This window comes from Pelobates fuscus, chromosome 1 (genome assembly GCF_036172605.1).
Source record: "Pelobates fuscus isolate aPelFus1 chromosome 1, aPelFus1.pri, whole genome shotgun sequence".
NCBI lineage: Eukaryota > Metazoa > Chordata > Amphibia > Anura > Pelobatidae > Pelobates > Pelobates fuscus.
The window spans coordinates 495,508,786-495,797,143 of record NC_086317.1 but is presented as its reverse complement, the minus strand read 5'-3'; the positions used below and the strand labels follow the sequence as shown (position 1 = coordinate 495,797,143).

The window sequence follows — 288,358 nt, the reverse complement described above, 5'->3', positions numbered from 1 at the left end:
GCTGGGGTCTGAGCGCACCTTTTGTGAGAATACCGCTCAGATCCCAGCTGAAATGACCGAACGCCGCAACAAATACTGATCTGCATAGAAGTTCCCCTCAATCTGTCGATTGCATTTAGGGAAACCGGGCTCCCGAACGGCTTGTAATTGCAGCGGTGTTCGCATCATCGAGTAGCTGTTTTTAGTTCCAGGCGCTCGATGACCAAACACCGCTGCAAAATAGACGAACCAAGATGGCCGACCGCCGCATGGTCGGTAGCCGAACGACGGCCACCCAGGAGAGTCTATAATTACCGATTGCAACATTGTTGCAACCGGTTAACGAGCGCCACACGACCCTAAATGTGTGATCTATCAGGGAGGCCCGGATTCGTTTGGCGAACAGCCTAGATAGCCGCTGTTCGCCGAACGAAGTACTTGTATGCTGGTAGCTTACGGCTGCCAGCATGCGAATTACCATAGCACAATACACACACAGCAAGTTATGCATAGCACACAGTACAGCCTACAGACAACCTTCTCCGATTATAGTCCAGAAGTGGCTAGGTTTGCCACACTTAATACCGGTTGCTGGCAAAATAAATAGCCAGACAATATAGCACTTAATGCTATATGAGTAAGGCTTCAATTTGATCACATAAATATCATTGCTGTTGCCAAATTAAGCGGAAGCCCACCAATATATAGCAACAAACTATAACGGGAAATTTATTCTGCTACAAAAACCGTGTATCAATTGAGCATCAGTAAAATAGCTAGATCTGCTGTATGGCTGAGGGGAATAGGAGTAACCATAAGATACTGGAAAATAACCTGTGTGCCTTCATGGGCACAAAGCTCCATTCCCCCTGCAGGAAAAAGGATGTCAACCACACTGCCTGGCTATATACAGTATGAACGGCTTATATATAGCCAAGCAGTGTGGCTAACCTCTGGTGACACCTACTGGTAGCTTTTTGTTACTACATATTTTTTATTTTTGTTTTATTTCCAATTCTTTTGCTGTTTCAAACAATTGAAAACAGTATTAGTAGCAATGACAATCCGGCACAAGCCAACGAATCCCGGTATCATGGAACAGACATCCAGAGGTTTCTCTGAAGTGGATTAAACTGAAAAGAGAAACGTGAAATACGCTTGATATTGGACAGTGACTATATAAACAGCATGAAACAATCCCCATATGAAAGTATCCAAATAAGACAGAGCGTAATAAGACTAGAACAGCTCCCCCTTAAACACGCTAGATGTTCCTGTGACTGAGCTTACATAGCCAAACATTCCCCGCGTATGGGAAACCAATAATGGAAAACTCGTAATGGGTGGAGAAATTAATTAAACAAAGAAAGATAGTGTACCTGCGAGAGAACTAGGGAAATAGTATGGCATACATAGTAGAGTGGACCTAGATGGGTGGCCAGTAACCTAACAGTGACGTTGTAGTAGAGTGGACCTAGATGGGTGGCCAGTACCCTAGCAGTGACGTTGTAGTAGAGTGGACCTAGATGGATGACCAGTACCTTAGCAGTGACGTTGTAGTAGAGTGGACCTAGATGGGTGACCAGTACCCTAGCAGTGATGTTGTAGTAGAGTGGACCTAGATGGGTGACCAGTACCCTAGCAGTGATGTTGTAGTAGAGTGGACCTAGATGGGTGACCAGTACCCTAGCAGTGACGTTGTAGTAGAGTGGACCTAGATGGATGACCAGTACCCTAGCAGTGACATTGTAGTAGAGTGGACCTAGATGGATGACGGGTACCCTACCAGAATAAATACTAAACCGTAATGGCAAAAGAGAAAAAATTAAAATAACATTTTATTAGGTCAATAATTCAAAACTAACAAACTCAAAAATCTGGCACAAGAAAGTGCTCAAGTACAAATAAAGTGATATGACTGCAAGTATGTAGATAAGAGGGATAATAGATGTAGTAATTCACCCCAGTGTGTAGCAAATTTTGGTCAGCGATAAATACAGCTAATGCCCACTGGGTGGCACCATTCCATCCCCATAACTTGCTATGGACTAGTAGTGCCTACACGTCTGTATGCCGATACTTAATACTGGTTGCTAGCAAAATAAATAGCTAGACAATAAAGTACTTAATGCTATATGAGTAAGGCTTCAATTTGATCACATAAATATCATTAGACATGTGCAATTCGTTTCGGGCCGAATATGTATTCGGACGAATTTCGGGCAATTCGGACATTCGGGTACTTCCGAATTGCCGAATTACCAAGGTCCCGAAGGTCCGAAATTACCGAATTTCCAAAGTGTCGAAGTGCAGAAGTGCCGAAGCACAGTTTTGCCTAAGTACTAATAATATACTTACCCAGTTACACTGTATACAAGGTTAAATAAAAAATATACAAACATAGCCAGGATTCAGCTGTAAGCATTTGCAACACTTACAACAATCAAGTAACACACATTCATATAAAATGCAAAGTGCATCTTTCAGTGAGTGCGTGTGTCTGTCAGTGAGAGTGTGCATCTGTCAGTGTGTGTCCAAGTAATAGTGTGTGTGTATGTCATTGTTTGTCAGTGTATAGGAAAGTGTGTGTCTGTCAGTGAGTGTGTGTTTGTCAGTGAGTGAGCGTCTGTCAGTGAGTGAGGGTCTGTCAGTGAGTGAGCATCTGTCAGTCAAAGTGCGGCCTTGACAGGAAGGGCTGGGGGAAATTTAAACTCTGTTACAGGTATGTACACACACTCTGTTAAAGTCACACATACAGGCACAGGTACACACAATGGCACAGCTACCTCAACACACACAATTAGAGTCACACACAGACAGTCACAGACACACAGGCAGTCACACACACAGTCAGTCACACACACACACACACAGTCACACAGACAGTCACACAGACACACACACACACACACAGTCACACACAGACAGTCACACACACAACCGGTCTCTTATTAAATATACTCAGTGTGACGAACCCTGCTGCATAGACCTGTATTGCTGGTTCGTCTGTTTGCATTGGATTCGTGGATTTCCTGTCCGTATGGTGTTGTTCGTACGTTTTCTAAAGTACCGATTGAAACTACCGAACATCGGCCACCCAGGAGAGGAGTGTGCGGCCCATTAACACCTTGACCACAAATTAGAACGTTGTGGTTAACCGCAAACACCTCTCCATTCCATTCGTATGGGTGGTCGTCGTTCGTATGCCGAACACGAGGCGGCGGCCATTTTGGACACGAGGCGAATCAGCGGTGTTCGGTGCAAAACCCATGGATCTAAAAACGGACTCTTTATCTACCGAACACCGCTGGAGACGGCCGTCTCCCCTTCTATTCCCTTGGAGGCATACGAACACTGGTCCGTTCGGGAGTTTCTTTCATTCGTATGAACTTACCCAGATAGCCGTCCCATGGAGTCATTCGTATACCGAAGGACTTATGAGAGACTTTGACTCCATGGCGATTGGACTGTGTACATCGGACCTGAGCGCTATTCGGTAGGAATATGCCCTCAGATTCAGGCTATCTGGGGATACGTTGCACGAACACTATATATTCGGTACTTCTGATTTTATGTATTTTATTGCATTTTTTGTGTTTGGTTTTAAAATGGCGATGGTTCCTATCCTCGGAGTTAATTAGGTTTCTCCCTAATTATCTCCAGGATAGGAACAGATGTATTATGGGTAAAATGGGAAGGGCTTGTGTTACTGTGATTGGCTACTGTTTAATATATTTTACAGTCTTCCACCAGGTCCCCTAGGGTAGTGTCTACCTGGTGGAGACCTGCATAAATACTGGGCAGGTAGCCCCCATTAAACAGATCACTGCTTGACCTTCAGGACGGAGCTTTGTCTCGTTTGTGGAGGGATTGACTATTGGGACAGCGTTTTCGTTTATTTCTAGCTGTGGAAGGATTTCGGATGGATTGCTGATCGGGAGTTACCGCATTCGTATGCTCCGTTCGGGAGTTTTATGATCGGTTATACTGGAATTGCATTTCTGGAGAAAGGGGATTATCGACTAAACGGCGGCTTCACTCTCCAGGCGGTGAGTGTCTTAACAATTGGTGGCAAGCGACGGGATGAATCCCACCACCCTGAAGGCCAGCTACACACCCCAGATTGGAAATGCAATATGAGGAGTTAAGGCGTGCTACCCTTAAAGACATTTTGGAGCGCAGAGGACGATCAGCGAGCAATCTCAAGAAAAGAGAGATTATTGCTATATTGGTAGAGATGGATACGGCACAGGGGATGGAGATAGCTAATGTGCCGGGCCTGCTGGACTTAACACCCTGCTGGACTTAACACCCGAGGAGATAGCGTTTAACCGGGCAGTTCAGATAAGGCTGGCACACTTTGGCCCCAACCCTGCAGCGGATATTGTGGTGCAAGTACAAGCCGCAGTGGCATCACAACAGGCGCTCCAGAGAAGAGGAGCTGCAGCAGCAGAGGTACCCCATAATAATAATGGGAAGAAAAAGGTACCATTTGCTGCTTTTAGAAATTTTATTGAGACTGAAGGAGAGATAGACGGGTTCCTGGCGGACTTTGAACGACAGTGTGCTTTACACCAGGTGCCCGCAGAAGAATGGGTTCCTATCCTCTCTGGGAAATTATCCGGCCGGGCCAGTGAAGCTTTTCGGGCCATCCCAGAGGAGGAACTCACTAGCTACCGGGCAGTAAAAGATGCCCTTTTGGCCCGGTACGCTGTTACGCCTGAGGCGTACCGGAGGCGATTCCGGGACAATAATAAACAGGCTGGTGATTCCTATGTGGAATGGGCATGCCGGGTACACCGCACGGCAGCCCACTGGATGACAGGGTGCCGAGCGGTAACTGGGGAAGAGGTGCTGCAAGTGTTCCTGCTAGAACACTGCTTTGACAAGTTACCTGCAGGAGTTCGTGAGTGGGTCAGGGACCGTAAACCCGCTACCTTCCATGAAGCTGCTCGTCTGGCTGACGAATACACTGATGCCCGTAAGCTCGATCAGACAGCAGCCAAGGTCCCTACCCGAGTGGAATACAAACCGGCAGCACCTCCAACCACCAACCTATATCACCCCCCAGCACAACGTACCCCCGCTATGCCGCCAGCAACCAACCATGGGCAGTCAGCCCGATTCAACAAACGGGGTTATTCCAACCAGATCCAGTGCTATGGATGCAAGCAGATGGGACATAAAAGACCAGAATGCCCCTTAAACAGTGCCAACCAAGCACAGTCCTGGAGAAACCCAGCCGGCGGAGCCCAGCAGCCACCTCAGCCTTCTGCTCACTGCCTTGAGCAGGAGGAGTTTTGGGGTTTCCTTCACGAAGCAGACCCAGTACAAGCAGCTCAGCAGGACAACCGCCAACACCACAGGCAGACCGTTAAGTTGAATGGGAAAGAGGTCACTGGTCTAAGAGACACCTATGACACCTATGATACTATGACCCTGCTCCAAAAGAACCTGGTTTCGGAACACCAACATACCGGGAATACTGTAGCAGTAAGGGTGGCAGGAGGCGCCGTGTTCCGCCTGCCTCTTGCCCAGGTTCATTTGGACTGGGGTGTGGGAGCTGGACATGTGAATGTGGGGGTTATGAAGGACTTGCCTGCCGATGTTTTGCTGGGAAATGATTTGGCCCCTCTGATTTCTGCCTATGCTACTATGGGACCTGGCGAAGCCAATCCAGTGACTACCCGTGCTCACACCCGTGCTGCTGGAACCGGCCCACCTGCTGCTGAGACCCAGGTAAGAACCGATTCCCCGACTGACAACCCAGGGCAGACGTTAGCTAGTTGGGATTCCCCAGAGGAGTTCGGGAGGGAAACCCAGACAGACCCATCTCTCCAGAGGTATAGTAGCAGAGCAGACACTGGAGAAGATGGAGCAGAGGGGGAGCGGTATGAGTGGGTGGGGGACAGGTTATATCGGATCCCTAAGCCGTCCCAGAAAAGTGTTGCCCCTCCGCCGAATCGACAGCTGGTAGTGCCCGCGAAATACCGGCGGGAGATTCTGCGGATAGGGCATGATGTCCCGCTAGCCGGACATCTAGGGTCCCGCCGCACAGGCCATAGGATTATGCAGAATTTTTTTTGGCCAGGGATTAACCAGGCTGTGCGGATATATTGTAGCACGTGTGACACTTGTCAACGGGTAGGGAAGCGGGGGGACCACCCAAAAGGTAGGCTTATGTCAATGCCTATTATTGGGGAGCCCTTTGCCCGCATAGCCGTTGATATTGTGGGTCCACTGGCCAGGGCTAGTCCATCTGGTAAGAAATACATTCTCACCGTGGTGGACTATGCCACTCGCTATCCAGAGGCAGTAGCACTGTCTAACATAGAGGCAGAGACAGTTGCTGACGCCCTGGTTAGGATTTTTACCAGGGTCGGGTTCCCTAAAGAGATCCTCTCTGACCAGGGAACCCAATTTACCGCTGTGCTCACCCAGCAGCTGTGGAGGGTATGCGGCATTAAACCGATACTTAGTTCCCCATACCATCCACAGACTAACGGTCTTTGCGAGCTATTTAATGGCACCCTCAAACAGATGCTGAGGACCTTTTCTGACACTTGCCGAGACTGGGAGCGATTCCTGCCTCATCTGTTGTTTGCTTACAGAGGTGCCCCAGGAATCTACTGGGTTCTCCCCCTTTGAGCTGCTTTATGGGAGAAGGGTCCGCGGACCCCTAGATCTCATTAGAGGCCACTGGGAGGGGGAGACGGAGCAGGAAGGGACCCCCATAGTGCCATATGTTCTGGAACTTCGGGACCGCATGGAGAAACTGTCTCTGATGGTAAGAGAGAACCTCCAGGTGGCCCAGGGGAGACAGAAGGAATGGTACGATCGGGGTGCCCGGCAGCGAGTATTCCAGGTTGGGCAGAAGGTACTAGTGCTCAAACCTGTGAAGGCGAACAAGATGCAGGCATCTTGGCAGGGCCCGTATAAAGTGTTAGCTCAGGTGTGTGATACTACCTACCTTATAGCCAGCTGTTCAGATGACAGGATCCAGCGATCCTTTCATGTGAACATGCTAAAGGAGTATCAGGAACGACCTGAGGATGTAGCTGCAGTATGTGCCCCCGCTGCAGACGATACCGAAAGCTTACCCTTACCTGACTTATTAGCAAGAGGTGCCCAGATGGATCTGACTGATCTCGTACAGCTAGGGGACAGGTTAAGTCCCGCAGAGAAGGGACAGGCGAAACAGCTTCTGTGGGAGAAGCAGGCGACGTTCTCCCAAGAACCCGGCTACACTACCCTAGCTGTACATAAAGTAGAGACCCCATGGACAGAACCCCTTACGACAGCCCCCTTACCGTATCCCTGAAGCAGTCCGAGAAGGAATGCGGAAGGAGATAGAGGAGATGACCCAGCTTGGGGTCATCGAGCACTCCGATAGCCCTTGGGCCTCCCCTGTAGTCCTGGTGCCTAAGAAAGATGGGACCACCTGGTTCTGTGTGGACTACAGGAGGCTCAACGAGCGGACCACCACTGACGCCTACCCGATGCCACGGGTAGACGAATTATTAGACCGCATTGCCAGGGGACGCTATCTGACCACCATAGACCTGTGTAAGGGCTACTGGCAGATTCCCCTGGCCAAGGACGCTATCCCCAAGTCGGCCTTCGTCACCCCATTTGGCTTATACCAATTTAAGGTTATGCCGTTTGGGATGAAGAATGCCCCAGCTACCTTCCAACGGATGGTGGACAGGCTCCTTGATGGCTTCCAGGAATTTGCTTGTGCATACCTGGATGATATTGCGATCTACAGTGAGTCCTGGGAGGAACACCTGGTGCATGTAGGGGTAGTACTGGATAAAATTAGGGCCGCTGGCCTGACATTGAAGCCAGAAAAGTGTCATCTAGGCATGGCTGAGGTACAATACTTGGGTCACAGGGTGGGGTGTGGGAGCCAGAGACCAGAGCCAGCCAAGATAGAGGCAGTAGCGAACTGGCCCACACCTATCACTAAGACCCAGGTATTGGCCTTCCTAGGGACAGCAGGGTATTACAGACGCTTTGTCCCCGACTACAGCTCTATAGCTAAACCCCTGACAGACCTGACTAAGAAAAACCTCCCTAAGCAGGTCCTGTGGTCTCCAGCTTGTGAAGCTGCGTTTCAAGCACTTAAGCAGGCTCTCGTGAATGCCCCTGTCCTGGCTGCCCCACTTCCTAATAAACGTTTTCTCGTCCATACAGATGCTTCCATGTATGGACTGGGGGCTGTGCTAAGCCAGGTCGGGGAGAATGGAGGAGAACACCCTGTCGCATATCTCAGTCGAAAGCTGTTACCCCGGGAAGTGAGTTATGCGGCAGTGGAGAAAGGATGTTTGGCCCTGGTCTGGGCATTGAAAAAATTGAGTCCCTATTTGTATGGACAGGAATTTTCCTTTATCACGGACCACAATCCCCTTGTCTGGCTTAACCGGGTCTCAGGAGACAATGGTAGACTGCTGCGGTGGAGTTTAGCATTACAACCATATAACAGCTCTGTAAATAGGATCTGTACCGGTCTCTTATTAAATATACTCAGCTCTGTAAATAGGATCTGTACCTGTCTCTTATTAAATCTACTCAGCTCTGTAAATAGGATCTGCACCGGTCTCTTATTAAATCTACTCAGCTCTGTAAATAGGATCTGTACCGGTATCTTATTAAATATACTCAGCTCTGTAAATAGGATCTGTACCGGTCTCTTATTAAATATACTCAGCTCTGTAAATAGGATCTGTACCGGTATCTTATTAAATATACTCAGCTCTGTAAATAGGATCTGTACCGGTCTCTTATTAAATATACTCAGCTCTGTAAATAGGATCTGTACCGGTATCTTATTAAATATACTCAGCTCTGTAAATAGGATCTGTACCGGTCTCTTATTAAATATACTCAGCTCTGTAAATAGGATCCGTACCGGTCTCTTATTAAATATACTCAGCTCTGTAAATAGGATCTGTACCGGTCTCTTATTAAATATACTCAGCTCTGTAAATAGGATCTGTACCGGTCTCTTATTAAATATACTCAGCTCTGTAAATAGGATCTGTACCGGTCTCTTATTAAATATACTCAGCTCTGTAAATAGGATCTGTACCGGTCTCTTATTAAATATACTCAGCTCTGTAAATAGGATCCGTACCGGTCTCTTATTAAATATAATCAGCTCTGTAAATAGGATCTGTACCGGTCTCTTATTAAATATACTCAGCTCTGTAAATAGGATCTGTACCGGTCTCTTATTAAATATACTCAGCTCTGTAAATAGGATCTGTACCGGCCTCTTATTAAATATACTCAGCTCTGTAAATAGGATCTGTACCGGTCTCTTATTAAATATACTCAGCTCTGTAAATAGGATCTGTACCGGTCTCTTATTAAATATACTCAGCTTTGTAAATAGGATCTGTACCGGGCTCTTATTAAATATACTCAGCTCTGTAAAAAGGATCTGTACCGGTCTCTTATTAAATATACTCAGCTCTGTAAATAGGATCTATACCGGTATCTTATTAAATATACTCAGCTCTGTAAAAAGGATCTGTACCGGTCTCTTATTAAATATACTCAGCTCTGTAAATAGGATCTGTACCGGTCTCTTATTAAATATACTCAGCTCTGTAAATAGGATCTGTACCGGTCTCTTATTAAATATACTCAGCTTTGTAAATAGGATCTGTACCGGTCTCTTATTAAATATACTCAGCTCTGTAAATAGGATCTGTACCGGTCTCTTATTAAATATACTCAGCTCTGTAAATAGGATCTGTACCGGTCTCTTATTAAATATACTCAGCTCTGTAAATAGGATCTGTACCGGTCTCTTATTAAATATACTCAGCTCTGTAAATAGGATCTGTACCGGTCTCTTATTAAATATACTCAGCTTTGTAAATAGGATCTGTACCGGTCTCTTATTAAATATACTCAGCTCTGTAAATAGGATCTGTACCGGTCTCTTATTAAATATACTCAGCTCTGTAAATAGGATCTGTACCGGTCTCTTATTAAATATACTCAGCTCTGTAAATAGGATCTGTACCGGTCTCTTATTAAATATACTCAGCTCTGTAAATAGGATCTGTACCGGTATCTTATTAAATATACTCAGCTCTGTAAATAGGATCTGTACCGGTCTCTTATTAAATATACTCAGCTCTGTAAATAGGATCTGTACCGGTCTCTTATTAAATATACTCAGCTCTGTAAATAGGATCTGTACCGGCCTCTTATTAAATATACTCAGCTCTGTAAATAGGATCTGTACCGGTCTCTTATTAAATATACTCAGCTCTGTAAATAGGATCTGTACCGGTCTCTTATTAAATATACTCAGCTCTGTAAATAGGACCTGTACCGGTCTCTTATTAAATATACTCAGCTCTGTAAATAGGATCTGTACCGGTCTCATTAAATATACTCAGCTCTGTAAATAGGATCTGTACCGGTCTCTTATTAAATATACTCAGCTCTGTAAATAGGATCTGTACCGGTATCTTATTAAATATACTCAGCTCTGTAAATAGGATCTGTACCGGTATCTTATTAAATATACTCAGCTCTGTAAATAGGATCTGTACCGGTCTCTTATTAAATATACTCAGCTTTGTAAATAGGATCTGTACCGGTCTCTTATTAAATATACTCAGCTCTGTAAATAGGATCTGTACCGGTCTCTTATTAAATATACTCAGCTTTGTAAATAGGACCTGTACCGGTATCTTATTAAATATACTCAGCTCTGTAAATAGGATCTGTACCGGTCTCTTATTAAATATACCCAGCTCTGTAAATAGGATCTGTACCGGTCTCTTATTAAATATACTCAGCTCTGTAAATAGGATCTGTACCGGTATCTTATTAAATATACTCAGCTCTGTAAATGGGATCTGTACCGGTCTCTTATTAAATATACTCAGCTCTGTAAATGGGATCTGTACCGGTCTCTTATTAAATATACCCAGCTCTGTAAACAGGATCTGTACCGGTCTCTTATTAAATATACTCAACTCTGTAAATAGGATCTGTACCGGTCTCTTATTAAATATACTCAGCTCTGTAAATAGGATCTGTACCGGTCTCTTATTAAATATACTCAGCTCTGTAAATAGGATCTGTACCGGTCTCTTATTAAATATACTCAGCTCTGTAAATAGGATCTGTACCGGTCTCTTATTAAATATAATCAGCTTTGTAAATAGGATCCGTACCGGTATCTTATTAAATATACTCAGCTCTGTAAATAGGATCTGTACCGGTATCTTATTAAATATACTCAGCTTTGTAAATAGGATCTGTACCGGTATCTTATTAAATATACTCAGCTCTGTAAACAGGATCTGTACCGGTCTGTTATTAAATATACTCAGCTCTGTAAATAGGATCCGTACCGGTATCTTATTAAATATACTCAGCTCTGTAAATAGGATCTGTTCCGGTCTCTTATTAAATATACTCAGCTCTGTAAATAGGATCCGTACCGGTATCTTATTAAATATACTCAGCTCTGTAAATAGGATCTGTGCCGGTCTCTTATTAAATATACTCAGCTCTGTAAATAGGATCTGTACCGGTCTCTTATTAAATATACTCAGCTCTGTAAATAGGATCTGTGCCGGTCTCTTATTAAATATACTCAGCTCTGTAAATAGGATCTGTACCGGTATCTTATTAAATATACTCAGCTCTGTAAATAGGATCTGTACCGGTCTCTTATTAAATATACTCAGCTCTGTAAATAGGATCTGTACCGGTCTCTTATTAAATATACTCAGCTCTGTAAATAGGATCTGTACCGGTATCTTATTAAATATACTCAGCTCTGTAAATAGGATCTGTACCGGTCTCTTATTAAATATACTCAGCTCTGTAAATAGGATCTGTACCGGTCTCTTATTAAATATACTCAGCTCTGTAAATAGGATCTGTACCGGTATCTTATTAAATATACTCAGCTCTGTAAATAGGATCTGTGCCGGTCTCTTATTAAATATACTCAGCTCTGTAAATAGGATCTGTACCGGTCTCTTATTAAATATACTCAGCTCTGTAAATAGGATCTGTACCGGTATCTTATTAAATATACTCAGCTCTGTAAATAGGATCTGTACCGGTATCTTATTAAATATACTCAGCTCTGTAAATAGGATCTGTACCGGTATCTTATTAAATATACTCAGCTCTGTAAATAGGATCTGTACCGGTATCTTATTAAATATACTCAGCTCTGTAAATAGGATCTGTACCGGTCTCTTATTAAATATACTCAGCTCTGTAAATAGGATCTGTACCGGTCTCTTATTAAATATACTCAGCTCTGTAAATAGGATCTGTACCGGTCTCTTATTAAATATACTCAGCTCTGTAAATAGGATCTGTACCGGTCTCTTATTAAATATACTCAGCTCTGTAAATAGGATCTGTACCGGTATCTTATTAAATATACTCAGCTCTGTAAATAGGATCTGTACCGGTCTCTTATTAAATATACTCAGCTCTGTAAATAGGATCTGTACCGGTCTCTTATTAAATATACTCAGCTCTGTAAATAGGATCTGTACCGGTCTCTTATTAAATATACTCAGCTCTGTAAATAGGATCTGTACCGGTCTCTTATTAAATATACTCAGCTCTGTAAATAGGATCTGTACCGGTCTCTTATTAAATATACTCAGCTCTGTAAATAGGATCTGTACCGGTATCTTATTAAATATACTCAGCTCTGTAAATAGGATCTGTACCGGTATCTTATTAAATATACTCAGCTTTGTAAATAGGATCTGTACCGGTCTCTTATTAAATATACTCAGCTCTGTAAATAGGATCTGTACCGGTCTCTTATTAAATATACTCAGCTCTGTAAATAGGATCTGTACCGGTATCTTATTAAATATACTCAGCTCTGTAAATAGGATCTGTACCGGTATCTTATTAAATATACTCAGCTCTGTAAATAGGATCTGTACCGGTATCTTATTAAATATACTCAGCTCTGTAAATAGGATCTGTACCGGTCTCATTAAATATACTCAGCTCTGTAAATAGGATCTGTACCGGTCTCTTATTAAATATACTCAGCTCTGTAAATAGGATCTGTACCGGTATCTTATTAAATATACTCAGCTCTGTAAATAGGATCTGTACCGGTATCTTATTAAATATACTCAGCTCTGTAAATAGGATCTGTACCGGTCTCTTATTAAATATACTCAGCTTTGTAAATAGGATCTGTACCGGTCTCTTATTAAATATACTCAGCTCTGTAAATAGGATCTGTACCGGTCTCTTATTAAATATACTCAGCTTTGTAAATAGGACCTGTACCGGTATCTTATTAAATATACTCAGCTCTGTAAATAGGATCTGTACCGGTCTCTTATTAAATATACCCAGCTCTGTAAATAGGATCTGTACCGGTCTCTTATTAAATATACTCAGCTCTGTAAATGGGATCTGTACCGGTCTCTTATTAAATATACTCAGCTCTGTAAATGGGATCTGTACCGGTCTCTTATTAAATATACCCAGCTCTGTAAACAGGATCTGTACCGGTCTCTTATTAAATATACTCAACTCTGTAAATAGGATCTGTACCGGTCTCTTATTAAATATACTCAGCTCTGTAAATAGGATCTGTACCGGTCTCTTATTAAATATACTCAGCTCTGTAAATAGGATCTGTACCGGTCTCTTATTAAATATACTCAGCTCTGTAAATAGGATCTGTACCGGTCTCTTATTAAATATAATCAGCTTTGTAAATAGGATCCGTACCGGTATCTTATTAAATATACTCAGCTCTGTAAATAGGATCTGTACCGGTATCTTATTAAATATACTCAGCTTTGTAAATAGGATCTGTACCGGTATCTTATTAAATATACTCAGCTCTGTAAACAGGATCTGTACCGGTCTCTTATTAAATATACTCAGCTCTGTAAATAGGATCCGTACCGGTATCTTATTAAATATACTCAGCTCTGTAAATAGGATCTGTTCCGGTCTCTTATTAAATATACTCAGCTCTGTAAATAGGATCTGTACCGGTCTCTTATTAAATATACTCAGCTCTGTAAATAGGATCCGTACCGGTATCTTATTAAATATACTCAGCTCTGTAAATAGGATCTGTGCCGGTCTCTTATTAAATATACTCAGCTCTGTAAATAGGATCTGTACCGGTCTCTTATTAAATATACTCAGCTCTGTAAATAGGATCTGTGCCGGTCTCTTATTAAATATACTCAGCTCTGTAAATAGGATCTGTACCGGTATCTTATTAAATATACTCAGCTCTGTAAATAGGATCTGTACCGGTCTCTTATTAAATATACTCAGCTCTGTAAATAGGATCTGTACCGGTATCTTATTAAATATACTCAGCTCTGTAAATAGGATCTGTACCGGTCTCTTATTAAATATACTCAGCTCTGTAAATAGGATCTGTACCGGTCTCTTATTAAATATACTCAGCTCTGTAAATAGGATCTGTACCGGTATCTTATTAAATATACTCAGCTCTGTAAATAGGATCTGTGCCGGTCTCTTATTAAATATACTCAGCTCTGTAAACAGGATCTGTACCGGTCTCTTATTAAATATACTCAGCTCTGTAAATAGGATCTGTACCGGTATCTTATTAAATATACTCAGCTCTGTAAATAGGATCTGTACCGGTATCTTATTAAATATACTCAGCTCTGTAAATAGGATCTGTACCGGTATCTTATTAAATATACTCAGCTCTGTAAATAGGATCTGTACCGGTATCTTATTAAATATACTCAGCTCTGTAAATAGGATCTGTACCGGTCTCTTATTAAATATACTCAGCTCTGTAAATAGGATCTGTACCGGTCTCTTATTAAATATACTCAGCTCTGTAAATAGGATCTGTACCGGTCTCTTATTAAATATACTCAGCTCTGTAAATAGGATCTGTACCGGTCTCTTATTAAATATACTCAGCTCTGTAAATAGGATCTGTACCGGTATCTTATTAAATATACTCAGCTCTGTAAATAGGATCTGTACCGGTCTCTTATTAAATATACTCAGCTCTGTAAATAGGATCTGTACCGGTCTCTTATTAAATATACTCAGCTCTGTAAATAGGATCTGTACCGGTCTCTTATTAAATATACTCAGCTCTGTAAATAGGATCTGTACCGGTCTCTTATTAAATATACTCAGCTCTGTAAATAGGATCTGTACCGGTCTCTTATTAAATATACTCAGCTCTGTAAATAGGATCTGTACCGGTCTCTTATTAAATATACTCAGCTCTGTAAATAGGATCTGTACCGGTATCTTATTAAATATACTCAGCTCTGTAAATAGGATCTGTACCGGTATCTTATTAAATATACTCAGCTTTGTAAATAGGATCTGTACCGGTCTCTTATTAAATATACTCAGCTCTGTAAATAGGATCTGTACCGGTCTCTTATTAAATATACTCAGCTCTGTAAATAGGATCTGTACCGGTATCTTATTAAATATACTCAGCTCTGTAAATAGGATCTGTACCGGTATCTTATTAAATATACTCAGCTCTGTAAATAGGATCTGTACCGGTATCTTATTAAATATACTCAGCTCTGTAAATAGGATCTGTACCGGTCTCTTATTAAATATACTCAGCTCTGTAAATAGGATCTGTACCGGTATCTTATTAAATATACTCAGCTCTGTAAATAGGATCTGTACCGGTATCTTATTAAATATACTCAGCTTTGTAAATAGGATCTTTACCGGTCTCTTATTAAATATACTCAGCTCTGTAAATAGGATCTGTACCGGTCTCTTATTAAATATACTCAGCTCTGTAAATAGGATCTGTACCGGTCTCTTATTAAATATACTCAGCTCTGTAAATAGGATCTGTACCGGTCTCTTATTAAATATACTCAGCTCTGTAAATAGGATCTGTACCGGTATCTTATTAAATATACTCAGCTCTGTAAATAGGATCTGTACCGGTATCTTATTAAATATACTCAGCTTTGTAAACAGGATCTGTACCGGTCTTTTATTAAATATACTTAGCTCTGTAAATAGGATCTGTACCGGTCTCTTATTAAATATTCTCAGCTCTGTAAATAGGATCTGTACCGGTCTCTTATTAAATATACTCAGCTCTGTAAATAGGATCTGTACCGGTCTCTTATTAAATATACTCAGCTCTGTAAATAGGATCTGTACCGGTATCTTATTAAATATACTCAGCTCTGTAAATAGGATCTGTACCGGTCTCTTATTAAATATACTCAGCTCTGTAAATAGGATCTGTACCGGTCTCTTATTAAATATACTCAGCTCTGTAAATAGGATCTGTACCGGTCTCTTATTAAATATACTCAGCTCTGTAAATAGGATCTGTACCGGTCTCTTATTAAATATACTCAGCTCTGTAAATAGGATCTGTACCGGTCTCTTATTAAATATACTCAGCTCTGTAAATAGGATCTGTACCGGTCTCTTATTAAATATACTCAGCTCTGTAAATAGGATCTGTACCGGTATCTTATTAAATATACTCAGCTCTGTAAATAGGATCTGTACCGGTATCTTATTAAATATACTCAGCTTTGTAAATAGGATCTGTACCGGTCTCTTATTAAATATACTCAGCTCTGTAAATAGGATCTGTACCGGTATCTTATTAAATATACTCAGCTCTGTAAATAGGATCTGTACCGGTATCTTATTAAATATACTCAGCTCTGTAAATAGGATCTGTACCGGTATCTTATTAAATATACTCAGCTCTGTAAATAGGATCTGTACCGGTCTCTTATTAAATATACTCAGCTCTGTAAATAGGATCTGTACCGGTATCTTATTAAATATACTCAGCTCTGTAAATAGGATCTGTACCGGTATCTTATTAAATATACTCAGCTTTGTAAATAGGATCTTTACCGGTCTCTTATTAAATATACTCAGCTCTGTAAATAGGATCTGTACCGGTCTCTTATTAAATATACTCAGCTCTGTAAATAGGATCTGTACCGGTCTCTTATTAAATATACTCAGCTCTGTAAATAGGATCTGTACCGGTCTCTTATTAAATATACTCAGCTCTGTAAATAGGATCTGTACCGGTATCTTATTAAATATACTCAGCTCTGTAAATAGGATCTGTACCGGTATCATATTAAATATACTCAGCTTTGTAAACAGGATCTGTACCGGTCTTTTATTAAATATACTTAGCTCTGTAAATAGGATCTGTACCGGTCTCTTATTAAATATACTCAGCTCTGTAAATAGGATCTGTACCGGTATCTTATTAAATATACTCAGCTCTGTAAATAGGATCTGTACCGGTATCTTATTAAATATACTCAGCTTTGTAAATAGGATCTGTACCGGTCTCTTATTAAATATACTCAGCTCTGTAAATAGGATCCGTACCGGTCTCTTATTAAATATACTCAGCTCTGTAAATAGGATCTGTACCGGTCTCTTATTAAATATACTCAGCTCTGTAAATAGGATCTGTACCGGTCTCTTATTAAATATACTCAGCTCTGTAAATAGGATCTGTACCGGTCTCTTATTAAATATACTCAGCTCTGTAAATAGGATCTGTACCAGTATCTTATTAAATATACTCAGCTCTGTAAATAAAATCTGTACCGGTCTCTTATTAAATATACTCAGCTCTGTAAATAGGATCTGTACCGGCCTCTTATTAAATATACTCAGCTTTGTAAATAGGATCTGTACCGGTCTCTTATTAAATATACTCAGCTCTGTAAATACGATCTGTACCGGTCTCTTATTAAATATACTCAGCTCTGTAAATAGGATCTGTACCGGTCTCTTATTAAATATACTCAGCTCTGTAAATAGGATCCGTACCGGTATCTTACATGTCCGCTAGCTCACCACCGGTGGTGCACCTGTTACGGCGGTTGGTTCTGCTTTGTATGTCATTTAACATAGTGTTCAAGGCTAGGCACATCCCAGGGTGCAAGATTGTGGTAGCTGATGCACTGTCTCATTTACAGTGGGAACGTTTTGGGGAAGCGGCTCCTGGTGCAGCGAAGCAAGGGCGGGCGTGCCCAGTCGAAATGTGGCAACTCGGGATGGCCTGCTTGGGGAGTGAATAAGGAAGTCGCTGGCAACGAGCACCTGGTTGGTGTATGTTAAGGTCTGGACAGTGTGGGACGAAACGGTGAAACAGGTAGGGGGTGAGCTTTCCGGGGATCGGCGGTTGGATGTATTGTTATGGATACTTTGCCAGTTGTTTGTGAAACAGGCTTCACCTGCCATGGTCGACAGACACATGTCCGCCTTGGCGTTTCTATTCAAGTTTAATGGGTGGGATGATGTTACTAAACATTTTTTGGTTAGGCAGGCAATTAAGGGCTTCCGGAGAGGGAAGAAAACAGTTGATTCAAGACGGCCAGTGTCTTTTGGGATACTTCAGGGGTTGGTTGCTGCCCTCAATATGCCGCTCGCCTTATGAGGTAGCATTGTTCGCAGGAGCGTTTGTCTGGGCTTTTTTGGGGGCTTTTCGTGTAGGTGAGTTGGTAAGCGAGAACAAAGCCGGGGTTGGGGGGCTTCAACATGAGGATGTTGTGATCAATACTGACAGGGTGAGTATCAAGCTGTGCCGATCAAAAACGGATGTTTTTGGAAAAGGCTGCTCTGTGGTACTGTTTGAGCTACCGGGGTCCGAGGTATGTCCAGTGCTGCGAGGCGCGGGTTACCTTGCGCTCCGACCTGAGGTTACAGGCTGCTTTTTCATACACGCTGATGGGATGGCGTTGTCACGTTTTCAGTTCACCAGGGTCTTTCGGATGGGACTGCTGAAAATGGGTCTGGAGCCTATGCAGTTTGGGACACACTCGTTCCGTATTGGGGCCGCAACGGAGGCGGCGAGGTTGGGTTTGGGGGACGAGAGGATCAAACGGATAGGTAGATGGGAATCCTTGCGCTTCCGATCGTACGTGAGGCCCGACAGGTTGGTGTAAAAAAGGAGGGATGGGGTGATGATAATGGGAATGTGAGTTTGAGGCCAAGGCACTAACATTTGTTTCGTTGCAGGTTGGAAGGTGTGGTTGATCGGCCATTCATTTGTTTATTGGGCGCAGAAGAGAGCTGCAGCTAGAAGAAGCGGAACACAGCTGGGCTTTCCTCGGGAACGGGTGGCGATCTCATGGTTTGGTTTTAGGGGGTTTGGTTGGCAAGGTTTAAGCAGTGTATTGTTTAGGAAGTTGTCAGGAGGGGTGAAGCCAGACGTGGTAGTGGTTCATGGCGGGGGGAACGATTTAGGGCTTGTCCCCCAGAGGGAACTAGTGAGGCAGATGAAGAGGGACATGGATCGGCTTCTGGAGCTGGTCCCTGTCGTGGTGGTGGTTTGGTCTGAGATGGTTCCCCGTTTTGCTTGGAGACACGCCAGGGACCCGGTTGCAGTGGCTCGATGCAGGGGCAAGGTTAATAGGGCCATGGTAGTGTTTATTCGGCGTCTGGGAGGTGTAGTGGTTCGGCACAGGGAGTTAGAGGGCATGTTGCCTGGTTACTTCAGGAGGGACGGTGTCCATTTGTCAGATGTGGGGAGCGATTTACTTAATCTAGGCTTTCAAGAGGGTATTGATAGGGCACTGTTTTTGTGTGGTGGGGGTCGCACATGTCCTTAAGGGGTCAAGTCATGTGCTATGGCGGAACAGGGCGTGGTAAAGCCGGAAGTTGGCTGGAATTGGAAGTGGATAGGCCAAGGCCTAGGCTGGAGTAGGCCAGATGGATAAGAGTGTTGGTAGGTTCAAGCTCTTCGGTGGCTACGAACCTAGGGGGTAGGAGTGTCTGGGTACACCCCTACAGTTAACGTTTGGTTATGGGGCCTCTTTGGTAGGCCGTGTGTTATAAGTTAAATGTTATTGTAATGTTATTTATTGTTCAAGTGCTAGGGTCATTGTCAGGGGTATTGTGCGGGGGGATGTTACGAAATGTCAGGAATGACAATGACCCTAAATATGTTAATTTGTTTAAGATTTAATAAAAGCTGTGGACGTTATACTCCAAAAGAATAACTGGTGTCCGAGTCTTATTGAAGGTAAAGTAAACTAGCACCTGCCGAATAACGACGGTGCCTATGTCATGTTGCTCTACATAATTAATTTTCAGCACTTTCAGAGCGTAATGCTGTTATGGAGACATTTTCAGGCACTGAGGGTAGTGGTGTTGTGGGGACAGGCTCAGCCACTGAGGATAGTGGTGTTGTGGAGACAGGCTTGAAGACTATAGTGAGGCCTAATAGAAAGCAGTTGTTGTTGGGGGATTCCATGATAAGAGGCGTGGAGATGGACAATGGTGGTCTTGTGAGATGTCTTCCCGGAGCTACTGCTCACAGAGACAGGAGACGTAAAGCAGGAAGGGGGATTGGATGTACTTGTCCATCTAGGGACAGATTACTTGGCTTGAATGAGGTTTCAGAGGTTAAGGAAGTTTTTAGTGTTTTTGCCTATGATATACGGCAGGTTGCTTCCACACTGTCGTTCTCTGAAGTTCTGCCTGTGCATAACACTCAGAACGACAGGCGGATGCTGTGACAAAGTGCCCTTCGCCACTTTGTCCTGGAGAGGCCTGCTTGCCTGCCTCCTCCCCTGCGACTATGGCCCCTGGGAGATTGTACCCTCTTAAATCAGCATTTGAGCTTATGGACTTTTATTGGACTGTGTATGGCCCTTTAAGAACCGTCAGTGGGCTCATTGTGACTTTGGAGAACAATGACCCTTTAAGACTATGGCCCCTGGAAGATATTGCCTGTTAAATATTTTAGCAGATTGGATTTTAAAAGACTCTTGCTGCCCCTTTAAATTGCATTGGAGCAGTTCTGCAGTTCAGTTTAAATTGGCACTTTGGATGCAGCCAAAGTACAGAAGTAGTCGAAGTGGCCGCCATTCGACAAACGAACACGTGGCGGCAGCCATCTTTGTTCATTCGAACGAGGTCAGCGCTATGTGTAGCCAAATCCATGGAACTGAAATCGGCTACACATTTCTGCGAACACCGCTGACCCTTACCTTCTCCTACACTCCGTTTTCAGCTGCAGAGACTAAGTCCCTGTAACGGAGCTCCGTGTACTCCGACCGAGTACCCTCCGTTGATGGATGCTCCTAGCGCTCTCAGAGGACTCCAAGCACTGCAGACGACACCACAACCACCGCAGGCTCCACAACCGCCGTAGCTTAACTGGAGCCGCGCCGTCTTCCTTCCACCCTGGAATGAACCTCCAGCATTCAGGACCGTGTGGGGAAGACCTCTCCTCCAGGAGAGCGTATCCGGAACAAGCTCTTAAAAGAGCTAAGTGATTAAGCTCAGGGGAATATGCAGAGCATAGCAATCCCCAGTGTGATACAGCAATTCCCTCCAATAACGAGACGAGGCTACGTTTTGAAGGGTCAAGAAGAACTGAGGACTGGGACACCCAGCCTGCTTTTTATTACAAAAAGGTACATACAGGACACTCCCAGGGGGAGGATGAAATTAACCAATCACATACATGGTATCACCCCCACGTCTCCTCCCCTCAGATAAACATATAACATAATTATAGCATACAGTAAAAATACAGTTTTCACACATACACTGTAACTTTAAAACTATACATCCAATCTCCATAAATTACATATTTGAACTCAGCATACATCAAACATAAACACTTCCAAAAATCAGCCAAATCCCTCCAGCGGATCAAAAGTTAGCTGGAAGTCCTTTATGACCGACCGCAAGCACAATTTCCTGCCCAAAACAGTTCCATAGATTTGGTCTGTGCGGTCGGTCAATTTCATGCCGAAAAAACGACTAAGTCCCATTTCGAATGGGACTTAGTCTCTGGAGCTGAAAAACGAAGTGTAGGAGAAGGTAAGGGTCAGCGGTGTTCGGTAAAATATGGGAGTGCAGGTTATAGTGAGCTAGAGAGAGCGTACTTCTCAGGGAGTGAGGGTTAGAGAGAGCTGGAGAGAGTGTACTGCTCAGGGAGTCCGGGTTATAGAGAGCTGGAGAGAGCATACTGCTCAGGGAGTGCAGGTTATAGAGAGCTGGAGAGAGCGTATTGCTCAGGGAATGCGGGTTATAGAGAGCTGGAGAGAGCATACTGCTCAGGGAGTGCAGGTTATAGAGAGACAGAGAGAGAGTGTACTGCTCAGGGAGTGCAGGTTATAGAGAGCTGGAGAGAGCATACTGCTCAGGGTGTGCGGGTTATAGAGAGCTGGAGAGAGCATACTGCTCAGGCAGTGCAGGTTATAGAGAGACAGAGAGAGAGTGTACTGCTCAGGGAGAGCAGGTTATAGAGAGCTGGAGAGTGTACTGCTCAGGGAGTGCAGGTTATACAGAGACAGAGAGAGAGTGTACTGCTCAGGGAGTGCGGGTTATAGAGAGCTGGAGAGAGTGTAGTGCTCAGGGAGTGCAGGATATAGGGAGTTAGAGAGAGCATACTGCTCAGGGAGTGCAGGTTATAGAGAGCCGGAGAGAGAGTACTGCTCAGGGAGTGCAGGTTATAGAGAGCTGGAGAGAGTGTACTGCTCAGGGAGTGCAGGTTATAGAGAGCCGGAGAGAGCTTTCTGCTCAGGGAGTGCAGGTTATAGAGAGCTGGAGAGAGTGTACTGCTCAGGGAGTGCAGGTTATAGGGAGTTAGAGAGAGCATACTGCTCAGGGAGTGCAGGTTATAGAGAGCTGGAGAGAGCGTACTGCTCAAGGAGTGCAGGTTATAGAGAGCCGCAGAGAGTGTACTGCTCAGGGAGTGTGGGTTATAGAGAGCTGGAGAGAGTGTACTGCTCAGGGAGTGCAGGTTATAGTGAGCCGGAGAGAGCGTTCTGCTCAGGGAGTGCAGGTTATAGAGAGCTTGAGAGAGTGTACTGCTCAGGGAGTGCAGGCTATAGAGAGCTGGAGAGAGCGTATTGCTCAGGGAATGCGGGTTATAGAGAGCTGGAGAGAGCGTACTGCTCAGGGAGTGCAGGTTATAGAGAGCTGGAGAGAGCGTACTGCTCAGGGAGTGCAGGTTATAGAGAGACAGAGAGAGAGTGTACTGCTCAGGGAGAGCAGGTTATAGAGAGCTGGAGAGAGTGTACTGCTCAGGGAGTGCAGGTTATACAGAGACAGAGAGAGAGTGTACTGCTCAGGGAGTGCAGGTTATAGAGAGCAGGAGAGAGCGTACTGCTCAGGGAATGCGGGTTATAGAGAGCTGGAGAGAGCGTACTGCTCAGGGAGTGCAGGTTATAGGGAGTTAGAGAGAGCATACTGCTCAGGGAGTGCAGATTATAGAGAGCTGGAGAGAGAGTACTGCTCAGGGAGTGCAGGTTATAGAGAGCTGGAGAGAGTGTACTGCTCAGGGAGTGCGGGTTATAGAGAGCTGGAGAGAGTGTACTGCTCAGGGAGTGCAGGTTATAGAGAGCTGGAGAGAGCGTTCTGCTCAGGGAGTGCAGGTTATAGAGAGCTGGAGAGAGTGTACTGCTCAGGGAGTGCAGGTTATAGAGAGCTGGAGAGAGTGTACTGCTCAGGGAGTGCAGGTTATAGAGAGCTGGAGAGAGTGTACTGCTCAGGGAGTGCAGGTTATAGAGAGCTGGAGAGAGCATAGTGCTCAGGGAGTGAGGGTTAGAGAGAGCAAGAGAGAGCGTACTGCTCAGGGAGTGCAGGTTATAGAGAGCTGGAGAGAGCATACTGCTCAGGGTGTGCGGGTTATAGAGAGCTGGAGAGAGCATACTGCTCAGGGAGTGCAGGTTATAGAGAGCTGGAGAGAGCATACTTGTGGCGAAACCGACCTCGCCACGTGTCCTTGGAGGGGGCTGCTTGCCCGCCTCTTTCCTTTGGACTATGGACCAGACTTTATGTGAATGTGTTAACCCAGATAGCTATGCCATGGAGCCTATTCATATAATGAAAGACTATGGGAAAGACTTTAGCTCCATGGCAATTGAACTGTGTGAATAGGATCTGCGCGCTATTCGGTAGTTTTGTGCGCTCAGATCCCAGCTATCTGGGGATATGTGAAATGTCTGTGTGTTATGTGTAAAAGGTGACTTTCTGTATTTTAAAGTGTTTTATGTCTTTCTGTAACCATGTGGTTAATGGAGTCTGCTTCTAGCCCCTGGATAATTGGATTACTTTCCTCTTTGTCTCCAGGATAGAGGCCTATGTAAAACCTGTCTAAACCGGTTTGCCATGCAGCTAGTAAGGGACAAAAGATACTTTTAGTAACTTTTGAACCCCTGGTCTGATCCATGCCATTTTTTAATATGTTGTTCCCCTGAATGGATTGATTGTGGATATGTAATTTTGTGTGAATGTGATGTATGGTTTTGAAGTTATAAATATTGTGTAAAAAGTATATTTTAAAGTGTATGAATAATGGGATTATGTGTCACACTAAGGGGAGGGGATGTGTGGGAGGTAACATCTATGTTGTGGCGAAACCAACCTCGCCACTATGAGCTGGAGAAGCCTGGTTGCTCGCCTGCTTCCTTTGGACTATGGACCAGACTTTAAAAAGCTTTATTTTACCTGCAGAAAGGCATATTCGTGCCTTTCAGCCGGGGTGTTCGGTAGATTCCAGCTACCGAACAAACTACCGTATGAGGGACCACCTAGGAGATGGAGTGTGCCGTCAATTAACCGCCCAGAAGCTGCGGTTAACCGCAGCTTAATTGATGAACGCTGCCGACCACGAGGTAGCGGCCATTTTAATCGTGCCAAAGACCAGCGGTGTTCGGCGAGGATTCTATGGAACTATAAACGGACACTTAATTGCACGAACACCGCTGAGCCGTCTGTCGCCTGGGTCCTAATCGTACAAGGTTAACCGAACACTGGAATTCGGTATTTCTATGGGAATTGTAGTAACCCAGATAGCTATACCATGGAGCCTATTTGTGTGATTAAAGACTTTGGCTCCATGGCGATTAAACTGTATTCGTGTAGTCTGGGTGCCATCCACCTAATAATGTGCATCCAGACCTGAGCTATCTGGGGATATGTAACATGTCTGTGTTGGGTGGAATAAAAGTGACTTTATATATTTTAAAGCATAATACTGTATTTAGATCCCCACATGTGTAATGGAGTCTTGTCTTTGTCCTGAGAGATAATTGGATTACCTCTACAATTATCTCCAGGGCAGAAGGGAGGAAACCAGGATGCATTGTGGGAATGTTTACTGCTGTGTGTCTGTAATTGGTTTATGTCTGTCCTTTGTTACAGTCTTCCATTTGGTCCCCTAGGGGAGTGTCCACCAGGTGGGAGACCTGCATAAATATTGGGCAGGTAGCCCTGAGTAAATGAGTTGCTGTTTAACCCTGAAGCTGGAGTGTGTCTCTTTCTTGGGGGGAAGGGGACTGTATGCCGACTGCCAGGAGTGTAAGCTGTCCATATTGCTTTTCCTGTTCGGCTGCTTCCAGGGTTCGTGTGTCTGCTGTTCGAGAGTTGGTGAATTCGTGCAGTTTGGGAGTTCGGGAAGTTGGTGCTTATGGTAGCTGCTGGTCTATGGAAAGGGGGATTATCGCCTAAACGCATTTTTCCCCTTTTATGCTGAAACGGTCCGTTACATATGTCATTGGTTATTTTATGCCTCCCCCTGGGTGTGGCCTGTATGTGTACTCTTGTAATAAAAGCCAGGCTGGATGTGCCAGTCCAGAGATTCTGCTTGACCCTCAAACCGATGTGTCGTCTCGTTTTGGGGGGAATTGGATTGTATGCTGACTGCCAGGAGTGTAAGCGGATTATATGCTTTTCCTGTTCAGCTATTCCAGGGTTCGTGTGTTTCCAGTTCGGGAGTTTCCAGAATTTGTACAGTTTGCAGTCCGGGAGATTGGTGCTTGCAGTAGCTGCCTGTGCATCTGAAAAGGGGATTATCGCCTAAACTGGGTTTTATCCTCTTGTAAGCGAAACGGTCCGTTACAATTGGTGGCAAGCGGCGGGATCGTTCCTACAGCCAGGACAGCTACAGACAACACCAATTCCTTGGAGTTACAAATTGAGGGCAACGTTAGCACTCGTGCAGCGCCCCTGGCAGCAGAGGTATCCAGCGACTTGGAGCAGACAAGTATGGAAGGCTCTGACGCTGAAGATTATGGTCTGGCCGAGGTGAGGCAGCGAGTGGCCCAGTATAGGGGTTATGTATCCATGGAGATATTCCAGGGGATCTGGAACCAGGTCATGGCTAAGCGAAAATCAAGGATGGACGGAGAGTATGCTCAGCGGAAAGAGTGTTACAGCAGCAGAGTAGAGGCTGCATCCGAGGAGGTTAGCCGTCTTCCCCTGAGGCGGCAATGTGTAACCCAGGGAGCTAAAGGTGCCGTCCTTCCTCCCCAGCGGCAGAGTAAGTCCCAGGGAGCTAAAGGTGCCGTCCTTCCTCCCCAGCAGCAGATTGTATCACAGGGAGCTAAAGGTTCCGTCCTTCCTCCCCAGCGGCAGATTGTATCACAGGGAGCTAAAGGTGTCGTCCTTCCTCCCCAGCGGCAGATTGTATCTCAGGGAGCTGAAGGTGCCGTCCTTCCTCCCCAGCGGCAGTGTGTGTCCCAGGGAACTGAATGTGCAATCCTTCCTCCCCAGCGGCAGTGTGTATCCCAGGGAGCTGAAGGTGTCGTCCTTCCTCCCCAGCGGCAGTGTGTACCCCAGGGAGCTGAAGGTGCAATCCTTCCTCCCCAGCGGCAGTGTGTACCCCAGGGAGCTGAAGGTGCAATCCTTCCTCCCAAGCGGCAGTGTGTATCCCAGGGAGCTGAAGGTGCAATCCTTCCTCCCCAGCGGCAGTGTGTATCCCAGGGAGCTGAAGGTGCAATCCTTCCTCCCCAGCGGCAGTGTGTATCCCAGGGAGCTGAAGGTGTCGTCCTTCCTCCCCAGCGGCAGTGCAATCCTTCCTCCCCAGCGGCAGTGTGTATCCCAGGGAGCTGAAGGTGTCGTCCTTCCTCCCCAGCGGCAGTGTGTACCCCAGGGAGCTAAAGGTGCCGTCCTTCCTCCCCAGTGGCAGTGTGTATCCCAGGGAGCTGAAGGTGTCGTCCTTCCTCCCCAGCGGCAGTGTGTACCTCAGGGAGCTGAAGGTGCCGTCCTTCCTCCCCAGCGGCAGTGTGTATCCCAGGGAGCTGAAGGTGCAATCCTTCCTCCCAGCGGCAGTGTGTATCCCAGGGAGCTGAAGGTGTCGTCCTTCCTCCCCAGCGGCAGAGTGTACCCCAGGGAGCTGAAGGTGCAATCCTTCCTCCCCAGCGGCAGTGTGTGTCCCAATGAGCAGAAGGTGTCATCCTTCCTCCCCAGCGCCAGTGTGTCCCCCAATGGATCTGAAGGTGCAATCCTTCATCCCCAGCGGCAGTGTGTGTCCCAGGGAGCAGAAGGTGCCGTCCTAAATCCCCAGCGGCAGTGTGTACCCCAGGGAGCTGAAGGTGTCGTCCTTCCTCCCCAGCGGCAGTGTGTACCCCAGGGAGCTGAAGGTGCAATCCTTCCTCCCCAGCGGCAGTGTGTACCCCAGGGAGCAAAAGGTGCCATCCTTCCTCCCCAGCGGCAGTGTTTTTCCCAGGGAGCTGAAGGTGCCGTCCTTCCTCCCCAGCGGCAGTGTGTATCCCAGGGAGCAGAAGGTGCCATCCTTCCTCCCCAGCGGCAGTGTGTGTCCCAGGGAGCTGAAGGTGCCGCCCTTCCTCCCCAGCGGCAGTGTGTATCCCAGGGAGCTGAAGGTGCAATCCTTCCTCCCCAGCGGCAGTGTGTATCCCAGGGTGCTGAAGGTGCTGTCCTTCCTCCCCAGCGGCAGTGTGTATCCCAGGGAGCTGAAGGTGTCGTCCTTCCTCACCAGCGGCAGTGTGTACCCCAGGGAGCTGAAGGTGCTGTCCTTCCTCCTTAGCGGCAGTGTGTGTCCCAGGGAGCTGAAGGTGCCGTCCTTCCTCCCCAGCGGCAGTGTGTGTCCCAGGGAGCTGAAGGTGCCGTCCTTCCTCCCCAGCGGCAGTGTGTATCCCAGGGAGCTGAAGGTGCAATCCTTCCTCCCCAGCGGCAGTGTGTACCCCAGGGAGCAGAAGGTGCCATCCTTCCTCCCCAGCGGCAGTGTGTGTCCCAGGGAGCAGAAGGTGCCGTCCTTCCTCCCCAGCGGCAGTGTGTATCCCAGGGAGCTGAAGGTGCAATCCTTCCTCCCCAGCGGCAGTGTGTATCCCAGGGAGCTGAAGGTGCTGTCCTTCCTCCCCAGCGGCAGTGTGTATCCCAGGGAGCTGAAGGTGTCGTCCTTCCTCCCCAGCGGCAGTGTGTACCCCAGGGAGCTGAAGGTGCTGTCCTTCCTCCCCAGCGGCAGTGTGTGTCCCAGGGAGCTGAAGGTGCCGTCCTTCCTCCCCAGCGGCAGTGTGTATCCCAGGGAGCTGAAGGTGCAATCCTTCCTCCCCAGCGGCAGTGTGTATCCCAGGGAGCTGAAGGTGTCGTCCTTCCTCCCCAGCGGCAGTGTGTACCCCAGGGAGCTGAAGGTGCAATCCTTCCTCCCCAGCGGCAGTGTGTATCCCAGGGAGCAGAAGGTGCCGTCCTTCCTCCCCAGCGGCAGTGTGTATCCCAGGGAGCTGAAGGTGCAATCCTTCCTCCCCAGCGGCAGTGTGTATCCCAGGGAGCTGAAGGTGCCGTCCTTCCTCCCCAGCGGCAGTGTGTATCCCAGGGAGCTGAAGGTGCAATCCTTCCTCCCCAGCGGCAGTGTGTATCCCAGGGAGCAGAAGGTGCCATCCTTCCTCCCCAGCAGCAGTGTGTGTCCCAGGGAGCTGAAGGTGCCGTCCTTCCTCCCCAGCGGCAGTGTGTATCCCAGGGAGCTGAAGGTGCAATCCTTCCTCCCCAGCGGCAGTGTGTATCCCAGGGAGCTGAAGGTGCTGTCCTTCCTCCCCAGCGGCAGTGTGTATCCCAGGGAGCTGAAGGTGTCGTCCTTCCTCCCCAGCGGCAGTGTGTACCCCAGGGAGCTGAAGGTGCTGTCCTTCCTCTCCAGCGGCAGTGTGTGTCCCAGGGAGCTGAAGATGCCGTCCTTCCTCCCCAGCGGCAGTGTGTATCCCAGGGAGCTGAAGGTGCAATCCTTCCTCCCCAGCGGCAGTGTGTATCCCAGGGAGCTGAAGGTGTCGTCCTTCCTCCCCAGCGGCAGTGTGTACCCCAGGGAGCTGAAGGTGCAATCCTTCCTCCCCAGCGGCAGTGTGTATCCCAGGGAGCAGAAGGTGCCGTCCTTCCTCCCCAGCGGCAGTGTGTATCCCAGGGAGCTGAAGGTGCAATCCTTCCTCCCCAGCGGCAGTGTGTATCCCAGGGAGCTGAAGGTGCCGTCCTTCCTCCCCAGCGGCAGTGTGTATCCCAGGGAGCTGAAGGTGCAATCCTTCCTCCCCAGCGGCAGTGTGTATCCCAGGGAGCTGAAGGTGCTGTCCTTCCTCCCCAGCGGCAGTGTGTATCCCAGGGAGCTGAAGGTGTCGTCCTTCCTCCCCAGCGTCAGTGTGTACCCCAGGGAGCTGAAGGTGCTGTCCTTCCTCCCCAGCGGCAGTGTGTGTCCCAGGGAGCTGAAGGTGCCGTCCTTCCTCCCCAGCGGCAGTGTGTATCCCAGGGAGCTGAAGGTGCAATCCTTCCTCCCCAGCGGCAGTGTGTATCCCAGGGAGCTGAAGGTGTCGTCCTTCCTCCCCAGCGGCAGTGTGTACCCCAGGGAGCTGAAGGTGCAATCCTTCCTCCCCAGCGGCAGTGTGTATCCCAGGGAGCTGAAGGTGCAATCCTTCCTCCCCAGCGGCAGTGTGTATCCCAGGGAGCTGAAGGTGCCGTCCTTCCTCCCCAGCGGCAGTGTGTATCCCAGGGAGCTGAAGGTGCAATCCTTCCTCCCCAGCGGCAGTGTGTATCCCAGGGAGCTGAAGGTGCTGTCCTTCCTCCCCAGCGGCAGTGTGTATCCCAGGGAGCTGAAGGTGTCGTCCTTCCTCCCCAGCGTCAGTGTGTACCCCAGGGAGCTGAAGGTGCTGTCCTTCCTCCCCAGCGGCAGTGTGTGTCCCAGGGAGCTGAAGGTGCCGTCCTTCCTCCCCAGCGGCAGTGTGTATCCCAGGGAGCTGAAGGTGCAATCCTTCCTCCCCAGCGGCAGTGTGTATCCCAGGGAGCTGAAGGTGTCGTCCTTCCTCCCCAGCGGCAGTGTGTACCCCAGGGAGCTGAAGGTGCAATCCTTCCTCCCCAGCGGCAGTGTGTACCCCAGGGAGCAGAAGGTGCCATCCTTCCTCCCCAGCGGCAGTGTTTTTCCCAGGGAGCAGAAGGTGCCATCCTTCCTCCCTAGCGGCAGTGTGTGTCCCAGGAAGCTGAAGGTGCCGTCCTTCCTCCCCAGTGGCAGTGTGCATCCCAGGGAGCAGAAGGTGCTGTGAAGAAAAGAGACCCCAGCTACCCTTTTCTTCTATGTTTTGTGTTTAATTCCCCTTTTCTGCCAACAATAGCTTATCCGTTCGGCAGTTTGCATCACCGACAATTAAGTGTTCCCTGGGTGGCCGTTGTTTGTATAGCCGCACGCCACGAGGAAAAGAAAACGGCGGCCATCTTGTCCGCACGAGGCGAGTCAGCGGGACTTGGTCGTCGAGTGTCTGGAACTCAAATCGGACACTCGACCGTGCGAAGTACCGCTGAAAACTACCGGACGGCCGGTTCTCCAACTTGCCGAACACCCAGAAGAGCGGCATTCGGTAGTTATATCCGTATGGACCAGGGGAACAATCGCTCCTATGAGCCAGGAGGGTATTTTCGGGACTTTTGACAGTTTTCGCCCTTTTTCCCAAGCGACCGACCCCACACACGGAATTCGTGGAACTATTTTGGGCAGGAGCCTCGTGTGTGGTCGGTAAACTAAGACTTCCACACTTTTTAAGAACCCCTGAACCGATCTGGGTGAAATTTGGATATGTTTGCCTCCCAGATCGGGGCTATCAGGGGATATGTATTTTGTGGGGATACCTTGTGGGGAAAGGGGTGTTCCAATGTTTGGGTAAAATGTGTGCCCTCTGCCTGGAGATAATTGATTTAACCTTTAACTTATCTCACTATCTTCCAGGCAGAGGAAGGGGCGTGTAGTAAGAAAATACTGTACAGTGATTGGTAATATGTTTGTTTGTTTTGGGAGGTCCTCTTGCATGAGGACCCCCATAAAAGCCAGCCTGTTTCAATAAAGCTTTAGTTCTGTTACACCCTTCATGAAGTCTTGGCTCATGTTTGGGGAAAGGATACTCTAACTACTGGGAAGGATTGTCGTGAAGCTGTATTCATCTCTACCCCCTGCTGGAGCTATGGTCACTTATACTCAGCAGCTGGAAAAGGAACAAGGGACTGCAGTAACATCTCCCCTGCAGGTCTTAACAACTGGTGGCAAGCGACGGGATTGAATGGAACGCAGAAAGACAACTGATGAATGGCCCAGCAGTACGAGAAACTAAAAAAGACGACGCTACAAGATCTACTGGAAGCCCGAGGCCAGGTGGCAAGCAACAAAAGAAAAGCTACCCTCATAGCCGAACTAATGGAGGGCGACCAAACCAGCAGCGTGACGGACGTCAGCCGAGAGGAAGCGGAGTTCCAGCGGAAGGTGATGTGGAGGCTAAATTTATATGGGCCAAACCCACCACCGGAGGCGATAACGCAAATCCTGGCACAGGTGAATGCAGAACGCAGTGCCCTACAGGCCAGCTTGATCCAAGCAGACAACGCATCACTAACAGGATCTATAAATGGAGGACAGCGAAAGAAAATTAACTATGCTGCATTTAAAAGCTTTGCGGATGGAGAAACAGAGATTGACGCATATCTGCAGGATTTCGAACGTCAATGCGCTTTGGAGGGTCTGGAATCAGAGCAATGGGCATCGATCCTAAGCAGCAAGCTCACGGGCCGTGCAGCCGAGGCCTACAGAGCAGTTCCTGACACAGCCATACATGACTATGCCAAGGTAAAGGAAATTCTGCTTGCTAGATATGCTGTGACCCCAGAGACTTACAGAAAGAAATTTCGGGCCTTACGGAAAGGTGGCCGAGACTCCTACACTGAGTGGGCTTTTAGGCTATATCGAGCGGCCCAAAACTGGATACAAGGCTGCCTAGCCACCACATTGGAAGAGGTACTACAGCTCTTCTTACTTGAACATTTTTTTGAGCACACCCCGACAGACACCAGGGATTGGGTCAGAGACCGAAAGCCGGCTACCATCGAAGCCGCAGCCAAGCTGGCGGACGAGCATCACGAAGGCCGAAAGGGGGAAGCTAGTGGGAACCGTCCTCTGGTAAGGTCCAGTGCTCCACCACCAGGACCTGTGACCAACCCCAGACCACCCACACCCCAACCTGGTTTTGTACGGAAACCTCCACCGGTATGTCACCAGTGCAATCAGCCCGGGCACTTCAAGATCCACTGTCCTCAGCGGAGCCGAACCAGCTGGGAACGGCCCCCACAAACTCAGAGGGCGGCCGCTCACCACTATCAGCACACCCCGGTGGGCGAGCCAACACCCGACTCCGAACAGTGGGCTGTCCTACATGAGGTAGACCTAGCCCAAGCTGAAATAGACAATCGAGTCCACCACCGACAGTTGGTCACCGTAGACGGTCAAGAAGCCGAGGGGCTCCGAGACACGGGCGCCACCCTTACACTAGTACAGCCGCATACCGTAGCTGCCAAGGCTCGCACCAACAAGACTGTAGCAGTACGGGTGGCCGGGGGTGCCATCCACAAGATACCCACTGCTCGGGTACAGCTGAATTGGGGCCATGGTGACAGGCCGATGGAAGTAGGCATTATGGCGGGACTACCAGCCGACGTTTTGTTGGGGAATGATTTAGGGTGCCTAACTTCAAAGCTGATACAATCCGAACCTGCCGGAGCCTGCGCAGTGACCACTAGGGCGCAAGCCCGCCGAGCTGGACCAACACACTCCGAGGAACCACAGGTAGGAACTGAAAACCCCGTAGTCGCCCCTAACCCTATCCCCTTCTGGGGTACCCCCCAAGATTTTGGCCAAACCCAACAAACAGACCCCACCTTAGCCGGTTACAGGAAGGCAGTAGGGACACCCAGAGAAGGGAATAACCACGAGGGATTCCAATGGGATAAGGGGTTGCTGTACAGGGTTACCGGGGGAGTGGGGAGGGGGGCAGCACAAGTGATAAAGAGGCAGCTGGTAGTACCCCGGAGATACAGGGCGGAGCTTCTAAGGCTCAGCCATGATATCCCGCTAGCCGGACATCTGGGTATCAAGAAAACTAAGGACCGCCTTACCCAGACGTTCTTCTGGCCAGGAATATCCACCGATGTGCAGTCTTACTGTAGAACCTGTGATATCTGTCAACGAGTAGGGAAAAGGGGGGATCACCCTAGGGCCAAATTAAGACCCCTACCTATCATTGACGAGCCATTCTACCGGGTAGCAGTAGACCTGGTGGGGCCTCTCAACAAACCCAGCTCCTCCGGAAAACGCTACATACTCACGGTGGTGGACTATGCCACCAGATACCCTGAGGCGGTGGCGCTCTCCAACATTGAGGCGGAGACGGTGGCAGAGGCCCTAGTTAAGATCTTTTCCCGAGTAGGGTTTCCGCGGGAAATACTTTCCGACCAAGGGACCCAGTTCACGGCAACTGTAACGCAACAGTTGTGGCAGAGCTGCGGGGTTAAACCTTTATTCAGCTCCCCCTATCACCCACAGACCAATGGCCTCTGTGAACGATTTAACGGCACGCTTAAGCAAATGCTCACGGCGTTCACAGAGTCCTACGGTCAATGGGAGAAGTTTCTACCTCACCTCCTGTTTGCCTACCGGGAAGTACCTCAGGCGTCCACTGGGTTCTCCCCCTTCGAACTCCTCTACGGGAGAAAAGTCCGGGGACCCCTGAACCTCATACGAGAGCACTGGGAGGGCAACACAGGAGAGGAGGGAGTCCCAGTCCTGCCATACGTGCTGGAGTTTCGGGACCGCCTACAAGCTCTCACCGAGTCCGTTCGGGAGAACTTGCGGGCGGCCCAGAAACGCCAGAAACAATGGTATGACCACGGGGCCAGAGATAGGAACCTGGACATAGGGCAAAGGGTGTTAGCCCTCAGACCATCCAAAAAGAACAAGCTCCAGGCAGCCTGGCAGGGGCTATTTAAAATAGTCGAGAAGATTAGTGACACCACGTATATCGTGGCCAAATGTTCGGATGAAAGAGTAAGACGGGCCTTTCATGTCAACATGTTGAAGCCCTATCACGGGCGCTCGGAAGATGTGGCTGCCATATGCGCCCCATCTACAGACGATAGTGAGGGACTCCCCTTACCAGACCTACTAGCGGCTAACCCCGGGACGGTAGAACAAGTGGGATTAGGAGACAAGCTAGACCCCCCTCAGCAGGCCGACGCTAAGCACCTGCTCCAGGAATACGGTGGGCTATTCTCCTCTCTACCCGGATACACGTCCGCCGCAGTACACCGGGTAGAGACCCAGGGGGAAAACCCCTTGAGACAACAGCCCTATCGTATACCAGCAGCAGTACGCACGAGCATGTGGAAGGAACTCCAGGAAATGCTCGAACTAGGGGTTATTGAGGCTTCCCAAAGTCCCTGGGCGTCTCCGGTAGTGTTAGTACCGAAGCGAGACGGCACCACTCGCTTCTGTATTGACTACCGGAAACTAAATGACAGGACAATCACAGATGCCTACCCTATGCCGCGGATCGACGAATTGCTCGATCGCATGGCTAGTGGACACTTCCTGACTACTTTAGATCTGTGTAAAGGCTATTGGCAAATTCCCCTAGACCCGGCTGCCATCCCTAAGTCAGCCTTCGTCACCCCATTCGGGCTATACCAATTTAAGGTTATGCCGTTTGGGATGAAGAATGCCCCGGCTACATTTCAGCGGATGGCGGACCGACTTCTGGAAGGAATGCAGGACTTCGCATGTGCTTACTTGGATGACATCGCCATCTACAGCGGCACATGGGAAGCTCACCTGGGGCACTTGGCTTTGGTATTCCACAAATTACAGGAAGCCGGCCTTACCCTGAAACCCGAGAAGTGCCATGTGGGCATGGCAGAAGTCCAGTATTTGGGGCATCGGGTAGGTTCGGGTAAACAGAGGCCCGAGCCCGCCAAAATAGAGGCCATAGCAAATTGGCCCCAACCCCGCACTAAGACTCAGGTCCTAGCTTTCTTAGGCACAGCAGGGTACTATCGCAAGTTTGTCCCCGAGTATAGCACCCTAGCCAAGCCCCTCACCGATCTAACCAAAAAAGCCCTACCCAAGCAGGTATCGTGGTCCCCGGAGTGTGCAGCAGCGTTTCGAAGTCTCAAAGCAGCTCTGAGCAAAGCTCCAGTATTGGCGGCCCCAGACCCTAATAAGACATTTCTCGTTCACACAGATGCCTCTATGTTTGGGCTGGGAGCCGTGCTGAGCCAGGTGGGGGAAGATGGCATGGAACACCCGGTGGCATACCTCAGTCGGAAGTTACTACCTCGGGAGGTTAGCTATGCCACCGTAGAAAAGGAATGCTTGGCGTTGGTATGGGCCTTAAAGAAGCTTCAACCCTACCTCTACGGCCGAGCTTTTACGCTACTAACTGATCACAACCCTCTCATTTGGCTCAACCGAGTCTCGGGAGACAATCCCCGGTTGTTACGCTGGAGTTTAGCGTTGCAACCATACAATTTTACACTGCAGTACCGTCCGGGCAAACAGAACGGTAATGCGGATGGACTTTCCCGTCAGACAGACTCGGACTCTTAATGCTACCACCCGGACATCCCCTAGCCAACCCGACAGGGTCTAGGCGGGTATGCCGACCCATGGAACTAAGGGGGAGTAATGTGAAGAAAAGAGACCCCAGCTACCCTTTTCTTCTATGTTTTGTGTTTAATTCCCCTTTTCTGCCAACAATAGCTTATCCGTTCGGCAGTTTGCATCACCGACAATTAAGTGTTCCCTGGGTGGCCGTTGTTTGTATAGCCGCACGCCACGAGGAAAAGAAAACGGCGGCCATCTTGTCCGCACGAGGCGAGTCAGCGGGACTTGGTCGTCGAGTGTCTGGAACTCAAATCGGACACTCGACCGTGCGAAGTACCGCTGAAAACTACCGGACGGCCGGTTCTCCAACTTGCCGAACACCCAGAAGAGCGGCATTCGGTAGTTATATCCGTATGGACCAGGGGAACAATCGCTCCTATGAGCCAGGAGGGTATTTTCGGGACTTTTGACAGTTTTTGCCCTTTTTCCCAAGCGACCGACCCCACACACGGAATTCGTGGAACTATTTTGGGCAGGAGCCTCGTGTGTGGTCGGTAAACTAAGACTTCCACACTTTTTAAGAACCCCTGAACCGATCTGGGTGAAATTTGGATATGTTTGCCTCCCAGATCGGGGCTATCAGGGGATATGTATTTTGTGGGGATACCTTGTGGGGAAAGGGGTGTTCCAATGTTTGGGTAAAATGTGTGCCCTCTGCCTGGAGATAATTGATTTAACCTTTAACTTATCTCACTATCTTCCAGGCAGAGGAAGGGGCGTGTAGTAAGAAAATACTGTACAGTGATTGGTAATATGTTTGTTTGTTTTGGGAGGTCCTCTTGCATGAGGACCCCCATAAAAGCCAGCCTGTTTCAATAAAGCTTTAGTTCTGTTACACCCTTCATGAAGTCTTGGCTCATGTTTGGGGAAAGGATACTCTAACTACTGGGAAGGATTGTCGTGAAGCTGTATTCATCTCTACCCCCTGCTGGAGCTATGGTCACTTATACTCAGCAGCTGGAAAAGGAACAAGGGACTGCAGTAACATCTCCCCTGCAGGTCTTAACAGGTGCCATCCTTCCTCCCCAGCGGCAGTGTGTGTCCCAGGGAGCTGAAGGTGCCGTCCTTCCTCCCCAGCGGCAGTGTGTATCCCAGGGAGCTGAAGGTGCAATCCTTCCACCCCAGCGGCAGTGTGTATCCCAGGGAGCTGAAGGTGTCGTCCTTCCTCCCCAGCGGCAGTGTGCACCCCAGGGAGCTAAAGGTGCAATCCTTCCTCCCCAGCGGCAGTGTGTAACCCAGGGAGCTGAAGGTGCCGTCCTTCCTCCCCAGCGGCAGTGTGTAACCCAGGGAGCTGAAGGTGTCGTCCTTCCTCCCCAGCGGCAGTGTGTATCCCAGGGAGCTGAAGGTGTCGTCCTGCCTCCCCAGCGGCAGTGTGTACCCCAGGGAGCTGAAGGTGCAATCCTTCCTCCCCAGCGGCAGTGTGTACCCCAGGGAGCTGAAGGTGCAATCCTTCCTCCCCAGCGGCAGTGTGTGTCCCAGGGAGCAGAAGGTGCCATCCTTCCTCCCCAGCGGCAGTGTGTGTCCCAGGGAGCTGAAGGTGCCGTCCTTCCTCCCCAGCGGCAGTGTGTATCCCAGGGAGCAGAAGGTGCCATCCTTCCTCCCCAGCGGCAGTGTGTGTCCCAGGGAGCTGAAGGTGCCGTCCTTCCTCCCCAGCGGCAGTGTGTATCCCAGGGAGCTGAAGGTGCAATCCATCCTCCCCAGCGGCAGTGTGTATCCCAGGGAGCTGAAGGTGCTGTCCTTCCTCCCCAGCGGCAGTGTGTATCCCAGGGAGCTGAAGGTGTCGTCCTTCCTCCCCAGCGGCAGTGTGTACCCCAGGGGGCTGAAGGTGCTGTCCTTCCTCCCCAGCGGCAGTGTGTGTCCCAGGGAGCTGAAGATGCCGTCCTTCCTCCCCAGCGGCAGTGTGTATCCCAGGGAGCTGAAGGTGCAATCCTTCCTCCCCAGCGGCAGTGTGTATCCCAGGGAGCTGAAGGTGTCGTCCTTCCTCCCCAGCGGCAGTGTGTATCCCAGGGAGCTGAAGGTGCAATCCTTCCTCCCCAGCGGCAGTGTGTATCCCAGGGAGCAGAAGATCCTTCCTCCCCAGCGGCAGTGTGTGTCCCAGGGAGCTGAAGGTGCCGTCCTTCCTCCCCAGCGGCAGTGTGTATCCCAGGGAGCTGAAGGTGCAATCCTTCCTCCCCAGCGGCAGTGTGTATCCCAGGGAGCTGAAGGTGCTGTCCTTCCTCCCCAGCGGCAGTGTGTATCCCAGGGAGCTGAAGGTGTCGTCCTTCCTCCCCAGCGGCAGTGTGTACCCCAGGGAGCTGAAGGTGCTGTCCTTCCTCCCCAGCGGCAGTGTGTGTCCCAGGGAGCTGAAGATGCCGTCCTTCCTCCCCAGCGGCAGTGTGTATCCCAGGGAGCTGAAGGTGCAATCCTTCCTCCCCAGCGGCAGTGTGTATCCCAGGGAGCTGAAGGTGTCGTCCTTCCTCCCCAGCGGCAGTGTGTACCCCAGGGAGCTGAAGGTGCAATCCTTCCTCCCCAGCGGCAGTGTGTATCCCAGGGAGCAGAAGGTGCCGTCCTTCCTCCCCAGCGGCAGTGTGTATCCCAGGGAGCTGAAGGTGCAATCCTTCCTCCCCAGCGGCAGTGTGTATCCCAGGGAGCTGAAGGTGCCGTCCTTCCTCCCCAGCGGCAGTGTGTATCCCAGGGAGCTGAAGGTGCAATCCTTCCTCCCCAGCGGCAGTGTGTGTCCCAGGGAGCTGAAGGTGCTGTCCTTCCTCCCCAGCGGCAGTGTGTATCCCAGGGAGCTGAAGGTGTCGTCCTTCCTCCCCAGCGGCAGTGTGTACCCCAGGGAGCTGAAGGTGCTGTCCTTCCTCCCCAGCGGCAGTGTGTGTCCCAGGGAGCTGAAGGTGCCGTCCTTCCTCCCCAGCGGCAGTGTGTATCCCAGGGAGCTGAAGGTGCAATCCTTCCTCCCCAGCGGCAGTGTGTATCCCAGGGAGCTGAAGGTGTCGTCCTTCCTCCCCAGCGGCAGTGTGTACCCCAGGGAGCTGAAGGTGCAATCCTTCCTCCCCAGCGGCAGTGTGTATCCCAGGGAGCTGAAGGTGCAATCCTTCCTCCCCAGCGGCAGTGTGTATCCCAGGGAGCTGAAGGTGCCGTCCTTCCTCCCCAGCGGCAGTGTGTATCCCAGGGAGCTGAAGGTGCAATCCTTCCTCCCCAGCGGCAGTGTGTATCCCAGGGAGCTGAAGGTGCTGTCCTTCCTCCCCAGTGGCAGTGTGTATCCCAGGGAGCTGAAGGTGTCGTCCTTCCTCCCCAGCATCAGTGTGTACCCCAGGGAGCTGAAGGTGCTGTCCTTCCTCCCCAGCGGCAGTGTGTGTCCCAGGGAGCTGAAGGTGCCGTCCTTCCTCCCCAGCGGCAGTGTGTATCCCAGGGAGCTGAAGGTGCAATCCTTCCTCCCCAGCGGCAGTGTGTATCCCAGGGAGCTGAAGGTGTCGTCCTTCCTCCCCAGCGGCAGTGTGTACCCCAGGGAGCTGAAGGTGCAATCCTTCCTCCCCAGCGGCAGTGTGTACCCCAGGGAGCAGAAGGTGCCATCCTTCCTCCCCAGCGGCAGTGTTTTTCCCAGGGAGCAGAAGGTGCCATCCTTCCTCCCTAGCGGCAGTGTGTGTCCCAGGAAGCTGAAGGTGCCGTCCTTCCTCCCCAGTGGCAGTGTGTATCCCAGGGAGCAGAAGGTGCCATCCTTCCTCCCCAGCGGCAGTGTGTGTCCCAGGGAGCTGAAGGTGCCGTCCTTCCTCCCCAGCGGCAGTGTGTATCCCAGGGAGCTGAAGGTGCAATCCTTCCACCCCAGCGGCAGTGTGTATCCCAGGGAGCTGAAGGTGTCGTCCTTCCTCCCCAGCGGCAGTGTGCACCCCAGGGGGCTAAAGGTGCAATCCTTCCTCCCCAGCGGCAGTGTGTAACCCAGGGAGCTGAAGGTGCCGTCCTTCCTCCCCAGCGGCAGTGTGTAACCCAGGGAGCTGAAGGTGTCGTCCTTCCTCCCCAGCGGCAGTGTGTATCCCAGGGAGCTGAAGGTGTCGTCCTTCCTCCCCAGCGGCAGTGTGTACCCCAGGGAGCTGAAGGTGCAATCCTTCCTCCCCAGCGGCAGTGTGTACCCCAGGGAGCTGAAGGTGCAATCCTTCCTCCCCAGCGGCAGTGTGTGTCCCAGGGAGCAGAAGGTGCCATCCTTCCTCCCCAGCGGCAGTGTGTGTCCCAGGGAGCTGAAGGTGCCGTCCTTCCTCCCCAGCGGCAGTGTGTGTCCCAGGGAGCAGAAGGTGCCATCCTTCCTCCCCAGCGGCAGTGTGTGTCCCAGGGAGCTGAAGGTGCCGTCCTTCCTCCCCAGCGGCAGTGTGTATCCCAGGGAGCTGAAGGTGCAATCCTTCCTCCCCAGTGGCAGTGTGTATCCCAGGGAGCTGAAGGTGTCGTCCTTCCTCCCCAGTGGCAGTGTGTACCCCAGGGAGCTGAAGGTGCCGTCCTTCCTCCCCAGCGGCAGTGTGTATCCCAGGGAGCTGAAGGTGTCGTCCTTCCTCCCCAGCGGCAGTGTGTATCCCAGGGAGCTGAAGGTGTCGTCCTTCCTCCCCAGCGGCAGTGTGTACCCCAGGGAGCTGAAGGTGCAATCCTTCCTCCCCAGCGGCAGTGTGTAACCCAGGGAGCTGAAGGTGCCGTCCTTCCTCCCCAGCGGCAGTGTGTAACCCAGGGAGCTGAAGGTGCCGTCCTTCCTCCCCAGCGGCAGTGTGTCCTGCAGGGAGCTGAAGGTGCAGTCCTTCCTCCCCAGCGGCAGTGTGTACCCCAGGGAGCTGATGGTGTCGTCCGTCCTCCCCTGCGGCAGTGTGTATCCCAGGGAGCTGAAGGTGTCGTCCTTCCTCCCCAGCGGCAGTGTGTACCCCAGGGAGCTGAAGGTGCAGTCCTTCTTTCCCAGCCGCAGTGTGTACCCCAGGGAGCTGATGGTGTCGTCCGTCCTCCCCTGCGGCAGTGTGTATCCCAGGGAGCTGAAGGTGTCGTCCTTCCTCCCCAGCGGCAGTGTGTACCCCAGGGAGCTGAGGGTGCAATCCTTCCTCCCCAGCGGCAGTGTGTACCCCAGGGAGCTGAAGGTGCAGTCCTTCCTCCCCAGCGGCAGTGTGTACCCCAGGGAGCTGATGGTGTCGTCCGTCCTCCCCTGCGGCAGTGTGTACCCCAGGGAGCTGAAGGTGTTGTCCTTCCTCCCCAGCGGCAGTGTGTCCTGCAGGGAGCAGAGACCGTCAGTCTCACACCCCAGCAGCAGGACAAAATAATGAAAGGGCACCAGGGCAGAGTACAGCTGGTCCCCCTCTCCACCAGCAGAGAGAGTGTCAAGGAGAGGAGCCTGTTAACCACTCTCCCCAGCGGCAGTTGACAGTCCAGAGAGAGGAGCTTGTTACACCCTCTCTCCAGCGGCAGCCTAACCCACCAAGGGGAGATGTTAAGCCCCGCAACTATGCAGATGGGACCGTAGTCTCTGCACTTACAGCCCAAGGGGTAGGGACGGTCGGTCCTGTCCCCCAGCCACAGAGCGGTGTAACCAGAGGGGAGACAGTCGGTCTCTCCCTCCCACAACCAGACTCCAACCCGGCTACTTCCGCGGTAGTACTTGCACCAGGGCAGAGTACCGCTGGTCTCTGCCCCCTCAGCAACCCACCAAGGCAGACTACCAGTCCCCCACACAGCCGTGGTGAGGCACCTGGACCTGGACAAAGTTCTCCTCTACTCAGGTGTAGTAACCAGTTATTGTGGGTGGGAGGTACTGCTGTTTGTGCTTCGTGGGTGGGTTGCTGGACTAACCAGGGCACTGACCGGCAGGAGGTCAGATACCCTGTTAGTCTGGGGGGTAAAGGGGAGAAGTGTGGCGAAACCGACCTCGCCACGTGTCCTTGGAGGGGGCTGCTTGCCCGCCTCTTGCCTTTGGACTATGGACCAGACTTTATGTGAATGTGTTAACCCAGATAGCTATGCCATGGAGCCTATTCATATAATGAAAGACTATGGGAAAGACTTTAGCTCCATGGCAATTGAACTGTGTGAATAGGATCTGCGCGCTATTCGGTAGTTTTGTGCGCTCAGATCCCAGCTATCTGGGGATATGTGAAATGTCTGTGTGTTATGTGTAAAAGGTGACTTTCTGTATTTTAAAGTGTTTTATGTCTTTCTGTAACCATGTGGTTAATGGAGTCTGCTTCTAGCCCTGGATAATTGGATTACTTTCCTCTTTGTCTTCAGGATAGAGGCCTATGTAAAACCTGTCTAAACCGGTTTGCCATGCGGCTAGTAAGGGACAAAAGATACTTTTAGTAACTTTTGAACCCCTGGTCTGATCCATGCCATTTTTTAATATGTTGTTCCCCTGAATGGATTGGTTGTGGATATGTAATTTTGTGTGAATGTGATGTATGGTTTTGAAGTTATAAATATTGTGTAAAAAGTATATTTTACTCTGTATGAATAATGGGATTATGTGTCACACTAAGGGGAGGGGATGTGTGGGATGTAACATCTATGTCATTGGTTATTTTATGCCTCCCCCTGGGTGTGGCCTGTATGTGTACTCTTGTAATAAAAGCCAGGCTGGATGTGCCAGTCCAGAGATTCTGCTTGACCCTCAAACCGATGTGTCGTCTTGTTTTTGGGGGAATGGGATTGTATGCTGACTGCCAGGAGTGTAAGCGGATTATATGCTTTTCCTGTTCAGCTGATTCCAGGGTTCGTGTGTTTCCAGTTCGGGAGTTTCCAGAATTTGTACAGTTTGCAGTCCGGGAGATTGGTGCTTGCAGTAGCTGCCTGTGCATCTGAAAAGGGGATTATCGCCTAAACTGGGTTTTATCCTCTTGTAAGCGAAACGGTCCGTTACAATACTGCTCAGGGAGTAATGACGTGTATATGGTGTGCTGGTCTCTCACGGAGTATAGTAATGACGTGTATATGGTGTGCTGGTCTCTCACGGAGTATAGTAATGACGTGTATATGGTGTGCTGGTCTCTCACGGAGTATAGTAATGACGTGTATATGGTGTGCTGGTCTCTCACGAAGTATAGTATATGGTGTGTATATGGTGTGCTGGTCTCTCACGGAGTATAGTAATGACGTGTTTATGGTGTGCTGGTCTCTCACGGAGTATAGTAATGACGTGTATATGGTGTGCTGGTCTCTCACGGAGTATAGTAATGACGTGTATATGGTGTGCTGGTCTCTCACAGAGTATAGTAATGACGTGTATATGGTGTGCTGGTCTCTCACTGAGTATAGTAATGACGTGTATATGGTGTGCTGGTCTCTCACGGAGTATAGTAATGATGTGTTTATGGTGTGCTGGTCTCTCACGGAGTATAGTAATGACGGGTTTATGGTGTGCTGGTCTCTCACGGAGTATAGTAATGACGTGTTTATGGTGTGCTGGTCTCTCACGGAGTATAGTAATGACGTGTATATGGTGTGCTGGTCTCTCACGGAGTATAGTAATGACGTGTTTATGGTGTGCTGGTCTCTCACGGAGTATAGTAATGACGTGTATATGGTGTGCTGGTCTCTCACGGAGTATAGTAATGACGTGTTTATGGTGTGCTGGTCTCTCACGGAGTATAGTAATGAAGTGTTTATGGTGTGCTGGTCTCTCACGTAGTATAGTAATGACGTGTATATGGTGTGCTGGTCTCTCACGGAGTATAGTAATGACGTGTTTATGTTGTGCTGGTCTCTCACGGAGTATAGTAATGACGTGTATATGGTGTGCTGGTCTCTCACGGAGTATAGTAATGACGTGTTTATGTTGTGCTGGTCTCTCACAGAGTAAAGTAATGACGTGTTTATGGTGGGCTGGTCTCTCACGGAGTATAGTAATGACGTGTATATGGTGTGCTGGTCTCTCACGGAGTATAGTAATGACGTGTTTATGTTGTGCTGGTCTCTCACGGAGTATAGTAATGACCTGTATATGGTGTGCTGGTCTCTCACGGAGTATAGTAATGACGTGTATATGGTGTGCTGGTCTCTCACGGAGTATAGTAATGACGTGTATATGGTGTGCTGGTCTCTCACGGAGTATAGTAATGACGTGTATATGGTGTGCTGGTCTCTCACGGAGTATAGTAATGACGTGTATATGGTGTGCTGGTCTCTCACGGAGTATAGTAATGACGTGTTTATTGTGTGCTGGTCTCTCAAGGAGTATAGTAATGACGTGTTTATGGTGTGCTGGTCTCTCACGGAGTATAGTAATGACGTGTATATGGTGTGCTGGTCTCTCACGGAGTATAGTATATGGTGTGTATATGGTGTGCTGGTCTCTCACGGAGTATAGTAATGACGTGTTTATGGTGTGCTGGTCTCTCACGGAGTATAGTAATGACGTGTATATGGTGTGCTGGTCTCTCACGGAGTATAGTAATGACGTGTATATGGTGTGCTGGTCTCTCACGGAGTATAGTAATGACGTGTATATGGTGTGCTGGTCTCTCACGGAGTATAGTAATGATGTGTTTATGGTGTGCTGGTCTCTCACGGAGTATAGTAATGACGGGTTTATGGTGTGCTGGTCTCTCACGGAGTATAGTAATGACGTGTTTATGGTGTGCTGATCTCTCACGGAGTATAGTAATGACGTGTATATGGTGTGCTGGTCTCTCACGGAGTATAGTAATGACGTGTTTATGGTGTATATGGTGTGCTGGTCTCTCACGGGGTATAGTAATGACGTGTTTATGGTGTGCTGGTCTCTCACGGAGTATAGTAATGACGTGTATATGGTGTGCTGGTCTCTCATGGAGTATAGTAATGACGTGTATATGGTGTGCTGGTCTCTTACGGAGTATAGTAAGGCGTGTATATGGTGTGCTGGTCTCTCTCGGAGTATAGTAATGACGTGTTTATGGTGTGCTGGTCTCTCACGGAGTATAGTAATGACGTGTATTTGGTGTGCTGGTCTCTCACGGAGTATAGTAATGACGTGTTTATGGTGTGCTGGTCTCTCACGGAGTATAGTAATGACATGTATATGGTGTGCTGGTCTCTCACGGAGTATAGTAATGACGTGTATATGGTGTGCTGGTCTCTCATGGAGTATAGTAATGACGTGTATATGGTGTGCTGGTCTCTCACGGAGTATAGTAATGACGTGTATATGGTGTGCTGGTCCCTCACCGAGTATAGTAATGACGTGTATATGGTGTGCTGGTCTCTCTCGGAGTATAGTAATGACGTGTTTATTGTGTGCTGGTCTCTCAAGGAGTATAGTAATGACGTGTTTATGGTGTGCTGGTCTCTCACGGAGTATAGTAATGACGTGTATATGGTGTGCTGGTCTCTCACGGAGTATAGTATATGGTGTGTATATGGTGTGCTGGTCTCTCACGGAGTATAGTAATGACGTGTTTATGGTGTGCTGGTCTCTCACGGAGTATAGTAATGACGTGTATATGGTGTGCTGGTCTCTCACGGAGTATAGTAATGACGTGTATATGGTGTGCTGGTCTCTCACGGAGTATAGTAATGACGTGTATATGGTGTGCTGGTCTCTCACGGAGTATAGTAATGATGTGTTTATGGTGTGCTGGTCTCTCACGGAGTATAGTAATGACGGGTTTATGGTGTGCTGGTCTCTCACGGAGTATAGTAATGACGTGTTTATGGTGTGCTGATCTCTCACGGAGTATAGTAATGACGTGTATATGGTGTGCTGGTCTCTCACGGAGTATAGTAATGACGTGTTTATGGTGTATATGGTGTGCTGGTCTCTCACGGGGTATAGTAATGACGTGTTTATGGTGTGCTGGTCTCTCACGGAGTATAGTAATGACGTGTATATGGTGTGCTGGTCTCTCATGGAGTATAGTAATGACGTGTATATGGTGTGCTGGTCTCTCACGGAGTATAGTAAGGCGTGTATATGGTGTGCTGGTCTCTCTCGGAGTATAGTAATGACGTGTTTATGGTGTGCTGGTCTCTCACGGAGTATAGTAATGACGTGTATTTGGTGTGCTGGTCTCTCACGGAGTATAGTAATGACGTGTTTATGGTGTGCTGGTCTCTCACGGAGTATAGTAATGACATGTATATGGTGTGCTGGTCTCTCACGGAGTATAGTAATGACGTGTATATGGTGTGCTGGTCTCTCATGGAGTATAGTAATGACGTGTATATGGTGTGCTGGTCTCTCACGGAGTATAGTAATGACATGTATATGGTGTGCTGGTCCCTCACCGAGTATAGTAATGACGTGTATATGGTGTGCTGGTCTCTCTCGGAGTATAGTAATGACGTGTATATGGTGTGCTGGTCTCTCACGGAGTATAGTAATAACGTGTATATGGTGTGCTGGTCTCTCACGGAGTATAGTAATGACGTGTTTATGGTGTGCTGGTCTCTCACGGAGTATAGTAATGACGTGTATTTGGTGTGCTGGTCTCTCACGGAGTATAGTAATGACGTGTTTATGGTGTGCTGGTCTCTCACGGAGTATAGTAATGACGTGTATATGGTGTGCTGGTCTCTCACGGAGTATAGCAATGACGTGTATATGGTGTGCTGGTCTCTCACGGAGTATAGTAATGACGTGTATATGGTGTGCTGGTCTCTCACGGAGTATAGTAATGACGTGTTTATGGTGTGCTGGTCTCTCACGGAGTATAGTAATGACGTGTATATGGTGTGCTGGTCTCTCACGGAGTATAGTAATGACGTGTATATGGTGTGCTGGTCTCTCACGGAGTATAGTAATGACGTGTATATGGTGTGCTGGTCTCTCACGGAGTATAGTAATGACGTGTTTATGGTGTGCTGGTCTCTCACGGAGTATAGTAATGACGTGTATATGGTGTGCTGGTCTCTCACGGAGTATAGTAATGACGTGTATATGGTGTGCTCGTCTCTCACGGAGTATAGTAATGACGTGTATATGGTGTGCTGGTCTCTCACGGAGTATAGTAATGACATGTATATGGTGTGCTGGTCTCTCACGGAGTATAGTAATGACGTGTATATGGTGTGCTGGTCTCTCACGGAGTATAGTAATGACGTGTATATGGTGTGCTGGTCTCTCACGGAGTATAGTAATGACGTGTATATGGTGTGCTGGTCTCTCACGGAGTATAGTAATGACGTGTATATGGTGTGCTGGTCTCTCACGGAGTATAGTAATGACGTGTATATGGTGTGCTGGTCTCTCACGGAGTATAGTAATGACGTGTTTATGGTGTGCTGGTCTCTCACGGAGTATAGTAATGACGTGTATATGGTGTGCTGGTCTCTCACGGAGTATAGTAATGACGTGTTTATGGTGTGCTGGTCTCTCACGGAGTATAGTAATGACGTGTTTATGGTGTGCTGGTCTCTCACGGAGTATAGTAATGACGTGTTTATGGTGTGCTGGTCTCTCACCGAGTATATAACTTTAGATTACATTTCATTAGAAGACATCACCAATGAGACATGGTTTTCACTGATCTGATGTGTTAAATACGAATTCCAACTTTAAAATTGCTGCTGCCCCAATCCAGAATGAAGCCCTGTATTTTTGTATATGAGGTTTATTTTAGAGTTTTACCGTATGGTCCAGTAGTAAAAAAAAACCATCCAGCTACAGTTTTCCATTTGCGTTTATTTGTTTTGTTTTTTACAAACAGACTTGAACTTATTAAAAAGAAATCTAGTATAAAACTTGGCACTTGTGAACTGGTGTCACGAAAGGGGGTGGAGTGTACATAGAATGCCCCTCTCGTACCCAATATCCACCCTGTAATATAATCCTGGCACCCATCCCTCCCCCCAACATACAGACTTCCAAAATACATAAGAAATTACACAAAGCTGCTGGTTTCTCTGCAATAAAATAAATAAGGGATTGAAATGTACATATAATATGGACATCTTAATACTGACGGATAAAAAGTGCCCAGTGGGTTCTATCCAGGTATCGTAATACTGACAGGTAAAGGCTTCACTGCCAGGTGCCCAGTGGGTACTATCCAGGTATCGTAATACTGACAGGTAAAGGCTTCACTGCCAGGTGCCCAGTGGGTACTATCCAGGTATCGTAATACTGACAGGCAAAGGCTTCACTACCAGGTGCTCAGTGGGAACTATTCAGGTATCATAATACAGACAGGCAAAGGCTTCACCACAGGTGCCCAGTGGGTACTATCCAGGTATCGTAATACTGACAGGCAAAGGCTTCACTACCAGGTGCCCAGTGGGTACTATCCAGGTATCGTAATACTGACAGGTAAAGGCTTCACTACCAGGTGCCCAGTGGGTACTATCCAGGTATCGTAATACTGACAGGCAAAGTCTTCACTACCAGGTGCTCAGTGGGAACTATTCAGGTATCGTAATACTGACAGGCAAAGGCTTCACTACCAGGTGCTCAGTGGGCACTATCCAGGTATCGTAATACTATCAGGTGCTCAGTGGGTACTATCCAGGTATCGTAATACTGACAGGTAAAGGCTTCACTACCAGGTGCTCAGTGGGTACTATCCAGGTATCGTAATACTGACAGGTAAAAGCTTCACTACCAGGTGCTCAGTGGGTACTATCCAAGTATCGTAATACAGACAGGTAAAGACTTCATTACCAGGGGCTCAGTGGGTGTTATCCAGGTATCGTAATACAGACAGGTAAAGGCTTCATTACCAGGTGCCCAGTGGGTATTATCCAGGTATCATAATACTGACAGGTAAAGGCTTCACTACCAGGTGCCCAGTGGGTACTATCCAGGTATCGTAATACTGACAGGTAAAGGCATCACTACCAGGTGTTCAGTGGGTACTATCCAGGTATCGTAATACAGACAGGTAAAGGCATCACTACCAGGTGCTCAGTGGGTACTATCCAGGTATTGTAATACTGACAGGTAAAGGCTTCACTACCAGGTGCCCAGGTATAGTAATACAGACAGGTAAAGGCTTCACTGCCAGGTGCTCAGTGGGTACTATCCAGGTATCGTAATACTGCCAGGTGCTCAGTGGGTATTACCCAGGTATTCTAATACTGACAGATAAAGGCTTCACTACCAGGTGCTCAGTTGGTACTATCCAGGTATCGTAATACTGCCAGGTTAAAGTCTTCACTACCATGTGACCAGTGGCTACTATCCAGGTATCATAATACTGTCAGGTAAAGGTTTCACTACCAGGTGCTCAGTGGGTACTATCCAGGTATCGTAATACTATCAGGTGCTCAGTGGGTACTATCCAGGTATCGTAATACTATCAGGTGCTCAGTGGGTACTATCCAGGTATCGTAATACTATCAGGTGCTCAGTGGGTACTATCCAGGTATCGTAATACTGACAGGTAAAGGCTTCACTGCCAGCTGCTCAGTGGGTACTATCCAGGTATCGTAATACTATCAGGTGCTCAGTGGGTACTATCCAGGTATCGTAATACTATCAGGTGCTCAGTGGGTACTATCCAGGTATCGTAATACTATCAGGTGCTCAGTGGGTACTATCCAGGTATCGTAATACTGACAGGTAAAGGCTTCACTGCCAGCTGCTCAGTGGGGATACTAAGTTAGTCAGATAAAGCATAATTATACAGGATTTTGGGAAGAATAATGTGAAGGATGAATTGAATGAATATGTAATAAAGACTGAGATTGGTTTAACCCTTTCATGTTTTTATTAGGGGCATTCTTCACCCCAGCCCTTGGAGCTAGCAATATGGAGAGACAAGGTGGGTTCACCAAGCGCCGTACTGCATACAGGGTTATTACCTAATGACTTTGGACCATGATTTTACAGTCGCTTCCAGTCTTTGCTATTGTGTGAGTAGATTATAACAATGAAGTGTAATAAAGGGTGGATGCTGGATTAGCCAACACCCAGTAACATTGTAAGTGAGTGGGAATAAAATAATGATATGTTCGGTTTCAGATAATAACGAGGGAGAATGCAGAAAGGGAATGAAAACAAATATATCCAAGAAAATGATGAACGGTGTGAAAGACAAGATTATATACGCGTGTTTCGATACTAGTGAAATTGCAGACTGGAACTCATTTCTGGGATGTTAAATACGACCTACCTATGGGGTATGCTTTTAGGAGCTCATTATTGCTTCTTACATATTTCAATAGGCATTGGTACATAAAGTGCTAGATACCCTGACCACAGCTCGCACCAGCACCACATTCACAAGCACTACAGTTGGCTCCAATGCCAAGACTCAAACTTACCCAGGCTGGGGTGGGTTCACTGCACTCACACCCCGAGAGTATTTCACACCATGTGGGACTAAACGGGAGATCTCAGAGTCTGTGTAGGTATATGGGGTCCCAAATTATTGCTAGTATAATATGTCCCGAACTGTCCTATTCTATCACATATTATCACATATTAAAGTTATTATTGGCATTTCTTTAGTGCCGACAGATTCCACAGCTTTACAGTTTTAATGTGTGGATAGAACTGTAAATAAGAATTACCATTACAATTTGGAATAAGGTACAACAAGCTACTGATAACTTTGCTTGAACAAGTTTACAATCCATTCATCCAATGTCCACCCAGTCTCTATCGCCTCCTAAATTGGCCGTATAATCCGTATACCATCCAGTCCCTGTTATTTAGTCTATATACCTTCCTAGCTGGGCCATATAATCCGTATACCATCCAGTCTGCGTTATCCTGTCAATTTATACCTTCCTAGCCGGGCCATATAACCAATAGACCATCCAGTCCCTGTTATTTAGTCTATATACCTTCCTAGCTGGGCCATATAATCCGTATACCATCCAGTCTGCGTTATCCTGTCAATTTATACCTTCCTAGCCGGGCCATATAACCAATAGACCATCCAGTCCCTGTTATTTAGTCTATATACCTTCCTAGCTGGGCCATATAATCCGTATACCATCCAGTCTGCGTTATTCTGTCAATTTATACCCTCCTAGCCGGGCCATATAACCAATAGACCATCCAGTCCCTGTTATTTAGTCTATATACCTTCCTAGCTGGGCCATATAATCTGTATACCATTCAGTCTGCGTTATTCTGTCACTATATACTTTTCTAACTGGTCCATATAATCCCTATACCATAAAGTCTGAGTTATTAAGTCCATATAACTTCCTAGCTGTGCCATATGAACTCTATACATCTAGTAACCATTATTCAGTCTATATACCTTCCAGGCTGGGCCATATAATCCCTATACCACCCAGTCTCTGTATTTCAGTCTATATACCTTCCTATCCGTGCCATAATACTCTCTATACCATCCAATCTGCGTTAGCTGGGCCATATAATCCCCATACCATCCAATCCCCGTTACTCATTCTATGTACCTTCCTAACCCCATACCATCCAATCCCCGTTATTCAGTCTGTATACCTTCCTATCCGGGCCATAATAATCCCTATACCATCCAATCTGCGTTAATCCTTCAATATATACCTTCCCAGTTGGGCCATATAATCCCTATACCATTCAGTCTGCATTATTTTACCAATATATACATTCCTATCCATGCCATATAAACTCTATACCATCTAGTAACCATTATTCAGTCAAAATACCTTCCTAGCTTAGCTGTATAATTCCTATACCATTGAGTTTTTATTATTTAATCTATACACCTTCCTAGCCTGGCTGTATAATTCCTATACCATTGAGTCTTTATTATTTGGTCTATACACCTTGCTAGGCTAGCCGTATAATTCCTATACCATCGAGTCTTAATTATTTAGTCTATACACCTTCCTAGCCTGGCCGTATAATTCCTGTACCATTGAGTCTTTTTTTATTTAGTTTTTACACCTTTCTAGGCTGGCCGTATAATTCCTATACCATCAAGTCTTTATTATTTGGTCTATACACCTGCCTAGCCTAGCCGTATAATTCCTATACCATCAAGTCTTTATTATTTGGTCTATACACCTGCCTAGCCTAGCCGTATAATTCCTATACCATCAAGTCTTTATTTTTTGGTCTATACACCTGCCTACCCTGGCCGTATACTGTCTATATTATCTTACCCTCAAACATAAATCATTCTAAACCTCTAGGAATCTTGAGCGTATCCCAAGGTGGGCTGTTAAGCACAAGTCTGGGAGCAGGTTATATTTACATATATTTCTATAATTCACAGATTTAGTTATACGTATAATTTGCTCCGCTCTAGCTTCAGACAATAGAGAACCATGGTAGGACGGGCTTTTGCTCGAAGCTGAGATAGCACCCACCAAGTCTTCTATCCGGGATCGTGTGAAATAACCGCTCAACAATGTGATGGAACTGCTTTGATGCCAAATATGTAAATGAGGTATATAATTATAAATAGCAGAACTGGAATCATTGATTAAAAAAACCTTGGTTATCATATAATCATTACAATGTAAACATAACTGAAGACTGTATACGACACTACACGACTACACTCTAGTGAAATCCTACTTACTGTCCAGTCTACGTGCACACAGCCTCACTTTGCTTACTCTCTTGGGCACTTGTTGAGTTGTACATCCTGCGTAGAGCATTGGTTTCTGAATACACTTCCTGTTTATGACAAGTGATATGGTATATCTTGCCTCTCTAGCTTACAGCCCTATGTACACTATGAAGATGCTGGTGTACAGGTCCTGCCTGAGTTTTGGCCCCTGAGTAAAGTGATCTAGCTGCCAGGCTTGGGATCAATGGGCTTCTGGACAGCGGTTTTGCTGAATAAATCATAGAAGGCCATTCATGCATTACAAAAAAATTGATCTAAACTTCATCTAGTTCATTGTTCACCACACAGGCAAGTGAGGCTTCCTACCCCTGGTCAACAGAGGGGACACAAAGTCAGGTGGTAAAGGAGGCACCTTTCAGTCAGTGTATGGTGAGGTGCCTCCTGTGTTCAGTCTTGACTGGGACTTGGAGCAGTCGTTCTTTTCCTATTGAAACAGTATGCATATTTGGGTTCAAAGAGGTTAAACTGTATTGTATCTCCTTTAGCAGGAACAGTTCTTCACCAGTCTAGATGCAGTTGGTTTTGCTGCCTTTGTATTTTATTTTTGTGGTCATTGCCCTTTGTTTACTGCAAGGTTTTAAATCCTTAGTTCCCCATCACTAACAGGTTCCAGATTGTGCTCTGTGCTGAGGACAGATGCTGATGGTCCCTGGGAAATTCCAAATGGCGAGACAACGGGTGATCGCGCTGCCAACGGAGAGAGGGATGGGGAGAAACTGGGGGGTATAGCTGAGGATGAAAGGAAAGCTTCATGTGTGATTGGGGAGCGACGCAAAGATGAAAAATTAGGGAAACTTCTGGCCACAGCTGGCTTTGGGGGCACGGTCTTAGCACCTGGATGTGCCACTGATGTAATTAGAGGAGGTGGATCAATGCGAGGTTGGGGCATTGCTTTGGGCTTTGGTTGAAAAGGTCTTCTAAGTGCTGATTCGTCTTTAAGCCTGGCAATTTCCATAAACACACTGGCTAATGGCTGGAACTGAGGACACCAATTTAGAAGGTAATCCCAGTTGTAGCTGCCGCGTAACTCTTCATCACTGGCCACAATGGCTGTCAGAGAGCCCTCCACAGACGGCTTGCCATCTTCGGGGAAAGAGTAGTCCTTGTTGTGGGGCATGTTAAGCCCACAGCCTACTCCTATAAAAGCTCCTCCTCCTCCACTATCATCTCGATACATCTGTGACTGTGCAGACCCCTTCTTACTCTTAAACCACTGCCCAGTATCCATAGATGGATCACAAGAAATATCAGACAGTTGATCAGCATCTTGTTGGATGCCAGAGTCAGGACCACGTGCTGAGATGTGTTCTTGCATTGATGATGTAATGCTTGCTACTCGAGGGTACTCATTGATCATACGGATTTCATCATCTTCAGCAGCTTCCGCAGATCCACGCCCACTAGAATGTGATGGGTCTAGAGATCCTCCTCTGGTGTAAGAACACTCCCCTGTTGAAGATTCCATGGAGTAGCCAGGAAGTGTTTGATGGTAGATTCGGTCACTGCTAGATAGTGTTGACTTATCGTGACCCATTCTCTGCATAGTGCTTGCCTGCAAGGTATCCAATTGAGCATCTGTCTCTTGACGCTTCTTCTGTATGCTCCGTGACCTGCAAACAACCAGCACAATAGCAACAACAGCTAATACTACAACCACTGCCAAAGAAGAGGCCACAGACACTACGAGTAACAAGTTCAAGTCAGGGGCCAGTCCAAATGAAGTATGTGTAATGTCCACAGTAAGCTGAGCAACAGCAACACGTGAGGAAGGTAAAGGACTGTGTGCATGAACATCCATGATTATTTCCCTTGTTTCTCGCTTGGACCGACCAGAACGGTGTCTCTGGCTATCGACCTTTAGGTAGACATGGCCTGTGGTTTCATTAATTCCAAAATATGGTGATGGTTTAGAGAAGGAGTACAGAACCAGTCCATCAGCCCCTTCATCCTCATCTGTGGCCTGCACACGACCAATGACCTGGCCTTTAATAGCACCCTCCGTCACCTCAAAGTTGAAGTACTGGGCTAGGAAAACTGGGTCATATTCATCCTCTCCAGTTACGAGAACTTGAACTGTGACTGTAGCTGAAAAATTTCCAGCATCTGTGGCTCTGACAACCATGTTGAAAGCTTTGCTACGCTCATAATCAAAGCTCTGCCGAGAAAGTAGCTCACCAGATGTCCTATTCACCAGGAATACATCTTTACCAGTTAGATGTCCAGGTTCAGTTACTGGAAGGTCCAGCATATTGTAATGCAGCTGACCAAACATTCCTGTGTCCAGGTCTATGGCATGAATAACAGTTAGTAGTGTATTAGCTGGCTGATTCTCCCGAATGCTGGTTGTCAGAATCTGCACAGGAAAGTATGGCTTGTTGTCATTTATGTCACGGACTTCTACAGTCACTGTAACAAGAGCAAAGTTGGCTGAACCATCAAAGGCTAGAACCACAAGAGCATGTAGTGACTGTCGCTCCCTGTCTAGTTGTTGAGCTAGCTTTATGGCACCTGTGGCCCCATTAATCTGAAAGAGATGACTCTCATCTCCTGATGTGATTCTATAGTATACCATTCCGTTGTTACCAGAGTCTGTATCCTGTGCTAGCAGTCTTAGCACTTCAGAACCAACAGGAGCTGCCTCACTGAGAAGTACACTGTATTCTGGTCTTGGGAAGACAGGCGGATTATCATTGACATCGAGGATTGTAATCAAAACAGGTACAGAGTGGCTCATCTGTGGAACACCTCGGTCAGTGGCACCAACTGTTAAATTATAAAAGGAAATAGCTTCAAAATCCAGGGAATCCGTCAAAATGATGGAGCCAATATGCTGGAAATGACCATTCCACAAGCGCATTCCACTCTGTATTTGGAAGACATTGCCTGTGTTCCCACTAAAGATGGTGTAATCAAGCCCGGAGTTCTCTAAAGACAGATCACCATCAGTGGCCTCCAGGATCAAGATGGTACTGCCAAGAGGTAGGTCTTCTGGCACAGAAGCAGTGTATTGCAGTTGTGGAAAGGAGGGTGAATGGTCATTAACATCCATCACCAATATCTGCACAGTAATAATGGAAGATAGACTCGGGAATCCATGGTCACAAGCTTCTACCACCACGTTCATCAAAGGCCACGCTGGGTCCAATTCCATAACCCGAGTATTGAAAAGTGTTCCTGGGGAGTAATAAAAAAATGATTAGGGCAGATATATGTGTACTTTACCAGCCCCCAATATTTTACCAGCAAATGAAAAATTAACAACAAAGATAAATATAAATATGATGTTTAGTTAAACAGAAAAAAATGGTGTTCTCCCACTGAGCTGAGAACCCCAGGGTGAGCTGAGAGTGTTATATTCATACCGTTCTCAGGGTGCATGTAGAATGCATGGCTATCTGCAGATAACACTCTGTAAGTAACTCTCCCATTGTCCCCAGAGTCTTTGTCGGTAGCAGTGATGGTGATCAGTGGGGTCCAAGAAGGGGTGTGTTCCATAACAGTCACCTATGAAGATTAGTTCAGATGTTACCAATGTTATCTCTAGGCTACACATGATGGCATTAGTCATAACGAACAGGTCCTAACTTGTAACCACAGCAGTGACAGCTGGTCAGACAGGTCCTAAACCATACCCACCACACTGCCAGCTGGTCAGACAGGTCCTAACCCATACCCACTGCACTGCCAGCTGGTTAGAATGGTCCTAACTCATACCCACCGCAGCTGGTCAAACAGTACTAACTGGTACCCACAATGTTGTAACAGTCATGGAAATACTAAGTGGTAGCAGTTACAGTAGATAAAGTTCTGTTTTCTGGTAACAGTTACAATAGATAAAGTTATATTTTCTACCCATAATGCAGGGATTATATATTTATATGGCCAACATACCTTGTACAGGCTATGTGTAAACTCGGGTGAGTTATCATTCACATCCTCTATTGTGAGTCTGAGATCTGCCCTGGTCTGGTGTTTGCCATCTGACGTTTGCACACTCAACAAGAATGAACTGCGTTCCTCGTGGTCTAGTTTCTCAGTCACCCAGATGTGGCCACTATATTGCAAGATGGTGAATATTCCTGCTGGCGACCCATCCACTGACAGTGTGTACCGCAGCACAGGGCCAGAGTCTACATCATTTCCAGTCACCTGGGCAATCTCTGACCCAATATGAGCATCTAAAAAGAAAGCCCTGGTTAACAGCTGCTCTTATAGATACAGAGGCTGAAATGCATCAATTATAATATTTATAATAATAATATTAATGGCTCCTGTAGCATAGATCAGTGTACATTGTATATCAGACATTGTGTATCACAGACTGCACATTGTATCAGACATTGTGTATCACAGACTGCACATTGTATCAGACATTGAGTATCACAGACTGCTTCCTCGAAGCTGTAAGAAGCGCCGTAGGGATTAAAACCCTATGACACATAGTTCTGGGAGTAAACTGATGTTTATTTCGCCACACATGGCTTTTATTCATGGACCCCTAGCATGGGGTCTCCACAGCAAAAATACAGGGGGTTTTCCCAGGAGTCTATGTGTCTGAAAGATAATTGAGCTCCAAACAGGATAACTCAATTACCTATCAGTTACAGGAAACAATACTAAATAATACAAAATACCCACAAATACAATAAAATATTGCAGGAACCCCCGAAAGTCACACCTCAAATAGCTTGAGTCCGAGTGCCCACTTTGTCAAAATAGCGCTCAGATCCCTTTGGTAGATTGAAATCGCCATTCGAATGAAGTTTTGACCGGTTGACAACGAATTGATGTCCCAAAACAGTTCCACAGGAAACAAGGCAACAACCGGTGATCTTTTGGGGTTCCCATACAAACAACGATGAATGTTTCCTCTGGCTTTTAGGGAGCAAATGCTCCCCCTGTTTGGTAGTTCCTTTCTCCTGAATGCCATTCTCCTAACTGGTCGGGAAGTTGGACGGGCAGCGGTTCAAGTTCCCCGGGTGTTCGCGGGATCGCATTGCCGACATACAGTTCCATACACTCAATGGCCATGTACCACTACCTGCGTTCGGGAGACAAAATGGGTGCCAATTCTTGGTGCACTTGTGTTCAGTTATACGAACAGCGGCCACACAGGGAAAGCACTTGAACTAATGATCAGTTTGTGGTTAACAGCTAGGGGTGGTCGATGACTGTAGTTTAATGGATTCCCTAAATACTCTTTTTTTCAGGTTTGTTCGGCTGTCCGTCCACCCCCCCGTGTGTTTACCGAACCAACTTTGTGTAGTCCCCTTGTTCGCACCTCCTAATCACCGACCACCCCAGCTGTTAACCACAAATTGATTAATAATGCAAGTGTTTCTCCTGTATGGCCGTCGTTCGTATAACCGAATACACGTGCTCCAAGAATTGGCGGCAATTTTGTCTCCCTAACGCAGACAGCGGTACATGGTCGTCGACTGCATTGAACTATATCTCGAATATGCGACCCTGAGAACACCCGGGAGACTTGTACTGCTGCCCATCCAACTTCCCGAACATGAGAACGGCATTCGGGAGGCATGAACTATCGAATAGGGGGAGCATTCGCTCCCTAACAGCCAAGGGGAGCATTCGTCAGTGTTCGCGTGAAAATGCCCGAAAGATGACCGGCCATCACTTTGTTTTCTATGGAACTGTTTTGGGGCATCACCAAAACCGGTCAAAACTAAATTGAATGGCATTCCCGAACCACCGAAGGGATCTGAGCGCTATTTCGACAAAGTGGGCGCTCAGACCCCAGCTATTCGGTGATATGACTTTCGTGGGGTTCCTATGTTATTAAAATGTATTTTGAGGGTAAATTGTGATATTGTGTGTGTTCGGTATCCCTAAGTAGAGGGGTTTGATGAAGTCCTAAAAGTACAGATTTACAGGACATTCCAATTCACTAACTGGTACCTACATCGTTTATTACTGGACAGCCACAAATATTTCTTCCATAAGTGCCACTTTAGTCCCTCAATTGGTCCAAATAGAGTCATGGGGATATTTTGGGTTAAACTGTAACCTGCAATGATTAGTAGGTTTAAAGGAACAGTTTTATGTCTTTATATTTTGCTACCCAGTGGCGTACATACCGGGGTCGCGGCTGCGACTGGGCCCGGCCCACTATGGGGCCCGGCCGCCCTGCGACCCAGGTATGTATGTCACTGGGCCAGCCTCTTCTCCTGGGGGGCCCAAGAGCCGGCCACCTCAGGGCCCCCAAGGCTGGCCCTGCTGTCACCCGGCTGGTGGGCGCGCGAGGGAGCACTGTCCCCTGTGTGCTCCCTCTTCAGCTCCCTCGCGCGCCGCACTGATACCGGAGCCAGAAAATGACGTCATCAGTAGGCGGCGCGCGAGGGAGCTGAAGAGGGAGCACCCAGGGGACAGTGCTCCCTCGCGCGCCGGCCAGCCGGGTGACAGCACTGGACCCCAGGGAATCCCCTCAGCTCTCCCACAGATAAGGAGGCTGGGGGGATTAAATAAAAAAAAAAAAAAACGTGTTAGTGTGTGTGTTAATGTGTGTGTTAGTGTGTTAATGTGTGAGTGTGTGAGTGTGTGTGAGTGCGTTAGTGTGTGTGTTAATGTGTGTGTTAGTGTGTTAATGTGTGTGTTAGTGTGTTAATGTGTGAGTGTGTGTGGGTGCGTTAGTGTGTGTGTTAATGTGTGTGTTAGTGTGTTAATGTGTGTGTTAGTGTGTGAGTGTGTTAGTGTGTGTGTTAATGTGTTAATGTGTGTGTTAGTGTGTGAGTGTGTGAGTGTGTGTTAATGTGTGTGTTAGTGTGTTAATGTGTGTGTTAGTGTGTTAATGTGTGAGTGTGTGTGGGTGCGTTAGTGTGTGTGTTAATGTGTGTGTTAGTGTGTTAATGTGTGTGTTAGTGTGTGAGTGTGTTAGTGTGTGTGTTAATGTGTTAATGTGTGTGTTAGTGTGTGAGTGTGTGTTAATGTGTGTGTTAGTGTGTTAATGTGTGTGTTAGTGTGTTAATGTGTGAGTGTGTGTGGGTGCGTTAGTGTGTGTGTTAATGTGTGTGTTAGTGTGTTAATGTGTGTGTTAGTGTGTTAATGTGTGTGTTAGTGTGTGTGTTAATGTGTTAATGTGTGTGTTAGTGTGTGAGTGTGTGAGTGTGTGTTAAAGTGTGTGTGTGTGTTAGTGTGTGTGTGTTAATGTGTGTGAGTGTGTGTTACTTCCCGATTAGTGTGAGTGTGTATCTTCACCAGATACGGGGAACCTGTCCCTTTTGCCCTGAGGAAAACGCAATCCTAGTCCTGTGTCGTTAGAAAAGGGATTCCATCAAAAAAGCATTCACATTTCACCTCTATTAATTTGTAAATTTTCTTTAAATTGTAAAACAAAGCTTATGTAGTGACTACTAAGACTTCTATAAACTATAATATATATCGTCCTACTGTTTAAAAAAAATGTGTGTGTGAGCGTGTGTGTGTGTGTGTTAGTGAGTGTGTGTGTGTGTGTTAGTGAGTGTGTGTGTGTTAGTGAGTGTGTTTGTGTGTGTGAGTGTGTGTTAGTGAGTGTGTGTTAGTGAGTGTGTGTGTGTGTTAGTGAGTGTGTGTGTGTGTTAGTGAGTGTGTGTGTGTGTTAGTGAGTGGGTGTGTGTGTTAGTGAGTGTGTGTGTGAGTGTGTGTGTGAGTGTGTGTTAGTGAGTGTGTGTGTGTGTTAGTGAGTGTGTGTGTGTGTTAGTGAGTATGTGTGTGTTAGTGTTAGAGAGTGTGTGTGTTATTGTGTGTGTGTGTGTGTGTGTGTTAGTGTTAGTGTGTGTGTGTTAATGTGTCAGTGAGTGTGTTACTGAGTGTGTTTGTGTGCGTCTGTTAGTGAGTGTGCCTGTCTGTCAGTCAGTGAGTGTGTATGTATGTCTGTCACTGAGTCTGTGTCTGTCAGTAAATGTGTGCGTCTTTTTATGAGAGTTTGTGTGTGTGTCTTAAGCACTTACCTTTTTCCAGCGCCGGACTCCCTTGGCGCTGGGGATCTCTCCGCCCCGGTCCGCCTCTCAGCTCCGAATGCGCATGCGTGGCAAGAGTCACGCGCGCATTCAAACCGCCCATAGGAAAGCGTTACTCAATGCTTTTCTATCGACGTTCAGCGTCTTCTCACTGTGATTTTCACAGGGAGAATCGCAGAAGCTCCTCTAGTGGCGGTCAGTGAGACAGCCACTAGAGGCTGGATTAACCCTCAGTGAAACATAGCAGTTTCTCTGAAACTGCTATGTTTTCAGCTGCAGGGTTAAAACTAGAGAGACCTGGCACCCAGACCACTTCATTGAGCTGATGTGATCTGGGTGTCTGTAGTGGTCCTTTAAGTGTATGTGTTTATGCATGCACTGGCGTACATACCGCGGTCGCAGGGGTCGCGAGTAAGTGCACGCGCGGGGTGGGGGGCCCATGGATCAGTTTTCGCACCGGGGCCCCATGGGTTGTGTGTACGCCACTGTTGCTACCGTTTATTTTACTTTATTTTATTATACCTTAATTAACCCCTTAAGGACACATGACATGTGTGACATGTCATGATTCCCTTGTATTCCAGAAGTTTGGTCCTTAAGGGGTTAAAGCCAGGGGAGGTGTGGCTAGGGCTGCATTAACAGAAACAAAAGTGATTTAACTCCTAAATGGCAGAGAATTGAGCAGTAAGACTGCAGGGGCATGATCTATACACCAAAATAGCTTCATTAGGCTCAAGTTGTTTTGGTGCTTAGAGTGTCCCTTTAACCTGTATTATAGACGGAGTATTGCAAAAATATCTGGTAGCTCAATGTACAATGTTGGATATTCATGAACTAACCTTCACGTATACTGAGCTCCCACTGCAGCGGAATGGTTGGCCTATTGTCGTTAACGTCTTTCACCACTACAGTAAGTGTAGCCGAGCCAGTGAGAGGTGGCGAGCCACGATCTGTTGCTGTAACAACAAGCCTGAAACAAAAGCAAATGTTGGTATTGTTCCCCTTTAGAAAAGTCAATTATTGTGAGAGAAAGATTATTTAAATTAACAAAATCAGAGCAATACACTTTCTAATTTGGACGGTAGATATTTACTGAGCAAAATATATATGTGCATCTTAAACATGATGATTGCCCAGCACCAAGGAACTTATTTCCCGGTAGTTAAGTTGGCATCTGTCCTGTTTCAGCGCTTACAATGTGCATTTCTGGAGCTCCAGTGGGCTGACGGGGAGTGATCAGTACCACAGGCCTCTCAGCTGGGGGCTCTACAAGTACTGAGACAAACTCCTAACGTCTCCCAACTGGAGGAACAACAAGTACTGAGACAAACTCCTAATGTCTCCCAACTGGAGGAACAACAAGTACTGAGACAAACTCCTAACGTCTCCCAACTGGAGGAACAACAAGTACTGAGACAAACTCCTAACGTCTCCCAACTGGAGGAACAACAAGTACTGAGACAAACTCCTAACGTCTCCCAACTGGAGGAACAACAAGTACTGAGACAAACTCCTAATGTCTCCCAACTGGAGGAACAACAAGTACTGAGACAAACTCCTAACGTCTCCCAACTGGAGGAACAACAAGTACTGAGACAAACTCCTAACGTCTCCCAACTGGAGGAACAACAAGTACTGAGACAAACTCCTAACGTCTCCCAACTGGAGGAACAACAAGTACTGAGACAAACTCCTAACGTCTCCCAACTGGAGGAACAACAAGTACTGAGACAAACTCCTAACGTCTCCCAACTGGAGGAACAACAAGTACTGAGACAAACTCCTAACGTCTCCCAACTGGAGGAACAACAAGTACTGAGACAAACTCCTAATGTCTCCCAACTGGAGGAACAACAAGTACTGAGACAAACTCCTAACGTCTCCCAACTGGAGGAACAACAAGTACTGAGACAAACTCCTAATGTCTCCCAACTGGAGGAACAACAAGTACTGAGACAAACTCCTAACGTCTCCCAACTGGAGGAACAACAAGTACTGAGACAAACTCCTAATGTCTCCCAACTGGAGGAACAACAAGTACTGAGACAAACTCCTAATGTCTCCCAACTGGAGGAACAACAAGTACTGAGACAAACTCCTAATGTCTCCCAACTGGAGGAACAACAAGTACTGAGACAAACTCCTAATGTCTCCCAACTGGAGGAACAACAAGTACTGAGACAAACTCCTAATGTCTCCCAACTGGAGGAACAACAAGTACTGAGACAAACTCCTAATGTCTCCCAACTGGAGGAACAACAAGTACTGAGACAAACTCCTAATGTCTCCCAACTGGAGGAACAACAAGTACTGAGACAAACTCCTAACGTCTCCCAACTGGAGGAACAACAAGTACTGAGACAAACTCCTAATGTCTCCCAACTGGAGGAACAACAAGTACTGAGACAAACTCCTAACGTCTCCCAACTGGAGGAACAACAAGTACTGAGACAAACTCCTAATGTCTCCCAACTGGAGGAACAACAAGTACTGAGACAAACTCCTAACGTCTCCCAACTGGAGGAACAACAAGTACTGAGACAAACTCCTAATGTCTCCCAACTGGAGGAACAACAAGTACTGAGACAAACTCCTAATGTCTCCCAACTGGAGGAACAACAAGTACTGAGACAAACTCCTAACGTCTCCCAACTGGAGGAACAACAAGTACTGAGGCAAACTCCTAACGTCTCCCAACTGGAGGAACAACAAGTACTGAGACAAACTCCTAACGTCTCCCAACTGGAGGAACAACAAGTACTGAGACAAACTCCTAATGTCTCCCAACTGGAGGAACAACAAGTACTGAGACAAACTCCTAACGTCTCCCAGCTGGGGATGATTTAATTAACTTATAATATATTATACATATATTAAAGGATATACATAAACTACAAATGTAAAGAAATATATGTAATATCGTAAGCGTATCTTGATATTATATTTATATATATATATTTGTGGTCGGAAACCATAGCCGAAGGTGAATTAGATAACTGTTAAATTCTAATAAGAGTTAAATTATACTGAAAGTCGGTAGTGGGGTGCCGAAACCGACGAGTGGTTAGGCCTGTAATAAAGAGGGCAAAAGATAAGCAATACTTTATTAAACCAGATAACATACTTACAAAGCCATGGTATTAAATGCATTTCTAATTTCCTTTTCTGGACGTGGTATGTACCTGCAATAAGCGTCAGATTTCCAACGGACCATTTTTTTGATTATGTGAGTAGGAACATTATGACTGGATGCAGCTGAAGCTGCTCCTTTGCGGAATGAATGACCGGAGTAAGAGGTTGGACTAAACCCCAACCTAACTAGCAGAGTTCGCAGGTACAGAACAAACTTGTGTGTTGTTAGTGGTTTACAGTGTAATTCGAGTAGAGGTGCATTTTCAGATGAGGGAAAAGAACTCTCTAGAAGAGTGGGAATCCCAGGAGCTGGCTAGGTGACTAATGGTTAAAATACTACTAAATAGAGAATAAAAATATAAAAATATAAATATATGGTACTATGCCTTTAAATCTGGAATAGACAAAGTATCCCTATAAATGTGCAAAAATGTGAATAAAGGTGCTATGAGTGGAGATCTCAAATAAACGGATTTTAGATGAGCCTATGAGTGTACTAGAGAGTGCGTCTAGAACCTTGACCGGGCACTAGGGTGAATGTGTCGGATAGTACGGGATCTTTACTGTGGGACCCATTTGACTAGTTTTGGACTGTCTTAGTGTCAAGATGTAGTGATCGTTTGTTTTAACTAGGTTGTGTATTATTAGGTAATTGTTGTCTGAGAATTTTGTGATGGTAAACTCTCTGGGCCTGAGGAAACCGTAGAAAGCCAGGTATATGCCTGGTTTGTTTGTTGTTTGAAAGGTACAGTGTCCAGTAGGTTTGAAATGTCTCGGAATTTAGAGCTGTCAATTGGCAATCATTGTGAGTTTTAAGAGAAGTTTAACTTCTGTATACCTTTCAGAACACTCTTTATGGGATAAGATGACAGTGTCAGTATATTTATATTGGCAGACATTTTGTGCCAAGACAGAAATTAAAAGAGTATATTAGTTGAAATTATATTTCACAAAGTAATTCGGAGGCATTGCTATTTGTGTACTTCATGCAATATTAATCTTGACATAGAAAAATATATGAAGAATGATCTAAGCTATGATGATTGGTTGAAGGACATAGAACGGGAGGCTAATATTTCCATTCTAAATGATTCACCCATAATAGAACATTGTGATGAGACCAATCTCGCCACTGTGCACTGGAGGAGCCTGGTTGCCTGCCTGCTGCCTTTTGACTATGGACCGGCATTTAAATACTTTATTTTCCTATGCAGAACGGTCTATTCATGTATTTCTGCCCTGGCGTTCAGTGGATTCTCAGATTTACTGAATGAACTCATTTAACCCAGATAGCTTTGCCATGGAGCCTATTCGTGTAATAAAAGACTTTGGCTCCATGGCAATTGAACTGTATGTGTGTCGTCTGATCGCCATTCTGTAATAATGTGCACTCAGATCTAAGCTATCTGGGGATATGTTGCATGTCTGTATTTTATGTAATAAATGTAACCTTGTGTATTTTATTGTATTTTACTGTCTTTTTACTGCCATGTGCTTAATGGAGTTTTGCCTCTTCCTTGGAGATAATTGGATTACTTCCCAATTATCCCCAGGATAGAAGACTCTGTGGAACTGTTTTTTGGCAGAAAAGCCATGCTTCCTTTGGTCACAAAGGACTTCGATCTATCTTTTGAACCAATGGACCAATGTAGATGATTTTGACATATGTTTGTATTTGGAGTATGCGGATTCTGAAAATGGTATGTGTATGTGATGCATACTTTTAAAGTTATGAATAATGTGGAAAAACTGTATTTCTCTGCCTGTGATAATTACATTACCCATTGTGTAAGGTAATTGTATCACAGGCAGAGGGGAGGATTTTGTGTGGGAGTGTCTGAGTGTATTGTACGTGTTTATTGGTTGTTTTCCAAAACCCTGTGGGTGGTACTAATGTCTATATAAGAACAATAAACCCACAGCTCTGTCTGTTCCTGCTTGACCCACAAAACGGAGCCTTGTCTCGTTCTTGGGGGGATTTATTGTATGCTGTTCCAGTTTGACTGCTAGGAGTGTAAACCTATTCGTATGGTTTTTCCTATTCGGCTGTTTACAGCATTCGTATGTTTGAGAGCATTCACATGCTTCTCCGGTTCGGTGTATTGGTGTCTACAGTAGCTGTGCCTGTGTCTCTGGAAGGGAAGATCTACTAAACGGCTTTTAACCCCCTTTTATGCCTGAGGGTGCCGTTCCAAACATCTTAAATTAATTGGAGGACAAACCAACATAGAGAGAAAAATGGGGTACATAATACACTCTTGGCCTTTCTTTATGACAGCACTTCTTAAGACATTAAAAGAAAACAGGGTACTGAATACCAGATTGAACACATACAGTGACAATCTGGGCATTCAAAATGGGAAATACCAAGATTTACTTACTGAGCATAATAACCGTCAGGCTGGTCATGAAAAAGAACTGAAAGCTTTGACGGATAAATATGCACAGGAAATAAATCAGCTTAAAAAGCAATTGGAAGAATACGAAAAGGAGAGTCAAAAATCAGACAGTGAAGTTAGTAGTCATCATTATGTGCCAAGAAGTTGCACAAAAATGCAAGAAAGGGCTACCTGTAAATCCCCTCCTTGTTATGATTTTCCCACACCAGACCAGGTTTTCATAAAACAGTCTCTAAGAAAAGATGTGAGTAATTCTGAGAAAACACCTGTAGATTCTTGGCAATCTTGGGCAAAACAGTTTGAAAAGACCGTCCTGGCCAAACTTGAGAGGTTCAAGGTGACAGGAATGAAAACAGACATGGATCTGTACACTGGCAGGATTCTGATGCTGATCAGAATTGTGACAGTGAACGAGAAGCTCAGAGTGATGGCAGTGAAAGTGATTGCACTGTCCACTCTGAAGGCCATATGACTTCTATGCCATCTGCACTGTTGTACGGGTCTAATTCCTCTTCAGCAGCCAGATCGCATAGACGTTTACCCAGACACAGGGAAAACAGAAACAGAATTAATAAATCAACTATGCCGGTCTATGAAACACCTAAGGTTATTAAATTCCTTAGAGAGACAGTCCCACAATTTTCTAGAGGTTCAGGAAACATATCTGAACATCTGGAAAATTATGAAAGAGCCATGAATTCATTGGGCATGTATGATGACATCCAAAAGAAATGGTACATTACATGGACCTTTGATTCAATGTGCCGTATTCGTCTAGAGAGTCTTCAAGCTTTACAGCTAATGTCCTGGTCAAAGATGAAATATGAGATAATCATGGAATATGGTAAGTATAAAACCATTGCTTCTGCTAGGAAAGCGCTTTATAACTTAAAGGACCACTATAGGCACCTAGACCACTTCAGCTTAATGAGGTGGTCTGGGTGCCTGGTCCAGCTAGGATTAACCTTTTTTTCTATAAAACATAGCAGTTTCAGAGAAACTGCTATGTTTATATTAGGGTTAATCCAGCCTCTAGTGGCTGTCTCATTGACAGCCGCTAGAGGCGCTTGCGTGCTTCTCACTGTGAAAATCACAGTGAGAAGACGCCAGCGTCCATAGGAAAGCATTGTAAATGCTTTCCTATGAGACTGGCTGAATAAGCGTGCGGCTCTTGCCGCACATGCGCATTCAGTCGAGGAGGCGGAGAGGAGGAGGAGAGGAGGCGGAGAGCTCCCCGCCCGGCGCTGGAAAAAGAGGTAAGTTGAACCCCTTTCTCTCCATCCAGCCCGGCGGGAAGGGGACCCTGAGGGTGGGGGCACCCTCAAGGCACTATAGTGCCACTATAGTGGTCCTTTAAAGTGCCGTCCAGATCAAAGCCCCAGAGAATTTTTAATAATTCCTAAAAATACATATTCCGTGGCCCAAAGGAAACCCAGGTATGAAAGCACAGATTTCAAAGATCTGTATTTTCATGCCATGCCAGTAAACATACAAATGAATCTCGCAAGAGATTACGATTGTAAGTTACCGTTAGAATGGCTAGTCAGTCAGTGCATGAAATTGTATACCATACACCATGCACATGACGAAAATCAGCCAAAGGTTAAGAAACCTGGTGATAAAATGGTGTCAGAGACTAAAATTCAGTTAGGTTTAGAAACCCAACAGAAAAAGAGGACCTATTCGGAGGTTCTGAAAACACCAAAACCTCAGAAACAGGAAAATACCAGAAGTAATTCTGCAAACTCCTCTGATAGTAACTCTGAAAAATCCAATACCAATGGGAATAAACGCCCCTGGGTTAATAAGAACCAAGGCAATTCCCAATGGAGAAGGAATCCTCAGGGAAATAGGAGATATGGAAACAGAAACAACCAATCTGCTTCCAATAACTCCCAACAGTCTCAGCCATCCCAGCCAAACTCTAATGGGCAAAGCCAAAACGGCAATGGGGGAAATAATTTGCGTCGTCAGGTTGGTCAATTGACAGACCAGATGGGCAAATTAATGGAGCAAATAACAAAGATCAACCAAGTCTTTGCCAAAAATCTTTTTTTAGGGGCAGCCCTAATTGCAGAGCCACCTGTTCAATTGCAGCAGCAACAACAAGTGCCGCAGCATGAACGCCTAGCAGCACAAATGAACCAGCTACTAACAACAGGCTCCCACCCTGACTGGCTAACACAAGGCAGAACACTTCTGGTCATGAAGGGCCCTCACAAGGGAACAACATCATCCAACTACGTGCCTCCCCACAACATGGAAACTCCTGTAGCCTCCAAGATCCAATACGAGTCAATATATGAGCAATAATCAGAAGGGGATAATAAACAACAACAGAGGATCAAAACACCAACTACTGTTAGACAAAGCAGTCACAAGGGATGCTAAGACCAGGCAGACCAATCTGTGCACGGGTAATACTTTAGGGAAAACTTCATTTGGAACACAACTGCAAGTGCAAGAATAAACTTGATACTGTCACTTTAAGAAAGTTGAAAGAAGGTATTTTAACTTTAGCAATCTTCTGGTGCAAAATAAATTGAAAATAATAATGCATAAGCACATTTAGATCCTGCTTGGAATTGCTTTAACAGCGAAAGCATTGAGTAGAAATAAATAAACAAGGTAACTCCTAAATTAGGAAAATAGAATATAGTCCGTTCAGTAAAGTCAACATGTAAAAATAGGATCCCAAAGGGCAGACATTAGTATCCCCCTTTCCTTCCAAATAAACATAAGGCTTGAACCAATTATTAATCCCAATAACTGGAGGATTTATCTTGCTTTCTTTGGATGATGAACATGTAAGTCCTTTCCAGAATAGAGTGGATTATGGTTCCCTGTAGTATATGGAGGAATGAAGGAATTGGTGGTGAAGTCTGTTCTTAGTCTGGGAGTGGAGAAGTCAGCATAGTCAGGATCAAGTCAGAGGGTTCGGTGCACAGGTAGTCATAAGAAGGAGCTCTCTCAGCAGTTAGCAACAAAGTAGCAAGTATCAAAGTGGCACATTGATTGAGCACCTGAGATCAGCTGCAGCTTCCTTTTAACACATATATTGATGACATCAGAAACATAGGTGGGGTCTGATCGGTAATTAATGATAGTGGGAATCATGATAGCACGGTTACAAGAAAGCCTGTGACACAATGCCACACACAAGAAAGCCTGTGACACAATGCCACACACATGGATACTGGAATCCTTGGCTCTCTACAAGGTCAGCAAGGCAATAAGAGCCTTCATCAAGAACTCGATGGGCAAGTGGAGCACAACTCTAGAAGCCAATTCCAGGACAATAACTCAAGTAACCCTGAAGTAAATACCAAGGTGATGCGCTATCCCCAATGCTGTTCTGCATAGGCCTCAACCCCCAGATCATTAAGAAGAGGGGATATGGACACAGGTTCAAGAATGGAGCCACCATCAGCCACCTACTCTACATGGACGACATCAAGCTTTATACCAAGAATGAGCAGGACATTGACTCACTGATCCACCTAACTAGGATATACAGCAAGGGCTTTGGAATGTCGTTAGGGCTAGAGAAGTGCGGGCGGATGATAGCGAAAAGAGGAACGATGATTAGGACAGAAGGAATTGAAAGTCCAAAAGGCCAAATAGAAGATGTAGAGAACAGCTACAAGTACCTGGGAGTACCAGAAGCATTGGGCAACCATGAGGAAGAAGCACGGAGGATAGCAACATCCAAGTACCTCCAAAGAGTCAGACAGGTCTTGAAGTCCCAAAAATGTCTGTTAGTGTCTGTCTGTTAGTGTGTGTGTCTGTCTGTTAGTGTGTGTGTCTGTCTGTCTGTTAGTGTGTGTGTGTCTGTCTGTTAGTGTGTGTGTGTGAATGTCTGTTAGTGTGTGTGTGTGAATGTCTGTTAGTGTGTCTGTGTATGTCTGTTAGTGTGTGTGTGAATGTCTGTTAGTGTGTCTGTGTATGTCTGTTAGTGTGTGTGTGTGAATGTCTGTTAGTGTGTCTGTGTATGTCTGTTAGTGTGTCTGTGTATGTCTGTTTGTGTGTGTCTGTTAGTGTGTGTGTGTGTGTGTGTATGTCTGTTAGTGTGTGTGTATGTATGTCTGTTAGTGTGTGTCTGTTAGTGCGTGTGTGTGTGCCTGTTAGTGTGAGTGTGTGTGTCTGTTAGTGTGAGTGTGTGTGTATCTGCTAGTGAGTGTGTGTCTGTTAGTGAGTGTGAGTGTGTCTGTTAGTGTGTGTGTGTTTCTGTTAGCGAGTGTGTGTTTCTGTTAGCTAGTGTATGCGTATCTGTAAGTGAATGTGTGTGTGTATTTAGAAGGTGGGGCGGGGGAAGGGTGGGGGTGGTGCGGGCGGGCGGGGGGAAGGGTTGGATGGGGGTGGGGCGGGCGGAAGGGGGGCGCCTGAGTTTTGTCCTGCCTAGGGCAGCACAAAACCAGGATACACCACTGCCTACATAATTAACACAGTAACCAATAACAGATAAGGTACAACCGACACATCTCCTCCCCTCAGATAAACCTTAACATAATTAACAAGCACACAGTTTTACCCTAGTTTTGGATGTATCCCCAGATAGCCCTAATCTGGGGGAGCAACATGTGAAAATATCAGCCCATTCGGTTAAGGGGTTCGGGAGTTATGGATCTTTAAAGTTTTGACCGACCGCACAGGCACACTAGCCGAAAACAGTTCCATAAGTTTTGAGTCCAGGGTGGGTGGAGGACAGCGAGACCCCAACAAAGCTGCGGTGGTTTGTGGGGTTCGCGGTGGTTATGGTGTCAGGTGCGGTGCTTATGCTACTCAAGGATTACTAGGAAGCAGCGATTGACACAGGTACCGGGTCAGGGTGCTAGGTGGTCCGTCACACTGTACATGGGGGGGTACTGTTGTACTCGTAACACAAACATGTGTAATTTATTGCAGCAAAAACTGTATTATGACATTCACAGTTAAAATGTCATGCAGAACTTGAAAAATAACAAAATGTCTTAATTTCTTAAGTTCTTTACATTTTATTCATATTAAATTATGTTTCAAATATAAATATTTGATGTTAAATGAAAGCCCTGTTTCCCCTGAATAAAATGATATATAATAAGTGTGGGTGCATTTAATATGAAAGAGGTGAATTACGCCTGAACAGACATATAGCCAGTGACATACATACCGGGGTCGCAGGGGTCGCGGCTGCGACTGGGCCCGGCTCACCTGCGACCCAGGTATGTATGTCACTGGGCCAGCCTCTTCTCCTGGGGGGCCCAGGAGCCGGGCACCTCAGGGCCCCCCGAGGCTGGTCCTGCTGTTACCCGGCTGTCCGGTCCTGCGGGCGCGCAAGGGAGCACTGTCTCCTGAGTGCTTCCTCTTCAGCTCCCTCGCGCACCGCACTGATACCAGAGCCGGAAGATGACGTCATCTTCCGGCTCCGGCATCAGTACGCGGCGCGCGAGGGAGCTGAAGAGGAAGCACTCAGGAGACAGTGCTCCCTCGCACGCCCGCAGGACCGGCCAGCCGGGTAACAGCAGGGCCAGCAACACCACTGGACCCCAGGGAATCCCCTCATTTCTCCCACAGGTAAGAAGGCTGGGGGGATTAAAACAAATGTTAGTGTGTGTGAGTGTATGTTAGTGTGTGTTTGTGAGTGTGAGTGTATGTTAGTGTGTGTGAGTGTGTGTTAGAGTGTGTGTGTGTGTGTTAGTGTGTGTGAGTGTGTGTTTGTGCGTGTGAGTGTATGTTAGTGTGTGTGAGTGTGTGTTAGAGTGTGAGTGTGTGTTAGAGTGTGTGTGAGTGTGTGTTAGTGTTAGAGTGTGTGTTAGAGTGTGAGTGTGTGTTAGAGTGTTAGTGAGTGTGTTAGTGTTAGTGTGTGTGTTAGTGTGTGTGTTAGTCTTAGAGTGTGTGTGAGTGTATGTTAATGTGTGAGTGTGTGTTAGTGTGTGTGTGAGTGTGTGTTAGTGAGTGTGTGTGTGTGTGTGTTAGAGTGTGTGTGTTAATGTGTGTGTCTGTTACTGAGTATGTTTGTGTGCGTCTTTTAGTGAGTGTGTATGTATGTCTGTCACTGAGTGTGTGTCTGTCAGTAAATGTGTGCGTCTGTTCATGAGAGTGTGTGTGTCTTAAGCACTTACCTTTCTCCAGCGCTGGACTCCCTTGGCGCTGGGAATCTCTCCGTCCCGATCCGCCTCTCAGCTCCGAATGCGCATGCGTGGCAAGAGCCACGCGCGCATTCAAACCGCCTATAGGAAAGCATTACTCAATGCTTTCCTATGGACGTGCAGTGTCTTCTCACTGTGATTTTCACAGTGAGAATCGCAGAAAATCCTCTAGCGGCTGTCAATGAGACAGCCACTAGAGGCTGGATTAACCCTCAGTGAAACATAGCAGTTTCTCTGAATCTGCTATGTTTTCAGCTGCAGGGTTAAAACTAGAGACCTGGCACCCAGACCACGTCATTGAGCTGATGTGATCTGGGTGTCTGTAGTGGTCCTTTAAGTGTATGTGTTTATGCATGCACTGGCGTACATACCGCGGTCGCACAGGTCGCAGCCCTGCGACCCGGTGCCCGCCGCCATGTGTTGCGGCCCCAGCCCGCGCAGAGTAAGCGCGCGGGGGGGCCCGCGGATCAGTTTTCGCACCGGGGCCCCATGGGTTGTATGTACGCTACTGCATATAGCGCAAATGTCAGGTTTTGTTTATGTTTTGTTTTGATTACATTTGGCTCAGTCCTTAACCCCTTAATGAGGAGTGACGGACGAAGTCTGTCACTCAGGGGAAACCCCTAACGACGAGTGACGGACCTTGTCCGTCACGCGGTAAAATAAGCCCCAGATCGCCGCAATTGCTTAGTATACTCACCTTCCGCCTCCCTGCACTTCCGGGTTCACTAAAACAACCTTAGGTAAATAGCCTGTGGTGTCTACTTTATATAAATATATACTTTTGTGTGGCAATTTTGTTTTCTTTTATGGCTATTAGGCTTACAAGACACACATACCAAATTCTAAAACCGCTCCACATTAAAAGTTTATTTTACTCCTTGTGCTTTGTGACCCGTAACTACCAAAAAAAAAACTTACAATCCCAGACACATTATATATTATGTAAATCAGAACAAATAAATGAATTTATTTTTAATTACTTTCTTTAACCTGCACTAATTGTGCACACATTATTATTGCAAAAACTGTAAAAAAAACATTTTTCATTTTTTTTGCATTTTTCTGTATTTTTTAATAATAAGTAAGCATTTATATATATATATATATATGTTACATCAAATTAAAGCCCTTTCTGTCCTTTAAAAAAACGGTATATAATATGCGTCGGTGCAATAAATTAGTCAAATGCAAATTGCAGTTGAACGCAAACAGCAAAAAAATGCAAAAAATGCCGTTGTCATTAAGTGAAAGACAAGCTTCTGAAGCTCTGTCCTTAAGGGGTTAGGGGATTAACCAATTCATTAATTAATGTTATCTAGTTGTTATTAAGAATATCGTTGTCACTTGTGCACTTTGGGATATTGATTTCCATGAACATTTTCGGAGTCCCTTTTTCCCGAAGCTTTGTGGATTATCACATTATTAATGGTATCGTTTTTTGCTGGGTTTGAACTGTTTTGCCGGGGTTCTGTATGGTTCCTGCATGCAGAGATCAGATACACTATTATTTAAACATTTATTGCACTCACCGTGTCTGGGACCAGATCTCACGGTCCAGGATGGCTGCAGTTGTGATGGTCCCTGTCTGAGGGTCAATGCGGAACAAATCTTTCATAAGCCCTGACGGGTCCAACGCGTAGGTCACCTGACCATTCAGCCCTTGGTCTGGGTCCTCGGCAACAACCTGAAAAAGGGAACAAAAGCATGACCGTGTCATAGCTCACCTCTGGACATTCATACATTACTTCCCTTTACCCGTCTATCTCCCCGCTGGGTGGGAGTATTTACCCGTCGATCTCCTTGCTGGGTGGGAGTATTTACCCGTCAATCTCCCCGCTGGGTGGGAATATTTACCCGTCAATATCCCCGCTGGGTGGGAGTATTTACCCGTCTATCTCCCCGCTGGGTGGGAGTATTTATCCGCCTATCTCCCCGCTGGGTGGGAGTATTTACCCGTCTATCTCCCCGCTGGGTGGGAATATTTACCCGTCAATCTCCCCGCTGGGTGGGAGTATTTACCCGTCTATCTCCCCACTGGGTGGGAGTATTTACCCGTCTATCTCCCCGCTGGGTGGGAGTATTTATCCGCCTATCTCCCCGCTGGGTGGGAGTATTTACCCGTCTATCTCCCCGCTGGGTGGGAATATTTACCCGTCTATCTCCCCGCTGGGTGGGAGTATTTACCCGTCTATCTCCCCGCTGGGTGGGAGTATTTACCCGTCTATCTCCCCGCTGGGTGGGAATATTTACCCGTCAATCTCCCCGCTGGGTGGTAGTATTTACCTGTATATCTCCCCGCTGGGTGGGAATATTTACCCGTCTATCTCCCCGCTGGGTGGGAATATTTACCCGTCTATCTCCCCGCTGGGTGGGAATATTTACCCGTCTATCTCCCCGCTGGGTGGGAGTATTTACCCGTCAATCTCCCCGCTGGGTGGGAGTATTTACCGTCTATCTCCCCGCTGGGTGGGAGTATTTACCCATCTATCTCCCCGCTGGGTGGGAGTATTTACCCGTATATCTCCCTGCTGGGTGGGAGTATTTACCCGTCTATTTCCCCGCTGGGTGGGAGTATTTACCCATCTATCTCCCCGCTGGGTAGGAGTATTTACCCGTATATCTCCCTGCTGGGTGGGAGTATTTACTGGTCGATCTCCCTGCTGGGTGGGAGTATGTACCCGTCTATCTCCCCGCTGGGTGGTAGTATTTACCTGTATATCTCCCTGCTTGGTGGGAGTATTTACCCGTGTATCTCCCCACGGGGTGGGAGTATTTACTCGTCTATCTCCTTGCTGGGTGGGAGTATTTACCCGTCTATCTCCCCATGGGGTGGGAGTATTCACCCGTCTATCTCCTTGCTGGGTGGGAGTATTTACCCGTCTATCTCCCCGCTGGGTGGGAGTATTTACCCGTATATCTCCCTGCTGGGTGGGAGTATTTACTGGTCGATCTCCCTGCTGGGTGGGAGTATGTACCCGTCTATCTCCCCGCTGGGTGGTAGTATTTACCTGTATATCTCCCTGCTTGGTGGGAGTATTTACCCGTCTATCTCCCCACTGGGTGGAAGTATTTACCCGTCTATCTCCACGCTGGGTGGGAGTATTTACCCGTCTATCTCCTTGCTGGGTGGGAGTATTTACCCGTCTATCTCCCCATGGGGTGGGAGTATTCACCCGTCTATCTCCTTGCTGGGTGGGAGTATTTACCCGTCTATCTCCCCGCTGGGTGGGAGTATTTACCCGTCTATCTCCCCGCTGGGTAGGAGTATTTACCTGTATATCTCCCTGCTGGGTGGGAGTATTTACCCGTCTATCTCCACGCTGGGTGGGAGTATTTACCCGTATATCTCCACGCTGGGTGGGAGTATTTACCTGTCTATCTCCACGCTGGGTGGGGGTATTTACCCGTCGATCTCCACGCTGGGTGGGAGTATTTACCCGTCTATCTCCCCACTGGGTGGGAGTATTTACCCGTCTATCTCCTTGCTGGGTGGGAGTATTTACCCGTCGATCTCCCTGCTGGGTGGGAGTATTTACCCGTCTATCTCCACGCTGGGTGGGAGTATTTACCCGTATATCTCCACGCTGGGTGGGAGTATGTACCCGTATATCTCCACGCTGGGTGGGAGTATTTACCCGTCGATCTCCACGCTGGGTGGGAGTATTTACCCGTCTATCTCCCCACTGGGTGGGAGTATTTACCCGTCTATCTCCTTGCTGGGTGGGAGTATTTACCCGTCGATCTCCCTGCTGGGTGGGAGTATTTACCCGTCTATCTCCACGCTGGGTGGGAGTATTTACCCGTCTATCTCCCCGCTGGGTAGGAGTATTTACCTGTATATCTCCCTGCTGGGTGGGAGTATTTACCCGTCTATCTCCACGCTGGGTGGGAGTATTTACCCGTATATCTCCCTGCTGGGTGGGAGTATTTACCCGTCTATCTCCACGCTGGGTGGGAGTATTTACCCGTCGATCTCCACGCTGGGTGGGAGTATTTACCCGTCTATCTCCCCACTGGGTGGGAGTATTTACCCGTCTATCTCCTTGCTGGGTGGGAGTATTTACCCGTCGATCTCCCTGCTGGGTGGGAGTATTTACCCGTCTATCTCCACGCTGGGTGGGAGTATTTACCCGTATATCTCCACGCTGGGTGGGAGTATTTACCCGTATATCTCCACGCTGTGTGGGAGTATTTACCCGTCGATCTCCACGCTGGGTGGGAGTATTTACCCGTCGATCTCCACGCTGGGTGGGAGTATTTACCCGTCTATCTCCCCACTGGGTGGGAGTATTTACCCGTCTATCTCCTTGCTGGGTGGGAGTATTTACCCGTCGATCTCCCTGCTGGGTGGGAGTATTTACCCGTCTATCTCCACGCTGGGTGGGAGTATTTACCCGTCTATCTCCACGCTGGGTGGGAGTATTTACCCGTCGATCTCCCTGCTGGCTAGGAGGGTTTACATCCAGGTTATGTCACTCCCCGGAATAGAAGGCGTGTTTGTAGTTGCAGTCTGGGGTGCTTTACCTGTATAATGTGGCTGCCATCAGCCTGTGCTTCCCAGATGTGGGCCATGTAGTGCGGCAGCTGGAAGCGCGGCGTGTTGTCATTGACATCCTGTAGAATGACAGTTAGCGCAGTGAAGCTGTAATGTTGTGGGGTCTCTGCCTGTATGACAAGTCTCTGCCGCGGGTTCCATTCATAATCCAATAACAGCGGCTGCTGCACTGTGATCTGACCTGTACGGGTAGACATGCGTGTATTGAATCAACGTATCCCACCCGCTACACGGACACTTTATTAGTAAACACTTCACACCATTGTCAGGATTCTGCTTACTTATTCCTATATTGAACAAAGATGTTTTTGTGAGAATCTCACCAATTTAATGAAATTAAATGTAGAAATCTCCATCTATTTATCGTGTAACTAGGCCCCTCCATCTTAGCTCCCTCCATCTTAGCTCCCTCCATCTTAGTTCCCTGTCAGTCATTGTTATAAGCTCCGCCCTTTACACCTGGCAGTCAGTATAGAGGGAGCCACCTCCATCTTAGCTCCCTGTCAGTCATTGTTATAAGCTCCGCCCTTTACACCTGGCAGTCAGTATAGAGAGAGCCACCTCCATCTTAGCTCCCTGTCAATCATTGTTATAAGCTCCGCCCTTTACACCTGGCAGTCAGTATAGAGAGAGCCACCTCCATCTTAGCTCCCTGTCAGTCATTGTTATAAGCTCCGCCCTTTACACCTGGCAGTCAGTATAGAGAGAGCCACCTCCATCTTAGCTCCCTGTCAGTCATTGTTATAAGCTCCGCCCTTTACACCTGGCAGTCAGTATAGAGAGAGCCACCTCCATCTTAGCTCCCTGTCAATCATTGTTATAAGCTCCGCCCTTTACACCTGGCAGTCAGTATAGAGAGAGCGACCTCCATCTTAGCTCCCTGTCAATCATTGTTATAAGCTCCGCCCTTTACACCTGGCAGTCAGTATAGAGAGAGCCACCTCCATCTTAGCTCCCTGTCAATCATTGTTATAAGCTCCGCCCTTTACACCTGGCAGTCAGTATAGAGAGAGCCACCTCCATCTTAGCTCCCTGTCAGTCATTGTTATAAGCTCCGCCCTTTACACCTGGCAGTCAGTATAGAGAGAGCCACCTCCATCTTAGCTCCCTGTCAATCATTGTTATAAGCTCCGCCCTTTACACCTGGCAGTCAGTATAGAGAGAGCCACCTCCATCTTAGCTCCCTGTCAATCATTGTTATAAGCTCCGCCCTTTACACCTGGCAGTCAGTATAGAGAGAGAGCCGCCTTCATCTTAGCTCCCTGTCAATCATTGTTATAAGCTCCGCCCTTTACACCTGGCAGTCAGCATAGAGAGAGCCACCTCCATCTTAGCTCCCTGTCAATCATTGATATAAGCTCCGCCCTTTACACCTGGCAGTCAGTATAGAGAGAGCCACCTCCATCTTAGCTCCCTGTCAATCATTGTTATAAGCTCCGCCATTTACACCTGGCAGTCAGTATAGAGAGAGCCACCTCCATCTTAGCTCCCTGTCAATCATAGTTATAAGCTCCGCCCTTTACACCTGGCAGTCAGTATATAGAGAGCCACCTCCATCTTAGCTCCCTGTCAATCATTGTTATAAGCTCCGCCCTTTACACCTGGCAGTCAGTATAGAGAGAGCCACCTCTATCTTAGCTCCCTGTCAATCATTGTTATAAGCTCCGCACTTTACACCTGGCAGTCAGTATAGAGAGAGCCGCCTCCATCTTAGCTCCCTGTCAATCATTGTTAGAAGCTCCGCCCTTTACACCTGGCAGTCAGTATAGAGGGAGCCACCTCCATCTTAGCTCCCTGTCAGTCATTGTTATAAGCTCCGCCCTTTACACCTGGCAGTCAGTATAGAGAGAGCCACCTCTATCTTAGCTCCCTGTCAATCATTGTTATAAGCTCCGCCCTTTACACCTGGCAGTCAGTATAGAGAGAGCCACCTCCATCTTAGCTCCCTGTCAATCATTGTTATAAGCTCCGCCCTTTACACCTGGCAGTCAGTATAGAGAGAGCCACCTCCATCTTAGCTCCCTGTCAATCATTGTTATAAGCTCCGCCCTTTACACCTGGCAGTCAGTATATAGAGAGCCACCTCCATCTTAGCTCCCTGTCAATCATTGTTATAAGCTCCGCCCTTTACACCTGGCAGTCAGTATAGAGAGATCCACCTCCATCTTAGCTCCCTGTCAATCATTGTTTTAAGCTCCGCCCTTTATACCTGGCAGTCAGTATAGAGAGAGCCACCTCCATCTTAGCTCCCTGTCAATCATTGTTATAAGCTCCGCCCTTTACACCTGGCAGTCAGTATAGAGAGAGCCACCTCCATCTTAGCTCTCTGTCAATCATTGTTATAAGCTCCGCCCTTTACACCTGGCAGTCAGTATAGAGAGAGCCGCCTCCATCTTAGCTCCCTGTCAGTCATTGTTATAAGCTCCACCCTTTACACCTGGCAGGCAGTATAGAGAGAGCCGCCTCCATCTTAGCTCCCTGTCAGTCATTGTTATAAGCTCCGCCCTTTACACCTGGCAGTCAGCATAGAGAGAGCCGCCTCCATCTTAGCTCCCTGTCAGTCATTGTTATAAGCTCCACCCTTTACACCTGGCAGTCAGTATAGAGAGAGCCACCTCCATCTTAGCTCCCTGTCAATCATTGTTATAAGCTCCGCCCTTTACACCTGGCAGTCAGTATAAAGAGAGCCACCTCCATCTTAGCTCCCTGTCAATCATTGTTATAAGCCCCGCCCTTTACACCTGGCAGTCAGTATAAAGAGAGCCACCTCCATCTTAGCTCCCTGTCAGTCATTGTTATAAGCTCCGCCCTTTACACCTGACAGTCAGTATAGAGAGAGCCACCTCCATCTTAGCTCCCTGTCAATCATTGTTATAAGCTCCACCCTTTACACCTGGCAGTCAGTATAGAGAGAGCCACCTCCATCTTAGCTCCCTGTCAATCATTGTTATAAGCTCCGCCCTTTACACCTGGCAGTCAGCATAGAGAGAGCCACCTCCATCTTAGCTCCCTGTCAATCATTGTTATAAGCTCCGCCCTTTACACCTGGCAGTCAGTATAGAGAGAGCCACCTCCATCTTAGCTCCCTGTCAATCATTGTTATAAGCTCCGCCCTTTACACCTGGCAGTCAGTATAGAGAGAGCCACCTCCATCTTAGCTCCCTGTCAATCATTGTTATAAGCTCCACCCTTTACACCTGGCAGTCAGTATAGAGAGAGCCACCTCCATCTTAGCTCCCTGTCAGTCATTGTTATAAGCTCCGCCCTTTACACCTGGCAGTCAGTATAGAGAGAGCCACCTCCATCTTAGCTCCCTGTCAATCATTGTTATAAGCTCCGCCCTTTACACCTGGCAGTCAGTATAGAGAGAGCCACCTCCATCTTAGCTCCCTGTAAATCATTGTTATAAGCTCCACCCTTTACACCTGGCAGTCAGTATAGAGAGAGTCGCCTCCATCTTAGCTCCCTGTCAATCATTGTTATAAGCCCCGCCCTTTACACCTGGCAGTCAGTATAGAGAGAGCCACCTCCATTTTAGCTCCCTGTCAATCATTGTTATAAGCTCCGCCCTTTACACCTGGCAGTCAGTATAGAGAGAGCCACCTCCATCTTAGCTGCCTGTCAATCATTGTTATAAACTCCGCCCATTACACCTGGCAGTCAGTATAGAGAGAGCCACCTCCATCTTAGCTCCCTGTCAATCATTGTTATAAGCTCCGCCCTTTACACCTGGCAGTCAGTATAGAGAGAGCCACCTCCATCTTAGCTCCCTGTCAGTCATTGTTATAAGCTCCGCCCTTTACACCTGGCAGTCAGTATAGAGAGAGCCACCTCCATCTTAGCTCCCTGTCAATCATTGTTATAAGCTCCACCCATTACACCTGGCAGTCAGTATAGAGAGAGCCGCCTCCATCTTAGCTCCCTGTCAATCATTGTTATAAGCTCCGCCCCTTACACCTGGCAGTCAGTATAGAGAGCGCCACCTCCATCTTAGCTCCCTGTCAATCATTGTTATAAGCTCCGCCCTTTACACCTGGCAGTCAGTATAGAGAGAGCCACCTCCATCTTAGCTCCCTGTCAATCATTGTTATAAGCTCCGCCCTTTACACCTGGCAGTCAGTATAAAGAGAGCCACCTCCATCTTAGCTGCCTGTCAATCATTGTTATAAACTCCGCCCATTACACCTGGCAGTCAGTATAGAGAGAGCCACCTCCATCTTAGCTCCCTGTCAATCATTGTTATAAGCTCCGCCCTTTACACCTGGCAGTCAGTATAGAGAGAGCCGCCTCCATCTTAGCTCCCTGTCAATCATTGTTATAAGCTCCGCCCTTTACACCTGGCAGTCAGTATAGAGAGAGCCACCTCCATCTTAGCTCCCTGTCAATCATTGTTATAAGCTCCGCCCTTTACACCTGGCAGTCAGTATAGAGAGAGCCACCTCCATCTTAGCTCCCTGTCAGTCATTGTTATAAGCTCCGCCCTTTACACCTGGCAGTCAGTATAGAGAGAGCCACCTCCATCTTAGCTCCCTGTCAATCATTGTTATAAGCTCCGCCCATTACACCTGGCAGTCAGTATAGAGAGAGCCACCTCCATCTTAGCTCCCTGTCAATCATTGTTATAAGCTCCGCCCTTTACACCTGGCAGTCAGTATAGAGAGAGCCACCTCCATCTTAGCTCCCTGTCAGTCATAGTTATAAGCCCCGCCCTTTACATCTGATATTCTAGATATTAATTTTATTATTTTACAATAAAGAAAATACTTTGGCATAAAACATTTTATAGCCATTTTGATTTCTTTTTAACCGGACTATACATATACTATCTACCTGACGAGAAGCCTAAAGAATCCTTAGGTGGGGATGATACCACCCAAGCGCCTACATTGAGCAGTACAAGCCTGCTCTATATACTGTGAGTAGTATATTTATTCTCTTGTTATACCTTTTAATTACTATACAGAGAGCACTATATACTTTATTTTATCTCCCTGGGTCGAATAATACCAACTTGGACGTTGAATCTGAGCCAGATACTCGCCAATCAATATTACGCCGCATATCCTTGAGTGGGGATTATTCCACTTCACGTGCGTTATATCAGAGCTAGGTTCTAGCTCTGAAAAGTGTGAGTAAGACTACTTTTATTTTATTTTATTTACCATTTTATTCATCTATATACTGTGCCATTGGAGTTCCTCTTGTTTTTTTCTTCACATATTACCTCACTGGATTGCAAGTACCCATTTGTGAAGACACACCCCATTTTACGCCTCAGGATCCCTGTTCTTATACACGGCATCTACCATTATGGACTTATGATAAGTGCTTTGGACTATTGCCAATTATCCATTTATATTTCATTTAATATTCAATATTAAATTGTATTATTTTATATTATTTATTATATACACTCTTATATGTTTTACTGTATATTTTAGGCGCAACCTTTTTTTGTTCTATTTTGCATCATTTCTTATCATTAGGGGATTATAGGGGACTCCCCTTTAAGGATTGCAGCCTTACTATTATTTTCTTGTGTGGCAATCTAGCGCTGATTTTTTCTCTTTCCAAAAACAGAGATATGGCTGCTGTTGGCCAGTAAACTGCACAATAAGGACATGAATAATATCAGTATCTCCTGCCCTGGAGGATCAATTACTGCTGAAACACGCAGAAAGATTATTGTAACGGACACCTTCCGTTGACGGATGCTCCTAGCGCTTCCTGAGGACTCCAAGCACTGCAGCAGACACCACAACCACCGCAGACTCCACAACCGCCGTAGCTTAACTGGAGCTGCGCCGTCTTCCTTCCACCCTGTATGAACCTCCAGCATTCAGGACCGTGTGGGGAAGACCTCTCCTCCAAAGAGAGCGTAACAGGAGTAATTTCTCAAAAGAGCTAAGTGATTAAAGCTCAAGGGAGTATGCAGCGCATAGCAATCCCCAGTGTGAATATAGCTGACCCCTCCAATCACGAGACAAGACTACGTGTCGAGGGTCAAGAAGAACTCAGGTTTAATGGCACACACTCTGCTTTTATGCAATTCTCCCCTGCAAGGGAGACGCCCACATACAATTATACATTACCCAATCACACAATGGTTACATCCCACAGATTCCCTCCCCTTAGCCTGAGAGGTAACCCAGACTCCACAACCGCCGTAGCTTAACTGGAGCTGCGCCGCAGACTCCACAACCGCCGTACAGTTTAAACATACTTTTTACACAACTTTCATAACTCTAAAACCATGCATCCAATATTAATAACAGTTACATATTATTAATCAGCACATTCCAAATACAAACATACCCAAAAATCATTCGAATCCGTTCAGCCGTTCGGGAGATAGGTATAAGTCATTTTTGACCGACCGCAAGCACATTTTCATGCCCAAAACAGTTCCATGGATTTGGGCTGTGCGGTCGGTCTATTTTACACCGAGAAAATTACGAACGGTACTTAGTCTCCAGCCGCAGTGTCGAGGAAGGTACGGGTCAGCGATGTTCGTGCAATTGGGTAGCCGAAAACAGTTCCATAGATTTGGCTGCACACACCGCTGACCGCGTTCGAATAAGTTAAAATGGCCGCCACCACTTGTTCATTTGTCTAATGGCGGATACCTCGACGACTTCGGCACTTCGACGACTTCGACTGCATCCGAAGTGCCAGTTTAAAAGTTGTAACACTGCTCCAAAGTATTTAAAGGGCCAGGAACAGCATTATAAAAATCCATTATGCCCAAATGCAGTTCTTAAAGGGCAATACATCCCAGGGCCATAGTCGCAAGGCAGGAGGCTAGCGAACAGTCCTCTCCAATGCCCAGTGGTAAATGGCAGTTTGTCACAATAATGATCTCTGAATTTATCTTGCTTTGTATAAAACATACATGCTTGTGGGACTGCAGAGCTACATGTTACATAGTCTCATAGTTACATAGACACAGTCACATAGTCACATAGACACAGTCACATAGATACAGTCACATAGTCACATAGACACAGTCACAAAGTCACATAGACACAGTCACATAGACACAGTCACATAGACACAGTCACATGGTTACATTGACACAGTCACATAGATTCAGTCACATAGTTACATAGTCACATAGACACAGTCACAAAGTCACATAGACACAGTCACATAGTTACATAGTCATAGTCACATAGACACAGTCACATAGTCACATAGACACAGTCACATGGTTACATTGACACGGTCACATAGTTACATAATCACATAGACACAGTCACGTAGTTACATAGACACATAGTTACATAGACACAGTAACATAGTTACATAGTCATAGTCACATAGTTACATAGTCATAGTCACATAGACACAGTCACATAGTCACATAGACACAGTCACATAGTTACATAATCACATAGACACAGTCACGTAGTTACATAGACACATAGTTACATAGACACAGTAACATAGTTACATAGACACATAGTTACAGTCACATAGTCACATAGGCACAGTTACATAGACACAGTCAAATAGACACAGTCACATAGTTACATAGTCACATAGTTACATTGACACAGTCACATACTTACATACAGTCACATAGTTACATAGACACAGTCACATAGTTACATAGACACATAGTTACATAGACACAATCACATAGTCACATAGACATAGACACATAGTTGCATAGACACAGTCACATAGTTACATAGTCACAGTCACATAGTCACATAGATACAGTCACATAGTCACATAGACACAGTCAGATAGTTACATAGACACAGTCACATAGTTACATAGTCACATAGTCACAGTCACATACTTACATAGATACAGTCACATAGTTACATAGTCACATAGTCACAGTCACATACTTACATAGACACAATCACATAGTCACATAGACATAGACACATAGTTGCATAGACACAGTCACATAGTTACATAGTCACAGTCACATAGTCACATAGACACAGTCACATAGACACAGTCAGATAGTTACATAGACACAGTCACATAGACACAGTCACATAGACACAGTCACATAGACACATAGACACAGTCACATAGACACAGTCAGATAGTCACATAGACACAGTCACATAGACAAAGTCAGATAGTTACATAGACACAGTCACATAGTTACATAGTCACATAGTCACAGTCACATACTTACATAGATACAGTCACATAGTTACATAATCACTTAGCTGAAAAGAGACTTGTGTGCATGAAGTTCAGCCTTCCTCACATATGTCTTTGCTGTTGATCCAAAAGAAGGCAAAAACCCAGTCTGAAGAGATTTAAATTTGTTAACCTTTCTTCATAACTAAAATGCTCCATTCATTTGATTCATTTTGTAGCTCGTCTCTGCACTTTTTCTAGTGCCATAATATCCTTCTTTAGAACAGGTGCCCAGAATTGCTCAGCATATTCATAGTGTGGTCTTACCAGTGATTTATGGTTATTACAGTTAAATCCATTACAGAGTTACTAAAATGCACTTAAATCTGCCCCATCCTCATATTTCCTTTAAAGGGTTTCTCCAAATCATTTCAGTGCCAAATCGAATAATACCCTTGTAACGGCACAACCAGGCATAAAAGGGGTTAAAAGACGTTTAGTAGATCTTCCCTTCCAGAGACACAGGCACAGCTACTGTAGACACCAATACAGCGAACCGGAGAAGCATATGAATGCCGTAAACAGCTGAACCGGAACCATACGAATGCTGTAAACAGCCGAATAGGAAAAACCATACGAATAGGTTTACACTCCTAGCAGTCGAACTGGAACAGCATACAATAAATCCCCCCAAGAACAAGACAAGGCTCTGTTTTGAGGGTCAAGCAGGAACAGACAGAGCTGTGGGTTTATTGTTCTTATATAGACATTAGTACCACCCACAGGGTTTTGAAAAACAAACAATAAACACGTACAATACACTCAGACACTCCCACACAAAATCCTCCTCTCTGCCTGTGATACAATTACCTTACACAATGGGTAATGTAATTATCACAGGCAGAGAAATAGTGTTTCCACATTATTCATAACTTTAAAAGTATGCATCACATTCACATAATACATTTACATTTTCAGAATCAGCATACTCCAAATACAAGCATACGTCAAAATCATCCACATTGGTCCATTGGTTCAAAAGATAGTTCGAGGTCCTTTGTGACCAAAGGAAGCATGGCTTTTCTGCCCAAAACCAGTTCCACAGAGTCTTCTATCCTGGAGATAATTGGGAAGTAATCCAATTGTCTCCAAGGACAGAGGCAAAACTCCATTAAGCACATGGCAGTAAAAATACAGTAAAATACAATAAAATACACAAGGTTACATTTATTACATAAAATACAGACATGCAACATGTCCCCAGATAGCTTAGATCTGAGTGCACATTATTACTGAATGGCACTCAGACCACACCCATACAGTTCAATTGCCATGGAGCCAAAGTCTTTTATTACACGATTAGGCTCTATGGCATAGCTATCTGGGTTAAATGAGTTCATTCAGTAAATCCGAGAATCTACCAAACGCCAGAGCAGAAATACATGAATAGACCTTTCTGCATAGGAAAATAAAGTATTTAAATGCCGGTCCATAGTCAAAAGGCAACAGGCAGGCAACCAGGCTCCTCCAATGCACAGTGGCGAGATTGGTCTCGTCACAACCTTATTCTATCTGTCTCCCTGAAATAAATGCTCAAAGAGCGTTTATCAATGTAGTTTTATAAAACGTCTGATGTCAAGGGAGCCATGCTGAGGACCAATTATGACGGTCTGCCTGGCTCCTAGTGCTTGCCGAGGACTCCAAGCACTCCACCAGACACCATAAGCACTGCAGACCCCACTTCCAGCGATGCAGCTGTGCCGGGGTCTTGCTGTCCTCTACCCACCCTGGACCCAAGACCAGGATCCAGCTCCCAGTGGGTAGACCTCTACTTCTCCAGAGAGCGTAGCAGAAACAAGCTTTAGTGATTATAGTGATTATAGTGATTATAGCAATCGCCCAGAGTGTAGTTATCCAATCCCCCAAACATGAGCCAGGACTTCATGAAGGTGCAAGATGATCTGAGCTTTAATGGCTCAGGTTGCTTTATATACAATTCCTTAGGCCAGAGGCACACCCCCTGGACCTGATGGAGCACCGCCTTACCAACTGTACAGACCAATAAGGATAATACAACAATGTCTGAAACTCCCACAAACAGCACACAATCCCTCCCCTCTGCCTGTGATATAATTAAAGTAGTTAATACAATAACCTAATTATCCACAGGCAGAAAAACACACATTTTCCTCAAAGTACAGAAAACACTCCAAAAAATAACATCCCTATAAATAGTACATCCCCGATAGCACTGATCTGGGTGAACAACATATCCAAAAATCAGAGCAGGGGTTCAGGAAATTCCTGGAAGTCTCTTTTGACTGACCACACGCATGGTTTCATGCAAGGCCGGTGCAAGGATATTTGCCGCACTAGGCAAAAGTAAAGTTTGCCGACCCCCCCATGTGACATCACAATTCCCCACCCAAATGATCTGCCAGGTTAACTAACGCCAGTGCTGCAGTGCCGCTGTGTGTACATTAAAAGGCCTGCAGGGACAGGCTATAGACACCAGAACCACTACATTAAGCTGCAGTGGTTCTGGGGACTATAGTGTTTCTTTAATGTGAGGTAAATTAGAGATTAGTGCCATGAATAATATACTAGATTGCCTACTTACAACCAGATGAGGATGGTGATGGGCTCTAGCTGCAGTCTGGCTACATTGGTCTGGTGTAGAACAGGATCTCTGGAGGCTGTTTGTAACTGTGGTCACAAAAATCAATGTTCTGTCCCAGGGTCCACCTTCATGTTCCACCAATGAGTTTGTTCACAGGGGGTGAAGTGTGTAGGGGATGTCCTGATATGTGTGTAAGGAATGCATTGTGTGAATCTGTGTTTGTATGTGTAAGGGCTGCAAGGTGTGTTTCTGTGTATGTACGGGATGCAGTGTGTGCGCCTGTAAGGGGTGCATTGAGTATGTAAGGGGTGCATTGAGTGTGTGTAAGGAATGCATTGTGTGTTTCTGTGTGTGTAAGGGATGCATTGTGTGTAAGGGTTGCATTGCTTGTGTGTGTGTGTGTGTGTGTAATGCATTGTGTGTGTAATGCATTGTGTGTTTTTCTGTGTGCAAGGGGTGCATTGTCTTTGTGTGTAAGGGGTGCATTGTGTGTGATTGTGTGTAGGTGATGGATATCAATCTCTCCCCCCTCCCTTGTCACACTCTTCTCCCCCCTCTCCCTCCCTTGTCACTCTCTTCTCCCCCCGTCCCTTGTCACTCTCTTCTCCCCCCGTCCCTTGTCACTCTCTTCTCCCCCCTCCCTTGTCACACTCTTCTTCCCCCTCTCCCTCCCTTGTCACTCTCTTCTCCCCCCGTCCCTTGTCACTCTCTTCTCCCCCCCTTCCATGTCACTCTCTTCTCCCCTCCCCCTCCCCACTCTCTTCTCCCCCCCCTTCCATGTCACTCTCTTCACACAATGGTTTAACATAATTATCACAGACAGTAAAAATACAGTTTTTACACATACACTGTAACTTTAAAACCATACATTCAATCTCCATAAAAATTAATCAGCACACTTTAAACATAAACACTCTCAAAAATCAGCCAAATCCATCCAGTGGATAAAAAGTTAGACGGAAGTCCTTTATGACCGACCGCAAGCACATTTTCCTGCCCAAAACAGTTCCATAGATTTGGGCTGTGCGGTCGGTCAATTTCATGTAGAAAAACATTTGAACGTGTGTTCGAATCTTCGAACGGGACTTAGTCTCTGCAGCTGGAAGTTCAGTATGGGAGAAGGTAAGGGTCAGCGGTGTTCGCGGAAATGTGTAGCCGATTTTAGTTCCATGAATTTGGCTACACATAACGCTGACCTCGTTCGAATGAACAAAGATGGCCGCCGCCACGTGTTCGGCTGTCGAATGGCAGCCACCCAGCGCTCGGCAATTAACCTGCAGTAACCTCACAGCCTGGGAAGTAAATTGCCTGCACACTTCCACTTCTAGGTGGTCCGCCTGTGTGGTACTTGGTTCAGTAAGCCCCATTTACTGAACCAAGTGGGAGAAAGCCAGGGACAAGTTATTAAAGGTTTGGGGACACCGTCTTAAAGGGGCATTGTTCAACAAAGTCACAATATGTCCCCAGATGGTTCTTAAAGGGTCATACACACCCAATAAAAGTCCATAAGTTTTCAAGGGCACAATCTCCCAGGGGCCATAGTCATGAGGAAGGAGGCTGGCAAATAGGCTTCTCCACAACCCAGGGAAGCAGGGCAATTTGTCATTTAAAGGGCCAGTTACAAATGGCGGTTTGTAACAACGTTCGACTAAACAAGATGGCTTCCGCCATGTGTTCGACTATACGAACGGCGACCACCCAGCCGTTCGTCAATTTGGCTGCGGTTAACTACCAGCCTAGGAGGTAAATGGGCTGCACACTCCACTTGCGTGTGGTCCGGCTGTTCGGTAGGCTGGTGTTAGGGCTGCAGTGACGAAAGGCTAAATGCCACAAATTAGACCCCTTTCTTAAAGGAACACTATAGGGTCAGAAACACAACCATGTATTCCTGACCCTATAGTGCTAAACACACCATTTAGGTGGCTTGCCCCCCTTAGCCCCCTTAAAAGGAATTAAAAATCACCTTATTCCCAGCGCCGCACAGGTCTACCGGCACTGGCATCGCCCCCTTGGTGAAAGCCTTGGATTGGCTAAAATCAGCAAGGGGGCTGTTTCCCTTTAATGAAACAGAGTTTGGAATTTATGTATTTGTCAGAAATCCACCAGGAACTGAGAAAATTTGCTAAAAAGCTAAATGAGACACAACCATGAGTTTTGTTTGGTATTGGAGTACCAGCTGTATACCGGGTATTTTATTATTGGAGTACTAGCCGTACACCGGGAATTTGGTACTGGAGTACCAGCCGTACACTGGTTATTTGGTATTGGAGTAACAGCCGTACACCGGTTATTTGGTATTGGGGTACCAGGCGTACACCGGATATTTGGTACTGGAGTACCAGCCATACACTGGTTATTTGGTATTGGGGTACCAGGCGTACACCGGATATTTGGTATTGGAGTACCAGCCATACACTGGTTATTTGGTATTGTAGTACCAGCCGTACACTGGTTATTTAGTTTTGGGGTACCAGCCGTACACCAGTTATTTGGTTTTGGGTACCAGGCATACACTGGTTATTTGGTATTGGAGTACCAGCCGTACACCGGGTATTTTGTATTGGAGTACCAGCCGTACACTGGTTATTTGGTATTGGAGTACCAGCCGTACACAGGGTATTTGGTTTTGGGGTACCAGGCGTACACCGGGTATTTGGTATTGGAGTACCAGCCGTACACTGGTTATTTGGTATTTGAGTACCAGCCGTACACAGGGTATTTGGTTTTGGGGTACAAGGCTTACACCGGGTATTTGGTATTGGAGTACCAGCCATACACTGGTTATTTGGTATTGGAGTAACAGCCGTACACCGGTTATTTGGTATTGGGGTACCAGGCGTACACCGGATATTTGGTACTGGAGTACCAGCCATACACTGGTTATTTGGTATTGTAGTACCAGCCGTACACTGGTTATTTAGTTTTGGGGTACCAGCCGTACACCAGTTATTTGGTTTTGGGTACCAGGCATACACTGGTTATTTGGTATTGGAGTACCAGCCGTACACCGGGTATTTTGTATTGGAGTACCAGCCGTACACTGGTTATTTGGTATTGGAGTACCAGCCGTACACAGGGTATTTGGTTTTGGGGTACCAGGCGTACACCGGGTATTTGGTATTGGAGTACCAGCCGTACACAGGGTATTTGGTTTTGGGGTACAAGGCTTACACCGGGTATTTGGTATTGGAGTACCAGCCATACACTGGTTATTTAGTTTTGGGGTACCAGCCGTGCACCGGTATTTGGTTTTGGGGTACCAGGCATACACCGGGTATTTGGTATTGGAGTACCAGCCGTACACTGGTTATTTGGTATTGGAGTACCAGCCGTACACAGGGTATTTGGTTTTGGGGTACCAAGTGTACACCGGGTATTTGGTATTGGAGTACCAGCCATACACTGGGTATTTGGTTTTGAGGTACCAGCCGTACACAGGGTATTTGTTTTTGGGGTACCAGGCGTACACGGGTATTTGGTATTGGAGTACCAGCCGTACACTGGTTATTTGGTATTTGAGTTCCAGCCGTACACAGGGTATTTGGTTTTGGACTACCAGGCGTACACCGGGTATTTGGTTTTGGGGTACCAGCCGTACACCGGTATTTGGTTTTGAGGTACCAGGCATACACCGGGTATTTGGTTTTGGAGTACCAGCCGTACACTGGTTATTTGGTATTTGAGTACCAGCCGTACACAGGGTATTCGGTTTTAGGGTACAAGGCTTACACCGGGTATTTGGTATTGGAGTACCAGCCATACACTGGTTATTTAGTTTTGGGGTACCAGCCGTACACCGGTATTTGGTTTTGGGGTACCAGGCATACACCGGGTATTTGGTATTGGAGTACCAGCCGTACACTGGTTATTTGGTATTGGAGTACCAGCCGTACACTGGGTATTTGGTTTTGGGGTACCAGGTGTACACCGGGTATTTGGTATTAAAGTACCAGCCGTACACTGGGTATTTGGTTTTGGGGTACCAGCCGTACACAGGGTATTTGGTTTTGGGGTACCAGGCGTACACCGGGTATTTGGTATTGGAGTACCAGCCATACACTGGTTATTTAGTTTTGGGGTACCAGCCGTACACCGGTATTTGGTTTTGGGGTACCAGGCATACACCGGGTATTTGGTTACAGGTAATTTGGTTATTTGGTATTTGAGTACCAGCCGTACACAGGGTATTCGGTTTTAGGGTACAAGGCTTACACCGGGTATTTGGTATTGGAGTACCAGCCATACACTGGTTATTTAGTTTTGGGGTACCAGCCGTACACCGGTATTTGGTTTTGGGGTACCAGGCATACACCGGGTATTTGGTATTGGAGTACCAGCCGTACACTGGTTATTTGGTATTGGAGTACCAGCCGTACACTGGGTATTTGGTTTTGGGGTACCAGGTGTACACCGGGTATTTGGTATTGGAGTACCAGCCGTACACTGGGTATTTGGTTTTGGGGTACCAGCCGTACACAGGGTATTTGGTTTTGGGGTACCAGGCGTACACCGGGTATTTTGTATTGGAGTACCAGCCGTACACTGGTTATTTGGTATTTGAGTTCCAACCGTACACAGGGTATTTGGTTTTGGACTACCAGGCGTACACCGGGTATTTGGTTTTGGGGTACCAGCCGTACACCGGTATTTGGTTTTGAGGTACCAGGCATACACCGGGTATTTGGTTTTGGGGTACCTTGCATGCACAGGGTGTTTGGTTTTGGGGTACCTTGCATGCACAGGGTATTTGGTTATGGGGTACCAGGCATGCACAGGGTATTTGGTTTTGGGGTACCTTGCATGCACAGGGTATTTGGTTTTGGGGCACCAGCTGTACACAGGATATTTGGTTTTGGGGTACCTTGCATGCACAGGTTATTAGGTTTTGGAGTACCTGTATTTGGGTGGATACTATATGCTCCATTTTCATTCCCGCTGAGGAAGGTGTAAGTGATCTTTCCCGATGAGCCTCCGGTATGCAATGCTTTCACAGTGGCAACCACCGATCCTGTCAAGGTAGATATATGTTAGACTGCTTCATATAGAATGAAATAAGTAATGACAGATATGGGAAATTACTTAAAAGCTGAACATATAAGGCTTAGCAACCCATTATAAAGTAGATTGTGGCAGGTAAAATTGGCTGTAGCATTTGATGTGTCACTTAAAGGGACATGCATCAGTTTTAGACTTCCTTTTGAGTTTTAGCTTCGAATGAGACAGCTGCCTCACTCTGCAGGCTGCAAAAAGCGTGTGAATATGATTTTTATTTTTACATTTACCTCCTTTTTTTTTTCTTATGCTTTACACACCTACTCCAGGGGGTCACTGATCTAACCAATCAGTGTCCTATCCCTAGGAATGCTGGAAAAGTTCATTAGGCGTGCCTGACAGATTAACGTGCAGTTGGAAGATCTCTTCACCTTGTAACATCCTGACAGCGGGAGAAGAAAGGGAGTCTGATCAGTGTGATCATGCAGAGCAGGCTCCGGTGTTTCTGCCTCTATATCCAATGTACCATCAGTCTATTACTCTCTATCCAGAATGTTACCAGTCTGCCTCTATATCCAACGTGCCATCAGTCTATTACTCTCTATCCAGAATGTTACCAGTCTGCCTCTATATCCAATGTGCCATCAGTCTATTACTCTCTATCCAGAATGTTACCAGTCTGCCTCTATATCCAATGTGCCATCAGTCTATTACTCTCTATCCAGAATGTTACCAGTCTGCCTCTATATCCAATTTGCCATCGGTCTATTACTCTCTATCCAGAATGTTACCAGTCTGCCACTATATCCAACATGCCATCGGTCTATTACTCTCTATCCAGAATGTTACCAGTCTGCCACTATATCCAAAGTGCCATCAGTCTATTACTCTCTATCCAGAATGTTACCAGTCTGCCACTATATCCAACGTGCCATCAGTCAAATACTCTCTATCCAGAATGTTACCAGTCTGCCACTATATCCAACATGCCATCGGTCTATTACTCTCTATCCAGAATGTTACCAGTCTGCCACTATATCCAACGTGCCATCAGTCAAATACTCTCTATCCAGAATGTTACCAGTCTGCCACTATATCCAACATGCCATCAGTCTATTACTCTCTATCCAGAATGTTATCAGTCTGCCTCTATATCCAATGTGCCATCGGTCTATTACTCTCTATCCAGAATGTTACCAGTCTGCCTCTATATCCAATGTGCCATCAGTCTATTACTCTCTATCCAGAATGTTACCAGTCTGCCTCTGTATCCAATGTGCCATCAGTCAAATACTCTCTATCCAGAATGTTATCAGTCTGCCTCTGTATCCAACATGCCATCAGTCTAATACTCTCTATCCAGAATGTTACCAGTCTGCCTCTATATCCAATGTGCCATCAGTCAAATACTCTCTATCCAGAATGTTACCAGTCTGCCTCTATATCCAATGTGCTAAGGTCGGATTATGAGAGAGAGTCGCTGAAGCTTTGCCAGCGGTTTCTAGAAAAATCTTATCCACCAAATAAGATTTTGAAGGCTTATATGAGAGGACTTAGTTCTAACCAGACATTGGAGCCTGGGCCTCAAGGTCCTAGTCCATCTGAACATGGAAATCATACAAATGAACACCACATCATTCTGGATTTACTTGAACATACTCAAGTCCCCAAGTTAAAAAGAGCTAAATATAACATCAGCACTAAAGAGGTTGGAAAAAGTTCCACACCAATATTTACCACCACGTTCAATAAAGGCTTTGACGAGATCATCAATATTTTTTACACATATTGGCCCATTCTTATCAAGGACCCATGGTTATCATTCTGTATCTCAGAAACCCCAAAGGTCACTTTTAGAAAAGCCCCAAACTTAAAGAACATTCTGGCACCCTCCAAATTACATCACTCGAATGAGAAGAGCAAAGAAATAACAACCCACAAAGAAGGGATACCGAACAAAGGTTGTGGCCGCAATATATGTCTTACATGCAATTTTATCTGCGTGCAGAGTTCCACCTTTAGTCCATTCAACAACTCCGATGTCACTTTTCCAATTCTATCAGAAATTACTTGCAACACCTCATTTGTAGTGTACCTAATAACTTGCCCATGTGGGCGGCAATATGTGGGTCAAACCACAAGACCCCTCAAATGCAGATTCCGGGAACATAGAACAGCCATCATCCGTAATGATACCAGATCTGCAGTAGCCCGTCATTTTTCAATTTTTCATGACAAGAATCCATCTGGCATACAACTTATGGGGATAGCCCATGTCCCCCCTTACCAAGATGAGGCAAGGAGAAGAAGAGAACTGATTAAGTCGGAGTCAGTCTGGATCTTTAAGCTCAATACCATGACACCAAATGGTTTAAATGAAGAGCTGGAACTCTTCTGATTTATTCAGTTTTTCATACTTCACTTTCAACCCCTAGAGGTATCTGTAGCGAGGTCTGGTTGAGGGTGGTTTGGTATGTTGAGTTCTGCTCGGGGCCTGCCATATCCTCATCCATCGTTTCACTATATAGATAGGTGTGCCACTGACAATGTCTGTTGGATATTATTTAACCCATTATTGATTTTAGTTTATTTCGTGGTAATTTAAAGTTTCGTTGTAATTTGAAGATCAGGCATACTATTCCGCTTGATCCATACCTTTATTGAGGTCTAGAATATTCTATCATGTGCCTATCTATAAAGCTCTAATATATTAACTTTAAATTAGACATATACCTTTTTAGTAATATTGGCCTTAGTTTGAGGTTATTATCCATTGATACTATGTCTGTCCCTTTATATAGACGGTGGTGGTGTTGGTTGTTGATTACCAAGTTTCTCTCATATTTCTAAGGGGGATCTATATTGATATCGGGAGAGGCTGGTGTGTTCTATGGAGTCCTGTTTGGGGCCTTTCTTAGTTCCATTATGTCTTTGGTGACTGATTGTTATTTTTCAAAATCATTTGGTTCATTATTTATTTTATTTTATTTATTTTAGTTTAGTTCATTCATTATTTTTTATTTTTTGTGTATTATGAAGATTGTGCATATCATTTTGCCTGATCTACATTTATATCCATATCTAGAAGAGTTAGTTAGTTAATTATTCCCCTTCTGTTATACTTAAGTGTACTGTTTTCAGACTACACTTACATTTCAAATAAAATGATCACCGTTTGAAATTACAATTTGTGAAATTATATCTGCCCCTTTAAATAAGGATGGATCTGATTATTTGTGCTATAGGTATATACACAGATATATCGTGTAGGGTTTTGTTCATTATTTTGTAGATTTATTTTCTACTCTATATATATAAATTTTCTAGTCTAACTGTTATTTATTAATTTAAGTTTGAGCAATGTTTAGGTTCATTTCTCATTCACAATTATTAATAGTATTTTGTGTTATCAATTTTAACTGATTTAGAATTAATTGTCTGAGTGTTAGGGGTGGGTGTTTCCCTCCCTTAACTGTTCAATCACTCCAGCATTTTGGAGGTATTTAAATCCAATTATCCCGCAGCTATTCAGTCTTGAGAAAGTCCCGTGGGCGGGACGAAACGCGTAGACGTGACTGCATGTGTGGCTGGTTCCACCGGATCCTTTTCGGCTGCCTGTATTTATTTTGTCTTATTTATTATTCATTATTTAGATTTTATCCTCATTTTTTATTTTTTTAGGTTTTCAGAATCTTTTTCTTTTGTTTTATTTATTTATTTGTCCCCTGTTTTTTTGGTTTTTTTTTTTTTTTTTTTTTTTTTTTTTTTTTTTTTTCACTTGCCACTTACCACCTTGGTTAAGTGAAGTGAGGGTTATTGTACCTCCAGATATAGTGAAGTCGAGGACTGAGGACTACTCATTCAAGGCGGCTCTATTTCAACTACACCGCGGTCTTTTGAGAAGATACCGACCGCGGCATCTATATATGTTGTGAGTGACTCACCAGGTGCCTGTGTGAGTAATCTGCTACATCGTTCACCGCGGTCTTTTTCGAAGATCCCGACCGCGGTGTATATCGTTGTTCCTCGACGGACCCCCTTTGAAGTGGGTCGGATACCGGCGGCACAGAACCCTCTTCTACACCCTTTTCCCTTTTTTGGGGGTTGTCCTCCTTTATTACCTCGGTGGGGGGCCCACACCGAGGCAGGTACTGTTTATGCATTTTATTTTTTATTCTTTTTATATATAGGTTTTTATTATTTTTCTGGCAGCTGTTTCTGATACCGTATGTGATACTTTGTATTCTTTATACAGAGTTAGATGACAGATCAATATCCAGTTTATACTTTGTATGGTGTTACATATTTTACAAAGTAAATTGATTGATACATTGTTAGTGGATCCGTGCACACATTGTGATTATTTAATTTTTCAATGTTTTGCTTGATTTTTTAAATAAATATATCTATAAATTTTTGGTATAAGTGTTAAGTCACAGTTTATACAATAGTTATTTTGTGACATATCCATTCTTGAGCGCACATACTTCTGTATACTTTTTTGAGCTACCACTCAGTTTTGGACGCTTGTGCATGTATGTAGCCGCCAGTCCTAATATTTCCTTATTTTATACACCTGATATCTATCTTTTCTATCAGTCTATTACTCTCTATCCAGAATGTTACCAGTCTGCCTCTATATCCAATGTGCCATCAGTCAAATACTCTCTATCCAGAATGTTACCAGTCTGCCTCTGTATCCAATGTGCCATCAGTCAAATACTCTCTATCCAGAATGTTATCAGTCTGCCTCTGTATCCAACATGCCATCAGTCTAATACTCTCTATCCAGAATGTTACCAGTCTGCCTCTGTATCCAATGTGCCATCAGTCTATTACTCTCTATCCAGAATGTTACCAGTCTGCCTCTATATCCAACGTGCCATCAGTCTATTACTCTCTATCCAGAATGTTACCAGCCTGCCTCTATATCCAACGTGCCATCAGTCTATTACTCTCTATCCAGAATGTTATCAGTCTTCCTCTATATCCAACGTGCCAGCAGTCTATTACTGTCTATCCAGAATATCATCGGTCTACCGCTATATGTAGCCCTCCACGTGGATGTGACCATATTAGTTTCTTGTTACATTTCCTCGTTCCAACTTATTCATTACTAAACATGTATTCTTCCCCCCACCTCCCCCATTTTCATATTTCACTGCAGTAATTTAGAATGAGAACAATTCACAGAAATACTTATTTTCATAGGATGTTTTAGTACCTTGTGGGCTATTCTCTGTCAGGCTAATATCTGTATTGTCTCGTGGGAATCGTGGTCCTTGGGATGCCTCCTCACGCAGGTGGATAACCAACACACCAGTGGAGGACAATGGAGGTTCCCCCAAATCTGAAGCCAGTACAAAGATAGTTCGCTCTTTTGGATTCAAGCTTTCCAGAGGCTCCAGCAAACGCACTTCCCCAGTGTAGGGATCCACAGAAAATGCACCTTTAGCAGATGTAGGAGTTAGCCGATACAGGATGGAGGCATTGGCTCCAGCATCTTTGTCCTCTGCTCTCATGGCTGTGAGTGGCCTCTTGGTTGGGGTATTCCTCGACAAGTTGACATAAAAAGGGCTGCGCAAAAATGCAGGGGGATTGTCATTGACATCTCGCACAGTTACAGTTACCGTGGCCTGTGCTCTCTTTGGTCCTGAAGGATCTGAATCAAAGACCCAGGCCAGAAATGTGTACGTTGCTCTACGTTCGCGATCAAGTTGTGTTGCTGTTGTTATACGTCCAGTGAGAGGATCAATGTGGAAAGCTCCATGTGTACCATTGGAGAGATGGAATGTTGTCTGGCCATTAGGACCATCATCAGGGTCTAGGGCAGTCAACTGCAGGACCAAACTCCCAACAGGAGCATCCTCGGGTACCTCTGCATTAAAGGCAGGAGCAGAGAAGGTGGGTGCATTATCATTAAGGTCTGTTACAGTGATCACGACCGTCGTAGTGGCACTAAGAGATGGAAAACCGCCATCATGTGCCAGTACCACTAGCTGATGGCTGGATACTGATTCTCGATCCAAAGGACGAGCTGTGGAGAGTGTCCCTGAGGAGGAATCCAGAGAGAAATCGCCAGCAGAGTCACCATCTAAAAGCAAAGAAAAGCATATTAGAAGAAACACTTAATGGAGATGTATTCTATCGCTACAGAGCATGTATTTATTTAACCTAGGATATTCCAGCCAAAGGAGCACAAACCACCTATTCGCTCATTGTTATTTTCCAGGTCTTCCTTGTTTAAATAAGAAATGCGTACTTTGTGTGTCTCAATGAGGTCACTTGGCATTCCACCAGGATCATTACTGAATGGAGTGAACAGGACATACTAACCGATAAACACATACCGGAGCTGGCATTCCACCAGGATCATTACTGAATGGAGTGAAAAGGACATACTAACCGATAAGCACATACTGGAGCTGGCATTCCACCAGGATCATTCCTGAATGGAGAAAACAGGACATACTAACCGATAAACACATACTGGAGCTGGCATTCCACCAGGATCTTTACTGAATGAAGTGAACAGAACATACCAACCGATAAGCACATACTGGAGTTGGCATTCCAGGATCATTACTGAATGGAGTGAAAATGACATTGTGACGGAACGCCTGCCACCCCGACTGGGTGCCTCCGTCAAAAGATGCTCCTAGTGCTCACCAAGGACCATCAGTACCGCACTCGACACCACAACCACCACCAACCCCACAAACCGCTGTAGCTTGGTTGGGGTTTCACCATCCTCCATCCACCCAGGACCCAAGACCGGGCTCCAGCTTCCAGTGGGTGAACCTCTCCTAAGTCCAGAGAGCAGGAACCAGGAATAAGAACAAGCTCTTACAATCCCCAGAGTGTAGGCAATTCTCCAATCTACCAAACATGAGTCAAAACTTCATGAAGGTATCAGATCATCTGTTTAATGCACACAAAAGGACTTTCTTTTATACAAGTTTTCAGGCCAGAGGCACACCCCCTGAACCTGGTGGTAAACTGTGACAAAAGGTACACAAACCAATGGGAACACATTAACAAAATAACACTCCCACATACACAGTAAAATCCCTCCCCTCTATCCTGGAGATAATTGGCTTAAGGAACTGCAGTAAACTCAATTATCTCCAGGTACAGAAAATATCTCCATTTTACACTAAAAGTAAAATACATAAAATACATAATTCCTATTATATTACACAGAACCCCCACATTTAACCTATCCCCAGATAGCTCAGATCTGAGCGCCCAATATAGGTGAACAGCGCTCAGATCCCACAAACAGAGTAAATTTGCCATGGGGTTAAAGTTTTGGGGAAACCTGTTGTAACAGAACCTTACAGTTCCCTGGTGCATGTGGAATAATCAGGGGGAATTGTACTTTATGCCATCTGTTCGGTAGAAATTCAACCTATAAATAAACGAATCAGACTACCGAACACCGGACCACCCTGCTGGTAATTAACCCCTTAAGGACACATGACATGTGTGACATGTCATGATTCCCTTTTATTCCAGAAGTTTGGTCCTTAAGGGGTTAAGGGATATTTTACCTCCCAGTTCTATTTCAGCCGTTCGCATGGGTCAGCACAAATCCTTTGTGTTAAGTATAGGTGGCCGCCATTTCGGGACTTTGCACGTGTGGCCATCTTACGCACGAACAGCGGTGTTTACCAGCAATCGTCTGGAACTAAAAACGGATACGCAAACAGGCGAACACCGCTGAGACCTCCATAGCACCAGGGATTCGTGTCAAAACTACCGAACACCCTGCTGTTCGGTAGAAAGACTTAATAGACTATGGGGATTCTAGCGACCATCAAGATTCGAATGGAGTCATAACTCCCGAACCGTTTATCCGAATGGACTGATTTTTGAATATGTGGTTCCCCTAAACTAGAGCTATCTTGGTTATTTTATGCCTCCCCCTGGGTGTGTTCTGTATGTGCACAACTGTAATAAAAACCAGGCTGGGTGTGCCAGCACCTCAGTTCTGCTTGACCCTTCAAAACGTAGCCTCGTCTCGTTCTTGGAAGGGGATTGTATTGGATTATTACCTTGCCTTTTTCTACAGCTGAACCTGACTCTCCCCCTGGATCTTGTGGATGGGATTTTACCAGCTCTACTTTTATACAGCAACTTGCAGGGAAAAGGACGTCTCCAACGGCTGATACCCTCTCATTACCAGGGTAGCTGTTACACCTGTGACGAGACCAATCTCGCCACTGTGCATTGGAGGAGCCTGGTTGCCCACCTGCTGCCTTTAGACTATGGCCCCATGTTGAAACGCTTGATTTTCCCCTGCAAAGACACGAACGCCGGGTCATTCGGTACTTGCCCTATTTGAAAAGTGAAACCCCAGATAGCTATGCTGTGGCGAAACCGACCTCGCCACGTTTCCTTGGAGGGGGCTGATTGCCCGCCTCTTGCCTTTGGACTATGGACCAGACTTTATGGGAATGTGATACCCCAGATAGCCATACCATGGAGCCTATTCATATAATGAAAGACTATGGGAAAGACTTTAGCTCCATGGCAATTGTACTGTGTGAGTAGGATCTGCGCGCTATTCGGTAGTTTTGTGCGTGCAGATCCCAGCTATCTGGGGATAGGTGAAATGTCTGTGTGCTATGTGTAAATGTGACTTTATGTATTTTAAAGTGTTTTATGTTGTTTTGCAACCATGTGGTTAATGGAGTCTGCCTTTAGTCCTGGGTAATTGGATTACTTCTCCAATTAACTCCAGGGCAGAAGGGAGGAAACCAGGGTGCATTGTGGGGATGTTTTTCTGCCAGCCAGAAAGGAACAAAAGATACTTTTAGTATCTTTTGAACCCCTGGTCGGATTCATGCCATTTTTTAATATGTTGTTCCCCTGAATGGATTGATTGTGGATATGTATTTTTATGTGAATGTGATGTATGGTTTTAAAGTTATGAAAGTTGTGTAAAAGTATATTTTACACTGTATGCATAATGGGATTATGTGTCACACTAAGGGGAGGGGATGTGTGGGAGGTAACATCTATGTCATTGGTTCTTTTATGCCTCCCCCTGGGTGTGGCCTGTATGTGTGAGTTGGAAATAAAAGCCAGGCTGGATGAGCCAGTCCAGAGTTCCTGTTTTACCCTCAAAGTGATGTGTCGTCTCATTATTGGGGGAAGGATTTATTGTATGCTGTTCCAGTTGACTGCTAGGAGTACAAGCCTATTCGTATGGTTCCTATTCAATGGTCTACAGCATTCATACGCTTGGGAGAATTTAAAGGTTTCTCGGATTCGGTGATTATGGTGTCTGCCAGAGTGCTTGGAGTCCTCAGGAAGCACTAGGAGCATCTTTCAACGGAGGTACCCAGTCGGGGTGCCAGTGGATCCGTTACATTGGTGGCAAGCGGTGGGATGGCGTCCTAGTGTGAGGTAAAGCAGCTCAGAGACACTGTTTGGATTTACAAATTGAGGGCAACGCTAGCAGTGGTGCAGCGCCCCTGGGAGCAGACAAGTATGGAAGGTTCTGGCTCTGGAGATGATTGGCTGGCCGAGGTGAGGCAGCGAGTGGCCGAGTATGGGGATGATATACCCATGGAGACACGCCGGGTGATCTGGAACCAGGTCATGGCTGAGCGAAACACAAGGCTGGACCGAGAATTCCGGTTGGCAAAAGAGAGGAAGTATGCTCAGCAGCAGGAGCGTTACAGCAGCCGAGTAGAGGCTGCATCCGAGGAGGTTAGCCGTCTTTCCCTGAGGCGGCGGGAGGAACCCGAAGTGGGGGTCCTCATAGACTGGTCCTGTGAGGAACCACAACAGGCAGGTAGAGATGGGACCAAGGTCTCTCCACCGGGCCCACCGGGATCCTGGGCAGCCGGCCCAGATCCCCAGCAGCAGCCAGAGTTGCCAGGTGGGAAAGCAGGTGGCCCTTACTCACAAATGTTGAGGGGCCTCACGGATTGGTCCTGGGAAGACCCACAGATGGCAGGTGGAGATGGGACTGCGGTCTCTCTACCGGCCCTACAGGGATGCTGGGCAGTCGGCCCAGATCCCCAGCGGCAGTGTGCGTTACAGGGAGCTGAAGGTGCCGTTCTTGCTCCCCAGCGGCAGTCTACGGTGCAGGGAGAGGAGCCTGTTATCCCCTCTCCCCAGCGGCTGAAGGTGTGTAAGGGAGAGGAGTTTGTTATTCCCTCTCCCCAGCGGCAGCGCAGCTCACCAAGGGGAGACAGTAAGCCCCTCACCAGCGCAGATGGGACCGTGGTCTCTGCGCCCTGCCTACAGGGAGTACAGAGGGTCAGCCCTGCTCCCCAGCGGCTGAAAGTGTGTAAGGGAGAGGAGTTTGTTACCCCCTCTCCCCAGCGGCAGCTTAGCGCACCAAGGGGAGACAGTAAGCCCCACACCAGCGCAGATGGGACCGTGGTCTCTGCGCCCAAGTTACAGGGAGCTAAAGGGGCCGTCCTCCCTCCCCAGCGGCAGTGTGATTTGTTGGGAATTGGGAGCCCAGTCTCCTTTCCCCAGCAGCAGGACACTGCATTGGGAGGAGAGACAGTCGGTCTCCCTCCACAAAGACTGAAAGTATGCATGGGAGAGGAGATTGTTACCACCTCTCCCCAGCGGCAGAGTGTTCTAATGGGAGAGGAGCTGGTTACCACCTCTCCCCAGCGGCAGCTTAATGTACCAGGGGGAGACTGTAAGCCCCACAACTGTGCAGATGGGACTGTGGTCTCTGCACCTACAGCACAGGGGGTAAGGACAGTCAGTCCTGTCCCCCAGCAACAAGGCTGCTTAGCCAAAGGGGAGACAGTCGGTCTCCCCCTCCAACAGCGGAGCTATGTATCCAAAGGGGAGACAGTCGGTCTCCAGCAGCAGAGCTGTGTAACTCAAGGGGAGACAGTCGGTCTCCAGCAGCTGAGCGGTGTAACTCAAGGGGAGACAGTCGGTCTCCAGCAGCAGAGCGGTGTATTTAAAGGGGAGACAGTCGGTCTCCACGAACCAGGCTCCAACCAGACTACTCCCGTGGTAGTGCTGGCAACAGGACAGAGTACCGCTGGTCTCTGCCCCCTCAGCAACCTACCAAGGCAGCCTACCAGTCCCCCACACAGCCGTGGTGAGGCACCTGAACCTGGACAAGATTCTCCCTCACCCAGGTGTAGTAACTGTTTATTGTGGGTGGGCTGCTCTGCTGTTTCTGTCTTGTGGGTGGGCTGCTGGACTAACAAGGGCACTGACCGGCAGGAGGTCAAGTACCCTGTTAGTCTGGGGGGTAAAGGGGAGAAGTGTGGCGAAACCGACCTCGCCACGTTTCCTTGGAGGGGGCTGATTGCCCGCCTCTTGCCTTTGGACTATGGACCAGACTTTATGGGAATGTGATACCCCAGATAGCCATACCATGGAGCCTATTCATATAATGAAAGACTATGGGAAAGACTTTAGCTCCATGGCAATTGTACTGTGTGAGTAGGATCTGCGCGCTATTCGGTAGTTTTGTGCGTGCAGATCCCAGCTATCTGGGGATAGGTGAAATGTCTGTGTGCTATGTGTAAATGTGACTTTATGTATTTTAAAGTGTTTTATGTTGTTTTGCAACCATGTGGTTAATGGAGTCTGCCTTTAGTCCTGGGTAATTGGATTACTTCTCCAATTAACTCCAGGGCAGAAGGGAGGAAACCAGGGTGCATTGTGGGGATGTTTTTCTGCCAGCCAGAAAGGAACAAAAGATACTTTTAGTATCTTTTGAACCCCTGGTCGGATTCATGCCATTTTTTAATATGTTGTTCCCCTGAATGGATTGATTGTGGATATGTATTTTTATGTGAATGTGATGTATGGTTTTAAAGTTATGAAAGTTGTGTAAAAGTATATTTTACACTGTATGCATAATGGGATTATGTGTCACACTAAGGGGAGGGGATGTGTGGGAGGTAACATCTATGTCATTGGTTCTTTTATGCCTCCCCCTGGGTGTGGCCTGTATGTGTGAGTTGGAAATAAAAGCCAGGCTGGATGAGCCAGTCCAGAGTTCCTGTTTTACCCTCAAAGTGATGTGTCGTCTCATTATTGGGGGAAGGATTTATTGTATGCTGTTCCAGTTGACTGCTAGGAGTACAAGCCTATTCGTATGGTTCCTATTCAATGGTCTACAGCATTCATACGCTTGGGAGAATTTAAAGGTTTCTCGGATTCGGTGATTATGGTGTCTGCCAGAGTGCTTGGAGTCCTCAGGAAGCACTAGGAGCATCTTTCAACGGAGGTACCCAGTCGGGGTGCCAGTGGATCCGTTACATATGCCATGGAGCCCATTTGTATAACGAAAGACTATGTGAAAGACTTTGGCTCCATGGCAATTGAACTGTATGTATGTGCTCTGAGCGCCATTCAGTAATAATGTGCGCTCAGATCTAAGCTATCTGGGGATATGTTGAATGTACCTGTTTTATGCAATAGCTGCACAGTTATGTATTTTATTGCTACCATGTGTTCAATTGAGTTTTGCCTCTGTCCTTGGAGATAATTGGATTACTTCCCAATTATCTCCAGGATATGTGGAACTGGTTTGGGGCAGAAAAGCCATGCTTCATTTGGTCACAAAGGACTTCGATCTAGCTCTTGAACCACTGGAACGATTTGTATGATTTTGACATATTTTTGTATTTGGAGTATGCTGATTCTGAAAATTTAAGTTTTATGTGAATGTGATGCATTTTAAAGTTATGAATAATGTGGAAAAACTGTATTTCTCTGCCTGTGATAATTACATTACCCATTGTGTAAGGTAATTGTATCACAGGCAGAGGGGAGGATTTTGTGTGGGAGTGTCTGAGTGTATCGTACGTGTTTATTGGTTGTTTTACAAAACCCTGTGGGTGGTACTAATTGTAACGGATCACCTGGCACCCCGACTGGGTACCTCCGTTGAAGGATGCTCCTAGCACATACAGAGGGCTCCAAGCACTCCGCCAGACACCACAACCACTGTAGACCCCACGAACCGCCGCAGCTTGGTTGGGGTCTCGCCATCTCCTACCCACCCTGGACCTACGACCAGGCTCCAGGTTCCAGTGGGTGAACCTCTCCTCCAAGAGAGTGAAGCAGGAACAAGCTCTTATAAGAGCTTAGAAGTGATTAGCTAAGAGAATATGCAGAGCATAGCAATCCCTTGTGGTGATATAGCAATTCCCCCAATAAGAGACAGGACTCTAGATTGAGGATGAAGTTTAATGGCAGGTGTGACGAGACCAATCGCGCCACATTGCATTGGAGAAGCCTGGTTGCCCGCCTGCTGCCTTTGGACTATGGCCCTGGGAGATTGGGCCCTTTAAAAAACGTATTCGGCCCTAACAGAGTACATGTCACTCATTCTGGCCCTTTAAACACAGTGGGGCCATTCGGTACTTGCCCTGTGTGAGCGGTGATACCCCCAGATAGCTATGCCATGGAGCCTATTCATATAATGAAAGACTATGGGAAAGACTATGGCTCCATGGCAATTAAACTGTATTTGTGTGGTCTGCGTGCCATTCACCTAATAATGTGCACTCAGACCTGAGCTATCTGGGGATATGTTACATGTCTGTGTTAAATGTATAAAAAGTAACTTTATGTATTTTAAAGTGTTTTACTGTCTTTGTGTAACCATGTGCTCAATGGAGTCTGCCTCTATCCCTGGATAATTGGATTACTTCCCCCCATTGTCTCCAGGATAGAGGCCTCTGTAAAACCTGTGTGAGCCAGATTTTGCCATGCTGCCAGCCAGGGCCCAAAATATACTTTTACTAACTTTTGAACCCCTGGTCTGATTCATGCCAATTTTTAATATGTTGTTCCCCTGAATGGATTGATTTGGAATATGTATTTTTATGGAGATTGAATGTATAGTTTTAAAGTTACAGTGTATGTGTGAAAACTGTATTTTTACTGTATGCTATAATTATGTTATATGTTTATCTGAGGGGAGGAGACGTGGGGGTGGTACCATGTATATGATTGGTTATTTTCAACCTTCCCCTGGGTGTGTTCTGTTTGTACCTTTTTGTAATAAAAAGCAGGCTGGGTGTTCCAGTCCTCAGTTCTTCTTGACCCTTCAAAACGTAGCCTCGTCTCGTTATTGGAGGGAATTGCTGTATCACACTGGTTTTGCTATGCTCTGCATATTCCCCTGAGCTTTAATCACTTAGCTCTTTTAAGAGCTTGTTCCGGATACGCTCTCCTGGAGGAGAGGTCTTCCCCACACGGTCCTGGAGGACAGAAACTGATCCAGGGTGGAAGGAAGACGGCGCGGCTCCAGTTAAGCTACGGCGGTTGTGGAGTGTGCGGTGGTTGTGGTGTCCAGTGCGGTGCTTGTGGTCCTCGGCGCAAGCTAGGAAGCGTCCATCAACGGAGGGTACTCGGTCGGAGTACACGGAGCTCCGTTACAGCAGGTACCCTGCTTTTATGGAGTGCTCCCCTGCAAGGGAGACGCCCACAGGCAAATAGGCATTAACCATTTAGATAACGGTTACATCCCACAGATTCCCTCCCCTCTGCTTGGGAGATAATTGAGTTTCTTACTGTATCCACTCAATTATCTCCAAGCTAAAACTTATAAATTTGTATACATTTTTATAACTCCAAAACTATACATCCAATATTAATAAAAGTCACATATTATTAGTCAGCACACTTTACTTACAAACATGTCCAAAATTCAGCAAATTACATCCAGGGGTTAAAGAGTTAGCTGGAAGTCCTTTATGACAGACCGCAAGCACATTTTCCTGCCCAAAACAGTTCCATGGATTTGGGCTGTGTGGTCGGTCTATTTTACACCGAGAAAATGACTAAGTCCCATTCGAACGAGCGTTCGAATCTTCGAACGGGACTTAGTCTCCAGCCACGGTGTCGAAGTAGGTACGGGTCAGCGGTGTTCGTGCAATTGGGTAGCCGGAAACAGTTCCATAGATTTGGCCGCACACACCGCTGACAGCGTTCGAATAAGTTAAAATGGCCGCCGCCACCATGTGTTCGTTTGTCGAATGGCGGCCACTTCGACGACTTCGGCACTTCGACTGCATCTGAAGTGCCAGTTTAAAAGTGGTAACACTGCTCCAAAGTATTTAAAGGGCCAGGAACAGCATTATACAAATCCATTATGCCCAAATGTAGTTCTTAAAAAGCAATACATCCCAGGGCCATAGTCGCAGGGCAGGAAGCTAGCGATCAGTCCTCTCCAATGCCCAGTGGCAAATGGCAGTTTGTTACACTAATGTGTAAGAATGTGTATATAAGAACAACAAACCCACAGCTCTGTCTGTTCCTGTTTTGACCCTCAACACGGAGCCTTGTCTCGTTCTTGGGGGGATTTATTGTATGCTGTTCCAGTTCGACTGCTAGGAGTGTAAACCTTTCGTATGGTTTTTCCTATTCAACTGTTTACAGCATTCGTATGTTTGAGAGCATTCAAATGCTTCTCCGGTTCGGTGGATTGGTGTCTACAGTAGCTGTGTGTGTGGAAGGGGAAGATCTACTAAACGGCGGTTTAACCCGGGTTTAGCTCGGCATTCTCTCACCTCACTTGAGCACACTATTATGCACTTGAAGGGAACTTTCCCTCACCTTTCTTTTTATTTGGAGCCTACCTTATTGGTGCGATTGACATAGGGACATCAGATTACCGATTTCTAGCGTTAGTGTTAGCCTTAGCACAGAACCCCCACGAAGGTGTTAACAGGAGATTGTAGGGAACTAGCATAGCGGTGTTCTTAGTAGCATTTTCCAAAGAATTGCAGCACCAACCGTCTGTATGCCACATTTCCTAGTGCTTATCCTTTATTCATAAGGAATTAATTCATAGCTATCACTTGAATTTTTAGCTATGCTCTTCTAATCAAGGCTTCCTCTCTGGTGTCCCAGTATATACTTTGTATTTTTTGTTTATCTGATGACCCCTATCTTCCAATAATAGGGCATCTAAATTGGCTTGTCACTCCACCTTAGATGGATTCAAGGAATAATATTTGAGTTTATTATCCCCCTGTTGCTCATACCTAAAGAGCTTTCATTGCATTCCCTAAGTATTCATATTGCTATGAACTGCCACTAGTTGTACTGATACAGCACAACAGGGGAATATAGTATTTATCAGCACCATCATTTGGATATACTGACACTATTGTATCCTTCTTGCGATAGAAGTTGTGACGAAGTGCCCTTCGCCACTTGTGCCTGGAGGGGACTACTGGCTAGCCTCCTGCCTTCCGACTATGGCCCCTGTGCTGATAGCTGTATTTTCCCCTGCAGAGAGGTTTATTTGTGTATTTCTGCTGGGGCATTCGGGACTTTCAGTATGTGAGTAGTGCTACCCCAGATAGCTATGCCATGGAGCCTATTTGTGTAACAAAGACTATGGAAAAGACTTTGGCTCCATGGCGATTTAACTGTATGTATTGATCTGAGCGCCATTTGGTAATAATGTGCGCTCAGATCTAAGCTATCTGAAGATATGTTGCATGTATATGTTTTATGTAGTATATGTTTTATGTAGTAATTGTAACATTGTGTAATTTTATGTATTTTTGCAACCATGTGGTTATTGGAGTCTTGCCTCTGTCCTGGGAGATAATTTGATTACTTCCCAATTATCTCCAGGATAGAGAGGAGGGATTGTGATGTCACGGTGGGAGTGTTTTGTTTGTATTGTCTGTGATTGGCTAATATCCAATATGTGTCCCATTGTTCCATCAGGTCCCCTAGGGGAGTGTCCACCTGGTGGACACTTACATAAATACCAGGCAGGTAGCCCTCAATAAACCAGATCATCTTGAACCTTTCTTGAAGCCTTGGCTCATGTTTGGGGTAAGGGATACCTATACTCTGGGGATTGCTATAATCACTTACTCCCCAGAGTAAGCTCTTGCAATAGCTTGATTTGTTCCTGCTACGCTCTCTGGATTTAGGAGAGGTCCACACACTGGGAGCTGGATCCTGGTCGTGGATCCAGGGTGGGTGGAGACGGCGAGACCCCGGCGCAGCTGTATCGCTGGAAGTGGGGTCTGCAGTGCTGATGGTGTCGGTTGGAGTGCTTGGAGTCCTCAGCGAGCACTAGGCGCATAGATTGGCAGAGGAACTCAGTCGGAGTGCCAGCGTTCCGTCACATTTGGTGGCAGCCATGGGATGGCGTCCTAGTGCGAGGAGAAGCAGCTCGGAGACACCGGTAACGTTTGGAATTACAATTTGAGGGCAACGCTAGTATTCGTACAGCGCCCCTGTTCACAGCAAACATGACCTATCGCTTTGAGGGTGACGCTTACAGGGAGGAGGTCAAGAGGCGGTTAACCAGATATGGCCTGAATCCTTCGACAGAGGCAATTCTGTCAACCCTGCGCAAGTTGGCTGAGGAGAATCGAGCGGCATGGGAATATGAGCTTTGATTGCGGAGATTGGGGCTGTGGCCAATTGGTCTCTCTCCCCAGCGGCGGCCTGAGTTCCAGGAGGAGGTGATGGTAGATCCTTCCACCGTACAGCAACCAGCGCCCTGGGGAGGGGAGGCAACCGGCCTCCCTTTCCAACAGCAGCCAGAGGTGGGCATCCTCAAAGACTTGTCCTGGGGGGACACACAGATGGCCAGCAGAGATGGGACCGAGGTCTCTCTGCCGGCCCTACAGGGATGCTGGGCATTCGGCCCAGGTCCCCAGCGGCAGTATACTATAAAGGGAGAGGAGACAACCGGTCTCTATCCCCAGCAGCGGCCTGAGTTCCAGGAGGATGTGATGGTAGATCCCTCCACCGTACAGCAACCAGCATCCTGGGAGAGGAGGCAACCGGCTTTCCATTTGGCTTATCCCTCCTGGAACATCATTACTGAATGGAGAGAACAGGAGAAGGGGAGAACAACCCTAACCACACTGGCGCAGATGGAACCGCGGTCTCTGTGCCAGTCCTACAGGGATGCTGGACGGGCGGTTCAGATCCCACACTATCCCCGCAGGGATACCAGGAGGAGGAGGTAAGCGAGCCCTCCCCTCCACAGCTACAACCCGACCGGGTCCTGGGGGCAGTGGATGAGCCTGCGATACCCACTGACCCCCTCCCAGCAGCAGAGCTGGCATCTGGGCAGAGCGCTGTTAGCCTCTGCCCCCCCTATTCCCCTGGTCCAGAGCCTGACTTATCACGGGTTACCCCAGCGGAAGAGCTGGCAGCAGAGCAGAGCGCCGCTGGCCTCTGCCCCCCAAGCAACACCAGCAGTTTGCCTAGCTGCACCAGAGAGACCGAGAGTGCTGCGCTGTCCCACTACAAACTTGAACCTACAGGCCAGTACCATTTATTGTGGGGGGGGGGTTACTCTGCATATTTTTCTTTGTGGGTGGGCTGCCCGACTAACCTAGGTACTGACCGGCAGAAGGTCAGGTACCTGTTTAGTCTTCCCCCCAAAGGGAAGATGTGTGACGAAGTGCCCTTCGCCACTTGTCCCTGGAGGGGACTACTGGCTAGCCCCCTGCCTTCCGACTATGGCCCCTGTGCTGATAGCTGTATTTTCTCCTGCAGGAAGGTTTATTTGTGTATTTCTGCTGGGGCATTCGGGACTTTCAGTATGTGAGTAGTGCTACCCCAGATAACTATGCCATGGAACCTATTTGTGTAACAAAAGACTATGGAAAAAACTTTGGCTCCATGGCGATTGAACTGTATGTAGGTGATCTGAGCGCCATTTGGTAATAATGTGCGCTCAGATCTAAGCTATCTGAGGATATGTTGCATGTATAAGTTTTATGTAGTAATTGTAACATTGTGTAATTTTATGTCTTTTTGCAACCATGTAGTTAATGGAGGCTTGCCTCTGTCCTGTGAGATAATTATATTACTTCCAAATTATCTCCAGGATAGAGAGGAGGGATTGTGATGTCATGGTGGGAGTGTTTTGCTTGTATTGTCTGTGATTGGCTAATATCCAATATGTGTCCCATTGTTCCTTCAGGTCCCCTAGGGGAGTGTCCACCTGGTGGACAATTACATAAATACCAGGCAGGTAGCCCTCAATAAACCAGATCATCTTGAACCTTTCTTGAAGCCTTGGCTCATGTTTGGGGGAAGGGATACCTACACTCTGGGGATTGCTAAAATCACTTACTCCCCAGAGTAAGCTCTTGCAATAGCTTGATGGAGATTGGATGTATGGTTTTAAAGTTACAGTGTATGTGTAAAAACTGTATTTTTACTGTCTGTGATAATTATGTTAAACCATAATTATATCACAGACAGAAGGGAGGATTTTGTGTGTAATTACTGGGAGTGGTTTCAATGATGTACGTGTATGATTGGTTGTTTTGTCCCTCCCTGTGGGTGGTCCTGTATTTACAAAATGGTAATAAATACCAAGCTGGGTGTTCCAGCCCTCAGATATTCTTGACCCTCAATACGTAGCCTTGTCTCGTTATTGGAGGGAACTGCTATATCACACTGGGGATTGCTATGCTCTGCATACTCCACTGAGCTTTAATCACTTTGTTCTTGTTCCTGATACCTTCTCCTGGAGGAGAGATCTTTCCCACACGGTCCTGAATGCTGGAGGTTCATTCAGGGTGGAAGGAAGACGGCGCGGCTCCAGTTAAGCTACGGCGGTTGTGGAGTCTGCGGTGGTTGTGGTGTCCCTTGTGCGGTGCTTGTGGTCCTTGGCGCAAGCTAGGAAGCGTCCATTAACGGTAGGATCCGTTACAGCCCCGGCAGAAATACACAAATAAACCTTTCTGCAGGGTAAAATACAGCTATCAGCACAGGGGCCATAGTCGGAAGGCTGGAGGCTAGCCAGTAGTCCCCTCCAGGCACAAGTGGCGAAGGGCACTTCGTCACACTAACCAATAACCACACAAAGCTGGCATTCCACCAGGATCATTACTGAATGGAGAGAACAGGAAATACAAACCGATAAGCACATACTGGAGCTGGCCAGGATCATTACTGAATGGAGAAAACCGGACATACTAACTGATACGCACATACAGGAGTTGGCATTCCACCAGGATCATTACTGAATGGAGAAAACCGGACATACTAACCGAAAAAACACATACTGGAGCTGGCATTCCACCAGGATCACTACTGAATGGAGAGAACAGGACATACTAACCGATAAGCACACAGAGCTGGCATTCCACCAGGATCATTACTGAATGGAGAGAACAGGACATACTAACCGATAAGCACATACTGGAGCTGGCATTCCACCAGGATAGAAACATAGAAACATAGAATGTGACGGCAGATAAGAACCATTCGGCCCATCTAGTCTGCCCAGTTTTCTAAATACTTTCATTAGTCCCTGGCCTTATCTTATAGTTAGGATAGCCTTATGCCTATCCCACGCATGCTTAAACGCCTTTACTGAGTTAACCTCTACCACTTCAGCTGGAAGCTATTCCATGCATCCACTACCCTCTCAGTAAAGTAATACTTCCTGATATTATTTTTAAACCTGTGTCCCTCTAATTTAAGACTATGTCCTCTTGTTGTGGTAGTTTTTCTTCTTTTAAATATAGTCTCCTCCTTTACTGTGTTGATTCCCTTTATGTATTTAAATGTTTCTATCATATCCCCCCTGTCTCGTCTTTCCTCCAAGCTATACATGTTAAGTTCCTTTAACCTTTTCTGGTAAGTTTTATCCTGCAATCCATGAACCAGTTTAGTAGCCCTTCTTTGAACTCTCTCTAAGGTATCAATATCCTTCTGAAGATAGGGTCTCCAGTACTGTGTACAGTACTCCAAGTGAGGTCTCACCAGTGTTCTGTACAATGGCATGAGCACTTCCCTCTTTCTACTGCTAATACCTCTCCCTATACAACCAAGCATTCTGCTAGCATTTCCTGCTGCTCTATTACATTGTCTGCCTACCTTTAAGTCATCAGAAATAATCACCCCTAAATCCCTTTCCTCAGATGTTGAGGTTAGGACTCTATCAAATATTCTGTACTCTGCCCTTGGGTTTTTACGTCCAAGATGCATTATCTTGCACTTATCCACATTAAATGTCAGTTGCCACAACTCTGACCATTTTTCTAGTTTACCTAAATCATTTTCCATTTGGCTTATCCCTCCTGGAACATCATTACTGAATGGAGAGAACAGGACATACTAACCAATAAACACATACTGGAGCTGGCATTCCACCAGGATCATTACTGAATGGAGTGAAAAGGACATTGTGAAAGACCTCTCTGTCTTTGAATTACTTTTATTTCTCCTTGGTTCGTCTGTTTGTTCGGCTATTACCTTGTCCGTACGGCCCCTACGTTTATTCCCCGTTTTACCGAAAGAACTGCCAAACGGCCGGCCACCCAGCATGGAAGTGTGGTGCTTGTTAACCTCTTGGCCTCATTAGAACGTTGTGGTTAACCGCAGACACTTCCTAATTGTCGAATGTCGACTGGGTGGTCGTCGTTCATATGAACGAACGCGTGGCGGCGGCCATCTTGGACACGCGAATGCCCAGCGGTGTTTGCCAACGATTTCATGGAACTGAAAACGGACACTATTTTCACATGAACACCGCTGAAGCTGCTGACCTCCCTTCTTCTGTTCTTCAGTTATACGAACGCTGTACCGTTCGGTACTTTTTATTACGAACAGAGCTACCCCAGTATGCTATCCCATGGAGCCCATTTGTATAACGAAAGACTATGTAAAAGATTTTGGCTCCATGGTGATTGAACTGTATGTATGTGATCTGAGCACTATTCGGTAATAAAGTGCGCTCAGATCTAAGCTATCTGGGGATACAGTGCATATGGGGGTTATATTCGGTAGTTTATAAGTTATGGATTTATATGTATTTTTCTCTATGCTTGTAAAATGGAGTTTACTATCTATCCTCAGAGATAATTGAGTTACTTCCCAATCATCCCCAGGATAGAGAGGACAGTCCCATACTGTTTCAAGGCTAGTGTTTATATCTGCACTGTGGTGATTGGCTAATGTAACATTTTGTCACAGTTTTCCACCAGGTCCCCTATGGGAGTGTCCACCTGGTGGGAGACCTGCATAGAAGGCGGGCATGTAGCCCAGATTAAACAGATTCCTGCTTGAATCTCGTAATTGGGGGGATTATTCGTATGGTTTTCCTGTTCGGCTGTTTGGAGCCCTTTATTCGTATGCTTTCTGGTTCAGCTGATTGGAGTGTTCGGTAGCTGCCTTTACATTTGGGAATGCTTTAACCCCTTCTACACTCGGGGTGCCGTTACAGACATACTAACCGATAAGCACATACTGGAGCTGGCATTCCACCAGGATCATTACTGAATGGAGAGAACAGAACATACCAACCGATAAGCACATACTGGAGCTGGCATTCCACCAGGATCATTACTGAATGGAGAGAACCGGACACACTAACTGATAAGCACATCCTGGAGCTGGCATTCCACCAGGATCATTACTGAATGGAGAGAACAGGACATACTAATGGATAAGCACATACTGGAGCTGGAATTCCACCAGGATCATTACTGAATGGAGTAAGCAGGACATACTAACCGATAAGCACATACTGGAGCTGACCGTTCTTTTTCTTGTCTGGGTCCCAGGCACTGAGTCTACACAGGGTTAAAGGGTCCTGATTTTCAGGTACCTCCAGTGAAATACTCTCTCTGTCAAAGGATGGAGCGTTATCATTTTCATCCCCAACATGAACCATTACATTAACTTCTGACATGCGTGGGGGGGACCCCCCATCCCGAGCAAACACTGAAAGCAGAAAACGTTAAAATGATTATAAATTGCTTACAACAGTACAGCATCAGTGTTACTAGAGTACAGTGCGCATGTCAGCTCTGTACCCCAATACAGTGAGCGTGCATGTCAGCATCGTACCCCGAATATACTGAGTGTGCATGTCAGCTCTGTACCCCATATATAATGAGCATGCATGTCAGCATCGTACCCCCAATATAATGAGCGTGCATGTCAGCATCGTACCCCGAATATACTGAGCGTGCATGTCAGCTCTGTACCCCATATATAATGAGCATGCATGTCAGCATCGTACCCCAATATAATGAGCGTACATGTCAGCATCGTACCCCCAATATAATTAGGGTGCATGTCAGCATCATACCCCAATATAATGAGCGTGCATGTCAGCTCCGTACCCCAATATAATGAGCGTGCATGTCAGCATCGTATCCCCAATAAAATGAGCGTGCAAGTCAGCATCGTACCCCAATATAATGAGCGTGCATGTCAGCTCTGTACCCCAATATAATGAGCGTGCATGTCAGCATTGTACCCCAATATAATGAGCATGCATGTCAGCTCTGTACCCCAATATAATGAGAGTGCATGTCAGTTTCGTACCCCCAATATAATAAGCGTGCATGTCAGCTGCGTACCCCAATATAGTGAGCGCGCATGTCAGCTGCGTACCCCAATATAGCGAGCGTGCATGTCAGCACTGTACCCCAATATAATGAGCGTGCATGTCAGCATTGTACCCCTAATATAGTGAGTGTGCATGTCAGCTTCGTACCCCAATATAGTGAGCGTACATGTCAGCTCTGTACCCCAACATAGTGAGTGTGCATGTCAACTCCATACAAGCTCTGTACCCCAATATAATGAGCTTGCGTGTCAGGATCATACCCCAATATAATGAGCGTGCAGGTCAGCTGCGTACCCCATGTCAGCTCCATATCCCAATATAGTAAGCATGCATGTCAGCTTCGTACCCCAATATAATAAGCGTGCATGTCAGCTGCGTACCCCAATATAGTGAGCGTGCATGTCAGCTCTGTACCCCAATATAATGATCTCACGTGTCAGCTCCGTACCCCAATATATTGAGCTTGCATGTCAGGATCATACCCCAATATAATGAGCGTACTTGTTAGCTCTGTACCCCAACATAGTGAGTGTGCAGGTCAGCTCCGTACCCCAATATAGTGAGTGTGCATGTCAGCTCCGTACCCCAATATAGTGAGCTTGCATTTGAGGATCATACCCCAATATAATGAGCGTACTTGTTAGCTCTGTACCCCAACATAGTGAGTGTGCATGTCAGCTCTGTACCCCAACATAGTGAGTGTGCATGTCAGCTCTGTACCCCAACATAGTGAGTGTGCATGTCAACTCCATACAAGCTCTGTACCCCAATATAATGAGCTTGCATGTCAGGATCATACCCCAATATAATGAGCGTGCAGGTCAGCTCCGTACCCCAATACAGTGAGCGTGCATGTCAGCTCCGTACCCCAATATAGTAAGCATGCATGTCAGCTGAGTACCCCAATATAGTGAGCGTGCATGTCAGCTCCGTACCCCAATATAGTGAGTGTGCATGTCAGCTCTGTACCCCAATATAATGAGCATGCATGTCAGCACCGTACCCAAAAATTGTGAGTGGGCATTAATCGGCGAGTGGCATTCCAGTAATTGTAGAAGCCAAAATCAGTTTGTTAAAATATTGTGGATAGTCTCTCCTGTGTAATGTACAATCTGGCTTGTTTATATACATTTAACGTATAGTATAAATTACCTGTTAACCTATACAGCTCCTTTGACTCTCTGTCTAATGAACGTTTTGTGGTGAGGATCCCGGTTTCTGGGTCCAGGGAAAATTCATTGCCAGTAACACCACTGTACGTTACATGTCCACTGGGACCTGGAACAAAATGCCAAACTGAGCTAGCCATAATGAAAACACGCAGAGACAGAGACAGCAATGGAGAGAGACAGAGACTGCAATGGGGAGAGACAGAGACTGTAATGGGGAGGGACAGAGACTGCAATGGGGAGGGACAGAGACTGCAATGGGGAGAGACAGAGACTGCAATGGGGAGAGACAGAGACTGCAATGGAAAGAAACAGAGACTGCAATGGGGAGAGACAGAGACTGCAATGGAAAGAAACAGAGACTGCAATAGAGAGAGACAGAGACTGCAATGGGGAGAGACAGAAACTGCAATGAGGAGAAACAGAGACTGCAATGGAGAGAGACAGAGACTGCAATGGCTGACCATGAAGGAAGTGCAGGTTAATGAGAACAGATGTAGAAACCATAAAATGAGAGTGGAAACCAGTAAAAAAATAGTGAATGATATGGATCCTACATCGTCCATCCATCCATCCATCCGTCTACATCGTCCATTCATCCATCCATCCCTCCATTCATCCATCCGTCCGGTCATCCATCCATCCATCCGTCTACATCGTCCATTCATCCATCCCTCCATTCATCCATCCGTCTACATCGTCCATTCATCCATCCATCCGGTCATCCATCCATCTACCTCGTCCATTCATCCATCTGTCTACATCGTCCATTCATCCATCCGTCCATTCATCCATCCGTCCGGTCATCCATCCGTCCGGTCATCCATCCATCCATCCATCTACCTCGTCCATTCATCCATCCGTCCGGTCATCCATCCATCTACATCGTCCGCCCATCCATCAATCTACATCGTCTGTCCATCTGTCCATCCATCAATCTACATCTTCCATCAATCCAAATCATCCATACATCAATCTACATTGTCAATTGTTATTCCCTTTACATCTTACCAGTAGTTTCAACGCTCAGTTAATTTCCTCAGGCCATCAGTTCTAAATTCCACCTACTACATGTTGTCTCGAATCCCCATTATATCCTTTAGATTGTAAGCTCACTGGCTGTCTATGTAAGCACTTTGCATAATGGCTAGATCTTGGCTCTTGGGCAGGGCCTCTTTATCTTTTCTATTGGTCTTGTATGTTCTACCCTCAGGGCCGGCTCTTCCATTAGGCCAGTTAGGGCGCCACTGCCTAGAGCATGGGCTGTAACACTCTGTATCGGCTGAGAACAGAAACATCGCCTCCCGTATGACAGACCTGCCAGCGCTCGGTCCTCTCTGCTCTTGCACTCACCTTCTCATGGTAATTCTGCAGGTTCAACTGTAGCATTGATGTTAAACTAAATCAGCCTCTGTCCGCCCACAAAACTTCAACTCTGCCACCAATCTATCATCCATACATCAATCTACATCTTCCATACACCAATCTACATCATCCATACACCAATCTACATCATCCATACACCAATCTACATCTTCCATACACCAATCTACTTCTTCCATACACCAATCTACATCTTCTATACACCAATCTACATCTTCCATACACCAATCTACATCTTCCATACACCAATCTACATCTTCCATACACCAATCTACATCATCCATACATCAGTCTACATCTTCCATACACCAATCTACATCTTCCATACACCAATCTACATCTTCCATACACCAATCTACATCTTCCATACACCAATCTACATCTTCCATACACCAATCTACATCATCCATACATCAGTCTACATCTTCCATACACCAATCTACATCTTCCATACACCAATCTACATCATCCATACACCAATCTACATCATCCATACACCAATCTACATCATCCATACACCAATCTACATCTTCCATACACCAATCTACATCTTCCATACACCAATCTACATCTTCCACACACCAATCTACATCTTCCATACACCAATCTACATCTTCCATACACCAATCTACATCTTCCATACACCAATCTACTTCTTCCATACATCAGTCTACACCTTCCATACACCAATCTACATAATCCATACACCAATCTACATGTTCCATACACCAATCTACATGTTCCATACACCAATCTACATGTTCCATACACCAATCTACATCCTCCATACACCAATCTACATCTTCCATACACCAATCTACTTCTTCCATACACCAATCTACATCTTCCATACACCAATCTACATCATCCATACATCAAACTACATCTACCATACACCAATCTACATCTTCCATACACCAATCTATCATCCATACATCAAACTACATCTTCCATACACCAATCTACATCATCCATACACCAATCTACATCATCCATACACCAATCTACATCTTCCATACACCAATCTACTTCTTCCATACACCAATCTACATCTTTCATAAACCAATCTACATCTTCCATACACCAATCTACATCATCCATACATCAATCTACATCTTCCATACACCAATCTACATCATCCATACATCAATCTACATCATCCATACATCAGTCTCTTCTACCTGATAACTTTTTCTGTGACATGTACATCTATAGGATTACTCTTGGAGATCCTCCATCCCACATTTACCTGTCCCTTATATCTACATTCACTCGATGATTCCTGGAGATTCTCCACCCCACCATTCATCAGTATTTTACATCTATATCCAGTGAGTGATTCCCAGAGAACCACCACCCCATTCCTCAGTCACTTATATCTACATTCATTGAATGATTCCTGGAGATCCCCCACTCTCCTGTTAATCGAACAATTTTATCTACATCCAGTAGATGATTCCCAGACATCCTCCACCATCCATTAATCAGTTAGATGATTCGTGTCCTTATTTCAATAACCCACCTTTACTAATTTGTCAGCATACCGTACATCAGCATTTTACTATTCTTTTTCAAATACAGGTGACACTTTTTATTTCTCACCAAGATCTCTGTCTATTGCCTGAAATTTAAGGACTGTAACTCCAGCTGGCTGGTTCTCTTGAACTCTGCCATCATATTGAGACTTCTCAAATATGGGTGTTTCATCATTCACATCAAGAAGAGACACTGAAAGTGTTTGGGTGCTGGAGAGCATTGGAGAACCATGATCTGAGGCAATAACTGTCAAATTATATCCTGCAGTCTCCTCACGGTCTAATGCTCGAACCACGGAAAGAGCACCTATAAATACAGACAGCATGTTAAAATGTGTGTGATAAATCTATTACTTAAATACCAAATGTTAACTAGAAAACCAGGCTACATGCTGTAGTTTAGAAGTTTTAAATGTAGATATTTACAGCATACACAACATCAAAATCTCTGTTATCTCCACCAACCTGTGCTTGGGTGAATCTGGAACCTTCCCTCTTCATTGCCTGATATCATCTGATAGCCAATCCTACCATTATCTCCCAGGTCTAGATCCTGAGCCACTAAATAAAGAACGGTAGAACCCACAGATGTGTCTTCGTGGATCCACAGGACTGAGGGAGTGATGAAGAGTGGTGTATGGTCATTATGATCACTGAGGAAGATTCGAGCTGTGACAGAGGTGGTGCGGCGTTGGCTGGTGTTTAGAGGACAATCTGATGCCTCTACCACTAAAAGATAAGAAGGTATTTCTTCGCGATCGAGTGGCCGTGATACACTCAATACACCAGTTTCTTTATTCAACCAAAAAGGGTTAACTGCAGTCTCTGGCTCCTGGTGGAGTAGTAAATACTGCACTTGGCTGTTGGGCCCAGGCCCATCTTTGTCAGTGGCTTGGAAAGTGTAAACAGAAGAACCAACTTGAGCATCTTCATGTACCACTATTGTTACTGGATCCTCAAGAAATGTTGGAGCATGATCATTTCTGTCCTGAACTTCAACCTCAACTTGGATTAGTCTAGGTGGTATGTATACTCCAGACAGTTCTCTTGACTCCTCAACACTTACTCGAAAAGAATATCGAGCTTGCAACTCAAAATCCAACTCTTTCACAACAAATATGTTTCCTGTCCGTCCATCCACCATAAAGACACCATGTGGGTCATCTAGTAGGGTGTACATTGCAGAGCCATATAGACTCCTTGGAGCCACAGAACCCAAAAGGGATCCAGGTGGCAACCCTTCCATGGGAGACAAGACAAGAGCACTTGGATTAGGCTTTAAGGTGTAACGTGTTGTTGGTAAAATCTAGAATAAATTAAATATATTCTTAAGATTAACAGATACAGTGTTGACTATGTGCACAGACAAATGTAATATACATGAATATTCATTTATTACCTGGATACGGATGGTGGTCTCTGAGCTCTGCGGAGGAGTTCCTAAATCACTGGCTCGAACAGTCATGCTGTACAGTGAACGCTCAGAGTGCTGTAGTGCTGATGCAGTACGCAGTTCACCTGTGTTTGGGTGCAGAGTAAATCTCTCTGCCCAGGGACCTGTAGAGGAATGGGGAGGGGTTACACTGCGGAGGGACAGAAGGAATGGACAGAGTTGCACAAGAGCTTACACCATTGAATGCAGGAATAAATCAGGAAGGATATCCAGCATCACTCCAGAAACTGGCATCACAAAGACATGAGATCATCTCATTATGGGAATGATAAATGAATAAATCTAAAGAAAATCTCTTGTAGCAAGTGTGCTTGAGTAACTGGCAGTGAGTCTTGGATACCATTGGATATTGTATTGTGTTAATGCACGGTGGTAAAGTTGGGTGTTAATGGGCAGTGTAACGGATCGAAGGGCACCCCGACTGGGTACCTCCGTTGAAGCATGCTCCTAGCGCTTCCTGAGGACTCCAAGCACTGCAGCAGACACCACAACCACTGAACCGGAGAAGCATATGAATGCTCTCAAGCATTTGAATGCTGTAAACAACTAAACAATCAGCTTACACTCCTGGCAATCAGCATACAATCCAATTCCCCCAATAACGAGACAGCACTCCAAATTGAGGGTGAAGTAGAACTCAGGTTTAATGACACACACTCTGCTTTTATGCAATTCTCCCCTGCAAGGGAGATGCCCACATACAATTATGCATTACCCAATCACACAATGGTTACATCCCACAGATTCCCTCCCCTTAGCCTGAGAGGTAACCCAATTATACGTACAGTTTAAACATACTTTTTACCCAACTTTCATAACTCTAAAACCATACATCCAATATTAATAACGGTTACATATTATTAATCAGCACATTCCAAATACAAACATACCCAAAAATCATTTGATTCCATGCAGCCGTTCGGGAGATAGATATAAGTCACTTTTGACCGACCGCAAGCACATTTTCATGCCCAAAACAGTTCCATGGATTTGGGCTGTGCGGTCGGTCTATTTTACACCGAGAAAATGACTAAGTCCCATTCGAACGAGCGTTCGAATCTTCGAATGGGACTTAGTCTCCAGCCGCGGTGTTGAAGAAGGTACGGGTCAGCGGTGTTCGTGCAATTGGGTGGCTGCAAACAGTTCTATAGATTTGGCTGCACACACCGCTGACCGCGTTCGAATAAGTTAAAATGGCCACCGCCATGTGTTCGTTTGTCGAATGGCGGGCACTTCTACGACTTCGGCACCTCTACGACTTCGGCACTTCGACTGCATCCGAAGTGCCAGTTTAAAAGTTGTAACATTGCTCCACAGCATTTAATGGGCCAGGAACAGCATTATACAAATCCATTGTGCCCAAATACACTTCTGAAAGGTTTAATACACCCCAGGGCCATAGTCACAGGGCAGGAGGCTAGCAACCAGGCTTCTCCAGTGCACAGTGGCGAGGTTGGTTCCGCCACAGGCAGTAGGTAAGATGGTACCGTTTGGTATTGTGTTAATGGACATTGGGTAAGACCATTGGGTATTAATGAGCTGTTTTTTTTATTTTAGATGGCATCATTAAGTATAAATGAGTAGTGGGTCAGAGTGGGTCGTTTTAATGGGCAGTGGGTAGGATGTTACCGTTTGGTGTAAATGGGCAGTAGGTTAGATGGTACTGTGACGGTCCAACCATCTCTGACCGTCTTGGGTTCCCTTTCTCCCAGTAGTTAGCAAATAATCCTTCCAGGCAGAGTGTAGACACAAGCTTAGCATAACCCCTCACACATGAGCCGAGGCTTAATGCTGGGTAGAGATCTGTTTAATGCACACAAAGCAACAGTATTCATGCAGTAAAACCACTCCTGCTCTGAGGAAAACAAAATGACAGTTATTGGGTCAGACGGTGTATGAATATGGCAGTTATTGAGTCAGACGGTGTTTGAATGTGACAGTTATTGGGTCAGACAGTGTATGAATGTGACAGTTATTGGGTCAGACAGTGTTTGAATATGGCAGTTATTGGGTCAGACGGTGTTTGAATATGACAGTTATTGGGTCAGACGGTGTTTGAATAAGACAGTTATTGAGTCAGACGGTGTATGAATGTGACAGTTATTGGGTCAGATGGTGTTTGAATATGACAGTTATTGGGTCAGACGGTGTTTGAATAAGACAGTTATTGGGTCAGACAGTGTATGAATGTGACAGTTATTGGGTCAGACGGTGTTTGAATGTGACAGTTATTGGGTCAGACAGTGTTTGAATGTGACAGTTATTGGGTCAGACAGTGTTTGAATATGACAGTTATTGGGTCAGACAGGGTTTGAATATGACAGTTATTGGGTCAGACGGTGTTTGAATAAGACAGTTATTGGGTCAGACGGTGTTTGAATGTGACAGTTATTGGGTCAGACAGTGTTTGAATATGACAGTTATTGGGTCAGACAGGGTTTGAATATATGACAGTTATTGGGTCAGACAGGGTTTGAATGTGACAGTTATTGGGTCAGACGGTGTTTGAATAAGACAGTTATTGGGTCAGACGGTGTTTGAATGTGACAGTTATTGGGTCAGACAGTGTTTGAATATGACAGTTATTGGGTCAGACAGGGTTTGAATGTGACAGTTATTGGGTCAGACGGTGTTTGAATAAGACAGTTATTGGGTCAGACAGTGTTTGAATGTGACAGTTATTGGGTCAGACAATGTTTGAATATGACAGTTATTGGGTCAGACAGTGTATGAATGTGACAGTTATTGGGTCAGACAGTGTTTGAATATGACAGTTATTGGGTCAGACTGTGTTTGAATATATGACAGTTATTGGGTCAGACAGTGTATGAATGTGACAGTTATTGGGTCAGACAGTGTTTGAATATGACAGTTATTGGGTCAGACAGTGTTTGAATATGACAGTTATTGGGTCAGACGGTGTTTGAATGTAACAAGGTATTAAGGGTTTAACTGGTGTTCGGAGGGGAAGGGGGGGATTACTATATACCGATACTCTCTTGGGGGAGAGGTCTTCCCACTGGGAGCTGGATCCAGGTGTGTGGTCCAGGGTGGGAAGGGATGGCGAGATAACAACCAAGCTGTGGCTGTTAAGGGGGCTACAGTGATTATGGTGTCCAGTGCGGTGCTTACGGTACTTGGATAGCACTAGGAAGCGCGATTGGTGGAGGTACCCAGTCGGGGTGCCAGGCGGTCCGCCACAGTACTGTTGTGTATTACTAGGCAGTGTTTTTGTGTTACAAAGAAAGGCAAGGATAAATCTTCACTTTATAGTCCGATATTTTTGGGACATGAAAGAAAAGAGATTTGAGGCAGAGAAGATGCAATCTCCTTCATGTCATTCTTGGAGTCCTGGGCACTCGTCTCAGAAAGGGGGCTAGGTGCCACTCTGCGCAGCCCGGGGCCGCAAAACATGGCGGCGGGCACCTGGTCGCAGGGGTTGCAGGGCTGCGACCGCGGTATGTACACCAGTGCATGCAGATGCACACACAAAGGACCACTACAGACACCCAGATCACATCAGCTCAATGAAGTGGTCTGGGTGTCAGGTCCCTCTAGTTTTAACCCTGCAGCTGAAAGCATAGCAGTTTCAGAGAAACTGCTATGTTTCACCGAGGGTTAATCCAGCCTCTAGTGGCTGTCTCACTGACAGCCGCTAGAGGAGTTTCCGCGATTCTAAGACACTGAACGTCCATAGGAAAGCATTGAGTAATGCTTTCCTATGGGCGGTTTGAATGCGCGCACGGCTCTTGCTGTGCATGCGCATTCGGAGCTGAGCGGCGGAGAGATCCCCAGCGCCATGGGAGTCCGGCGCTGGAGAAAGGTAAGTGCTGAAGACATACACACACACTCTCACGAACAGACACACTAGCTAACAGACACACACATTTACTGACAGAGACACACTCAGCGACAGACATACATACACACTCACAAAACATACACTCTCACTGACAAACACACACTCACTAACAGACATCAAACAGGCTCACTAACACAAACACACTCAGTAACAGACACACACAGTAACACACTCACTGACACTCACAAGCAGACACACACTCAACAGACACACTCACTGACACTCACACTAACACACACACTAACACTTACAGTAACACTAACACACACAGTAACACACACAATAACACTAACACTCACAGTAACACTAACACACACACACTAACACTCACAGTAACACTAACACACACACACACTAACACTCACAGTAACACTAACACACACACACACACACACACACTAACACTCACAGTAACACTAACACACGCACACACACACACACACTAACACTCACAGTAACACTAACACACACACACACACTAACACTCACAGTAACACTAACACACACACACACACACACTAACACATTTTTTTTTATTTAATCCCCCCAGCCTCCTTACCTTTTGGAGTGCTGAGGGGATTCCCTGGGGTCCAGTGGTGCTGCTGGGCTCCTGGGTGGGCGATCACCCGGCGGGCAGGCAGGCTGGCGGGCGAGGGAGCACTCTCCCCTGAGTGCTTCCTCTTCAGCTCCCTCGCGCGCCGCGTACTGATACCAGCGTCATCTTCCGGCTCCGGTATCAGTACGCGGCGCGCGAGGGAGCTGAAGAGGAAGCAATCAGGGGAGAGTGCTTCCTCGCGCGCCCGCCAGCCTGACCGCCCTATTTTCTGCCGATATTTGCCAATATCGGCCGAAATGGATTAGGTCCATTTTCGGCCGATACTTTCGGCCGCCGGAATTTCGGTGCACCCCTAGTATTTTCCACCCATTTAGTTGAGATTAAATGCAGTGCTTCTGGTGAAATGAACAAGCCAAAATGCCCTATATTTTTATAGTTGAGTTTTCTGCTGCAAATTAATTTTTCTGTAAATGACTCTTATTGACATGTTTAGTGCATAAAAAGTGGGCAGAACCCTGTGACATTGCTCCTGAGAGGTCTATGGGCTACTGCTAATCTTCAGATAAAATGTTCTTATCCTGTTTGGAGATCAATGTATACCCGCACAGTTGTTGTAGCTGTGGATATATCACTGACCATTTTGGCTGAGGTGTTTTAACCTGTGTGTTAGCCATGTTGCCCGATGCCAGTCTCACTATGTCTGCAGAGGAATTGGCAGGGAGAAGGCCAGTTAGAAGAGGATTGATTTAGGTTTAGTGGTAAGAGGAGTCAGGTAATGGGAAACATAAGAAATGCTTAGGTTAGAAAATATCTGAAATATCACATTCTCGTAATCATGCTTCTGTACTGAGAGGCAATAACATAGAGAGCCAGAGAGAGAGCCAGATTGTGTGCATAATGAGCAGATAATAACTATGGATAATGACCTTACCTGGAGTTTTGTTATTTAAGTAACATTCCAAGCACCAAGACCACTGCAGTCATTGGTGGTAATGATGCTAGACACCATCCCAGAGTAAGTTGTCAAACTATTTAGAATGTGTGAGAACCTACCCACATCACGCCTGGTCTTCTCCTCCAGTGCTAGCTGGATGTTCTCAATAGAAACATAGAATGTGACGGCAGATAAGACCCATTCGGCCCATCTAAGTTTAAGCTTCTAGAGACTAATCAAAACACTGTTTAGTGAATGGACCCTAATGTGTCTGCCTGCTCGATAGTAAAAGACTGGGACAACAGGGAATAGAGACCTATCATTATAAATACACTGCCTAATACAAACTGTACATTCACACACCCACACTGCCTATTACATTTTACACACACACACACACACTGCCAAATACATAGAAACATAGAATGTGACGGCAGATAAGAACCATTCGGCCCATCTAGTCTGCCCAGTTTTCTAAATACTTTCATTAGTCCCTGGCCTTATATTATAGTTAGGATAGCCTTATGCCTATCCCACGCATGCTTAAACTCCTTTACTGTGTTAACCTCTACCACTTCAGCTGGAAGGCTATTCCATGCATCCACTACCCTCTCCTGATATTATTTTTAAACCTTTGTCCCTCTAATTTAAGACTATGTCCTCTTGTTGTGGTAGTTTTTCTTCTTTTAAATATAGTCTCCTCCTTTACTGTGTTGATTCCCTTTATGTATTTAAATGTTTCTATCATATCCCCCCTGTCTCGTCTTTCCTCCAAGCTATACATGTTAAGATCCTTTAACCTTTCCTGGTAAGTTTTATCCTGCAATCCATGAACCAGTTTAGTAGCCCTTCAATGAACTAAGCAGGTCCAGTACACTGGTAGAGAGTGCTCAACTGACGGTCTCAGGCAATCAGTCCCTGCTTAGCTCAGTGGAGCTAACAGGATTCTGATTCTATGACTATGGGCCCCCAAAGACCCCAGGTAAATTGTAAAGCTGTTCTTATTGGTTGATCTATAGTCAACCAATACAAATTTATTTTAGTGAAACTTCAGAGGCTGTATAGATCATGCCTCTGAAGTTTCACTGCTCAACTCACTGCCATTTAGGAGTTTTAATCACGTTTGTTTATGTTTATACAGCCCTAGCCATGCCTCTCCTAGCTGTGACTGACACATCCTGCATGAAAACAAAATGGTGAATCAGTAACTAACTTTAAAATATTTTATCTCCTGCTTTGTAAACTGAACTTTAATTATACACAATAGGCTCGTGCAGGGTCTAGCAAGCTATTAACAGAATTTTAAATAAAGGAAGTGCAAAAAGTAGATGACTCTTTACAGGAAGTGTTTAGGAAGGCTGTGCAGGTCATATGCAGGGAGGTGTTACTAGGGCTGCGAAAAAAAAAATTAACGTCTAAATGACAGAGAAATGAGCTGTGAAACTGCAGGGGCATTATCTATATACTAAAACTGCTTCATTAAGTTAAAGTTGTTTTGGTGACTATAGTGTCCCTTTAACCCCTTAAGGACACACGACATGTGTGACATGTCATTATTCCCTTTTATTCCAGAAGTTTGGTCCTTAAGGGGTTAAACAGTTGGCACAATAATCACTACAGCAAACTACAACTCATGAAGGAAACCGATGAGTGGGGCCATTGGGCCACATTGTCCATAATGCATGGCAGAATGCTTGCCTGGAAAAAGGTGTCATCCCAGCCCCCATATGCACCACAATGCCAGGTGGTGTTGCCAATCAGGGCTGCCCATAAAAGGAGTGCTGCTGGGTGCTCTGGCCTTACTGACACTATGGGAAGAGTCACCCTGTTGACTGATCTAGAACACTGTGAACGGAACTTGCATGGCTTATCGAGTAGGGGCCACACATTACTTTCTGTTTGACTAATTTATATTGTCACTAATGAAGCCCCTAACGATATCGCAGTGTATAAGCCCTGCCACACTGTCTCCGTATTGTCAGCATGTTCCCCTTTTTATTTAGTGCCTCTATAGCATCTCTGTGTACTTCGACATTACCCCTCACTCTCCAACTACCTACCTATCAAAAGATACGTTACAGTCCCATTCTCTCCTTCATCAGGATCCCTGGCATGTAGTGAGGCCACAAAAATACCAGCAGCTTTCCCCTCCATGACCTGAAAAAGAAACGGGATTGATTGGAGAATCAGATTTACTTACTGGGCTCATTCAGACCTTCCACCTCACTGACTGAGCGCACTCAGACCTTCCACCTCACTGACTGAGCGCACTCAGACCTTCCACCTCACTGACTGAGCGGACTCAGACCTTCCACCTCACTGACTGAGCGCACTCAGACCTTCCACCTCACTGACTGAGCGCACTCAGACCTTCCACCTCACTGACTGAGCGCACTCAGACCTTCCACCTCACTGACTGAGCGCACTCAGACCTTCCACCTCACTGACTGAGCAAACTCAGACCTTCCACCTCACTGACTGAGCGCACTCAGACCTTCCACCTCACTGACTGAGCGCACTCAGACCTTCCACCTCACTGACTGAGCGCACTCAGACCTTCCACCTCACTGACTGAGCACACTCAGACCTTCCACCTCACTGACTGAGCGCACTCAGACCTTCCACCTCACTGACTGAGCGCACTCAGACCTTCCACCTCACTGACTGAGCGCACTCAGACCTTCGACCTCACTGACTGAGTGCACTCAGACCTTCCACCTCACTGACTGAGCGCACTCAGACCTTCCACCTCACTGACTGAGTGCACTCAGACCTTCCACCTCACTGACTAGGCTCACTCAGACCTTCCACCTCACTGACTGAGCGCACTCAGACCTTCCACCTCACTGACTGAGCGCACTCAGACCTTCCACCTCACTGACTTGCTCACTCAGACCTTCCACCTCACTAACTTGCTCACTCAGACCTTCCACCTCACTGACTGAGCGCAGTTTGTCTGGTTTGTAGTAATTCATATTTAACAAACGGATCTGCTGTTCTGGGGACCAGCTACGTACCTGTAGCGATATCTCACGCCCAGCATTGGGGTACACAAACATAGGAGGATTGTCATTTTCATCTAGCACTGTAATGTGAATGGTCCCGGTCACACTCCGGGGTGGTGCACCCCCATCCTGCGCAATGACCAGGAGCTGGTATGTGGCCTGGAGTTCACGATCCAAACTCTTCCTGGCAGTCAGTTCCCCTGCAAGTGACACAGTCAGACACATCGGCTACATACAGGATATTCACTATTTACAATACAGCCATGAGAGATACCTGGTGAGCAGACCACATAAGAGAGTAAAATATTGTTTTTTTATAATTTATAATTAGATTTTTTTTTAAAGAAAGCTGTAAAGCAGATCCTTTGGTAATCTTGGCATATTTTGGCTGTAGGTCCAAGTTGTCCACCACGATGGGCACTAGTTAAGATATTCCTTGTATTATCGTAGCATGATAAACACCTGTCAGAGGACCTAATAAGTTTTCTTTTTGTGCATTACTTTTTCGACTTGATAATTCTAGACTAAATTTTGCAGTTTGATTTTTAATTCCCCACAATTCCCTGTTGTAGTGAATAAAGTTTACAATGCAGGGTGGTATATGGTGGGGCTTGTTTTTAAAAACAAGCTGCAAAGTGGTTGTTAGAGATGACCTTGGAGTGGATATGAGAGACACAGTTTGTTGTAGGGTGGTGGTAGGATACGTAGTGTGATGTAGGGAAGTGTGGGATATACGGTGTGTTGTAGGGTGGATACATTGTATGATGTGGTGTGGGTCGTTGGTGGAGTACATGGTGTGGTGTAAGTGGGATTGTGGCGAAACCAACCTCGCCATGAAGCACTGGAGAAGCCTGGTTGCTCGCCTGTTGCCTTTGGACTATGGTCCCGTGTTAAACAGCCTTCTTTTCCCCTGCAGAAAAGGCTTGTTTGTGCCTTTTGCCCGGCGTTCGGTAGATTCAATCTACCGAACAAACAACCGAATGCCTGGACCACCTGTATTGGGAGTGTGTCGGCAATTTACCTTCCAGAAGCTGCGGTTAACCGCAGCTTAATTGACAAATGCTGGGTGGCCTTTGTTCGTTTGCCGAACACGTGGCAGCGGACATTTTAACCCCTTAAGGACCAAACTTCTGGAATAAAAGGGAATCATGACATGTCACACATGTCATGTGTCCTTAAGGGGTTAAAGTCCCAAACGGCCAGCGGTGTTCGACGAAAAACCCATGGAACTGAAAACGGACACTATTTGGCACGAACACCGCTGAAGCCGCCGACCTCCCTTCTTGTTCGGTAGAAAGCACACGAACGTCCCTATATTCTGTACTTTTGTCACGAAAAGTCATACCCCAGATAGCCATCCTGTGGAGTCTATTCATATGAAGAGCAGACTATGTGAACACTTCGACTCCTTGGCGATTGGACTGTGTGCATAGGATCTGAGCACTATTCGGTACTTTTGTGCGCTCAGATCCCAGCTATCTGGGGACACGTTGAATGCCTGTATTATATTATAGTATTGCAAAGTTATATGTTTTTATGCATTTTTCCAATTGTCACCTAAGATGGCGTTTAGGCTCTGTCCAGGGAGATAATTGAATTACTTCCCAAATATCTCCCGGGCAGAGCAAAGGGTCCTGGGTAATTAAAGGTAAATGGCTATGTGTGTAACTCTGTGATTGGCTATTGTATTGTCCTTGTCACAGTCTCCCATTTGGTCCCCTAGGGGAGTGTCCACCAGATGGGAGACCTGCATAAATACTCGGCAGGTAGCCCACATTAAAGCAGATCACCTACTGACCTTCAACACGGAGCAATTTCTCGTCTTTGGGGGAATTAATTCGTATGGTTTGACTATTTGCTGGTTCGGGAGTGTAAACCTATTTGTATGTTTTTTACCGTTCGTGTGTATGGAGTGTTCGTATGCTTGAGAGGCTTCACATGGTTCCGGTTCGTGAGTTTGGAGAATTTGTGTGTTTCTCAGTTCAGGAGACTGGTGTTCTACAGTAGCTGCCTGTGTCTCTGGAAGGGAAGATCTCCTAAACGGCGGTTTAACCCTTTTATGCCTTGGGGTGCCGTTACATATATGGTGGTGTGGACAGCAGTGGAATACATGGTTTTTGTTGGGTGATGGTGGAATGCATCGTGTGATGTAGGTCAGAGGTGGAGTTCACAGTGTGGTGTAAGATGGAAGAGTGTGGTGTGGTGCAGCGAAGTGGTAGAACGCACAGTGGTGTGAGATGGTGGTTGGATACACAGTGTGTTGTACAGTGGAGGTGGTGTACGTGATAACGTGATACATGGATACACGGTGTGGTGTAGAGTGGGATATATGATGGAGAGGGATAGTGGTAGGATACATGGTGTAATGTAGGGCAGTAGTGGGATAGAGGATGTGATGTAGGGCAGGGGTGGGATACATGGTGGTGGCATACACGGTTGTGCAAGGCAGCGTTTGGATGCACAGTTACTTTTAAGGTGGAGGTGGAAAACATGGTTGTGTGGGACAATGGTTGGGTACACAGTGTGGTGTAGGGGGTAGGTGGGATACTTTGTGTAAAATAGGGCAGTAGTGTTATGCACAGTTCATTGTAAGGTGGAGGTGGGATACATGGTAGTGGCGTACACTGTGTCATGCAAGACAGTGTTGATGCACAATTACGTTTAGGGTGGAGGTGGAATACATAGTGATGTGGAACGATGGTCGGATACACGGTGTGGTGTAGGGTAGAGGTGGGATACTTGATGTGGAATAGGGCAGTAGTGTTATGCGCAGTGTAGGGTGGAAGTGAGATACATGGTGGTGTGGGACAATGGTCAGATAAACGGTGTGGTGTAGGGTGGAGGTGGGATACATAGTAGTATTGGACAATGATCGTATACACGGTGTGGGATACATGGTGGTGTGGGACGATGGTCGGACACAGGGTGTGATGTAGGGTGGAGGTGTGATACTTGGTGTGGAATAGGGCAGTAGTGTTATGCACAGTGTAGGGTGGAAGTGGGATACACGGTGGGCTACATTATATGTTAGTATGCATAGTGTGGTTTGGGGTTGTGGTGAGATGCACAGTAATCGGTGAACTAAAAGGCATAGAAATCTCACCTGTGTGAGGGTGAATCTGGAAGTCAGTTTCTTGGGCTGAGAGTCTGTAGGTGATGCGTCCATTCTGCCCAGCATCTCTGTCAGAAGCACTGACCTTTCCAACACTCTCACCAACAGCACGGTTTTCTCGGATGCTTAGAAAGTACCTCTCCTCACTCAGCCGAGGAGCGTTGTCATTTTCATCTGTCACTCGAACACGCACAGTGCAAGTGGCAGTGCGTGTGCCAGAACCTGCTGATGCCAGCACAGCCAATAAATACGCCTCACGGCTCTCTCGGTCCAAAGCTCCACGTACATAAAGCCAACCTGTCTCTAGCTCCACACCAAACCCCACAGAATCAGCATCTGGCCTGAGCCGGTAAGTTACTGGATTTTCTCCTCCAGCAGTGGGTAATGCCCGGACCTGCAGGAGACGACTAAGTGGGGGGCTGCCTTCCCGAACCTCCACACGATAATCAGAGGCACCACATGCTGGTTCAGATTCTCTTTCCATCACTAGGACAGTGATCTCCAGGACAGAGGAAAGCTGTGGGCTTCCATCATCTAATGCCATCACTCGCAGCTCATATCGTACCTGGCTAAGTGGTGCTGTGATACGAAGCTGCCCAGAGCTATCTATGCTGAAGGGTCCCAGAGAATCCAGCTCATAGTGAATTTGTCCATTGGCTCCAGAATCTGGATCTGTTGCCTGAGCTGTGAAGATGATGGAACCTGTAGGGGTTGACCCTTGGATTCGTAGAGTATGGGATGGTGAGGGGAAAGTTGGAGGGTTATCGTTGACATCAGTAATCCGGAGGGTAATCTGTGTTTGAGTGTATGCTGGAGGAAAGCCAGTATAAGCTTGCACCTCCAGAAATAACTCTGCATCTTGTTCTCGGTCTAATGATTTGCCAATGGTTAAGACTCCAGTATGAGAGTCCAGAGAGAGAAGACCCAAGGGGTCTCCAGAGGAGAGCAAGTAAGAAACCATGCCAGAGACTCCTAGAAAAGATAAAAACAAATATTAGAGCTGACACATAGTACATAGAATATAGAGTATGGAATAAATAGTGTATAGGGATATACTGAGTGTAACATATGGAATATATAGAATATAGAGTATGGAATAAATAGTGTATAGGGATATACTGAGTGTAATGTATGGAATATATAGAATATAGAGTATGGAATAAATAGTGTATAGGGATATAGTGAGTATAACGTATGGAATATATAGAATATAGAGTATGGAATAAATAGTGTATAGGGATATACTGAGTATAACGTATGGAATATATAGAATATAGAGTATGGAATAAATAGTGTATAGGGATATACTGAGTATAACATATGGAATATATAGAATATAGAGTATGGAATAAATAGTGTATAGGGATATACTAAGTATAACGTATGGAATATATAGAATATAGAGTATGGAATAAATAGTGTATAGGGATATACTGAGTATAACATATGGAATATATAGAATATAGAGTATGGAATAAATAGTGTATAGGGATATACTGAGTATAACATATGGAATATATAGAATATAGAGTATGGAATAAATAGTGTATAGGGATATACTGAGTGTAACGTATGGAATATATAGAATATAGAGTATGGAATAAATAGTGTATAGGGATATAGTGAGTGTAACATATGGAATATATAGAATATAGAGTATGGAATAAATAGTGTATAGGGATATACTGAGTATAACATATGGACTATATAGAATATAGAGTATGGAATAAATAGTGTATAGGGATATACTGAGTATAACATATGGAATATATAGAATATAGAGTATGGAATAAATAGTGTATAGGGATATACTGAGTATAACATATGGACTATATAGAATATAGAGTATGGAATAAATAGTGTATAGGGATATACTGAGTATAACATATGGAATATATAGAATATAGAGTATGGAATAAATAGTGTATAGGGATATACTGAGTATAACATATGGAATATATAGAATATAGAGTATGGAATAAATAGTGTATAGGGATATACTAAGTATAACATATGGACTATATAGAATATAGAGTATGGAATAAATAGTGTATAGGGATATACTGAGTGTAACGTATGGAATATATAGAAAATAGAGTATGGAATAAATAGTGTATAGGGATATAGTGAGTATAACGTATGGAATATATAGAATATAGAGTATGGAATAAATAGTGTATAGGGATATAGTGAGTATAACGTATGGAATATATAGAATATAGAGTATGGAATAAATAGTGTATAGGGATATACTGAGTATAACATATGGAATATATAGAATATAGAGTATGGAATAAATAGTGTATAGGGATATACTGAGTGTAACGTATGGAATATATAGAATATAGAGTATGGAATAAATAGTGTATAGGGATATACTGAGTATAACATATGGAATATATAGAATATAGAGTATGGAATAAATAGTGTATAGGGATATAGTGAGTGTAACATATGGAATATATAGAATATAGAGTATGGAATAAATAGTGTATAGGGATATAGTGAGTGTAATGTATGGAATATATAGAATATAGAGTATGGAATAAATAGTGTATAGGGATATAGTGAGTGTAATGTATGGAATATATAGAATATAGAGTATGGAATAAATAGTGTATAGGGATATACTGAGTATAACATATGGAATATATAGAATATAGAGTATGGAATAAATAGTGTATAGGGATATACTGAGTATAACATATGGAATATATAGAATATAGAGTATGGAATAAATAGTGTATAGGGATATACTGAGTGTAACGTATGGAATATATAGAATATAGAGTATGGAATAAATAGCGTATGGGATATAGTGAGTGTAATGTATGGAATATATAGAATATAGAGTATGGAATAAATAGTGTATAGGGATATAGTGAGTGTAATGTATGGAATATATAGAATATAGAGTATGGAATAAATAGTGTATAGGGATATACTGAGTATAACATATGGAATATATAGAATATAGAGTATGGAATAAATAGTGTATAGGGATATACTGAGTATGACATATGGAATATATAGAATATAGAGTATGGAATAAATAGTGTATAGGGATATAGTGAGTGTAACGTATGGAATATATAGAATATAGAGTATGGAATAAATAGTGTATAGGGATATACTGAGTATAACGTATGGAATATATAGAATATAGAGTATGGAATAAATAGTGTATAGGGATATAGTGAGTGTAACGTATGGAATATATAGAATATAGAGTATGGAATAAATAGTGTATAGGGATATACTGAGTATAACGTATGGAATATATAGAATATAGAGTATGGAATAAATAGTGTATAGGGATATAGTGAGTATAACGTATGGAATATATAGAATATAGAGTATGGAATAAATAGTGTATAGGGATATAGTGAGTGTAATGTATGGAATATATAGAATATAGAGTATGGAATAAATAGTGTATAGGGATATAGTGAGTGTAATGTATGGAATATATAGAATATAGAGTATGGAATAAATAGTGTATAGGGATATAGTGAGTGTAATGTATGGAATATATAGAATATAGAGTATGGAATAAATAGTGTATAGGGATATACTGAGTATAACATATGGAATATATAGAATATAGAGTATGGAATAAATAGTGTATAGGGATATACTGAGTATGACATATGGAATATATAGAATATAGAGTATGGAATAAATAGTGTATAGGGATATAGTGAGTGTAACGTATGGAATATATAGAATATAGAGTATGGAATAAATAGTGTATAGGGATATACTGAGTATAACGTATGGAATATATAGAATATAGAGTATGGAATAAATAGTGTATAGGGATATAGTGAGTGTAACGTATGGAATATATAGAATATAGAGTATGGAATAAATAGTGTATAGGGATATACTGAGTATAACGTATGGAATATATAGAATATAGAGTATGGAATAAATAGTGTATAGGGATATAGTGAGTATAACGTATGGAATATATAGAATATAGAGTATGGAATAAATAGTGTATAGGGATATAGTGAGTGTAATGTATGGAATATATAGAATATAGAGTATGGAATAAATAGTGTATAGGGATATAGTGAGTATAACATATGGAATATATAGAATATAGAGTATGGAATAAATAGTGTATAGGGATATAGTGAGTGTAACGTATGGAATATATAGAATATAGAGTATGGAATAAATAGTGTATAGGGATATACTGAGTATAACGTATGGAATATATAGAATATAGAGTATGGAATAAATAGTGTATAGGGATATACTGAGTATAACATATGGAATATATAGAATATAGAGTATGGAATAAATAGTGTATAGGGATATAGTGAGTATAACGTATGGAATATATAGAATATAGAGTATGGAATAAATAGTGTATAGGGATATATTGAGTATAACATATGGAATATATAGAATATAGAGTATGGAATAAATAGTGTATAGGGATATAGTGAGTATAACATATGGAATATATAGAATATAGAGTATGGAATAAATAGTGTATAGGGATATACTGAGTATGACATATGGAATATATAGAATATAGAGTATGGAATAAATAGTGTATAGGGATATACTGAGTATAACGTATGGAATATATAGAATATAGAGTATGGAATAAATAGTGTATAGGGATATAGTGAGTATAACGTATGGAATATATAGAATATAGAGTATGGAATAAATAGTGTATAGGGATATAGTGAGTATAACATATGGACTATATAGAATATAAAGTATGGAATAAATAGTGTATAGGGATATACTGAGTATGACATATGGAATATATAGAATATAGAGTATGGAATAAATAGTGTATAGGGATATACTGAGTATAACATATGGAATATATAGAATATAGAGTATGGAATAAATAGTGTATGGGATATACTGAGTATAACATATGGACTATATAGAATATAGAGTATGGAATAAATAGTGTATGGGATATACTGAGTGTAACGTATGGAATATATAGAATATAGAGTATGGAATAAATAGTGCATAGGGATATACTGAGTATAACATATGGAATATATAGAATATAGAGTATGGAATAAATAGTGTATAGGGATATACTGAGTATAACATATGGAATATATAGAATATAGAGTATGGAATAAATAGCGTATGGGATATACTGAGTATAACATATGGAATATATAGAATATAGAGTATGGAATAAATAGTGTATAGGGATATACTGAGTATAACATATGGAATATATAGAATATAGAGTATGGAATAAATAGCGTATGGGATATACTGAGTATAACATATGGAATATATAGAATATAGAGTATGGAATAAATAGTGTATAGGGATATACTAAGTATAACATATGGAATATATAGAATATAGAGTATGGAATAAATAGTGTATGGGATATACTGAGTATAACATATGGACTATATAGAATATAGAGTATGGAATAAATAGTGTATAGGGATATACTGAGTATAACATATGGAATATATAGAATATAGAGTATGGAATAAATATTGTATAGGGATATACTGAGTATGACATATGGAATATATAGAATATAGAGTATGGAATAAATAGTGTATAGGGATATACTGAGTATAACATATGGAATATATAGAATATAGAGTATGGAATAAATAGTGTATAGGGATATAGTGAGTGTAACGTATGGAATATATAGAATATAGAGTATGGAATAAATAGTGTATAGGGATATACTGAGTATAACGTATGGAATATATAGAATATAGAGTATGGAATAAATAGTGTATAGGGATATAGTGAGTGTAACGTATGGAATATATAGAATATAGAGTACGGAATAAATAGTGTATAGGGATATAGTGAGTGTAACATATGGAATATATAGAATATAGAGTATGGAATAAATAGTGTATGGGATATACTGAGTATAACATATGGACTATATAGAATATAGAGTATGGAATAAATAGTGTATGGGATATACTGAGTATAACATATGGACTATATAGAATATAGAGTATGGAATAAATAGTGTATGGGATATACTGAGTATAACATATGGAATATATAGAATATAGAGTATGGAATAAATAGTGTATAGGGATATACTGAGTATAACATATGGAATATATAGAATATAGAGTATGGAATAAATAGTGTATGGGATATACTGAGTATAACATATGGACTATATAGAATATAGAGTATGGAATAAATAGTGTATAGGGATATACTGAGTATAACATATGGAATATATAGAATATAGTGTATGGAATAAATAGTGTATAGGGATATACTACGAATAACGTATGGAATATATAGAATATAGAGTATGGAATAAATAGTGTATAGGGATATACTGAGTATGACATATGGAATATATAGAATATAGAGTATGGAATAAATAGTGTATAGGGATATACTGAGTATAACATATGGAATATATAGAATATAGAGTATGGAATAAATAGTGTATGGGATATACTGAGTATAACATATGGACTATATAGAATATAGAGTATGGAATAAATAGTGTATGGGATATACTGAGTATAACATATGGACTATATAGAATATAGAGTATGGAATAAATAGTGTATAGGGATATACTGAGTATAACATATGGAATATATAGAATATAGAGTATGGAATAAATAGTGTATAGGGATATACTGAGTATAACATATGGAATATATAGAATATAGAGTATGGAATAAATAGTGTATGGGATATACTGAGTATAACATATGGACTATATAGAATATAGAGTATGGAATAAATAGTGTATAGGGATATACTGAGTATGACATATGGAATATATAGAATATAGAGTATGGAATAAATAGCGTATGGGATATACTGAGTGTAACGTATGGAATATATAGAATATAGAGTATGGAATAAATAGTGTATAGGGATATACTGAGTATAACATATGGAATATATAGAATATAGAGTATGGAATAAATAGTGTATAGGGATATACTGAGTATGACATATGGAATATATAGAATATAGAGTATGGAATAAATAGCGTATGGGATATAGTGAGTGTAACGTATGGAATATATAGAATATAGAGTACGGAATAAATAGTGTATAGGGATATAGTGAGTGTAACATATGGAATATATAGAATATAGAGTATGGAATAAATAGTGTATGGGATATACTGAGTATAACATATGGACTATATAGAATATAGAGTATGGAATAAATAGTGTATGGGATATACTGAGTATAACATATGGACTATATAGAATATAGAGTATGGAATAAATAGTGTATAGGGATATACTGAGTATAACATATGGAATATATAGAATATAGAGTATGGAATAAATAGTGTATAGGGATATACTGAGTATAACATATGGAATATATAGAATATAGAGTATGGAATAAATAGTGTATGGGATATACTGAGTATAACATATGGACTATATAGAATATAGAGTATGGAATAAATAGTGTATAGGGATATACTGAGTATAACATATGGAATATATAGAATATAGTGTATGGAATAAATAGTGTATAGGGATATACTACGAATAACGTATGGAATATATAGAATATAGAGTATGGAATAAATAGTGTATAGGGATATACTGAGTATGACATATGGAATATATAGAATATAGAGTATGGAATAAATAGTGTATAGGGATATACTGAGTATAACATATGGAATATATAGAATATAGAGTATGGAATAAATAGTGTATGGGATATACTGAGTATAACATATGGACTATATAGAATATAGAGTATGGAATAAATAGTGTATGGGATATACTGAGTATAACATATGGACTATATAGAATATAGAGTATGGAATAAATAGTGTATAGGGATATACTGAGTATAATATATGGAATATATAGAATATAGAGTATGGAATAAATAGTGTATAGGGATATACTGAGTATAACATATGGAATATATAGAATATAGAGTATGGAATAAATAGTGTATGGGATATACTGAGTATAACATATGGACTATATAGAATATAGAGTATGGAATAAATAGTGTATAGGGATATACTGAGTATGACATATGGAATATATAGAATATAGAGTATGGAATAAATAGCGTATGGGATATACTGAGTGTAACGTATGGAATATATAGAATATAGAGTATGGAATAAATAGTGTATTGGGATATACTGAGTATAACATATGGAATATATAGAATATAGAGTATGGAATAAATAGTGTATGGGATATACTGAGTATAACATATGGAATATATAGAATATAGAGTATGGAATAAATAGTGTATGGGATATACTGAGTATAACATATGGACTATATAGAATATAGAGTATGGAATAAATAGTGTATAGGGATATACTGAGTATAACATATGGAATATATAGAATATAGAGTATGGAATAAATAGTGTATAGGGATATACTGAGTATAACATATGGAATATATAGAATATAGAGTATGGAATAAATAGTGTATGGGATATACTGAGTATAACATATGGAATATATAGAATATAGAGTATGGAATAAATAGTGTATGGGATATACTGAGTATAACATATGGACTATATAGAATATAGAGTATGGAATAAATAGTGTATAGGGATATACTGAGTATAACATATGGAATATATAGAATATAGAGTATGGAATAAATAGCGTATGGGATATACTGAGTATAACATATGGACTATATAGAATATAGAGTATGGAATAAATAGTGCATAGGGATATACTGAGTATAACATATGGAATATATAGAATATAGAGTATGGAATAAATAGTGTATAGGGATATACTGAGTATAACATATGGAATATATAGAATATAGAGTATGGAATAAATAATGTATAGGGATATAGTGAGTGTAACGTATGGAATATATAGAATATAGAGTATGGAATAAATAGTGTATAGGGATATAGTGAGGGTAACATATGGAATATATAGAATATAGAGTATGGAATAAATAGTGTATAGGGATATACTGAGTATAACGTTTGGAATATATAGAATATAGAGTATGGAATAAATAGTGTATAGGGATATAGTGAGTGTAATGTATGGAATATATAGAATATAGAGTATGGAACAAATAGTGTATAGGGATATACTGAGTATAACGTATGGAATATATAGAATATAGAGTATGGAATAAATAGTGTATAGGGATATAGTGAGTTTAACGTATGGAATATATAGAATATAGAGTATGGAATAAATAGTGTATAGGGATATACTACGAATAACGTATGGAATATATACAATATAGCATATGGAATAAATAATGTATAGGGATATACTGAGTGTAATGTATGGAATATATAGAATATAGAGTATGGAATAAATAGTGTATAGGGATATACTGAGTATAACATATGGAATATATAGAATATAGAGTATGGAATAAATAGTGTATAGGGATATAGTGAGTATAACATATGGACTATATAGAATATAGAGTATGGAATAAATAGTGTATAGGGATATACTGAGTATAACATATGGAATATATAGAATATAGAGTATGGAATAAATAGTGTATGGGATATACTGAGTATAACATATGGACTATATAGAATATAGAGTATGGAATAAATAGCGTATGGGATATACTGAGTATAACATATGGAATATATAGAATATAGAGTATGGAATAAATAGTGTATAGGGATATACTGAGTATAACATATGGAATATATAGAATATAGAGTATGGAATAAATAGTGTATGGGATATACTGAGTATAACATATGGACTATATAGAATATAGAGTATGGAATAAATAGCGTATGGGATATACTGAGTATAACATATGGACTATATAGAATATAGAGTATGGAATAAATAGTGTATGGGATATACTGAGTATAACATATGGACTATATAGAATATAGAGTATGGAATAAATAGCGTATGGGATATACTGAGTATAACATATGGACTATATAGAATATAGAGTATGGAATAAATAGTGTATAGGGATATAGTGAGTATAACGTATGGAATATATAGAATATAGAGTATGGAATAAATAGTGTATAGGGATATACTGAGTATAACATATGGAATATATAGAATATAGAGTATGGAATAAATAGTGTATAGGGATATAGTGAGTATAACATATGGAATATATAGAATATAGAGTATGGAATAAATAGTGTATAGGGATATACTGAGTATGACATATGGAATATATAGAATATAGAGTATGGAATAAATAGTGTATAGGGATATACTGAGTATAACGTATGGAATATATAGAATATAGAGTATGGAATAAATAGTGTATAGGGATATAGTGAGTATAACGTATGGAATATATAGAATATAGAGTATGGAATAAATAGTGTATAGGGATATAGTGAGTATAACATATGGACTATATAGAATATAAAGTATGGAATAAATAGTGTATAGGGATATACTGAGTATGACATATGGAATATATAGAATATAGAGTATGGAATAAATAGTGTATAGGGATATACTGAGTATAACATATGGAATATATAGAATATAGAGTATGGAATAAATAGTGTATGGGATATACTGAGTATAACATATGGACTATATAGAATATAGAGTATGGAATAAATAGTGTATGGGATATACTGAGTGTAACGTATGGAATATATAGAATATAGAGTATGGAATAAATAGCGTATGGGATATACTGAGTATAACATATGGAATATATAGAATATAGAGTATGGAATAAATAGTGTATAGGGATATACTGAGTATAACATATGGAATATATAGAATATAGAGTATGGAATAAATAGCGTATGGGATATACTGAGTATAACATATGGAATATATAGAATATAGAGTATGGAATAAATAGTGTATAGGGATATACTGAGTATAACATATGGAATATATAGAATATAGAGTATGGAATAAATAGCGTATGGGATATACTGAGTATAACATATGGAATATATAGAATATAGAGTATGGAATAAATAGTGTATAGGGATATACTGAGTATAACATATGGAATATATAGAATATAGAGTATGGAATAAATAGTGTATGGGATATACTGAGTATAACATATGGACTATATAGAATATAGAGTATGGAATAAATAGTGTATAGGGATATACTGAGTATAACATATGGAATATATAGAATATAGAGTATGGAATAAATAGTGTATAGGGATATACTGAGTATGACATATGGAATATATAGAATATAGAGTATGGAATAAATAGTGTATAGGGATATACTGAGTATAACATATGGAATATATAGAATATAGAGTATGGAATAAATAGTGTATAGGGATATAGTGAGTGTAACGTATGGAATATATAGAATATAGAGTATGGAATAAATAGTGTATAGGGATATACTGAGTATAACGTATGGAATATATAGAATATAGAGTATGGAATAAATAGTGTATAGGGATATAGTGAGTGTAACGTATGGAATATATAGAATATAGAGTACGGAATAAATAGTGTATAGGGATATAGTGAGTGTAACATATGGAATATATAGAATATAGAGTATGGAATAAATAGTGTATGGGATATACTGAGTATAACATATGGACTATATAGAATATAGAGTATGGAATAAATAGTGTATGGGATATACTGAGTATAACATATGGACTATATAGAATATAGAGTATGGAATAAATAGTGTATAGGGATATACTGAGTATAACATATGGAATATATAGAATATAGAGTATGGAATAAATAGTGTATAGGGATATACTGAGTATAACATATGGAATATATAGAATATAGAGTATGGAATAAATAGTGTATGGGATATACTGAGTATAACATATGGACTATATAGAATATAGAGTATGGAATAAATAGTGTATAGGGATATACTGAGTATAACATATGGAATATATAGAATATAGTGTATGGAATAAATAGTGTATAGGGATATACTACGAATAACGTATGGAATATATAGAATATAGAGTATGGAATAAATAGTGTATAGGGATATACTGAGTATGACATATGGAATATATAGAATATAGAGTATGGAATAAATAGTGTATAGGGATATACTGAGTATAACATATGGAATATATAGAATATAGAGTATGGAATAAATAGTGTATGGGATATACTGAGTATAACATATGGACTATATAGAATATAGAGTATGGAATAAATAGTGTATAGGGATATACTGAGTATAACATATGGAATATATAGAATATAGAGTATGGAATAAATTGTGTATAGTGATATACTGAGTATAACATATGGAATATATAGAATATAGAGTATGGAATAAATAGTGTATGGGATATACTGAGTATAACATATGGACTATATAGAATATAGAGTATGGAATAAATAGTGTATAGGGATATACTGAGTATGACATATGGAATATATAGAATATAGAGTATGGAATAAATAGCGTATGGGATATACTGAGTGTAACGTATGGAATATATAGAATATAGAGTATGGAATAAATAGTGTATAGGGATATACTGAGTATAACATATGGAATATATAGAATATAGAGTATGGAATAAATAGTGTATAGGGATATAGTGAGTGTAACATATGGAATATATAGAATATAGAGTATGGAATAAATAGTGTATGGGATATACTGAGTATAACATATGGACTATATAGAATATAGAGTATGGAATAAATAGTGTATGGGATATACTGAGTATAACATATGGACTATATAGAATATAGAGTATGGAATAAATAGTGTATAGGGATATACTGAGTATAACATATGGAATATATAGAATATAGAGTATGGAATAAATAGTGTATAGGGATATACTGAGTATAACATATGGAATATATAGAATATAGAGTATGGAATAAATAGTGTATGGGATATACTGAGTATAACATATGGACTATATAGAATATAGAGTATGGAATAAATAGTGTATAGGGATATACTGAGTATAACATATGGAATATATAGAATATAGTGTATGGAATAAATAGTGTATAGGGATATACTACGAATAACGTATGGAATATATAGAATATAGAGTATGGAATAAATAGTGTATAGGGATATACTGAGTATGACATATGGAATATATAGAATATAGAGTATGGAATAAATAGTGTATAGGGATATACTGAGTATAACATATGGAATATATAGAATATAGAGTATGGAATAAATAGTGTATGGGATATACTGAGTATAACATATGGACTATATAGAATATAGAGTATGGAATAAATAGTGTATAGGGATATACTGAGTATAACATATGGAATATATAGAATATAGAGTATGGAATAAATAGTGTATAGTGATATACTGAGTATAACATATGGAATATATAGAATATAGAGTATGGAATAAATAGTGTATGGGATATACTGAGTATAACATATGGACTATATAGAATATAGAGTATGGAATAAATAGTGTATAGGGATATACTGAGTATGACATATGGAATATATAGAATATAGAGTATGGAATAAATAGCGTATGGGATATACTGAGTGTAACGTATGGAATATATAGAATATAGAGTATGGAATAAATAGTGTATAGGGATATACTGAGTATAACATATGGAATATATAGAATATAGAGTATGGAATAAATAGTGTATGGGATATACTGAGTATAACATATGGAATATATAGAATATAGAGTATGGAATAAATAGTGTATGGGATATACTGAGTATAACATATGGACTATATAGAATATAGAGTATGGAATAAATAGTGTATAGGGATATACTGAGTATAACATATGGAATATATAGAATATAGAGTATGGAATAAATAGTGTATAGGGATATACTGAGTATAACATATGGAATATATAGAATATAGAGTATGGAATAAATAGTGTATGGGATATACTGAGTATAACATATGGAATATATAGAATATAGAGTATGGAATAAATAGTGTATGGGATATACTGAGTATAACATATGGACTATATAGAATATAGAGTATGGAATAAATAGTGTATAGGGATATACTGAGTATAACATATGGAATATATAGAATATAGAGTATGGAATAAATAGTGTATAGGGATATACTGAGTATAACATATGGACTATATAGAATATAGAGTATGGAATAAATAGTGTATGGGATATACTGAGTGTAACGTATGGAATATATAGAATATAGAGTATGGAATAAATAGCGTATGGGATATACTGAGTATAACATATGGACTATATAGAATATAGAGTATGGAATAAATAGTGCATAGGGATATACTGAGTATAACATATGGAATATATAGAATATAGAGTATGGAATAAATAGTGTATAGGGATATACTGAGTATAACATATGGAATATATAGAATATAGAGTATGGAATAAATAATGTATAGGGATATAGTGAGTGTAACGTATGGAATATATAGAATATAGAGTATGGAATAAATAGTGTATAGGGATATAGTGAGGGTAACGTATGGAATATATAGAATATAGAGTATGGAATAAATAGTGTATAGGGATATAGTGAGTGTAATGTATGGAATATATAGAATATAGAGTATGGAACAAATAGTGTATAGGGATATACTGAGTATAACGTTTGGAATATATAGAATATAGAGTATGGAATAAATAGTGTATAGGGATATAGTGAGTGTAATGTATGGAATATATAGAATATAGAGTATGGAACAAATAGTGTATAGGGATATACTGAGTATAACGTATGGAATATATAGAATATAGAGTATGGAATAAATAGTGTATAGGGATATAGTGAGTTTAACGTATGGAATATATAGAATATAGAGTATGGAATAAATAATGTATAGGGATATACTGAGTGTAATGTATGGAATATATAGAATATAGAGTATGGAATAAATAGTATAGGGATATACTGAGTATAACATATGGAATATATAGAATATAGAGTATGGAATAAATAGTGTATAGGGATATAGTGAGTATAACATATGGACTATATAGAATATAAAGTATGGAATAAATAGTGTATAGGGATATACTGAGTATGACATATGGAATATATAGAATATAGAGTATGGAATAAATAGTGTATGGGATATACTGAGTATAACATATGGACTATATAGAATATAGAGTATGGAATAAATAGCGTATGGGATATACTGAGTATAACATATGGACTATATAGAATATAGAGTATGGAATAAATAGTGTATAGGGATATACTGAGTATAACATATGGAATATATAGAATATAGAGTATGGAATAAATAGTGTATGGGATATACTGAGTATAACATATGGACTATATAGAATATAGAGTATGGAATAAATAGCGTATGGGATATACTGAGTATAACATATGGAATATATAGAATATAGAGTATGGAATAAATAGTGTATAGGGATATACTGAGTATAACATATGGAATATATAGAATATAGAGTATGGAATAAATAGTGTATGGGATATACTGAGTATAACATATGGACTATATAGAATATAGAGTATGGAATAAATAGCGTATGGGATATACTGAGTATAACATATGGACTATATAGAATATAGAGTATGGAATAAATAGTGTATGGGATATACTGAGTATAACATATGGACTATATAGAATATAGAGTATAAAATAAATAGCGTATGGGATATACTGAGTATAACATATGGACTATATAGAATATAGAGTATGGAATAAATAGTGCATAGGGATATACTGAGTATAACATATGGAATATATAGAATATAGAGTATGGAATAAATAGTGTATAGGGATATACTGAGTATAACATATGGAATATATAGAATATAGAGTATGGAATAAATAGTGTATGGGATATACTGAGTATAACATATGGACTATATAGAATATAGAGTATGGAATAAATAGCGTATGGGATATACTGAGTATAACATATGGACTATATAGAATATAGAGTATGGAATAAATAGTGTATAGGGATATAGTGAGTGTAACATATGGAATATATAGAATATAGAGTATGGAATAAATAGTGTATAGGGATATACTGAGTATAACATATGGAATATATAGAATATAGAGTATGGAATAAATAGTGTATAGGGATATACTGAGTATAACATATGGAATATATAGAATATAGAGTATGGAATAAATAGCGTATGGGATATACTGAGTATAACATATGGACTATATAGAATATAGAGTATGGAATAAATAGTGTATAGGGATATAGTGAGTGTAACATATGGAATATATAGAATATAGAGTATGGAATAAATAGTGTATAGGGATATACTGAGTATAACATATGGAATATATAGAATATAGAGTATGGAATAAATAGTGTATAGGGATATACTGAGTATAACGTATGGAATATATAGAATATAGAGTATGGAATAAATAGTGTATAGGGATATACTGAGTATAACATATGGAATATATAGAATATAGAGTATGGAATAAATAGTGTATGGGATATACTGAGTATAACATATGGACTATATAGAATATAGAGTATGGAATAAATAGCGTATGGGATATACTGAGTATAACATATGGACTATATAGAATATAGAGTATGGAATAAATAGTGTATAGGGATATACTGAGTATAACGTATGGAATATATAGAATATAGAGTATGGAATAAATAGTGCATAGGGATATACTGAGTATAACATATGGAATATATAGAATATAGAGTATGGAATAAATAGCGTATGGGATATACTGAGTATAACATATGGACTATATAGAATATAGAGTATGGAATAAATAGTGTATAGGGATATACTGAGTATAACATATGGACTATATAGAATATAGAGTATGGAATAAATAGTGTATAGGGATATACTGAGTATAACATATGGAATATATAGAATATAGAGTATGGAATAAATAGTGTATGGGATATACTGAGTATAACATATGGAATATATAGAATATAGAGTATGGAATAAATAGTGTATGGGATATACTGAGTATAACATATGGAATATATAGAATATAGAGTATGGAATAAATAGTGTATAGGGATATACTGAGTATAACATATGGAATATATAGAATATAGAGTATGGAATAAATAGTGTATAGGGATATACTGAGTATAACATATGGAATATATAGAATATAGAGTATGGAATAAATAGTGTATGGGATATACTGAGTATAACATATGGAATATATAGAATATAGAGTATGGAATAAATAGTGTATAGGGATATACTGAGTATAACATATGGAATATATAGAATATAGAGTATGGAATAAATAGTGTATGGGATATACTGAGTATAACATATGGAATATATAGAATATAGAGTATGGAATAAATAGTGTATGGGATATACTGAGTATAACATATGGAATATATAGAATATAGAGTATGGAATAAATAGTGTATAGGGATATACTGAGTATAACATATGGAATATATAGAATATAGAGTATGGAATAAATAGTGTATAGGGATATACTGAGTATAACATATGGAATATATAGAATATAGAGTATGGAATAAATAGTGTATAGGGATATAGTGAGTATAACGTATGGAATATATAGAATATAGAGTATGGAATAAATAGTGTATAGGGATATACTGAGTATAACATATGGAATATATAGAATATAGAGTATGGAATAAATAGTGTATAGGGATATACTGAGTATAACATATGGAATATATAGAATATAGAGTATGGAATAAATAGTGTATGGGGTATACTGAGTATAACATATGGACTATATAGAATATAGAGTATGGAATAAATAGTGTATAGGGATATAGTGAGTGTAACATATGGAATATATAGAATATAGAGTATGGAATAAATAGTGTATAGGGATATACTGAGTATGACGTATGGAATATATAGAATATAGAGTATGGAATAAATAGTGTATAGGGATATACTGAGTATAACATATGGAATATATAGAATATAGAGTATGGAATAAATAGTGTATAGGGATATAGTGAGTATAACGTATGGAATATATAGAATATAGAGTATGGAATAAATAGTGTATAGGGATATACTGAGTATGACATATGGAATATATAGAATATAGAGTATGGAATAAATAGTGTATAGGGATATACTGAGTATAACATATGGAATATATAGAATATAGAGTATGGAATAAATAGTGTATAGGGATATACTGAGTATAACATATGGACTATATAGAATATAGAGTATGGAATAAATAGTGTATAGGGATATACTGAGTATAACATATGGAATATATAGAATATAGAGTATGGAATAAATAGTGTATGGGATATACTGAGTATAACATATGGACTATATAGAATATAGAGTATGGAATAAATAGTGTATAGGGATATACTGAGTATAACATATGGAATATATAGAATATAGAGTATGGAATAAATAGTGTATAGGGATATAGTGAGTATAACGTATGGAATATATAGAATATAGAGTATGGAATAAATAGTGTATAGGGATATACTGAGTATGACATATGGAATATATAGAATATAGAGTATGGAATAAATAGTGTATGGGATATACTGAGTATAACATATGGACTATATAGAATATAGAGTATGGAATAAATAGTGTATAGGGATATACTGAGTATAACATATGGAATATATAGAATATAGAGTATGGAATAAATAGTGTATAGGGATATAGTGAGTATAACGTATGGAATATATAGAATATAGAGTATGGAATAAATAGTGTATAGGGATATACTGAGTATGACATATGGAATATATAGAATATAGAGTATGGAATAAATAGTGTATAGGGATATACTGAGTATAACATATGGAATATATAGAATATAGAGTATGGAATAAATAGTGTATAGGGATATAGTGAGTGTAACGTATGGAATATATAGAATATAGAGTATGGGATAAATAGTGTATAGGGATATAGTGAGTGTAACGTATGGAATATATAGAATATAGAGTATGGAATAAATAGTGTATAGGGATATATTGAGTATGACATATGGAATATATAGAATATAGAGTATGGAATAAATAGTGTATAGGGATATAGTGAGTGTAACGTATGGAATATATAGAATATAGAGTATGGAATAAATAGCGTATGGGATATAGTGAGTGTAACGTATGGAATATATAGAATATAGAGTATGGAATAAATAGTGTATAGGGATATAGTGAGTATAACATATGGAATATATAGAATATAGAGTATGGAATAAATAGTGTATAGGGATATAGTGAGTGTAACATATGGAATATATAGAATATAGAGTATGGAATAAATAGTGTATGGGATATACTGAGTATAACATATGGACTATATAGAATATAGAGTATGGAATAAATAGTGTATGGGATATACTGAGTATAACATATGGACTATATAGAATATAGAGTATGGAATAAATAGTGTATAGGGATATACTGAGTATAACATATGGAATATATAGAATATAGAGTATGGAATAAATAGTGTATAGGGATATACTGAGTATAACATATGGAATATATAGAATATAGAGTATGGAATAAATAGTGTATGGGATATACTGAGTATAACATATGGACTATATAGAATATAGAGTATGGAATAAATAGCGTATGGGATATACTGAGTATAACATATGGACTATATAGAATATAGAGTATGGAATAAATAGTGTATAGGGATATAGTGAGTGTAACATATGGAATATATAGAATATAGAGTATGGAATAAATAGTGTATAGGGATATACTGAGTATAACATATGGAATATATAGAATATAGAGTATGGAATAAATAGTGTATAGGGATATACTGAGTATAACATATGGAATATATAGAATATAGAGTATGGAATAAATAGCGTATGGGATATACTGAGTATAACATATGGACTATATAGAATATAGAGTATGGAATAAATAGTGTATAGGGATATAGTGAGTGTAACATATGGAATATATAGAATATAGAGTATGGAATAAATAGTGTATAGGGATATACTGAGTATAACATATGGAATATATAGAATATAGAGTATGGAATAAATAGTGTATAGGGATATACTGAGTATAACGTATGGAATATATAGAATATAGAGTATGGAATAAATAGTGTATAGGGATATACTGAGTATAACATATGGAATATATAGAATATAGAGTATGGAATAAATAGTGTATGGGATATACTGAGTATAACATATGGACTATATAGAATATAGAGTATGGAATAAATAGCGTATGGGATATACTGAGTATAACATATGGACTATATAGAATATAGAGTATGGAATAAATAGTGTATAGGGATATACTGAGTATAACGTATGGAATATATAGAATATAGAGTATGGAATAAATAGTGCATAGGGATATACTGAGTATAACATATGGAATATATAGAATATAGAGTATGGAATAAATAGCGTATGGGATATACTGAGTATAACATATGGACTATATAGAATATAGAGTATGGAATAAATAGTGTATAGGGATATACTGAGTATAACATATGGACTATATAGAATATAGAGTATGGAATAAATAGTGTATAGGGATATACTGAGTATAACATATGGAATATATAGAATATAGAGTATGGAATAAATAGTGTATGGGATATACTGAGTATAACATATGGAATATATAGAATATAGAGTATGGAATAAATAGTGTATGGGATATACTGAGTATAACATATGGAATATATAGAATATAGAGTATGGAATAAATAGTGTATAGGGATATACTGAGTATAACATATGGAATATATAGAATATAGAGTATGGAATAAATAGTGTATAGGGATATACTGAGTATAACATATGGAATATATAGAATATAGAGTATGGAATAAATAGTGTATGGGATATACTGAGTATAACATATGGAATATATAGAATATAGAGTATGGAATAAATAGTGTATAGGGATATACTGAGTATAACATATGGAATATATAGAATATAGAGTATGGAATAAATAGTGTATGGGATATACTGAGTATAACATATGGAATATATAGAATATAGAGTATGGAATAAATAGTGTATGGGATATACTGAGTATAACATATGGAATATATAGAATATAGAGTATGGAATAAATAGTGTATAGGGATATACTGAGTATAACATATGGAATATATAGAATATAGAGTATGGAATAAATAGTGTATAGGGATATACTGAGTATAACATATGGAATATATAGAATATAGAGTATGGAATAAATAGTGTATAGGGATATAGTGAGTATAACGTATGGAATATATAGAATATAGAGTATGGAATAAATAGTGTATGGGATATACTGAGTATAACATATGGACTATATAGAATATAGAGTATGGAATAAATAGTGTATAGGGATATAGTGAGTGTAACGTATGGAATATATAGAATATAGAGTATGGAATAAATAGTGTATAGGGATATATTGAGTATGACATATGGAATATATAGAATATAGAGTATGGAATAAATAGTGTATAGGGATATAGTGAGTGTAACGTATGGAATATATAGAATATAGAGTATGGAATAAATAGCGTATGGGATATAGTGAGTGTAACGTATGGAATATATAGAATATAGAGTATGGAATAAATAGTGTATAGGGATATAGTGAGTATAACATATGGAATATATAGAATATAGAGTATGGAATAAATAGTGTATAGGGATATAGTGAGTGTAACATATGGAATATATAGAATATAGAGTATGGAATAAATAGTGTATGGGATATACTGAGTATAACATATGGACTATATAGAATATAGAGTATGGAATAAATAGTGTATGGGATATACTGAGTATAACATATGGACTATATAGAATATAGAGTATGGAATAAATAGTGTATAGGGATATACTGAGTATAACATATGGAATATATAGAATATAGAGTATGGAATAAATAGTGTATAGGGATATACTGAGTATAACATATGGAATATATAGAATATAGAGTATGGAATAAATAGTGTATGGGATATACTGAGTATAACATATGGACTATATAGAATATAGAGTATGGAATAAATAGCGTATGGGATATACTGAGTATAACATATGGACTATATAGAATATAGAGTATGGAATAAATAGTGTATAGGGATATAGTGAGTGTAACATATGGAATATATAGAATATAGAGTATGGAATAAATAGTGTATAGGGATATACTGAGTATAACATATGGAATATATAGAATATAGAGTATGGAATAAATAGTGTATAGGGATATACTGAGTATAACATATGGAATATATAGAATATAGAGTATGGAATAAATAGCGTATGGGATATACTGAGTATAACATATGGACTATATAGAATATAGAGTATGGAATAAATAGTGTATAGGGATATAGTGAGTGTAACATATGGAATATATAGAATATAGAGTATGGAATAAATAGTGTATAGGGATATACTGAGTATAACATATGGAATATATAGAATATAGAGTATGGAATAAATAGTGTATAGGGATATACTGAGTATAACGTATGGAATATATAGAATATAGAGTATGGAATAAATAGTGTATAGGGATATACTGAGTATAACATATGGAATATATAGAATATAGAGTATGGAATAAATAGTGTATGGGATATACTGAGTATAACATATGGACTATATAGAATATAGAGTATGGAATAAATAGCGTATGGGATATACTGAGTATAACATATGGACTATATAGAATATAGAGTATGGAATAAATAGTGTATAGGGATATACTGAGTATAACGTATGGAATATATAGAATATAGAGTATGGAATAAATAGTGCATAGGGATATACTGAGTATAACATATGGAATATATAGAATATAGAGTATGGAATAAATAGCGTATGGGATATACTGAGTATAACATATGGACTATATAGAATATAGAGTATGGAATAAATAGTGTATAGGGATATACTGAGTATAACATATGGACTATATAGAATATAGAGTATGGAATAAATAGTGTATAGGGATATACTGAGTATAACATATGGAATATATAGAATATAGAGTATGGAATAAATAGTGTATGGGATATACTGAGTATAACATATGGAATATATAGAATATAGAGTATGGAATAAATAGTGTATGGGATATACTGAGTATAACATATGGAATATATAGAATATAGAGTATGGAATAAATAGTGTATAGGGATATACTGAGTATAACATATGGAATATATAGAATATAGAGTATGGAATAAATAGTGTATAGGGATATACTGAGTATAACATATGGAATATATAGAATATAGAGTATGGAATAAATAGTGTATGGGATATACTGAGTATAACATATGGAATATATAGAATATAGAGTATGGAATAAATAGTGTATAGGGATATACTGAGTATAACATATGGAATATATAGAATATAGAGTATGGAATAAATAGTGTATGGGATATACTGAGTATAACATATGGAATATATAGAATATAGAGTATGGAATAAATAGTGTATGGGATATACTGAGTATAACATATGGAATATATAGAATATAGAGTATGGAATAAATAGTGTATAGGGATATACTGAGTATAACATATGGAATATATAGAATATAGAGTATGGAATAAATAGTGTATAGGGATATACTGAGTATAACATATGGAATATATAGAATATAGAGTATGGAATAAATAGTGTATAGGGATATAGTGAGTATAACGTATGGAATATATAGAATATAGAGTATGGAATAAATAGTGTATAGGGATATACTGAGTATAACATATGGAATATATAGAATATAGAGTATGGAATAAATAGTGTATAGGGATATACTGAGTATAACATATGGAATATATAGAATATAGAGTATGGAATAAATAGTGTATGGGGTATACTGAGTATAACATATGGACTATATAGAATATAGAGTATGGAATAAATAGTGTATAGGGATATAGTGAGTGTAACATATGGAATATATAGAATATAGAGTATGGAATAAATAGTGTATAGGGATATACTGAGTATGACGTATGGAATATATAGAATATAGAGTATGGAATAAATAGTGTATAGGGATATACTGAGTATAACATATGGAATATATAGAATATAGAGTATGGAATAAATAGTGTATAGGGATATAGTGAGTATAACATATGGAATATATAGAATATAGAGTATGGAATAAATAGTGTATAGGGATATAGTGAGTATAACGTATGGAATATATAGAATATAGAGTATGGAATAAATAGTGTATAGGGATATACTGAGTATGACATATGGAATATATAGAATATAGAGTATGGAATAAATAGTGTATAGGGATATACTGAGTATAACATATGGAATATATAGAATATAGAGTATGGAATAAATAGTGTATAGGGATATACTGAGTATAACATATGGACTATATAGAATATAGAGTATGGAATAAATAGTGTATAGGGATATACTGAGTATAACATATGGAATATATAGAATATAGAGTATGGAATAAATAGTGTATGGGATATACTGAGTATAACATATGGACTATATAGAATATAGAGTATGGAATAAATAGTGTATAGGGATATACTGAGTATAACATATGGAATATATAGAATATAGAGTATGGAATAAATAGTGTATAGGGATATAGTGAGTATAACGTATGGAATATATAGAATATAGAGTATGGAATAAATAGTGTATAGGGATATACTGAGTATGACATATGGAATATATAGAATATAGAGTATGGAATAAATAGTGTATGGGATATACTGAGTATAACATATGGACTATATAGAATATAGAGTATGGAATAAATAGTGTATAGGGATATACTGAGTATAACATATGGAATATATAGAATATAGAGTATGGAATAAATAGTGTATAGGGATATAGTGAGTATAACGTATGGAATATATAGAATATAGAGTATGGAATAAATAGTGTATAGGGATATACTGAGTATGACATATGGAATATATAGAATATAGAGTATGGAATAAATAGTGTATAGGGATATACTGAGTATAACATATGGAATATATAGAATATAGAGTATGGAATAAATAGTGTATAGGGATATAGTGAGTGTAACGTATGGAATATATAGAATATAGAGTATGGGATAAATAGTGTATAGGGATATAGTGAGTGTAACGTATGGAATATATAGAATATAGAGTATGGAATAAATAGTGTATAGGGATATATTGAGTATGACATATGGAATATATAGAATATAGAGTATGGAATAAATAGTGTATAGGGATATAGTGAGTGTAACGTATGGAATATATAGAATATAGAGTATGGAATAAATAGCGTATGGGATATAGTGAGTGTAACGTATGGAATATATAGAATATAGAGTATGGAATAAATAGTGTATAGGGATATAGTGAGTATAACATATGGAATATATAGAATATAGAGTATGGAATAAATAGTGTATAGGGATATAGTGAGTGTAACATATGGAATATATAGAATATAGAGTATGGAATAAATAGTGTATGGGATATACTGAGTATAACATATGGACTATATAGAATATAGAGTATGGAATAAATAGTGTATGGGATATACTGAGTATAACATATGGACTATATAGAATATAGAGTATGGAATAAATAGTGTATAGGGATATACTGAGTATAACATATGGAATATATAGAATATAGAGTATGGAATAAATAGTGTATAGGGATATACTGAGTATAACATATGGAATATATAGAATATAGAGTATGGAATAAATTGTGTATAGGGATATACTGAGTATAACATATGGAATATATAGAATATAGAGTATGGAATAAATAGTGTATAGGGATATACTGAGTATAACATATGGAATATATAGAATATAGAGTATGGAATAAATAGTGTATGGGATATACTGAGTATAACATATGGAATATATAGAATATAGAGTATGGAATAAATTGTGTATAGTGATATACTGAGTATAACATATGGAATATATAGAATATAGAGTATGGAATAAATAGTGTATGGGATATACTGAGTATAACATATGGACTATATAGAATATAGAGTATGGAATAAATAGTGTATAGGGATATACTGAGTATGACATATGGAATATATAGAATATAGAGTATGGAATAAATAGCGTATGGGATATACTGAGTGTAACGTATGGAATATATAGAATATAGAGTATGGAATAAATAGTGTATAGGGATATACTGAGTATAACATATGGAATATATAGAATATAGAGTATGGAATAAATAGTGTATAGGGATATAGTGAGTGTAACATATGGAATATATAGAATATAGAGTATGGAATAAATAGTGTATGGGATATACTGAGTATAACATATGGACTATATAGAATATAGAGTATGGAATAAATAGTGTATGGGATATACTGAGTATAACATATGGACTATATAGAATATAGAGTATGGAATAAATAGTGTATAGGGATATACTGAGTATAACATATGGAATATATAGAATATAGAGTATGGAATAAATAGTGTATAGGGATATACTGAGTATAACATATGGAATATATAGAATATAGAGTATGGAATAAATAGTGTATGGGATATACTGAGTATAACATATGGACTATATAGAATATAGAGTATGGAATAAATAGTGTATAGGGATATACTGAGTATAACATATGGAATATATAGAATATAGTGTATGGAATAAATAGTGTATAGGGATATACTACGAATAACGTATGGAATATATAGAATATAGAGTATGGAATAAATAGTGTATAGGGATATACTGAGTATGACATATGGAATATATAGAATATAGAGTATGGAATAAATAGTGTATAGGGATATACTGAGTATAACATATGGAATATATAGAATATAGAGTATGGAATAAATAGTGTATGGGATATACTGAGTATAACATATGGACTATATAGAATATAGAGTATGGAATAAATAGTGTATAGGGATATACTGAGTATAACATATGGAATATATAGAATATAGAGTATGGAATAAATAGTGTATAGTGATATACTGAGTATAACATATGGAATATATAGAATATAGAGTATGGAATAAATAGTGTATGGGATATACTGAGTATAACATATGGACTATATAGAATATAGAGTATGGAATAAATAGTGTATAGGGATATACTGAGTATGACATATGGAATATATAGAATATAGAGTATGGAATAAATAGCGTATGGGATATACTGAGTGTAACGTATGGAATATATAGAATATAGAGTATGGAATAAATAGTGTATAGGGGTATACTGAGTATAACATATGGAATATATAGAATATAGAGTATGGAATAAATAGTGTATGGGATATACTGAGTATAACATATGGAATATATAGAATATAGAGTATGGAATAAATAGTGTATGGGATATACTGAGTATAACATATGGACTATATAGAATATAGAGTATGGAATAAATAGTGTATAGGGATATACTGAGTATAACATATGGAATATATAGAATATAGAGTATGGAATAAATAGTGTATAGGGATATACTGAGTATAACATATGGAATATATAGAATATAGAGTATGGAATAAATAGTGTATGGGATATACTGAGTATAACATATGGAATATATAGAATATAGAGTATGGAATAAATAGTGTATGGGATATACTGAGTATAACATATGGACTATATAGAATATAGAGTATGGAATAAATAGTGTATAGGGATATACTGAGTATAACATATGGAATATATAGAATATAGAGTATGGAATAAATAGTGTATAGGGATATACTGAGTATAACATATGGACTATATAGAATATAGAGTATGGAATAAATAGTGTATGGGATATACTGAGTGTAACGTATGGAATATATAGAATATAGAGTATGGAATAAATAGCGTATGGGATATACTGAGTATAACATATGGACTATATAGAATATAGAGTATGGAATAAATAGTGCATAGGGATATACTGAGTATAACATATGGAATATATAGAATATAGAGTATGGAATAAATAGTGTATAGGGATATACTGAGTATAACATATGGAATATATAGAATATAGAGTATGGAATAAATAATGTATAGGGATATAGTGAGTGTAACGTATGGAATATATAGAATATAGAGTATGGAATAAATAGTGTATAGGGATATAGTGAGGGTAACGTATGGAATATATAGAATATAGAGTATGGAATAAATAGTGTATAGGGATATAGTGAGTGTAATGTATGGAATATATAGAATATAGAGTATGGAACAAATAGTGTATAGGGATATACTGAGTATAACGTTTGGAATATATAGAATATAGAGTATGGAATAAATAGTGTATAGGGATATAGTGAGTGTAATGTATGGAATATATAGAATATAGAGTATGGAACAAATAGTGTATAGGGATATACTGAGTATAACGTATGGAATATATAGAATATAGAGTATGGAATAAATAGTGTATAGGGATATAGTGAGTTTAACGTATGGAATATATAGAATATAGAGTATGGAATAAATAATGTATAGGGATATACTGAGTGTAATGTATGGAATATATAGAATATAGAGTATGGAATAAATAGTATAGGGATATACTGAGTATAACATATGGAATATATAGAATATAGAGTATGGAATAAATAGTGTATAGGGATATAGTGAGTATAACATATGGACTATATAGAATATAAAGTATGGAATAAATAGTGTATAGGGATATACTGAGTATGACATATGGAATATATAGAATATAGAGTATGGAATAAATAGTGTATGGGATATACTGAGTATAACATATGGACTATATAGAATATAGAGTATGGAATAAATAGCGTATGGGATATACTGAGTATAACATATGGACTATATAGAATATAGAGTATGGAATAAATAGTGTATAGGGATATACTGAGTATAACATATGGAATATATAGAATATAGAGTATGGAATAAATAGTGTATGGGATATACTGAGTATAACATATGGACTATATAGAATATAGAGTATGGAATAAATAGCGTATGGGATATACTGAGTATAACATATGGAATATATAGAATATAGAGTATGGAATAAATAGTGTATAGGGATATACTGAGTATAACATATGGAATATATAGAATATAGAGTATGGAATAAATAGTGTATGGGATATACTGAGTATAACATATGGACTATATAGAATATAGAGTATGGAATAAATAGCGTATGGGATATACTGAGTATAACATATGGACTATATAGAATATAGAGTATGGAATAAATAGTGTATGGGATATACTGAGTATAACATATGGACTATATAGAATATAGAGTATAAAATAAATAGCGTATGGGATATACTGAGTATAACATATGGACTATATAGAATATAGAGTATGGAATAAATAGTGCATAGGGATATACTGAGTATAACATATGGAATATATAGAATATAGAGTATGGAATAAATAGTGTATAGGGATATACTGAGTATAACATATGGAATATATAGAATATAGAGTATGGAATAAATAGTGTATGGGATATACTGAGTATAACATATGGACTATATAGAATATAGAGTATGGAATAAATAGCGTATGGGATATACTGAGTATAACATATGGACTATATAGAATATAGAGTATGGAATAAATAGTGTATAGGGATATAGTGAGTGTAACATATGGAATATATAGAATATAGAGTATGGAATAAATAGTGTATAGGGATATACTGAGTATAACATATGGAATATATAGAATATAGAGTATGGAATAAATAGTGTATAGGGATATACTGAGTATAACATATGGAATATATAGAATATAGAGTATGGAATAAATAGCGTATGGGATATACTGAGTATAACATATGGACTATATAGAATATAGAGTATGGAATAAATAGTGTATAGGGATATAGTGAGTGTAACATATGGAATATATAGAATATAGAGTATGGAATAAATAGTGTATAGGGATATACTGAGTATAACATATGGAATATATAGAATATAGAGTATGGAATAAATAGTGTATAGGGATATACTGAGTATAACGTATGGAATATATAGAATATAGAGTATGGAATAAATAGTGTATAGGGATATACTGAGTATAACATATGGAATATATAGAATATAGAGTATGGAATAAATAGTGTATGGGATATACTGAGTATAACATATGGACTATATAGAATATAGAGTATGGAATAAATAGCGTATGGGATATACTGAGTATAACATATGGACTATATAGAATATAGAGTATGGAATAAATAGTGTATAGGGATATACTGAGTATAACGTATGGAATATATAGAATATAGAGTATGGAATAAATAGTGCATAGGGATATACTGAGTATAACATATGGAATATATAGAATATAGAGTATGGAATAAATAGCGTATGGGATATACTGAGTATAACATATGGACTATATAGAATATAGAGTATGGAATAAATAGTGTATAGGGATATACTGAGTATAACATATGGACTATATAGAATATAGAGTATGGAATAAATAGTGTATAGGGATATACTGAGTATAACATATGGAATATATAGAATATAGAGTATGGAATAAATAGTGTATGGGATATACTGAGTATAACATATGGAATATATAGAATATAGAGTATGGAATAAATAGTGTATGGGATATACTGAGTATAACATATGGAATATATAGAATATAGAGTATGGAATAAATAGTGTATAGGGATATACTGAGTATAACATATGGAATATATAGAATATAGAGTATGGAATAAATAGTGTATAGGGATATACTGAGTATAACATATGGAATATATAGAATATAGAGTATGGAATAAATAGTGTATGGGATATACTGAGTATAACATATGGAATATATAGAATATAGAGTATGGAATAAATAGTGTATAGGGATATACTGAGTATAACATATGGAATATATAGAATATAGAGTATGGAATAAATAGTGTATGGGATATACTGAGTATAACATATGGAATATATAGAATATAGAGTATGGAATAAATAGTGTATAGGGATATACTGAGTATAACATATGGAATATATAGAATATAGAGTATGGAATAAATAGTGTATAGGGATATACTGAGTATGACATATGGAATATATAGAATATAGAGTATGGAATAAATAGTGTATAGGGATATACTGAGTATAACATATGGAATATATAGAATATAGAGTATGGAATAAATAGTGTATGGGATATACTGAGTATAACATATGGAATATATAGAATATAGAGTATGGAATAAATAGTGTATAGGGATATACTGAGTATAACATATGGAATATATAGAATATAGAGTATGGAATAAATAGTGTATGGGATATACTGAGTATAACATATGGAATATATAGAATATAGAGTATGGAATAAATAGTGTATAGGGATATACTGAGTATAACATATGGAATATATAGAATATAGAGTATGGAATAAATAGTGTATAGGGATATACTGAGTATAACATATGGAATATATAGAATATAGAGTATGGAATAAATAGTGTATAGGGATATAGTGAGTATAACGTATGGAATATATAGAATATAGAGTATGGAATAAATAGTGTATAGGGATATACTGAGTATAACATATGGAATATATAGAATATAGAGTATGGAATAAATAGTGTATAGGGATATACTGAGTATAACATATGGAATATATAGAATATAGAGTATGGAATAAATAGTGTATGGGATATACTGAGTATAACATATGGACTATATAGAATATAGAGTATGGAATAAATAGTGTATAGGGATATAGTGAGTGTAACATATGGGATATATAGAATATAGAGTATGGAATAAATAGTGTATAGGGATATACTGAGTATGACGTATGGAATATATAGAATATAGAGTATGGAATAAATAGTGTATAGGGATATACTGAGTATAACATATGGAATATATAGAATATAGAGTATGGAATAAATAGTGTATAGGGATATAGTGAGTATAACGTATGGAATATATAGAATATAGAGTATGGAATAAATAGTGTATAGGGATATACTGAGTATGACATATGGAATATATAGAATATAGAGTATGGAATAAATAGTGTATAGGGATATACTGAGTATAACATATGGAATATATAGAATATAGAGTATGGAATAAATAGTGTATAGGGATATACTGAGTATAACATATGGACTATATAGAATATAGAGTATGGAATAAATAGTGTATAGGGATATACTGAGTATAACATATGGAATATATAGAATATAGAGTATGGAATAAATAGTGTATGGGATATACTGAGTATAACATATGGACTATATAGAATATAGAGTATGGAATAAATAGTGTATAGGGATATACTGAGTATAACATATGGAATATATAGAATATAGAGTATGGAATAAATAGTGTATAGGGATATAGTGAGTATAACGTATGGAATATATAGAATATAGAGTATGGAATAAATAGTGTATAGGGATATAGTGAGTATAACGTATGGAATATATAGAATATAGAGTATGGAATAAATAGTGTATAGGGATATACTGAGTATGACATATGGAATATATAGAATATAGAGTATGGAATAAATAGTGTATGGGATATACTGAGTATAACATATGGACTATATAGAATATAGAGTATGGAATAAATAGTGTATAGGGATATACTGAGTATAACATATGGAATATATAGAATATAGAGTATGGAATAAATAGTGTATAGGGATATAGTGAGTATAACTTTGGGAATATATAGAATATAGAGTATGGAATAAATAGTGTATAGGGATATACTGAGTATGACATATGGAATATATAGAATATAGAGTATGGAATAAATAGTGTATAGGGATATACTGAGTATAACATATGGAATATATAGAATATAGAGTATGGAATAAATAGTGTATAGGGATATAGTGAGTGTAACGTATGGAATATATAGAATATAGAGTATGGGATAAATAGTGTATAGGGATATAGTGAGTGTAACGTATGGAATATATAGAATATAGAGTATGGAATAAATAGTGTATAGGGATATATTGAGTATGACATATGGAATATATAGAATATAGAGTATGGAATAAATAGTGTATAGGGATATAGTGAGTGTAACGTATGGAATATATAGAATATAGAGTATGGGATAAATAGTGTATAGGGATATAGTGAGTGTAACGTATGGAATATATAGAATATAGAGTATGGAATAAATAGCGTATGGGATATAGTGAGTGTAACGTATGGAATATATAGAATATAGAGTATGGAATAAATAGTGTATAGGGATATAGTGAGTATAACATATGGACTATATAGAATATAGAGTATGGAATAAATAGTGTATAGGGATATACTGAGTATAACATATGGAATATATAGAATGTAGAGTATGGAATAAATAGTGTATAGGGATATACTGAGTATAATATATGGAATATATAGAATATAGAGTATGGAATAAATAGTGTATAGGGATATACTGAGTATAACATATGGAATATATAGAATATAGAGTATGGGATAAATAGTGTATAGGGATATAGTGAGTGTAACGTATGGAATATATAGAATATAGAGTATGGAATAAATAGCGTATGGGATATACTGAGTATAACATATGGACTATATAGAATATAGAGTATGGAATAAATAGTGTATAGGGATATACTGAGTATAACATATGGAATATATAGAATATAGAGTATGGAATAAATAGTGCATAGGGATATACTGAGTATAACATATGGAATATATAGAATATAGAGTATGGAATAAATAGTGTATAGGGATATACTGAGTATAACATATGGAATATATAGAATATAGAGTATGGAATAAATAGTGTATAGGGATATACTGAGTATAACATATGGAATATATAGAATATAGAGTATGGAATAAATAGTGTATAGGGATATACTGAGTATAACATATGGAATATATAGAATATAGAGTATGGAATAAATAGTGTATAGGGATATAGTGAGTGTAATGTATGGAATATATAGAATATAGAGTATGGAATAAATAGCGTATGGGATATACTGAGTATAACATATGGAATATATAGAATATAGAGTATGGAATAAATAGTGTATAGGGATATACTGAGTATAACATATGGAATATATAGAATATAGAGTATGGAATAAATAGTGTATAGGGATATAGTGAGTGTAACGTATGGAATATATAGAATATAGAGTATGGGATAAATAGTGTATAGGGATATAGTGAGTGTAACGTATGGAATATATAGAATATAGAGTATGGAATAAATAGCGTATGGGATATACTGAGTATAACATATGGACTATATAGAATATAGAGTATGGAATAAATAGTGCATAGGGATATACTGAGTATAACATATGGAATATGTGACGAACCCTACTGCATAGACCTGTATTGCGGGTTCATCTGTTTCCATGGGATTCGTGGATTTCCTGTCCGTACGCTATTGGTTTTTCGTTTCCTAAAGTACCGAGTAAAACTACCGAACATCGGCCACCCAGAAGAGGAGTGTGCGGCTCATTAACACCTTGACCACAAATTAGAACGCTGTGGTTAACCGCAAACACCTCTCCATTCCATTTCATACGGGTGGTCGTCGTTCGTATGCCGACCACGAGGCGGCGGCCATTTTGGACACGAGGCGAATCAGCGGTGTTCGGTGCAAAACCCATGGATCTAAAAACGGACTCTTTATCTACCGAACACCGCTGGAGACGGCCGTCCCCCCTTTTATTCCCTTGGAGGCATACGAACACTGTTCCGTTCGGGGGTTTCTTCATCCGTATGAACTTACCCAGATAGCCGTCCCATGGAGTCCTTCGTACACCGAAAGACTTATGAGAGACTTTGACTCCATGGCGATTGGACTGTGTACTTCGGATCTGAGCGCTATTCGGCAGGAATATGCCCTCAGATTCAGGCTATCTGGGGATACGTTGCACGAACACTATATCTTCGGTACTTCGGATTTTATGTATTTTATTGCATTTTGTGTGTTTGTGTTTAAAATGGCGATGGTTCCTATCCTCGGAGTTAATTAGGTTTCTCCCTAATTATCTCCGGGATAGGAAGAAATGTCTTATGGGTAAAATGGGGAGGGCTTGTGTTATAGCCACTGCGATTGGCTACTGTTTAATATATTTTACAGTCTTCCACCAGGTCCCCTAGGGGAGTGTCTACCTGGTGGAGACCTGCATAAATACTGGGCAGGTAGCCCCCATTAAACACATTCTGCTTGACCTTCAAAACGGAGCTTTGTCTCGTTTGTGGAGGGATTGACTATTGGGACAGCGTTTTCGTTTATTTCTAGCTGTGGAAGGATTTCGGATGGATTACTGATCGGGAGTTACCGCATTCGTATGCTCCGGTCGGGAGTCTTATGATCGGTTATGCTGGAACTGCATTTCTGGAGAAAGGGGATTATCGGCTAAACGGCGGCTTCACTCTCCAGGCGGCGAGTGTCGTAACAATTGGTGGCAAGCGACGGGATGAATCCCACCGCCCTGAAGGCCAGCTACACACCCCGGATTGGAAATGCAATATGAGGAGTTAAGGCGTGCTACCCTTAAAGACATTTTGGAGCGCAGAGGACGATCAGCGAGCAATCTCAAGAAAAGAGAGATTATTGCTATATTGGTAGAGATGGATACAGCACAGGGAAGGGAGATAGCTAATGTGCCTGGCCTGCTGGATCTAACACCCGAGGAAATAGCGTTTAACCGGGCAGTTCAGATCAGGCTGGCACACTTTGGCCCCAACCCTGCAGCGGATATTGTAGTGCAAGTACAAGCCGCAGTAGCAGCACAACAGGCGCTCCAGAGAAGCGGAGCTGCAGCAGCAGAGGTACCCCATAATAACAATGGGAAGAAAAAGGTACCATTTGCTGCTTTTAAAAACTTTATTGAGACTGAAGGAGAGATAGACGGGTTCCTGGCGGACTTTGAACGACAGTGTGCTTTACACCAGGTACCCGCAGAAGAATGGGTTCCTATCCTCTCTGGGAAGTTATCCGGCCGGGCTAGTGAAGCTTTTCGGGCCATCCCAGAGGAGGAACTCACTAGCTACCGGACAGTAAAAGATGCTCTTTTGACCCGGTACGCTGTTACCCCTGAGGCGTACCGGAGGCGATTCCGGGACAATAATAAACAGGCTGGTGATTCCTATGTGGAATGGGCATGCCGGGTACACCGCACGGCAGCCCACTGGATGACAGGATGTCGAGCGGTAACTGGGGAAGAGGTGCTGCAAGTGTTCCTGCTAGAACACTGCTTTGACAAATTACCTGCAGGAGTTCGAGAGTGGGTCAGGGACCGTAAACCCGCTACCTTCCATGAAGCTGCTCGTCTGGCTGACGAATACACTGATGCCCGTAAGCTCGATCAGACAGCAGCCAAGGTCCCTGCCCGAGTGGAATACAAACCGGCAGCACCTCCAACCACCAACCTATATCACCCCCCAGCACAACGTACCCCCGCTATACCGCCCGCAACCAACCATGGGCAGTCAGCCCGATTCAACAAACGGGGTTACTCCAACCAGGTCCAGTGCTTTGGGTGCAAGCAGATGGGACATAAAAAACCAGAATGCCCTTTAAACCACGCCAACCAAGCACCATCCTGGAGAAACCCAGCCGGCGGAGCCCAGCAGCCACCTCAGCCTTCTGCTCACTGCCTGGAGCAGGAGGAGTTTTGGGGTTTCCTGCACGAAGCAGACCCAGTTCACGCAGCTCAGCAGGACAACCGCCAACACCACAGACAGACCGTTAAGTTGAACGGGAAAGAGGTCACTGGTCTAAGAGACACCGGGGCTACGATGACCTTGCTCCAAAAGAACCTGGTTTCGGAACACCAACACACCGGGAACACTGTGGCAGTAAGGGTGGCAGGAGGCGCCGTGTTCCGTCTGCCTGTTGCCCGGGTTCATTTGGACTGGGGAGCGGGAGCTGGACATGTGAATGTGGGGGTTATGAAGGACTTGCCTGCCGATGTTTTGCTGGGAAATGATTTGGCCCCTTTGATTTCCGCCTATGCTACTATGGGACCTGGCGAAGCCAACCCAGTGACTACCCGTGCTCAGACCCGTGCTGCTGGAACCGGCCCACCTGCTGCTGAGACCCAGGTAAGGACCGATTCCCCGACTGACACCCCGGGGCCGACGTTAGCTAGTTGGGATTCCCCGGAGGAGTTCGGGAGGGAAACCCAGACAGACCCATCTCTCCAGAGGTATAGAGGCAGAGCAGACACTGGAGAGGAGGGAGCAGAGGGGGAGCGGTATGAGTGGGTGGGGGACAGGTTATATCGGATCCCTAAGCCATCCCAGAAAAGTGTTGCCCCTCCGCCGAATCGACAGCTGGTAGTGCCCGTGAAATACCGGCGAGAGATTCTGCGGATAGGGCATGATGTCCCGCTAGCCTGACATCTAGGGTCCCGCCGCACAGGCCATAGGATTATGCAGAATTTCTTTTGGCCAGGAATTAACCAGGCTGTGCGGATATATTGTAGCACGTGTGACACTTGTCAACGGGTAGGGAAGCGGGGGGACCACCCAAAAGGTAGGCTTATGTCGATGCCTATTATTGGGGAGCCCTTTGCCCGCATAGCCGTTGATATTGTGGGTCCACTGGCCAGGGCTAGTCCATCTGGTAAGAAATACATTCTCACCGTGGTGGACTATGCCACTCGCTATCCAGAGGCAGTGGCGCTGTCTAACATAGAGGCAGAGACAGTTGCTGATGCCCTGGTTAGGATTTTTACCAGGGTCGGGTTCCCTCAAGAGATTCTCTCTGACCAGGGAACCCAATTTACCGCTGTGCTCACCCAGCAGCTGTGGAGGGTATGCGGCATTAAACCGATACTTAGTTCCCCATACCATCCACAGACTAACGGTCTCTGCGAGCGATTTAATGGCACCCTCAAACAGATGCTGAGGACCTTTTCTGACACTTGCCGAGACTGGGAGCGATTCCTGCCTCATCTGTTGTTTGCCTACAGAGAGGTGCCCCAGGAATCTACTGGGTTCTCCCCCTTTGAGCTGCTTTATGGGAGAAGGGTCCGCGGACCTCTAGATCTCATTAGAGGCCACTGGGAGGGGGAGACGGAGCAGGAAGGTACCCCCATAGTACCGTATGTTCTGGAACTTCGGGACCGCATGGAGAAACTGTCTCTGATGGTAAGAGAGAATCTCCGGGTGGCCCAGGGGAGACAGAAGGAATGGTACGATCGGGGTGCCCGACAGCGAGTATTCCAGGTTGGGCAGAAGGTACTGGTGCTCAAACCTGTGAAGGCGAACAAGATGCAGGCATCTTGGCAGGGCCCGTATAAAGTATTAGCCCAGGTGTGCGATACTACGTACCTTATAGCCAGCTGTTCAGATGACAGGATCCAGCGATCCTTTCATGTGAACATGCTAAAGGAATATCAGGAACGACCGGAGGATGTAGCCGCAGTGTGTGCCCCCGCTGCAGACGATACCGAAAGCTTACCCCTACCCGACCTATTAGCCAGAGGTGCCCAGACGGATCTGACTGAGCTCGTACAGCTAGGGGACAGGTTAAGCCCCGCGGAGAAGGAACAGGCGAAACAGCTTCTGTGGGAGAAGCAGGCGACGTTCTCCCAAGAACCCGGCTACACTACCCTAGCTGTACATAAGGTAGAGACCCCTGGACAGAACCCCTTACGACAGCCCCCTTACCGTATCCCTGAAGCAGTCCGAGAAGGAATGCGGAAGGAGATAGAGGAGATGACCCAGCTTGGGGTCATCGAGCACTCCGATAGCCCTTGGGCCTCCCCTGTAGTCCTGGTGCCTAAGAAAGATGGGACCACCCGGTTCTGTGTGGACTACAGGAGGCTCAACGAGCGGACCACCACTGACGCCTACCCGATGCCACGGGTAGACGAGTTATTAGACCGCATTGCCAGGGGACGCTACCTGACCACCATAGACCTGTGTAAGGGCTACTGGCAGATTCCCCTGGCCAAGGACGCCATCCCCAAGTCGGCCTTCGTCACCCCCTTTGGCTTATACCAATTTAAGGTTATGCCATTTGGGATGAAGAACGCCCCAGCTACCTTCCAACGAATGGTGGATAGGCTCCTTGATGGCTTCCAGGACTTTGCTTGTGCATACCTGGATGATATTGCGATCTACAGTGAGTCCTGGGAGGAACACCTGGTACACGTAGGGGTAGTACTGGATAAAATTCGGGCCGCTGGCCTGACGTTGAAGCCAGAGAAGTGTCATCTAGGTATGGCTGAGGTACAATACTTGGGTCACAGGGTGGGGTGTGGGAGCCAGAGACCAGAGCCGGCCAAGATAGAGGCAGTAGCGAACTGGCCCACACCTATAACCAAGACCCAAGTATTGGCCTTCCTAGGGACTGCAGGGTATTACAGACGCTTTGTCCCCGACTATAGCTCGATAGCTAAACCCCTGACAGACCTGACTAAGAAGAACCTCCCTAAGCAGGTCCTGTGGTCTCCAGCTTGTGAAGCTGCGTTTCAAGCACTTAAGCAGGCCCTCGTGAATGCCCCTGTCCTGGCTGCCCCACTTCCTAACAAACGTTTTCTCGTCCATACAGATGCTTCCATGTATGGACTGGGGGCTGTGCTAAGCCAGGTCGGGGAAGATGGAGGAGAACACCCTGTCGCATACCTCAGTCGAAAGCTGTTACCCCGGGAAGTGAGTTATGCGGCAGTAGAGAAAGAGTGTTTGGCCCTGGTCTGGGCATTGAAGAAATTGAGCCCCTATTTGTATGGACAGGAATTTTCCCTTATCACGGACCACAATCCCCTTGTTTGGCTTAACCGGGTCTCGGGAGACAATGGTAGACTGCTGCGGTGGAGTTTAGCATTACAGCCATATAACTTCACCATCAGCTACCGACCCGGTAAGCAGAATGGGAATGCAGATGGGTTATCCCGGCAAACCGACGTCCTTGCTACTTCCTAGTCCGGTCATCCCCACGTTGACCCGCTAAAGGGCCAAGCCGGGTCTGCCGGAGTGTTCCACAAGGGGGGAGCCGTGTGACGAACCCTACTGCATAGACCTGTATTGCGGGTTCATCTGTTTCCATGGGATTCGTGGATTTCCTGTCCGTACGCTATTGGTTTTTCGTTTCCTAAAGTACCGAGTAAAACTACCGAACATCGGCCACCCAGAAGAGGAGTGTGCGGCTCATTAACACCTTGACCACAAATTAGAACGCTGTGGTTAACCGCAAACACCTCTCCATTCCATTTCATACGGGTGGTCGTCGTTCGTATGCCGACCACGAGGCGGCGGCCATTTTGGACACGAGGCGAATCAGCGGTGTTCGGTGCAAAACCCATGGATCTAAAAATGGACTCTTTATCTACCGAACACCGCTGGAGACGGCCGTCCCCCCTTTTATTCCCTTGGAGGCATACGAACACTGTTCCGTTCGGGGGTTTCTTCATCCGTATGAACTTACCCAGATAGCCGTCCCATGGAGTCCTTCGTACACCGAAAGACTTATGAGAGACTTTGACTCCATGGCGATTGGACTGTGTACTTCGGATCTGAGCGCTATTCGGCAGGAATATGCCCTCAGATTCAGGCTATCTGGGGATACGTTGCACGAACACTATATCTTCGGTACTTCGGATTTTATGTATTTTATTGCATTTTGTGTGTTTGTGTTTAAAATGGCGATGGTTCCTATCCTCGGAGTTAATTAGGTTTCTCCCTAATTATCTCCGGGATAGGAAGAAATGTCTTATGGGTAAAATGGGGAGGGCTTGTGTTATAGCCACTGCGATTGGCTACTGTTTAATATATTTTACAGTCTTCCACCAGGTCCCCTAGGGGAGTGTCTACCTGGTGGAGACCTGCATAAATACTGGGCAGGTAGCCCCCATTAAACACATTCTGCTTGACCTTCAAAACGGAGCTTTGTCTCGTTTGTGGAGGGATTGACTATTGGGACAGCGTTTTCGTTTATTTCTAGCTGTGGAAGGATTTCGGATGGATTACTGATCGGGAGTTACCGCATTCGTATGCTCCGGTCGGGAGTCTTATGATCGGTTATGCTGGAACTGCATTTCTGGAGAAAGGGGATTATCGGCTAAACGGCGGCTTCACTCTCCAGGCGGCGAGTGTCGTAACAGAATATATAGAATATAGAGTATGGAATAAATAGTGTATAGGGATATACTGAGTATAACATATGGAATATATAGAATATAGAGTATGGAATAAATAGTGTATAGGGATATACTGAGTATAACATATGGAATATATAGAATATAGAGTATGGGATAAATAGTGTATAGGGATATAGTGAGTGTAACGTATGGAATATATAGAATATAGAGTATGGAATAAATAGCGTATGGGATATACTGAGTATAACATATGGACTATATAGAATATAGAGTATGGAATAAATAGTGTATAGGGATATACTGAGTATAACATATGGAATATATAGAATATAGAGTATGGAATAAATAGTGCATAGGGATATACTGAGTATAACATATGGAATATATAGAATATAGAGTATGGAATAAATAGTGTATAGGGATATACTGAGTATAACATATGGAATATATAGAATATAGAGTATGGAATAATAGTGTATAGGGATATACTGAGTATAACATATGGAATATATAGAATATAGAGTATGGAATAAATAGTGTATGGGATATACTGAGTATAACATATGGAATATATAGAATATAGAGTATGGAATAAATAGTGTATAGGGATATACTGAGTATAACATATGGAATATATAGAATATAGAGTATGGAATAAATAGCGTATGGGATATACTGAGTATAACATATGGACTATATAGAATATAGAGTATGGAATAAATAGTGTATAGGGATATAGTGAGTGTAATGTATGGAATATATAGAATATAGAGTATGGAATAAATAGCGTATGGGATATACTGAGTATAACATATGGAATATATAGAATATAGAGTATGGAATAAATAGTGTATAGGGATATAGTGAGTGTAATGTATGGAATATATAGAATATAGAGTATGGAATAAATAGCGTATGGGATATACTGAGTATAACATATGGAATATATAGAATATAGAGTATGGAATAAATAGTGTATAGGGATATACTGAGTATAACATATGGAATATATAGAATATAGAGTATGGAATAAATAGTGTATAGGGATATAGTGAGTGTAACGTATGGAATATATAGAATATAGAGTATGGAATAAATAGTGTATAGGGATATACTGAGTATAACATATGGAATATATAGAATATAGAGTATGGAATATATAGAATATAGAGTATGGAATAAATAGCGTATGGGATATAGTGAGTATAACGTATGGAATATATAGAATATAGAGTATGGAATAAATAGCGTATGGGATATAGTGAGTATAACGTATGGAATATATAGAATATAGAGTATGGAATAAATAGCGTATGGGATATAGTGAGTATAACGTATGGAATATATAGAATATAGAGTATGGAATAAATAGTGTATAGGGATATACTGAGTATAACATATGGAATATATAGAATATAGAGTATGGAATATATAGAATATAGAGTATGGAATAAATAGCGTATGGGATATACTGAGTATAACATATGGACTATATAGAATATAAAGTATGGAATAAATAGTTGTGGGAACACTGACTGGATATAGAGTGATACCTCGTGGGAACACTGACTGGATATAGAGTGATACCTCGTGGGAACACTGACTGCATGTAGAGTGATACCTCGTGGGAACACTGACTGCATTTAGAGTGATACCTCGTGGGAACACTGACTGCATATAGAGTGATACCTCGTGGGGAAACTGACTGGATATAGAGGGATACCTCGTGGGAACACTGACTGGATATAGAGTAATATCTCGTGGAAACACTGACTGCATGTAGAGTGATACCTCGTGGGAACACTGACTGGATATAGAGGGATACCTCGTGGGAACACTGACTGCATATAGAGTGATACCTTGTGGGAACACTGACTGGATATAGAGTGATACCTCGTGGGAACACTGACTGGATATAGAGTGATACCTCGTGGGAACACTGACTGGATATAGAGTGATACCTCGTGGGAACACTGACTGGATATAGAGTGATACCTCGTGGGAACACTGACTGGATATAGAGGGATACCTCGTGGGAACACTGACTGCATGTAGAGTGATACCTTGTGGGAATACTGACTGGATATAGAGTGATACCTCGTGGGAACACTGACTGGATATAGAGTGATACCTCATGGGAACACTGACTGCATATAGAGTGATACCTCATGGGAAAACTGACTGGATATAGAGTGATACCTCGTGGGAACACTGACTGGATATAGAGTGATACCTCGTGGGAAAACTGACTGGATATAGAGGGATACCTCGTGGGAAAACTGACTGGATATAGAGTGATACCTCATGGGAAAACTGACTGGATATGGAGTGATACCTCGTGGGAACACTGACTGCATGTAGAGTGATACCTCGTGGGAACACTGACTGCATGTAGAGCGATACCTCGTGGGAACATTGACTGGATTTAGAGTGATACCTCATGGGAACACTGACTGGATATAGAGTGATACCTCGTGGGAACACTGACTGCATGTAGAGTGATACCTTGTGGGAATACTGACTGGATATAGAGTGATACCTCGTGGGAACACTGACTGGATATAGAGTGATACCTCGTGGGAAAACTGACTGCATGTAGAGTGATACCTCATGGGAACATTGACTGGATATAGAGTGATACCTCTTGGGAAAACTGACTGGATATAGAGTGATACCTCGTGGGAACACTGACTGGATATAGAGTGATACCTCATGGGAACACTGACTGCATATAGAGTGATACCTCGTGGATTTTTTGCCGATACACTGCCCACGCTGGTCCCAGGTGGCGTATCCTCCGGAACGGTGATTTCATACCGGGGTTGCAGGAATGTCGGAATGGGAGCAGAACTTGGCAATATGCTGATATTCACCCGGGCGTTCATCTCAGCCTTGACTCCTCCCCCATCCTGAGACCCAACCTCCAGGTGCAGGACAGATCCCACCCTGGCGGAGAGCGAGAGTGCCACAAAAATCGTGCCTGAGGAATGCATACACAAAGCAGTAAAACGACGTGATAGCAATCAGCTCAATATAAAATAACTCTGCTACACATTTCATAAATTGCCCCTGACCTGTATTTGCGTCGAGACGGAAAAGTGGGGGGCTGTTTCCTGATACAATGTGGTAGTTGAGGGTGCCATGGATCCCCTCATCCTTGTCTCGTGCAGTCACGGTTAATATTGGTGTCCCTGGGAGGCTGGTAACACTCACACTAGCTCCATAATCCACGGGATAGAACACTGGGCGATTATCATTCACGTCTTCCAGTGAAATCCGGACAAGACAGGACGTGCTTAGCCCCCCCTAAAAAAAAAAAAAAATCATTGACACAAACGCTTTTTGCTCTATGTGATCTTTTGAGTCATGTATATGAAGTACACACTACATGTATATAATTGATCATATGTGCAAGAAGCACGATATGTGTACGCATTGCATTGTATATATTATGTGTATGTATAGAGTCACGCATGTAAGGTACACAGTATGTGTGTGTATTGGATCTCAAATGTAAGGTACACAGTATGTAATGTGTCATGCATATAAACTATGCCGTACGTGTGATGTAGAATTATTAAAAACCTGTATTGCACCTGTGTTGAATTTTTGCACTAACTCCATTTTAAACCACATTACCTGACAGATCCTCCATTTTAAACTACATTACATGACAGAATTTCCTAACAGCATTTAGTGTAATGAATAGAGACTGTATTTTCTATAAAGACATGACTAACCCCGGAATTATTGAATCTCCTGTAACATGCAACAAAGTATAGCCAAGGCCATGGGAAGCTGGCCTAATGAAATGTTCTATTCCTAAAAAGAACCCTGAACCTGACCACGAGTCTGACATCACTAACTACGCAAAATGACGCCCAAGCCCCCCCTTCCCACCGAGTAAGCCTCGTGCTGGGTAAGATGGCGCTTGAGCCATCTGTCCACACCCGTGTCCAGAACAATACCACCTCCCGGTGGGAGGACACCTAGCTAACCACTTAGTTCTTGAGCCAATTAATAATATTGATGGGTGGACATTGACATAGCCACTTAACATTTAATCCAATTAATGATGTTTATTTACTGATATCTTGATATTCAATGATGATGTAATTTTGCTTTTATAAGGGTCTGCGAGCCCGCTTTTAATCAGATGCCATTAAATTTTCTCGAAGTTATTTTAACCTGAACTCCGTGTGTCAGTGTGAATTTACTTCTGCGTATACGCAATTTAATCATCTCAGATTTGGACAGGAACAGATAGATATTTAAACATATTTGTTTATTTCTAAATTAATCTACATCACGTGTATGTATTGAATCACCCATTTATTGTACACATTATATGTATGCATTAAATCACACATTTATTGTACACAGTATATGTGTGTATCGTATCACGCATGTATAGTACACAGTGTGTGTGTGTATCGGATTGCGACGAACTACACTTCGCCAGTGGTTTTTGGAGGGGCCTGCTTGCCCGCCTCCTACCCTGGGACTATGGGCCCATGTTCAAAAGTACTGTTTCTGCCCCTTGAACTTTTAACTGGAACAGATTCAAACATGTGGCGGCGGCTGTAACGGACCGTTTCAGCAGACAAAGGGTTAAAATCCGTTTAGGCGATATTCCCCTTTCAGATATAAAGGCAGCTACTGTAGAACCTCAAACTCCCGAATTGAATACAAGGGAACACACCAAACTCCCGAACTGCATGAAAGGGAATAAGGTAGCACTCCAAACTCCCGAACCGGAACCTCACGAATATCTGCCAGCAGACGAACAGGAAAAGCTCCCAAGCGGCTTACACTCCTGGAAATCAGTCTCTATCAGCATACAGTAAATCCCCCCAAAGACGAGACAGAGCTCCGTGTTGAGGGTCAAGCAGTGGTCTGGTTTATTATGGGCTACCCGCCCAATATTTATGCAGGTCTCCCACCTGGTGGACACTCCCCTAGGGGACCAAATGGGAGACTGCAACAAAAGACAGACATGTATCACTTTAGGACATACAGTCACAATACTTTCCCACAATGCATCCTGGCTTCCTCCCCTCTGCCCTGGAGATAATTGAGAAGTAATTCAATTATCTCCCAGGACAGAGGCAAGACTCCATTATGCACGTGGTGAACACAAGATACAATATTACTTTAAAATACACAAAGTTACTTTTTGCAATAAAACACAGACATGTAACATATCCCCAGATAGCTCAGGTCTGAGTGCACGTTATTAGGTGAATGGCACTCAGACCACACGAATACAGTTTAATCGCCATGGAGCCAAAGTCTTTAATTACACGAATAGGCTCCATGGCATAGCTATCTGAGTTAAAACATTCCCCCAGCATAAAATACCGAATTTACATACATTTGTTAAATCGGTACGAATTAGAACCAGGGGCTGGAGGCTCAGCGGTGCTTAGCTGACACAGTGTCCGGGTTTGGCGTAGGAAAGCCGGGCAGAAAAGCGCTGGCTGCCCGGGGAGATCCAGAACACCGCCATCGTGTGGCGGCTAGGTGTAACTGTGACCACCCAGTAACAGTCAATTAAGCTGCGGTTAACCGCAGCTACTGGGTGGTCAATTGCCGGCACACGCTCGTTAAGCCGCGTTTAACCGCAGCTTCAGGGAGGTAAATGGAGGGCACACGCCAGTGTCTGGGTGGTCAATTGACGGCGCCTGCCGGCTCCCCACGGCTCTGGGGAGGCTAAGAAAGGGCTGTTTGTTCGGTAGATAGAATCTACCGAACGGCTGTGCAGAAAGGAATAAATAAATCTATCTGCACAGTAAAATTAACCGTTTAACTGCCGGTCCATAATCCAAAGGCAGCAGGCGGGCAACCAGGCTCCTCCAATGCAATGTGGCGAGATTGTTCTCGTCACATCTCTCCCCTTTTCCAAACAGACCAACAGGGTACCTGGCCTCCTGCCGGTCAGTGCCCTTGTTAGTCCAGCAGCCCACCCACAAGACAGAAACAGCAGTACAGCCCACCCACAATAAATGGCTACTACACCTGGGTAGAGGAGAAACTTGTCCATGTCCAGGTGCCTCACCACGGCTGTGTGGGGAATTAGTAAGCTGCCTTGGTGGGTTGCTGAGTGGGCAGAGACCAGCGGTACTCTGCCCTGATGCCAGTACTACCGCGGGAGTAGTCTGGTTGAAGCCTGGTTGCTGGAGACTGACTGTCTCCCCTTTGGATAATCTAAGCTGTCGTTGGGGAGAGGGGGTAACAGGCTCCTCTCCTGATAGAACACTCTGCCGCTGGGGAAAGGAGACTGGGCTCTCTATTCCCTGCACATTAATGATCCGCTGCTGGGGAGAGGTGGTAGCAAGCTCCTCTCTCATACATATTTCCAGCCTCTGTGGAGGGAGACCGACTGTCTCTACTCCTAATACAGAGTCCTGCTGCTGGGGAAAGGAGACTGGGCTATCTATTGCCTGCTGGACACTCTGCCGCTGGGGAATGGAGACTAGGCTCCCAATTCCCGGCACATCACTCGGCCGCTGGGGAATGGAGACTGGGCTCCCAATTCCCAGAAAATCACACTGCTGCTGGGGGGCAGGAACAACTACCTCTGCCCCCTGTAACTCAGCCTGCCGCTGGGGAGGGAGGATGCTGCTCTCCTCTCCCTGCACTTCACACTGCCTTCCCGGCATATCACTATGCTGCTGGAGGGCAGGAACAACTACCTCTGCCCCCTTTAACTCAGCCTGCCGCTGGGGAGGGAGGACGCTGCTCTCCTCTCCCTGGACTTTACACTGCCGCTGGGGAATGGAGACTGGGCTCCCAATTCCCTGCAGGACCGGTGGAGAGACCTCGGTCCCATCTCCACCGGCCACCTGGGGTTCTTCCCAGTAAAACTCTGCAGTATCTGCCCAGCTGAATGGGTCTGGATCTGGGTCTCCGCTTCCCTGCTGAGCCTTCTCACTGGAGTGGAACAGATTTTGGTAGCCCTGTTCCAGCTCCATCTCCCGGGTCACCAGGTGGACCAGGTCTTGCTCAATTTCGTGAGTGTTGTCCCAGTCATACCTGCTCTCCCTCCACTCCAAGAGATCACTCAACCGGGCTTGTGTAGGGCTCCCAAACTCGGGCTCTGAAAAAGACTCCCATAACAAGCCAGGACCATCAAGCTTATGTACAGTAACTGGGAGTGTTCAAATGTAAAACTCTTGTAAAGAGTTTTTATTGGTAAAGTTTTTATTGGATTGTGCATTTCATGTCCTGTGCCCCACAAGGTCCACGTGGGCGGTAAACTTGTGGGGAAATACTGTATAAAAGAAGCAGCTGTCCCATTAAACCTTCAGTTCTGCTTAACCCTCAATACGTAGCCTCGTCTCGTTATTCTAAGGAACCTGCATCCAGCTAATCACTAGCTCTAGTAGCTCTGCCACTCTCTCTCTCTCTACACTGATCCACCTGATGGGACATCGGGAATACACTGCAGCACAGCCTCTCGCCAGGGAAAAGGACGTCTCCAACGTCATATACCTCTCTAACCACCAGGTTGGCTGTTACACGGATCATGCATGTATAGTATACAGTATGTGTGTGTATCAGATCACGCATGTAAGGTACACAGTATGTGTGTATCAGATAACGCATGTATAGTACACAATATGTGTGTGTATTGGATCATGCATGTATAGTACACAGTATGTGTGTGTATGGGATCACGCATGTATTGTACCCAGTATGCATGTGTACCGGATCACACATGTATAGTACACAGAATGTGTATATATTGGATCACAAATGTATTGTAAACAGTATGTGTGTGTGTATGGGATCACACATGTATAGTACACAGTATGTGTGTGTATCGAATCACGCATGTAAGGTACACAGTATGTGTGTGTATCAGATAACGCATGTATAATACACAGTATGTGTGTGTATCGGATCACACATGTATTGTATGCAGTATGTGTGTGTATCAGATCTTGCATGTATAGTACACAGTATGTCTTTGTATCGAATCACGCATGTAAGGTACACAGTATTTTTGTGTATCGGATCACGCATGTATTGTACACAGTATGTGTGTGTATCGGATCACACATGTATTGTGTGACGAAGTGCCCTTCGCCTCTTGTGCCTGGAGATGACTAATTGCCAGCCTCTCGCCATGTGACTATGGTCCCTTTGAGACTTTGCCAGTAAAAAACACTATTTGGACTTATTGGTGTTTAAAAGACTGTTCTGGTCCTTTAAATGGAACTGGCTGCTTTGTCCCTCCTCAATCTCTCATCAGCCCTTGCTAAACTTTAACCCCATGGCAATTTTATTCTGTTCGTGGGATCTGAGCGCTCAATATGTCCGAACAGCGCTCAGATCCCACGAACAGAATAAAATCGCCATGGGGTTAAAGTTTAGCACGGGCTGATGAGAGATTGAGGAGGGACAAAGCAGCCAGTTCCATTTATCTGGGGATAGGTTGAATGTAGGGGCTCTGTTCAGTATAATAGGTGTTAAGACACTCCCGGCAAAAAGGAGTGAAACCGCCGCTTAGTAGAGCTTCCTCTTTCAGGGATACAGGCACGACTACTTTAGAACCCCAAACTACCGAACTGCGTACCAGTAATACTTTAAACTCCCGAATGGTAATTCCACGAATCGCTGCTAACAGACGAACCTACAAAGCATCCAGCAGTCAGTCTCTATCCGTGTATAGCAAATCCCCCCAATCACGAGACCAAGCTCCATATTGAGGGTAAAACAAGATCTGGCTTTAATGAGGGCTACCTGCCCGTATTTTCAGCACTGAAAAGTAAGGCAATATCCCAAATCCCCCAGTAACCGGACGAAACACAGTTCTGGGAGTCAACTGAGGTCTTTATTCACAGCTTCCAGTATTTATGCAAGTCCCCATGCAAGGGGTTTCCTTACTGATATAACAGGGGTAATACAGTAAGGGACTACATGGGGCACTTAACAGTTGGAGCAATTCTCCCATCAGGCACTGCTGCACGAGCGGGACACTCCCACTGAAATACACCGTTAAGTGGATTATCCCTCCATGCAGCAGAACCGGCATTTTACATTTAAATCTCTAACTCCAATAATATTCACTTTATTTACATGAACGGACGTTCGGTAGATAGCTGGGGTTTGAGTGCACATTTCGTGTGATTACCGCTCAGATCCCAGCTAAAACAACCGAACGCCGCACAAAATACATTTCCTTATTAAAGTCGTTTAAAAGTACGGAACACCGATGGGGAACCACAATAGGAGAAGACCGGAGCTCCCGAACGGCCTGGAAGTACAGCGGTGTTCGTGTCGTCGAGTAGCCGTTTTCAGTTCCACGCGCTCGACGACCAAACACCGCTGGGGAGACAAAGGATCCAAGATGGCCGACCGTCGCGTGGTCGGTAGTCGAACAACGGCCACCTAGGAACGCACTTAATTACCGATTGCAACAATGTGTGTGGGCTTGGGTTCGGTACATAACCCAAGTGTGTGGGCTTGGGTTCGGTACATAATTCGTTTCACGAACAGCTGGTAAAACAGCTGTTCGGGAAACAACTAGGTAAATGCTAGCGGCTTTCGGCTGCTAGCATACGAATGCTATAGGAATACAGACACAGATACATTTCTATACAGCAAGCACAGTACATTAAACAGAATAGGACAGCAATGTTCTGGACAACCTTTAGAGACACAGTTTTCTAGTCTGAAGTGGCTAGGTTTGCCACAGTAACATTGTGGAAAATCTTGCTCATTAAACAGACCTGCTTGACCCTTTCTTGAAGCCTTGGCTCATGCTTGGGGGATGGGAAAACTACACTCTGGAGATTGCTATAATCACACATACTCCCCAGAGTAAGCTCTTGTAAGAGCTGTTCTTGTTCCTGCTACGCTCTCTGGAGGAAGAGAGGCCTGCCCACTGGAAGCTGAATCCTGGCCAGGGTGGGTGAAGGACGGCGAGTCCCTGGCGCAGCTGCATCGCTGGAAGTGGGGTCTTTAGTGCTGATGGTGTCGGTTGGAGTGCTTGGAGTCCTCAGCAAGCACTAGGAGCATCGATTGGCGGAGGTACTCGGTCGGAGTGCCAGCGTGTCAGCGTTCCATCACATATACAGTACAATGTATGGGATCACGCATGTATAGTACACAGTATGTGTATATATTGGATCACAAATGTATAGTACGCAGTATGTGTGTGCATCGAATCACGCATGTATAGTACAAAGTATGCAATTGGTCATACAGGTAAAGTACACCGTATGTGTATGTATTGGATCACGCATATAAGGTACACAGTATGTGTGTGTATCGGATCACGCATGTATTGTACACAGTATGTGTGTGTATCGGATCACACATGTATTGTATGACGAAGTGCCCTTCGCCACTTGTGCCTGGAGATGACTAATTGCCAGCCTCTCGCCATGTGACTATGGCATGGACTATGGCATGTATAGTACACAGTATGCAATTTGTCATGCATGTAAAGTACACCGTATGTGTATGTATTGGATCACGCATGTATTGTACACCATACAGGATCATGCATGTAAAATACACAGCTTTGGGTTATGCGTGTAAGGTACGCAGAGATTGTTTGTATTTACTTCCAATTGTTTTATGGCTGCTCTGGTTAGTGTCCTTTGCCATCCATGTGTTCTGGGCACTTGCTATCTAACCCTGCCAGGTCACAGCTATATGTTTATTCCCATGTAATAAACTCACCCAATATGTCCAGGGCCCTGTCTGAGCTGTGCCAGGGTATTGGTGTATATTTTGTGGGTGATTTTCTTACCCCGTCACTGGCTGTCACATGGAGCAGGAAGAAGCGATCTCCATCGTCTCTGTCCAGGGCTTCAGAGATGCAGATGTCTCCACTCTCAGAGTGAATACGAAACTGATGGGGGGATGCAGGACTGAGAGAGTATGAGACGACTCCAAAATTACCACTGTCTGCGTCCGAGGCTGTTACCTGAAATACAGTACGCTGTCATCAGTAACCTTTACACATAATTTCACAATATGTAGGCAACTTACAAACACTTTATTTATATAACTTAATTGCAGAACACAACATTTATCATTTACACCATATGACCTGCACTGTATAACCTGCATTGCACTTCTATCACCGTATAACCTGCACTGTACAACTATCACCATATAACTATCACCTAATAACCTGCACCATATAAATATCACTGTATAACCTGCACCGTATAACTATCACCTATAACCTGCACCATATAACTATCACTGTATAACCTACACCGTATAACAATCACTATATAACTATCACTGTATAACCTGCACCGTATAATTATCACTTTATAACCTGCACCGTATAACTATCACTGTATAACCTGCACCGTACAACTATCACTGTATAACCTGCACCGTATAACTATCACCGTATAACCTGCACCGTATAACTATCACCGTATAACCAACACCGTATAACCTGCACCGTATAACTATCACCGTATAACTATCACCATATAACTATCACTGTATAACCTGCACTGTATAACTATCACGTATAACTATCACGTATAACTATCACCGTATAACTATCACCGTATAACTATCACCGTATAACTATCACCGTATAACTATCACTGTATAACTATCACCGTATAACCAACACTGCATAACCTGCACCGTATAACTATCACCGTATAACTATCACTGTATAACTATCACCATATAACTATCACTGTATAACCTGCACTGTATAACCTGCACTGTATAACTATCACCGTATAACTATCATAGTATAACTATCACCGTATAACTATCACTGTATAACTATCACTGTATAACCTGCACCGTATAACCTTCACCGTATAACTATCACTGTATAACCTGCACCGTAAAACTATCACCGTATAACTATCACTGTATAAATATCACTGTATAACCTGCACCTTATAACTATCACCGTATAACTATAACAGTATAACTATTACCGTATAAATATCACTGTATAACCTGCACTGTATAACTATCACTGTATAACCTGCACCGTATAACTATAACCGTATAATTATCACCGTATAACCTGCACCGTATAACTATCACCGTATAACCTGCACCGTACAACTATCACTGTATAACCTGCACCGTATAACTATCACCGTATAACCTGCACCGTATAACTATCACCGTATAACCAACACCGTATAACCTGCACCATATAACCTGCACCGTATAACTATCACCGTATAACTATCACTGTATAACTATCACTGTATAACTATCACCGTATAACTATCACTATATAACCTGCACTGTATAACTATCACCGTATAACTATCATACTATAACTATCACCGTATAACTATCACCGTATAACTATCACTGTATAACCTGCACCGTATAACTATCACCGTATAACTATCACCGTATAACCTGCACCGTATAACCTGCACCGTATAACTATCACTGTATAACCTGCACCGTAAAACTATCACCGTATAACTATCACTGTATAAATATCACTGTATAACCTGCACCTTATAACTATCACCGTATAAGTATAACAGTATAACTATTACCGTATAAATATCACTGTATAACCTGCACTGTATAACTATCACCGTATAACCAACACCGTATAACCTGCACCGTATAACTAGCACTGTTTAAATATCACTGTATAATCTGCACCGTATAACTATAACCGTATAACTATCACCGTATAACCTGCACTGTATAACTATCACTGTATAACCTGCACCGTATAACTATCAGCGTATAACCTGCACCGTATAACTATCACTGTATAACCTGCACTGTATAACCTGCACTGTATAACTATCACTGTATAACCTGCACCGTATAACTATCACTGTATAACCTGCACCGTATAACTATAACCGTATACCTATCACCGTATAACCTGCACTGTATAACTATCACCGTATAACTATCACTGTATAACTGCAACGTATAACTATCACCGTATAACTATCACCGTATAACCTGCACCGTATAACTAGCAATGTATAACCTGCGCCATATAACTATCACTGTATAACCTGCACCGTATAACTATCACTGTATAACCTGCACCGTATAACTATCACTGTATAACTATCACTGTATAACCTGCACCGTATAACTATCACTGTATAACTATCACCATATAACTATCACTGTATAACCTGCACTGTATAACTATCACCGTATAACTATCACTGTATAACCTGCACCGTATAACTATCACTGTATAACTATCACTGTATAACCTGCACCGTATAACTATCACTGTATAACTATCACCATATAACTATCACTGTATAACCTGCACCGTATAACTATCACTGTATAACTATCACCATATAACTATCACTGTATAACCTGCACAGTATAACTATCACCGTATAACCTGCACCGTATAACTAGCAATGTATAACCTGCGCCGTATAACTATCACCGTATAACCTGCACCGTATAACTATCACCGTATAACTATCACCGTATAACTATCACTGTATAACCTGCACCGTATAACTATCACTGTATAACCTGCACCGTATAACTATCACTGTATAACCTGCACCGTATAACTATCACTGTATAACCTGCACCGTATAACTATCACCGTATAACTATCACTGTATAACCTGCACCGTATAACTATCACTGTATAACCTGCACCGTATAACAATCACCATATAACTATCACCGTATAACCTGCACCGTATAACTATCACCGTATAACCTGCACCGTATAACTATCACTGTATAACCTGCACTGTATAACTATCACTGTATAACCTGCACCGTATAACTATCACTGTATAACCTGCACCGTATAACTATCACTGTATAACCTGCACCGTATAACTATCACTGTATAACCTGCGCCGTATAACTATCACTGTATAACCTGCGCCGTATAACTATCACCGTATAACAATCACTATATAACTATCACTGTATAACCTGCACCGTATAACTATCACTGTATAACCTGCACCGTATAACTATCACTGTATAACCTGCGCCGTATAACTATCACTGTATAACCTGCGCCGTATAACTATCACCGTATAACAATCACTATATAACTATCACTGTATAACCTGCACCGTATAACTATCACTGTATAACCTGCACCGTATAACAATCACCGTATAACTATCACTGTATAAATATCACTGTATAACCTGCACCGTATAACTATCACTGTATAACCTGCACCGTATAACTATCACTTTATAACTATCACCATATAACCTGCACCGTATAACTATAACTTTATAACTATCACCGTATAACCTGCACCGTATAACTATCACTGTATAAATATCACTGTATAACCTGCACCGTATAACTATCACTGTATAACTATCACCATATAACCTGCACCGTATAACTATAACTTTATAACTATCACCATATAACCTGCACCGTATAACTAGCAATGTATAACCTGCATGGTGTTACGATCACAGTGTAATCTGCACTTACTGGCAGAAAATAAAATGCAGAGAATGAGATTTCATGAAGAATGGAATTACAGTGACGTTTGCAAAGACTCCTTAAGGCTGGTTAAAAATAAATGTTCAGCCCCAGAAGTCCATATGGATCAGGAAGATAATGGTGTAACTGGGAGATTCCCTATAGAAAGTACTGTGAAGGATTTCCTGCAACCCGTTCGGTTGTTTCCACTCCCTGCTATTTTTTTTACTGTTTTATTTCGTTTATTTTTTCGTTGTTCGGTAAAACATTTGTTTTACGGAACGGAGACCACCCTGGGTATCAATTAGAACGTCGAACACTGAGTAATTACACGAAATTAAATGAATGCTCCTAGGTGGCTGCCATTTCGTGCAAACGAACGCACGTGTTGAGAACAATGGACGGCGGCCATCTTTACTCCCGAACGCGGCCAGCGAGACTTGGTACTCGAGTGCCTGCAACTGTTTTGGGCATAGCACTCGCACAAACACTGTCGGGATCCCGCGGGCGGCTGCGAGGGGAGGCTGCACTCCACTCGCAGTACTCACCCTCCAGCCGTCCGCGGTCCTCTCCTCCTCGTGGGCTCGGCGAGCGGCATCCTTCCAGCCTCGGATGCCGCCCGCGTCTTCCTCCACGTCCCCCAGCGGCAGCATGCATGACGCTGCACGCTGGGAGACCGCCCACATTATTACACGCCGGGGTCAGCCACCTGACCCGGCATTAAAGGCACAGTGCCTCAATCACAGTGGGGGGTCTAGATACCTCCCACATGTGATTGTTAATTCTGATTGGAAATTATCCAATCAGAATTAGCCTTATGGTTTAAATACTCTCCTTTCCTGTTCCTCCCTGCCCTGTTGTGGTCTTTGCTTGCTTGCATTGCTACTGAACTTGTGTTTCGGGTTACGTACTCTCTGGCTTGTTAATCTGACTTTGTGACTTTCTCCTACCCTTTGACCTCAGCTAGTTTCTCGTTATCCTGTCTTCTGGTTCCCCTTACTCGGCTTGTCTCCTGACTATTCTTTGTGTGCTTAGCCCGGCCACTCTAAGGTCCGGTACTGCACCTTTTCTGTGTGTGTGTGTGTTAGCGTGTTGGGTTCCCCGAATCGTGACATTACAACAGGGCCAAAATGGAACCTGCTGACATTCCACAGTTATTGGTTAATCAGGAAGCCAGAATGGATGGTTTGGACCCTCGTATGGGCCAATTTGCTCAGGCTTTACAAATCATACTGGATCGTACCGCTCACTTGCAGTCTGGTATCCAAGTAGCAGTTGCTACGACGCCAGGTCCTGTTCCTGAGCCAGTACCCGCTCCTGCTCATGTAGTGCAAATGACGCCACAACAGCGTTATAGTGGTGATCCGTCATTATGTCGTGGTTTCCTCAACCAAATTGATATTCATTTAGTAGTGAACCCTCATTCCTATCCCACTGATAGAGCCAAGATTGCTTTCCTTATTAACCATCTATCCGGGAAAGCTTTAGCATGGGCTAATCCCATATGGGAAAATACGTCCCCTACATCCTTTGCTGAGTTTTTGACCGCCTTTAACCCCTTAAGGACACATGACATGTGTGACATGTCATGATTCCCTTTTATTCCAGAAGTTTGGTCCTTAAGGGGTTAAACGTACTTTCGATCTACCCGGTAGGGTTGCTTCTGCTGGCAAAGCTCTGCTTAGGGTTCGACAAGGGAACAGATCGGTAGCGGATTACGCTATTGAATTCCGCACTATAGCAGCTGCAGTAACGCTCTCGTAACGGCCTTTCATGAGGGTTTGGCCACTTACATCCTGGATGAAATAACGTCCAGGGAATTGCCTGTCCTTCTGGATGATCTTATTGATTATATCATCCATATTGATGATCGTATTAGAGAGAGACATAGTCAGAGGCGTATGTATACACAGATGTTACCTGCTTTACCCAATACCATGCTACTAGCATTACCCCCTTCTAGCCAACCTCCCTCTGAACCCATGCAATTGGGTGCTACTGGGTTAACTGAGGTTGAAAGATCATATCGAAGAAGGGAAGGGTTATGCCTTTACATCTTCTAAGGACCTGCCCTGTATTGCAGGGAAAGCTTCAGCACCTAAGGCCTATAGAGGGGTAGGCCTCGGGTGTTATGTCGTTTTCCCCTCACGTCCCCATTACTAGACCGTTTATTACGGTTACCCTTTTTGTTGGAAATACTACTGTGATTACCAAAGCCTTGATAGATTCAGGGGCTGCTGACAATCTAATGGATGAGAGTTTTGCTAAAACCGCATCTGTGACTCTGATCCAAAAGGTCACTCCCTTGGCCGTGGAGGCCATAGACGGTAGACCACTGGAGAAACCTCTGGTGACCCATGAGACCCAATAACTGGTTATGTCTGTGGGTGTCATGGAGTAACACTTCAGGGTTAAGCACTCAGCAGCTGAGCCTGACTCCGCCCCCCTCTGACACAGCTCTGACAGTATTTAGGGAGACTGGGCCAGAGGGAGGGTGCTTGATTGTTTGAGCTAACGTGTGAGCTGCCTCTGTGGGCTCCACAGGCTCAGCTACTGGGAACTACTTCCACCAGACAAACCCTTCCAGCCTTTGAGCAAATGCAAGGATTGCTACATGCCATAAAGGATTACTGGAGAACGGATACTTTGCTACTTTACAAGTGGACCATATCTCTGAACTATTGGAGGACTACCCATATAAACCTTAGGTATATCTTTCAGCTAATTGTCTGCAATATCATTTATTAATGAACTAATGCTTGCTTACTCAAATCTTCATTGCTACTGTTACGGTTCTGGGTGGTTACTTTAACTTCTGGGTGGTCCGCCTGTGTGGTACTTGGTTCAGTAAGCCCTATTTACTGAACCAAGTGGGAGAAAGCCAGGGGCAAGTTATTTTACAGGTCTGGGGACATAGTCTTAAAGGGGCATTTGTTCAGCAAAGTCACAATATGTCCCCAGACGGTTCTTAAAGGGCCATACACACCCAATAAAAGTTAATACATTTTCAGGGGCACAATCTTCCAGGGGCCATAGTCATGAGGAAGGAGGCTGGCAAATAGGCTTCTCCACAATCCAGGGAAGCAGGGCAATTTTTCATTTAAAGGGCCAGTTACAAATAGCAGTTTGTAACATATCTCCCCTTTTGGAGGGAGACTAACCAGGCACCTGACCTTCTGTCGGTCAGTGCCTAAGTTAGTCTCGCAGCCCACCCACAAATAAACATTGGCAGAGAAGCCCCCCCACAATAAATAGTACTGGCCTGTAGGTCCCAGGTTGTAGGGTAAAAATGTAGCACCCGCTGCCTTCCTGGTGCAGCTGGGCAAATAGCTGGTGGTATTTGGGGGGCAGAGGCCAGCGGCACTCTGCCCTGGTGCCAGCGCTTCTGCTGGGGGAATTGGGGCATAGTCCTGCCCGGTGGCAAAGGGAACGTGGGGGTCAGCATCTCCACTGTTAACCCTGGGCCCAAGTTAGGAGTTAGCTGGGGAGGGGGGGATTGGCTTACCTCCTCCTCCTGATACTCCTGCAGCCGTTGGGAAGGGGGGTCGATGCTCTCCGCTCCCTGTGGAACATGCTGCAGCTGGGGAGAGAGACCGGTTGTCTCCTCTCCCTGGAAGGCACACTCCGGCTGGGGAGGGAGGTCGATGCTCTCCCCTCCCTGTAGCTGGGTCTGTCGCTGGGGATCTGGGCCGCCTGCCCAGCATCCCTGTAGGGCCGGTAGAGAGACTGCGGTCCCATCTCCACCTGCCTGCTGTGGGTCCTCCCAGGACCATTCTATGAAGCCTGCTGCCTCGGGTATCTCTGGTTGGGGTTGGGGAAGGAGACCGGTTGTCTCTTCCCTCTGCACGGTATACTGCCGCTGGGGAGGGAGGTCGTTGCTCTCCGCTCCCTGTAACTCACCCTGGGGTTGGGGATCTGGGCCGCCTGCCCAGCATCCCTGTAGGGCCGGTAGAGAGACTGCGGTCCCATCTCCACCTGCCTGCTGGGGGTCCTCCAAGGACCAGTCTATGAGGCCCGCTGCCTCGGGTACCTCTGGTTGGGGTTGGGGAAGGAGACCGGTTGTCTCTTCCCTCTGCACGGTGCACTGCCGCTGGGGAGGGAGGTCGCTGCTCTCCTCTCCCTGTAACTCAGGCTGCCGCTGGGGAGAGAGGTCGCTGCTCTCCGCTCCCTGTAACTCACTTTCTCGCTGGAGACGGGGTGTCCATACCCTCAAACCCCACAGTAGGCGCTCAAAGGCTCGTGCCGCTTCGTTCTCCGCCCTCAACTGGCGCATCACTTGATGGACCACCTCGTTTGAAGGGTTTGGGCCATACAAGACCAGCCGCTGCTTTACCTCTGGAATGTAATCAGCGCCCTCATAGCAACGGATCAGGCTGAGGTGCTCTTCACAGGGTTCTGACCAGTGTCTTGTCAGCTCCATGCTGCTGTAGGTAGGGACACTGTTCAGTGGCTAGCGTTGCCCTCAATACTCTCATACGATACCAGTGCGGTTGGGGTGCTGCTCCTTGCGCTAGGACGCCATCCCACCGCTGCCACCAAATGTTACGGTTGCCTCCAGTCTGGCTGGAAGTTGGACCGTAGAAAAGGGTGCTCCTAGCGCTCACCAAAGGACCATCAGCACCGTAGCCACCATAAGCACTGCAGACTCCACGAACCACCGCTGCTGGGCTGGAATCTCGCCGTCTGCTCTGCGCCCTGGACCTACGACCAGGCTCCAGGTTCCAGTAGGTGAACCTCTTCCTTCTGTCGAGCGAAGCAGGATCAGGAACAGAAGCTCTAACAAGAGCTCAGTAGCTAAGGGAGTATGCAGAGCATAGCAATCCCTGTAGTGCTTATAGCTGTCCCCTACAAACATGAGTCAAGGCTGCAAGTTAGAGGGTCAGAAGAGGTCTGAGGTGCTGGAACACCCAGCCTGGCTTTTATTGAGGTTACAGGCAAACAGGACACTCCCAGGGGAGGCATAAAATCACCAATCACACATCTGGTGCAGCCCACACATTCCCTCCCCTCAGATAAACAGTTAAACCAATTATTACATACAATAAAAATACAGTTTTCACACACACACACTGTAACTTTAAAACCGTACATTAAATTTCCATTCAATGTACATATTCAGACTCAGCATACATCAAACATAAACACTTTAAAAAATCAGGCAAATCCCTCCAGTGGATCAAAAGTTAGCTGGAAGTCCTTTATGACCGACCGCAAGCACATTTTCCTGCCCAAAACAGTTCCATAGATTTGGGCTGTGCGGCCGGTCAATTTCATGCGGAAAAACGACTAAGTCCCATTTCGAACGGGACTTAGTCTCTGGAGCTGCAAGTTCAGTATGGGAGAAGGTAAGGGTCAGCGGTGTTCGGTAAAATGTGTAGACGATTTCAGTTCCACAGAATCTTTAGCATACACCGCTGACCGCGTTCGACTGAACAAAGATGGCCGCCGCCACGTGCAATTAACCTGCAGTAACCTCACAGCCTGGGAGGTAAATTGTCTGCACACTTTAACTTCTGGGTGGTCCGCCTGTGTGGTACTTGGTTCAGTAAGCCCTATATACTGAACCAAGTGGGGGAAAGCCAGGGGCAAGTTATTTTACAGGTCTGGGGACATAGTCTTAAAGGGCCATACACACCAAATAAAAGTCCATTCCTTTTCAGGGGCCATAGTCTTAAAGGGTATTGTTACCCAAAGTCTCAATATGTCCCCAGACAGTTCTTAAAGGGCCAGCAGCAGTACAATAAAATACCATTCCCTGTGCTTAAAGGGCCAGCAGTCGCACAATAAAATACAATATGCCCCAAATAACCCAGGGGCCATAGTCAGCAGGTAGGAGGCGGGCAAACAGGCTTCTCCAGGGCCCAGTGGCGAGGTTGGTTTCGCCACAATCTACTTCATTCTTTATTTTTTTCTTTATTCATTTAATTTTTTTGGAGTTTTTTTTTACCTCCAACAGAACGAAAAGCAAGTTGTCAATGGATATATTTCCCTATTTATATATTATATTGTGATTTTCGTTCACATTGTGCCATCCAGAGTCACCCAGTTATAGCCTCCCCGGCTCTGTATGTAACTTTCTATAGGGAATCGCCTAGTTATAGGGGAGGCTACAACTGGGAGATTCCTTATAGAAAGTTACATACAGAGCCGGGGAGGCTATAACTGGGTGATTCCCTATAGAAAGTTACATACAGAGCCGGGGAGGCTATAACTGGGTGATTCACTATAGAAAGTTACATACAGGGCCAGGGAGGCTATAACTGGGTGATTCACTATAGAAAGTTACATACAGGGCCGGGGAGGCTATAACTGGGTGATTCCCTATAGAAAGTTACATACAGAGCCGGGGAGGCTATAACTGGGTGATTGCCTATAGAAAGTTACATACAGGGCCAGGGAGGCTATAACTGGGTGATTCACTATAGAAAGTTACATACAGGGCCAGGGAGGCTATAACTGGGTGATTCACTATAGAAAGTTACATACAGAGCCAGGGAGGTTATAACTGGGTGATTCCCTATAGAAAGTTACATACAGAGCCGGGGAGGCTATAACTGGGTGATTGCCTATAGAAAGTTACATACAGAGCCAGGGAGGCTATAACTGGGTGATTCCCTATAGAAAGTTACATACAGAGCCGGGGAGGTTATAACTGGGAGATTCCCTATAGAAAGTTACATACAGAGCCGGGTAGGCTATTACTGGGTGATTCCCTATAGAAAGTTACATACAGAGCCGGGGAAGCTATAACTGGGTGATTCCCTATAGAAAGTTACATACAGAGCCGGGGAGGCTATAACTGGGTGATTCCCTATAGAAAGTTACATACAGAGCCGGGGAGGCTATAACTGGGTGATTCACTATAGAAAGTTACATACAGAGCCGGGGAGGCTATAACTTGGTGAATCCCTATAGAAAGTTACATACAGGGCCAGGGAGGCTATAACTGGGTGATTCACTATAGAAAGTTACATACAGGGCCAGGGAGGTTATAACTGGGTGATTCACTATAGAAAGTTACATACAGAGCCGGGGAGGCTATAACTGGGCGATTCCCTATAGAAAGTTACATACAGAGCCGGGGAGGCTATTACTGGGTGATTCCCTATAGAGAGTTACATACAGAGCCAGGGAGGTTAGAACTGGGTGATTCCCTATAGAAAGTTACATACAGAGCCAGGGAGGTTATAACTGAGTGATTCCCTATAGAAAGTTACATACAGAGCCGGGGAGGCTATAACTGGGTGATTCCCTATAGAAAGTTACATACAGGGCCAGGGAGGCTATAACTGGGTGATTCACTATAGAAAGTTACATACAGAGCCGGGGAGGCTATAACTGGGAGATTTCCTATAGAAAGTTACATACAGAGCCGGGGAGGCTATAACTGGGTGATTCCCTATAGAAAGTTACATAGAGGGCCAGGGAGGCTATAACTGGGTGATTCACTATAGAAAGTTACATACAGAGCCAGGGAGGCTATAACAGGGAGATTCCCTATAGAAAGTTACATACAGAGCCGGGGAGGCTATAACTGGGTGATTCCCTATAGAAAGTTACATACAGAGCAAGGGAGGTTATAACTGGGTGATTCCCTATAGAAAGTTACATACAGAGCCGGGGAGGCTATAACTGGGTGATTCCCTACAGAAAGTTACATACAGAGCCGGGGAGGCTATAACTGGGTGATTCCCTATAGAAAGTTACATACAGGGCCGGGGAGGCTATAACTGGGTGATTCCCTACAGAAAGTTACATACAGAGCCGGGGAGGCTATAACTGGGTGATTCCCTATAGAAAGTTACATACAGAGCCGGGGAGGCTATAACTGGGTGATTCCCTATAGAAAGTTACATACAGAGCCAGGGAGGTTATAACTGGGTGATTCACTATAGAAAGTTACATACAGGGCCGGGGAGGCTATAACTGGGTGATTCACTATAGAAAGTTACATACAGGGCCGGGGAGGCTATAACTGGGTGATTGCCTATAGAAAGTTACATACAGGGCCGGGGAGGCTATAACTGGGTGATTCCCTATAGAAAGTTACATACAGAGCCGGGGAGGTTATAACTGGGTGATTTCCTATAGAAAGTTACATACAGAGCCGGGGAGGTTATAACTGGGTGATTTCCTATAGAAAGTTACATACAGGGCCGGGGAGGCTATAACTGGGTGATTCCCTATAGAAAGTTACATACAGGGCCGGGGAGGCTATAACTGGGTGATTCCCTACAGAAAGTTACATACAGAGCCGGGGAGGCTATAACTGGGTGATTCCCTATAGAAAGTTACATACAGAGCCGGGGAGGCTATAACTGGGTGATTCCCTATAGAAAGTTACATACAGAGCCAGGGAGGTTATAACTGGGTGATTCACTATAGAAAGTTACATACAGGGCCGGGGAGGCTATAACTGGGTGATTCACTATAGAAAGTTACATACAGGGCCGGGGAGGCTATAACTGGGTGATTGCCTATAGAAAGTTACATACAGAGCCGGGGAGGCTATAACTGGGTGATTCCCTATAGAAAGTTATATACAGGGCCAGGGAGGCTATAACTGGGTGATTCACTATAGAAAGTTACATACAGGGCCGGGGAGGCTATAACTGGGTGATTCCCTATAGAAAGTGACATACAGAGCCGGGGAGGCTATAACTGGGCGATTCCCTATAGACAGTTACATACAGAGCCGGGGAGGCTATAACTGGGTGATTTCCTATAGAAAGTTACATACAGAGCCGGGGAGGCTATAACTGGGTGATTCCCTATAGAAAGTTACATACAGAGCCAGGGAGGCTATAACTGGGTGATTCCCTATATAAAGTTACATACAGAGCCGGTGTGACGAAGTGCCCTTCGCCACTTTGTCCTGGAGAGGCCTGCTTGCCTGCCTCCTCCCCTGCGACTATGGTCCTGGACTATATTGCACTGTAAACCCTGTATTCGGGCATATGGATTTGTATTAGGCTGTCTTGAACCCTTTAACTATGCTGTAGGTCTGGACTGCTAATATAACCGAACAGCCAGGGGATTTAGGCGAATATATTGCATGGGAATACCATTACTGGAGAATACAGCCGTTCGTATGATTTCATACGAATTCTTTGTGCTCTGAATAGGTGGCCGCCATTTCGGGACTTTTACACGTGTTCGCGGCCATCTTGCTTGCGAACAGCGGTGTTTGCCTGTGAACGCATGGAACTGAAATCGGAAGCGCAAACAGGCGAATACCGCTAAGACCTCCAGACATCCAGAACTACGTACGGAAACTACCGAACGACCGGCCGTTCGGTAGTTATACTTAACTTAGTATGGGGATTCTAGCGATCACAAAGATGCGAATGGATGGCAAGAATTTCGTCTATTTTACCGTGCGAACGGAGACCGACCGCAAGGCCAAAACTCATGGAACTATTTTCGGCTAGTTGGTCTGTGCGGTCGGTCAAAACTTTGGAGCTCTGTATCTCCCGAACCATTCATCCGAATGGGCTGATTTTTGGACAGACTGTTCCCCTGAACAAGGGCTATTTGGGGATACCAGATTTAAAGCTGTACCCCCTGTTTTTGGGGTACATCCAGAACTTGAGTAAAATAATGTACGTTTTAATTGGGTTATGTGTTTATCTGAGGGGAGGAGACGTGGGGGTGTTACCATACATGTGATTGGTCAATTTCATCCTCCCCCTGGGAGTGTCCTGTGTGTACCTTATCCTAATAAAAAGCAGGCTGGGTGTTCCAGTCCTCAGACCTCTTCTGACCCTCAATACGTAGCCGTGTCTCGTTATTGGAGGGAACTGCTATATCACACTGGGGATTGCTATGCGCTGCATATTCCCCTGAGCTCTTAATCACTTAGCTCTTGTAAGAGCTTGTTCCGGATACGCTCTCCTGGAGGAGAGGTCTTCCCCACACGGTCCTGGAGGACAGAAGCCGATCCAGGGTGGAAGGAAGACGGCGCGGCTCCAGTTAAGCTACGGCGGTTGTGGAGCCTGCAGTGGTTGTGGTGTCGTCTGCAGTGCTTGGAGTCCTCTGAGAGCGCTAGGAGCATCCATCAACGGAGGGTACTCGGTCGGGGTACACGGAGCTCCGTTACAGCCGGGGAGGCTATAACTGGGTGATTCCCTATAGAAAGTTACATACAGAGCCAGGGAGGCTATAACTGGGTGATTCCCCATAGAAAGTTACATACAGAGCCAGGGAGGCTATAACTGGGTGATTCCCTATAGAAAGTTTAATTCAGAAAATCTTACGTTATTCTACTTTCTTTTTCATGCCTGTTAATATGAGAAACGGCAGTTGCATTTAAACCCGATCAGGCGGGGTTACTATGGCAACAGAAGTAAATAGAAAATAGAAATGGTTATATGCTGCCTATAATAAGTATCTATTTTTTGAGCAATTAGGCATGAACACTTAGTAACTAACCAGTTACATAGAAGTCAACTTTGCATTACACATCGGAGTTTTGGATTTGCCGTGTGCAAATGATTGTCGGCAAAAACTGCTATATAAAGAGAACACAGAGACACAGACCTCATCCATTGAAAAAGCCGCCGAAGCGGAGAAACGCGTTTGGAGAGGTCGGATATCAGCCAGCATCTGGATTATAAAGAGGACCGTTTTTTGATATTTTTTTCAGCAGTATTCATCTTTGCTAACTCGGGACGCCGAGCATTCAAATAAGGTCTGGACTTTAATTTTATCATTTTTTATGTGGCTGTTTTTTTAGCTATTTTTTCATAGACATATTTTTCATCCGCAAAAGTTATTATTTCTTTTCTGTGATATATTTGTCTGTATTTTTTCAATAAATGTATTTTTTACTCTGAGTGTATAAATAAGGTCAGTTCCAAGTCAGTTTAAGAGAGGGGTTTATTTTATTTTTATGCATCTGCCGTTTATTATATAGGTTGTTAGGTCTCCTATCTATTTACCCCAATCTCTTTTATCTACATTGAATCAGCGCTCCACTAAAATTATTTTTTATAAGTTACATACAGAGCCAGGGAGGTTATAACTGGGTGATTCCCTATAGAAAGTTACATACAGAGCCGGGGAGGCTATAACTGGGTGATTTCCTATAGAAAGTTACATACAGAGCCGGGGAGGCTATAACTAGGTGATTCCCTATAGAAAGTTACATACAGAGCCGGGGAGGTTATAACTAGGTGATTCCCTATAGAAAGTTACATACAGGGCCGGGGAGGCTATAACTGGGTGATTCCCTATAGAAAGTTACATACAGAGCCAGGGAGGCTATAACTGGGTGATTTCCTATAGAAAGTTACATACATGGCCGGGGAGGCTATAACTGGGAGATTCCCTATAGAAAGTTACATACAGGGCCGGGGAGGCTATAACTGGGTGATTTCCTATAGAAAGTTACATACAGGGCCGGGGAGGCTATAACTGGGTGATTTCCTATAGAAAGTTACATACAGAGCCGGGGAGGCTATAACTGGGTGATTTCCTATAGAAAGTTACATACAGAGCCGGGGAGGTTATAACTAGGTGATTCCCTATAGAAAGTTACATACAGGGCCGGGGAGGTTATAACTAGGTGATTCCCTATAGAAAGTTACATACAGAGCCGGGGAGGCTATAACTGGGTGATTCCCTATAGAAAGTTACATACAGAGCCGGGGAGGCTATAACTGGGTGATTCCCTATAGAAAGTTACATACAGAGCCGGGGAGGCTATAACTGGGTGATTCCCTATAGAAAGTTACATACAGAGCCGGGGAGGTTATAACTAGGTGATTCCCTATAGAAAGTTACATACAGGGCCGGGGAGGCTATAACTGGGTGATTCCCTATAGAAAGTTACATACAGGGCCGGGGAGGCTATAACTGGGTGATTCCCTATAGAAAGTTACATACAGAGCCGGGGAGGCTATAACTGGGTGATTCCCTATAGAAAGTTACATACAGAGCCGGGGAGGTTATAACTGGGTGATTTCCTATAGAAAGTTACATACAGAGCCAGGGAGGTTATAACTGGGTGATTCCCTATAGAAAGTTACATACAGAGCCAGGGAGGCTATAACTGGGAGATTCTCTATAGAAAGTTACATACAGAGCCAGGGAGGCTATAACTAGGTGATTCCCTATAGAAAGTTACATACAGAGCCGGGGAGGTTATAACTGGGTGATTCCCTATAGAAAGTTACATACAGAGCCGGGGAGGCTATAACTGGGTGATTTCCTATAGAAAGTTACATACAGAGCCGGGGAGGCTATAACTAGGTGATTCCCTATAGAAAGTTACATACAGAGCCGGGGAGGTTATAACTAGGTGATTCCCTATAGAAAGTTACATACAGGGCCGGGGAGGCTATAACTGGGTGATTCCCTATAGAAAGTTACATACAGAGCCAGGGAGGCTATAACTGGGTGATTTCCTATAGAAAGTTACATACAGGGCCGGGGAGGCTATAACTGGGTGATTTCCTATAGAAAGTTACATACAGGGCCGGGGAGGCTATAACTGGGTGATTTCCTATAGAAAGTTACATACAGAGCCGGGGAGGCTATAACTGGGTGATTTCCTATAGAAAGTTACATACAGAGCCGGGGAGGTTATAACTAGGTGATTCCCTATAGAAAGTTACATACAGAGCCGGGGAGGCTATAACTGGGTGATTCCCTATAGAAAGTTACATACAGGGCCGGGGAGGTTATAACTAGGTGATTCCCTATAGAAAGTTACATACAGAGCCGGGGAGGCTATAACTGGGTGATTCCCTATAGAAAGTTACATACAGAGCCGGGGAGGCTATAACTGGGTGATTCCCTATAGAAAGTTACATACAGAGCCGGGGAGGCTATAACTGGGTGATTCCCTATAGAAAGTTACATACAGAGCCGGGGAGGCTATAACTGGGTGATTCCCTATAGAAAGTTACATACAGAGCCGGGGAGGTTATAACTGGGTGATTTCCTATAGAAAGTTACATACAGAGCCAGGGAGGTTATAACTGGGTGATTCCCTATAGAAAGTTACATACAGAGCCAGGGAGGCTATAACTGGGAGATTCTCTATAGAAAGTTACATACAGAGCCAGGGAGGCTATAACTAGGTGATTCCCTATAGAAAGTTACATACAGAGCCGGGGAGGCTATAACTGGGTGATTCCCTATAGAAAGTTACATACAGAGCCGGGGAGGCTATAACTGGGTGATTCCCTATAGAAAGTTACATACAGAGCCGGGGAGGTTATAACTGGGTGATTTCCTATAGAAAGTTACATACAGAGCCGGGGAGGCTATAACTGGGTGATTCCCTATAGAAAGTTACATACAGAGCCAGGGAGGCTATAACTGGGAGATTCCCTATAGAAAGTTACATACAGAGCCGGGGAGGCTATAACTGGGTGATTCCCTATAGAAAGTTACATACAGAGCCGGGGAGGTTATAACTGGGAGATTCCCTATAGAAAGTTACATACAGAGCCGGGGAGGCTACAACTGGGAGATTCCCTATAGAAAGTTACATACAGAGCCGGGGAGGCTATAACTGGGTGATTCCCCATAGAAAGTTACATACAGAGCCAGGGAGGTTATAACTGGGAGATTCCCTATAGAAAGTTACATACAGAGCCAGGGAGGCTATAACTGGGTGATTCCCTATAGAAAGTTACATACAGAGCCGGGGAGGTTATAACTGGGTGATTCCCTATAGAAAGTTACATACAGAGCCGGGGAGGCTATAACTGGGTGATTCCCCATAGAAAGTTACATACAGAGCCAGGGAGGTTATAACTGGGAGATTCCCTATAGAAAGTTACATACAGAGCCAGGGAGGCTATAACTGGGTGATTCCCTATAGAAAGTTACATACAGAGCCGGGGAGGTTATAACTGGGTGATTCCCTATAGAAAGTTACATACAGGGCCGGGGAGGCTATAACTGGGTGATTCCCTATAGTGAGTTACATACAGAGCCGGGGAGGCTACAACTGGGAGATTCTCTATAGAAAGTTACATACAGAGCCAGGGAGGCTATAACTGGGTGATTCCCTATAGAAAGTTACATACAGAGCCGGGGAGGTTATAACTGGGTGATTTCCTATAGAAAGTTACATACAGAGCCAGGGAGGTTATAACTGGGTGATTTCCTATAGAAAGTTACATACAGGGCCAGGGAGGCTATAACTGGGTGATTCCCTATAGAAAGTTACATACAGAGCCGGGGAGGTTATAACTGGGAGATTCCCTATAGAAAGTTACATACAGAGCCGGGGAGGCTACAACTGGGAGATTCCCTATAGAAAGTTACATACAGAGCCGGGGAGGCTATAACTGGGTGATTCCCCATAGAAAGTTACATACAGAGCCAGGGAGGCTATAACTGGGTGATTCCCTATAGAAAGTTACATACAGAGCCGGGGAGGTTATAACTGGGTGATTCCCTATAGAAAGTTACATACAGAGCCGGGGAGGTTATAACTGGGTGATTCCCTACAGAAAGTTACATACAGGGCCAGGGAGGCTATAACTGGGTGATTCCCTATAGAAAGTTACATACAGAGCCGGGGAGGTTATAACTGGGTGATTCCCTATAGAAAGTTACATACAGAGCCAGGGAGGTTATAACTGGGTGATTCCCTATAGAAAGTTACATACAGAGCCGGGGAGGCTATAACTGGGAGATTCCCTATAGAAAGTTACATACAGAGCCAGGGAGGTTATAACTGGGTGATTCTCTATAGAAAGTTACATACAGAGCCGGGGAGGCTATAACTGGGAGATTCCCTATAGAAAGTTACATACAGAGCCAGGGAGGTTATAACTGGGTGATTACCTATAGAAAGTTACATACCGAGCCGGGGAGGCTATAACTGGGTGATTCCCTATAGAAAGTTACATACAGAGCCGGGGAGGCTACAACTGGGAGATTCCCTATAGAAAGTTACATACAGAGCCAGGGAGGCTATAACTGGGTGATTCCCTATAGAAAGTTACATACAGAGCCGGGGAGGTTATAACTGGGTGATTCCCTATAGAAAGTTACATACAGAGCCAGGGAGGTTATAACTGGGTGATTTCCTATAGAAAGTTACATACAGGGTTAATCTAGCAATCCTGTTACTAGCGTTACATATCACTAACCCTAACCCTTCAAACAAAAAGTAAATACATAAACTAGTGTAATCCGCCACCTCCTTTCCCTGGGTCCAAGGGGTGGTTTATAAGTAAGTGGTTCTACTCATGCGCATCACAATGAACTCACTCTTTAAATCACAGCGCTGAGGACCAGGAAAGGGAAGGGTTAAATCTCGGGACATAGGAGGATTGGAACAATGTGCCAAGTGTCCTGCGTTACAGGGATATACAGAGACAGACGCATGTAGTTATGGTTAGTTGCCGGGTCAGCATCCTCTGGACTAATAGACAACCGTCAGATTACTGGAGGCAAGGCCACTCATATCATCCATCCGCTTACTAAATCCAGTATTGATTTGTAACATCTGTACTAAATACCAACGACACACACAGCTTTCCCTGAAATGGAGATTTATGGCATTTTACCAGTTTCAGGCTGTTTGGGAAAAATGAAGGCAGTTCGGTTGTATCGGGGATGAATGCTTTACTTTGCCCCCAGATCTGTTTCAAGCTACAATGGAGTCTGCTGTGTGTTTTATCACCAAGAGCACATTAAAAGCTATTGATTTACAGAATTTGTGAGTAGGATAACACAATTATTAAACATTTTACTATTCATCTATAATACAGTTTCTTCAGTAAATATAACCCTAGACACAATCAGTCTGCATTTACGTACTATCTCCCCCCCCCCCCCCCCCCCCCATCGTACAAGAAATCTGCTCCCCCCACTACTTAAATTAAATCCAGGTGTCTGGCCCAGAACGAAAGAGTGTGTATAATCCACAAATGGAAAAAAAAAAAACATTTATCATGCAGTGATTGCTCATACAAAGACACATATAGAGCCAGGGAGGCTATAACTGGGTGATTCCCTACAGAAAGTTACATACAGAGCCAGGGAGGTTATAACTGGGTGATTCCCTATAGAAAGTTACATACAGAGCCAGGGAGGCTATAACTGGGTGATTCCCTATAGAAAGTTACATACAGAGCCGGGGAGGCTATAACTGGGTGATTCCCTATAGAAAGTTACATACAGAGCCGGGGAGGCTATAATTGGATGATTCCCTATAGAAAGTTACATACAGAGCCGGGGAGGTTATAACTGGGAGATTCCCTATAGAAAGTTACATACAGAGCCGGGGAGGCTATAACTGGGTGATTCCCTATAGAAAGTTACATACCGAGCCGGGGAGGCTATAACTGGGTGATTCCCTATAGAAAGTTACATACAGAGCCAGGGAGGCTATAACTGGGTGATTCCCTATAGAAAGTTACATACAGAGCCGGGGAGGATATAACTGGGTGATTCCCTATAGAAAGTTACATACAGAGCCAGGGAGGTTATAACTGGGTGATTCCCTATAGAAAGTTACATACAGAGCCCGGGAGGCTATAACTGGGAGATTCCCTATAGAAAGTTACATACAGAGCCAGGGAGGTTATAACTGGATGATTCCCTATAGAAAGTTACATACAGAGCCGGGGAGGCTATAACTGGGTGATTTCCTATAGAAAGTTACATACAGAGCCGGGGAGGCTATAACTGGGTGATTCCCTATAGAAAGTTACATAAAGAGCCGGGGAGGCTATAACTGGGTGATTCCCTATAGAAAGTTACATACAGAGCCGGGGAGGCTATAACTGGGTGATTCCCTATAGAAAGTTACATACAGAGCCGGGGAGGCTATAACTGGATGATTCCCTATAGAAAGTTACATACAGAGCCGGGGAGGTTATAACTGGGAGATTCCCTATAGAAAGTTACATACAGAGCCGGGGAGGCTATAACTGGGTGATTCCCTATAGAAAGTTACATACCGAGCCGGGGAGGCTATAACTGGGTGATTCCCTATAGAAAGTTACATACAGAGCCAGGGAGGCTATAACTGGGTGATTCCCTATAGAAAGTTACATACAGAGCCGGGGAGGATATAACTGGGTGATTCCCTATAGAAAGTTACATACAGAGCCAGGGAGGTTATAACTGGGTGATTCCCTATAGAAAGTTACATACAGAGCCCGGGAGGCTATAACTGGGAGATTCCCTATAGAAAGTTACATACAGAGCCAGGGAGGTTATAACTGGATGATTCCCTATAGAAAGTTACATACAGAGCCGGGGAGGCTATAACTGGGTGATTTCCTATAGAAAGTTACATACAGAGCCGGGGAGGCAATAACTGGGAGATTCCCTATAGAAAGTTACATAAAGAGCCGGGGAGGCTATAACTGGGTGATTCCCTATAGAAAGTTACATACAGAGCCGGGGAGGCTATAACTGGGTGATTCTCTATAGAAAGTTACATACAGGGCCGGGGAGGCTATAACTGGGTGATTCCCTATAGAAAGTTACATACAGAGCCGGGGAGGCTATAACTGGGTGATTCCCTATAGAAAGTTACATACAGAGCCAGGGAGGTTATAACTGGGTGATTCCCTATAGAAAGTTACATACAGGGCCGGGGAGGCTATAACTGGGTGATTCCCTATAGAAAGTTACATACAGGGCCGGGGAGGCTATAACTGGGTGATTCCCTATAGAAAGTTACATACAGGGCCGGGGAGGCTATAACTGGGTGATTCCCTATAGAAAGTTACATACAGAGCCGGGGAGGCTATAACTGGGTGATTCCCTATAGAAAGTTACATACAGAGCCAGGGAGGTTATAACTGGGTGATTCCCTATAGAAAGTTACATACAGGGCCGGGGAGGCTATAACTGGGATATTTCCTATAGAAAGTTACATACAGAGCCAGGGAGGCTATAACTGGGTGATTCCCCATAGAAAGTTACATACAGAGCCGGGGAGGGTATAACTGAGTGATTCCCTATAGAAAGTTATATACAGAGCCGGGGAGGCTATAACTGGGTGATTTCCTATAGAAAGTTACATACAGAGCCGGGGAGGTTATAACTGGGTGTGACAGACCCCTTTTGGAGTAATAGATACCATCTCAGAGAATTGCCGTTGTATTTGGATTATTGTGGATTTCGGGTACTTGTGGATCCGTACGGTACACGCAGCCACGTGGAGAGAACAATGGGTCGCGGCCATTTTGACCGCATGAACTAATGACCGAACACTCACGAACTTTCCACACGACAAATTTCAACCTTACCGGTAACGTACGCCCATGCTGGTCGACAGATCCAAAGTACCGAACTAGAGACACCAGATCCAAGAGAGAGTTTTCGTTTATGTCATATGGTTCCTGAGTAAATGGTGCAAACGTGTATCTAGCGAACAGCCCAACCGATATAGGGGATTTTCACGTATATTGTTCCCCTAGATCTCCGTTCCCTAATACACGTAGTACAGTGCCTTTTCGTTATATATTGTGTGTGTTATTAAACGTGTAATAATCGTGAAATATTCTGCCCGGTACAGTGGGAGTGACTCCCACTGTAAATGTAACAACTCCTCCCCGTATCCGGAGGAGATAATACATTTACAGTGGGAGTCACTCCCACTGTACCGGGCAGAATATTTCACGATTATTACACGTTTAATAACACACACAATATATAACGAAAAGGCACTGTACTACGTGTATTAGGGAACGGAGATCTAGGGGAACAATATACGTGAAAATCCCCTAGATCGGTTGGGCCGTTCGCTAGATACACGTTTGCACCATTTACTCAGGAACCATATGACATAAACGAAAACTCTCTCTTGGATCTGGTGTCTCTAGTTCGGTACTTTGGATCTGTCGACCAGCATGGGCGTACGTTACCGGTAAGGTTGAAATTCGTTGTGTGGAAAGTTCGTGAGTGTTCGGTCATTAGTTCATGCGGTCAAAATGGCCGCGACCCATTGTTCTCTCCACGTGGCTGCGTGTACCGTACGGATCCATAAGTACCCGAAATCCACAATAATCCAAATACAACGGCAATTCTCTGAGATGGTATCTATTACTCCAAAAGGGGTCTGTCACACGGCTCCCTCCTAGTGGTACACTCCGGCAGACCTGGCTTGATCCTTTCGGATTAACTTAGGGATGACCGGAATTCACTTGTCCGGAGAATTGTCAAGTTGTCGAGACAGCCCATCGGCGTTGCCATTTAGCTTACCGGGTCGATAGCTGATGGTGAAATTGTACGTTTGCAGGGCCAAGCTCCATCTTAGCAATCGGCCATTGTCTCCTGCGACCCGGTTAAGCCATACCAATGGATTGTGGTCGGTTACCAAGGAAAATTCTTGTCCATACAGATAAGGGGTTAGTTTTTTCAATGCCCATACCAGGGCCAGGCACTCTTTCTCTACGGCCGCATAACTCACTTCCCTCGGTAACAACTTTCGGCTGAGGTATGCGACCGGATGCTCTTTTCCATCTTCCCCGATTTGGCTCAGCACAGCCCCCAGTCCATACATGGAAGCGTCTGTATGGACAAGGAAACGTTTGTTAGGTACTGGGGCAGCCAAGACAGGAGCATTAACAAGTGCATGTTTGAGAGATTGGAATGCGGCTTCGCAAGCGGGAGACCACAGGACCTGTCTAGGTAAATTCTTCTTGGTCAAGTCAGTCAAGGGCTTGGCTATCGTACTATAATCAGGGACAAAACGCCTATAATACCCGGCTGTCCCTAGGAAGGCCAATACTTGGGTCTTAGTATTAGGTGTGGGCCAGTTCGCTACTGCTTCAACCTTGGCAGGCTCCGGCCTCTGGTTTCCACACCCTACTCGGTGACCCAGGTATTGGACCTCGGCCATTCCTAAATGGCACTTCTCGGGTTTTAGTGTCAGGCCCGCGGCCCGAATCTTATCTAGTACTACTCCTACGTGGACTAAATGTTCTTCCCAAGACTCACTGTAGATCGCAATGTCATCCAGGTATGCACACGCAAACTCCTGGAATCCATCGAGGAGCCGATCCACCATTCGCTGGAACGTAGCCGGGGCATTTTTCATCCCGAATGGCATGACCTTAAATTGGTATAAGCCAAACGGGGTGACAAATGCCGACTTGGGGACGGCATCCTCGGCCAGGGGAATCTGCCAATAACCCTTGCAGAGGTCTATGGTAGAGAGATAGTTACCCCTGGCTATGCGATCTAATAATTCGTCTACCCAGGGCATGGGGTAAGCGTCAGTGGTAGTCTTTTCATTCAGTCGCCTGTAGTCTACGCAGTGGTTCCGTCTTTCTTGGGGACTAGGACTACGGGAGAGGCCCAGGGACTGTCTGATGGCTCAATGACCCCCAGCTGGGTCATTTCCCGTATTTCCTTTAGCATCCCATCCCGGACTGCTTCCGGAATACGGTAAGGGGGTTGTCGGAGGGGGGCCTGCCCTGGGGTTTCTACCTTGTGCACGGCCAGGGTGGTGTATCCTGGTTCCTGGGAGAAGGTACTCTGTTTCTCCCATAGGAGCTGTCTAGCTTGCTCCAGCTCAGTAGGGGTCAGTCGATCTCCCAGCTTCACTAGGCTAATTGGGTCGGGGTGAGTCTCCCTTTCTAGCAGGTCAGGTAGGGGTAAACTTTCGGGGTCATCCGTAGCTGGGGCACAAACAGCGTGAATATCTTCCTGCCTTTCTTGGTATTCCTTCAACATGTTCACATGAAAGGATCGCTGGATCCTTTCATCTGCACAGCTGGCAATAAGGTAGGTGGTATCACAGAGTTGGGCTAGAACCTTGTAAGGACCCTGCCACGCAGCTTGCAGTTTGTTGTCCTTCACCGGTTTTAGCACCAATACCTTCTGCCCTATGTGGAATAGTCGTTGCCGGGCACCCCTATCGTACCATCGTTTCTGTCGCCCCTGGGCCGTCTGGAGATTCTCCCTTACCAATAGGGAGAGTTGCTCCATGCGGTCCCGGAGTTCCAGGACATATGGCACAATAGGCGTCCCTGCTTGTTCGGTTTCCCCTTCCCAGTGGTCCCGAATGAGATCGAGGGGTCCTCGCACCCTCCTCCCATACAATAACTCAAAGGGAGAAAAACCCGTAGATTCTTGGGGGACCTCCCTATACGCAAATAACAGGTGGGGTAAGAATCTCTCCCAGTCTCTGCAACCGTCCGTAAAGGTCCTCAACATTTGTTTGAGAGTCCCATTAAAGCGCTCACAGAGACCGTTAGTTTGGGGGTGGTACGGGGAGCTGAGCAGGGGTTTAATGTGGCACACTTTCCATAACTGCTGTGTGAGTAAGGCAGTGAACTGGGTTCCCTGGTCGGATAGGATTTCTTTAGGGAACCCCACCCGAGTGAATATCTTAACCAATGCATCGGCTACCGTCTCAGCTTCAATATTTGGCAGGGGTACCGCCTCGGGGTACCGGGTCCCATAGTCCACCACAGTAAGAATGTACTTCTTACCGGATGGGCTAGGTCGCGCTAGGGGGCCTACAATGTCGACGGCGACCCTATAGAAAGGTTCCCCAATGATCGGCATCGACATTAATTTAGCGTTCGGGCGATCCCCCCTCTTACCCACCCGTTGGCAAGTGTCACAGGTTCTGCAGTATTGTCGCACGTCCCGGTTAAACCCTGGCCAGAAGAAATTCTGGGTAATCCTATGGCCCGTGCGACGTACTCCTGAATGGCCAGCTAAGGGTATATCGTGAGCGATCCTCATGATTTCTTGCCGGTATTTTTTCGGTAGCACTAGTTGCTTCTGCGGGACGGGGTTTTTACCTGTTGCGGGCTCCTGGGGGATCCTATACAGTCTATCCCCCACCCACTCGTAGCTTTCCCCATCTGTCCCTGGTTCCTTTTTGTCAGCCTTATCCCTATACTTTCGTAGAGTGACGTCTTCCCGCGTCTCCCTCCCAAAAGTCTCAGGGGTATCCCAGTCTAAGGGGGTCTGTCCTAAGGTCACAGTTGGAGGGTTAGATCTTACCTGGGTCTCCGCGACCGGCGGACCGATTCCAATGGCACGAGCCTGCGCCCGGGTGGTGACAGGGCAGGCTCCAGCAGGGCCTTGAGGGGCAAAAGCGGACAACAGAGGGGCCAAATCATTTCCCAAGAGGACTTCCGCTGGTAGCCCTTTCATCAGGCCCACATTCACTTGGCCAGCTCCCACCCCCCAATCCAAATGCACTCGGGCCGTGGGGAGACGATGCACCGCACCCCCGGCCACTCTAACGGCCACCGTTTGTCCAGTATGTTCTTTTTCTGGGACCAGGTCGTGTTGGATCAATGTTAGGGTGGCCCCATGTCAGGATCGGGACAGGGATCCAACACGCAGAGTACAAACAGTAGCCAGATACGTATACCGGACCTTAGAATGGCCGGACTAACGTAAGTAGTACAGTATAGAATGGTCAAAGACAAGCCGAGGTCGAAGGTAACAGAAGACAGGTAAGCGAGAGACAAGCCGAGTCAAGGGTAACAGAGATAAGCAGAGTAAGGTAAACAAGCCGGGTCAAAACCAAAAGGGAATAATAGAATACACAAGCACTGAGTGACTAGAACAAGCTAGAACCACGACAGGGCAATGAGCTAATGACAGAAGCTCTGTTAAATACCCTGTTCAGAGCAGTAACCACGCCTCCGAGGCGTCTTGATTGGTCCTGCAGCAATTGACTGACAGGTCGTTCCGGGGGAGTGTCCTGATGACTACTTCCTGCCTAGATGCTGTAAAAGGCAGTCACTCCCTCGCGGCCGGCCTAGCATGAACGGATAGACCGCGGGGAAGGGAGCCATCAGACCGTCTGGATGGAGGAACAGCTAAGTCTCTACCTCTTTCGGAGGTAGAGACCACAGGTACCCTGACAGTACCCCCCCTCTCAGATACGCCCACCGGGCGGAATGAACCGGGACGAGATGGGAAGCGAGAGTGATACGCCCTGCGGAGACGGGGAGCATGAACATCCTCCTGAGGTACCCAACTCCTCTCCTCAGGACCATATCCCTTCCAATCAACCAGATATTGTACTCTCCCCCGGGAGATTCGAGAATCAATAATAGAGTTAACCTCATACTCCTCCTGACCCTCCACCTGAACGGAGTGAGGAGGGGCTATTGTGGAGGAAAATCTGTTACATATGAGTGGTTTCAGCAATGAAACGTGAAACGAGTTCGGGATGCGTAAGGTATTAGGAAGAGCTAAACGATACGCAACTGGATTGATACGGGTCAGCACCCTGTAGGGTCCAATATAACGAGGAGCGAACTTCATGGATGGCACTTTTAAACGGATGTTCCTCGTGCTCAGCCATACCCTATCACCTGGAACAAAGACCGGAGCCGCCCTTCTACGTTTATCAGCGTGTTTCTTAACCAACATAGAGTTGTGCACAAGGATTTGTCGAGTTTGATCCCACAACTTCCTCAAATTGGCAACATGAACATCAACCGACGGCACCCCCTGGGAAGGAGAATCCGAAGGAAGAATAGACGGATGAAAACCATAATTCATGAAGAAGGGGCTTGAATGAGTAGAATCGCAAACGAGATTGTTGTGTGCAAACTCCGCCCAAGGAATCAAACCGACCCAATCGTCCTGGTGTTCTGAAACGAAACAACGTAGATATTGTTCAACTTTTTGGTTAGTGCGTTCAGCAGCTCCATTGGACTGAGGATGATAGGCAGAGGAGAAATTCAATTTGATGCCTAGTTGGGAGCAGAATGATCTCCAAAAACGGGAAACAAATTGGGAGCCTCTGTCAGAGACAATTTGGGAAGGTATCCCATGCAAACAGAAAATCTCCCTGGCGAATATCTCCGCTAATTCGGGCGAAGATGGGAGTTTAGGTAAGGGAATGAAGTGAGCCATTTTAGTAAATCTGTCTACCACAGTGAGGATGACAGTCTGCTTTTTAGAGATAGGCAAATCAACAATGAAGTCCATTGCCAGGCAGGACCAAGGCTTTTCAGGAACCTCTAAAGGGTGCAGAAATCCGCATGGAAGCGAATGGGGTAGCTTGGTCTTGGTACAAACTTCACATGCCCCGATGAATTCTTTAATATCCTTGCGTAAGTCAGGCCACCAAAAATCTTTAGAGACCAGCGCATAAGTCTTGCGGATGCCAGGATGCCCAGCCACCTTGCTGTTATGGAGACAGCGTAGCACCTCCAGTTGGAGAGCGGCAGGAATGAAGTGTCGATCCCCAGGAGTCTGTTTGGGTGCCAAATGCTGAAACTTCATGATCTCAGAAAGCAATGGAGAGTGAATCCTGAGATTCGTGTTCGCGATGATATTCCCCTTAGGAACTATGGAGGACAGAAGTGGTTCAGTTATAGTGGATGGTTCATATTGACGAGACAAAGCATCGGCTTTAGAGTTCTTAGAACCAGGTCTATACGTAAGTACATAATTAAAGTGAGTGAGGAACAAAGCCCAGCGAGCCTGCCTGGCGGACAAGCGCTTAGCCTCCCCAATATAAGACAAGTTCTTATGATCCGTTAGGATAGTAACAGGGTGTAGTGTCCCTTCCAGTAAATGTCTCCACTCCTTTAAAGCCTTAATGACCGCTAACAGTTCCCTCTCCCCGATGTCATATCTGCTCTCAGGCCCAGAAATTTTTTTAGAGAAGAAACCACAAGGGTGTAACGGTTTATCCACCCCTAACCTTTGAGACAGAACAGCCCCAACTCCTGTCTCAGAAGCATCGACCTCGAGCAAGAAAGGCAGAGTCGTATCAGGATGAACTAGAATGGGAGCTGAGGCAAAAAGTTCCTTGAGAGTCTTAAAAGCACCAAGAGCTTCCTCAGACCAGAACTTAGTATCAGCCCCTTGTTTGGTCATATTGGTAATAGGCGCAATGATAGAGGAGTAACCCTTAATTAAGCGCCTATAGTAGTTGGAAAAACCAATAAACCTTTGGATAGCCTTGAGTCCTTTGGGCAAAGGCCAGTCTAAAATAGATTGGAGTTTACCAGGATCCATTTTAAAACCTTCCCCAGAAATCACGTACCCAAGAAAGTCTACCTGAGACTGATCAAAACTGCACTTTTCCAATTTGCAGTATAAACCGTGTTGCAGAAGTTTGTGTAACACCTTTCTGACCTGTCTATGGTGAGTCTCAATCTCCTTAGAGTGTATTAGTATGTCGTCCAGGTAAACAATAACACAATCATGCTGAAACTCCCTAAGTACCTCATTAATCAACTCTTGAAATACTGCAGGAGCATTGCATAGTCCAAATGGCATAACAGTGTATTCGTAATGGCCATACCGAGTATTGAATGCCGTCATCCACTCGTGACCTTGCTGGATTCTCACCAAATTGTAAGCCCCTCTGAGATCTAACTTGGTGAAGACTTTGGAGCCCTGAAGACGATCAAATAACTCGGTAATCAGTGGGATAGGATAGGCATTTCTGACAGTTATTTTATTCAAGCCTCGGTAATCGATACAAGGTCTCAGCGTGCCATCCTTCTTCTTAATGAAAAAGAACCCCGCCCCGGCCGGAGAAGAAGACCTCCTGATGAATCCCTTTTCTAAATTCTCCTGAATATACTCCTCTAGAACCGAGTTTTCCTGAACAGACAAAGGATATACATGGCCCCTCGGAGGCATAGTCCCAGGTAGAAGCTTAATTTTACAGTCAAATGACCTGTGTGGCGGCAAAGAATCGGCATTCTTCTTGTCAAACACTGCCCTTAAGTCTAGGTAAAGATCTGGTATTTGTCTTTCTGTGGACTGAGTAGGATTCTCCTGTATGTTAATATTAGCTAATGGAGAAACCTTGCACAAACACCGATCCTGGCAGCCCTGGCCCCACGAGAGTATCTCCCCTAACTCCCAATCAATAATAGGGTTATGTTTTTTCAACCATGGGTACCCCAGAACTATGGGAACGGAAGGAGATGAAATGAGCAGAAGAGATAAATTCTCCACGTGTAGGATACCAACATTTAACTCAATGGGTATGGTCTCACGAAAGATAACAGGGTCTAGTAGTGGTCTACCATCTATGGCCTCAACGGCCAAGGGTGTCTCCCTTAGCTGGGATGGGAAATTGTTTTTACTAGAAAAGGCTTGGTCGATAAAATTCTCAGCAGCACCGGAATCTATCAAAGCCATAGCCCTTACTACTTCCCTCCCGCAAGTTAAGGAAACTGGTAGCAGAAGCCTGTGATCTTTATAATTAGGAGTAGAGGACAAAATAGAAACACCCAAGGCCTGTCCTCTAGAGAGACTTAGGTGCGAGCGTTTCCCGGGCGGTTAGAACAGTTCGAGAGTAAATGACCCTTAACTCCACAATACATACAAAAACCCTCTCTTCTCCTGTACTGTCTTTCCTCCTCAGAGAGGCGGGTATACCCTATCTGCATAGGTTTAGGAAGCAAAAATACAGTGGAGTTAGGACTTGGAAAAGCGGGGGCTAACCTAAAAGAAGGTCTCCGGTTCCTCTCTCGAGTGTTCTGTCTCTCTCTTAAACGTTCATCTATACGAGAGATGAACGAAATTAAATCCTCTAAATTCTCAGGGAGTTCTCTGGTAGCAACCTCATCAAGGATTACTTCAGATAAGCCATTCAAAAATACATCCATATACGCCTGCTCATTCCACTTGACCTCTGACGCCAGAGACCTGAACTCTAGTGCATAATCCACCAGTGTTCGGTTCTCCTGTCTCAGACGCAACAGTAATCTGGCTGCATTAACCTTTCTACCTGGAGGGTCAAATGTTCTTCTAAAAGCAACTACAAAGGCGTTATAGTTATAAACTAATGGGTTATCGTTCTCCCATAATGGGTTGGCCCATCTCAGAGCTTTCTCAATAAGTAGGGTGATAATAAATCCTACCTTTGCCCTATCTGTAGGATAAGAGCGAGGTTGCAATTCAAAATGGATACTAATTTGGTTTAAGAAACCACAACACTTCTCAGGAGCCCCAGCATAGCGTACTGGGGGGGGTAATGTGAGAAGAAGCACCCACTGTGGCTACCTCTAGACCTGAACCGACAGGAGAAACAGGGGTATGACGTATCTCCTCTGGTGGGTTATTGGCACGAGATAATAGAGCCTGTAGCGCAAGCGCCATCTGATCCATTCTGTGATCCATGGCTTCAAACCTAGGATCAGGAGAGGCAAGCTGACTGTTTGTACTCGCAGGATCCATTGGCCCTGTCGTAATGTCAGGATCGGGACAGGGATCCAACACGCAGAGTACAAACAGTAGCCAGATACGTATACCGGACCTTAGAATGGCCGGACTAACGTAAGTAGTACAGTATAGAATGGTCAAAGACAAGCCGAGGTCGAGGGTAACAGAAGACAGGTAAGCGAGAGACAAGCCGAGTCAAGGGTAACAGAGATAAGCAGAGTAAGGTAAACAAGCCGGGTCAAAACCAAAAGGGAATAATAGAATACACAAGCACTGAGTGACTAGAACAAGCTAGAACCACGACAGGGCAATGAGCTAATGACAGAAGCTCTGTTAAATACCCTGTTCAGAGCAGTAACCACGCCTCCGAGGCGTCTTGAGTGGTCCTGCAGCAATTGACTGACAGGTCGTTCCGGGGGAGTGTCCTGATGACTACTTCCTGCCTAGATGCTGTAAAAGGCAGTCACTCCCTCGCGGCCGGCCTAGCATGACCGGATAGACCGCGGGGAAGGGAGCCATCAGACCGTCTGGATGGAGGAACATCTAAGTCTCTACCTCTTTCGGAGGTAGAGACCACAGGTACCCTGACACCCCAGTGTCTCGTAATCCACTGACAACTTGTCCATTTACTCGGACTGTTTGTCGGTGATGTTGACGGTTGTCTACGGCAGCCGCATATAGGGGGTTGGCCTCGTGCAAAATTTCCCATTGCTCCTCCCCCAGGGGCTGGGCTTCAATGCAATGGGCCCCTGAGGTAAAGGGCCGGGTGTTCCCTTCAGCGGGCTTCCTCCAAGAAGCTTGTCGAGCTGGATCTAGTGGGCATTTGTCTCTCAGGTGGCCCACCTGTTGGCACCTATGGCACCGCCGGCAGTCCGGGGCACTGGACTGGGCGAAGCGGGAGGAAGTGTTGTAGCTAGGTTGATTAGCGGGGGTGGTTGGAGTAGGGCCGACGGGGCGGCTTTCTACTCGGGGAGCTGTCTTTTGGACCGAGGGGTCGGGTTTGCGGGCGTCTGCATACTCGTCTGCCAACCGGGCGGCTTCGGGTAGGGTAAGGGGTCTCCTATTCCGAATCCACTCTCTGAGCTCCTTGTCCACCTTGTCAAAAAAATGCTCCAACAAAAACAATTGTAATACCTTCTCCGCGGTGGTAGCTTGGCACCCATCCATCCAGTGGCCAGCCGTGCGTTGTAATCGGCAGGCCCATTCGGTGTAGGAGTCACCGGTTTGCTTTCGGGATTCCTGGAAGCGTCTCCGATATGCTTCGGGGGTTACCGCATATCGGGACAATAGAGCTTCCTTGACCAATCGATAATTTCCCACCTCATGGTCCGGGATCGCCCGGAAAGCATCACTGGCTCGTCCAGATAATTTGCCAGACAAAATTTTAACCCACTCCTCGGAGGGTACTTTATGTAGGGCACATTGACGCTCAAAATCCGCTAAGTATTGGTCAATCTCCCCCTCTGCTTCCACAAAATTTTTAAAAGCGGCAAAGTGTACTTTCCTCTTTTCCTCGGGAGTTTGAAAAGTCCCAGCAATTGGACTGGCGCTGGCTGGAGTCTGGCGCCGGTTGGCATCGACCGCTGCAATTACTTGGGTCACGATCCTAGGTGAGGGGTTTGGTCCGTAGTGAGCCAGCCTTACCCTCACCTCGTGGTCGAATCGTTCGTCTTCCGGGGTTCGGACCAATGCGATCTCCGGTTCTGGGTTTAGTTCGACACCCAGTTCGCCATTCTGTTCAGCTAAGTCCAATGCGACCAATTCTGCCAAAATGTCTCTTTTCTTTTTGTTGCTAGCCGAACGACCACGGCTCTCCAACAAGTCTATTAGGGTAGATCGTTTCAACCTTCCGTAGTAGGCCTCCATCCTGATTGCTCTCGGTAGCTGTCCCTCTGGGGTGAAAGAACGATCCCACCGCTGCCACCAATTGTAGCGGCACCCCGGTGTAGTAGGGGGTTACGCCGCTGAGAAGGTGTCCTTTCCCCCCCCAAGATGAAGTCAGCTAAAGCATAACAGGTTCCCAGCAAATATGAATCCGCATAATAGCCATCCCCTCCAAGCACGAGACGAGACTCTGTGTTGAGGGTCAAAGTAGGAATAATCTTTATTCTGCAACTCGGGCTTTTATGCCGTACAACAACTCCTCCCCGTATCCGGAGGAGATAATACATTTACAGTGGGAGTCACTCCCACTGTACCGGGCAGAATATTTCACGATTATTACACGTTTAATAACACACACAATATATAACGAAAAGGCACTGTACTACGTGTATTAGGGAACGGAGATCTAGGGGAACAATATACGTGAAAATCCCCTAGATCGGTTGGGCCGTTCGCTAGATACACGTTTGCACCATTTACTCAGGAACCATATGACATAAACGAAAACTCTCTCTTGGATCTGGTGTCTCTAGGTCGGTACTTTGGATCTGTCGACCAGCATGGGCGTACGTTACCGGTAAGGTTGAAATTCGTCGTGTGGAAAGTTCGTGAGTGTTCGGTCATTAGTTCATGCGGTCAAAATGGCCGCGACCCATTGTTCTCTCCACGTGGCTGCGTGTACCGTACGGATCCACAAGTACCCGAAATCCACAATAATCCAAATACAACGGCAATTCTCTGAGATGGTATCTATTACTCCAAAAGGGGTCTGTCACACTGGGTGATTCCCTATAGAAAGTTACATACAGAGCCGGGGAGGTTATAACTGGGTGATTCCCCATAGAAAGTTACATACAGAGCCGGGGAGGCTATAACTGGGTGATTCCCCATGGAAAGTTACATACAGAGCCGGGGAGGTTATAACTAGGTGATTCCCTATAGAAAGTTACATACAGGGCCAGGGAGGTTATAACTAGGTGATTCCCTATAGAAAGTTACATACAGAGCCAGGGAGGTTATAACTGGGTGATTCCCTATAGAAAGTTACATACAGAGCCGGGGAGGTTATAAGTGGGTGATTCCCCATAGAAAGTTACATACAGAGCCGGGGAGGTTATAACTGGGTGATTCCCCATAGAAAGTTACATACAGAGCCAGGGAGGTTATAACTGGGTGATTCCCTATAGAAAGTTACATACAGGGCCAGGGAGGCTATAACTGGGTGATTCCCTATAGAAAGTTACATACAGAGCCGGGGAGGTTATAACTGGGTGATTCTCTATAGAAAGTTACATACAGAGCCGGGGAGGTTATAACTGGGTGATTCAATATAGAAAGTTACATACAGAGCCAGGGAGGTTATAACTGGGTGATTCCCTATAGAAAGTTACATACAGAGCCGGGGAGGCAATAACTGGGAGATTCCCTATAGAAAGTTACATACAGAGCCGGGGAGGTTATAACTGGGTGATTCCCTGTAGAAAGTTACATACAGAGCCGGGGAGGATATAACTGGGTTATTCCCTATAGAAAATTACATACAGAGCCGGGGAGGTTATAACTGGGTGATTCCCTATAGAAAGTTACATACAGGGCCAGGGAGGCTATAACTGGGTGATTCCCTATAAAAAGTTACATACAGAGCCGGGGAGGCTATAACTGGGTGATTCCCTACAGAAAGTTACATACAGGGCCAGGGAGGCTATAACTGGGAGATTCCCTATAGAAAGTTACATACAGAGCCAGGGAGGCTATAACTGGGTGATTCCCCATAGAAAGTTACATACAGAGCCGGGGAGGCTATAACTGGGTGATTCCCTACAGAAAGTTACATACAGAGCCGTGGAGGCTATAACTGGGTGATTCCCTATAGAAAGTTACATACAGAGCCGGGGAGGTTATAACTGGGTGATTCCCTATAGAAAGTTACATACAGAGCCGGGGAGGTTATAACTGGGTGATTCCCTATAGAAAGTTACATACAGGGCCGGGGAGGCTATAACTGGGTGATTCCCAATAGAAAGTTACATACAGAGCCGGGGAGGTTATAACTGGGTGATTCCCTATAGAAAGTTACATACAGAGCCGGGGAGGTTATAACTGGGTGATTCCTTATAGAAAGTTACATACAGAGCCGGGGAGGCTATAACTGGGAGATTCCCTATAGAAAGTTACATACAGGGCCGGGGAGGTTATAACTGGGTGATTCCCTATAGAAAGTTACATACAGAGCCAGGGAGGTTATAACTGGGAGATTCCCTACAGAAAGTTACATACAGAGCCGGGGAGGCTATAACTGGGTGATTCTCTATAGAAAGTTACATACAGAGCCGGGGAGGTTATAACTGGGTTATTCCCTATAGAAAGTTACATACAGGGCCGGGGAGGCTATAACTGGGTGATTCCCTATAGAAAGTTACATACAGAGCCGGGGAGGTTATAACTGGGTTATTCCCTATAGAAAGTTACATACAGAGCCGGGGAGGCTATAACTGGGTGATTCTCTATAGAAAGTTACATACAGGGCCGGGGAGGCTATAACTGGGTGATTCCCTATAGAAAGTTACATACAGAGCCGGGGAGGCTATAACTGGGTGATTCCCTATAGAAAGTTACATACAGAGCCAGAGAGGTTATAACTGGGTGATTCCCTATAGAAAGTTACATACAGAGCCGGGGAGGTTATAACTGGGTGATTCCCTATAGAAAGTTACATACAGAGCCTGGGAGGTTATAACTGGGTGATTCCCTATAGAAAGTTACATACAGAGCCGGGGAGGTTATAACTGGGAGATTCCCTATAGAAAGTTACATACAGAGCCAGGGAGGCTATAACTGGGTGATTCCCTATAGAAAGTTACATACAGAGCCGGGGAGGCTATAACTGGGAGATTCCCTATAGAAAGTTACATACAGAGCCAGGGAGGCTATAACTGGGTGATTCCCTATAGAAAGTTACATACAGAGCCGGGGAGGATATAACTGGGAGATTCCCTATAGAAAGTTACATACAGAGCCGGGGAGGCAATAACTGGGAGATTCCCTATAGAAAGTTACATACAGAGCCAGAGAGGTTATAGCAGGGCTATTCCCTATAGAAAGTAACATACAGGGCCGGGGAGGCTATAACTGGGTGATTCCCCATAGAAAGTTACATACAGAGCCAGGGAGGCTATAACTGGGTGATTCCCTATAGAAAGTTACATACAGAGCCGGGGAGGCAATAACTGGGAGATTCCCTATAGAAAGTTACATACAGAGCCGGGGAGGATATAACTGGGTGATTCCCTATAGAAAGTTACATACAGAGCCGGGGAGGTTATAACTGGGTGATTCCCTATAGAAAGTTACATACAGGGCCAGGGAGGCTATAACTGGGTGATTCCCTATAGAAAGTTACATACAGAGCCGGGGAGGCTATAACTGGGTGATTCCCCATAGAAAGTTACATACAGAGCCGGGGAGGTTATAACTGGGTGATTCCCCATAGAAAGTTACATACAGAGCCAGGGAGGCTATAACTGGGTGATTGCCTATAGAAAGTTACATACAGAGCCGGGGAGGCTATAACTGGGAGATTCCCTATAGAAAGTTACATACAGAGCCAGGGAGGCTATAACTGGGTGATTCCCTATAGAAAGTTACATACAGAGCCGGGGAGGATATAACTGGGAGATTCCCTATAGAAAGTTACATACAGAGCCGGGGAGGCAATAACTGGGAGATTCCCTATAGAAAGTTACATACAGAGCCGGGGAGGTTATAACTGGGTGATTCCCTGTAGAAAGTTACATACAGAGCCGGGGAGGATATAACTGGGTGATTCCCTATAGAAAATTACATACAGAGCCGGGGAGGTTATAACTGGGTGATTCCCTATAGAAAGTTACATACAGGGCCAGGGAGGCTATAACTGGGTGATTCCCTATAGAAAGTTACATACAGAGCCGGGGAGGCTATAACTGGGTGGTTCCCCATAGAAAGTTACATACAGAGCCAGGGAGGCTATAACTGGGTGATTCCCTATAGAAAGTTACATACAGAGCCGGGGAAGTTATAACTGGGTGATTCCCTATAGAAAGTTACATACAGGGCCGGGGAGGCTATAACTAGGTGATTCCCTATAGAAAGTTACATACAGAGCCAGGGAGGTTATAACTGGGTGATTCCCTATAGAAAGTTACATACAGGGCCGGGGAGGCTATAACTGGGTGGTTCCCCATAGAAAGTTACATACAGAGCCAGGGAGGCTATAACTGGGTGATTCCCTATAGAAAGTTACATACAGAGCCGGGGAAGTTATAACTGGGTGATTCCCTATAGAAAGTTACATACAGGGCCGGGGAGGCTATAACTAGGTGATTCCCTATAGAAAGTTACATACAGAGCCGGGGAGGCTATAACTGGGTGATTCCCTATAGAAAGTTACATACAGGGCCGGGGAGGCTATAACTAGGTGATTCCCTATAGAAAGTTACATACAGAGCCAGGGAGGCTATAACTGGGTGATTCCCTATAGAAAGTTACATACAGAGCCGGGGAGGCTATAACTGGGTGATTCCCTATAGAAAGTTACATACAGAGCCGGGGAGGCTATAACTTGGTGAATCCCTATAGAAAGTTACATACAGGGCCGGGGAGGCTATAACTGAGTGATTCCCTATAGAAAGTTACATACAGAGCTGGAGAGGCTATAACTTGGTGAATCCCTATAGAAAGTTACATACAGGGCCAGGGAGGCTATAACTGGGTGATTCACTATAGAAAGTTACATACAGAGCCAGGGAGGTTATAACTGGGTGATTTCCTATAGAAAGTTACATACAGAGCCAGGGAGGTTATAACTGGGTTATTCCCTATAGAAAGTTACATACAGAGCCGGGGAGGCTATAACTGGGTGATTCCCTATAGAAAGTTACATACAGAGCCAGGGAGGCTATAACTGGGTTATTCCCCATAGAAAGTTACATACAGAGCCGGGGAGGCTATAACTGGGTGATTCCCTATAGAAAGTTACATACAGAGCCGGGGAGGCTATAACTGGGTGATTCCCTATAGAAAGTTACATACAGAGCCAGGGAGGCTATAACTGGGTTATTCCCCATAGAAAGTTACATACAGAGCCGGGGAGGCTATAACTGGGTGATTCCCCATAGAAAGTTACATACAGAGCCAGGGAGGCTATAACTAGGTGATTCCCTATAGAAAGTTACATACAGAGCCGGGGAGGCTATAACTGGGTGATTCCCTATAGAAAGTTACATACAGAGCCGGGGAGGTTATAACTGGGTGATTCCCTATAGAAAGTTACATACAGAGCCGGGGAGGCTATAACTGGGTGATTCCCTATAGAAAGTTACATACAGAGCCGGGGAGGCTATAACTGGGTGATTCCCTATAGAAAGTTACATACAGAGCCGGGGAGGCTATAACTGGGTGATTCCCTATAGAAAGTTACATACAGAGCCAGGGAGGTTATAATTGGGTTATTCCCCATAGAAAGTTACATACAGAGCCGGGGAGGCTATAACTGGGAGATTCCCTATAGAAAGTTACATACAGAGCCGGGGAGGCTATAACTGGGTGATTCCCTATAGAAAGTTACATACAGAGCCCGGGGGGGGGCTATAACTGGGTGATTCCCTATAGTGAGTTACATACAGAGCCAGGGAGGTTATAACTGGGTGATTCCCTATTGAAAGTTACATACAGAGCCGGGGAGGCTATAACTGGGTGATTCCCTATAGAAAGTTACCTACAGGGAATAGCATAATTTATCTTGTGTGAGTCACTTAATGAAGACCAGGTAGGTACACATATAGATAGGGACTAAGTGTCTATAGATCTTGAAGATACTTAGAACAACAAAAATCAAATCAAAAGCTGAAATGTTGACCTAATACATATTCCATATTCACTGCTCTCCACCGTGAATTGGATCTCATTACATACTGAATTCATCCCCTCAGCCTGGGTGAAGTGGCCCAAGGGACTGAATATGTATGTCTGTGCTTCAGTATGTGTGTCACTGTTAGTATGTATGTCTGTGTATGTCTGTTTCAGTATGTGTATGTCATTATGTATGTCTGTATCTGTGTGTCAGTGTGTGTATGTCAAGAATGTCTATGTGTATCTGTTCTGTCAGTGTATGTGTGTGTAAATAATGTATGTGTGTATCTGTGTGTCAGTTTGTGTGTCTCTGTGTATCTGTGTATCAGTGTGTCTGCATATTTGTGTGTATCTGTGTTCTTTTGTGTCAGTGTATCTTTATTTGCGTCTCTGTGTGTATTCTGTGTATTTGTATGTGTATCAGTGTGGGTATATGTGTGTATATGTGTGTATCAGTGTGTGTGGAAGTATATACAAACAACAACATTTATATGCATACTCCATATAAAAACATGCTTACATTCAAACACAAATCTTGTGTGTGTGTGTGTATACATATATACATATACACACAGTGTATCAACTACACACACACATGCACTAACACACACCCTGTATCCACTGTACACCCACTGCCTCCAATAAACAAACACAAATACACACCCTGTATCCACTCTAAACACACTGCTTACTTGTGGGCGGACTTGGAGGGTGGCCCTGTGGGCAAGATTTGGAGGCGGGCTCTAAGTATGGGCTAGGAGGCGGGGTCCCAAAATTTCTGATGGCGGCCCTGTACAGGACCGGGGAGGTCTATAACTACATGAATCCATACAGAAAATCACATACATGCATGCGGATGTCTATAATGGCCTTAATCATACATCCTATGCATCCCTTTTTAGAAGGGACAGTCTCTACTTTGGACCCAAATCCAACTGTGTGGATGGTCTCTTACCTTTAGGAAGCAGCTCTCCCTGGCTGTGCCTTCACTCAGTGTTGCATTATAGACCGGACTAGTGAAGACTGGTTCATTATCATTAACATCCAGTAACTGGACTCGGACCACAGCTGTGGATGTTAGTGCAGGTTCTCCTCCATCTGTTGCCAGTACAATCATTGATGGCTGAGCTTCCTTTTCATAATCCAAAGGTGCTGCAGTGGTGATTACACCAGTGTCAGGGTGGATATGGAACCAGGGAGTGGGCAATAAACTATATTTTATATCCCCATTTGTACCATGATCTTTGTCCCGGGCTGTGACTTGTAGTAGAAAACTGCCAGGGTGTATGGCTTCAGGGACCGTGTGGCTGTACTCTTGTCGGTCAAATACTGGTGGGTTATCATTGATGTCAGTGACTTCCAAAACAAAGGAGGATTCTGCCCTAAGTGGAGGTGTTCCAGAATCTGTGGCAAGCACCCGCAGACGATACGAATCCTTTTCTTCACGGTCTAACAATTTGTCCACACAGATGAGGTAAATGATGCTGTCTTTGGTGGTCAAGGCAAACTTTCCTTCACCACCTTCCAAAGTCACATCTACATCTGGATGCTCCCCATAGTCGGGGTCAGACACAGAGATACGGGCCACATACTGTCCTGGAGTGGCCCCTTCAGAAACCTGTGGAGCTCCATCTTCACTCAAGAAAATGATGGTCATGCTTGGTTGGTTGTCATTGGAATCACGCACTTGGATAGAAACAAATGCTGTTCCCACCTCTGGCTCTCCTGCACCATCTCTAGCCTGAACAACAAGCTCATGTGCTTTACGAGTTTCATAATCCAATGGCTTGCTAAGCTGGATGAGTCCAGAGTGTGGGTGGATGCTGAAGAATCCCTCTGGGTCACTCTGTCTACGGTTTATTTCATAGCTGATTTCCCCATTTTGGTTTTCATCTGCATCTGTTGCAAACACTTGAATGACACTTGATCCTGGCGGAAGGCTCTCAGAGATGATTGCCTGGTACCGACTTTGGTTGAATACTGGAGCATGGTCATTGATATCCAGAATAGATATATCCAATCTTATTTGAGAGCTTCGACTTGGAGAACCCCCATCATATGCCTCCAGGGTCAGTGAATAAGATGAGCGGTTCTCACGATCGAGATCTAAGCTCACCACCAGCTCCAAAGATAGAATACCACTGGAAAGTCTGCGTGTTTCTAGTCGAAATACCTGCATAGGATCCCCACTGCGAATCAAGTAACCTTGAGTACCAAGTACTCCACTGTCAAAATCTATGGCTGGGTCTAGTGGGTAACGGGTATTCAGTGGTGTATGTTCAGGGATGGAAATCTCTGTATGCTCTTTAGAAAATGTGGGCGAGTGGTCATTAATATCATCCACAAGTATGTCCACTTCCACAGTGAGTCCTTCTGGAGTCACCGCTATGAAACTGTAAAGATTTCTTTGCTCACGGTCAAGAACCCGTGCTGTCTTAATAATTCCTGTGTTCTCATCTATGTCTAGATCACTGTTTACACCACTACCTTCCTGTGCCGATATGAAGAACATGTGACCTCTGGATCCAGGTGGAAGTCCAGCGCTGATGTCCCCGATAATAGTGCCAGCCGGCTGCTCCTCATCGATGTGCAGCTCCAACGTTCCTAGGGAAGAGGAGCATGGGGAGCAGGCCAAAAGCAGCAGCAGATATAACCTGGGAGGAATCATAGCACCCGATTCTTGGATGATCCGTTTGGTGTCAGAAGTCACACTGCTCCATCCTGTATAGAAGAAGACAACATTGTTAAGTCCTGTTACACTTCACTTTTGATTATTTTAATATCAATTTCTTCTGTGTACCCCTGCAGTGGGAGGGACAAACTTCATGTCTTTAACCCTGCACAGTTAGCACAGTTTAACCCTTTGCAGTCAGTCTCCTTTAACCCCTTAAGGACACATGACGTGTGACATGTCATGGTTCTCTTTTATTCGAGAAGTTTGGTCCTTAAGGGGTTAACCCTTTATAGTCAGTATCCTTTAACCCTGTATAGTTAGCACTGTTTAACCCTTCGCAGTCTGTCAGCCAATGTTTCTATGACTGACTTGCTAGTGTTTAGAAGATACATTTAGCAGGACATGAGATGCAGCAATAAACCTCTTTACTCAGCGCTGTTTGAAGGCCTGCCATGTGTAATTGTAGAGGATTTAACCATTGTGCCTGTGACATGTTTTAACCCCTTCCTTGTCTTGTTTAATCTCCTTGGTATGAGGCCCGTCCTTTCACCTCTGGACCTGTATTAATGGTGTGTTAATTCCTGGCAATCATTATCTAATCCGCTCCCATTTTTCTTAATTTGTTCTCCAACCTCAGGCCCCAGATTAAACGAAGAATGTTCCTCTCCCTCCCACCCCCCTATCCCCTGCAGGGATTTGCTTTGTGTAAGGTCACCCCATGTGCACCCCGGCGAGCATGCTTTATATAGTAACCCGTGGCCTGCACGCTGCGTGCGAGAGCCTGCGCCTGCTAAGGTTTGTAAATTTAGACAGAAATAGATCTGGGTCTACGCTCACAGCTGTTTGGCATTTTCTGCAGGAATTTTGGTTGGGATATAATCTGCTTCCAAAACTGGAGGAAAATGAAAACAATAAATAGTGATGTTGGGAGGGACGCGTCTGAATGCACATTACGTAGAAATGCACACTGTAATCATTCGCTTTATGTGACCCTGAGAATCAATGCCCATAAACATGCGTTCTGGTGGGAGATGACGTCATTGCATGACTTTACGCATCATTACGCTCGTTGACATTTCACATTCAGGTAAAAAGGAAAGAGGTCCTCCCGGATGGTTAATTGCAGACAGGAAGGTGTTCCAAGTGATGATTTCATTATGGAGCTCTCACACATACTGCGGCATAGCACAAGATGTTGGAATCAGTTAGGACGCATCAATAATCTGCCCAATTCAGACACACCTTAACTCTCGGACAAAAGAAACCACTCGGTGGCTTGGAGCAGCGTAGGGTTTGGACACGCCATTTTTAAACTAACTCTAGGGCACCCTGCCACCCTGGGCACCCACCCCGTGCCAGCTTTCGTTATCTGTGGTGGCAATGATTGGCAGTGATCACTGGAAACCCGATCCATAGCTTGCACCCACCAATTTCACACAAATCATTTCTCTGGTTAACGATGAAGACATTCCACCTACCATTATCATATTTAGGGGCTGTCTCAGTTATCATATTTAGGGGCTGTCTCTCAGTTATCACATCTAGGGGCTGTCTCAGTTATCATATTTAGGGGCTGTCTCTCAGTTATCATATTTAGGGGCTGTCTCTCAGTTATCATATTTAGGGGCTGTCTCAGTTATCACATTTAGGGGCTGTCTCTCAGTTATCATATTTAGGGGCTGTCTCAGTTATCACATTTAGGGGCTGTCTCTCAGTTATCATATTTAGGGGCTGTCTCAGTTATCACAATTAGGGGCTGTCTCTCAGTTATCATATTTAGGGGCTGTCTCAGTTATCATATTTAGGGGCTGTCTCTCAGTTATCATATTTAGGGGCTGTCTCAGTTATCATATTTAGGGGCTGTCTCTCAGTTATCATATTTAGGGGCTGTCTCTCAGTTATCACATTTAGGGGCTGTCTCAGTTATCACATTTAGGGGCTGTCTCTCAGTTATCACATTTAGGGGCTGTCTCAGTTATCATATTTAGGGTCTGTCTCTCAGTTATCATATTTAGGGGCTGTCTCTCAGTTATCACATTTAGGGGCTGTCTCTCAGTTATCACATTTAGGGGCTGTCTCTCAGTTATCACATTTAGGGGCTGTCTCAGTTATAATATTTGGGGGCTGTCTCTCAGTTATCATATTTAGGGGCTGTCTCAGTTATCACAATTAGGGGCTGTCTCAGTTATCATATTTGGGGGCTGTCTCTCAGTTATCACATCTAGGGGCTGTCTCAGTTATCACAATTAGGGGCTGTCTCAGTTATCATATTTGGGGGCTGTCTCTCAGTTATCACATCTAGGGGCTGTCTCAGTTATCACAATTAGGGGCTGTCTCAGTTATCATATTTGGGGGCTGTCTCTCAGTTATCACATCTAGGGGCTGTCTCAGTTAACACATTTAGGGGCTGTCTCTCAGTTATCATATTTAGGGGCTGTCTCAGTTATCACATTTAGGGGCTGTCTCAGTTATCATATTTGGGGGCTGTCTCTCAGTTATCACATCTAGGGGCTGTCTCAGTTAACACATTTAGGGGCTGTCTCTCAATTATCATATTTAGGGGCTGTCTCAGTTATCACGTTTAGGGGCTGTCTCAGTTATCACATTTAGGGTCTGTCTCTCAGTTATCATATTTAGGGGCTGTCTCTCAGTTATCACATTTAGGGTCTGTCTCTCAGTTATCATATTTAGGGGCTGTCTCAGTTATCATATTTGGGGGCTGTCTCTCAGTTATCACATCTAGGGGCTGTCTCAGTTAACACATTTAGGGGCTGTCTCTCAGTTATCCTATTTAGGGGCTGTCTCAGTTATCACATTTAGGGGCTGTCTCAGTTATCATATTTGGGGGCTGTCTCTCAGTTATCACATCTAGGGGCTGTCTCAGTTATCACATTTAGGGGCTGTCTCTCAGTTATCATATTTAGGGGCTGTCTCAGTTATCACGTTTAGGGGCTGTCTCAGTTATCACATTTAGGGTCTGTCTCTCAGTTATCATATTTAGGGGCTGTCTCAGTTATCACAATTAGGGGCTGTCTCAGTTATCATATTTGGGGGCTGTCTCTCAGTTATCACATCTAGGGGCTGTCTCAGTTAACACATTTAGGGGCTGTCTCTCAGTTATCATATTTAGGGGCTGTCTCAGTTATCACATTTAGGGGCTGTCTCAGTTATCATATTTGGGGGCTGTCTCTCAGTTATCACATCTAGGGGCTGTCTCAGTTATCACAATTAGGGGCTGTCTCTCAGTTATCACATCTAGGGGCTGTCTCAGTTAACACATTTAGGGGCTGTCTCTCAGTTATCATATTTAGGGGCTGTCTCAGTTATCACATTTAGGGGCTGTCTCAGTTATCATATTTGGGGGCTGTCTCTCAGTTATCACATCTAGGGGCTGTCTCAGTTAACACATTTAGGGGCTGTCTCTCAGTTATCATATTTAGGGGCTGTCTCAGTTATCACATTTAGGGGCTGTCTCAGTTATCACATTTAGGGTCTGTCTCTCAGTTATCATATTTAGGGGCTGTCTCAGTTATCACATCTAGGGGCTGTCTCAGTTATCATATTTGGGGTCTGTCTCTCAGTTATCACATCTAGGGGCTGTCTCAGTTAACACATTTAGGGGCTGTCTCTCAGTTATCATATTTAGGGGCTGTCTCAGTTATCACATTTAGGGGCTGTCTCAGTTATCATATTTGGGGGCTGTCTCTCAGTTATCACATCTAGGGGCTGTCTCAGTTAACACATTTAGGGGCTGTCTCTCAGTTATCATATTTAGGGGCTGTCTCAGTTATCACATTTAGGGGCTGTCTCAGTTATCATATTTGGGGGCTGTCTCTCAGTTATCACATCTAGGGGCTGTCTCAGTTAACACATTTAGGGGCTGTCTCTCAGTTATCATATTTAGGGGCTGTCTCAGTTATCACATTTAGGGGCTGTCTCAGTTATCATATTTGGGGGCTGTCTCTCAGTTATCACATCTAGGGGCTGTCTCAGTTATCACATTTAGGGGCTGTCTCTCAGTTATCATATTTAGGGGCTGTCTCTCAGTTATCATATTTAGGGTCTGTCTCTGAGTTATCATATTTAGGGGCTGTCTCTCAGTTATCATATTTAGGGGCTGTCTCTCAGTTATCATATTTAGGGTCTGTCTCTGAGTTATCATATTTAGGGGCTGTCTCTCAGTTATCATATTTAGGGGCTGTCTCTCAGTTATCATATTTAGGGGCTGTCTCTCAGTTATCACATTTAGGGGCTGTCTCAGTTATCACATTTAGGGGCTGTCTCTCAGTTATCACATTTAGGGGCTGTCTCAGTTATCATATTTGGGGGCTGTCTCTCAGTTATCATATTTAGGGGCTGTCTCAGTTATCACAATTAGGGGCTGTCTCAGTTATCATATTTAGGGGCTGTCTCTCAGTTATCACATTTAGGGGCTGTCTCTCAGTTATCATATTTAGGGGCTGTCTCAGTTATCACGTTTAGGGGCTGTCTCAGCTATCACATTTAGGGTCTGTCTCTCAGTTATCATATTTAGGGGCTGTCTCAGTTATCACAATTAGGGGCTGTCTCAGTTATCATATTTGGGGGCTGTCTCTCAGTTATCACATCTAGGGTCTGTCTCAGTTAACACATTTAGGGGCTGTCTCTCAGTTATCATATTTAGGGGCTGTCTCAGTTATCACATTTAGGGGCTGTCTCAGTTATCATATTTGGGGGCTGTCTCTCAGTTATCACATCTAGGGGCTGTCTCAGTTATCACAATTAGGGGCTGTCTCAGTTATCATATTTGGGGGCTGTCTCTCAGTTATCACATCTAGGGGCTGTCTCAGTTATCACAATTAGGGGCTGTCTCAGTTATCATATTTGGGGGCTGTCTCTCAGTTATCACATCTAGGGGCTGTCTCAGTTAACACATTTAGGGGCTGTCTCTCAGTTATCATATTTAGGGGCTGTCTCAGTTATCACATTTAGGGGCTGTCTCAGTTATCATATTTGGGGGCTGTCTCTCAGTTATCACATCTAGGGGCTGTCTCAGTTAACACATTTAGGGGCTGTCTCTCAGTTATCATATTTAGGGGCTGTCTCAGTTATCACATTTAGGGGCTGTCTCAGTTATCATATTTGGGGGCTGTCTCTCAGTTATCACATCTAGGGGCTGTCTCAGTTATCACATTTAGGGGCTGTCTCTCAGTTATCATATTTAGGGGCTGTCTCAGTTATCACGTTTAGGGGCTGTCTCAGTTATCACATTTAGGGTCTGTCTCTCAGTTATCATATTTAGGGGCTGTCTCAGTTATCACATCTAGGGGCTGTCTCAGTTATCATATTTGGGGGCTGTCTCTCAGTTATCACATCTAGGGGCTGTCTCAGTTAACACATTTAGGGGCTGTCTCTCAGTTATCATATTTAGGGGCTGTCTCAGTTATCACATTTAGGGGCTGTCTCAGTTATCATATTTGGGGGCTGTCTCTCAGTTATCACATCTAGGGGCTGTCTCAGTTAACACATTTAGGGTCTGTCTCTCAGTTATCATATTTAGGGGCTGTCTCAGTTATCACATTTAGGGGCTGTCTCAGTTATCATATTTGGGGGCTGTCTCTCAGTTATCACATCTAGGGGCTGTCTCAGTTATCACATTTAGGGGCTGTCTCAGTTATCACGTTTAGGGGCTGTCTCAGTTATCACATTTAGGGTCTGTCTCTCAGTTATCACATTTAGGGGCTGTCTCAGTTATCACAATTAGGGGCTGTCTCAGTTATCATATTTGGGGGCTGTCTCTCAGTTATCACATCTAGGGGCTGTCTCAGTTATCACATTTAGGGGCTGTCTCTCAGTTATCATATTTAGGGGCTGTCTCAGTTATCATATTTAGGGGCTGTCTCAGTTATCATATTTGGGGGCTGTCTCTCAGTTATCACATTTAGGGGCTGTCTCTCAGTTATCATATTTAGGGGCTGTCTCAGTTATCACGTTTAGGGGCTGTCTCAGTTATCATATTTGGGGGCTGTCTCTCAGTTATCATATTTAGGGGCTGTCTCTCAGTTATCACATTTAGGGGCTGTCTCTCAGTTATCATATTTAGGGGCTGTCTCAGTTATCATATTTGGGGGTTGTCTCTCAGTTATCACATCTAGGGGCTGTCTCAGCTATCACATTTAGGGGCTGTCTCTCAGTTATCATATTTAGGGGCTGTCTCTCAGTTATCATATTTAGGGGCTGTCTCAGTTATCACATTTAGGGGCTGTCTCTCAGTTATCATATTTAGGGGCTGTCTCAGTTATCATATTTGGGGGCTGTCTCTCAGTTATCACATCTAGGGGCTGTCTCAGTTATCACATTTAGGGGCTGTCTCTCAGTTATCATATTTAGGGGCTGTCTCTCAGTTATCATATTTAGGGGCTGTCTCAGTTATCATATTTGGGGGCTGTCTATCAGTTATCACATCTAGGGGCTATCTCAGTGATCACATTTAGGGGCTGTCTCTCAGTTATCATATTTAGGGGCTGTCTCTCAGTTATCATATTTAGGGGCTGTCTCTCAGTTATCATATTTAGGGGCTGTCTCCTACCTATTCCACCAGCAGTGTGCACTCACTCGGCCAGGGCCCGGGGAGGCTTGCTGAGAATATTCCAGGGAGGATCTCCTGCGCTGCGGACATTCTGTGACATCTCATCTAACCACAAAATGCAGTCCCTGGCATGTCTAATTTTAACCCAGTGGAGGGAAGAAATTCTCTGTAAATCACATAGAGTAAAGGTGTAACAGAGCCCAGCTGGCGGGAGAGAGGCTAATCTCTCACTGAGGTATCTGGAGCCAAACACCAGCCCAGGGGTCCCATCACAAAAGGATGAAACCACCCCATCTGTCCCGGCAGCAGGAGACACACAGTGTTAAATGGACCTCTACCCCATCCCCGGCACATTCTGCCTCCGATCCCCGGCACATTCTGCCTCCCATCCCCGGCACATTCTGCCTCCGATCCCCGGCACATTCTGCCTCCGATCCCCGGCAAATTCTGCCTCCCATCCCCGGCACATTCTGCCATCCATCCCCGGCACATTCTGCCTCTGATCCCTTGCACATTCTGCCATCCATCCACGGCACATTCTGCCTGAGATGCCCGGCACATTCTGCCTCCGATCCCCGGGACACATTCTGCCTCCCATCCCCGGCACATTCTGCCTCCCGTCTCCGTGACACATTATCTCCTGTGTCCGGCACATTTTGCCTCTGATCCCCGGCACATTCTGCCTCCCATCCCCGGCACATTCTGCCTCCCCTCTCCGGGACACATTATCTCCTGTGTCCGGCACATTCTGCCTCCGATCCCCGGCACATTCTGCCTCCCATCCCCGGCACATTCTGCCTCCCATCCCCGGCACATTCTGCCTCCCATCCCCGGCACATTCTGCCTCCCATCCCCGGCACATTCTGCCTCCCATCCACGGCACATTCTGCCTCCCATCCCCGGCACATTCTGCCTCCGATCCCCGGCACATTCTGCCTCCGATCCCTGGCACATTCTGCCTCCGATCCCCGGCACATTCTGCCTCCCATGCCTGGCACATTCTGCCTCCCATCCCTGGCACATTCTGCCTCCCATCCCCGGCACATTCTGCCTCCCATCCCCGGCACATTCTGCCTCCCATCCCCGGCCTATTCTGCCTCCCATCCCCGGCACATTCTGCCTCCCATCCCTGGCACATTCTGCCTCACATCCCCGGCACATTCTGCCTCCCATCCCCGGCACATTCTGCCTCCCATCCCCGGCACACTCTGCCTCCCATCCCCGGCACATTCTGCCTCCCATCCCCGGGACATTCTGCGTCCCATCCCCGGCACATTCTGCCTCCCATCCCCGGCACATTCTGCCTCCCATCCACAGCACATTCTGCCTCCCATCCCCGGCACATTCTGCCTCCCATCCCCGGCATATTATCTACTGTGTCCGGCAAATTCTGCCTCCGATCCCCGGCACATTCTGCCTCCCATCTCCGGCACATTCTGTATTGCGTCTCCGGCACATTCTGCCTCCCATCCCCGGCACATTCTGCCTCCCATCCCCGGCACATTCTGCCTCCCATCCCCGGCACATTCTGTATTGCGTCTCCGGCACATTCTGCCTCCCATCCCCGGCACATTCTGCCTCCCATCTCCGGCACATTCTGTATTCCGTCTCCGGCACATTCTGCCTCCCATCCCCGGCACATTCTGCCTCCCATCCCCGGCACATTCTGCCTCCCATCCCCGGCACATTCTGCCTCCCATCCCCGGCACATTCTGTATTCCGTCTCCGGCACATTCTGCCTCCCATCCCATTCACACAATTTGATAAATCTCTTCACACAATGTACACAACGCATACACTCATACCTCCAAAGTGTCCATATTTTGGAGGGACAGTCCCTATTTTGGGCCCAAATCCCTCTTTTCTATGAGCTTCATATTGTTGGTGTGTAGCTCCACAGCAATAATACTCCCAGTAATGTGTCTTTAAACCACAATAAATGTGTTTAGAAATCAATCTGTAAATATGATACATTGTTCTTGTTATAAATTTATTTTAGTTTTAGTTATTAGTAAGTCGGAACAGCCACACCACTAAAATGAAAGGGGCACTTCAAACAACAGAAACAGTTTAGTTTACTGAAGACAGTGCCCTCTTTTTTAATTTTACAAAAAAATGCAGATTTCAACAGAAATTTAAATTTCTATAAATGAACCTTGTGACAAAACGCTCTTTTCCTCAGATGCTTGCCACGGACTCCTGGAGGAGTGTAGAAGCTGGCCTCCTGCCTACCAACTGTGGTCCAGGTCTGGGACACTGTTTGGGAGTCACCCTGCCCAGCCACCATTAGTAGCCCTGCGTGCCCCTGGTTCGGCACTTTGCCTTCATGCGGATGGAACCGAATGCTGGCTCTCTGATGGCCGTTTGCATGAAGCAAACCCACGAATAGTCTTAGCGGTACTTAGCCCTGACCGCTATGGAACTCATTTCGGCATGAGGACTTAATGGTTCCCGGTCACCTCAGCGGGACTTAGCCGCGAACGTTATGGAACTGTTTTCGGCCTGAGGTGACCGTGCGGCTCCCGGACAACTAGGTCCGTGGTTTTGAACTACTTTGCAACCCACCAGGAGAGCGCTTTTTGAAGGGATGGTGCAGCCACAAGAGTTTTCGAAAGTTGAAAGCCAAAAGCACCGAACGCTCTGGAACTATTTTGGGCATAGGACGATGTGTGGGGCAGGTCAGAACTTTAACACGGTGGCGTTTCCCCTACACTGCATGGATCTGAGAGCTATTCGGATAACTTGGGCGCTCACTTGGAGTTATTGTGTGTTTTTATTATGTTTTGGGTATTTTTATTGTTTTTTTTTGTGTTTGTCTCTCTGTTCCTGGGAGATAATTAGCTTACCGGTCTTTAACGCAATTATCCCCCAGGCCCAGAGATTTATGGGAGGGGATTGCATTGTATTGTGTGGAGACCCCCTGCTGGGGGCTGTGTATATAAGCAGGCCACTCACTCAGTCTGGGCCAGTGTTTGGGTGGATCAGCTATACTCTCTGCAGGAGAGCTTAATCACTGGAAGCTCTACTTCCGGGGCGGGAAGTGATGTTGAGACCCCAGCCAAGCTGCGGCGGCTAGGGGCTGAAGCACTACTGGTGCCCTGGTAAATGCTAGTAAGCGAGCTTGACAGAGGTACCCAGTTGGGGTGCCAGGCAGTCCGTCACATCAAGGCACACACATTAAATGATAAATATACACACCCCTAGCACGCACATTAAATGGAGTCTGTATACACAGCGTTTTGTTAGGAAACATTGCACATACAGCGTGTAACCCCTCTACTGCCAGGGGTCCATCTCTACCTCCAGCAGCATTGGGGACACTATCCACTAATGTCATATCTGCACTTACTGGACGTCCGTTATTAGAGGACCACTATGGGCACTATAGGCTCAATGAAGTGGTCTGGGTGCCAGGTCCATCTAGGGTTAACCCTGCCTGCTGTAAACATAGCAGTCTCTTTGACAGCCGCAAGAGGCGCTTCCACGATTCTCACTGTGATTTTCACAGTGAGAAGACGCCAGCGTCCATAGGAAAGCATTGAGAATGCTTTACTATTGACTGAGTGAATGCGCGCGCGGCTCTTGCCACCCATGCGCATTCAGCCGATGGCGTCCAAAGGAGGAGGAGAGCCCCAGTGCCGAGGGAGCCCGGCGCTGGAGAAAGGTGAGTGTTTAACCCCTTCCTCCCCCTTCAGCCCGGCGGGAGGGGGGCCATAAGGGTGGGGGCACAACGAGTTTGTATTCCTGGCACTATAGTGGTCCTTTAAAGGGATACTATAAGTGCCAGGAATACAAAGCTGCCCCCCCCCAAATCCCCCTTGCATACAAAACATACAAACATAAAGGAACACTCCAAGCATGCTGTAGTGGTTATGGTGCCTCCGCAGTGTAGGAAGTTAAACTGTTTTAAAATGGAGCTAGGCTTAGTGTGGTGGCTGTGAGAACACCCACTCTACATACAAAACATACACATAATAATAATAACAAAGTATTTACCCAGGAAGGGCACATTCAGATTACCCTGGTTCCCACGTACGGCTACATACAGACGAGTTATTCCCCGGTTCCCTATTGGTGTTGCAGCTTTATTTTTATGGTAACTGTATCTCTTAACGTAACACATACATACTAAACAAAATATATATATAGAAGCCTCATACACAAAACACACACACACATTATCAGACATCCCAAGTCTCTCTGTAATTCAGGGAGACGCCCACATTTTCATTGCATGCCACCCGCAAATCACATACAATATCCCGGAAATCACACTGTGTATCTGATTGTGTGTGTGAATTCGGGGAGATATAAATTGCAGCAACCCAATGGCTATTATTTGTTTATCGCTAACAGGGACTCAGTCGGGAGCTGTGGCCCTTTAAGAACTGACCGGGCCTCTGTGATATCGGCTGGCAGGAAGTGACGGCTTGTCACTTCCTCCCAGCTTCACACACAGAGTACCGCCCATGAGGGATGGTGGGAGGAGGCTGTAACTTCTATCACTCACAGTCAAGCTTGGGAGTTGCAGTCCACACCACCTTGAAGATAAGCTGCCCTAGCCATCCCCTTAGTCTTAAATTCCCTCCATTCTAGGTAGTTGTGACAGATCCATCTGTATAGACTTATATTGTTGGTTCGTCTGTTTGCCTTCATTTTGCTGGATTTCCTGTCCGTATGCCCCTGTAAGTGTGTTTCCCCAAGTACCGATTGAAACTACCGAATGGACGGCCACCCAGGAGAGGAGTGTGCTGCTAGTTAACCTATTGGCCTCAATTGAACCGCAGACACCTCTCCATTCCATTCGTACGGGTGGTCGTCGTTCGTATGCCGACCACGAGGCGGCGGCCATTTTGGGACACGAGGAGAATCAGCGGTGTTCGGTGCAAATCCTATGGAACTAAAAACGGATACTTTATCTGCCGAACACCGCTGGAAGCTGGCGCCCGCCTCCTATTTCGTTGAGGCGTATGAACACCGTTCAGTTCGGGAGTTTATATCATTCATATGGACTTTACCCAGGTAGCCGTCCGATGGAGTCATTTGTATACCGAAGGACTTGTGAAAGACTTTGACTCCATGGCGATTGAACTAGGTACATCGGATCTGAGCGCTATTCGGTAGAAATATGCACTCAGATCCAGGATATCTGGGGATACGTTACACGAACCATATGCATTCGGTATTTCTTAAGTTATGTATTTTATTGTATTTTTCCTACTGTATTTTAAAATGGCGATTGTCTTTATCCTGGGAGATAATTAGGTTTCTTCCTAATTATCTCCGGGATAGAGAAGAAGGAGTTATGGGTAAGATGGGAAGGGCTTATGTTGAAGCCACTGCGATTGGCTACTGTCCAATATATTGTACAGTCTTCCACAAGGTCCCCTAGGGGAGTGTCCACCTTGTGGAGACCCGCATAAATACCGGGCAGGTAGCCCCCATTAAACACATTCCTGTTTGACCTTCAAGACGGAGCTTGGTCTCGTTTGTGGAGGGATTTATTATTGGGACAGTACTTTTCGTTATTTCTAGCTGTGGAAGGATTTCGACTGAATTGCTGATCGGGAGTTGCCGCGTTCGTATGCTCCGTTCGGGAGTTTGACGGTCGGCTGGATTAAAACTGCATTTCTGGAGAAAGGGGATTATTCACTAAACGGCGGCTTCGTTCCCCTGGTGGTGAGTGTCGTAACAGTAGTCCTTACACTTCAGCCCCCCTGATGTCTGCTTGAATTAAATGTTAGACAATTTTACATTATGCTTTCCATTGCTCTGCTACTTACACTGCACTGTAGACTATAGGTTATCCCAACACTCTTAGAGGAGAGGCAGGAGTGAGCTGTTACATACTCACTCCCATCAGCCTCAGCCAGCATCACCAGAACCCCAAGCAAGCCACCCTCCTGGATACAAAGGATATGTTAACAGGAGGATGGCTGCAAATATAAAAATGACATGTAACTCTCTATGCATAGGCGTGCGCACGGGGTGTGCCTGTTGTGAGATCTCCCCTGCCTATGGAGTGAGACCGGCAGGGGAGATCTCAGGATGCAGAGCCGGCGCTATCCGAGCTCCGGCTCTGCTCTCTGCCTCCCCTCACCGACCCACATGCAGGGAGGGGGGCAGGAGAGGACCCGGGGAGCTCTTGCCAGCAGCTCTGCCGGGTTCCTCTCGCGAGATCTGAGCGTTGCCACGGCAACGCTCAGATCTCGCGAGAGTGAACTCTAGCCCCGCAGGCTAGAGTTAACTCTCCACTGGACCACCAGCGAAGGATGGCAGCAGGAACAAGAATCTCCCCTCCCAGGCATAAGGTAACAAGAGAGGGATATTAACTTATCTGCCCCCACCTCCACTGAACCACCAGGGAAGGCAGCAGGGAAGGATACCCCCTCCCTACATAAGGTAAGAAGGGAGGGGGGATATTTATGAACTAATCTGCCCCCACATCCACCCCATAAATCACCCAAACATACAGCACACATACAGCACACACACACACACACACACACACATATATCACACAAACAGCACACAAACACACACACAGCGCACACACACACATACAGCACACACATACAGCACCTACACACACACAGCACCCTCACACACAGCACACACAGCACCCTCACAAACAGCACCCTCACACACACACACACACACACACACAGCACACTAACAGTATCATCACAAACACAAACAGCACCCTCACACACACACAGCACACAAACAGCACCCTCACACACAGCACCCTCACACAGCACACTAACAGGACCCTAACAAACACACACACAGAACACTACCAGTACCCGCACACACAAACAGCACCCTCACAAGCGCACACAAACAAACAGCACCCTCACACACAGTACATTAACAGCACCCTCACAAGCGCACACACACACAAACACCCTCACCCACATAGCACACTACCAGCACCCTCACACAGCACAAACACACACGCAGCAGTGTATGTGTGTGTGTATATATATGTACATTTACATATATACATACATACATACATACATACATACACACACATATATATATATATATACGCAGCGTGTGCTTGTGCTTTAGGGTGCACACCCTAATGCAATAGGCTGCGCATGCCTATGTCTCTATGTATGTTAATGCGTGCCAGTGTGTTAACAACGTGTGTAATTCCAATATGTTGTTAAATAAATAGTTGTGTTCTGTCATAATAAAATGTTGTGTCCTTGTTCACACATGTTTGGTTTGGTTTTGAGGGGTGCACACAAAAGCTGGTGAAGAAAACACAGACACATACTATAAGCGTTTCCCAAAATGTGCCTCCCTCCCCCTGTCAGCTCTGCAGGACTGGAGGGGAGATCAGAGATCCTCCTCATCGGCCCGCTAGCACTGTAATGCTGCAGTCGGCAAGGGAGGGAGAGAGGACAATGCACCTCCGTACACACACACTGCAGCCCTCACAGCAACACACACACACTGCACCCCTCACATACACACACACACTGCAGCCCTCACAGCAACACACACACACACATACATTGCACCCCTCACACACACTACTGCACCTAATCAATAGGACAGCCCCTATCCAGACCTCAGGTAAGTTGTCAAACTGTAGACCCCAGGTAAGTTGTCAAACTGTTCTTTGGGAGGGCACCATGGCACTCCTGGCACCATAACCACTACAGAGTGTTGTAGTGGTTATTGTGCCTGGATTGTTTCTTTAAATAATCTACCAGTGCCCCATCCCAAGATTAAGTTCTGGATCCACCCTTGACCCGGAAACATTTCTGCTGAAAAGGGGCCCAGTATATGCTGCAGCCCTGTACATGTATACAACCTGGAAATGTTTTTTACATGGGGCGTCTTGGATAAATATTGAAATATTAAGAGCGCCTTGAACCTAAAAAATACAAAAAAATCCTAACAAACAAGCACATAATCTTAACACCACATACAACAATATGTAAAACATAAACACACAATCCTAACAGGAGACTGCAAACCCAACGTGCAGACTTTAATACGAGGACCTCACAGAGGAAATTACCCAGTAGGTAGGAGCCCATTATCCTTAGAATGGCCGGACTTACTTTTAGACTTGGGTGGCTGAAACATACCTGCAAACAGGTGAAACGCGGCAGGAAACACAGAGAGAGACAACACAATGACAAGGCAAGCCGAGGTCAAGGGATACAGAGGCCACAATAACAAAACAGAGACGGGTTAAAACCACATAACATTAGACGTAGATAAATTGCATTCAGACACTTTAAGAACTGCGACATGCCGTTGACTAGAACAAGCAGGCCAGTTATATAGGTAAAGCAGAAATGCTATCAGCTAGTGTCATAATCGCGACGCCACAACGTGCGTAAATGATGCCATCAAAATGAAACAGCCAAAGAAATACCCTGAGAATGCCGCAGTGGAGGAACAGAGGAAAAGGAAGCAAATTGACAGTATCCTCCTCCACACACACTATGTACAAAACACGTAAATACCACTCTATATATGTGACAAACTCCCCTTCCCACGTGAGTTTGCCACAAGCTCCTAGAGGAGCCTGCTTGCCAGCCTTGTGCCCTGTAAAAGACTGTTTAAATGGCCTGGTTCGTGCAATTTTCCTATACCGTTTAGGAACCGAACAACCTCATGAACCTTGGAACGGTTCTCACCTCAGTGTTCTATATGTTCGTCTGGGTGGCCGCAATTTGTATGAACGACCACATGGTGGCGGCCATCTTGTTCGCGTGAACGCAGCGGTCGTCGAGTTCATGGACCTATTTTCCGACACTGAAACTCCCGAACACCGCTGGACTACCATCATCATCTGCGTTGGGTTTGGTAGATCCTAGAAGAACACTGTTGGGTGGAATCGTTCGTCTGGATGAGGGAAACAAGCTCCACAGTTCCAATATAGACTACGTTCGGTAATTCTTTTGTTTTTTATGTTACCAAAGTTGACCAACAGCTAGCCCTGATTTCATGGAACTGTTTTGGGCATAGGACTATGTGCGCGGTCGGTCAAATAATTGACTTCCATGGAAATCTCGAACCCCTGAACCGATCTGGATGATTTTTTGATATGTTGGTCCCCCAGATCAGGGCTATCCCCCAGATTAGGGTGTTTTTGTGTATTTTGGGTTGTTTTATAAATTGTATGTTTTTCTGTACCTGGAGATAATTGAGTTTGTACAGTTCCTGACTTATCTCCCAGGCACAGGCGGGGGATTACCGTGTTTTGTGTGGGAGTGTCATGGGCGTGTTTGACTGTGTCCATAAATGTATAAAAGCAGGCCATCTGGCCAGATTAAACATTCCAGCTTGTACTACCAGAACTATGTGTCGTCTGGTTACTGGGACACATAGTTCCCAGCTTGTTCCAGTGTGGAGGATTTAATGGGGAAAGTCCTTGTAACGAATAGAGCTCCCAGGACTGAGTGTCGTCCAGTCTCTGGAAGTGGATAGAGCTAGTTCCCCATTCAGTTCCAGTACCCCAGTCAAGTCACGGCGACTGGCTGCAGGAGTACTGAGGTTTGTCCCCTGTTCCAGCTAGGAAGCGGTCCTTGGCGGAGGTACCCAGCCGGGGTACAGGGAGCTCCGCTACAATATACAACTCACATACACAACTTCCTTACGCACTAAACCTACAAACTATTCACAAAACAAGCAAATATCATTATAATACACATTATATACAAAACATGCACACACTATACAGAAAAAACACATTATACAAAACACACACACCATTTACAAAAAACACACATACTATATACAAAAAAAAGACACAAGCTCCTTAAACACTAAACATAGACTCGTAGAATGTGACGGCAGATAAGAACCATTCGGCCCATCTAGTCTGCCCAATTTTCTAAATACTTCCATTAGTCCCTGGCCTTATCTTATAGTTAGGATAAACCTATGAATGAAACCTACACACACTAATTACAAAACAAACACACATAGTCCTAATATTCACACTCTCTATACAAAGCACACACACTTTATATAAACAGAGACACATAAAACACACACACAAACTTATTATAATAATGACACACACTTTTTACAAAATATAGGTACATAATCCATACACACAGTATATATACACTAAATACAACAAACTGTCACACTTACACTGTATGAAAGGACCTTAAATGCAACACCTCGGCTCACAAAATGCTCCACTACACCATTTATCTAGGGTCATCTACACTGTACTGTGCAGAGTATGCTGGAACATTAAATTAGCAATATTATTGTTATAGTTCCAATAATAATATTAATAATATAAAAGACATGACACAGGCCGAATAATTGGGATGAGCACAAAGGATCTTACTCTAAGATACCAAACACTTAGAAGTCTTCCTGGAGCCATTTAGTTGAACTATTGAAATGCCAGCTCTGTGGTCTAGAGGATCTGTGTTGTGAGCACTGCCCAACTGATTCACTGAAGTTTTACACTGTCATCTTTCATCAGAAGAGATATGTAATGCAGTGCTTGGGTTAGATTGTCAGCTCCCTGGTACATGGGAAATATCTGTAGTGTGATGTTTAGATTGTCAGCTCCCTGGTACATGGGACATATATGTAGTATGACATTTAGATTGTCAGCTCCTTGCTACGGGGGAAATATGTGTAGTGTGACATTTAGATGGTCAGCTCTCTGGTACAGGGGAAATATGTGTAGTGTGACATTTAGATTGTCAGCTCTCTGGTACAGGGGAAATATGTGTACTGTGACGTTTAGATTGTCAGCTCCCTGGTACAGTGTAACTATCTGTAGTGTGACGTTTAGATTGTCAGCTCCCTAGTACAGTGTAAATATCTGTAGTGTGACGTTTAGATTGTCAGCTCCCTGCTACAGGGGAAATATCTGTAGTGTGACGTTTAGATTGTCAGCTCCCTGCTACAGGGGAAATATGTGTAGTGTGACGTTTAGATTGTCAGCTCCCTGGTACATGGGAAATATCTGTAGTGTGATGTTTAGATTGTCAGCTCCCTGGTACATGGGACATATATGTAGTATGACATTTAGATTGTCAGCTCCTTGCTACGGGGGAAATATGTGTAGTGTGACATTTAGATGGTCAGCTCTCTGGTACAGGGGAAATATGTGTACTGTGACGTTTAGATTGTCAGCTCCCTGGTACAGTGTAAATATCTGTAGTGTGAGGTTTAGATTGTCAGCTCCCTAGTACAGTGTAAATATCTGTAGTGTGACGTTTAGATTGTCAGCTCCCTGCTACAGGGGAAATATCTGTAGTGTGACGTTTAGATTGTCAGCTCCCTGCTACAGGGGAAATATGTGTAGTGTGACGTTTAGATTGTCAGCTCTCTGCTACAGGGGAAATATGTGTAGTGTGACATTTAGATGGTCAGCTCTCTTGTACAGGGGAAATATGTGTAGTGTGACGTTTAGATTGTCAGCTCTCTGCTACAGGGGAAATATGTGTAGTGTGACATTTAGATGGTCAGCTCTCTTGTACAGGGGAAATATGTGTAGTGTGACGTTTAGATTGTCAGCTCTCTGCTACAGGGGAAATATGTGTAGTGTGACATTTAGATGGTTAGCTCCCTGGTACAGGGAAATATGTGTAGTGTGACGTTTAGATTGTCAGCTCCCTGGTACAGGGAAAATATGTGTAGTGTGACATTTAGATTGTGAGCTCTGTGGTACAGACAGATCATAGATGCAGTGCTGTTTAGATTGTCAGCTCTGTTGTACAGGGGAGATATGTAATGTAGTGTGCTGCTTAGATTGTTAGCTCTGGGGTATAGCGGAGTATGTCATGCAGTGCAGTTAGAGTGTCAGCACTGTGGGAGAGACAGATGCATGATTTGGGGTGCAGAATAGGTATGAATCTCACCGTTAGAGTGTCAGTTCTGTGGGAGAGACAGATCTAACACCTGGTATACAGAATAGGCATGGATCACACCGTTAGAGTGTGAGCTCTGTGGGAGAGACAGATCCATGATTTGGGGTGCAGAATAGGTATGAATCTCACCGTTAGAGTGTCAGTTCTGTGGGACGCTGTTTTGTGGCTGGTTCTTTTTGATCAGGCCCAGCTTCCATGCCAAGACCCTCTACATTGAGTCTCTGCCAAGCTGTCTCTTCTCTCTGGACTGTCTCGGTGAAATCCCTTTCCCGTGCCAGTGGAGCGGTGTCACATAGGCCTCTGCATGTCACTTGGGATGTCTCAAGGTGCTATATGTCCATGTCAGAGCTTTGTTCTCATCCCCAGGCTGTCTCTTTCAGGATTTCCCTTTGTGTGGATGTCCAGGGCGGTCCCTGCGCTCTCCCCCTATCTGCAGAGACTCGCTTGTAGAGCTGAGCAGTCTGAGGGATGTCTCTTTTGCTCACTGCAGCCTCAGAGAGGATGTCTCTCCCCTGATGTGTCTGGGTGGTGTCTCCACTGGTCCCTAGGTTGGCTGAGCATTGATGACGTCTCGTGTCCCTCTAGTCTCTCTCTCTGGCTGTCTCTTCTCACACTGGCTGGGACAATGGATTCAGACAGCTGTGGATGTGAGAGAGTGCTCAGAGGGACTGAGAGCCTGCTCTGAAACATGACTCTCCCCCCCACACCTCCTCCTCCTCCACCCCCCACACCTCTCCCATCCTTACTCCCCCTGCATCCCTTCCTCCCCCCTCTCCCATCCTTACTCCCCCTGCATCCCTTCCTCCCCCTCTCCATCCCTCTCCCCTGCTCTCCTTTCTGTCTGATCTGGGTAATTTATTCTGCTCTGATGTGGGGGGAGCATTCCAGGGCCAGACCCAGCACTCAACATGGAAACTTGCAGGAGAGCCTTAGCAGGGGAGTTAGGCAGGCTTAGCAAGGGGGGGAGAGTGTTGGGGGGCAAACAGAGACAGCATTGGGGGGCAAACAGGGGGAACATTGGGGGGCAAATAGGGAGAGAACATTGTGGGGCAAATAGGGAGAGAGCGTTGGGGGGCAAATAGGGAGAGAGCATTGGGGGCAAATAGGGAGAGAGCGTTGGGGGGCAAATAGAGAGAGAGCGTTGGGGGCAAATAGGGAGAGAGCGTTGGGGGGCAAATAGGGAGAGAGCGTTGGGGGCAAATAGGGAGAGAGTGTTGGGGGGCAAATAGGGAGAGAGTGTTGGGGGGGCAAATAGGGAGAGAGCGTTGGGGGGCAAATAGGGAGAGAGCGTTGGGGGCAAATAGGGAGAGAGTGTTGGGGGGGCAAATAGGGAGAGAACATTGGGGGGCAAATAGGGAGAGAACATTGGGGGCAAATAGGGAGAGATCATTGGGGCAAATAGGGAGAGAGCATTGGGGCAAATAGGGAGAGAGCATTGGGGCAAATAGGGAGAGAGCCTTGGGGCAAATAGGGAGAGAGCATTGGGGGCAAATAGGGAGAGAGCGCTGGGGCAAACTGGGGGGGGAGGCAGGGAGAGAGCATTGGGAGGCAAACAAGGGGAACATTGGGGCAAAGAGGGAGAGAGCATTGGGGCAAATAGGGAGAGAGCGCTGGGGGCAAATAGGGAGAGCATTGGAGGGCAAACAGGGGGAACATTGGGGGGGAATAGGGAGAGAGCATTGGGGGCAAATAGGGAGAGAGCGCTGGGGCAAACTGGGGGGGAGGCAGGGAGAGAGCATTGGGAGGCAAACAAGGGGAAGATTGGGGCAAAGAGGGAGAGAGCGCTGGGGGGCAAAGAGGGAGAGAGCGCAGTGGAGGGGAAATAGGGAGAGAGCAGTGGAGGGGAAATAGGGAGAGAACATTGGAGGGCAAATAGGGAGAGAACATTGGGGGCAAATAGGGAGAGAGCATTGGGGCAAATAGGGAGAGAGCACTGGGGCAAATAGGGAGAGAACATTGGGGGTCAAATAGGGAGACAGCACTGGGGCAAATAGGGAGAGAACATTGGGGGTCAAATAGGGAGAGAACATTGGGGCAAATAGGGAGAGAGCGCTGGGGGGCAAAGAGGGAGAGAGCATTGGGGCAAACAGGGAGAGAGCGCTGGGGGGCAAATAGGGAGAGAGCAGTGGAGGGGAAATAGGGAGAGAGCATTGGGGCAAATAGGGAGAGAGCATTGGGGGCAAATAGGGAGAGAGCATTGGGGCAAATAGGGGGAGAGCACTGGGGCAAATAGGGAGAGAACATTGGGGGTCAAATAGGGAGAGAACATTGGGAGCAAATAGGGAGAGAGCATTGGGGCAAATAGGGAGAGAGCATTGGGGCAAATAGGGAGAGAGCGCTGGGGGGCAAATAGGGAGAGAGCGTTGGGGCAAATAGGGAAAGAACATTGGGGGCAAATAGGGAGAGAGCATTGGGGACAAATAGGGAGAGAACATTGGGGCAAATAGGGAGAGAGCACTGGGGCAAATAGGGAGAGAACATTGGGGGTCAAATAGGGAGAGAACATTGGGAGCAAATAGGGAGAGAGCATTGGGGCAAATAGGGAGAGAGCATTGGGGCAAATAGGGAGAGAGCGCTGGGGCAAACTGGGGGGGAGGCAGGGAGAGAGCATTTGGAGGCAAACAGAGAGAGAGTGTTCTGGGGCAAACAAGGGGAACATTGGGGCAAAGAGGGAGAGAGCATTGGGGCAAAAAGGGAGAGAGCGCTGGGGGCAAATAGGGAGAGAGCATTGGAGGGCAAACAGGGGGAACATTGGGGGGGAATAGGGAGAGAGCATTGGGGCAAATAGGGAGAGAGCGTTGGAGGGCAAATAGGGAGAGAGCATTGGGACAAACAGGGGGAACATTGGGGGCAAATAAGTAGAGAGCATTGGAGGGCAAATATGGAGAGAGCATTGGGGGACAAATAGGGAGAGAACATTGGAGGCAAATAGGGAGAGAGCTTTGGAAGGCAAACGGGGAACATTGTGGGCAAATTGGGAGAGAGCATTGTGGGCAAATTGGGAGAGAGCATTGGGGGCAAATAGGGAGAGAACATTGGGGGTCAAATAGGGAGACAGCACTGGGGCAAATAGGGAGAGAACATTGGGGGTCAAATAGGGAGAGAACATTGGGGCAAATAGGGAGAGAGCGCTGGGGGGCAAAGAGGGAGAGAGCATTGGGGCAAACAGGGAGAGAGCGCTGGGGGGCAAATAGGGAGAGAGCAGTGGAGGGGAAATAGGGAGAGAGCATTGGGGCAAATAGGGAGAGAGCATTGGGGGCAAATAGGGAGAGAGCATTGGGGCAAATAGGGGGAGAGCACTGGGGCAAATAGGGAGAGAACATTGGGGGTCAAATAGGGAGAGAACATTGGGAGCAAATAGGGAGAGAGCATTGGGGCAAATAGGGAGAGAGCATTGGGGCAAATAGGGAGAGAGCGCTGGGGGGCAAATAGGGAGAGAGCATTGGGGCAAATAGGGAAAGAACATTGGGGGCAAATAGGGAGAGAGCATTGGGGACAAATAGGGAGAGAACATTGGGGGCAAATAGGGAGAGAGCACTGGGGCAAATAGGGAGAGAACATTGGGGGTCAAATAGGGAGAGAACATTGGGAGCAAATAGGGAGAGAGCATTGGGGCAAATAGGGAGAGAGCATTGGGGCAAATAGGGAGAGAGCGCTGGGGCAAACTGGGGGGGAGGCAGGGAAAGAGCATTTGGAGGCAAACAGAGAGAGAGTGTTCTGGGGCAAACAAGGGGAACATTGGGGCAAAGAGGGAGAGAGCATTGGGGCAAAAAGGGAGAGAGCGCTGGGGGCAAATAGGGAGAGAGCATTGGAGGGCAAACAGGGGGAACATTGGGGGGGAATAGGGAGAGAGCATTGGGGCAAATAGGGAGAGAGCGTTGGAGGGCAAATAGGGAGAGAGCATTGGGACAAACAGGGGGAACATTGGGGGCAAATAAGTAGAGAGCATTGGAGGGCAAATATGGAGAGAGCATTGGGGGACAAATAGGGAAAGAACATTGGAGGCAAATAGGGAGAGAGCTTTGGAAGGCAAACGGGGAACATTGTGGGCAAATTGGGAGAGAGCATTGTGGGCAAATTGGGAGAGAGCATTGGGGGCAAATAGGGAGAGAGCTTTGGAAGGCAAACGGGGAACATTGTGGGCAAATTGGGAGAGCGCGTTGGGGGCAAATTGGGAGAGAGCATTGGGGCAAACTGGGGGAGCAGGCAGGGAGAGAGCATTGGGAGGCAAACAGAGAGAGAGTGTTGGGGGGCAAACAAGGGGAACATTGTGGGCAAATTGGGAGAGAGCATTGGAGGGCAAACAGGGGGAACATTGGGGGCAAATAGGGAGAGAGCATTGGGGCAAACTGGGGGAGCAGGCAGGGAGAGAGCATTGGGAGGCAAACAGAGAGAGAGTGTTGGGGGGCAAACAAGGGGAACATTGTGGGCAAATTGGGAGAGAGCATTGGAGGGCAAACAGGGGGAACATTGGGGGCAAATAGGGAGAGAGCATTGGGGCAAACTGGAAGGGCAGTCAGGGAGAGAGCATTGGGAGGCAAACAGAGAGAGAGTGTTGGGGGGCAAACAAGGGGAACATTGGGGCAAATAGGGAGAGAGCATTGGGGCAAACAGGGAGAACATTGGGGGAAATAGGGAGAGATAATTGGGGCAAATAGGGAGAGAACATTGGTGGCAAATAGGGAGAGAGTGCTGGGGCAAATAGGGAGAGAGCATTGGGGCAAATAGGGAGAGAGCATTGGGGCAAATAGGGAGAGAGCATTGGGGCAAATAGGGAGAGAGCATTGGGGCAAATAGGGAGAGAGCCTTGGGGCAAATAGGGAGAGAGCATTGGGGCAAACTGGAAGGGCAGGCAGGGAGAGAGCATTGGGAGGCAAACAGAGAGAGAGTGTTGGGGGGCAAACAAGGGGAACATTGGGGCAAATAGGGAGAGAGCATTGGGGCAAACAGGGAGAACATTGGGGGAAATAGGGAGAGATCATTGGGGCAAATAGGGAGAGAACATTGGTGGCAAATAGGGAGAGAGCGCTGGGGCAAATAGGGAGAGAGCATTGGGGCAAATAGGGAGAGAGAATTGGGGCAAATAGGGAGAGAGCCTTGGGGCAAATAGGGAGACCATTGGGGGCAAATAGGGAGAGAACATTGGGGGCAAATAGGGAGAGAACATTGGGGGCAAATAGGGAGAGAACATTGGGGGGCAAATAGGGGGAACACTGGGGGGCAAACAGGAGGAACGATGGGGGAAATAGGGAGAGAGCATTGGGGCAAACAGGGAGAGAGCGCTGGGGAAAAAGGCAGGTAGAGAGCATTGGGGCAAATAGGGAAAAAGCATTGGGGCAAATAGGGGGAACATTGGGGGTAAACATAGAGAGAGCGTTGGGGGCAAACTTGGTGAACATTGGGGCAAGCAGGGAGAGAGCATTGGGGCAAACAGGAATAACATTGGGGCAGCTAGGGGGAGCACTGGGGGAAAACAGGAATAACATTTGGGCAGCTAGGGGGAGCACTGGGGTGCAAACAGGAATGACGTTGGAGCAGCTAGGGGGAGCACTGGGGGGCAAGCGGGAATGACATTGGGGCAAGCAGAGGGCTGACATAGGAGACATGGTTAATATAAGGGAGAGTTACAGAGTTAGCATGTAGAGCATTTGGGATTAGGAATGGGTACTATTGGGGCAGGGATTCCTTTGGGTAGGTATGTTTGGATATGGGAGAGGAAGGGTTAACATGAATGTGACAGGGTTAATATGGGAGTGACAGGTCTAATATGAGGGGTGACTGGGTTAATATGAATGTGACAGGGTTAATATGGCGGTGACAGGTCTAATATGAGGGGTGACAGGGTTAATATGGGGGTGACAGGGATAATATGAGGGGTGACAGAGTTAAATTGGGGGGTGACAGAGTTAATATGGGGTGAAAGGGTTAATATGGGTGTGACAGGGTTAATATGGTTGTGACAGGGTTAATATGAGGGGTGACAGGGTTAATATGGGTGTGACAGGGTTAATATGGGTGTGACAGGGTTAATATGGGGGAGGCAGGGTTAATATGAGAGGTGACTGGATTAATTTAAAAGCGACACGGTTAATATGAATGTGACAGGGTTAATATGGTTGTGACAGGGTTAATATGAGGGGTGACAGGGTTAATATGGGTGTGACAGGGTTAATATGGGGGAGACAGGGTTAATATGGGGGAGGCAGGGTTAATATGAGAGGTGACTGGATTAATTTAAAAGCGACACGGTTAATATGAATGTGACAGGGTTAATATGGTTGTGACAGGGTTAATATGAGGGGTGACAGGGTTAATATGGTTGTGACAGGGTTAATATGAGGGGAGACAGGGTTAATATGAATTCGACAGAGTTAATATGAATCTGACAGGGTTAATATGGGGGCGACAGGGTTAATATGGTGTGACAGGGTTAATATGAGGGGTGACAGGGTTAATATTTGGGGTGGCAGGATTAATATGGGGGTGACAGGGTTAATATGGAGGGTGACATGGTTAATATGGGGGGTGACAGGGTTAATATGGGGGTGACAGGGTTAATATGGGGGTGGCAGGGTTAATATGGGGGGTGACAGGGTTAATATTGGGGGTGGCAGGATTAATATGGGTGTGACAGGGTTAATATGGGGGGTGACAGGATTAATATGGGGTGACAGGATTAATATGGGGTGACATAGTTAATATGGGGGTGACAGGGTTAATGTGGGGGTGGCAGGGTTAATGTGGGGGTGGCAGGGTTAATATGGGGGTGGCAGGGTTAACATGAATGTGACAGGGTTAATATGGGGTTGACAGGGTTAATATGGGGGTGATGGGGTGACAGGATTAATACGGGGGGGCAGGGTTAACATGAATGCGGCAGGGTTAATATGGGGGGTGACAGGGTTAATATTGGGGGTGGCAATGTTAATGTGGGGGGTGACAGGGTTAATATGGGGGGTGATGGGGGGTGACAGGGTTAATATGGGGGGTGACAGGGTTAATATGGGTTGTGGCAGGGTTAATATGGGTTGTGGCAGGGTTAATATGGGGGGTGACAGGGTAATGGGGTGACAGGGTTAATATAGGGGGTGGCAGGGTTAATATGGGGGGTGATGGGGTGACAGGGTTAATATGGGGGTGATAGGGTTAATATGGGGGTGACAGGGTTAATATGGGGGTTTACAGGGTTAATATGGAGGGTGACATGGTTAATATGGAGGGTGACATGGTTAATATGGGGGTGACAGGGTTAATATGGGGGGTGACAGGATTAATATGGGGGGTGACAGGATTAATATGGGGGTGACATAGTTAATATGGGTGTGACAGGGTTAATGTGGGGGTTACAGGGTTAATATGGGGGTGGCAGGGTTAATATGGGGGTGGCAGGGTTAATATGGGGGGTGACAGGGTTAACATGAATGTGACAGGGTTAATATGGGGTTGACAGGGTTAATATGGGGGTGATGGGGTGACAGGATTAATACGGGGGGGCAGGGTTAACATGAATGCGGCAGGGTTAATATGGGGGGTGACAGGGTTAATATTGGGGGTGGCAATGTTAATATGGGGAGTGACAGGGTTAATATGGGGGGTGACAGGGTTAATATGGCTTGTGGCAGGGTTAATATGGGGGGTGACAGGGTAATGGGGTGACAGGGTTAATATAGGGGGTGGCAGGGTTTATATGGGGGTGATGGGGTGACAGGGTTAATATGGCTGTGATAGGGTTAATATGGGGGTGACAGGGTTAATATGGGGGGTGACAGGGTTAATATGGGGGTTTACAGGGTTAATATGGGGGGCAGGGTTAATATGGGGGTGACAGGGTTAACATGAATGCGACAGGGTTAATATGGGGGGGCAGGGTTAATATGGGGGTGACAGGGTTAACATGAATGCGACAGGGTTAATATGAGGGTGGCAGGGTTAATATGGGGGGTGACAGGGTTAACATGAATGAGACAGGGTTAATATGGGGGTGACAGGGTTAATATGGGGGTTACAGGGTTAATATGGGGGTGACAGGGTTAATATGGGGGTTACAGGGTTAATATGGGGTGTGGCCGGGTTAATATGGGGGTGACAGGATTAATATGGGGGGTTACAGGGTTAATATGGGGGTGGCAAGGTTAATATGGGGGGTGACAGGGTTAACATGAATGCAACAGGGTTAATATGGGGTGACAGGGTTAATATGGGGGTGACAGGGTTAACATGAATGCGACAGGGTTAATATGGGGGTGGCAGGGTTAATATGGGGGGTGGCAGGGTTAATATGGGGGGTGGCAGGGTTAATATGGGGGGTGACAGGGTTAATATGGGGGGTGGCAGGGTTAATATGGGGGGGTGACAGGGTTAACATGAATGCGACAGGGTTAATATGGGGGTGGCAGGGTTAATATGGGGGGTGACAGGGTTAATATGGGGGGTGGCAGGGTTAATATGGGGGGTGACAGGGTTAATATGGGGGGTGACAGGGTTAATATGGGGGGGTGACAGGGTTAACATGAATGCGACAGGGTAAATATGGGGGTGGCAGGGTTAATATGGGGGGTGACAGGGTTAATATGGGGGTGGCAGGGTTAATATGGGGGTGGCAGGGTTAATATGGGGGGTGACAGGGTTAATATGGGGAATGACAGGGTTAACATGAATGCGACAGGGTTAATATGGGGGGTGACTGGGTTAATATACAGAGCCGGAGTCAGGGATTGGAGAGAGTAGGATAAAGAGTAAGAATAGTCAAAACTTGAGGCTACTGAGACCGGGCAAGGAAGTGAGGCTACTGAGACCGGGCAAGGAAGTGAGGTCAGAGAAGGGCTATTAAATCCTCAATTAGGCATTGATTGGTTGGGGAACAATAATGAACTAATTGTAAGTTTATTGTTGTTAGATAGAGACACTGAGGGTGGAGACACTGAATGTCAGTCACACTGTGCAGCACTGCCCCAGGAAGCACCTCTAGCAGCCATCTGAGGAGTGGCCAGTGGAGGTATCCCTGGGCTGTTATGTAAACACTGTATTATCTCTGAAACAAACAGTGCTTACAGCAAAAAGCCTGAAGGGATTGCTTGTACTCCCCAGAACAAATTCAATAAGCTGTCCCTTTAAATCACTTTGTTTATACAACCATAGTCTCAACTCCCCTGAATTAAGAGTGTCTTATGTCGAGCTCTGTTCACTGCCTGCTAGAGACTGCAGCAGCCTCCTTTGTGTGATTCAAGTTCCATGAAAAGAACACTCCAAGCACCATAACTACTGCATTGGAACCCCCCATCTAAGTAGTTAATTTGTTTTAACTACTTCAGACAGAGAGTTTCTGTCTGAGCTAATCCTGACTGAGACTGGGTAAATGGTTATACTAGGGTTAATGGTTATGTTAGGGTTAATGGGTTATGGGAATGTTAGGGTTAATGGTTATATTAGGGTTGCGGTTATGTTAGTGAAGGTTAGAGTTAATGGTTATGTTAGGGTTGAGGTGAAGGTTAGATTTAATGGTTATGTTAGGGGTTAATGGTTATGTTAGGGTTGAGGTGAAGGTTAGAGTTAATGGTTATGTTAGGGTTAAGGTGAAGGTTAGATTTAATGGTTATGTTAGGGGTTAATGGTTATGTTAGGGTTAAGGTGAAGGTTAGAGTTAATGGTTATGTTAGGGTTAAGGTGAAGGTTAGAGTTAATGGTTATGTTGGGGTTGAGGTGAAGGTTAGGGTTGAGGTTATGTTAGAAGTTAAGGTGAAGGCTAGGGTTAGGGTTAATGGTTATGTTAGGGTTGAGGTGAAGGTTAGAGTTAATGGTTATGTTAGGGTTAATGGTTATGTTGGGGTTGAGGTGAAGGTTAAAGTTAATGATTATGTTAGGGTTGAGGTGAAGGTTAGAGTTAATGGTTATGTTAGAGGTTAAGGTGAAGGTTAGAGTTAATTGTTATGTTAGGCTTAAGGTGAAGGTTAGAGTTAATGGTTATGTTAGGCTTAAGGTGAAGGTTAGAGTTAATGGTTATGTTAGGGGTTAATGGTTATGTTAGAGGTTAAGGTGAAGTTTAGAGTTAATGGTTATGTTGGGGTTGAGGTGAAGGTTAGAGTTAATGGTTATGTTAGGGGTTAAAGGTTATGTTAGAGGTTAAGGTGAAGGTTAGAGTTAATGGTTATGTTAGGCTTAAGGTGAAGGTTAGAGTTAATGGTTATGTTAGAGGTTAAGGTGAAGGTTAGAGTTAATTGTTATGTTAGGCTTAAGGTGAAGGTTAGAGTTAATGGTTATGTTAGGGTTAAGGTGAAGGTTAGAGTTAATGGTTATGTTAGGGTTGAGGTGAAGGTTAGAGTTAATGGTTATGTTAGGGTTGAGGTGAAGGTTAGAGTTAATGGTTATGTTAGGGTTGAGGTGAAGGTTAGAGTTAATGGTTATGTTAGGGGTTAAAGGTTATGTTAGAGGTTAAGGTGAAGGTTAGAGTTAATGGTTATGTTAGGCTTAAGGTGAAGGTTAGAGTTAATGGTTATGTTAGAGGTTAAGGTGAAGGTTAGAGTTAATTGTTATGTTAGGCTTAAGGTGAAGGTTAGAGTTAATGGTTATGTTAGGGTTAAGGTGAAGGTTAGAGTTAATGGTTATGTTAGGGTTGAGGTGAAGGTTAGAGTTAATGGTTATGTTAGAGGTTAAGGTGAAGGTTAGAGTTAATGGTTATGTTGGGGTTAAGGTTAAGGTTAGAGTTAATGGTTATGTTAGGGTTAAGGTGAAGGTTAGAGTTAATGGTTATGTTAGGGTTGAGGTGAAGGTTAGAGTTAATGGTTATGTTAGGGTTGAGGTGAAGGTTAGAGTTAATGGTTATGTTAGGGTTGAGGTGAAGGTTAGAGTTAGTGGTTATGTTAGGGTTGAGGTGAAGGTTAGAGTTAGTGGTTATGTTAGGGGTTAATGGTTATGTTAGGGTTAAGGTGAAGGTTAGAGTTAATGGTTATGTTAGGGTTGAGGTGAAGGTTAGAGTTAATGGTTATGTTAGGGTTGAGGTGAAGGTTAGAGTTAATGGTTATGTTAGGGGTTAATGGTTATGTTAGGGTTAAGGTGAAGGTTAGAGTTAATGGTTATGTTAGGGTTGAGGTGAAGGTTAGAGTTAATGGTTATGTTAGGGTTGAGGTGAAGGTTAGAGTTAATGGTTATGTTGGGGTTGAGGTGAAGGTTAGAGTTAATGGTTATGTTAGGGTTAAGGTGAAGGTTAGAGTTAATGGTTATGTTAGGGAGCAGCGGGTGGGTGCCCTAAATAAAAATATACCCCCCCCCCCCAACTTTCAATCCACCAATCAGAGTGTTGTTATGAGTCAAATTACACAGCGTGGGAAAATTCCAAAGAACTTTCCCACACTGTGTAAAATGACACATGTTAGAGTTAATGGTTATGTTTGGGGATAATGGTTATGTTAGAGTTAATGGTTATGTTAGGGGATAATGGTTATGTTAGAGTTAATGGTTATGTTTGGGGATAATGGTTATGTTTGGGGATAATGGTTATGTTAGGGGATAATGGTTATGTTAGGGTTAATGGTTATGTTAGGGGATAATGGTTATGTTAGGGTCAATGGTTATGTTAGGGGTTCATGGTAATGTTAGAATAAAGGTTATGTTAGGGTGAAGGTTAGAGTTAATGGTTATGTTAGGGTGAAGGTTAGAGGTTAATGTTTATGTTAGGGGTTAAGGTTAGAGTTATTGGTCATGTTAGAGGTGAAGGTTAGAGTTAATGGTTATGTTAGAGGTTAAGGTTATAGTTAATGGTTATGTTAGGGGTTACGGTTAGTTATTGGTCATGTTAGGGTTAACGGTTATGTTTGGGGAAAATGGATATGTTAGGGTTAATGATTATGTTGGGGTTAAGGTGAAGGTTAGCGATAATGGTTATGTTATGATGAAGGTTAGAGGTTAATGGTTGTATTAGGGGTTAAGGTGAAGGTTAGAGTTATTGGTCTAACCATTAGAGTGTGGGTAAAGGTGAAGTTTAGGGTTAATGGTTATGTTAGGTTAACAGTTATTTTAGAGTTAATGGGCAGTATGAAGATGTAAAACACTTAATCACATTCAATGTTTTGCAATCAGATTAGGGAGAGGTTGGGGAGCCCACACACACACTGCACATCATTGGGAGTTTCATTGCTGGGGAGCTCTGTGATACACCCACACACTGCACATCATTGGGAGTTTCATTGCTGGGGAGCTCTGTGATACACCCACACACTGCACATCATTGGGAGTTTCATTGCTGGGGAGCTCTGTGATACACCCACACACTGCACATCATTGAGAGTTTCATTGCTGGGGAGCTCTGTTTTACACCCTGTGAAGAAATCGCTCTCTATATACAATATTTCTTCCCTATTCATTTGGTAGAAGTTAAGCATGACTTTTACACTTTGATTACGTTCCCATAATTGAAATCCTTCCTCCGGATCTATTGACGGACTTAACCATTACAGACAGGAAACTTACAAAAATAGTTTTTCCTGCTGTAATGGCGACTAATGTAAAAAAAACTCCACCCCAGCCACTGGCTGAAATGGTACCCGTCACAGAAATGTGTAACACACTATTAGAGTTATTTACCAAAGAGAGAATTCAAACGTAATTCAATAAATAGACAAGACCAGCAATTATGGCCTCAAATTAACATAAAACCCAACATATATTAATACCCAGAAATACACAGCCTCTATACCGTGTAATAATTATATTAATACCCAGAAATACACAGCCTCTATACCATGTAATAATTATATTAATACCCAGAAATACACAGCCTCTATACCGTGTAATAATTATATTAATACCCAGAAATACACAGCCTCTATACCGTGTAATAATTATATTAATACCCAGAAATACACAGCCTCTATACCGTGTAATAATTATATTAATACCCAGAAATACACAGCCTCTATACCGTGTAATAATTATATTAATACCCAGAAATACACAGCCTCTATACCGTGTAATAATTATATTAATACCCAGAAATACACAGCCTCTATACCGTGTAATAATTATATTAATACCCAGAAATACACAGCCTCTATACCGTGTAATAATTATATTAATACCCAGAAATACACAGCCTCTACACCGTGTAATAATTATATTAATACCCAGAAATACACAGCCTCTACACCGTGTAATAATTATATTAATACCCAGAAATACACAGCCTCTATACCGTGTAATAATTATATTAATACCCAGAAATACACAGCCTCTATACCGTGTAATAATTATATTAATACCCAGAAATACACAGCCTCTATACCGTGTAATAATTATATTAATACCCAGAAATACACAGCCTCTATACCATGTAATAATTATATTAATACCCAGAAATACACAGCCTCTATACCGTGTAATAATTATATTAATACCCAGAAATACACAGCCTCTATACCGTGTAATAATTACATTAATACCCAGAAATACACAGCCTCTATACCGTGTAATAATTATATTAATACCCAGAAATACACAGCCTCTATACCGTGTAATAATTATATTAATACCCAGAAATACACAGCCTCTACACCGTGTAATAATTATATTAATACCCAGAAATACACAGCCTCTACACCGTGTAATAATTATATTAATACCCAGAAATACACAGCCTCTATACCGTGTAATAATTATATTAATACCCAGAAATACACAGCCTCTATACCGTGTAATAATTATATTAATACCCAGAAATACACAGCCTCTATACCGTGTAATAATTATATTAATACCCAGAAATACACAGCCTCTATACCGTGTAATAATTATATTAATACCCAGAAATACACAGCCTCTATACCGTGTAATAATTATATTAATACCCAGAAATACACAGCCTCTATACCGTGTAATAATTATATTAATACCCAGAAATACACAGCCTCTATACCGTGTAATAATTATATTAATACCCAGAAATACACAGCCTCTATACCGTGTAATAATTATATTAATACCCAGACATACACAGCCTCTATACCGTGTAATATTTATATTAATACCCAGAAATACACAGCCTCTATACCGTGTAATAATTATATTAATACCCAGAAATACACAGCCTCTATACCGTGTAATAATTATATTAATACCCAGAAATACACAGCCTCTATACCGTGTAATAATTATATTAATACCCAGAAATACACAGCCTCTATACCGTGTAATAATTATATTAATACCCAGAAATACACAGCCTCTATACCGTGTAATAATTATATTAATACCCAGAAATACACAGCCTCTATACCGTGTAATAATTATATTAATACCCAGAAATACACAGCCTCTATACCGTGTAATAATTATATTAATACCCAGAAATACACAGCCTCTATACCGTGTAATAATTATATTAATACCCAGAAATACACAGCCTCTATACCGTGTAATAATTATATTAATACCCAGAAATACACAGCCTCTATACCGTGTAATAATTATATTAATACCCAGAAATACACAGCCTCTATACCATGTAATAATTATATGAATACCCAGAAATACACAGCCTCTATACCGTGTAATAATTATATTAATACCCAGAAATACACAGTCTCTATACCGTGTAATAATTATATTAATACCCAGAAATACACAGCCTCTATACCGTGTAATAATTATATTAATACCCAGAAATACACAGCCTCTATACCGTGTAATAATTATATTAATACCCAGAAATACACAGCCTCTATACCGTGTAATAATTATATTAATACCCAGAAATACACAGCGTCTATACCGTGTAATAATTATATTAATACCCAGAAATACAAAGCCTCTATACCGTGTAATAATTATATTAATATCAGGAGATATACACCACCTCTATACCGTGTAATAATTATATTAATACCCAGAAATACACAGCCTCTATACCGTGTAAAATTATATTAATATCGGGAGATACACAGCCTCTATACCGTGTAATAATTATATTAATATCAGGAGATATACATCATCTATACCGTGTAATAATTATATTAATATCGGGAGATATACAGCCTCTATACCATGTAATAATTATATTAATACCCAGAAATACACAGCCTCTATACCATGTAATAATTATATTAATACCCAGAAATACACAGCCTCTATACCATGTAATAATTATATTAATACCCAGAAATACACAGCCTCTATACCATGTAATAATTATATTAATACCCAGAAATACACAGCCTCTATTATACCATGTAATAATTATATTAATACCCAGAAATACACAGCCTCTATACCATGTAATAATTATATTAATACCCAGAAATACACAGCCTCTATACCGTGTAATAATTATATTAATACCCAGAAATACATAGCCTCTATACCGTGTAATAATTATATTAATATCAGGAGATATACAGCCTCTATACCGTGTAATAATTATATTAATACTCAGAAATAAACAGCCTCTATACCGTGTAATAATTATATTAATATCGGGAGATACACAGCCTCTATACCGTGTAATAATTATATTAATATCGGGAGATACACAGCCTCTATACCGTGTAATAATTATATTAATATCAGGAGATATACAGCCTCTATACCGTGTAATAATTATATTCATATCGGGAGATACACAGCCTCTACACCGTGTAATAATTATATTAATACCCAGAAATACACAGCCTCTATACCATGTGATAATTATATTAATATCAGGAGATATACATCCTCTATACCGTGTAATAATTATATTAATATCAGGAGAAATACAGCCTCTATAACGTGTAATAATTATATTAATATTGGGAGATACACAGCCTCTATACTGTGTAATAATTATATTAATATTGGGAGATACACAGCCTCTATACCGTGTAATAATTATATTAATATTGGGAGATATACAGCCTCTATACCGTGTAATAATTATATTAATATCAGGAGATATACAGCCTCTATATTGTGTAATAATTATTGTGACAGATCCATCTGTATAGACCTATATTGTTGGTTCATCTGTTTGCCTTCATTTCGCTGGATTTCCTGTCCGTATGCCACTGTTCGTGTGTTTCCCCAAGTACCGATTGAAACTACCGAACGGACGGCCACCCAGGAGAGGAGTGTGCTGCTAGTTCTGCTAGTTAACCTATTGGCCTCAATTCGTACGGGTGCTCGTTGTTCGTATGCCGACCACGAGGCGGCGGCCATTTTGGGACACGAGGAGAATCAGCGGTGTTCGTTGCAAATCCTATGGAACTAAAAACAGATACTTTATCTGCCAAACACCGCTGGAAGCTGCCGACCGCCTTCTATTTCGTCGAGGCGTACGAACACCGGTCAGTTCAGGAGTTTATATCATTCGTATGGACTTTACCTAGGTAGCCGTCCCATGGAGTCATTCATATACCGAAGGACTTGTGAAAGACTTTGACTCCATGGCGATTGAACTATGTACATCGGATCTGAGCGCTATTCAGTAGAAATATGCACTCAGATCCAGGCTATCTGGGGATACGTTACACAAACCATATGCATTCGGTATTTAAGTTATGTATTTTATTGTATTTTTCCTACTGTATTTTAAAATGGCGATTGTCTCTATCCTGGGAGATAATTAGGTTTCTTCCTAATTATCTCCGGGATAGAGAAGAAGGATTTATGGGTAAAATGGGAAGGGCTTATGTTGAAGCCACTGCGATTGTCTACTGTCCAATATATTGTACAGTCTTCCACAAGGTCCCCTAGGGGAGTGTCCACCTTGTGGAGACCCGCATAAATACCGGGCAGGTAGCCCCCATTAAACACATTCCTGTTTGACCTTCAAGACGGAGCTTGGTCTCGTTTGTGGAGGGATTTATTATTGGGACAGTACTTTTCGTTATTTCTAGCTGTGGAAGGATTTCGACTGAATTGCTGATCGGGAGTTGCCGCGTTCGTATGCTCCGTTCGGGAGTTTGACGATCGGCTGGATTAAAACTGAATTTCTGGAGAAAGGGGATTATCTACTAAACGGCGGCTTTATCTACCTGGCGGTGAGTGTCGTAACAATTGATGGCAAGCGACGGGATGAATCCCACCGCCCAGAAGGCCAGCTACAAATCCCAGGTTGGCAATGCAGTATGAGGAATTAAGGCGTGCTACCCTTAAAGATATATTGGAATGCAGAGGACGATCAGCGAGTAATCTCAAGAAAAGGGATATTATTTCTATATCATTGGAGATGGATGCAGCACAGGGAATGGAGAGAGCTAATGTGCCTGGCATACTGGATTTAACACCCGAGGAGATACAGATTAACCGGGCAGTCCAGATAAGGCTGGCACACTTTGGCCCCAACCCTGCAGCAGATATTGTGGTCCAGGTGCAAGCAGCGGTAGCAGCACAACAGGCGCTCCAGGGAAGAGGAGCTGCAGCAGCAGAGGTACCCCATAATAATAATGGTCGGAGAAAGGTACCCTTTGCTGCATTCCGAAATTTTGTTGAAACAGAGGGAGAGATTGATGGGTTCCTGGCTGATTTTGAAAGGCAGTGTGCCTTACACCAGGTACCTGCAGAGGAATGGGTCACTATCCTCTCTGGGAAATTATCCGGCCGGGCCAGTGAGGCGTTTCGGGCCATCCCAGAGGAGGAAATTACAAGTTACCGGGCAGTAAAGGATGCCCTTTTGGCCAGATACGCTGTCACCCCTGAGGCATACCGGCGGCGATTCCGGGACACTAACAAGCAGGCTGGCGATTCCTATGTGGAGTGGGCATGCAGGGTACACCGCACAGCAGCCCACTGGATGGCAGGGTGCCAAGCAGTAACTGGGGAAGAGGTGCTGCAAGTATTTCTGTTGGAGCACTGCTTTGACCGGTTACCTGCAGGAGTTAGAGAATGGGTTAGGGACCGCAAACCCGCTACCTTACCTGAAGCTGCTCGTCTGGCCGATGAATACACAGATGCATGAAAGCTAGACCAGACAGCAGCCAAGGTCCCTACCCAAGTGGAGTACAAACCGGCAGCACCTCCAACCACTACTGTGTATCACCCCCCAGCGCAACGCACCCCCACAATGCCACCAGCAAACAATTATGTTCAGCCAGCCCGATTCAACGCCCGGGATTACTCTCAGCAGATCCGGTGCTATGGATGCAAACAGTTGGGGCACAAGAGACCGGAGTGCCCATTGAACAATACCAACCAAGCGCAGTTGTGGAGAAGACCAGCCGGCGGAAATCAGCAGCCACCCCAGCCTTCCGCTCACTGTTTTGAGCAGGAGGAATTTTGGGGTATACTACATGAGGCAGACCCAGTGCAAGCAGCCCAGCAGGATAACCGTCAACAGCACAGGCAGACCGTTAAACTCAATGGCAAAGTGGTCACTGGTCTGAGAGACACCGGAGACACTTGTCAACGGGTAGGAAAGCGGGGGGACCACCCAAGAGCTAGGCTTATGTTTATGCCTATCATTGGGGAGCCCTTTGCCCGCATAGCTGTTGACATTGTGGGTCCACTGGCCAGGGCTAGTCCATCCGGTAAGAAATATATTCTCACCGTAGTGGACTATGCCACTCGCTATCCAGAGGCAGTAGCGCTGTCTAACATAGAGGCAGAGACAGTTGCTGATGCCCTGGTTAGGATTTTTACCAGGGTCGGTGTGGCAAACCTAGCCACTTCTGGACTATAGTTACTAAAGGTTGTCCGTAGGCTGAATGTGTACTGTATATCTTGAACTGTGTATGTAATGTATTATGGCCGTTCGCATGCTGGCCGCCGTACGCTACCAGCATGCAAACCTTTCGTTCGACGAAACACGGCTATCCGGGCTGTTCGCCAAACGAATACGGGCTCCCCAGGTAGACCACACACTCACAAGTCGTGTGGCACTAATTAACCGATTGCAACAATGTTGCAATCGGTAATTAAAGGCTCTCCTAGGTGGCCGTCGTTCGGCTACCGACCATGCGGCGGTCGGCCATCTTGGATCCTTTGTCTCTGCAGCGGTGTTCGGTCGTCGAGAGCCTGGAACTGAAAACGGCTACTCAATGATCCGAACACCGCTGGACTTCCAGAGCGTTCGGGAGTTCCGCGTTCGTCACATTCTGTTCCCCATCGATGTTCGGTAGTTTCAAACCGAACTCGATGGTTAAATGTATTTGGTGCGGCGTTCGGTTAGTTTAGCTGGGATCGGAGCGGTATTCTCACTAAATGTGCCCGCCGACCCCAGCTATCTACCGAACGGTCATTCGTATAAAAGCGAGTAATATTGTGTGAAATATGGATTTCTGTGTGAATTGCCAGTTTTGCTGCACGAGGGGATAATCCACTTAATCGTCCATTTTAGTGGGAGTATCCCTCTCGTGCAGCAATGCCTGTTGGGATAATCATAATGCCTGATGGGAGAAATTCCCTGTAACATCTGTAAGGAAACCCCTTGCAAGGGGAACTGCATAAATATGGAAGTCTGTGAATAAAGCAAGTTAGTTGACTCCCAAACTGTGTCTCGTCCGGTTATTGGGAGGATTGGGGATATTGCCGTGCTTTCTAAACTCTGACTGTGGATTACCGAAGATACCAACGGAGATCGTGGACTATACTACTGCACTCCGTTACAGTCGGGTTCCCTAAGGAGATTCTCTCTGACCAGGGAACCCAATTTCCCGCTTTGCTCACCCAGCAGCTGTTGAGGGTATGCGGCATTAAACCGATACTTAGTTCCCCATACCATCCACAGACTAACGGTCTTTGCGAGCGATTTAATGGCACCCTCAAACAGATGTTGAGGACCTTTTCTGACATTTGCAGAGACTGGGAGCGATTCCTGCCTCATCTGTTGTTTTCTTACAGAGAGGTGCCCCAAGAATCTACTGGGTTCTCCCCCTTTGAGTTGCTTTATGGGAGAAGGGTCCGCGGACCCCTAGATCTCATTAGAGGCCACTGGGAGGGGGAGACAGAGCAAGAAGGGACCCCCATAGTACCGTATGTCCTGGAACTCCGGGACCACATGGAGAAACTGTCTCTGATGGTAAGAGAGAATCTCCAGGTGGCCCAGGGGAGACAGAGGAGATGGTACGATCGGGGTGCCCGGCAGCGGGTCTTCCAGGTGGGGCAGAAAGTGTTAGTGCTCAAACCTGTGAAGGCAAACAAGATGCAAGCAGGTGTGTGATACTACCTACCTTATAGCCAGCTGTTCAGATGAAAGGATCCAGCGATCCTTTCATGTGAACATGCTAAAGGAGTATCAGGAGAGACCAGAGAATGTAGCTGCAGTATGTGCCCCGACTGCAGACGACACAGAAAACTTACCCCTTCCCGATTTGCTAGAGAGGGACTCCCAGACTGACCTTACTAGCCTTGTACAGCTAGGGGACAGGTTGAGCCCCACAGAGAAGGGACAGGCAAGACAGCTTCTGTGGGAGAAGCAGGCGACGTTCTACCAAGAGCCCGGCTACACTACCCTAGCTGTACATAAGGTAGAGACCCCTGGACAGAACCCCCTGCGACAACCCCCTTACCGTATCCCTGAAGGAGTCCGAGAAGGAATGCGGAAGGAGATACAGGAGATGACTTAGCTTGGGGTCATCGAACACTCCGATAGCCCTTGGGCTTCCCCTGTAGTCCTGGTGCTTAAGAAAGATGGGACCACCCGGTTCTGTGTGGACTACAGGAGGCTCAACGAGCGGACCACCACTGACGCCTACCCGATGCCCCGGGTAGACTAATTACTAGACCGCATTGCCAGGGGACGCTATCTGACCACCATAGACCTGTGTAAGGGCTACTGGCAGATCCCCCTGGCCGAGGACGCTATCCCCAAGTCGGCCTTCGTCACCCCATTTGGCTTGTACCAATTTAAGGTCATGCCATTTGAGATGAAGAATGCCCCGGCTACCTTCCAGCATATGGTGGATAGGCTCCTCGATGGATTCCAGGAATTTGCTTGTGCATACCTGGATGACATTGCGATCTACAGTGGGTCCTGGGAGGAACACCTGGTGCATCTAGGGGTAGTGCTGGACAAAATTCGGGCCGCTGGCCTGACATTGAAGTCAGAGAAGTGCAATCTAGGCATGGCTGAAGTGCAATACTTGGGTCACAGAGAGGGGTGTGGGAGCCAGAGACCGGAGCCAGCTAAGTTAGCAGTAGCTAACTGGCCCACATCTATCACTAAGACCCAGGTGTTAGCCCTCCTAGGGACAGCAGGGTATTACAGACGCTTTGTCCCCGAATACAGCTCTATCGCTAAGCCCCTGACTGACCTGACTAAGAAAAACCTCCCTAAGCAGGTCCTGTGGTCTCCAGCTTGTGAAGCTGCATTTCAAGCACTTAAGCAGGCTCTCGTGAATGCCCCTGTCCTGGCTGCCCCAGTCCCTAACAAACGTTTTCTCGTCCATACAGATGCTTCCATGTATGGACTGGGGGCTGTGCTGAGCCAGGTCGGGGAAGATGGAGGAGAGCACCCTGTCGCATATCTCAGTAGAAAGCTGTTACCCCGAGAAGTGAATTATGCGGCAGTGGAGAAGGAGTGCATGTCCCTGGTCTGGGCATTGAAAAAGTTAAGCCCTTATTTGTATGGACAGGAATTTTCCCTTGTGACGGACCACAATCCCCTTGTCTGGCTTAACCGGGTCTCAGGAGACAATGGTAGACTGCAGCGGTGGAGTTTAGCTTTACAACCATATAACTTCACCATCAGCTACCGACCCGGTAAGCAGAATGGGAATGCAGATGGATTGTCGCGGCAAACCGACGTTCTTGCTACCTCCTAGTCCGGTCACCCCCAAGTTGACCCGCCAAAGGGTCATGCCGGGTCTGCCGGAGTGTCCCACAAGGGGGGAGCCGTGTGACAGATCCATCTGTATAGACTTATATTGCTGGTTCGTCTGTTTGCCTTGATTTCGTTGGATTTCCTGTCCGTATGCCCCTGTTTGTGTGTTTCCTCAAGTACCGATTGAACTACCGAACGGACGGCCACCCAGGAGAGGAGTGTGCTGCTAGTTAACTTATTGACCTCAATTAGAACGTTGCGGTTAACCGCAGACACCTCTAGATTCCATTTGTACGGGTGGTCGTCGTTCGTATGCTGACCACGAGGCGGCGGCCATTTTGGGACACGAGGAGAATCAGCGGTGTTCGGTGCAAATCCTATGGAACTAAAAACGGACACTTTATCTGCCGAACACCGCTGGAAGTCGCCACCCGCCTCCTATTTCGTCGAGGCGTATGAACAACGGTCAGTTCGGGAGTTACTACCGTTCGTATGGACTTTACCCAGATAGCCGTCCCATGGAGTCGTTCGTATACCGAAGGACTTGTGAAAGACTTTAACTCCATGGCGATTGAACTATGTACATCGGATCTGAGCGCTATTCGGTAGAAATATGCACTCAGGTCCAGGCTATCTGGGGATACGTTACACGAACCATAAACATTCGTTATTTCTCAAGTTATGTATTTTATTGTATTTTTCCTACTGTATTTTAAAATGGCGATTGTCTCTATCCTGGGAGATAATTAGGTTTCTTCCTAATTATCTCCGGGATAGAGAAGAAGGATTTATGGGTAAGATGGGAAGGGCTTATGTTGAAGCCCCTGCGATTGGCTACTGTCCAATATATTGTACAGTCTTCCACAAGGTCCCCTAGGGGAGTGTCCACCTTGTGGAGACCCGCATAAATACCGGGCAGGTAGCCCCCATTAAACACATTCCTGTTTGACCTTCAAGACGGAGCTTGGTCTTGTTTGTGGAGGGATTTATTATTGGGACAGTACTTTTCGTTATTTCTAGCTGTGGAAGGATTTCGACTGAATTGCTGATCGGAAGTTGCCGCGTTCGTATGCTCCGTTCGGGAGTCTTGACGATCGGCTGGACTAAAACATTTCTGGAGAAAGAGGATTATTCACTAAACGGCGGCTTCGTTTCCCTGGCGATGAGTGTCGTAACACTTCCCATTCACCTTAACCAGTTGTCGGTGTTGTTGTCTATTGTCCCGGTGGGCAGCTTGCACAGGGTCGGCTTTGTGCAAGATGCCCCAACATTCTTCCTCCTCCACACAGTGGGCAGCAGGCGGAGGGTAGTGCTGATTTCCGCTGATGGGTCTCCTCCAAGACTGGGCCTGGTTAGCATTATTCAGCGGGCACTCTGGTCATTTGTGCCCCAGCTGCTTGCACCCAAAACACCGGATGGGTTGTGAGTAGTCCCGTGAATTGAATCGGGGTGGCTGCGAGTAATTATTAGCTGGAGGGGTTGCTGTGGTGCGTTGCGTTGGCGGTTGGTAGACGGTAGCTGCTGGTGGTGCTGCTGGTCGGTACTCCACTCTGGCAGGAGTCTTAATATTAGCACTGCCCAGTTTACGGGCATCCGTGTACTCATCTGCCAGGCGGGCTGCTTCATGTAGGGTGGAGGGTTTACGGTCCCTTACCCACTCTCTGACGCCTGGAGATAGCTTGTCAAAACAATGTTCTAATAGAAACATCTGTAGTACCTCTTCCCCGGATACGGCTTGACATCTGTAGTACCTCTTCCAGGGATAGAGGCAAATCACCATTTTAAATACAGTAATGAAAATACATAAATGTGAAAATACCGAATGTATGTGTTTCGTGTAACGTATCCCCAGATAGCCTGGATCTGAGTGCACACCGAATAGTGCTCAGATCCAATGTACACAGTTCAATCGCCATGGAGTCAAAGTTTCTCACAAGTCTTTCGGTATACGATTGACTCCATGGGACGGCTATTTGGGCGCAGTCCATACGTACGTTGCAAACTCCCGAACGGACCGGTGTTCGTATGCCTCGACGAAATAGAAGGCGTGCGGTAGTTTTCAGCGGTGTTCGGTAGATAAAGTGTCCACTTTTAGTTCCATAGAATCCTCGCCGAACACCGCTGATCCTGCTCGTGTTCCAAAATGGCTGCAGTCTCGTGGTTGGCATACGAACGACGACCACCCGTACGGATGTAATGGAAAGGTGTCTGCGGTTAACCACAACGTTCTAATTGGGGCCAAGAGGTTAACCAGCAGCACACTCCTCTCCTGGGTGGCCGTCTGTTCGGTAATTTCAATCGGTATTTAGAGAAACACACGAACAGGGGCATACGGACAGGAAATCAAACGAAATAAAGGCAAACAGACGAACACTGCAAGCAGGGCAGAGCTACAGGCAAGCGAACCCTCGGCCTGGTAATTTAAGGGAAGCAGGAAGCAGTTCCTGCTCCCCCACCTAGCCCAACTGTGCCCCCCACCTAGCCCAACTGTGCCACCTGCCCCCCCACCAAGCCCAACTGTGCCCCCTGCCCCCTCCTAACCCAACTGTGCCCTCTGCCCCCCTCACCCCCCCACCTAGCCCAACTGTGCCCCTGAACCCCCTCCTAGCTCAACTGTGCCCTCTTCACCCCCCACCTAGCCCAACTGTGCCCCCCACCTAGCCCAACTGTGCCACCTGCCCCCCACCAAGCCCAACTGTGCCCCCTGCCCCCTCCTAACCCAACTGTGCCCTCTGCCCCCCTCACCCCCCCACCCAGCCCAACTGTGCCCCTGAACCCCCTCCTAGCTCAACTGTGCCCTCTTCACCCCCCACCTAGCCCAACTGTGCCCCTTCCCCCCCTCCTAGCCCAACTGTGCCCCCTGCACCCCCACCTAGCCCCTGCCCTCCCACCTAGCCCAACTGTGTCCCCCCACCTAGCCCAACTGTGCCCCCTGCCCCCCCACCTAGCCCAACTGTGCCCCCTGCCCCTCCACCTAGCACAACTGTGCCCCTGCCCCCTCCTAACCCAACTGTGCCCTCTGCCCCCCTCACCCCCCACCTAGCCCAACTGTGCCCCTGCCCCCCTCCTAGCCCATCTGTGCCCCCTGTCCCCCACCTAGCCCCTGTCCCCCACCTAGCCCAACTGTGCCCCCACACCTAGCCCAACTGTGCCCCCTGCCCCCCCACCTAGCCCAACTGTGCCCTCTGACCCCCTCACCCCCCACCTAGCCCAACTGTGCCCCTGCCCCCCTCCTAGCCCAACTGTGCCTCCTGCCCCCCACCTAGCCCCTGCCCCCCCACCTAGCCCAACTGTGCCCCTGCCCCCCCACCTAGCCCTACTGTGCCCACTGCCCCCCCATCTAGCCCAACTGTGCCCCCTGCCACCCCACCTAGCCCAGCTCTGCCCCTGCCCCCCTCCTAACCTAACTGTGCCCTCTGCCCCCTCACCCCCCACCTAGCCCAACTGTGCCCCTGCCCCCCTCCTAGCCCAACTGTGCCCCCTGCCTCCCCACCTAGCCCCTGCCCCCCCACCTAGCCCAACTGTCCCCCCCACCTAACCCAACTGTGCCCCCTTCCCCCCACCTAGCCCAACTGTGCCCCTGCCCCCTCCTAACCCAACTGTGCCCTCTGCCCCCCTCAGCCCCCACTTAGCCCAACTGTGCCCCTGCCCCCTCCTAGCCCAACTGTGCCCCCTGCCCCCCACCTAGCCCCTGACCCCCACCTAGCCCAACTGTGCCCCCACCTAGCCCAACTGTGCCCCTGCCCCCCACCTAGCCCCTGCCCCCCACCTAGCCCAACTGTGCCCCCCACCTAGCCCAACTGTGCCCCTGCCCCCCCACCTAGCCCTACTGTGCCCACTGCCCCCCTCACCTAGCCCAACTGTACCCCCCCACCTAGCTCAACTGTGCCCCCTGCCCCCTCCTAACCCAACTGTGCCCCCTGCCCCCCTCACACCCCACCTAGCCCAACTGTGCACCTGCCCCCTCCTAGCCCAACTGTGCCCCCTCCCCCACCTAGCCTAACTTAGCCCTCTGCCCCCCACCTAGCCTAACTGTGCTCCCTGCCCCCCACCTAGCCCAACTGTGCCCCCTGCCCCCACCTAACCCAAATGTGCCCCCTGCCCCCCACCTAGCCCAACTGCCCCCTCACCTAGCCCAACTGTGCCCCTGCCCCCCACCTAACCCAACTGCCCCCCCCCACCTAGCTCAACTGCCCCCCCACCTAGCCCAACTGTGCCCCCCACCTAGCCCAACTGTGGCCTCTGCCCCCCCACCTAGCCCAACTGCCCCCCCACCTAGCCCAACTGTGCCCCCTGCCCCCCCACCTAGCCCAACTGTGCCCCTGCCCCTCCTAACCCAACTGTGCCCTATGCCCCCTCACCCCCACCTAGCCCAACTGTGCCCCTGCCCCCCTCCTAGCCCAACTGTGCCCCCTGCCCCCCCACCTAGCCCCTGCCCCCCACCTAGCCCAACTGTGCCCTGCCCCCCACCTAGCCCTACTGTGCCCCCCACCTAGCCCAACTGTGCCCCCCATGTAGCTCAACTGCCCCCCCTCCTAACCCAACTGTGCCCCCTGCCCCCTCACCCCCCCACCTAGCCCAACTGTGCCCCTGCCCCCTCCTAGCCCAACTGTGCCCCTGCCCCCCCACCTAGCCCTACTGTGCCCCCTGCCCCCACCTTGCCTAACTATGCCCTCTGCCCCCCCACCTAGCCTAACTGTGCCCCCTGCCTCCCCACCTAGCCTAACTGTGCCCCCTGCCCCCCCACCTAGCCTAACTGTGCCCCCTGCTTCCCCACCTAGCCTAACTGTGCCACTGCCCCCCCACCTAGCCTAACTGTGCCCCTGCTCCCCACCAGCCTATCTGTGCCCCTGCTCCCCCCGCTACCCACTGTGCCCTCTGCTCCCCCACCTACCCACTGTGCCTGAGCTACCTACTGTGCCCCTGCTACCCAGCTACACACTGTGCTCCTGCTCCCCCACTTACCCACTGTGCCCCTTGCTTTCCCAGCTACCACCACTGTGCCCTCTCTCCCCCAGTTACCCACTGTGCCCCTGCTCTCCTACCTACTACTACACTACCCCTGCTGTGCTCCCTGCTCCCCCACCCACCACTACACTACCTATGCTCCCCCACCTACCACTACTGTGCCCCTGCTCCGCAACCTACCAATACACTACCACCACTGTGCCCCCTGCTCCCCCACCTACCACTACACTGCCCCTGCTCCACCAGCTACCACCATTGTGCTCCCTGCTCCACCAACCACCACTGTGCCCCTGCTCCCCATCCTACCAATACACCACCACTGTACCCCCAGCTACAACCACTGTGCCCCCTGCTCCCCCACCTACCACCACTGTGCCCCCTGTTCCCCCACCTACCACTACACTGCCCTGCTCCCCCACCCACCTCCACTATTCCTCTTGCTCTCCACCTACCAGTAGACGACCTCTGCTCTACATATCAGCACACATATCACACACATCCAATACACACGTCACACACAGTCAATACAACAATTACAAATATTACACACAGCCAACACATAGCATACATATCACACACAGCCATCACTCCTATCACACACAGACACCACACACTACATCATATTATTATGAGATTTATTACAGCAGAGCTCTCTCATACAAAATGCAATATGTAGCTCCGGCCAATCAGAACGTTGCCACGGATTACTACAGGAAAGCTCTGACACTGTAAGTCCCTGAGCTCACAAGACAGTTACTTATGGTCTTGCACCCGGTGGAGGCGCCGACTAGATTCCCAGCATACTGGATCACCAGAATTCAGCATGCCCACCTCCTTGCAAGGTAACAACTGGGAAGGGGGAATCATTTTTGTTTTTAAAAAATTATTAATTTAATAAATCCTATATACAAACACTACACACCTATTGACATACACTGTACATGGATAAAGGGGTATGATGGGGGGGGGGGGGGGGGGGTTGGGGGTGCTGTTAAGATTTCTCGCACAGGGCACCTTAAGGCCTAAGGCTGGCCCTGTTCTCACTGGATCGAGGTGTGGGTCCAGGGTGGGAAGGGACGGTGAGACCCCAGCCAAGCTGTGGCAGCAAACAGGGTGCTATGGTGGTTATGTGGTCTGGTGCGGTGCTTATAGTACTTGGTGGGCACTAGGAAGTGTGATTGGCGGAGGTACCCGGTCGGGTCCGCCACAAGAGGCATGTAGCAATGTGCGTGTGAATGATGAACATGTGTCATGTTCCTGCACATGGCTGCTAATCTTCAGAGTCTGTCACTGGTGGGGTCAGTGAGGCTCACACAAGACCACACTCATGTCTATAGCTGATGGGACAAAGTTATGGAACGTCCTATGGCACTGTGCCCAATGAGAGATAACAGGTCACATCCCACATGAGAAGAATATTAAAAGTTTGAGCACCAAATTCTGAAATGAACTGAATCGTTATTTACTGTTTATTGTTGCCAGAAGACAGTCCTTTAATCTTTTTGTTCCTCTTGGCCAAGAAGAGGCTGAGGAGCAGGTTATTATTTAATCTGGATGTGTCTGGGGGACACAGGGATGCAGGCTTTTGGTGACTTTGTAGGTGTGTGTGGGAACATGTTAAAAAACAGCTGGACCTTTGGATACTAGATCCATGGAGAAAAGAAAGCAGATGTACACAATTACAACCCTTGGCTCCTATGGTTTGGGACCCAGAAAGCGTGCGGCTGGTTGGCCTAAGGTCACAGTGTGCAGCTCTGGATTCTGAACTTTGGATGGTCCAGTATTTTAGTGCATTTAGCTATTTGTGTTGTGCTTTCTTTTTCATTTTGTTCTTATAATGGTTCTGTAGAGGAACTTGGAGTAATTAACTCTTTCTTCCTCCCAAATGTAAGTATCCATGTTCTCTGCTCTGCGTTTATCTCTGGGATATATACGCCAACAATAAAATATGGGAACACATGCAATTCTGTATATACCCATAAAGATAAACAGAGATTAACAAAGGAAACTCAATCAGAGGACCAAATGCAGCTGATTAGAGATAACTAGCTGTGTAATAAACTATAGGGAAATATAAAGTAACATAGTGCGACTCTGTTTGGTATATATATAATAGTGGTATGTGCCAAATGGATCACTCACACTTTAACTGTGAAAACAGGGCGTATCAAAATTCCTTGCGGCTCTCAGGTATTTCTCTGATTCGAAAATTATTCAATCTCATTTATGTGGGAAAAATAAGAAAAAAGCAGTGAAGGGGTTAGTAGGATCTCAATTACAAATATTGTATGGGGATCTGGCAGTGAAGGGGTTAGTAGGATCACTATTATAGATACTGTATGGGGATCTGGCAGTGAAGGGGTTAGTAGGATCTCAATTACAAATATTGTATGGGGATCTGGCAGTGAAGGGGTTAGTAGGATCACTATTATAGATACTGTATAGGGATCTGGCAGTGAAGGGGTTAGTAGGATCTCAATTACAAATATTGTATGGGGATCTGGCAGTGAAGGGGTTAGTAGGATCACTATTATAGATACTGTATAGGGATCTGGCAGTGAAGGGGTTAGTAGGATCACTATTATAGATACTGTATAGGGATCTGGCAGTGAAGGGGTTAGTAGGATCTCAATTACAAATATTGTATGGGGATCTGGCAGTGAAGGGGTTAGTAGGATCACTATTATAGATACTGTATAGGGATCTGGCAGTGAAGGGGTTAGTAGGATCACTATTATAGATACTGTATAGGGATCTGGCAGTGAAGGGGTTAGTAGGATCACTATTATAGATACTGTATGGGGATCTGGCAGTGAAGGGGTTAGTAGGATCACTATTATAGATACTGTATGGGGATCTGGCAGTGAAGGGGTTAGTAGGATCACTATTACAAATATTGTATGGGGATCTGGCAGTGAAGGGGTTAGTAGGATCACTATTATAGATACTGTATGGGGATCTGGCAGTGAAGGGGTTAGTAGGATCTCAATTACAAATATTGTATGGGGATCTGGCAGTGAAGGGGTTAGTAGGATCACTATTATAAATACTGTATGGGGATCTGGCAGTGAAGGGGTTAGTAGGATCTCAATTACAAATATTGTATGGGGATCTGGCAGTGAAGGGGTTAGTAGGATCACTATTATAGATACTGTATGGGGATCTGGCAGTGAAGGGGTTAGTAGGATCTCAATTACAAATATTGTATGGGGATCTGGCAGTGAAGGGGTTAGTAGGATCACTATTATAAATACTGTATGGGGATCTGGCAGTGAAGGGGTTAGTAGGATCTCAATTACAAATATTGTATGGGGATCTGGCAGTGAAGGGGTTAGTAGGATCTAAATTACAAATATTGTATGGGGATCTGGCAGTGAAGGGGTTAGTAGGATCACTATTATAGATACTGTATGGGGATCTGGCAGTGAAGGGGTTAGTAGGATCTCAATTACAAATATTGTATGGGGATCTGGCAGTGAAGGGGTTAGTAGGATCACTATTATAAATACTGTATGGGGATCTGGCAGTGAAGGGGTTAGTAGGATCTCAATTACAAATATTGTATGGGGATCTGGCAGTGAAGGGGTTAGTAGGATCACTATTATAGATACTGTATGGGGATCTGGCAGTGAAGGGGTTAGTAGGATCTCAATTACAAATATTGTATGGGGATCTGGCAGTGAAGGGGTTAGTAGGATCACTATTATAAATACTGTATGGGGATCTGGCAGTGAAGGGGTTAGTAGGATCTCAATTACAAATATTGTATGGGGATCTGGCAGTGAAGGGGTTAGTAGGATCTCAATTACAAATATTGTATGGGGATCTGGCAGTGAAGGGGTTAGTAGGATCACTATTATAGATACTGTATGGGGATCTGGCAGTGAAGGGGTTAGTAGGATCTCAATTACAAATATTGTATGGGGATCTGGCAGTGAAGGGGTTAGTAGGATCACTATTATAGATACTGTATGGGGATCTGGCAGTGAAGGGGTTAGTAGGATCTCAATTACAAATATTGTATGGGGATCTGGCAGTGAATGGGGTTAGTAGGATCACTATTATAGATACTGTATGGGGATCTGGCAGTGAAGGGGTTAGTAGGATCACTATTATAGATACTGTATGGGGATCTGGTAGTGAAGGGGTTAGTAGGATCACTATTATAGATACTGTATATGGATCTGGCAGTGAAGGGGTTAGTAGGATCTCAATTACAAATATTGTATGGGGATCTGGCAGTGAAGGGGTTAGTAGGATCACTATTATAGATACTGTATAGGGATCTGGCAGTGAAGGGGTTAGTAGGATCACTATTATAGATACTGTATAGGGATCTGGCAGTGAAGGGGTTAGTAGGATCACTATTATAGATACTGTATGGGGATCTGGCAGTGAAGGGGTTAGTAGGATCTCAATTACAATTATTGTATGGGGATCTGGCAGTGAATGGGTTAGTAGGATCACTATTATAGATACTGTATGGGGATCTGGCAGTGAAGGGGTTAGTAGGATCTCAATTACAAATATTGTATGGGGATCTGGCAGTGAAGGGGTTAGTTGGATCACTATTATAGATACTGTATAGGGATCTGGCAGTGAAGGGGTTAGTAGGATCCCTATTATAGATACTGTATGGGGATCTGGCAGTGAAGGGGTTAGTAGGATCACTATTATAGATACTGTATGGGGATCTGGCAGTGAAGGGGTTAGTAGGATCACTATTATAGATACTGTATGGGGATCTGTCAGTGAAGGAGTTAGTAGGATCTCAATTACAAATATTGTATGGGGATCTGGCAGTGAAGGGGTTAGTAGGATCTCAATTACAAATATTGTATGGGGATCTGGCAGTGAAGGGGTTAGTAGGATCACTATAATAGATACTGTATAGGGATCTGGCAGTGAAGGGGTTAGTAGGATCACTATTATAGATACTGTATGGGGATCTGGCAGTGAAGGGGTTAGTAGGATCTCAATTACAAATATTGTATGGGGATCTGGCAGTGAAGGGGTTAGTAGGATCACTATTATAAATACTGTATGGGGATCTGGCAGTGAAGGGGTTAGTAGGATCTCAATTACAAATATTGTATGGGGATCTGGCAGTGAAGGGGTTAGTAGGATCTCAATTACAAATATTGTATGGGGATCTGGCAGTGAAGGGGTTAGTAGGATCTCAATTACAAATATTGTATGGGGATCTGGCAGTGAAGGGGTTAGTAGGATCACTATTATAGATACTGTATGGGGATCTGGCAGTGAAGGGGTTAGTAGGATCTCAATTACAAATATTGTATGGGGATCTGGCAGTGAAGGGGTTAGTAGGATCACTATTATAGATACTGTATGGGGATCTGGCAGTGAAGGGGTTAGTAGGATCTCAATTACAAATATTGTATGGGGATCTGGCAGTGAATGGGGTTAGTAGGATCACTATTATAGATACTGTATGGGGATCTGGCAGTGAAGGGGTTAGTAGGATCACTATTATAGATACTGTATGGGGATCTGGTAGTGAAGGGGTTAGTAGGATCACTATTATAGATACTGTATAGGGATCTGGCAGTGAAGGGGTTAGTAGGATCTCAATTACAAATATTGTATGGGGATCTGGCAGTGAAGGGGTTAGTAGGATCACTATTATAGATACTGTATAGGGATCTGGCAGTGAAGGGGTTAGTAGGATCACTATTATAGATACTGTATAGGGATCTGGCAGTGAAGGGGTTAGTAGGATCACTATTATAGATACTGTATGGGGATCTGGCAGTGAAGGGGTTAGTAGGATCTCAATTACAATTATTGTATGGGGATCTGGCAGTGAAGGGGTTAGTAGGATCACTATTATAGATACTGTATGGGGATCTGGCAGTGAAGAGGTTAGTAGGATCTCAATTACAAATATTGTATGGGGATCTGGCAGTGAAGGGGTTAGTTGGATCACTATTATAGATACTGTATAGGGATCTGGCAGTGAAGGGGTTAGTAGGATCCCTATTATAGATACTGTATGGGGATCTGGCAGTGAAGGGGTTAGTAGGATCACTATTATAGATACTGTATGGGGATCTGGCAGTGAAGGGGTTAGTAGGATCACTATTATAGATACTGTATGGGGATCTGTCAGTGAAGGAGTTAGTAGGATCTCAATTACAAATATTGTATGGGGATCTGGCTGGAAAGGGGTTAGTAGGATCTCAATTACAAATATTGTATGGGGATCTGGCAGTGAAGGGGTTAGTAGGATCACTATAATAGATACTGTATAGGGATCTGGCAGTGAAGGGGTTAGTAGGATCACTATTATAGATACTGTATGGGGATCTGGCAGTGAAGGGGTTAGTAGGATCTCAATTACAAATATTGTATGGGGATCTGGCAGTGAAGGGGTTAGTAGGATCACTATTATAAATACTGTATGGGGATCTGGCAGTGAAGGGGTTAGTAGGATCTCAATTACAAATATTGTATGGGGATCTGGCAGTGAAGGGGTTAGTAGGATCTCAATTACAAATATTGTATGGGGATCTGGCAGTGAAGGGGTTAGTAGGATCACTATTATAGATACTGTATGGGGATCTGGCAGTGAAGGGGTTAGTAGGATCTCAATTACAAATATTGTATGGGGATCTGGCAGTGAAGGGGTTAGTAGGATCACTATTATAGATACTGTATGGGGATCTGGCAGTGAAGGGGTTAGTAGGATCTCAATTACAAATATTGTATGGGGATCTGGCAGTGAATGGGGTTAGTAGGATCACTATTATAGATACTGTATGGGGATCTGGCAGTGAAGGGGTTAGTAGGATCACTATTATAGATACTGTATGGGGATCTGGTAGTGCAGGGGTTAGTAGGATCACTATTATAGATACTGTATAGGGATCTGGCAGTGAAGGGGTTAGTAGGATCTCAATTACAAATATTGTATGGGGATCTGGCAGTGAAGGGGTTAGTAGGATCACTATTATAGATACTGTATAGGGATCTGGCAGTGAAGGGGTTAGTAGGATCACTATTATAGATACTGTATAGGGATCTGGCAGTGAAGGGGTTAGTAGGATCACTATTATAGATACTGTATGGGGATCTGGCAGTGAAGGGGTTAGTAGGATCTCAATTACAATTATTGTATGGGGATCTGGCAGTGAAGGGGTTAGTAGGATCACTATTATAGATACTGTATTGGGATCTGGCAGTGAAGGGGTTAGTAGGATCTCAATTACAAATATTGTATGGGGATCTGGCAGTGAAGGGGTTAGTTGGATCACTATTATAGATACTGTATAGGGATCTGGCAGTGAAGGGGTTAGTAGGATCCCTATTATAGATACTGTATGGGGATCTGGCAGTGAAGGGGTTAGTAGGATCACTATTATAGATACTGTATGGAGATCTGTCAGTGAAGGAGTTAGTAGGATCTCAATTACAAATATTGTATGGGGATCTGGCAGTGAAGGGGTTAGTAGGATCTCAATTACAAATATTGTATGGGGATCTGGCAGTGAAGGGGTTAGTAGGATCACTATAATAGATACTGTATAGGGATCTGGCAGTGAAGGGGTTAGTAGGATCACTATTATAGATACTGTATGGGGATCTGGCAGTGAAGGGGTTCGTAGGATCACTATTATAGATACTGTATGAGGATCTGGCAGTGAAGGGGTTAGTAGGATCTCAGTTACAAATATTGTATGGGAATCTGGCAGTGAAGGGGTTAGAAGGATCACTATTATAGATAGTGTATGAGGATCTGGCAGTGAATGGGTTAGTAGGATCTCAATTACAAATATTGTATGGGGATCTGGCAGTGAAGGGGTTAGTAGAATCACTATTATTGATACTGTATGGGGAATTCCCAGTACCATTCGGTTATTTCCACTCCCTGCCATCTACTTCCCTTGTTATTTCATTTTATTTCTTCATCCGTTCGATACATCATTCGTTTTACCGAACAGAGACCACCCTGAGAACTAATTAGAATGTGGAACACTGTGTAGCAATACGAAAACCGCAGACTAATTGAAAGCTCCTAGGTGGCCGCCATTTCGTGTATACGAACGCACGGGGTGAGAACAATGGACGGCGGACATCTTGTCTCCCGAATGCTATCAGCGGGACTTAGTCATCGAATGCCTGGAACTGTTTTGGGCATGGCACTCGTACGAACCCCGGTCTGCATGGAAGTCTCCTACATCCAATTTCCCAGTAAGGTAGATGAACGGCATTCGGGAGTTTGAAACAGACGAACAACAGGAGTAGTGATGTACCGAACTGTTCGCTGGCGAATAGTTCCTGGCGAACATAGCGTGTTCGTGTTCGCCACCGCGGGCGAACACATGGGCGGTTCGATCCGCCCCCTATTCGTCATCATTGAGCAAACTTTGACCCTGTGCCTCACGGTCAGCAGACACATTCCAGCAAATTAGCAGCAGACCCTCCCTTCCACACCCTCCCACCTCCCTCCCAGCATCCATTTTAGATTCATTCTGAAGCTGCATGCTTAGTGAGAGGAGGGAAAGGGTAGCTGCTGTTCATTAGATAGGGAAATTGATAGCTAGACTAGGGTATTCAGTGTCCACTACAGTCCTGAAGGACTCATCTGATCTCTGCTGTAAGAACAGCACCCCAAAAAGCCCTTTTTAGGGCTAGAACATCAGTCTGCTTTTTTTTCCCTTCTGTGTAATGTAATTGCAGTTGCCTGCCTGCCAGCTTCTGTGTCCATGTGCCCAGTGCCACCACTCATATCTGGTGTCACAATAGCTTAAGCTTGACATTTAAAAAAAAATAAAAAAATTCACTGTAATAGATTGAAGAGCAGTTAGTTGTCTGCCAGCTTCTGTGTCAGGCTCAGTGGATACTGTGCCCATTTGCCCAGTGCCACCACTCATATCTGGTGTCACAATAGCTTAAGCTTGACATTTAAAAAGAAATTTTTTTTTTACACTGTAATAGATTGAAGAGCATTTAGTTGTCTGCCAGCTTCTGTGTCAGGCTCAGTGGATACTGTGCCCATTTGCCCAGTGCCACCACTCATATCTGGTGTCACAATAGCTTAAGCTTGACATTTAAAAAGAAAACATTTTTTTTCACTGTAATAGATTGAAGAGCAGTTAGTTGTCTGCCAGCTTCTGTGTCAGGCTCAGTGGATACTGTGCCCATTTGCCCTGTGCCACCACTCATATCTGGTGTCACAATAGCTTAAGCTTGACATTTAAAAAGAAAAAACATGTTTTCACTGTAATAGATTGAAGAGCATTTAGTTGTCTGCCAGCTTCTGTGTCAGGCTCAGTGGATACTGTGCCCATTTGCCCAGTTCCACCACTCATATCTGGTGTCACAATAGCTTAAGCTTGACATTTAAAAATACATTTTTTTTTCACTGTAATAGATTGAAGAGCAGTTAGTTGCCTGCCAGCTTCTGTGTCAGGTTCACAGTGGATACTGTGCCCATTTGCCCAGTGCCACCACTCATATCTGGTGTCACAATAGCTTAAGCTTGACATTTAAAAAGAAAAAAAATGTTTTCACTGTAATAGATTGAAGAGCAGTTACTTGTCTGCCAGCTTCTGTGTCAGGCTCACAGTGGATACTGTGCCCATTTGCCCAGTGCCACGACTCATATCTGTTGTCACAATAGCTTAAGCATGACATTTAAAAATACATTTTTTTTTCACTGTAATAGATTGAATAGCAGTTAGTTGTCTGCAAGCATCTGGGTGTCAGGCCTTCAGCGTGTGCTCTGCAGACCTCTGCCAGTGTACGTTGCCAGTTGCCACTCATATCTTGTGTCTGTATAGCGTGCTTTTACAAAAAAAAGGTTTTCAGTGTAAGCTAATAGCAGTCAGTGTCCTTAAAGCAGGTGTGTCAGGCCTTTAGTGTGTGCTCTGCAGACCTCTGCCAGTGTAATTTGCCACTAATATCTGGTGTCACAATAGCTTAAGCTTGACATTTAAAAATATTTTTTTTTTCACTGTAATAGATTGAAGAGCAGTTAGTTGTCTGCCAGCTTCTGTGTCAGGCTCAGTGGATATTGTGCCAATTTGCCCAGTGCCACCACTCATATCTGGTGTCACAATAGCTTAAGCTTGACATTTAAAAAGAAAAAAAATGTTTTCACTGTAATAGATTGAAGAGCATTTAGTTGTCTGCCAGCTTCTGTGTCAGGCTCAGTGGATACTGTGCCCATTTGCCCAGTTCCACCACTCATATCTGGTGTCACAATAGCTTAAGCTTGACATTTAAAAATATTTTTTTTTCACTGTAATAGATTGAAGAGCAGTTAGTTGCCTGCCAGCTTCTGTGTCAGGCTCACAGTGGATACTGTGCCCATTTGCTCAGTGCCACCACTCATATCTGGTGTCACAATATCTTAAGCTGGACATTTAAAAATATTTTTTTTTTCACTGTAATAGATTGAATAGCAGTTAGTTGTCTGCAAGCGTCTGGGTGTCAGGCCTTCAGCGTGTGCTCTGCAGACCTCTGCCAGTGTACTTTGCCAGTTGCCACTCATATCTGGTGTCTCTATAGCGTGCTTTTACAAAGAAAAAAAGTTTTTCAGTGTAAGCTAATAGCAGTCAGTGTCCTTAAAGCGGGTGTGTCAGGCCTTCAGCGTGTGCTCTGCAGACCTCTGCCAGTGTACTTTGCCAGTTGCCACTCATATCTGGTGTCTCTATAGCGTGCTTTTACAAAGAAAAAAAGTTTTTCAGTGTAAGCTAATAGCAGTCAGTGTCCTTAAAGCGGGTGTGTCAGGCCTTCAGCGTGTGCTCTGCAGACCTCTGCCAGTGTACTTTGCCAGTTGCCACTCATATCTGGTGTCTCTATAACATGCTTTTACAAAGAAAAAACGTTTTTCAGTGTAAGCTAATAGCAGTCAGTGTCCTTAAAGCGGGTGTGTCAGGCCTTCAGCGTGTGCTCTGCAGACCTCTGCCAGTGTACTTTGCCAGTTGCCACTCATATCTGGTGTCACAATAGCTTAATCTTGACATTTAAAAACAAAAACCCTTTTTCACTGTTATAGATTGAAAAGCAGTTACTTGTCTTCAAGCGGGTGTGTCAGGCCTACAGCGTGTACTCTGCAGACCTCTGCCATTGCACATTGCCACTCATATCTGGTGTCACAATAGCGTGCATTTAAACCAAAAAACCTTTTTCACTGTTATAGATTGAATAGCAGTTAGTTGTCTTCAAGCGGGTGTGTCAGGCCTACAGCGTGTACTCTGCAGACCTCTGCCATTGCACATTGCCACTCATATCTGGTGTCACAATAGCGTGCATTTAAACCAAAAAACCTTTTTCACTGTTATAGATTGAATAGCAGTTACTTGTCTTCAAGCGGGTGTGTCAGGCCTACAGCGTGTACTCTGCAGACCTCTGCCATTGCACATTGCCACTCATATCTGGTGTCACAATAGCGTGCATTTAAACCAAAAAACCTTTTTCACTGTTATAGATTGAATAGCAGTTACTTGTCTTCAAGCGGGTGTGTCAGGCCTACAGCGTGTACTCTGCAGACCTCTGCCATTGCACATTGCCACTCATATCTGGTGTCTGTATAGCGTGCTTTTACAAAGAAAAAAAGTTTTTCAGTGTAAGCTAATAGCAGTCAGTGTCCTTAAAGCGGGTGTCAGGCCTTCAGCGTGTGCTCTGCCAACCTCAGCAAGTGTAATTTGCCACTCATATCTGGTGTCTCAATAGCGTGCATTTAAAACCCAAAAAACCTTTTTCACTGTTATAGATTGAATAGCAGTTAGTTGTCTTCAAGCGGGTGTGTCAGGCCTACAGCGTGTGCTCTGCAGACCTCTGCCAGTGTACTTTGCCAGTTGCCACTCATATCTGGTGTCTCTATAGCGTGCTTTTACAAAGAAAAAACGTTTTTCAGTGTAAGCTAATAGCAGTCAGTGTCCTTAAAGCGGGTGTGTCAGGCCTTCAGCGTGTGCTCTGCAGACCTCTGCCAGTGTACTTTGCCAGTTGCCACTCATATCTGGTGTCACAATAGCTTAATCTTGACATTTAAAAACAAAAACCCTTTTTCACTGTTATAGATTGAAAAGCAGTTACTTGTCTTCAAGCGGGTGTGTCAGGCCTACAGCGTGTACTCTGCAGACCTCTGCCATTGCACATTGCCACTCATATCTGGTGTCACAATAGCGTGCATTTAAACCAAAAAACCTTTTTCACTGTTATAGATTGAATAGCAGTTAGTTGTCTTCAAGCGGGTGTGTCAAGGCCTACAGCGTGTACTCTGCAGACCTCTGCCATTGCACATTGCCACTCATATCTGGTGTCACAATAGCGTGCATTTAAACCAAAAAACCTTTTTCACTGTTATAGATTGAATAGCAGTTAGTTGTCTTCAAGCGGGTGTGTCAGGCCTACAGCGTGTACTCTGCAGACCTCTGCCATTGCACATTGCCACTCATATCTGGTGTCACAATAGCGTGCATTTAAACCAAAAAACCTTTTTCACTGTTATAGATTGAATAGCAGTTACTTGTCTTCAAGCGGGTGTGTCAGGCCTACAGCGTGTACTCTGCAGACCTCTGCCATTGCACATTGCCACTCATATCTGGTGTCTGTATAGCGTGCTTTTACAAAGAAAAAAAGTTTTTCAGTGTAAGCTAATAGCAGTCAGTGTCCTTAAAGCGGGTGTCAGGCCTTCAGCGTGTGCTCTGCCAACCTCAGCAAGTGTAATTTGCCACTCATATCTGGTGTCTCAATAGCGTGCATTTAAAACCCAAAAAACCTTTTTCACTGTTATAGATTGAATAGCAGTTAGTTGTCTTCAAGCGGGTGTGTCAGGCCTACAGCGTGTACTCTGCAGACCTCTGCCATTGCACATTGCCACTCATATCTGGTGTCACAATAGCGTGCATTTAAAACCCAAAAACTTTTTCACTGTTATAGATTGAATAGCAGTTAGTTGTCTTCAAGCGGGTGTGTCAGGCCTACAGCGTGTACTCTGCAGACCTCTGCCAGTGCACATTGCCACTCACATCTGGTGTCACAATAGCGTGCCTTTACAAAGAAAAAACAGTTTTCACTGTTATAGATTGAATTGCAGTTAGTTGTCTTCAAGCGGGTGTGTCAGGCCTACAGCGTGTACTTTGCAGACCTCTGCCATTGCACATTGCCACTCATATCTGGTGTCACAATAGCGTGCATTTAAAACCAAAAAACTTTTTTCAGTGTTTTTTCAAGCGGGTGTGTCAGGCCTACAGCGTGTACTCTGTAACAGTCCCTATTCTGCTCTGTGTCAGTGTGTATCAGGGGCTTTGAGGACAGGTGTCGATCCATATCTGCCAAGTGACCCTATGTAGGGGGAACAGTCTCTATTCTGCTCTGTGTCAGTGTGTATCATGGTCTCTGAGGACAGGTGTCAATCCATACCTGCCAAGTGACCCTATGTAGGGGTAACAGTCTTTTTTCTGCTCTGTGTCAGTGTGTATCATGGGCTCTGAGGACAGGTGTCAATCCATATCTGCCAAGTGACCCTATGTAGGGGTAACAGTCTCTATTCTGCTCTGTGTCAGGTGTATCAGGGGCTTTGAGGACAGGTGTCAATCCATATCTGCCAAGTGACCCTATGTAGGGGGAACAGTCTCTATTCTGCTCTGTGTCAGTGTGTATCATGGGCTCTGAGGACAGGTGTCAATCCATATCTGCCAATTGACCCTATGTAGGGGGAACAGTCTCTATTCTGCTCTGTGTCAGTGTGTATCATGGTCTCTGAGGACAGGTATCAATCCATATCTGCCAAGTTACCCTATGTAGGGGGAACAGTCTCTATTCTGCTCTGTGTCAGTGTGTATCAGGGATCATTAGGATAGGTGTCAATCCATATCTGCCAAGTGACCCTATGTAGTCTCTATTCTGCTCTGTGTCAGTGTGTATCAGGGATCATTAGGATAGGTGTCAATCCATATCTGCCAAGTGACCCTATGTAGGGGGAACAGTCCCTATTCTGCTCTGTGTCAGTGTGTATCAGGGTCTCTGAGGACAGGTGTCAATCCATATGTGAAGGTGTCAATCCATATGTCAAGGTGTCAATATGTCATATGTCAGGTGTCAATCCATATCCATTGCGATTTAAGAATGTTAGGTGATTTCTGCCCTTTATGGATTAAAAGCAGACTCTGCATCAACTGTGTAATTTTCCATGGGAGTTTTGCCATGGATCCCCCTCCGGCATGCCACAGTCCAGGTGTTAGTCCCCTTGAAACAACTTTTCCATCACTTTTGTGGCCAGAAACAGTCCCTGTGGGTTTTAAAATTTGCCTGCCCATTGAAGTCAATGGAGGTTCGCCGGTTCGCGAACGTTTGCAGAAGTTCCCGTTCGCGAACCGAAAATTTCGTGTTCGCGACATCACTAAACAGGAGCATTCTACACGAAACAGCTTTATTTCATTGTGGCGAAACCAGCTTCGCCACTGTGAACTGGAGAGGCCTGGTTGCTAGCCTCCTGCCCTGCGACTACGGCCCCTGGACATATTGCTCTATAAAAACTATATTTGGGCATGTAATAATTTATATTACTGCTACTGGGCCTTTAAGTGCCATCCGTGAACTTATTGGGACTTTTGTGATACTGTACCTTTAAGACTGTGGAACATAGTACTTTAACCCTGCCTTTAATATCCTGTATGTATTTATGTGTTGAGTTAACCTGGGATATAGATATGCAGTATTCATCTGATTGTTCGGTAGAATCACTCCATTCAGTATATTAGAAACATAGAAACATAGAATGTGACGGCAGATAAGAACCATTCGGCCCATCTAGTCTGCCCAGTTTTCTAAATACTTTCATTAGTCCCTGGCATTATCTTATAGTTAGGATAGCCTTATGCCTATCCCACGCATGCTTAAACTCCTTTACTGTGTTAACCTCTACCACTTCAGCTGGAAGGCTATTCCATGCATCCACTACCCTCTCAGTAAAGTAATACTTCCTGATATTATTTTTAAACCTTTGTCCTTCTAATTTAAGACTATGTCCTCTGGTTGTGGTAGTTTTTCTTCTTTTAAATATAGTCTCCTCCTTTACTGTGTTGATTCCCTTTATGTATTTAAATGTTTCTATCATATCCCCCCTGTCTCGTCTTTCCACCAAGCTATACATGTTAAGATCCTTTAACCTTTCCTGGTAAGTTTTATCCTGCAATCCATGAACCAGTTTAGTAGCCCTTCTTTGAACTCTCTCTAAGGTATCAATATCCTTCTGAAGATATGGTCTCCAGTACTGTGTACAGTACTCCAAGTGAGGTCTCACCAGTGTTCTGTACAATGGCATGAGCACTTCCCTCTTTCTACTGCTAATACCTCTCCCTATACAACCAAGCATTCTGCTAGCATTTCCTGCTGCTCTATTACATTGTCTGCCTACCTTTAAGTCCTCAGAAATAATCACCCCTAAATCCCTTTCCTCAGATGTTGAGGTTAGGACTCTATCAAATATTCTGTATTCTGCCCTTGGGTTTTTACGTCCAAGATGCATTATCTTGCACTTATCCACATTAAATGTCAGTTGCCACAACTCTGAGCATTTTTCTAGTTTACCTAAATCATTTGCCATTTGGCTTATCCCTCCTGGAACATCAACCCTGTTACATATCTTAGTATCATCCGCAAAAAGACACACCTTACCATCAAGACCTTCTGCAATATCACTAATAAAAATATTAAAGATAATGGGTCCAAGTACAGATCCCTGAGGTACCCCACTGGTGACAAGCCCAAGCTTCGAATATACTCCATTGACTACAACCCTCTGTTGCCTGTCACTCAGCCACTGCCTTACCCATTCAACAATATTGGAATCCAAACTCAAAGATTGCAGTTTATTGATAAGCCTTCTATGTGCAACAGTGTCAAAAGCCTTACTGAAATCTAGGTAAGCAATGTCTACTGCACCACCCTGATCTATAATTTTAGTTACCCAATCAAAAAAATCAATAAGATTAGTTTGGCATGATCTCCCTGAAGTAAACCCATGTTGTCTCTGATCTTGAAATCCATGTGTTTTTAGATGTTCAACAATCCTATCCTTTAACATGGTTTCCATCACTTTCCCCACTACTGAAGTAAGGCTTACTGGCCTATAGTTGCCCGACTCCTCCCTATTACCTTTCTTGTGAATGGGCACAACATTCGCTAACTTCCAATCTTCTGGGACTACTCCTGTTAACAATGATTGGTTAAATAAATCTGTTAATGGTTTTGCTAGTACACCACTAAGCTCTTTTAATAGCTTTGGGTGTATTCCATCAGGTCCCATTGACTTATTTGTCTTTACTTTTGACAGTTGAAATAGAACCTCTTCCTCTGTAAACTCACGTGTAATAAATGACTCATTTATCCTTTTTTTTAACAGAGGTCCCTTTCCTTCATTTTCAGCTGTAAATACCGAACAAAAATATTCATTGAGGCAGTCAGCTAGACCTTTATCCTCATCTACATACCTTCCTTCTTTTGTTTTTAATCTAACTAATCCTTGTTTTACTTTTCTTTTCTCATTTATGTATCTAAAAAAAGTTTTGTCCCCCTTTTTTACTGACTGTGCTATTTTCTCTTCTGTGTGTGATTTGGAAGCTCTTATAACTTGCTTAGCCTCTTTCTGCCTAATCTTATAGGTCGTTCTGTCTTCCTCACTCTGGGTTTTTTTATAATTACTAAATGCTAACTTTTTGTTTTTTACTATTTTGGCCATATTGAGTGAAACTACCGAACAACCAGACCACCCAGGAATAAGTGTGCCTCCAATTACCGTTTGCAACAATGTTGCAAACAGGTAATTGGCAATCTATGCAATGTATTCTGTGTCCTCTGGGTGGCCGCCATTCAGGAGCCGAACACGTGGCGGCGGCCATCTTAAACTACCGAACAGCGGTGTTTTGCCGTCGAGTGTCTGGAACTGAAATCGGACACTCGACGAGGCAAGCACCGCTGAGACCTCCAGACTTCCAGGATTTCGTGGGGAAACTACCGAACGGCCCGCCGTTCGTTAGAAAGAAACGCACGAACTAGGGGATTCATGCGAATTCCCCTTAGTCTCTATAACCCAAGTAATTCGCCTGTTTCTATTCCCTTTTCTGTGACCGACCGCAGGGCCAAAATGCATGGAACTGTTTTCGGATACTTTACCCATGCGGTCGGTCAAATCTTTGGAAACCCATATCTCCCGAACCATTCATCCGAATGACTTGAATTTTGAATATGTTGTCCCCCTGAATAAGGGCGATTTAAAGGTGTACCCCCTGTTTTTGGGGTACATCCAGAACTTGGCTGGAAAAGTGTACCGGATAATTGGGTTTAATGTTATCTGAGGGGAGGGGATGTGTGGGCTGAACCATGTATGTGATTGGTTATTTTATGCCTCCCCCTGGGTGTGGCCTGTATGTGTACTCATGTAATAAAAACCAGGCTGGGTGCCCCAGCACCTCAGACCACTGCTTGACCTTCAACACGGAGCCTTGTCTCGTTCTTGGGGGGATTCACTGTATGCTGTTGGAGATTGATTGCTAGGAGTGTAAGCTGATGTCTGCTTTTCCTATTCATCTGCTAGCAGCTATTTGTGAGGTTCCAGCTGAGAGTGCTATCTTATTCCCTGGTATACAGTTCGGGAGTTTGATGTATTCACCTATATCCAATTCATGAGTTTTGATGTTCTGCAGTAGCTGTGCCTTTCTGTAAAAAGGGGATTATCGCCTAAACAGAATTTATTCCCGTTACATTCATCTATTGCGGATTTCATATAAATCCACGCGAATGGAGACCG

At 44.2% G+C, this 288,358-nt stretch overlaps 1 protein-coding gene across 4 annotated transcripts; it reads right to left on the bottom strand.

Annotated features, from left to right (window-relative positions):
• Positions 1 to 50,234: 50,234 nt before the first annotated feature.
• DCHS1 (dachsous cadherin-related 1) lies at positions 50,235 to 244,538 on the bottom strand. Of its 4 annotated transcripts, none has more exons than XM_063433387.1 (24): positions 244,057 to 244,538; positions 243,882 to 243,903; positions 223,725 to 225,490; positions 184,215 to 184,391; positions 176,524 to 176,755; positions 176,193 to 176,429; positions 132,378 to 133,358; positions 129,287 to 129,474; positions 128,330 to 128,426; positions 120,864 to 121,021; positions 119,930 to 120,770; positions 119,532 to 119,771; positions 116,530 to 116,655; positions 114,534 to 114,743; positions 97,279 to 98,148; positions 91,957 to 92,070; positions 76,303 to 76,514; positions 73,308 to 73,462; positions 60,956 to 61,086; positions 56,053 to 56,339; positions 55,524 to 55,665; positions 51,697 to 55,335; positions 50,999 to 51,628; positions 50,235 to 50,291 (listed from the first exon to the last, which is right to left on the bottom strand). In XM_063433387.1, the coding sequence occupies exons 3-22, from the start codon at positions 225,435 to 225,437 to the stop codon at positions 52,739 to 52,741; spliced, it is 9,708 nt and encodes a 3,235-aa protein (XP_063289457.1). In that variant the 5' UTR covers positions 225,438 to 225,490; positions 243,882 to 243,903; positions 244,057 to 244,538; the 3' UTR covers positions 50,235 to 50,291; positions 50,999 to 51,628; positions 51,697 to 52,738. The 4 variants fall into 4 exon arrangements, with proteins under 4 accessions (XP_063289457.1, XP_063289449.1, XP_063289443.1 ...); XM_063433379.1 differs by lacking the exon at positions 50,235 to 50,291 and adding an exon at positions 50,319 to 50,898; XM_063433373.1 differs by lacking the exon at positions 50,235 to 50,291 and having other exon boundaries at positions 50,319 to 51,628.
• Positions 244,539 to 288,358: the final 43,820 nt, after the last annotated feature.

Bases quoted from the DNA above. Each gene is read 5' to 3' on its own strand.
- DCHS1 (XM_063433387.1), bottom strand. From the start codon at position 225,437: ATGATTCCTCCCAGGTTATATCTGCTGCTGCTTTTGGCCTGCTCCCCA. The intron at 121,022-128,329 runs GTAGGTAGTTGG...ATTCCTCTACAG, and splicing joins TGTAACGTATCTTTTGATAG to GTCCCTGGGCAGAGAGATTT. The intron at 119,772-119,929 runs GTTGGTGGAGAT...CTGTATTTATAG, and splicing joins CCAGATTCACCCAAGCACAG to GTGCTCTTTCCGTGGTTCGA.